The sequence below is a fragment of the Muntiacus reevesi genome, chromosome 15 (genome assembly GCF_963930625.1).
Source record: "Muntiacus reevesi chromosome 15, mMunRee1.1, whole genome shotgun sequence".
Taxonomy (NCBI): Eukaryota; Metazoa; Chordata; class Mammalia; order Artiodactyla; family Cervidae; genus Muntiacus; species Muntiacus reevesi.
The window spans coordinates 26,387,304-26,675,661 of NC_089263.1; the positions used below are offsets into that span (position 1 = coordinate 26,387,304).

A 288,358-nucleotide genomic window follows, 5' to 3' on the forward strand; every position below is an offset into this window, starting at 1 on the left:
TACCTGTCTTGTCCCTGATGTCTCCAGAAGCATGTTAGGAAATGCATGTCAGGGGGCCAGGGGTGGTCACGCTCCCTTGTTGGCTGTCCAGCCTGACCCTGGTTCGGGATCTGGTCACCAGCAGTGACACATGGTTCTCAGGGTCTGTCTGTCCTAGTCAGACCTCAGAGACACAGAGGCCAGAAATAGCTTTTATTAAAACACTGATCATTATGAAAACACCTTGAGGTACATTAAATACAGCCTGCCAGTTGTACAAACAGGCTTGAAAACAATTTGCTATAAATTCTGCCTTCATAGCAGCATCTGTGGATCGGTATAGCCAAGGGGAGAAAAACATCCATTTAAAATGAGATTTCTTTTCCATGGTTTGTTACAAGAATTTAATTTGTATCGCCGTTGCCAGCTGAAGGGGCCCATAAGTCCTTGGGAAGGAAAGGTCCCTGCTGTTTGACAAAGATTTGGGGTCCAGCACGCCCCCATCTCAGCATCCCTGTGGTCCCTGGGGGCGGGGGAGCCTGATGGCAGTGTCCTGACAGGCTCTGGCTCCGAGGTAAGCTGGCCCTCCGGGGAAAGACGGGGAGTCAGAGGGAGCAGCGGCAACAGACCCCATGCAGGGGGCATCCTGTGCCTCGGCTTCCAGCATAGCCCTTGGCGGCCCGCCTGTTAGCGGTTAACCAGGGCAGGCAGCACAGGGCCGAGTGGGCGCAGGTGCAGGTGACGGGGGAACCAGCTTTCCCTGTGGCCAGGCACCCACATGGCCTGGGGCTCAGGGTGCTCAATGCAGAGACCCTGGTTCCCAGATGTCACTGATCAGAGTGGGGTTGGAGGTGCTGGGGCTGGGGAGTCAGACCCCAGCCTGTGGCCAGGCACCGCTCTCTTCCCGGGACCTCTCCTGGAAGCTGGGAGCCAGGCCCTGTGGGAGTCCACGTAGTCGCCAGGCCCTCAGGAGGAGATAGTGCAGTGGAGCAGGACTCAATGCAGAGTCCTCATCCACAAACACTGTGAGAACGTGCCTGAGGACTGAGCATTGAGAACACCTGGATGACGGGCTTTGGGCCAGAGTGCCCACCTGCACCCAGGTGGAGGCACAGACTGTGTCAGGTGTCCAGAGGCAGGAGACGTGTCTCCACGCAGGGAGAGGACGCAGAGGACATGGAGCACCAGGCCAGGCCTCCTGGGGGGTCACCTGTCCGGCTGCTCAGTGACAGTTCCGATGCCCACAAGGTCAAGCCTCACTCGAGCCACAGCCACATCTGAGACTGCAGGTTTGGCCTGGGGACCTGCTGTGTGAGCCCCCAAGCCTGATGTGGGCCCCTCTGCCCACCCAGGTGAGCCCCCTGCAGCCTGTGAAGCTCTGGCTGCCACCCCACAGAGGCCCAGATGAAGAGGTGCAGGCTGGAGGCTCAGGGGAGGCCCTTTGGAAAGACCATCAATTTACTTTACCTACAGAGACAGCGGCTTTGGGGATTTCAAAAGCCCTCAGCCGAGAAAAATTAAGAGATTTTCATTTTACAGTCTGGATAAAGTGCTCATAAATTCATCTCTGGGATGTCTCGAGTGGAGAAGTTCCGGCTGTCATCAGAGGCCTGAGTAGACATTGGTACAGTTCTTACCTCTGGGAGGCAGTGATCAATGATAATGTGACTAAAACAAAGTGTTCACAGCTGACCATCACCTGGGCTTCCTACCTCGGGGTCCAGGGGCTCCTCCAGGTGTCTGGGCTGGAAACACTCCCCCAGCCACCCTCTCCCCACTCCCTGACACACCCCAACACAATGGCTCCAGGCTGCTGGACCCCTGGCAGTGGTGGGCGCCTACCTGGCCTAACCCCCACACTCCCCATGTTGGGCCCGCGGGCTCCTGGTTGAGGACTGTGGGATTCAACTGTCTTGTCCCACAGGGGCCACCAGCCACAGTCCAGGATGATACAGGTGTCCCTGTGGCTGCAGAAAGTTGAGGATGGTGCTACCCTGGGGCCATGGTTGGGAAGTAGCTGCTGCTGAGGTCACCAGAGCCAGTGGTTCAGGGAGGTGGCATGAAGATCCAGGGTCCCCAAGGAAGCTTTTGCACACTCAGGGTGGTTTATGGAAAAGGATGGACAGCCCGCATCTTCCAAAGCAGACGCAGACGCTGCTCAGCTGGGGAAGGGGCTGCTCTAGGTCATGAGATCCCTTGAGGCCAGTCTGGCCAAGGTGGATGCGGGAAAACCCTGGGGGTATCCACAGGGGCTTACTGTTCCAGGACAAAGTGCTCTGTGCCGAGCGGGTTAAAAAGACAGCGAAGAGGCTGCCAGAGAGGAAGCAGGGAAGATGCTCTGGTTGGTGGTTGGTGGAGCAAGGAGGGATTGCCAAGGAGACAAGGTGATGGGGGTCCCTCAGAGCCCCTAGTCACAGCCATCTGTCCCCCAGGGTGGCCGGGCCACTGGGATGTCCCTCATTGTGTATGTTTTCACCAGATGTGGTGGCCATGTTGCCCTTCGGGCAGAAGCCTGAGCCCAGGATGCCATATGGGCTAGAATTACTTAATTTCCTTAACAATCAGCATCTGAGACAGGGTAGATCGAGGATACAAACCATAAGGGAAAATGGACTCACTGCCTGATGCCCTGCTTGACCCGCTTAAACACTAAATTAAGTCAGGGGTGGGGGGGATCCTGCTCCTCCATGGCCCCAACCTTGAAGATACTTCAGTTCAGCTAGATGCATGACCCTGTCACTGGATTCCTGTTGCTCGGCTCGTTCAAGGCGCCATCTGCCTGACAGCACCAAGGATTCACGAGGGACACGGGAGAGTTGTCTGCTGTGTCACTGGGCTAGGTAGGAAGTGTCACCCCCAGAGAATAGCAGACGGGGTTCCCGTCCAGGGCAGAGCAGCTGTTTCCCACCTGAGCCACCCTGGGCCGCAGCCTCTCCCCACAGGCCTGGTTGCCCGGGTGGGGACTCAGGTACCACAGTTCATCCGCATCTGTGTCCATGCTCAGACAGAGACACTGTCACATCTGGCCCAGGACACGGGTGCTGAGGACGGCCTCTTCCATGAGGCACTCCTCGGGGGGCACAGCCGCGCGGGCAGAGCCCACCACGTGCCTCACCTCCACGGGCAGGGAGCTGCTCGAGTGCTCCAAGAATTTGGCCACCAAGACCCTGGCGTCCTCAAAGGCTTTGCTGTTCACTAAGGAGCGCAGCCGCTCTTTGGAAACTGTCTGTAAGGCCTCTGGCGTTGACCGCGGGTCCACTTCCCAGGCCTCTGATTTCCCGGGTGAGAGCTGGTGCCGACAGGCGCAGGCGGACGTGATCGAGTGAGACAGGGTCACTGAAAATTGGGGGAAAGACACAATCTGAGAACAACAGACACAAAACAGAAGGCAGCCATCCAGGAATTCCTTGAAAAGCAAACACAGGGATGCTTTGGACAAATGCTCTGCCCAGATTCCTGTGTCCCAGCCTGGCCCTCACTTCCTACGTCCCTCTGTCCCTGGCCCCTCACACCCCTGAGTTCAGCCTGCGTTAACCTAGAGGGGCTGCAGCCTCCTGGAGCTGAAGGGCTGGGGATGGGAGGGTGGGATTCAAAGCTGGCTGGTGAGATGGGGGCCAGGCAGGGGTCTCAGTTCTCTGCTGGAATTCACAAGCATTGTGTGTGTTGGGGGGGTGGGGTGTGGTGCCCCTTCTCAGCCTTCCCCAGCTCCATGACCTTTGCCCTTGAGGGCTGGACGGCATCTGGACACACGTCTGCCTGGAGAGCAGAGCTGGGGGTGGCAGAGGGCAGTGAAAGTCCCTCCCCATGTCAAGGACAGACAGCAGCCACTCCTCTCGAGGCAGCCAGCCCAGGGCCCAGGGCCCCCAGGACAAGGGCTGGGAAATGACACCAGCTCCCAGCAGGATTGCAGCCTCTCTGGATGACCCACAGAAAGAACCCCGTCAAGGAAACCCAGCTCCAGGCGGTCAGCTGTGATGAGTTGCCAAGGACCAGCCTAAGGCCTGGCCAGCCCCATCTGTGTTGCAAGTCACACAAGGAAACACATTCTGGGTGGTCTGGGGTGTGTTCTGTGTCAGCGAGCAATCCTGGTAATGAAGCATGAGAAACTGTACAAGACTCACACATGGGGGGTGGGGTCTCTCCCCTCCAAATAGAAACTCATAAATACAGTAAAACCAATGATAAATCAGGTAGAGTGGGGAACGGTGGAGGGCAGCCCATCTTCCAAACCCACAGGGCTGGGGCTTCTACATGCCTGGACCACTTTGGGAGGGGCTGGTTGGGTGTAGACACAAGGCAGCTGAGGACCACTGGTACTCCCACCCCGTGCACAGAAGTTATCAAAGGGTTTCAGAAAAGGGGTGTCTCACCAGTCCCCAGTGCTGCCCGAGACAGTCCTGCTTCGAGGTCCTGGCTGCAGGATGGGGTGTGTGAAGAGGCGTCATCTTAACCAGAAAGAGTTCAGTTAACACACAGCCCAGGGGAAAGGAATTCCTGATAATACTGTAGTGACCCTCCTGTGTCTAAGACAGACATCAGAGGCAAGGCCAGCAGTGGAGACCCCTGAACATAAACCCGGGGCAGGTGGTCCCTGGGCCCGTCACTTCCTCAGCACAGCCTCAGCAAAGGGCAGCCGGCTGGCACCACTGACAAGCCCAAAGCCCTTCATCCCAATCCCCATCCACATCTGGGGGTCCAGGCGCCTGGGAGGCACGTGCTTTTGAACAAAACAGTAACTGTCAGAGGTGACAGCATGGACAGGCAAACACAGGAGTGACAGCTTATAAGCAAGCCATCGCTGCTCTTCAGATCCACCCCTCACACGTCAGGGTCTGCAGAGCATGAGCTTCACTGGAGGGGTGGGGAGCGGGGACCCCAGTCAGGTGGTGGTAGCCCTCAGGGGCTTAGAAACATCTGAGCCAGGAGCGCGTGAGCAGTCGGTGCATCCTCAGGAGAAGGTTCTGGGGGAGGCAGTGGATGTGAGCTGGCGGGGGGGTGGTGCAGGAGGGAGGAGAGGGGTGCTCACCAGGAGCGGCAGAGGCACAGCCTGTACTTTCCAGCGGGGCACCTCAGGCAGTGACCTGGGTAAACACTGGCTCCATGCAGGGATGGAGTTCTCCTGGGGGCAGGCTGGGAGCTAATCCACCTGGCGTTCAGCTGGACAAGACCATTGACTGGTCCAAGCACCACTGGCTTCCTCTGACTTCTTTCACTGTGTGGACAAGTCCCCACAGTGATGGCACTTGTGGTCAAGGGCTCCCCAACTTTTAGTGGCACAAACCCAGGAGGAGGTGGGGGTCCTCCAATTTTAGGATATATGAGACCCCCCCAGGGAGTGCTGTTGGGCTGCAAGGTGCAGGACCCTGGGGCCAGGTCCCCCATCCTGGGGGTACCTAATGTCACGTGGACAATGCTGACCCAACCCAGGGTGCCCATGACGTGTCTGCTGGGGGTGGCATCAGCTGGCGGACAACCCCATCCAGGGCTGTCACTGAGATGCAGCCATGTCTTACATGGCCCCTTGTCCTACCAGACCCCTCAGCAGACACAGGCACTTCCCACAAGTGTGTAACCCAGGCTGGTCCTGGAGGGGAGTCACCCAGGCTGACAAATGGATACAGACTGTGGGCTCTGCCTGACCTGAGACCTTCATGGGCCCCAGAATTGGTGTGAAGCCTGCAGGCTAACACCGAGGCTGCCCAGGTCTGAGGCTGCAGACCTACCCAGAAGGCTGTCATCTTCCCAAACCTCCACCTCCCTGCCCCTCTCCCTGACTGAGCAGTAAGCTCAGTGGGGGCACAGTAGGAGTTGCAGGCTGGCCACCCACCTTCCAGGCTTCAGACATCAAGTTCACATTGCCCGTGTGGCCCAAGGCAGGGCCCAGGGGACATGACTCCACTCCCAGGGGACATGAGGCCTGTGGTGTCCAGGCAGAGCTGGGCATGCCCCGGGACACAGGGGCTGGGGCCGCTGTACCTGTCGCCCTGGATGTGCACGAAGTGGGGTCACTGATGGAGCGGGCCATGCGCCTGGGACCTGACCGTACCCGCGTGCCCTTGTGGGGGCCCTCAGGGGACGTGTGGTGGGGATGTGGGGTAGGCAGCGGGGTGCTCATGGGGTTGTCAGGGGACGGGCAGCTCAGGCCAGGAGCAGTGGTGCCCTCAGAGACCAGGAGGCTGGAGCTGTCGGTCAGTGCTGCAAAGAAAGGGACCTGAGTTAGTGCTGGTGACCACCGAGCCCCCCACCATGAGGGAGAGCGTCCCCCTGAGTCCTCCCAGGGGGCAGGCACAGTCCAACCTCCAAACTCCAAGCCTGGAAAAAACCTTGTCATTGTGTGAGGCTGACAGTGCTCTGTGTGGAAAGGAGGGGGACCAGAATCACTCCAGGAGGGGCATGGGCTCAAGAGACTCCAAGTCAGAAAACAGCTGCACCTCGCGTCCAGAGCATCCTGGGGCGGGGAGTCTGAAGCACAGGAAGGGTCTCTTGCTCCATGGGCAGGGCCTGTGCAGAGAGAGGTGGGGGCTTGGAGGGACCCTTGCACCCCCAGCCAGGTCCTAGTGGGCCCGAGAACCTATCTGCCCCCACACAGGCCCAGAGTGCAGCCCCTCGTCAGGCAGGGGGTTAGTCCAGCCCTGACCACTCTGGAGGTGGCCTGGCACCAGGTATTGAACAAGCTGCCCTGACGCCCCAGGTGTGAGAACTGCTGCTCAGGCCAGGCTCCACCCCTTGCTTTTCCACAGGTGGCCCTGAGGCAGGACTGGACCAAGATCCATCTAAACAGGGTCCCCAGCAGACCTGTATGCACATCAGGGCCTGAGGACCACCTCATTGCCCTGCCTCCTAAGTGAAGTAGATGTTCAAGTAGAGTGGCCCACCTGGGGGACACATGATAAAAACCACAGTAGCCCGAACTCCTGCAGGGAGGTGAGGGGAGGCCTTGGGGTCTGTTCTTTCCTCTCCTTCCCGTGGGTGCTGGGGGAGCCTCTCTATTCCCAGAGTCCCAAGTGCCCCACATCTATGCATGTCCCATGCCCAGGGCCCACCCAGTCACCCCCAGTCCCTGGCCAAGGACACACAGCTGAGAGAGGGTGGGAAAGAGAAGTGGGAGCTGGCTGAAGTGACCCCGTCCAGCAGCACCTGTGCTCAGCCACCCCACACCCCACTGTCCACCGCTGCTGCCCAAGAGGTGGTTTGAGACCATCAGTCCCATCTGTCCATTTGGAAGAACAAAGATGAGCCAGACCTCACAGATCACATGCAAAAAAAAAAAAAAAAAAAAATTCTTCAGGATCATTAATACTTTCCTTCTTTAAGATAATGTAAGAAGAAAATATGTGAGAATAAACCTGCAGCCATGGGATGGAGAAAGATTTTATAAACATGATATTGACAGAAACCATTTGACAACAGAACCAAATTTGACAACAAAAGGAATACATTTGACAACAAAAGGAATGGCAAACTTGTGTATGGTGAGGCCTCGTTAACGGGCTTTGAGAAACAAAACCTGAACTGGGGAAGCAAGCCTGTCATAAATAGGAAAACTGTCACTCTTACACATTTCCTCACTTCTCTATTTAGCAAATATTTTTCTTATTTGTTGTTTAGCTGCTAAGTTGTATCTGACTCTGAGACTCCATGAACAGGAACCTGGAAAACCTGAACATAAACTCCATGCCAGTCTCCTCTATCCATGGGATTTCATGGGAAAGAATACTGGAGTAGGGTGCCAATTCCTTCTCCAATTTTTCTTATTAATCTAAAAAAAAAAAAAACTGCTAGAGAAAAAAATGGACCCCAAAACAGACCCTTTAAGGGTGGTTAAGGTCTCCAGGAGTGACAATGTCTGGGAGGAGGGGTTTGTCACAAGCACCCTTGGTGGGAACATGAACTTGTAATAAAACCTTTCCAGGACACAGCGTGGTCAATATCCCCAAGTCTAAAACACGCGTTCCCCTGGACTTCGCAATTTTCCACGCTGGATTTATTCCAAGACAATAATTGAGCAAGGGCCCAAAATCGAGTGTATAAATGTAGGAAAGAAAGAACACTTTCCTGTTTCATTAGAAAAGTTTAGACCTAGACATTGTCATCATAAACACTATCAAAATCTTTTCAAGATTACCCAGCAGTGTATTAAGTCTTTTGAATAGTATTCATTCCTGTGGATTCTTTGATCCCAATTCCCCCCTTCTCTTTTACCGCTTTATTGGGGTGTAATTTGTATGCAAAAGCCCTGTATCTATTTAATGCATATAATTTGATGAGATGGGACATATGCACACAAAATTGATCCCAAGTTTCTCAATGTCAATGAAAGTCCAGTGACTGCATTCCTTAAGGACATGCAGTCACAGAGAGACAAATGTGACTTATCCCTGAATATATGTCGTTAATAGAAAGCTGATAAAATTACAACAACATTGCAGGAACAACTCATGGTCCAAGGCTGGTAACTCTCATTTCTGCACACCGCCCCCCACTGCTTGGCTTGTGTCGTGTGACTATATCTCTGGGCTTCCCAGGTGGCTCAGAAGGTAAAGAACCTGCCTGCAGTGCAAGAGTAATGGGTTTGATCCCTGGGTCAGGAAGGTCCCCTGGAGAAGGAAATGGCAACCCACTCCAGTATTCTTGTCTGGAGAATTCCATGGACACAGGAGCTGGTGGGCTACAGTCCATAGGTCACAAAGAGTCGGACAGGCGTGAAGCGACTTAGCACGCACACATGCAGTAAGTGCGTTCAGCAAGGTTGTTCAATTTGAGGTGAATGCATGAGTGAATCCCTTGAGTCACAGTCAGTCACACATACTGACCATGAACATGCAGAAGAAACCAAAGGTGTAAATCCAGTGCCGATGACAGTTGCTCCAGAGAAATGAAACATGTAACACGGACACCAACAAAACCTGCCCAGGATCTGTAGGTGAAAATGATACTGTGAAACCACAGATTGAAATTCACAGAGACACACTGTGTTCGTGCCTTGAAAGACTCAGCTTTAGAAAGATGATGATTCCCTAAAATACTGAACAAATGAACTTACTCTACACAACAGGAGCAGACTCAGATATAGAGATCAGACTTGTGGTTGCCAAGGGGGAGAGGGAGTCAGAGGTGGGAACGAGTGGGAGTTTGGGATTAGCAGATGCAGACTAGTAAAGGTTCTAATGTATGACACAGGGACCTATATTCAATAGCCTGGATAAACCACAATGGAAAAGAATATGAAAAAACAATGTGTGTATATGTATAACAGAGTCACTTTGCTGTACAGCAGAAATTAACACAATATTGTAAAAAAAGAAAAAAAAAAAGATGGTGATTCTGTTCAAATAGCTCCACAGGTTTAATGTGATTCCAGTCAAGATCCCAAAAAGATACAGGTGAACTGATTCAAAATTGGCTATGAAAAGACTCTTGCTCCTTGGAAGAAAAGCTATGACAAACCTTGACAGTGTACTCAAAAGCAGAGACATCACTTTGTCGACAAAGGTCTGTACAGTCAAAGCTATGGTTTTTCCAGTAGTCATGTATGGATGTGAGAGTTGGACCATAAAGAAAGCTGAGCACTGAAGGATTGATGCTTTTCAACTGTGGTGTTGGAGGAGACTCTTGAGAGTCCCTTGGACTCAAGGAGATCAAACCAGTCCATCCTAAAGGAAATCAATCCTGAATATTCATTGGAAGGACTGATAATGAAGCTGAAGCTCCAATCCCTTGGCCACCTGATGTGAAGAGCTGGCCTGTTGGAAAAGACCCTGATGCTGGGAAAGACTGAAGGCAGGAGGAGAAGGGGATGACAGAGGATGAGATGGTTGGATGGCATCACTGACTCAATGAATGTGAGTTTGGGCACACTTTGGGAGATAGTAAAGGACAGGGAAGCTTGGTGTGCTGCAGTCCATGGGGTCACAAAGAGTTGGACATGACTAAGACTGAACAACCACAAATGAGGGAAAGGGCGCTGGGGTGAGGGGGGCGGACGAAGCCCCCTGGAGAAAGTGTGAGGTTCCCAGGTCTGACCACTGGGGCAGAGAGGAGGATGTGTTGGAGCCTCCCCTGTACCTAGCAGGAGTGGCTCCAGCAGCTCCCATCCCTTAAAGAGGAGGACAGAGGACTTAACAGAAGAGAAGAAAAAGAGAGGAGGAGACACACCTGGAAGACTACCATCTTAAGTGTTTCAGACTGAAGATGGTGTACTTACCTTGTGAGCTGAAGCCCGCAGTGATGTCAGGGTCCCCAGGGCCGGGTTCAGTCACCTGTGGGTCCGCGCTCGGGAGCTGCAGTGAGAAACAGGATGTGGGTGGTCTGCTATCTTAAGGGTGTATCACAGCCGCCTCTAGAAAGGCAGGTTGACTCCAGAGCTCGTCTTCCACAGACATGTGAGCAGGGCTCCAGTCTTCTCCCCTGAATGTGTGGGGTGGGTGGAGGGAGACGTCATTTCCAAGACCAAAGCTCCTTTCTTGGACCTTCTGCACTCAGAACAGTGTGCTCACCCTGAGAGCCCACCCTGAGCCCACTTGGCTTACACTTACAGGCACTGTCTGGGACTGACGGAGGTCACACACGGTCCTTGCCTCACCAGAGGTGGTAGGACAGCCCTTCCCTCACCCCCATCCCCTCTCTCCCTGCCCTCATTCTAGGGAGAGAAGGACCATGGCACCAACACTCATGGCATCGCAGTGCTCTGGGCTGGCAGTCTGCACATGGGTGGGCACTGAACATGCTCTGCACTCCCCAGGGCTGCATGCACCCGGCCCTCTCCTGTGCCTTCTGCTCACACGTGGGGTCAGGAGGCTGCTCCCAAGGCCAGGGGTCCAGGTGCACACGAAGCGTGTGCCGGGTTGACGCAGGCCCCCGAGCCCAGTGGACAGGGTAGCTGTGAAACACGAATCAGGGTGCACGGTCCTCACACTTTTGCAGCTTTCTTCGTGAATGACTGTTAGGCCCAGAGAGGCCTGGGGAGTGTGAGGGGAGAGACCAGCCTCCTCTGCTGGGCAGGGATGGCGCACGTCTACTCCCTGCCAGGCCCCTTTGGGCTGGGATCCGCCCCAGGCCAGTGCATCTATGCCATCCCTGCTTCAGAGCACAGCAGCCTCTCCCCTCCCCAGCCACGCACCTGAAGGCGTGAACTCCATGCGTATTGACCCTGTGCCTCTCATGAACACCATCTCTGGTTCCTCGTGGTATTTCAGGACTGCTGGCCAGTAATGAGCTGGTGGAGGCCAAGAAGGTCAGGCGGGCTCTGTGGCAGGCCTGGTTCCAGCTCAGTAATTACATTTCTGTCTCCCTCCTGCTCAATCGAAAGCTTATAGTGGGCGCTCACCTCTCCTCCGTCAAGCAGGCTGGGGGATGGGCTACTGGCCCCCACCCCACTCCACCCCACCAGAGGGGTGAGCTGCACACCCACAGGGATCGGACAGGGAGGTGCCCCAATGGTTGCTTGGATCCCACGTGTATATAATACCATCCAGCACTCAGCACTCCCTCTCTGCCCAGGAAGGGTTGGTTGGGGCAAATTTACAACATCCACACCAGGTAACCTGTGTGGGAAATCTGTGTCAAGAATCTTCAGCCAGGGACATCCCTAGTGGTCCAGTGGCTAAGACTCTGTTCCCAGTGCAGGGGGGCCCGGGTTCAATCCCTGTTCAGGGAATCAGATCCCACATGCAGCAACTAAAAGTTCTCATGCTACAACTAAAGATTCCACATGCTGAAACAACAACAAAAAATTCCACATGCCACCAAAGATCAAAGATCCCACATTCGGCAACTAAGACCTTTTTTGTGATTTTTGCAGGAAGCTGTTTTTTTTTTTTTTTTTAATATTTATTTATTTGGCAACTAAGACTGGGCACAGACAAATAAATAAATATTTAAAAAAAAAACACACAACAAAACAGCCCTCTTCAAAATCACAAACAAAGGAACAGGGCCCAGAGGTTCGTTTCCTTTCTAACTCTTGCCTGTATCTAACCTTTTTGACTCCCTTTTCTTTTTTTGTAGGAGTGGGTGGCAACTTCAGGCCTGAAAATAAAAAGCTTCTGGCAACAAAGAAATATAAATAAAACAGGAGAAGTAAAATACCCGGCAAGACAAGGTCAGGAGGAAATTGGATTCATGTCATGTTTTGCAGAAGTGGCACTGGCTTTCCTCTGGCTCACAGTCAAACCTGGTGTCAAGAGGAGACAGCTCCTGGGAGCAGGGCATCCATCACCCTGGTGAGCAGGGTGTCAGGGTTGAACTTGAACGTGCCCTGCCCCCACCACCCCACGTCCAAGGCCACCTGGCCGCAGCTTAGCTGTGGGGGAACGGCTGCTCACTTCAACCAGCATGGTCGGTGAAACACAGAGGCAGTGGAAGAAATACATTTGCAGCATAGAACTGGAGCTGAAATCTGAGTTTAGCAATAAAGGCTCATAACAGTTCCACAGGACAGAGGGTGAAAGGGCTGGGAAAGGAGAGGCTGCATGAATGACGTAATGTGGATGCTCCAACGCCTGCATTTGTTTATTCCCAGATGTGTTGTTTTGACCACTTATCGTAACTGAAAAGTCAATCAGCATTTAGGCAAATAAGTTCCCCCATCTCCCTTTCTTGTAGAAAGCTGGGGCTAAGAGGACATGCATGGAAACTCTGCCCTATGTCTGTAACGAGTTTCCAACTCCTGGCTGAGGTCAGGCAGCTGTATCCTAGGTTTACAGAGCACTGTCCTTGTGGGGGCTGGGGGGAGGGCAGACAGTTATCAGCAATTGAGGAAAAGGGGTACTAAGGTTTTGGGCTCATGTTCCAAAACAATCTTTCAAGATACTTGACTTACAGATCTTCAAATGTAAAGTTCATTTTGTCTGAAAATATAAACAATAACTTTGAGGCCTTGGGGCTGGACACAGCTCTGTCATGTCCCTCGCCTTTCTCACAACTTCTGGCCGTACCCACTGTATTGCCACCAGATGCCCAGCTGCTCAAAGGAAGCTCTACAGTGTGGCATCCAGGGTCATCGATCTTCATCCACATCATTCCCGTGAACCCTCTTCCCGCCCCCTAGGCCTCCACAAGGAGCTGCTCTGGCTCACAAGCCCATTCACCCACGATGGCCCCGCTGGCCCTTCCTCTGAGGCCACAGAGAAGTCCATTCATCTCTGTCCTGTGACCCTGAGAAAGGAGACCCCATTCACCTCTGGATCTAGGAACCTGTGAACCAGTGCACAGTCTTATGGACCCCCCGGAACACACACAGGACATCAACCTGACAAATTTGCCCACTTTCCTGTTGTAGAAAGAAACCCCCTGCTTCCAGTCCTGTCCCAAGCTCAGGCCATAGAGAAGAGAGCTCATCGCAGACCAAGTCAAAATGGAACCTGAATGAGGCCGAAACACATGGTCAAAACGAACATGCTGAGTTTGGAAGTAGGGGGGCACGTTTCTTTCCAAGTCAAAAATCCATTGAGATGCGCGGCCTCTGCTCTGCTCAGACCTGCACGGTGTCTGCTTGTCTTTCCAGGGGCGGTTGTCTTCCTCTCTTTATCCAAAGGAGCACAAATAGGCAATTTATACACATCTGTCCTAACAAGGGTGTAATTAACCTTCTCATCTTCCAGGGAGAGGGGCTCGTGCTGTAAGGGAGCTGCTCCTGACTGTCGAGTTAGGGGGAGGGCTGCACGGGAGACCGGGCAACTGGCAGGCACAGTGTTCCTCCCATGAATGGGAGGGGTTCCTGGACTCCCAGCTGCCCGCCCCCACCCCCCGCAACTCCCCCTGCTCCCCTGGGGCGTCTGTGGAACTGGAAATTGCTACTAGGCCACAGGGTCAGAGAGAATCAGCCGGCGGCCCCTGGATTGGGAGGAGGGGGGTGCAGTGGCCCTTTCATCACAGATGCTGTCAGCCAGGCCCAGGGAAGGGAGGGCCACATCCAGTGACAACAATCAATTGTGCAGGCGCTTGTAATCTGGCAGTCTCTGAGTCAATGCAAGCTCATGTGAGATGGGTCTTTGCCCTTGAAAATTTCCTCCCCAAAATCCTGTGAAAGAAATCTCCACTTAGAGAATTCCTCATACTTTTGGAAAATGATGTCATATGGGTCTTGGAACAGGTATTACCATCATCATTCTCTGATACAGTCTATTCTTTAGGGAAAAAAAGAGAGTAAAATAGTGATAAACACTCAACATCCTTCTAGGTCCAAGTGTGGGGGTGCCTCAAATGTCACCCTCAAACCCAAAGCTGCTTCCCAGCCCACGGGCAGGCCCAGCAGGGCAGCAGCATGGCTGGGGCTTCTTGCTGGCTCCTGTCCTGCTGCTGTCCACGGGGTGGTGCACACAGACCTGAGAATCACTGCCCGCTCCCCTCCTCTGGACATGGAGGGACTAAGGAGATGCAGGTCGGGGAGCCCAGAGCTCTGTGTGGCAGAGGGGTTGCAGTGTGAAGGGGGAAGTGGAGGGGGAGGTGGCAGGGGTCCCTCCCACCCCAAGGTGGCTGAAGAGAATCACACAGCCCTGTGGGCTTCCTGGGGTCTCCAGTTCCCCGGCCGCCCTGCCCAGTGCCCCTGCTGGTTACAGGCTGAGCTACCTGTCTGCTCCCGGGTCAGCCCCTCCTGCCTTCCAGGGCCCTCCCTCCCCAGGCCCTGGGGAGCCCCTGGCCCCATGCTCCAGGCCCTGGCACAACCCTTTCGTAACCCCCCTCACCCTGTTCCCACACCCCACCCCCACCCCCAACTATTTCTTATCCGGCCTCTTCTTGGAGCATCTTGCCAGAGCCATTGATCCCGGTTCCCAAATGTGTAGCAGCTGCAGTGGGGATTTGGGAGCCAGGCTGATCCTCAGATTCTCAGCAACCCCCAGAGTGCGGGGGCGGGGGTGGGGGGGTGGGGAGGGGTGAGCCAAGCATCTGCATTTGATTGACAAGTCTTCCACAGAGTCAGGAGGCCCCCTGGAGCCTAGAAAAAGTATCCACACTCCTGGTCCCCCTCCTCAGGTGCCATGCCCCCACTCCCTAATGCCATCTGGTCCTGCCCACTCCCCCACCCCCATGGCAGCTGGTCCTGCCAAAGTCACCAATAGCCCTTGGGTGGTGAGCCAAGTGGAAGGGGCTCAGTCTTTAACAACCTCCAGGCAACACTTGGCTGGTGCCTTCCTCACTGAGAACTGGTTTCTGGAACCCCCAACCATGCCGTCTCCTCGGCTCTCACCCTCTGGCTCCAGGGCTTCAGTGAACACCTCTGCAGCGAACCCCAACTTCTCTACCCCAAGTCCTGACCCTATCAGCCACAGACATTCCCTGGGATGTTCTGATGATCCTGGTACCCAGCGAGGACCAGCAAGTAGATTGTTGTCCCCCGATCTCACATTTACCCCTCCCTCTGAGCCTTTGCAGGAGCTGCCCCTCCCCTGGGAGCACACCCCTCCTCTCTGACCTGCTGGCCTGCCATGGCTGAGGCCTCAGCTCCCAGGATCCCTGGACCCACCCAGGGACCAGCATCCCTGTCCAGTGCCCCTCAGTACCTGGAGCTCCGCTCAGGGCTCTGACCACTCTCACAGGAAGCGGGTTCCCTTGACAATATTGACTGATCAATTTTTATCATGAAGAGAAAAATAAATCACTTCAGGAAGGCAGAATGCTCTGCTTTGCTTTAAAGGGAAAAGTTCCAGAGAATTTGGTCGTTAATGAGTCTAGAGAAGACAGTCACCCACGTCACACTGCTGCCTCGTCCCTCTGGGGCCGTTCCCCGGTCTGTCCCTTCCCCAGACAGGAAAATGGCCAGGAGACCCAGCCGAGTCCTTCTGCTGGGCCGACAGTCTCAGGACCTCTCGGTGGGAGCAGGCCCTAAGAGAGGCCCCGGGGTGTTAGGAGCCTCTGCCTCAGCTTGGTGGGTGGCAGTCACACCCCAGGAGTCCGAGGAGAGCCCGTGGTAGAGACGCCCCCCAGGCGCCGAGCCTCTTCCCTTTTCTTCATGTCACACAGCCACCGGCCTGTAGGACTTGATCCCCTGAAGACAGGACTGTGTCCAGTCACATCCCTAGAGGCTGAGCCCAGCACATGGGGTCCCCAGGGCCACTCCTCAGGGGGTGGTGGGAACACACGGGCCCTGAAGCCCGGCCTGCTCACCGCGGGACCCGTCTCACAGGGTGACAGCATGATGTTGGGCCTGTACCACCTCTGGGGGGGATTTGGGGGGTGGCTCCATGGCTGCTGAAGCCTCACGGCCGTGCCCCTAGAACTCCTGGTCCCATCTGTGTCTCCTCTGCCTGGTGTACGGGGCCCAGAAGTGGCTGCAGCCTGCTCCCTGGATGGCTGTGTCCCGCATCATACACACACTGTCCAATCCCTGCACTTCCCCAAGGGGCCACTATGTGGCCCCATCACTACCTCTGTATTTGGGCCAATGCAACCTTTCCCTGTGTTCAACGTGTCTCTGCCCTGGCCAGTGACCCTCGATATTCAGCAATGAGAGCATGATGACAAGGATGGTGATAACAATACCAAAGAAGTGCAAGTAGCTTTTGCCAAGTCAGACCCTGCCATGTGCCCAGCCCTGTCCATTACAACTGTTCTGGTCCACCTGAAGGGCTTGGTACTATTATGATCCCACTTCACAGATGAGGAAACTGAGGCCACACGTCCTGAGAGTGCGCCTTCTGGGCTCAGGCCCCTCTCTGGCTGTAGCCACTAGGCTTCTGACAGGAGCAGGGGTTCAAACCAGCTCTGTCATGTGTCTGGCTGACTATGACAGTGGCCTGTAGCTGAAACAGGCCAGAGCCCTCTGCATACTCAGGGCTCCCTGCCCCTGCCTCCTGCTCAGCCAGAGCTGAGACACCAGTGCCCACAGGTTTGCTGAATGGCTGGGAGAGATTCCAAAGAAGGCAGAAAGGCTGGGAACAGGGAACTGGCCTGTCAGAGGGCCGGGGACTCACCTGGTTGGTGGGGCTCGGGCCTACCACGGCCTCATAGGGTGGTGGGAGCTCAGCGGGGTATAGCAGGCCTGGGCTGTTGATGGCGACGCCGTACAAAGTGCCGAATGGGGAGGAAGCAAAGTCCAGGTGGAGGCCCCTGAGTGGCAGAAGGAGGAAGGTCACCCTCTGGGGAAGGAGCCGACTGTTCCCATTGCCCTCAGAGCAACTGGAACAATTCCCACGCAGAATTCTTGGGTATGTGAAAAAAAAGCCTCATTCACTAGGTGGTTCTAACTCTTGTTTATTGCTCTCAAAGGGTACTGGTACTTTCACCAACTTTATGGCCTTTTCCGTGACAACGAAAACCATCTTACAGCTGATTTCATCTTTAATTAAATGTGACTGTAACCTGACAGGAAATAGGCAACCCACTCCAGTATTCTTGCCTGGAGGATCCCATGGACAGAGGAGCCTGTTGGGCTACAGTCCATGGGGGTCACAAACAGTCGGACACGACTAAACATGCATGCATGTCCAACCTGAGAGCTGTACTGTGTTTTCTGAGAGTGAAATAGGACTAATCCTGCCTGGGTTTCCCCTCGGATACCCTGCAGTGAGGCCAGAGGAACCACACGGGTCTCTGAGCATCCCACTCCACCACCACCCCGCCCAGGGCTCTGCTGTCAGGACCAACATTCAGGCCTTCATCTGCCTCCCCTCTGCTCACCTGCATGGACAAGGAGCATCTCATGCCTCCCCCATCCCCAGACGGCTTCCCATTTTTGGGTCCCAGCATCCCTTAGGGAGGGGTCCCCAGAGACACCCACCTGTGGGCCTCGGCAGTGGGTGTGCAGGTGTACTCTGGAGGGTAATAGGGAGGAGGGGGCAGCGGGGGCACAAATTCATCGAAATCCAAGGTCTGGTGGAGCACGGTACCATGGGGGGTCAGGCAGGCCGGGCTGGCAGAAGGTGCCCTTTGTGGAAGGAACTGGAAGACAGAGAGGTTCTGAGTGATTGGTCGGCCAGTGTGGCTTGTGTCTCATGAAGCTAACTGCACCCAAGCTTTAATGACACAGTTGGAACTCTCAGGGACTTCAACCTGTCAAACAGTGTTAGTTGTTCAGTTGTATTCAACTCTTTGTAACCCCATGGACTGTAGCCTGCCAGGCTCCTCTGTCCATGGAATTCTCCAGGCAAGAATACTGGAGTGTGTAGCCATCTCCTTATCCAAGGGAATATTCCTGACCCAGGGATCAACCCACACTGCAAGCTGATTATTTACTCAAGGTAACTGGCTAAACACACATGTGAAACAATGGCTTTGTGAGGATCCCCTTCCCTCTGGAGCCTCATCGCGCTCCGTTCCCCTGCTGTTACACAGACATGTGTCTTCTGAGGCAAAGCACAGTCTGGGAAGACTTCACTCCTATCTCTGCCATTAACTCGGGCTGTATGTGGCTCCTGCCTTCTCCACACACAGAGCCCGGTCAATGCCCCTCTAGCCAGTGTGAGCCGAGGTTTGTGCATTTAATCATCTGAGACAGATGTGCTCATGGCCAAGGGCAGTGTGGATGTGTCTGCCGGCCCTGACTTTGGAAAGCCACTTGCCCCGCGGCCACTGCACGAGGCTGAGCAGCCAGGATGAGGCCAAGGGTCCTGGGGGTCTCAGGGGGTGAAGACTCAGAAATTAGAGAAATCAACAACACCCTCAAGCATGAAACGCAAAAGGCAAAGTGCTTTCCCGTGGAAGGTCCAATTCCATCACGAATGAGAGAGGTGCAGAGGGCCAGGTGATCCTATTAGCAGGTTTAAAGGAGTCAATGTGGTCATGCGAGGGAGGCTTTTTAAAGATTTAACAGAGGTCTCCATTTCTGCCCTAAAGCCCAGATGGCTTTTCCAGGGGGTGTTGGCCTGTCTTCAATGAAGCATCTCAGACTTAGCAGCAGTCACCCAACTCCTCGGCCTCCACGGTGGGAATCCCATAAGTCACCCCGACATCTCCCCGACACCTGTCAAATCTGTCTGCCAAGGCAGCATCTATCTGGGAGCCCAAGGTCACTGGCCCTGGACTTTGCTCTGAGACAGGCGGGTGGACAGCTGCACCCCACGGTCTCCCCAGCAGCTGGTGTCCTATTAGGTTCTACCCACAGGGGCGTGAGAGGGAGTCAGGCAAAGAAGCAGTCAGGGAATAGGGGTTCCTCAGACTGCTCCTGCTCCTCCTCCCCTCTGTCCTCTGTTGTTCACCCCTGGGAAGTAACCAGATCCCTGTAGGAGCTGTGATGAAATCCCAAGGGCAAGTCTTTTTCCCTCCCTGGCCCTGGGTCCAGTCTGTGTCTTATCTCTGAGCCTCGCCTGGTACCCCAGGCCCAGCAGATGCTCTATGAGCATCCACTTCACAGGTGAACAATGCCTCATGACTGCCACCTCCAGGCAGCCCCCAGGTTATCTTCTTTCGAGAGCGTCTAACTCACCTCACTGCCTTGGTTTTCTTCCTCTTGTTCTACTTTAAAAAGTTACGTTTAATCCAACGAGATGAGGGTACCCACCTTTAAAACTCTTTTACGCGCCTCTGCTCCATGAATCCCGACGGGTTTCCAGCCTCCTTACCCACTAACCCATGGGTACCCCCAATCCTCCATCTGCCCTTTGAACCAATCCCAAATACCAAACAAGGTCTGTTCTCTCTCCCTGGATCCTGTCTCCTCTCACCCTCAACCTCCCAGTTATCCTCAGGATGTGCAGAAATGCTCGCTGCCCACCACTTCTTCTGTGGCCCCAAGTCTGCAGGGTGATGGCCAGGTGTGGAGCTGAGCCTGCAGCTGGGTGTGCTGGGGAGGAAACGGGCCCTGAAGAATCACTTCTTTCCCATGTGGTTCTGCTTGCCCTGGGACACCTGTACAAGCCTTGGGTGGTCCGTGTGATGACAAAGGGGTACCTGTGTCTGGTGAGCAGTGTGAGGATGGTACCTGTCTGAGGTGTTCACATACCTGGCGTGGGCAGCACTGACCAGCTCTCATCATCCTCAAAAGAGGATTTTGCATTTTAGTCTCTGCTGGAGAGAAACCCATATTTCTCATGGGTATGCTCTGGGGGAAGGACCCATGTTAGGCACATGCTTCCCAGGTGGCGCTAGTGGTAAAGAACCCACCTCCCAATGCAGGAGACAGGAGAGATGTGGGTTTGATCCTTGGATTGGGAAGATCCCCTGGAGGAGGGCATGGCAACTCACTCCACTATTCTTGCCTGGAGAATCCCATGGACAGGGGAGCCTGGAAGGCTGCAGTCCATAGGGCCGCATAGAGTTGGACAGAAATGAAGCGAGTTAGCATGCACGCATAACCTTGGTAGAAAGAGCAGGATTATTGCCATGGAAAAGGCTTCTGAATGGACCTCTTGTTAGTAAGCTGGAGCTCTCCCTCCCTGCACTCTGGACCTAGGAGTGACAGTCCCCCAGGCATCCTGCTGCTCTCTGGTCCTTCTACCCCTCCCTCAGGTGAGCAGGGACGCCTCCTCAAACAGGTTCAGACCAGTTTTAGTTACTACCGTAATTTACCGTGAAATATGAATGCAGACAAGAAAACTTGCTTGTTCTGTGAAAACTGAGTTGGAGGCTTTGGAAAAGACTTCATAGCTAAGCAGAAACTGCTGCCAACGTGGGTCTTGGCCAAGAGGTCGTCAGGCTCATAAAACATCCATGCAGATGGCTTCACACGGCTGAGTCCAGCTGAAAGGAACTAAATCTGGAAATCACAGAGGGTGTGATTTCCACGAATAACCTGATACACCAAAGAGACCTATAGCCAAAATGAAGAGCATGGCGCCATACCAAGACAGGGCGACAAATGCTTATTTGCGTTTTTAAAGTCAAAATACAATGTTCATGGTATAAGTGCACCATTTTTACGTAAGTCTGCTGTAACTGGCTTTTTAGGTCAAGCAGACACCCATCGATCCTCATCTGATAGCTAGGTAACACCTAGGACCTGAAGACCTTTGTGGTAAACCCAGACCTCAAGGAGAGTCACTGTGGGTCTGAGGAGGGCCAGATGGGTAGAAGATGCAGGTGAATTTGACTGATCTGGGAGCTCCTAGGGGGCACTCTATCCCTCTGTATCCAGCCAGCACCCCTTCCTAGCTCCGCGGGCAAGCCCACTGCACCACGTTTGTGAAGGCATGGTACTCTGCCTGCCACATCTGAAGCAGCGCCACTTCAGCAAGGCACAGGACAAGTGGAGAACATAAATGACAGCAACAAAGGACGATGCTAACAAGCTGGTGCTGAAGGGAGATGACTGTAATAGCAGAAGATGTCACTAAGGCTGGGTGGCAGGCAATAAAATAATGGGGAGGAAAACAGCTTACTGAAAAAATGGAAAACTGAGATTACACGTAGGAAATAAAACTAAAAACATGCAATTATAGGCCTGTGGAGGTAAATGCTTTCTCCATGAAACTATATCAATAAATGGAATTTTATCATCAGATGGTCTTTTGGAAATAATGGTCCACTATCTTCAAATGTATTATAGGAATTAAGTTAGATAAATTCTGACCATAGGCATAACAATTTGCATCTCATGTAGACATGTCTTCATTATATGAATTCTCTCCAAATTATTAATTATTCCAAAATGCTGATCCACAGAAATAAGAATAAAATTGTGGGCTCCTTCCACGTGGGATAAGGTCTTTGTTGTGAGTCACAGTCTGTTGACGGGAGTGCCCCATGGCTTTTCCTGCATAAAATACACCTGTAAAACATTCCTTAACTTTCTAGGTCTGTGTTTTTACAGCAGAGCCAGAACTTAAACGTACTTGGGTAGCAGTGTGTGTGTAGACAACCCCTAGACTTTTTTTTTTTTAGTTTTTATCCCAACCCCCTAGAGTTGTCTGACCTACATTTAAATTGATGGCAATATATCTAGTGACCCTCTTTTACATAAATGATAGTACCAAAAGACGAAGTTAACAAGCTGGTGCCGAATGGAGATGTGTGTAATAGCAGACGATGTCCCTGAGGCTGGGTGGCTGGCAATAAAGTAAGCGCAGAGGGAAACAGCTTACTAGAAAATCTTTTGAGAATCTTTCAAGAGCACTCAATTTTATTGTAATAGAAATAATTCTCTTTTTGTACTCATATTTTTTTTTGGTTCACACAGTAGTAGAATATGCACTTACAATTCACATACCCCTGGTATAAACTGGTTGGGGATAGATAGATACAACTGTGGCTGACTATATTTTTCTGGGCTCCAAAATCACTGCAGATGGTGATTGCAGCCATGAAATTAAAAGATGCTTACTCCTTGGAAGGAAAGTTATGACCAACCTAGACAGTATATTAAAAATCAGAGACATTATTTTGTAAACAAAGGTCCATCTAGTCAAGGCTATGGTTTTTCCAGTGGTCATGTATGGATGTGAGAGTTGGACTATAAAGAAAGCTGAGCACCAAAGAATTGATGATTTTGAATTGTGGTGTTGGAGAAGACTCTTGAGAGTCCCTTGGAATACAAGGAGATCCAACCAGTCCATCCTAAAGGAGATCAGTCCTGGGTGTTCATTGGAAGGACTGATGTTGAAGCTGAAGCTCCAATACTTTGGCTACCTGATGCGAAGAGCTGACTCATTTAAAAAGACCCTGATGCTGGGAAAGACTAAGGGCAGGAGGAAAAGGGGATGACAAAGGATGAGATGGTTGGATGGCATCACTGACTCAATGGACATGGGTTTGGGTGGACTCCGGGAGTTGGTGATGGACAGGGAGGCCTGGCGTGCTTCAGCTCATGGGTCGCGAAGAGTCAGACACAACTAAGTAACTGAACTGAACTAAACAACCGCCCCTAGGAAAGCAGAGGACCCAACTGCTGGGAGCAGAAATGGTGAGTGGGTGAACTGCAGAGGCTGCAGGGGAGTGGGTGGGGAAGAAGAAGGTACCCTGGGCAGCGGGCAGCGCATCTTCCAGGCAGGATGGAGAGCCACGCTGGCTGGCCAGGTGGTTCATTGCAGATTGGTCCAGAGAGTTGTAACTGTATGTACAAGGAGAACCATTTGCAGAGGCAGTGGCAGAAGCCAAATAAAAAACGAGCAGCAACTCAGAGAAATGGCCAAATAACTGATGTGACTTCCATCTCAGGGACCAAAGCAGATATTCAAATGCCTCTCTCTCTATTGACTTAGCTGGATGGCCATGATTGTTTCAGGTTGAAAGATCAAGTCACAGAGTAATATACATTGTGTGAGCCAGTTCGGGCAAAAATACAAGGATTAAATGAAGGAAGAAAGGGAAGGAAAGAGAAATGGAAGAGAGGAGGGAGGAAGGAAAAAAGAAGGGAGAGAGAATATTCATGTATTTTTTAATGTTGTTTAGTTGCTAAGTCCTGTCTGACTCTTTGTGATACCATGGACAGTAGTCTACCAGGTTGCTCTGTCTATAGGATTTCCCAGGCAAGAATACTGGAGTGGGTTGCCATTTCCTCCTGCAGAGGATCTTCCTTATCCAGGGATTGAACCCACATCTCTTGCATCTCCTGCACTGGCAGGCAGATTCTTTACAGCTGAGCCACCAGGGAAGCTCATATGTTTAAGTCCTAAGGAGTAAAGAAAGAAATGGAAGATTCACTGCAAAGCTTCCTCAGGAGTGGGTTTAAGGAAATGGTCAACTTTTTCTTTATCTAGCTCTATATTTTCCTTGTTTCAATGATCCTGTTACTTCTTTAACTAAAAGATCTGACAAAATGAAGTAAGAAAATTACAGTCAATTATACCTCAATAAAGCTGTGGAGGGGGCGGTGGGAAACATTTACAAAAATTGAAAAGAGCTTCTGAGACATCCTCAAGAATAACGGAGTCTCACCTCCATCAGTCAGGATGTAACTGTGACCCCCTCAGGCTGTCCCACATCTCAGAGGATGCAGCCCGTGTGACCAGCCTGGCAGAGCCGTGACCCACGTGGTCCAGCCAACTGGCAACGTCGCCACCAAGCTTTTTCAAAGCCCACTGACACATGTGATCTGATTTATCCTCTCAGTGGCCCTGTGAGGATGGTAGGATGTAAATGGTCTTATTTAGAGCAGAGAAAAGTGGGCCCAACAGGCAGTGATGTGCCCAAGGTCAGGCGCTGGTCCCATGGGCATCATGGTCATAGGCTCCCTGGTGGCTCTGCAGGTCAGCAGTGTAGTGGGCCTTCCAAGGAGAGCAGAGCCTGGTCTGTTCCATTGCCCATGGCCACAGAAGGAGAAGGACTCACCAGCAGGAGAGTCAAGGATTTCTGTTTCCAAGCCAAGACTTTGAAGCAAACTTACCCGCCCAGTACTTGGCCAGGAGACATACAGGGGCTCTGTGGCAGCTGTCATAAGTGCAACCCTACTATACTGGTTGATAAAGTACATTGGGGACCATTGCCTTCACAATCATGGCTGCTAGGTTCTGACAGCAAAGTGGGACACATTCCCTCCATGCATTTAAGACTCAAGACACATTCTAGGTATCCAATCAGTGCCCTTTCCAGAGTGAGGAAACTGAAGTTGAGGGAAGTCTGCAGGTGAAGCCAGGGGACCAGACCGAGACCCAGCTGACCTCAGACCCAGGACGTCTGTATGTACAAGGGGAGAACTGTTTGCAAAGGCAGAGACAGGACCCAAATAAAGAACAAGTAGCATCTCAGAGAGATGGCCAAATAACTGACATGACTTCCATCTCAGGGACCAATGCAGATATTCAAACACCTCTCTCTCTATTGACTTAGCTGGACGGCCATGATTGTTTCAGGTTATAGGATCAAGTCATAGGGTAATATACATGGGTGGCTTACGTCCCCCAGGGAGGAATGACAATGACCCTGTACGTTACAATCCAGTGTGCATGCTGTTACAGCTATGACAGACTTTCTTATTTGGTTGGTAATTTCTATTTTAATTCTGAAAACTAGGAAATGCAAACTTTCAGTGTTTCCAGCCCTGTGGTCCCGTTAGTTTGATTGGAGTGATATTTCCAGATTGACAGGAAAATCTGTTGAGGTGAGTGGACCCCCATGGCACTTAACCTTCCTTCACACAACATACCAGAGAGAAATGTCTACATGAGGGCTCAGCGAGTGAGGCCAGGAGTTCATCGCTGTTGAAGAGATGCTTAATTAGGTGTCTTTTGGAAGACCGCCGCCTCTCAGAAAGGTCAGCAGGCTGTGACAGCTGTGTGGAGGTACACGGGGAAGAACAGGCCGCACGTGATTAGAGCCAATGAATTTTTAACACCTTGGTAATGATGCTCTCTGGCCCCTGCATCATGAACTGATGAATTGCTACAGGCTGGGTGAGGAAGAACAAAACACGCAGGCTCCTACAAGAACACCTTGCCTTTTGTTTCATAAGATGCTTGAAACATTGGGGAGGAGGCAGGGCAGGGCCTGGAGGGGCCTAGGGGAACAGGGAGGGAGGGTTCCTACCCTTAGCATGAAGAATAGCATCTTCTCATTACCTCCTCTTGACTTGCTGACTTTAGTGGTAACGTACTGAGCAGTGGGTCATGTTCCATTCACATAAATAACGAAGAGCCGTCACTATTACTGATTGTGTATTAATCAGCATGTGACCTCCACTCTTGGCCTCATCCCTCCCCTGGGGACCAGCACTTCTTCATCTCTAAGACCCTGGCTGGAGGCGCCAATGATAGCCGACCAGTGACCTGCTGCTGGATTACGAGCTGAGGTTATTAATGAGCAAGTGTGCAAGGCACAGTGGAGCAGTTTTTCAATTTGAGAAGAGCTCATATTCTAACAATCCTGCTTTATTACAAGTGAATTCTGGGGGACTTCTCTGGCAGTCCAGTGGCTGAGACTCTGCACCTCCAATTCAGGGGCCTGGGTTCAACCCCTGGTCAGGAAATTAGATCCCACATGTTGTAACTAAGGATTTGCATGCTGCAACTAAAGAACTCACAAAGAAGATCAAAGATCCCACAAGCTGCAACTAAGATCTGGAACAGCCAAATAAATAAATAGATAATTAAAATGAATTCTGAAGCCTGGAGACAGTTGTGTAGCTTGGGAGGCTGTCTCGGGCTACAGGACAGTCACCACAGTTACTCAGGGGCACAAACCTGGGGCTCCCTAGAGGCAGGTAACAGTAGCTGGACCTCATCAGCAAGGAGCTCCAACTGCACCTAAATATATACATCAGTGGCATCTAATGTGTGGGTTTCTGTCTTCCAGAGGGCAGCATGGAGGGACTTCAAGGATCTCTAGGCCCCATACACTGTCAGGGCTCATTGTCCTGGTGGAAAGCCAGCAGTGTCCATGCTGCATTACTCTCAAACTGGTTGGGGAAGGGGGCCAGAGCCCACCATTTTGAGTGTACTGGGGGGAGGGGGAGAGGCAGGGGGCCACTTACCATCTGCAGGACATCAGCGGAGACCATCTGCATGCAGCACATGGCTGTGGCCAGTGCACACACAATGGTGGACAGGACGTTGAGGGCACACACACTGAAGAGGAGTTCCTGTGGGAAAAGATGCAGAGGGTGTCAGCACTGTCTTGACAATACAGACGGCAGGATCCCCAGCACCACCGTTGAGGTCCAGGACAAGGGTGGCCAACTGTTTTGCAGGGCTTTCTTTTTTTTTCATCAAAACTGACCTTTTATAGACACATTTGTGTACTCTCCCACATGGTTGATCAAATTAGATACTGAATGATGTATTTTACAATTTTGATAATTATTAGGTAGTTACAGACTGGTTCCATATAGGAAAAGGAGTATGTCAAGGCTGTATATTGTCACCCTGCTTATTTAACTTATATGCAAAGTACATCATGAGAAACGCTGTGCTGGTGGAAGCACAAGCTGGAATCAAGATTGCTGGGAGAAATATCAATAACCTCAGATATGCAGATGACATCACACTTATGGCAGAAAGTGAAGAACTAAAGAGCCTCTTGATGAAAGTGAAAGAGGAGAGTGGAAAAAGTTGGCTTAAAGCTCAACATTCAGAAAATGAAGATCATGGCATCCGGTCCCATCATTTCACAGCAAATAGATGGGGAAACAGTGGAAACAGTGGCTGATTTTATTTTGGGGGACTCCAAAATCACTGCAGATGGTGATTGCAGCCATGAAATTAAAAGACGCTTACTCCTTGGAAGGAAAGTTATGACCAACCTAGACAGCATATTAAAAAGCAGAGACATTACTTTGTCAACAAAGGTCCATCTAGTCAAGGCTATGGTTTTTCCAGTGGTCATGTATGGATGTAAGAGGTGGACTGTGAAGAAAGCTGAGAGCCGAAGAATTGATTCTTTTGAAATGTATTGTTGGGGAAGACTCTTGAGAGTCCCTTGGACTGCAAGGAAATCCAACCATTATTCTAAAGGAGATCAGTCCTGGGTGTTCATTGGAAGGACTGATGTTGAAGCTGAAGCTCCAATACTTTGGCCACCTGATGCGAAGAGCTGACTCATTTGAAAAGACCCTGATTCTGGGAAAGATTGAGGGCAGGAGGAGAAGGGGACAACAGAGGATGAGATGGTTGGATGGTGTCACCGACTCAATGGACATGGGTTTGGGTGGACTCCGGGAGTTGGTGATGGACAGGGAGGCCTGGCGTGCTGCGGTTCATGGGGTCGCAAAGAGTCGGACACAACTGAGTAACTGAACGGAAATGATTCCCTCAAGATTCATCCAAGTTGTTCCAGGCATCAATAGTTCATCCCTGCAGGACTTTACTGGAGGGCCAGTAGAGGAAAGGGATGCGAAGGGTGAGGGGGAGTAAGGAGGATCACAGGAACCAGGAGCCCTTGTTCATGGCAAAACCATCCATGCCATTGTTGCTGTTGTTTAGTTGCTAAGTCCTGTCCAACTCTTTGCGACCCCATGGACTGTAGCCCGCCAGGCTCCTCTGTCCATGGGGTTTTCCAGGCAAGGATATTGGAGTGGGTTGCCATTTCCTTCTCCAGGTGGTGCTACTAGTTAAAAAAAAAACAAAAAACAAAAAGCTCGCTTGCCAATGCAGGAGACTTGATAGGCGTGGGTTCAATCCCTGGGTCTGGAAGATCCCCTGGAGTAGGAAATCACAACCCTCTGCAGTATTCTTGCCTGGAAAATCCCATGGACAGAGGAACTTGGTGGGCTACAGTCCGTGGGGTCACAAAGAGTCAGACACGACTGAGATGACATAGCATAGCTGAGGTGACACAGCACACAATTTATTACATTCATTAGGATTGATGTCAAAGCTCCAATACTTTGGCCACATGATGCGAAGGGCCGACTCACTGGAAAAGACCCTGATGCTGGGAAAGATTGAGGGGAGGAGGAGAAGGGGACGACAGAGGGTGAGATGGTTGGATGGCATCACTGACTCAGTGGGCATGAGTTCGAGCAAACTCGGGGAGATAAGGGAGGACAAGGAAGCCTGGCCTGCTACAGTTCATGGGATTGCAAGGAGTTGGACACAACTTAGCGACCAAACAACAAATTGTTGGCTTATCAATTTTCTAAGAATTTTTTTTTAAATGAACTGAACATAAATTAGAGTGAACATAGTTTAATTTTGGTGATTCACAAGGTATTAATAACTGTTTTTTCGCTGGACTTCAGCTTGTTCTGAGTGTGTGCATCCACTGTCCTGTGGCAAGCCATGGTCCTGGGTAGCATGCCTATGTGTCCACTGCAGATGGTAGTGGGAGCTGGCCAAGAATCTCTGGTCCACTGTAATGACCTGCGTGACTTTGGGAAGCTATCTCATTTTACTGTGCCTCAGTGTCCTCATCTGTAAAATGGAATAACAGGGCTTCCCTGATGGCTCAGTGGTAAAGAATCCACCTGCCAATGCAGGAAACATGGGCTTGATCCCTAATTCAGGAAGATTCCACATACCATGGGGGCAACTAAACCCTTCGCCACAACTACTGAGCCTGTGCTCTAGGGCCTGGAAGCCGCAACTACTGAAGCCCCTACACCCTATAGCCTGTGTTCTACAAGAGAAGCTACTGCAGTGAGAAGCCTGAGCTCCACACCTACAGAGTAGCCCCTACTCACTGCAACTAGAGAAAAACCTGCACAGAAATGAAGACCCAGAACAGTCTAAATAAATAAATAAATGGAATAGCAATACCCAGCTATCTCAGGGCTGTGAAGGTGAAATTAGTTCACAAACATGAAAGGCTCAGAGCAAGGCTCAGCACACAGTGAGGTTCAATAAACACCATTTACGATCCCATGACGGATGGCCAGTCACCTGGGGACTTTCATCTGCTCACAAACACTGGAGGATGAATTCAGTAAAGTGCTTTAAGGCCTCGTCCACAAATGCTTAAGGAAAACAGCCACAGAAATGACTGGATGCCCACACCAGAATGCCCTTCGTGGCCTAAACAAATTCTATATCATTGCACCTATTGTTCAACTGAGGCGAGAGAAAAATTCTGACGTCCACGCACCTTTTACTGCTCTGCTATGGCTCTGCCCCTGGAAGATTCTGTCCACTTGTTTGAGTGACAGTAGTTTGATTAAAGCTCAGGAATATAAAGAATGAAGCCAAAAAGAAGGAAGAGGCACTCAGGAAAAACACACAAAAGTAATTTAAATGATCTTATTAGCCTTTAGCCACCTTGGGACTGGGGTACTATTTATAATAAGAAGTAACATTTCCAATCTGCACTTAACCTATATTAAAACATTTCCTCATGTGCCCAGACTAGACAGTGTTCCTTAAATGCCTTCTAGGATCTGTTCAAAGATAAATGAAGGCATACAGAAACTTTTGAGAGTTTTGAACATATAAATATTTGGATTGAGGAGCCACAAGTGGCATCACCAACTCAATGGCCATGAGTTTGAGCAAACTCTGGGAGACGGTGGAGGATAGGGAAGCCTGGTGTGCTGCAGTCCATGGGGTTGCAAAGAGCTGGATACGACTGAGTGACTGAGTAACAACAGCAAGGTGGCTTCCGTGAATGAGGCAGGTGAGGATGAGAAGCAGAGAAGGATATGACGGGCAGGGGACTTGGTGATTAACAGGAGGGAGTAATAAAGGAGAAAAAACAGTCACCCTATGGCCTGAGCAGGGGCGGCTATTCCTGAGATGGGCAGGCTGCATGGGGTGTGGAACTGCTGGGAACAGTGAGGAAGAATTCAGTGGGGTCCATCGAGTCTGAGAGGGCTGCGGTTCTCTGCGTGGAGGGAGCTGCGTGGGCCTGCGCTGGACTCTGGAACATGGATACGGCCAGTGCAAGGGTGGGGACAACACCAGGTTGCAGCTGCACTTGTCGAGCGAGGGTGTGCTTGGCCAGGAGAGATGAGAGTCTGAGTCAGAACCCAGAAAATGAAGTGAAAGTGTTAGCTGTTCAGTCATGTTGGATTCTTTGTGACCCTGTGGACTATAACCCGTCAGGCTCCTCTGTCCATGGGATTCTCCAGGCAAGATACTGGAGTCGGTTGCCATTCCCTTCTTCAGGGATCTTCTTGACCCAGGGATTGAACGCAGGTCTCTGCATTGCGGGCAGATTCTTAACCATCTGAGCCACCAGGAGAAGCCCTGAGAACCCAGAGCTGGGTCCTAATTCTGGAACAGAAAGAGTTTATAAAGATCTAGATGAGGATAGTCAGAGAGAAGGGAAACCAGAGCAGTGGGCATATAAATGGGCAAATGCACCAGGGCATGAGGTTTCCACATACCTGGCCCAACACGCCCAGCAGACAGTGACAACAGAGATGACACCATGTCTCATAGATGTGTGCCAGAACCTGGACTCACAAGATGTATGGGGCTTTACAAAACTTGCTTGCAAATTGGTTGCAAAGCAAAGGTCAACAAACTAAGACACAGGCGTATGGGATTATCCAACCACAGTGCAGTTACATTTGCTGTGAATGACAGGAAAACAACTGATTAAGCCCTCTCTACCTCCGCAAATTCACAACACATGGTGGAATGACTCAGGGATTAAAAAGTGAATCATAATGAAAATGAGAGAATCCTTGGAACCACATAAAACATAAAACTTGTGCTGGCTCAGTCGTGTCTGACTCTTTTTGACCCCATGGACTGTACCCACTAGGTTCCTCTGTCCATGGAATTCTCCAGGCAAGAATACTGGAATTGCTGTTTCCTTCTCCAAGGGATCTTCCTGACCCAGGGGTTGAACTAGAGTCTCCTGTATTGGCAGGTGAACTCTTTACCACTGCACCTGGAAGCCTGTGGGTACATATACATATATATTTATATATTAAATTAAATATATATTAAAGAGTAAAATTTTAGCAAATGCTGCATCTATTAAATATGCATGCATGTATTTCTACATACACATATGTGTATGTATATACAAATATATAAATACACATAAATTTTAGCATACACACATCTCAATAGATGTAGCATTTGTGCTAAAGTTTAAGACTCTTTAATGATAAATTCTAAGCAAAACAGTAATAAAATGGGATTCCCTAAACCTGGAAAATACTATTTAGTCCCAGAAAATTTCAATAAACATTATCCCTAATTATTGAATACATTTCCTTTGAAATCAGGAAGGAATAAAACAGATAAACAACAAGGACCTAATGTATAGCACAGGAAACTATACTCAACATCTTGTAATAACCTATAGTGGTTGAAAGAATTTGAGTCACTTTGCTGTACACTTGAAACTACATTGTACACAACATTGTAATTTACATCACACAACATTGTAAATAAACTATACCTCAATAAAAATAAAGTAAAATAAATCAGGAAGAAAACAAGATGTCTGGCTCAAGCCCTATTCAATACTGTGCTGAAGAGTCCTTGCCAGTTCGGGAAGATAGGGAAAATGAAGAAAAATCAATAAGCAACGTAAAGACTGGAAAGGAAGAAGCATACTGCCGTTATTCCCAGATAAGGTAACCCACTAAATAGAAAACCCCAAGCAATCTATGGGCAAACTGTCAGAGTAAATGGAATTATCAGTAACTGGACACATGATCAATGAACAGAAGTAAATGCGTTTCCCTATACAAACATTTTAAAATCAGAAAATGTACTTCAAAAAACTCTACTTCTCCTGTAGTTGGACAAAACTATATGACATCTAGGAATGTATCAAACAAAAATTATACCAGTTTTCTTGAAAAACACAACAGAAGAATAAATAAATGGAAAGATACACCAAAAATGACCATTCTCAGAAAATTAACCTAAAAATACAATGCAGTTACAAATGCATGGCTTTGTGTGTCTAAGACAGAGAGAGAAATGGGGAAGGGGGAGGCAGAGCCAGGAGAGAGTCCACAAAGGACAGAGAAGAGCCAAGATCACTTTGAGAAGAACAAAGAGGGGGCTGATCCTACCAAACACACACTTAATAAAGAAACAGCATTTAATATAATGTGCTATTGACACTGAGTCAATGTGCTATTGACACCAACACAGAAGAAAAGAGACCCCAGAAATAAATGCCTTCAATATATAGCCATATGACTAAATGACCACTAACCTGAGCTGTAACAGCTGATGATGATAATCAGTGAAAAACAAAACTAGGTCATATCTCATGCCACATGCATAACTAAGCCCCAGGTGGATAAATGAACTAAACATGAAAAGCAAAGTTTTAAAACTTATGGGAAAAAAATCCAGGAAGTTTGTCTGACCTCAGGATGGGAAAATATTTGTTAAATGCAATATAGAAAAGACACTTCCAACAAGAAATGAATCTGACTGCACTGAAACTGAAAACTTGTCTCTGAAAAATGACATCCAAAATGAAATGAAATGACATCCCGAACAAAACTGAATGACAAGTCCCAGAGGGCATGAGATTTTTATGACTAAGGTCATTGTTTAGAACAGAGAACCCAACAGGAAGACAGACAAAACAGGTGATTCACTGATGAGAAACACAAATGGCCAATACATTAACAATACAAGACAAGTCAAGAAGAATCTATGGCAAGAACTCTTGGCAAGGATGTGACTGAAGCAAAGGTACCTCTTCCACCATGAGAATGTTACCCCTTTGTAGAGAAATGGGATGTTTTGTCAAAGGGAAGATGGACCCTCTTTACATCCTGGCAGGTGTGTCGGCTGAAAAGACATAGCATGTGAGCCCAGGCTGATGACTGCATGACTAATCATTCTAGTACTGTTATAATAGGGTTCCCTGGTGGCTCAGTGGTACAGAATCTGCCTGCCAATGACACGGGTTTGATCCCTGGGCTGGGATGATCCCCTGGAGAAGGGAATGGCAATCCACTCCAATATTTTTGCCTGGAGAATTCCATGGGCAGAGGAGACTTGCAGGCGACAGTCTATAGGGTTGCAAAGAGTTGGACACAACTGAGTGACTAACACACACAGGTAAATCAACTATACTTCAACAAAAAAATAAAAATAATAAATAAATAAGTAAATAAAAAGACTGTGCAAAGCAAGTGACAAAGGATGGCCCTCAGAAAAGCCACATTGGGGTCAAGTGTAAAAGACCATTGTTAGGTATCACTCCTCCGCTGAGTTGTCTCTCTGGCAGGAATTCTGCTCCCTCAGTCAAGGTTCTGTCCTGTGACCCCTCTGATCTTGGGCTTCTCTGCAAGGGCCTGAGGACAGTAAGCCCCTCCAGACAGTTATGCTCAGTTCAGCCATGGTCATCTCCTCCTTTCCTTGAGCTTCTATAACCAGTGTGTGTTGATTTCTGAATGAAGTCAGATCCCTAAACGCATCTCTGAATGCCTGCACGGGCCTGTCTCCATCTTTCTGGTCTTGCTTCGTCTTTCTTCACCCACCACTCATCTGTCACATGGACATTTAACAGCTTGAGGTACTGATGTATGACAGACGAATGACAGAGTGAACATATTTTAAACACAGAATCCAACGAGTTTTGACACATGTGCACACCTGCATAGCCACCACCACGATCAAGGGAGAGAATCTACCCATGACCCCAGGATTACTTCCGGCTCCTTTGTTACAAGTAATTCTCTACCTTCACATTCCCTTCTGCTGGTTTTACACGTTCTTTCAAATGGCCTCATCATTCAATTATTATTGAAACATTTCCCATCCTGCATACTTTCCTCTTAATGTCCTCTTCCCTGCAGCATATCGGTGCTAATTCAGAGCCCTGAAGATAACTAAGTGCTTTAGATACAACCTCCGGTCTCAGGGAGTAGACTCCGCACTGTCTCCTCCAGGTTGTGTATGCAAAACCATAACCTGCTCTCTGCCTCCCACTCAAGGCAATGGGGCTCCCCTGAAGCCCCTTGTTTTGTCTGGGGAGTAGAGTGAAGATCAGGTCTATTATTATTCATCCCGGGACCACCCCAGACCAAACAGTGTGGTGCCGGCCCTCTTCATGATCCTCCTTTTCTCAGACCCTGACATGGTGCCTCGAAAGACCCCACAGTCGAGGGCAGAGGGCTGGGGTCCACCTGCTGTGGGTCTTTATCTGAATGTGCTGAAGGCTGGAGGGTCCTCGTGTGAGGGGCCCACCCATGTGGCCCAGCACTCAAGTCCTGCAGCCTCCACCCCCTCACTCCCTCAGCTAACAGAAAGATAACTTTCACCAGCTATATCACAGCACATCCCCTGTCAATGGCTTCAGGGTGTCCACTTAGGGAGGGTCCAGGGCAGCGGTCTAGGAGGAAGAGGGGTGCATCTTGGAGCTGTGTTTGACGAGCCTATTGCCTTAGACATTAAAAATGTCCACTGTCAGGACATCTCTGGTGGTTCAGGGTTAGGACTCCATGCTTCCACTGCAGGGGGCTGTCCTAGCCTGAGGATTGGAGAAACACCGAGTGATGGAGAGGGGCTCATTCATCCAGGTGAAGACTTGACCCTCCACCCCTCCCCACCAGGATAAGGGGTTCTGCCTGTGGGTGAACTGCAGCATCAGCTCTTCCCTGATGTCCAGCCTGCTGCCCACCCTGACCATTCTAGACTTGTTGGCCTCCACACTCTGTCACAAAATATCAATGTTCACTTATTCTCAGGAGCATTTTTATTTCTTCAGTATGGTTAAAAACATACTCAAGATTAAACAATCAGTCTATTTTTCAGGGCCCTAGGTTTTTAGGAAATTGTCTTGCTGGGTTTTTCTTTTTTTTCTTTAACTTCCTTAGAGACAAAGAAAAGAATCTTTAAGAGAAGTAAGCTTATAAGCTCAACAACTGATTGATTCCTGGAAAGTTTTATTTCCTTATCCATTGATAAGGTTTCTTTGGATAATTTGTTTTACTATAGCTCCATAAATTAAACCAGGTACTTGAAGCAAACAAACAAAAAAAGATCTTTACCTCTGTTTTCAATTAGAAATACATCATTATAATATAACTGTAATGATAACTGGGGATATAGCAAAGAATAAAGTTAGGATGGATATAACATCAGCCCATGATGAGTCATATTCCATCAGTTATGATTCCAGTTTTTGTAACCTTTTAAAACTTCTGTTAATATTGATCAGAAAATATGTCACAATCTTGTGTTGGGTTTGACTTGGCAAAGACCACCATTAACCTACCAAAACATCTTTTTATCATTTATTTTGTCACTTAATCTTCCAAAAGCCTAGACATTATTAGGAAGTGAAAGAGTGTTAGTCGTGTCCGACTCTTTGTGACCCCATGGACTGTAGCCCATCAGGTTCCTCTGTCTGTGGCATTCTCCCTGTGATCTGGGGTTTAGACGTGGTGGGAAAGCTTCAGAGACCCAGGGAGCAGGGGGTTTCAGAGCCTCCAAACCCCTGAGAGCAACCTGAGGGACCAGAGAAGCAGCACTGCCATCATCTTCCGGGCTCCAGAGACATTCCTCCTCAGACTGGAAGAAGAATCGGGGACCACACTCCTTGTGACACAGGGCAGGTGCTGGGGGCCAGGTCCCTCCCACATGGGGCCTCAGGTACCTCCTCTCTCTCTGTGGCCACTGCTCTTTTTGTCAGCCAGTTTCCCAGAGCATGGGAATTCACAGAGAGCTCCCTTGACCGACTGGTCACCATTTCCGGCATCTGAAATGTCGCCTACAGTGGACCCACCACAGGCCCCTGTTCCAGACAGTGACACTGCCCTCTGTGCCCGCCAGGTGTGTCAGGTGGTCCTCCAGAGCCTCCAGACCCTCACACACTGCGTCCCCTACACACATACTACAGGGCCCCTATTATATAATGTAGCGCTAGTGGTAAAGAACCTGCCTGCAAATGCAGGAGACACCAAGAGACTCAGGTTCGATTTCTGGGTAGAGAAGATCCCCTGGAAGAGGGCAGCCCACTCCAGTATTCTTGCCTGGAAAATCCCATAGACAGAGTAGCCTGGTGGGTTACAGTCTGTGAGGTCGCAGAGTCAGACATGACTGAAGCAACTTAGCGTGCATGCACCATAGTACCACCCATCAAGGGCTCCTTGCACTGTAGACTTATTTTTCAGAAAAAGTGTAGCAGTTTAGTTTCAGGGAAAAGAGGAGAAGAATTGGGTTCATTGTTCAGATGCATGTGTAAGTGGCCAATTTTGATTTTCAGGAGCAGGAAAAACTTGTAGTGAGAAAAAGAAAGAAATAATATAAACAATTTTCCGTGCCATTAAAGAAAAATCAGATGCTGTACATAAGAATAGACTGCCATGGGAAACTGTAACATTTCTTGCTCCAAATATCTTTAAAAAGGCAAAATAAGTACCCATCTGTTCTCTGATGGTATAATAGCAAAAATGTTGGCTCAGCCGTAAAAAACAATGAAATAATGCCATTTGCAGCAACATGGATGCAACTAGAGATGATCATACTAAGTAAGTCAGAAAGAGAAAGACAAATACCAAATGATATCACTTATACGTGGAATCTAAAATATGGCACAAATGAACATATCTGTGACCTAGAAACTGACTCACAGACATAGAAAACAGACTTGTGGTTGCCAAAGGGAAGGAGGAAGGATTGGGAGTTTGGGATTAGCAGATGCAAACTATTATATATAGGATGGATAAACAACAAAGTCCTATTGTATAGCACGAGGAGCTCTATTCAATATCCTATGATAAACCATAATGGAAAAGAATATGAAAAAGAATATACCTATAACTAAATCAATTGGCTGTATAGCAGAAATTAAACACAACAGTGTAAGTCAACTAGAGTTCAATAAAATCAAACGCTGGAAAAGCAGTGACACATGTCATATCAATATTTGTGACGGCCTCTTTCAACCACTCAGCAGTGCTTCACAGAGGTTGGAGGCAGAAAGTGAAATGGTGAAAATGGAAAATTCAAAAAACAAAACCTTTAAAGCGGAAACTTCTAATTGTTTAAGGGGCTTCCCTGGTGGCCTAGATGGTAAAGAATCTACCTGCAATGCAGGAGACTTGGGTTTGATCCCTGGGGCAGGAAGACTCCCTGGAGGAGGAAATGGCAACCCACTCCAGTATTCTTGTTGAAGAATCCCATGAACAGAGGAGCCTGGTGGGCTACAATCCATGGGGTCGCACAGAGTCAGACATGACTGAGCGACTTTCACTAACTCTTTACAATGCTCTCCAGAAAGATGTCCCCTGTTGCATGTGCCCAGCTGCAGGGACCAAGAACTGAAAGGAACACCGTTAAAAGAATCTTCCCAGGAGAAATCTCAGGGATGGGGTGGGAAGCGGGAGCGAGTGAAGCCTGGGTCACCTTCAAGGTCAGTCGCACGGCGTTGCAGTCCTCGCGCAGCGGGTTCAGCTTCAGCGTCTCCCCGAGGTTGCTGCAGCCAGACACTTGGTGCTGGGTCTCGCAGCAGACACATACCTCCACACTGTCGAACTTGATCTGGACGGGGGAACACAGATGGAGCTCAAGGTTAGAATCTGGTGGGTGGTTCCTAACGATGAGGAACATGGGACAAGCATCCTATCTCATTTTCTTTACATAATAAAGTCAAGATGAATTTTTAACAGACAAAATCCACCAGAAATACCATTAGGAATTATTTAAAATTCCTATTTTCAAAAGCAATTAATAAAAAAAATAAATTTGAAGAAACCTAAGCTATAAAGTTAGGGTTTCCCAGGTGGTGCAGTGGTAAAGAACCCACCTGCCAATGCAGGAAACATATGTTCGATCCCTGGGTCAGGAAGATTCCCCTGGAGGAGGAAATGGCAACCCAGTCCAGTATTCTTGCCTGAAGAATCCCATAGACAGGAGCCTGGTGGACCACAGTCCATAGGGTTGCAAAGAGTCAGACACAACTGAAGAGACTTACCACGCGTGCACTTACATAGTAGAGATTAAAAGAATATGGGTAACTCTAGAGTCATAAATCTGAAAATCTAGAGGACACAGATAATTTCCTAGCAAAATACAAGCTATGATACCTAGTCCATAAGTAAACCTAAAGATCAATAACCATAAAAGAGATTAGAAAATCCAAAATGGTATTTCAGGCTGAGTTTGTTCTGACCTTTAATGAAAAGATAATTTCTATGTTTTAAAACAATTTCAGAGCAAGAGACAAAGAAGAAAATACCACAGTTACCTTATAAAGCTAGTTTCACCTTACCCACAATTCTGAAAAGGAAAAACAAAAGCTCCCCACTCCTACCACAAACCAAAAGGTCAGTTTCTCCTTTCAAAAATGAAAATATTCTAAGCAAAACAGTGGCTTCTTAAATCCAAAGCTGTATTAAAGGAATTATATTCCACTGCTGTACTAAAAAGTACTCTTGAATGCAAACTATACAGCCCAAGTCTAAATGCCTTAAACAAGAAAGGGAATTTATAGATTCATAAAACAAAAGAGTCCAGGGTTTGGAATTCAGGCATGGTGGCAAGCAGGTACTGAAATGCTCTCAGCGCTTTCTCAGTCTCCACCTGCCCTTTCCCTAGGGTTGGTTGTGTGCTCAGAAGGAATCTCCTAAAAATACATCCAAAAGCTGGAAGCTTAGCAGCTTTAGTGGTCATTGTGTACGTTCTAAATGCTATAGCCCCAGGCCTGGCTGGCCGTGCAGCATAAGGGAGAGAGAAAAACTTAGTTCTGTTAAACATCATGTATTTACTTGTTCCCAAAACCTAGGTTACCCTGAAAAATATCCAAGTTTCATTTTAGAAATGGGATTCTGGAAAAGTGGTAAATCAATCAAGAAAATCTGTTCCAGGGACAAATCAAAGGAGAAAAATCATACGATCTTATAAATAGATCTCAACCAGTGCCTCAAATTTAGCAGGCATTCATGGTAAAAACTCCCAGTCACTTTTTAGAATAGGAGAAAATGACTTAAAGCTGATAAGGCTTTTACCCGGCAAATATCAAAAGCAAATACCATTTAAAAAATATTTATTTATTTGTTTGGAAGGGCTGCTCTGGGCCTTTGTTGCTGTGCATAGACTTCGTTTGGTACTTGTGATACATAGTCTTAGATGTGGGATCTTCCTGGACCAGAGATCGAACCTCTGTCACCTACACTGTCAGGTGGATTAACCACTGAACCACCAGGGAAACCCACAAATACCATTTTAACTGGAGAAATATGAAGGCATTTCCACTAAGATCAGGAATGACACAGTTATCCACACCCGTGGCCACAATTCTGTACTGTTTTAGGAGCGCTTGCTAATTTAAAGATAAGAAATGACTGCAAACTGTGTAAATACTGGAGAAGATAGAACTGTCTTTCCAAAGGTGATCTAATATCTAAAAACAATCTAAGAGACTACACTAAAAATGATGGGAATTAAGAGTATTTGTTCAAAAAAAAACCCAAAAGAAATGCCCCATGTAAGTGATTTAAACAACCATGAGGAAAGAGACACAGATGTATAGAACAGAATTTTGGGCTCTATGGGAGAAGGCGAGGGTGGGATGATCTGAGAGAACAGCATTGAAACATGTATATTATCAAGTGAGAAACAGATCGCCAGTCCAGGTTGGATGCGTGAGACAAGTGTTCAGGGCTGGTGCACTGGGATGACCCAGAGGGATAGGATGAGGAGGGAGCTGGGAGGGGGGTTCAGGATGGGGAACACATGTAAATCCATGACTGATTCATGTCAATGTATGGCAAAAACCACTACAATATTGTAAAGTAATTAGCCTCCAACTAATAAAAATAATTGGGAAAAAAAATAAAGATAAGAAAAACTTGAAAAAAAACCCCCACAACAGCAACCACCATGAGGGCACGACTTTCTGAGTCTGCTTATGAGTGTATCCACAACTCTACTCTTTTTCCACCTAACAAACACTTTACTTGTTTCACTAAAGAGTATTTGTTGCATTGGTTATAACAAATACGATACTCTGCTGTGCTTAGTCGCTCAGTCCTGTCTGACTCTCTGTGACCCCATGGGCTATAGCCCACCAGGCTCCTCTGTTCATGGGTATTCTCCAGGCAAGAATATTGGAGTGGGTTGCCATGCCCTCCTCCAGGGGATCTTCCCAATCCAGGGATCAAAACCAGGTCTCCTGCATTGCAGGTGGATTCTTTACCATCTGAGTCACGATGGAAGACCAAGAATGCTGGAGTGGGTAGCCTATCCCTTCTCCAGGGGATCTTTCCAACCCAGGAATTGAACTGGGGGCTCCTGCATTGCAGACAGATTCTTTACCAACTGAGCTACCCAGGAAGCCCAAATATGATACTAGTAACAACCAATTAAAAATAAAAATGGCAAAAATATTCTATTTAAAGTAACAATAACAAATAAAAACAAGAGATTAAACATGGAAATTTAATGACCTATGTGAAGCTATGTATAAAACGCGATTAAATGGCAAAAACTCAGGTATAGGAAATGTGGGTCATTCTATCTGGCACCCGTACCACAGAGCCCTCCTCCCAGACTGGAGAATCTTTTTGTGAATCTTCCACTTTTCCCAGAAAGGCTTCCCTGGCCAGCACTCCAGAGACAGAGCAGGCAGGTATCCCAGGCTTCACCCATGGGATGTGATACATCTACAGGGCACTCTAAGTGGGAGCTTGAGGCGTGCACTGAACCAGTTTCAGCCCGGCTCTGTAAGTAGCAGACATGAACTTTCAGAAGGGCAGGAGCTGGACTCTGGGGGCAGAGTCCAGAGCCCATGGTCAGCTTGGTCAGCCACAAGCCCAGGGCTAATGACAGGGTCACTCCCAATAGCAGCTCCTCAGTGTGATTTGGAACACTGCTCCTTTCCTGGCTTTTTAGCCTCCAAATCTGAATTCTGGTGTTCCTGGAGACTGACCTTTAGGGGGTCCTATAATAACTCCTTCAGAAGGATAACAGCTCCAGTTGTTTCTTTGAAACTCAGAACTGGAACTGATACATATGGCCTGAAACTGTGGAGGGCACAGTTGGCTCCCACGTGGAAATATGTGACATCTCCGAAATGCTGGTCCTTGCCAGAGACGCACAGATGGCTCAGTGGTAAAGAATCTGCCTGCCAATGCAGGAGATGCAGGTTTGATCCCTGGGTTGGGAAGATCCCCTGGAGAAGGAAATGGCAACCCACTGCAGTATTCTTGCCTCAAGAATCTCATGGACAGAGGAGCCTGGCGGACTACAGTCCATGGGGTCGCAAAGAGTTGGACACGACTGAGCACTCACCCACTCTGGAATCCAAGCAGAGTCCCGGGGGGTGGATGTGCAAAAGTGTTTTAAAGACTATTTGGAATAATAAACATTCAATAATTAAGCCCCCAAATTGGGAAAGAATGATAACCGGAGAAGTGGATGTCTTAACAGACATAAAACTCAGCTGAGGACATCTAGGTGGCTTGAAATAGTTGCCATCTCTTTCAGATGCTCAACTGGACTGAGGTCCCTGGTCTCCCTCACCCACTGGTGACTCTGGTAAAGATTCCAAGACCTGGAGAGAAAAGTCTAGTTGGAATAGCTTGGCTGAGCACCAATGATGCACACATTGGGGCGGAGGTAAGCTGCCTCCAAGAACACAGGACAAATATTCTTCCAAAAGCTGCTCTGGCTTAGAGTCCAATCAACCCATAAAAGTAAGCTACAGGGTCTTCCCTGGTGGTCCAGGGGCTGAGAATCAGCCTGCGAGTCAGGGGACACAGGTTCAATCCCTGGCGAGGGAAATAAAATCCCACATCCTTTGGGACAACTAAGCTTACAAGTCACAACTACTGAAGCCCATGCATACCCTAGAGCTGTGCTCGCCAACAAGAGAAGCCACTGCAATGAGAAGCCTGCGTACCACAACTAGAGAGCAGCCTCTGTTTGCTGAAACTAGAGAAAGCCAAGGCAGCAACAAAGAACTAGTGCAGCCAAAAATAAATAAATAAATAAATTTAAAATGAAGCTACAAGGAAAGCACCAAGTGGGTGTCTTCCTCTCTCCTTCCCATGGAAACATACAGGCCCTGAGCTCCCCCTGAAGTTGGCACAGCCCTCAAGCAGGAGTCAGTGCCTGGGGCTCCACTGAGTCCTTGAGCTCTTAGCACCAGGACAAAGTCTGGCTCTCCTGAGCGAGCCTGTGTCCCCACATCTCAAAAGCCTCGCGGAATGATTGCATATGAACACAGCCCCACCTTGGCATTGACACTGAGGCTACTAACATAAATGGCTACATAGCTTTCTGGGGAGGGAGAAAGGAGAGACTGGGCTTGGGGGCGGTGGGGGAGAAGGATGGTTCAGCACATCGAATGACCCATTATCAACCCCAGGGGATGGACGCTGGCATTAATCTTGTCCTTCTGTTACTTCACTGAGGCTGTGATTAATTCTGAGACAAATTCTGGAAGCCTTCTGATGAGGTCCCTGACCTCTGCGTCTCGGTGTGTGGGGGCTGGCAGATTTATCTCAGGATGTCCCTCCGTGCTCGGGTCACTGAACTCACATGACAGAACTCTGCGGTGATTTTGCATGAATCTCTTTGCAGCATTGAAAAGCCAGCCTGGCCCCCCACCCCTATAATTTATAGCCCGTCAGCCTGACAGGGAGGAGAAAGGGCCCAATGGAAAGGGAAGGCCCAGGGGCCCATGTGTGTGATGCTTCAGCCATGCCCAGCCTTACACTGAGTGGGGTGGGGTCATCAAGGCTGGGTTTGACCAGTTTTCCTCCAGCACCTGTGGCTTCAAACAGGCCAGGACCCTGAAGGTTCCCGCTAGGCTTGTTCTTCCGTTGTTGTTGTTCAACTGCTAAGTCATGTCCGACTCCTTGTGACTCCACTGACTGCAGCAATGCCAGGCTTCCCTGTCCTTCACTTTCTACAGGAGTTTGCTCAAACTGGTGTCCATTGAGTCAGTGATGCCATCCAGCCACCTCATCCTCTGTCGTCTCCTTCTCCTCCCGCCCTCAATTTTTCCCAGCATCAAGGTCTTTTCCAATGACTCGGCTCTTTGCACCAGATGGCCAAAGTACTTGAGCTTCAGCTTCAGCATCAATCCTTGAGTTCTTCCCAATTCATTAAAATTTAAATTTACATCTTTAAACTGACAGGTTTTTTGTCCTCATATTGCTTTCATGATGCTGCTTTCCTCTGTCAAGGAAGCTTGACAGTGATGGTGAACCAATGTTTCTGAATCCCACTTTGCACATAATTAAGTGCACTGGAACACAGGCGTGCTGCTGATGACAGCAAAGCGCTGCTCTGTTCTCTGGTTCTCATTGCACTTTAGAACATGCATCACAGGATCAATGGGGAACATCTACTAACAAAATTTCCTTAAAACCCAAAGTCTGTTGAGGATCTAAGGTTCTGTGTGTTTTTTAAAATTGTGTGTGTGTATAAAACATCTAAGGCAAACAATATCTAATTCCCCGAAGACAGAATTTTTATTATAAAAAGCATATAATTAAGCTTTTAAATCTTCCCTGACCTTTCGGGGAAAACTAGGACCTGCTTTTTATTCAGATCATCAGACATTTCACCTTTATTTTGGTCTTGATTTCATCACAGTCTATCTGTTTGCTAATTTAGCTGTTGTCTCTGCAACAGATGCTCAAATTATTTGTGGAATAATAAATCTAACAGAGGACACAGACTTTACATTTTTCATCACATTAGTGCCGCTGTGAGAGAGACAGGCAGAGAGAGACAGAAAGACAGAGAGAGATAGAGAGAGACAGAGACAGGGAGAGACAGAGAGAAAGACAGAGACAGACAGAGACAGGGCGATAGAGAGATAGAGATAGAGAGTGACAGAGACAAAGAGACAGACGGAGACAGACAGGGAGAGACAGAAAGAGAGAGAGAGAGAAGGGGGGAAAGAGAGACAGACAGAAGCAGAGAAAAAGGGACAAAGAGCCAGGCAGAGAAAGAGACAGAGATAGGAGAGAGAGCACTAATCTACAAGTGGAGAATCTGAAGGGGCCATTGTAACCTTCCTGTCAGGGAGCCAGTTGTCCCCATAGGACATGGCAACAATTTCTGCCATCCTAGGAGTCTTTACAAGATCTTTTTGTTCAAATGACACTTTCAAGGGCAGCAGAAGTTGATAAATTATGAATGTTCACAGCAGCCTCCCTGCTGATCAGGGAAACGAGGCTGCTGGTCTTGAGATGTTCCCACCACAGGAGAGGCCTGGAGCCAGCTGGACCGCGGGGGTGGGGACTTCATCTCCTCCCTGCCTTTTGTTAACGATGCAGAAGTATGTTTTGGGGGTCAGACTCTGAGAAGTCATTAGTTAGCATTGTAATCAATGCAGAGCCCTGCTTGGCCTACAGAAGCGGAGAGAGGGCAGAACACAGTTAACAGGAACACAAGGCGCATTTAGCATTTCTGTTCTGCAGAGACCCAAGTGAGGATGTTTGGAATAACAGAAACATCATAAAGAACTAAAATGAGGTTCTGGGGCCAAATTAACTCGGGAAATAGTGGTTTAGAAAATGAACCAGGGGCTTCGCTGGTGGCTCAGTGGTAAGGAGTCCACCTGCCAGTGTAGGAGACACGGGTTCAATCCCTGGTCTGGGAAGATCCCACACGCCATGGAGCAACTAAGCGCATGCACCACAGCTACTGAGGCTATGCCCTAGAGCCTGTGCTCTGCAACAAGAGCAACCGCAGCAATGACAAGCCTGCGCACTGCAACTAGAGAACAGCCCCTGTTCGCAGAAACCAGAGAAAGCCCGCACAGCAATGAAGACCCAGCACAGCCAAAATAAAATTAATTATATTTTTTAAAAAACAAAACTGAAATGGCCTCTCTCCTGCGTGGATTCTCAGTCTGTCAATCTTCCCCTGCTTGTCACCACCACATGGGAGGGGACCAAGGACCCGGGTTGCCTGTATTCTTGTCCTCCCCCCCACCCCAACCTCCCTCCTTCTTTCTAAAATAATCCATCCATCACATCGTCCACACCAAACACTCCCAAGAGCCACCGGGAGAAAAGGGGGAGGAGGAGTGGAGGGGCTGCTTTCTCTCCTGGGCCCCAGCTGTGGGGGTGACCACAGGGCGGTGGGGCTCCCCCAGGCTCAGCCTCCCAACCTGGGACTGCTGTGTTTCCAGACACAAATGCCTGTCAGCCTGTGTTGGTTCATTCTTTGAGCGTAACGAACCATCCATCAAGAAGAGCATTTTCATTGTTTTCTGGTCTCTAGTCCAACATAAAGGTATGTGACCTTCAGTGGTGACCTTCAGAGTTACGAAAAAGTCCTGCTCAGAGTGCCGCTGTGCTTCTCTGGGTGAAACTGGAAGCCCCTCTCAGCACCAGAGCTCCGGCAAGTCCTTAAGGAACGACTTCTGCTCATTGTTTCAGTGGTGTGAACACACCAGAGACAGGGCTAGAGATAAAATATCTTATCTTCAGGGGACAGATAAGAACCAAGATGGGAGGACATGAGCAGGGCACATAGACACTGAAGTTTTCAAATTTCATTTTAATCTTGGGGTGGGGGCAAGGGGAAGAGGATACTCACCTAGTGTGAGGGTGAAACTAGGGAACGGCACATAAGAATTTCAGTTCCTGGCTTTGCTTGAAGTTTCCCAGAGTTCCCAAGGCCCCTGGGTCCTGGGCTGGAGTGAGATTGCTTCTGGCTTCGTCCTCAGTTGCTGAGGGAAGGGGATGTGTTTTCTCCTTTCTGTGAGGTGAGGGGCCCTCCCCTCTGCTCTCCATCTGCTACAGCCAGACTCCTCACCTGGCACTTTGGTGCCCATGCCCTTGGTCTTGGTGAGTTTGCTGCTTTGACAGTGGGCATCTCACAGGCTCTGGGGGATGTGGTCACCAGAGTAACTGGTGCTCCCATCAGGCAAGTCACTAACACCCTCAAGAATCAGCCCATTTCAAGTACTGTTTTTCCTTCTAGAGAGCACGCTTCTAGCAGATATTGGTGACATTCTTGTTCTGTGACTCAGTCATGTCCAACTCTTTGCAATCCCATTGGCTGCAGCACAGCAGGCTTCCCTGTTCTTCACCATCTCCCAGACTTTGCTCAAACTCATGTCCATTGAGTCAGTGATGCTATCCAACTATCTCATCCTCTGTCAGCCCCTTCTCCTCCTGCCCTCACTCTTTCTCAGCATCAAGTTCTTTTCTAATGACTCGGCTCTTCACATCAGGTGACCACAGTACTGAAATTTCAATTTCAATTTCAGCATCAGTCCTTCCAATGAATATTCAGGGTTGATTTCCTTTAGGATTGACTGGTTTGATCTCCTTGCTATCCAAGGGACTCTCAAGAGTCTTCTCTAGCACCACAGTTTGAAAGCATCAATTCTAGCAGATATTAGAGGTCTGCTAACTGTGATACTGGCTGAGCTGGCCTGGCTGCAACAGGTGCCCCTGGGGCCAGGGTGAGGTGTGGGGGACAGAAGGGTCACCTGGGAGGCTGGCCCTGGAGCACATGGACCTCAGCTCCCTGTCAGGCCAGCCCCCTCCATCTGAGGGCACATGCTCTGGAGATGGTGTGGCTGATAGCACTGGGGAGAATGCCAGAGGGGTTCATCACAGCTGATGCCTGCCCCTCCCAGTTCCCTCCCTGCCCTGTTTCCTGACACATGCAACCCCAGCTCAGAAGACAGAAGGGTCCACACAGGAGAAGAAGCTTACATTGTGTTGATACTTGGGGGTCTCCTGAGGAGTGCTGGGTGATGCATCAGGGTCCCCGTTGTCAGGACAGACACAGTTAAGCTCCCAGGAAATGCAGCATGTCTGCTGCATTTCCATGAGCAGTCCTGGGAGGCAGGGCAGTGAATCAATCTTGCCCATGGCTTTCACTCAGATTTAGGTATCGGAATAAGGCAACATGATCCAGTGGTGGCTGGAGACTGGAGGGATGTGAAAAGGTCCCCAAGTGTCCCAGCCATGAAGTCACATGAACAGAACCATGCAAGGACAGTGCCAGGCAGGGGTCAAGTCCAGCGGGAAGAAATCCCTGGGTCTGAGTCCTTCCAAGTCCACAGAGGCTAGGGACACACAGCCAGGGCTGAGATGGCCAGCTCCGTGCACTGCATGGCTCCGGGCTGCCTGCTCTCAAATTCCAGTTACCCTCAGACCTGGTCTCTGCTGCTCCCCAGCATCACTCAGGCCCCAGCCCACCTGTCACCTGCCCAGAGAAGACTGGGCTACCTCCACACACCAGACTGTTCCTTTTCTTATAGTCCTTCCTGTTACCTGTTTCTTCTGTTTGCTCCTCTTGTCACCCACCTCTCTGCCTATAACGTGAGCCACACAGAGGATACACAGCCAGAACTCGTTTGACTTGTCACAGCACCCAGGACATTTCAGACAGGGGGCTCTGCTTCTGTATTTAGTGAAAATATATCATCCAACAAGTGTAAGAGGAAAGGGACACAGGACAGGTGAGTATATATATGGAACCACTGTTGGCTGGGCTTCCCTGGTGGCTCAGGGGTAAAGAATCCACCTGCCAGTGCAGGAGATATGGGTTCAATCCCTGGGTCAGGAAGATCACCTGGAGAAGGAAGTGGCAAACTACTTCAGTATTCTTGCCTGGGAAATCCCATGGACACAGGAGCCCGGTGGGCTACACACCATGGGGTCACAAATGAATCAGATACAACTTAGTGACTCAACAATAACTATTGGCTTACTTTAAACATATCAGTTCTTGTTTCGCTGAGAATGTCTTCTTTGCTGGGGAACTTTGGGATTTGGACTTGACTTTCAAATTGCTGTGTTAGCCATGACATCCGTTTGCTGATGATAATGACAAATTCACATGCAGATGAACTAAAAGAAAACTGTGTTACTATAGAGGGGACAATTCTGTGTCATCATGACAAACTGCAAAGAACTGTCCAATACCAAATTTCCTGTAAGCCAAGAGAGGCTGAGACTCTTCTTGACACATGATTAGTAGAATAAAATCTACAGCTCTCAGTAACAATGGAAACCTGGAAGGAGATTGTGGTTGAGGAGACTCTGAGTGGACCTGTGTACTTTCTGCTAAGTTTTCTCTCATCTTTAAAGCCGGGCATTTTCAACAACTCCAGCCGAAGGCTGTATCCTCTCCTCATTTACTATTCATCATGATGAAGCTGAATCAGGGTTGCCCTGGTTACGGTGGAGCTCCTCTGAGGTCTGTGGCTTCGTAATTAGTGTTGGCTTGGTTACTGGGTGCTTTCAATTTTGAGATTAGAGTGCTGGTAATAAATGCGGCTACAAGCATCATGAAAAAATTCAAACAGGCTCTGGAAAGAATAAGATAGTCATAAAATCAAGGTCCTCCTCCAAAATGGACCATTGAGGAGCTGTGGCCCTGACAAACTTAGTAATGAGAAATAAAATGGTAGAGGTTTCCCAGGTGGCTCAGTAGTAAAGAACCCACCTGCCAATGCAGAGACATGGGTTTGATCCCTGGGCCGGGAAGATTCGTTGGAGGGATAGCAACCCACTGCAGGATGCTTGCCTGGAGAATTCCATGGACAGAGAAGCCTGGCAGGCTGCATTCCATGGGGTCGCAAAAGAGTTGGACACGACTGAGAGACTGAGCATGCAAAAATAACAGAAAACTTTTTACACACTGCTATATTTAAAATGAATAACCACAAAGACCTACTGTATAGCACATGGAACTCTGCTCAATGTTATGTGCCAGCCTGGATGGGAGGGGTGGGGTTTGGGGGAGAATGGATACATGTATGTGTATGGCTGAGTCCCTTTGCTGTCCACCTGAAACTATCACAACATTGTTAATCGGCTATGCCCCAATACAAAATGTTTCTGATGTTAAAAAAAATTAAAGAAGTAAGAAAAAATAGAAAACAGTAACTGAATCATGAAACCATTAATTAGATGACTTCAGCTAAATGAATTGGGCTCTCACACGCAGAATGTTAAGTCTGTTATCAAGACCCTGCTTGGGCCAGCATTCCGTAAATGTTCTTTGAGTCCCTGCCATAACCTCATTCTGGACCCCAGGAGAAGGTGGGGTCCTGGGGAGCATGGAGGACTGGCAGAAGGGTGGATGACAAGGGATGTGGCCTAAGAACAAGGGTTTCCAGAAAAGAAGACAGGGTGGTGCCCTGAGCAGGCAGGAAGCAGACTGGATGGTCAGAACTCAGTCTGGTCCCTGTGCAGAGGCCCAGCACCCTCACCAGGCTGAGATAAGGGTACCCGGCTGCAGGAATCCAAAGTGTCTGTGAGCATCTGGGGACAGGTGTCCTGTGTCCGAAGCCTGGTCTTTAAGTTGCCTGGAGTTGAGGTTGGTCTGCTGCCAGGGGGTGAAAGAGACAAAGGGCACATTTAGGGTGAGAGAGTCTGAGATGCTATCCCCGTGCCTACACTTGTAAGGGACATGCAGAGTGAGAGGGCCTCTAGGATTCGTTTGTGCCCCAAGTGGTCCCTAGAAGAGCTAGGAGAACTCTGAGCAGCTGGATCTGTAGGGGAGGTCCCAGGGAGGATCTCAGACTTCAGCAGCCAGTGTCAGCCCAGGCTCACAGCAGGGTGGGCCAGGAGCCAGCACAGAGCAAGTGCCACCCCGCCCACTTCCCACTTCCACTGCTGTGATGCTCAAGTCTGGGCCCCTAGACCCGGATGCCACCAGGGATGGAAAAGTCGAAGTTGGAGAGGGGAGAAGTGCTGAATACTTCCTGGAATGAGGTAACATTAACCCTGGAAAGACTGTTCTCAGCTGATAAGAGACCAATATCACAATGCTGTGATAAGGGTCATGTTTATTTTTCCTACATCAGGGGATACAGGCCAAGTCAAAGGGAGATATAAAAAGTGAAGAATGTGTTTCTGTAGTTCTGAGGCACCCTGTAAAAATGTCAACACACCACGTAAAACATAGGTCAAAAGAATTGAGACCAAACATCGTTCATAAGCATAAATATAAATAGGCTAAATTACCAATTAAAGGAAACAGAGATCTTTAAAACATTAAGCTATATGAAATCAGCCAGACACAAAAACACACATATTGTATGATTTCACTCCTTGTACTTAATGCCACTGAATTTCATGATTACAAATAGTTTAAATGGTACACGTTATGTTATGTATATTTAACCACAATAGAAAAAAAAAGAGGAAAAAGACTTCTACCTTTATAAGCTGATTAAAATGCCACTTAATTATTAACTCATATGTATAATCAAGAAAAAAATCAAGATGAGATGTTCTCCCCACACCTACACTCATAAGGGACCTGTGGGATGAAAGTGGCCCTAGAATTTATTATCATGGTTACCATTGATATAATAGATAAAACTTTTCTTATAGAGAAATATAAACTTTTAAAAATATCAGACAATATTTATGGAAGAATACTAAGAACTATTTTAGCCCACAAGGTTCCTAAGTTCATAGGATTCTCCAGGCAAGAATACTGGAGTGGGTTGCCATATCCTACTCCAGGGGATGTTCCTGACCCAGGGATCAAACCTGCGTCTCCTGTGGTTCCTGCACTCAGGCAGATTCTTTACTGTTGAACCACCAAATTTCCCATTTATACTCATGGCTTTAAAATTGTTCAATGCCCAAAGAGATCACAAACATGAAAAAATGAAAGATCTGCTAAATAACTAAGTATCATTCAAATATCAGCAACCCCAGACAATTTGACTGATGAATCTTTTCAAAGAGCCATGGAACAGATAGTCCCCTTGGCCTTTATATCATTGCGTGTATGTTAGTCACTCAGTCAAGTCTGACTCTTTGTGACCCTATGGACTGTAGTCTGCCAGGCTTCTGTGTCCATGGGATTCTCCAGGCAAGAATACAGGAGTGGGTTGCCATGCCCTCCTCCAGGGGATCTTCCCGACCCAGGGATAGAACCTACGACTCCTGTGTCTCCTACATTGGCAGGTGAATTCTTTACCAAGAGCCCACCTGGGAAGGCCTGGACTCTGCTGACATTAAAATTATGGTAAGGGAATAATATGAACTCTACACACACAAATTTGACAATTTAAATGAGATGAATCAACTTATTAAAAATCACAAACTACCACAACTCAGGACAGGAAACAGACAATTTGAATAGCCTTATACTATTAATGAAGTTATTTTTATAATTTTAAATCTCCCCCAAAAGAAATCTCCAAGCCTAGATGGTCTCATTAGAAAATTCTATCAAATGTTTAAAGAAGAATCAATACCAATTCTAAATAATTTCTTCCAGAAAGAAGACAAATGTTTGTGTGTGTAGCTCATTTTCTGGTTGACTTCTTTGTTCAGTGTCGAGATTTCTTCATATACTCTAGATACTAGTCCTTTTTCGGATATGCCGCTGCATATTTATTTCTCCAAAGTGTATATATAGATGGCAATGAAACCCATGAAAAGAGGTTTAACATCATTTGCATCAGGAAAATGCAAAATGAAACCATAGCATATCACTACACATCTCTGAGAATGACTAAATATATATATATATATACTGTCAACGCCAAATGCTAATGAAGATGTGGAGAAACTGAATCACTCATACATTGCTGATAAAGATGCAAAATGTACAGAAGTGTGGCTGGAAAAGTCTCTTAAAAAACTAAACATACAGTTATAATATGGAAATTGTGTTCCTGGATATTCATCCCTGAGAAATGAAAACTTATGTTCACACAAAAATACATACGTGAATGTTCACACCAGCCTTATTCATAACAGACAAAACCAGAGGTAGTGCAGGTAATTAGTTAAACATGCTGTCATCCTACGTACCACGCAGGGCTACCCAACAATGAAAAGGAATAGACCACTGATATACACAACAACACCTTGGAGGAACCTCCATGGAATCGTGCTGAATAAAAAGAGCCAGTTCCAAATGGTTTCATACTGCATGTTTTCATTTACACAACATTTTGGAAATGAGGTGTTTTTTTTTTTTTTTTTTTAGAAATAGTGAACAGATTTGGGGTCTCCAGGAGTTAAGAGTGGGCAAAAGGGAAAATGAATGTGGTTATAAAAAGATCAGCATGAGGGATCCTCACAGTGTTGAAGCAGTTCTGTGGCTTGACTGTGGTGGTGGATACGTGAACCTACATGAGTGACAAAATGTCATAAAACAATAGACACACTCTCACACCCATCCAGACAAATGAACATAAATAAAGATGAGGAAATCTGATTGTATCAATGTTAGTATTGTGGATGTGATATGTTATCATTGGAAGGAATTTGAAAAAAGGTACAGCAGATCTCTGGGCTTCCCAGGTGGCTCAGCGGTAAAGAATCCGCCGGCCAATGCAGGAGATCCAAGAGACGATGGTTTGATGATCCCTGGGTTAGGAAGATACCATGAAGAAGGAAATGGCAATCCACTCCAGTATTCTTGCCTGGGAAATCCCATGGACAGAGAAGCCTGGCAGGTTACAGTTGATGGGATCACAAAAAGTTGGACAGGACTCAGAACAACACACAACAACAAGATTTCTATTACTTCTAATAACTTCATGTGAACTCACAAATGTATCAGTAAAGATAAAAAACTTTCAATTGAAAATTTAAAAAATTTTATATGAATCCTAACTTTTCCATTTCTATTCCAGAAACAAAAGCATTTTTGGGTGACATTTCTATAGGTGTTCATTGTGCTTTAAATAAAAAACAAGTTTCTGCGTCTGTTTTAACATGGCTTTGAGAAGAGATTTTTTTTCAGATCCAACATATAGGATGTAAAAGTAAGGATTTGTGGGATTCTGGTTTATATAAACTATCTGACTGATACAGACTTTCACTCTTCGCCCATTTCTAAAATAAGAGGATTAGCCATGGATGATTTTTAAATTCCACTCTTGCTAAGTCTCTGTGTCCATAGTCTTCAACTTACCCATTCGTTATCCACCATGAAAAGTGTTTTTCTATTTTAAAATTTTTGTATCTATGTGAGATGATGGATGTTCACAAAACTTACTATGATAATCATCTCATGATGTAACTCAAATCACCATGCTGTAGGGGGAAAGAAGCTAAAAAGAGTCAATATATGTATATGTATAACTGATGCACTTTGCTATACGGCAGAAATTAACACAACATTGTAAATCAACTAGATTCCAATAAAAATTTTTTTAAAATTGCTATGCTGTACACCCTTATACAGTGTTATATGTAAATTATATCTCAATAAAACTGACAATAAAAAAAGGTCTACCTAGAAGGGTGGGATGGGGGAGGAGAGGAAGGTTCCAGAAGGAGGTGATATATGTATAATTATAGATGATTTGTCCTGCTGTATGGCAGAAACCAACACAACATTGTAAGGCAATTTTACTTCAGTTAAAAAAATAAATTTTAAAAAGCTCTATTGCATCACAAGGTACTAAATACTGATTTAAATCCATATCAATCAATGTAAAAAGTTAAGAAAAAATATGCTCTATAATATTTGTCACAAAGGGAAAGCACCTTTCTCAGCTTATATGGCTGTCCACTAAAAAAAAGGTAATTTTGGGAAAAGTTTTAGAGTCAACAAAATATTTCAAAATATTAAATATTAAAAAATCAATAGCATTTTGGCTTCCAAGAAGATGATGGAGCTGTGCCTTTCCCTACTCTTCTGAGAACAACTGAAAACACTGGAACTGTTTATAAAAATGCCGGCAGCAGTTCAACACAGCCCCTGACCTCTCAGAAATGACGGCCAGTGCAGGGGAGCTATGAGGGCATTGTTGTTGTTCAGTCATTCAGTTGTGTCTGATTCTTTGCAACCCCATGGACTGCAGCACGCCAGGCTCCCCAGTCCTTCACTATCTCCTGGAGTTTGCTCAAACTCACATCCATGGAGTTAGTGATGCCATCCAACCATCTCATCCTCTGCCACCCCCTTCTCCTGCCCTCAGTCTTCCCCAGTATTAGGATCTTTTCCAATGAGTCAGCTCTTCACATCAGGTGGCCAAAGTATTGGAATTTCAGCTTCAGCATCAGTCTTTCCAATGAATATTTGGGGTTGATTTCCTTTAGGATTGACTAGTTGGGACTCTCAAGAGTCCGCTCCAGGACCACAATTCGAAAGCGTCATTTCTTTGGGTTCAGCCTTCTTTATGGTCCAACTCTTACATCCATACATGACTACTGGAAAAACCATAGCTTTGACTACACTGACCTTTGTCAGCAAAATGTCTCTGCTTCTTAATATGCTGTCTAGGTTTGTCATAGCTTTTTTTCCAAGAAGTAAACATCTTTTAATTTCATGGCCGCAGTCACCATTTGCAGTGATTTTGGAGGCCAAGAAAATCAGAGGCATGGCTCTAAGTTAAAGAAACAAATGCCAGTGCCCCATACTCGGCCACCAGGGTCACATCAGGGGCACTTGGCACTTGAACTGAATGTCACGGGACACATGTTGATCTTCACCCCAGCCACACACCACATACCATATGTATATTTCAATACAACCAAACCAGAAGCCAACTCATGATAAAAAATAATGGTTTCATTCGACAAACAAAAATCACCCCCTCCCAAGTCCACAGCATACCATCTACAATTTTCCAGGATTGAACAGATAATTCTCTTTTTAAATTGGAAAATGAGAACTAAATTGTTTGGATACACTCATTATCAAGCTTATATGTTATCTCAGCACTTAAAACAGACTTACAAAATTGATTTTCAAAAATTTAGTGGAAAGAAAAATCAATGCAACAAATGTTAGAATATAATCACTACTTCAGTTCAGTTCACTCAGTCGTGTCTGACTCTTTGCGACCCCATGAACTGCAGCAAGCCAGGCCTCCCTGTCCATTACCAACTCATGTTCATTGAGTCGGTGATGCCATCCAACCACCTCATCCTCTGTCATCCCTTTCTCCTCCCGTCCTCAATCTTTCCCAGCATCAGGGTCTTTTCAAATGAGTCAGCTCTTTGCATCAGGTGGCCAAAGTATTGGAGTTTCAGCTTCAGCATCAGTCCTTCCAATGAACACCCAGGATTGATCTCCTTTAGAATAATGGTTGGATCTCCTTGTAGTCCAAGGGACTCTCAAGAGTCTTCTCCAACACCACTAAAAATAATCAATTCTTTGGCGCTCAGCTTTCTTTATAGTCCAACACTCACATCCGTACATGACTACCGGAAAAATCATAGCTTTGACTAGATGGACTTTTGTTGACAAAGTACTGTCTCTGCTTTTTAATATGCTGTCTAGGTTGGTCATAACTTTCCTTCCAAGGAGTAAGTGTCTTTTATTTATTTATTTATTTATTTATTTAGTAAGTGTCTTTTAATTTCATGGCTACAATCACCATCTGCAGTGATTTTGGAGCCCCCAAAAATAAAGTCTGACACTCTTTCCACTGTTTCCCCATCTACTTGCCATGAAGTGATGGGACTGGATGCCATGATCTAAGTTTTCTGAATGTTGAGCTTTAAGCCATCATTTTCACTCTTCTCTTTTACTTTCATCAAGAGACTCTTTAGTTCTTCTTCACTTTCTGCCATAAGGGTGGTGTCATCTGCACATCTGAGGTTATTGATATTTCTCCCAGCAATCTTGACTCCAGCTTGTGTTTAATCCAGTCCAGCGTTTCTCATGATGTACTCTGCATATGTTAAATAAGCAGGGTGACAATATACAGCCTTGACGTACTCCTTTTCCTATTTGGAACCAGTCTGTTGTTCCAAGTCCAGTTCTAACTGTTGCTTCCTGACCTGCATACAGGTTTCTCAAGAGGCAGGTCAGGTGGTCTGGTATTCCCATCTCTTTCAGAATTTTCCACAGTTTATTGTGATCCACACAGTCAAAGGCTTTGGCATAGTCAATAAAGCAGAAATAGATGTTTTTCTGGAACTCTCTTGCTTTTTTGATGATCCAGCAGATGTTGGCAATTTGATCTTTGGTTCCTCTGCCTTTTCTAAAACCAGCTTAAACATCTGGAAGTTCACGGTTCACGTATTGCTGAAGCCTGACTTGGAGAATTTTGAGTATTACTTTACTAGTGTGTGAGATGAGTGCAATTGTGCAGTAGTTTGAGCATTCTTTGGCATTGCCTTTCTTTGGGATTGGAATGAAAACTGACCTTTTCCAGTCCTGTGGCCACTGCTGAGTTTTCCAAATTTGCTGGCATATTGAGTGCAGCACTTTCACAGCATCATCTTTCAGGATTTGAAATAGCTCAACTGGAATTCCATCACCTCCACTAGCTTTGTTTGTAGAGATGCTTCCTAAGGACCACTTGACTTCACATTCCAGGATGTCTGGCTCTAGGTGAGTGATCACACCATTGTGACTATCTGGGTCATGAAGATCTTTTTTGTACAGTTCTTCTGTGTATTCTTGCCACCTCTTCTTAATATCTTCTGCTTCTGTTAGGTCCCTACCATTTCTGTCCTTTATTGAGCCCATCTTTGCATGAAATATTCCCTTGGTATCTCTAATTTTCTTGAAGAGATCTCTAGTCTTTCCCATTCTATTGTTTTCCTCTATTTCTTTGCATTGATCACTGAGGAAGGTTTTCTTATCTCTCCTTGGCTATTCTTTGAAACTCCGCATTCAAATGGGTATATCTTTCCTTTTCTCCTTTTCTTTTCGCTTCTCTTCTTTTAACAGCTATTTGTAAGGCCTCCTCAGAGAGCCATTTTGCTTTTTTGCATTTCTTTTTCTTGGGGATGGTCTTGATCCCTGTCTCCTGTACAATGTCATGAACCTCCATCCATAGTTCATCAGGCACTCTGTCTATCAGATGTCGTCCCTTAAATCTATTTCTTACTTTCACTGTATAATCATAAGGAATTTGATTTAGGTCATACCTGAATAGTCTAGTGGTTTTCCCCACTTTCTTCCATTTGAGTCTGAATTTGGCAATAAGGAGTTCATCATGTGAGCCACAGTCAACTCCCGGTCCTGTTTTTGGTGACTGTATAGAGCTTCTCCATCTTTTGCTGCAAAGAATATCATCAGTGTGATTTCGATGTTGACCATCTGGTGATATCCATGTGTAGAGTCTTCTTTTGTGTTGTTGGAAGAGGGTGTTTGCTATCACCAGTGCATTCTCTTGGCAAAACTCTAGACATCTAAAACAGTGCTACACTAATAGTGACTGGTTTACTAGTAGAACCAATATTGATATGGGAGAATTTTTAAAAAATGAATCATCATGAATTCCTTAGACAATGCTAAAACATCAGAATAAACCCAAGGATACAGTAAAATTATTTTTGAAATCACTTTCATGTAAAATCAAAGTCCATGACCTTTATCAAACGGCTTGCCTTTCATTACTCACCAACTGACAGCCTTCCAGGGAGCTGACGAGCTGAGCGTTCTGACAGGAAAGGATTGAACCAGCCAAGTTCAGCATCACACACACCGCCGAGAGCAGCATGAAGAAGGTTATCTGGAAATAAACCAGATAAGGAATTGATCATATACTGGGAGAGACCAGAGGAAAAACTATTTGGCTTTCAAAAAACTTTCAGCTCATCAAATAATTGCACGAATAGCATTTCTATGTTTCCAAGGAAAGCATTATTTGTTAAAAAATTTAAAATCATATTACCTTAAATCAAATAGAAAAGGTAGTGTCTGAAAAGACATAGCCAGAAACCATGATTTTATTTGAAATATAAAAATATTTTAGAAGCTAAACTTGAAAATACTATACATTCCATTTTTTATAGCGTTACTGATAACATACTCAAAAATAAATGATATGTAAATTACTAAAGAAAATCAAGTGATAAAAGTATATTTATTAGAAAGTCTATGTCTTTTAATTTTTATTATGGAAAATTTCATACACATGTAAAACCAAAGAAAATAGTATAATGAATCCCACCCACATACTCATCACCCAGCATCAGGGGTGATTAATCCAGTCACCGTCAGTTTTATCATTTATATTCTCTCCCCTCCAAATTATTTTGTAGCAAATTTTAGACAGCACATGACTTCATCCTTAAATATGTCAGTGTATATTTCTAAAATAATAAAACTTTTTGAAAACATAAAATGCTGCCATCATGTCTGATAATAATGCATTAATATATTTAAAATTCACACTTAACTATTTCAACCTTTCTTCATATTTCGTTTGAATCAGGTTACACAAGATACAAAGGAGTTCCATACAGTGAAACTGGTGGCTCTGAATTTTAGATATTTTTAAATTAATGTGCTTTTCCTTCCACTATGGGCTTTTTCTTCCTTGAAATCTGTTCACTAATCCTATAGAGTCTTCTATAGCTTACACTTTGCTTGTCTCCTGTCACTTAATGTTTTCCATCTTCTGTAAATTTTGTAATTTCATGGATAGATCCAGAGGTTGATCAGATTCAGACTAACAGAAGGTAAATAATATCACTCTGTGATCTTAGCAGCCATTTAAAAAACTTTATTTACATTTATTTTCAATTGGAGGGTAATTGCTTTACAATGTTGTGTTGGTTTCTGCTGTACAACAGTGTGAATCAGCCCTAAGTATACACATACCCCCTCCCTCTTGAACCTTCTTCCCCCAATCCCACCCCTCTAGATCATTACAGAGCACTAGGTTGAGTTCCCTGTGTTATGCAGCAATTTCTCATTAGCTATCTATTTTACACATGGTAGTATATATATCAATGCTACTCTTTTGATTCATCCAACTTCTCTTTCTCCCGTTGTGTCCACAAGTCTGTTCTCTACATCTGTGTCACCATTCCTTAGCAGCCATATTTCAGGATTGCTGAGGTCCATTCATTTATTAGGGTTTCCAAATGAGTGCTAGTCTAAAGCCATCATTTCTACTCTCTTTATTCATGGAACTCAAGATATAGAAGGAGACGCTTCCTCATCAACTGTTTTCCTTAAAGTATAGGTTCATATAGGGAAAGGATACATGTTAGATTCTTTCCATTTACCTTCCAGATTTCAAAATAATTAGCTGGTATGTTGCCAGACTTGCAAAATAAACTCAAGCCTATGTGGGTTAGTTAATACTCTTGCTACACTTAAATCTAATGAAACAAAACTTTAAAAAATATAGTCAAGAAGGGGGAGAGTATCATGAAAACTTGTACTTCGAAATGGGGAAAAAAAAATACTGGATCCTGTCTAGTGCACCTTTCTGAGTTGCCTGTGCTTGCTGTCTTTGTTTTACAACTCAGTAAGATGTAGAATATTCATGCTAGTGCAATGATTTTTGACACTAGAAATATAACTGAATTTTATCTGGTGGAATGCAATGATTATCCCTCCATGGATGCTGACCACTTTTACATCTTTTGTAAATTCATTTCTGCATTCTTGATTGCCTATGTGTGTACATTCTGTGAATTCTCTTTCAGACTGGTAGTGACATCTTACTGGTTGCTTCATTAAAGAATGAGTCAAATACAATCTTTTTCACACAATTAAAAAAAATTAGTTGGGTCCCTAGCTTTCTTCAAAGGTATTGTTTGTTCACAGTGTGTGTATGTATTTGAGTCATTATGAAGGATAAAGTTAAACGCATTGGATATGTTTCAGTCACTGGAGTCATTAGCAAGAGAGACTCAATTCAAGTTGACACAGTACTAACTTACTTTGGAAGCTATCATGTTCCAGGGTCATCATACACATTTCTTGCCCTAGTCCTGAAATCAGACATTTCACAAGTAAGCCCTGATTCCTTTCAAAGAAAATGGTGCCGAGGAATAGATGCTTTCAAACTATGGTGCGGGAAAAGACTCTTCTGAGTCCCTTGGACTGCAAGCAGATCAAACCAGTCAACCCTAAAGGAAATCAACACTGAATATTCATTGGAAGGACTGATGCTGAAGCTGAAACTCGAATACTTTGGCCACCTGATGAGAAGAGCCAACTCATTGGAAAAGCCTCTGATGCTGGGAAAGATTGAGGGTAGGAGGAGAGGATTTGACAGAGGATGAGATGGTTAGATAGCAACACCAACTCAATGGACATGTATTTGAGCCAACTCTGGGAGACAGTGGAGGACAGGGAAGACTGATGTGCTGCAGTCTATGAGGTCGCAGAGCTGGACAAGAATTATCGACTGAAAAACGTTTAGATAACACACTTTTCAAGCTAAAGGTGCTCTTGCCGCTTGGGTGGTCACTGTTTTAAGCATTTTCAGTTGTTAGGTATAACATATCATGTGTTCATACTGCAATCTTGGATTCAAATTCACAACTACAGGGTTTTTATTTAATCACATCAACCTTATATCTCTACTTCCTTTCAACCATGCCCCAAACCTTACTTCTCATTATAATTAACCATCTGATTTAATCTCATGATACCCACAAGTCTTAAAATAACAATGCTAATACTACCACCAAAAACATGATTATTGAAAACAAAGATTTTTCTGTTCCCTTTTATTCTTAGAGAACATTCTACCAGGATATGTAGCCAAATTATGGTGTCCTAGTCTCACCATGGTTCCCTTATGTGTGGTTATGCTACCAACTGGGAACCTAGGTTATTGTCTCATTTTTGTTAGGGATGGTTTTCTGAGTTTATATTGCTTGCAATTATATAAAAGAATCAGTCATATCCATAAGAGTTTAAAATAAGTCTAGCTTTTATTCTATGTCATTCCTCATCCATTCTACTTCCTCCCTTCTCCTAGAGGTAGCTTTTTTTTTTTGGACATGCTTCATAGCTTGTGTGATCTTAGTTTCCCAACTAGAGGTTGAAGCCGGGGCCCCTCGGCAGTGAAAGCTCAGAGTCCTAACCACTGGACCACCAGGGAATTTCCTGTTTTTCTTTTTTTAAACTTAGGTGAGGTCATGACATTTGGAGGGGCTACATACCTTGATTCCACACTGGGATTCCATTCTGGGATTCTACACTTTGCAGTACCTTCTATAGGTGTTGGCTCATAAAAAGTGAAGACCTAAGGGTTATTTAGGCCTCAAGCAGTCATAGACTCTGATGAAAATTCAGGCAAAGTTTTGACAGATCAACTCTTCCAAAATAATTTGATTTCAATCTTCCAATTTATCCCTCCCCCAACACTGTAAATCAACTTACCCCAGTAAAAATTATAAAATAATGGGGAAAAAAACCCAATTTGATTCCATTTGGTGCCATGTGCCACTAGGTATACCTGTACTTCTTTTCTAGACACACACCTTAGTTTTGCTGTAAGCGTATTTACTCCCTTTGTGCTCCTCTCCGTCCTCCTCTCCCTGATTTGACTGTGCCCCTCTGATCTTCATGCTTTCAGTGGACAGGCCACATTTCAACTCTTCTTCTCTCAGTTGTATTGTTCTTTTAAAAATCTTTGTTGGGCATCCAACTCCTACCTAACCTTTATCCTAAACCACCTGAATCCATTCAGGTGTTTTAACAATGAGAGTGACAACTATAACACAGATTTGATTTTTGCCTGAGAATGTGATTTAATTAGCCTTCTATTTTATTTACCAATTGGGCGTTCAGATGCAGTTACATACCAACATACTTCTGTATTCTGTTCATTCCTGGATACAAACCAGTCAAATTATTTTCTAAGTTCATCTCTTTCCTGTTTGTTTTCCTAAATGTAGCCACAGTCACCAACACTTCTGCTACCAATGTACTGTTTAACTTCAGTGTCATTGGGTTCATTAGGTGCACAACCTGCTCAAGTCACTACAAAAACGGCTTTTACCAAATGCTTTTCTATTATATCACACTTCTTTCCAATGTCCCCAGTATTAGCTTCCTCAACTTCTGAATCATTCAGGATAGGACAGGTTACAAGTAACTCCAGAATCTTGGTGTCCTAACACAGCAGAAATACTTTCTCCTGTTACATGACCAAAGCAGGTCAAATGGGTTTTGCCTCAGGTTCACTTGGGGCTTCCCTGATAGCTCAGCTGGTAAAGAATCCACCTGCAATGCAGGAGACTCCAGTTCGATTCCTGGTTGGGAAGATTCCCCTGGAGAAGGGATAGGCTACCCACTCCAGTATTCCTGGGCTTCCCTTGTGCTCAGCTGGTAAAGAATCCAAAAGCAATGTGGGAGACCTGGGTTCAATCCCTGGGTTGGGAAGATCCCCTGGAGAAGGGAAAGGCTACCCACTCCAGTAATCTGGCCTGGAGAATTCCAAGGACTGTATAGTCCACGGTGCCGCAAAGAGGTGGACACGACTGAGCGACGTGCACTTTCACTTTCAGGTTCACTCAGGCTGCTGCTGTTTAGTTGATAAGCCGTGTCCGACTCTTTGCTACTTCATTGACTGTAGCCCACCAAGCTAGAATTGGGATTTCCCAGGCAAGAATACTAGAGTGGATTGCTAGTCCCTTCTCCAGGGGACTTTCCCAACCCAGGGACTGAACCCAGGTCTCCTGCATTGGAAGGTGGGTTCTGTACTGTCCTGTCAGACAACCTCAAAACCCCATATCCTGTTCACTACACTGCAGATACGCCCTCCAAGCCTGGGTGGATCTTACTTTCTGCTCTATTTATGTGGGCTCCACGGTGAGCTATGTTTTTCCATAAACCACACAGTAGAGTCGGACTAGAAGAATAGCCATGATTTACAAGAGAATGAAAGAAAATGTTAAAAAGAAAAAAATTTAACAGTCTTAGGCCAAGAAAAAAAAAGCCAAATTTAAACAAATTTGTGCCCATAACTTTACATAAACTTCCATACCTAATTATCACACTACCATACACGGTAACATAAACTTCCATACCTAATTATCACACTACCATACACGGTAACAGGCAGCATCAACCTGTTTTATAGGTGAGGAAAGGTCTGTGTACAACAATTAATCTACTTAAATTTGTAAGTTAGGCAGACTCTGAACCCAGATAGTCTGATTCCCAAATAGGCATGGTTAATCACTAAGACTTTTATCAACTTTTCTATGACCCACAGAAATATATTTTACATCATGATCCAATATGTCACACATACAGATAAAACAACTTCAATAAAACACTATTTACCTCAATGATATGTAGCAAAAATTGCTTTCTTTTTCCCTTACGATGCAGGTTTTCAATCATGAAATTTATTTCTCATGATTTAGGGTTAAAATAAATGCACAATGCTAAATTGCTTCAAAAATACAGTATTTATTGTAACTATAGTAGCAAAAAAATTGAACAAAATAGTCAGCCACACAGCACAGTAATTATCAATGTAAAAAATTATTTGGAAAAACTGCAATACGCATAGAATGACTCAAAATGCTTATATACATAGAAAACAGATGATAGCTGCGTTAAGGTAAAAGAGTATATAAGGCAATTACATTTTCGTTTTCAATTTACAAAGACTTTTCCTTTACAGAGTGGGGCAGTCCAGAAGCCGGACAAGGGCAAGTTCGTTTATATTTCCTTGGCATTTCCAGATCAGGGTAGGAAGTTTTCCAATTCGCTTTATAAAGCTAGCAAGATCTTTACACCAAAAAACACAGACACTGAAGCAAATCAAAACAAAAGTCACCCTCTAAATGAAATTTCCCTCTAAATGAAATTTTAGAATCAAAATGACTTACAACATTACAAGAAGAAAAGTTTGCAAACACGTCCTGGAACTACCACGCATTTAAGCAAGCAAGATGTTCCCTCCCACCTCCAGCCCTTCCCCCGGCGTTGGGGGGTGGCGGGGAGCGGGCCCTGTGGTGTGTCTGATTTCAAGAGACAGGAGCAGCGGTTGGGGCAGGAGCAGTGGCTGGACTCGGGCCCGCAGGCTGGGGTCTAGCCCTGGCCTCCTCGTCCGCCAAAGCCTCGCAGTACTGCGCCGGCCAGTCCTTGGGGTCCTGGTTGTGGACTTTAGCCACGAACTTGAGCACCTTCATTTTGCTGGTCTCCAGGTTGGTGCGCGGGCCCCACTGGAGCTCGTAGTCCACGGGGTCTGTGTGTGGGATGCGCCGGTAATCCAGGTATCGCTGCCGCACGAAGTCCTCGGTGATGAGCTTCTTGGGGTCCCCGAAGATGAGATGCTTCTTGGCGGGGTGTACCCCGAGGCGCCGCAGGAAGTCCCAGACCTCGGTCTCCTTGATGCTATTGCCCTTCATGAAGATGAGCCCCAGCACGATCATGAGCAGCCCAGTGGTGGGCGTGCCCTGGTCGCCGCGCACCTCCGCATCCTCTTCCACCGGTTCCAGCGTGTTGACCAGAATGTAAGTGTTGCTGCGCGGCTCCAGCTCCACCAGCCGGTACCCGAATACGTACTCCAGGCGCTCGGCCGCCCGCCGCAGCAGCTCTGAGAGCACGTCCTTGTAGTCGCCAACCACGTGCCGCAGGATGTCAGTGCGGCGGATCGGGATCTTCTTCTGGTCCTTGATCAACAAGAACTGCACCAGCTCCGCCACCTTCAGCTCCAGTTGCTTCTGCGAGCGCGGCCCCGGCGCCGGGGAGGCCTGGGCCCGCCGCTGCGACGCGGCGCCGCCCGGCCAGCGAGACGTGCTCGGGGCCTCCCTGCCGCCGCCATCAGGCTCCCGCTCGACCTGGGAGCTGGGGCGGCCCCGGCTCTTCGGCTTTTGCGACATGTCGCGGTGGCCGGACCCCGACAGCGCGGACTCCCGGTAACCGGCGGCGGTGGCAGGGATTGAGAGTCGGTTAGCCGTTAGTCCGTGCAGCCGCGGGCGGGCCCGGAGGAGAAGTGGTTGTGTCACAGAAGCTGCGCGCTTGCGTCACGGAGACTGCGCGTTGCGTCATCGAGGCCGCGCCGCGTGTAGGGGTCGCTTCCGTCTGGCCAGCGGCCGCGGGAGGCGGCAGTAAAAAGCCGGTACTCCTAAGCAGCCTTGCGGGTTTTCTTATGATTAAGTGTCGTCCTTATTACCAAACCTTGCAGATGGCGAACAGGAAGCAGAGCTCCTGAGCGACTGTGCGGCTTGGCTCAGGATCGCACCCAGGCCAGGGCTGTAGAAACTTGAGTGTCGAGAGCTCTGAAATCAGGGCTGTAGGTGAAGGAAACTCCTAGGATGAATGTGGGAGAAAAATACGGCGAAGAGCGTGGAAAGGAAGTAAGAGCAATTTCTTTCCACACAAAACTGGGCGTAAAGAGAATTAAAAGACCTCAAGGACTACTAGTTTGCCTTCGTCAGCCCCTTCTCATCATTTTCCACCAGTTACTTTCTCTAAAGCCCGAGTCTGTTTAGAAACACAGCCTCGTCTCGCAAGCAGCAGCATTGATACTCTGTGTAATCAACTCTGTCAGCCGGATAGCTATGGCAGAGTCACCCCAGAAAGCACGATAAGTGGAGGGTTTTTGCTTGGTCCGGGGAGTTTTACCTCTTAGAAGCACGTGCTCATGGAAAGTATGTGCCTTGGGCTCACAACCACAAATTTGGCAGAAATGACTAAGAGAATGCTACCAACAGAGAGGTCGGTCTCAAGAGACGACCATTTAATTTGCGGCATCTCTGACCAAGAATTGCTAACATGTGAGTCTCTAGCCTTAGAGATCAATGAGAAAGGGAGAACTCCAGGTTATCACCCCTCATAATCTGTGAAATGTCCACTTTATATTTTTAATTGTGCCGCTTTAGTAGCCAACGTGAGTCATTTCATTAACTCAAACCATCTGTAATCTGCTGCCATTACATCCACAGATCCTAGCAAATGTGTTCCTTTTCTATTTATTGACTTTCAAAGGCGAAACTTCATTTCCCTCTTTGTCGTCTTAAAGCTACCAGAAAGTGGGTAAACTCTTCAAAGAACCAAATCAAGTTGAGTTCCTCTTTAATGCAAATATATTCAAAGGAAAGCAATTCACAACACATTATTTGAATAATAACATCAAAACACAACCTTATTAAAATTTCATTAAATGTTGGTAGCATAAAATTTTGTTGTAATTTACTTTGAAAATGCAATCTGATAATGGCGCTGGAAAAGCAATATTAAACGTAAAATGATATTCTGTGTTGTAATGCAAGTATGCTAAAATCTGGTAAACTATGAATAATAACTTTCTGTTCCACACAAGATCTAACAATATATCCCCAAGCATCAATCTTAATGGCAGAAGCCTGCTAAGAAAAACAAATGTATCATCAAGGCACTCATTTTTTTTTTACAATGGGACAATCCATCTGCTTCAGTTTCCTTGCAAATTAAAATTTAAACTCAAGTGCAAAGAAACCTCCTACAGTTGAGAATTCTGCAAAAGGTCCCTTCAGAAAGATCAATTGTATCTTGAGTTTAAAAAATCTACCAAGAGGTGACAGAAATGGGAAATAAGAGGAAAGCCGTTGTCAACAGCTAGGCTGGGGTATTTTTTAGTGTTTTATCTTGCTCAGGTTACTTCAGTTAGCCAGTAATCCCACAGGTCTAGCGACCCCTGTGACTGTGAAAATCAGCAGTGTCCATTACCAACATCTTTACCCAGATAGCAGATTGTCATACTCAAAATGGATGAAAAAAATACCAGTTTTAAGTCTTAAAACACCTCTCTACACAGTGTCTGGAAAATAGAGTCGTAAATTAATAGGATTAGGGTGATGTTTTACGCACTGCAGGGAGACGTCACCCAGGCCACATTTCACCTCAGGATGACAATGGAAGCTGTTGTGATGAGGGTGGTAGTAATAACACTAACAGTAATAAGAAATATAAACAGCGGCAGCTAATGATCACCACAAAGGTAACCTTGGATCAAACCTTCTAAGTAGTCTAGGTATTACCTCATTTAATCTCCACAACAGCCCTGCGAGGCCTATGCTTTTATGACCTTTCCATACAGATGAAGAAACTGAGGCACACAGAAGTATGTTAACTGTAGCAAGGACCTGTAGCAAGGAAGTTGAAGCTGTGGATCTGAACTAAGGCTGGCAGCCTGCCTCCAGAGACTGCTTTCAACCACATGCTGAGCACACAGAGAACACAGATACCCCAGGACCTTGAAAAATAAAGGTTCAGGAGTCAGATGGACCTGGATTAGAGGGAAAGCTGCTGACACTCCTGTTTCTGAATCAGCAAAATGAGACTACTAGTCCAGGCTTCAGGGGACTAAGAGTGAGAGGTTTGCCAAACACCTAGCACAGGGCCTGTGTTTCCTTCAGGGGTTTTATGTTAAAACAGTCCTCCCTTGGCTTCTGACAACTGGTGCCAGAACTCCCTCAGATATGAAAATACTTAGATGCTCAAGGCCCTTGTACAAAATGGCACAGAATCTCCATATAACCCATGCACGTCAGCAAACACCTCTAGATTATTTTAAAATCTATTTGATATAAATGCTAGGCAAACAGTTATAAGTACAATTTAACTGCTATGTAAATAGTTGCCAGCACTCAGCAAATTTAAGTTTTGATTTTTTGGCACTTTATGGATTTTTCTTTTTTCTCATATTTTCGATCTGCAGTTGTATGAATCCACAGGTGCGGAACCTGTGGCTATGGAGGGCCAATGGTATTTGGGGGCTGTCAAAGCTGTATGCAGAAAGAGGTTTTACTGCAGTGAAGCACATGTACACAGAAATCAGAAAAAGTCTGGGAAAAACTACCAAGGTACTATTAATTTTCTTTTAAAAAGTGAAATTCAATGTTGATTTTCTTGACTGGGAGATAAATGAAAAATATACTTTCAGTGAATTTTAACTTCATTGTGACATCATGCCTCAGAAGTTACACACATTCAAGTTGTAAGGAAATTCATCAAATTCAAGTGAATATGATATTTATAACTTTTTGTTCAGCCAGTGGAGGAATAAGAACAAGTGGTTAAAAAAGAAAAACATGTGCAAACACTTTATGTTAATGACTTAGTATTTTTATTACTTGACCCCCCAAAAAAATTTTTATTTGAGGCAAAAACTAAGCTAGCTGAAATTTCAAGTCCATTGAACAAAGAAATGCCTAGTACGTACTGCTATTTAGATGCCTCTAAGTAATTAATTGCTTTATTTCATCTCCTTGGTAGCAAATGCCTGCTAAGAAGCTCTAATCATCTCTATTATCTACTAGATTCTCCTCTTCATTCAGTGGAAGTTCTTATAGAAATAGAAGAAGATTTTAAATTTTATGACTTCAACCTAGTGCAAAAAGCAGGTAGGTAATATATATATTTCAATGCACTGACATATATACACCACCATGGGTAAAATAGATACCTGGCGGGAAGCCGCTGTATAGCACAGGGAGCTCAGCTCAGTGCTCTGTGATCACCTAGAGGTGTGAGATGGAAGGGTGGGAGGGAGGCTCATGATGGAGGGGAGATATGTATACTTACAACTGATTCACATTATTGTACAGCAGAAACCAACACAACTTAAAAAGAAAAGCAGGTAGGGACTTTTGGGGATGAAAAGCAATGAGAAAGCATGCAGTCGCCATGTATGGGCAGTTTCTCTGCCTTTTCCAATGGAAGGAAGTGGATGGAGCATAATACGTGAACACAGTAGTTGGGGTGGGTGGGTAGGCAGATGCTATGTCAGCGCATAGATGGCAGGAAAAGCAATCCAGATAGTTTCATGCTTTTAATGAAACCCCTTGTATGTGCTCACGTGTAACTAAGATCCATCCTGGTTAAATCATGTGATGGGACTACCTAATAACACTTTGTCCCTCAGGAAAGAATATATTGATTAAGTAGCAACAGAGCCTTCTATGGGTGGTGAAAGGGAGTGGAGAGGTGGGCTCAATGAGGCAGCTTCTTTCAAGTGTTGTAGCCATTTGGCCCAGAAGCCTCCTCTTGGACTCTTTTCAAGAGATATGCATCCTCCAATCACCCAGAATCTTTTACTTAGGAAAACCATCAAGGCTTACTAGGTTAAAAGGTTACAAACACATAAGGTCTTATTAGTGGCCAATCAGTTGCTGTTTATTTGTTTGCTTCTGCCCTCTTTTCTGTATCCGTCCTTCCCCATTTCTCAGAGGCCCTCTTCTCTGCTTGCACGTGGCTCAGTTACTGGTCAGGAGTCCAAGCAGTTTTCTCTCAGGGGTTCACACAGGTTCTCTTTCCTCCTAGTAAACAAGCTGATGGGTGATGTATGCCCAGCCAGCTTTGCCTTTGCTAGGGAGTCACCTGTCTCAGGTGCAAGCCAATTCAGAGGAGACCTAAGAGATGGAGGAGCAGTCCCCATATTGCTGTCTGAGTCCCGAGATCGGGAGTTCAGGGTCAGACTCCCGGGGAGAACTACTTACTGAAACAAGTAAAATCCCCTCCTCCTGCTGTACCTTCCTGAGAGTAGATTACCCTCACTTGAAACTGAGCAAATTCTAAACCCACTCTGCCAGGGAAAACAGGGTGCTGAAGAATGAGCCTTATTTCAGAGGAATGGAACTCGATGAGGTATCGTTACCTGTTAACCAAAAATTCCCAGAATGGAGACCTACTGGAAGTAAAGAGGTGTTTGTTGGACGTTTTTTGGCACCACAAGCCTGGAGACACAAATCCAAGAAAAACTTGAATTGTGTTCCGCCAGATGACAAAATGAGGGAGGTTTTACAAAGACAGAAAAAGACGAGGTTACATAAGTGGTCAAGAATTAGGATCAGAGGTGGCAGGAAACAAGGGTGCTTGTTAAGTGAGGACTGGTTGGGATTGAAAATGACTACATAGTTGGGGGGGGCGGGATTTTAAAAATACAAGGTTGTCACTGGCAGCTCCTTGCACATATTTTGAAAACTATGCCAGGCTGCCGACCCAGCCAACTCTAGAGCAGTCCACCTCTGGGTTTATCTTTTAAGACAGTAACTACTTTTGTTGTTTCAGCTTTTGTGAATTCGTTTTTATATCACTTGAGGCTAAAAGCAGCTCCAGAGCGCCTCAACTGACACCTGTAGATGTAGGAGTCCCAAGGTACTAGTTCCTCCACCTGGCTCTGAGATCTGTAACCATTCAGATGTAGGCTTGAGATGCTGCTGAAGCTCAGGTAGTGGAGAAAGATCACAGCCAAAAATAAATAAAAAATAAATGGATGTATAAAATTAAAAAAAAAATGATCAGGCAAAGAAAACTCCTAAGATGCACAGTGATTTGAAGGCAGGAGAGAGCTGAATTCTAGAACAGATGGCTACCACAGGGCAGAACTAATGGAGGAAACAAATAGTCCATATAATGGAAACATAATGAGAACACATAAGGAGATATTATTAGAGCACAACAAACTGCTTCTAGAATAGAATAATGCTTGATTTTTTTCATTTAAAACTTCAGTAGAGGCACCATAAAAGAGAATATTCCCTGCGGAAAACCAAATTACTATTTTAGGAAGCTCAAATGAAAGACATGTCACATAATACAGAACAAAAAGTTAACGAAATGAAAATCACAAATGAAATATCAAGTTATGAAGGGTAGAATCAGGAGGAACAATAAGTAGATAATTTACATTTTAAATAATTTACAATTTGGGGAGAAAAAAAAATGACAGAAGAAGCAAACAACATCAAAGAAGAAGCTATTCAGGTTTTCTGCTTGAAAGTGTTTTGAAAAGGCAGACTTTAGATACATGCTGGCAGATTTTCTGAATTTCAAGAAGAGACAAAAATCATATAAGCATGAATCCACACGGACAAAAACAACAAACTCTTTCTAGAAATAATCAGCTTATCATCACATTTCTTGCTTTCAGTCTTGGAAACTAGTAGATAATGGAATCACAGTTACTGACTAGAGAAAAGATAGGACTCTATCCTAAGAATTCTCTACCAGGCAAAGTATTATCATATCAGCACAAAGGAATTGATTATAGGATGTGCAGGGTGGGGAGTGTGTCTTCTGAGGGGGCCGCTGTGAAAACACTACAGCCACTCACACCAAAGAACACAACCAAACAAGGATCCATGGGAGGGGAAGACAGTGAAGTAACAGAGCACATTTTGTAATATTTATTTAAAAACCCTAATGGACAGTGATAATGTAAATTATAACACAGTTGTTCATAAGGATTCTCGAAACAGAAGAAGAGATATTTTGATAAGAGCCTGGGCCCAAACACTTTCAACTCGCCCCAGGAACAAGAAGCAGAGTGGGGAGACGGATTCTCCTCCAGGTGGGGTGGGGTCCTGAGGACACTGAGAAGCCCTAGGTGGGAGGTGTGCTGGTGATGAAGCTGTGATATCTTAGCTCCAGACCCCTCATGTTGGAGTGGGGTCTTTGGGAGCTCTGTTTCTCTTGTTAGAAGGCTTCCTGCTGGGTTTTTCCAGGGAGTGGCCATGGGGGAAGCCTGACCAGGGATAAGGTGGGGGCTGTGGTCAGTATGGCCCTAGCAGTACCCTTGCCCTGGCAGCGACCTCCATCAGCCCCCACTCTCTCCCAGAAGGAGCTCACTGTTCTCTCCCGAAGGTGTGAACAACAGCAGGGCATATCCCTACAGACAAGAAAAGGGTAACAAGAGAATATTACTGCAACCTTTGCCAAGATCTTTGAAAACAGATGGAAAGGGAAATTCTTAGAAAAGCACAATCAATCAAAACTGATACAAAAACACAGAAGAGTTTGACTGGTTCTGGGAGCAGATAAATCTGTGATTCGAAACTTCCCCTCAAAAAAAAAAAAAAAAAGAAACTTCCCCTCAAAGGAAACCCCAGATCTGGGTGCCTTCACTAGTGAATTCTACTGAACTTTAAAACAGAAATAATACGAACGATAATACTTCCAGAAAAGAAAATGGGGGACTATTCCCATTGTGTTTTATGAAGAAAGTATAAACTTAACATAAAAATCTGACATGAACATTTTGAAAAATCAAGATGAAAGCCCCTCATAAATAAATAATCAAAACCCCTGAATTAAAAAGAAATAAAATCACAAGATTCAACATGAGAATTTAAATCCAGGTAATTCAGTATACTAACAGAATAAAAGAGATCTCTCATATGGTCATCTCAAAAGACAGCAAGAAATTATGAGAAAAGTCAATATCTATTCATGATTTAAAAAAAAAAGCAAACTGACCAAACACAAGCCTTAGTAGTCTTGAAACAGAAACTTAAACAGTCACTACAAATAGTCTGCATTAGACATCACACTTTATTGTGAAATATTTAAAGTGTCTTCTCTGATGTGAAAATAAAGAAACCTTCTATCCATACCCATGTCTGTTCATTTTATTTGAGGTCACAGCCAGTGCAATAAAAAAAAAGAAAGAAAAATTTTGAAGATTGGAAAGAAGCAAAATTGTCTTTCCTCTCACCAAATGTTATGATTCTATTGTTGTTGTTCAGTTGCTCAGTTGTGTCCAACTCTTCGACCCCATGGACTACAGCAAGCCAAGCTTCTCTATCCTTTGCTATATCCCGGAGTTTGCTCAAACTCAAGTCCACTGAGTGATGATGCCATCCAAACATCTCAACCTCTGTCGCCCCTTTCTCCTCATGACCTCAACCTTTCCCAGCATCAGGGTCTTTTCCAGTGAATCGGCTGTTTGCATCAGGTAGCCAAAGTACTGGAGCTTCAGCTTCAGCATCAGTCCTTCCAATGAATATTCAGGGTTGATTTCCTTTAGGATTGACTGGTTTCACCTCCTTTGTTGGCAAAGTGGTCTCTGCTTTTTATTACACTGTCTAGGTTTATCCTAGGTTTTCTTCCAAGGAACAAGCATCTCTTAATTTTGTGGGTGCATTTAATCCAAAATTTGTGTCCATAATGTTATTATACTTAGCCACAAAAGACAAATGTATATGAAATTTGATCCAGGTTGTACACGGATATCATTTTTTTCTAAAGGATACCCTAATTCATATTCTCCAATTTCTTCAACTCGATTACCAAGCTGAGAAAGCCATACTTTCTTAATTGTAATTTTTTTTCTGGTTTTTTTTTTTCCATTTATTTTTATTAGTTGGAGGCTAATTACTTTACAATATTGTAGTGGTTTTTGCCATACATTGACCTGAATCAGTCATGGATTTACATGTATTCCCCATCCCAATCCCCCCTCCCACCTCCCTCCCCACCCCATCCCTCTTAATTGTAATTTATATGCAAAACATAAAATTTCCCTCCTCTCTGTCCTTCATGCAGTGAGCCCTGCCCCTACCCACCCCTTTTGCTTTGTATATTGTTTATAGTGATTCACAATGGTTTCTGATAATGGTAGCTCATTTACCTTTTTAAAATTATTTCTAATGTTATTAATTTTAATTCCTTTTTAAACCTATTTTCATTTAGACATGTTTTCTTAATTTAGGAATGCCCAAAGTTCATCTGAAAAAACTCTGAGACTCTAAAGTCAAAGACCAGTTTTAGTTGGAACCATCCCTGAGAAACATGAAGCATTTCCATGCATGAGCCGAAAAACATATAGTAATATGTGTTCAGAACACATAATACAACTCTGAAAAACTGAAATAACTGCACACGAATACAAATTAAAAATGAAGGATGATAATAACATTAAAAATGGACTCTTTTTGCCTTCTTTTTAGAGGTTACCCTGGGGGCAGAGAAAGAAAGAGCCAGTGCCAAGGGCTCCTATCCCTGGAGCAGGGGGGTGGAGGGGGCAAGATGACACAGCCCCTGGGGAGGGGACCAGGAGGGTTGAGGAGACTCTTGGAGGTTCAGGGTGAAGTAGGAGGAAGAGGGCTCTAAACAGAAGCACCCCCACCCCCACCCCCATCCCCACCCCCGAGGCTACTCAGACTGGTCTGCTTCTTCCCCAGAGAACCCAGGATCAGGCCCACTGGGTCATGAGCTCAGCTCCAGAACCACATTGGGGATCCTCAGCAAATGACCATGTGTACCATAAGGAGCCAGTCCAGTCTCTTATAACTGTGGCATTTGGAAAGGAATGTTGTGCAACTGGCTTAGAGAATGAATGAGATGTGAAATAAATAAACCTAAAAATGGAACATTCCAAGACAGAATGTTCCAGAACAGACAAGGCATACAAACTGCTCAGATTCCAAAACCTTCCTTCTTTCTTGTGGAAAACACCCCTATTTGCACCAGCTCCCTTTTCCCATTTTCTGTGAAAGGCGTTGAAAAGGTTGGCAGAAAAAAAAATGGGAAGTAGTTATTTTTGGCAGGATAGGGTTATAAATACGCCCATTCTGAAGCTATGGTGAGAGATCTTCATTAACTCCTCATCCATTTGAAAATGTAATATGAAGTAGTCTCCCTGTTCATGGACTTAAACTTTATCAACTTCCCGTAGAATATATTCCTACTTGTCTTCAGTGTAAGTGAACTGTGTAGGTCTGTTGAAACACTAGAAAAAAAAAAAAAACATAATAAGGGACTTTTCTGGAAGTCCAGCAGTTAAGATTCTGCTTCCACTGCAGGGAGTAGGGTTCGAGCCCTGGTTGGGGAATGAAGATCCCACATGCCAAAAATAAAATTAGAACCTGCTGCTCCCTGAACCAGGATCACTCTACTTTAAAAAGTCTGTGAATGCAGACTGTCCATCTCAAATTTTAAGATGAAATTATAGATGAAATGCTCCTAGTGAAGAATTTCATAATTCTTTTTTGTGGTGGTAATCAAATGCATTTCTTAGTCATAAAATGGCTTTCTTCAGTTTTCAGAGAAATAGTTGTTTTTGTCTTTCCACTTTTCTTAGTGAAGAAGAAGCCTCTAGCAATCCCTAAATAACACCAGATATCTGCAGTGTGAGAATGAATACAATACATAATGAGCAAACGTCAAAAATGGAAAAACCCAGGGATAACAGACCCAGGTTTACAGTTCAAACATCACACACAATGTTAAGCAAAGATTCCAGGGCTTCAAAAGTCCTCTTTCCACAGGGATCCCCAGGGCGCTGGAGTTCAACTGACACCTATGCCGCCACTGAGTCCAGGGCAATACTCAAATATTTAAATAGTCTGGACAGGGACTTCCTTTGCGGTCCAGTGGTTGAGATTCTGTGTTCCAATGCAGGGGTTGTGAATTTGAATCCTGGTCAGGGAGTATTAATAAGATCCCACGTGCCTCACGGCCAAGAAATCAGAACACAAAACGGGAACGATGTTGTAACAAATCCAATAAAGACTTTAAAAATGGAACACATCCAAAAAAAACTTAAATAAATAATCTGAACATACCAATTATCACTCCCACTACCTTCCATCAGAAATATCACTTGGCAGCCAGTGCTCTGTGACAACCTAGAGGTCTGGGAGGTGGGTGGGAGGTTCAAGAGGGAGGGAACATACATTTACCTATGGTTCATTCATGTTGATGTATGGTAGAAAGCATCACAATATTGTAAAGTAATTATCCTCCAATTAAAAATAAAATTAAAAGAAATATCACTTGGCAATGAAAGATTGATATTAATAAGCTGGGTGGTCTGCAAGTCAGACATTTAGACACAGATTCTTCCCACTGATTTTATAATCCAGATTTGCATGAAATATAAACACAGTAAAAAGACATAAAGGGGAGAGATGATGTTTAGGGAAAAAACAACTTGCTTGTTGCTACAGAATGAATTGTGTCCTGCCCAAATTCTTGTGTTGAAGTTCTAACCCCTATTGTGACTGCGCCTAGAGAGGGCTTTCAGGAGGTAACTGAGTTCAGACAAGTCACAGGGAGAGGCCCTAACCTTATAGAATTGGTGGCCTTTACAGGAGGGAAGAGCAAGAGAGCACGGCCTCCCCACATGCACCAAGGACAGGCCATGTGGCCACTCGGCTGGAAGGCAGCTGTCTGCAAGCCAGCAATCGGGCTCTCACTGGAACTCAACAGGAACTTTGAGAAAATCCGTATCTGCTGTAAGCCCCACCCCTGACCCCTCTTGTGGTGTTCTGTTATGGCCGCCCCAGCAGCCCACAACATCCACTAAGGAGCTTTTATGTTTTCTGTTTTAGAAGAGAAACAATATATTGGGTTAAATGTCAACTAATGAGCAACAAAGTTTTCCTGTATTTCTGTCATTTTTTCTGGGAGACAAACAGTTGGATACTAATAAATGTCTTTCCCCAAGATTCCTATCTACAGATCACTTCTTTTATATACACTAGGACCTAAACAATTACCCCCGAACAGAAATCTGGACCTGTTTATTACCTAAACTCTCAAGAGTCTTGGACGGCAAGAAGATCAAATCAGTCAATCCTAAAGGAAATCGGTCCTGAATATTCATTGGAAGAACTGATGCTGAAGCTGAAACTCCAATACTTTGGCTACCTTATATGAAGACTCAACTCATTGGAAAAGCCTCTGATACTGGGAAAGATTGAAGGCAGGAGGAGATGAGGATGAGATGGTTGGATGGCGTCACCAACTCAATGAACATGAGTTTGAGCAAGCTCCGGGAACTGGTGATGGACAAGCAAGCCTGGCATGCTGTAGTCCATGGGGTTGCAAAGAGTTGGACACGACTGAGCAACTGAACTGAACTGACCTGTTTTGACACCTTTTCTAAGTTCATTCCTGGTGAAGGCTGGTCACAGGCAAAGCAGAGGTCTTCACATCTCAGCTGTAGGAGTTCGGTGACATCACCCTGGGAAAGGCAGCGTCCTCAAACAGTACAACCCGGGGACCCCCACCAGCTGGCTGGCTCAGTGGGTCACCCCCTTACTCTCTGACCCACTTTCCTCATCAGTAACAGAGGGTCAGAACTTTCCTGGGGTCGGTAGGAAGGTGAGCAACACAGACATGAAGCACCTGGGGCAGTTTCTGGCACAGAGTAGAAAGCAATTTCTACAAAGACCCACTGTGTTACAGCAGCAGAAAATGCAATGGGAGAGAAGTCCTGGATTTGAGCCTGGACGTACAAATGGTTCCCACAGTGATTCTGTAAAGAATGTCTTCAGCTCTTGTGTCCCAATGCCTGCTCACATGTTGTGTGGCTGTCATTATCACCACCACGGTACTTTGTCCTCATGGCCCGAGGTCCCCTCCCGCCCTTCCTCACAGAGGCAGCGTCAGGCAGAAAGCACAGGCTCTAGATCAGAACTCTCTGGGTTCAAACCTCTGTGCTGAGTCCACTCACCAATCCGTGGTGTTCAGTAGGAATGCCTGTCACACAGGATAATGTGAGGAGTTGAAAACAGTAGCCTCACCCCTCAGCAAACCTGGCACAATGATGCTCCATGGATGTCCACCTGGCTTCTGCAGGTGACCCAGGTGCCAGGAAAACACCCCTCCCCCAGGTCTGCCCTGTGGGACATAGGCCCACAAGTCCCTCCCCTGGCTCCTCATGAAACCTACAGGGCAGCCGTCTCAAGAGGTCAAATCAAAAAAGGAAGATGGAGACCCAGCATTCTGTCTAAACTGAGAGGGGATCAGGGACAGAGGACAATTAGGTTCTGAAGGCTCCTGACCCATTCCCTCCCTCACCTTCCACGGTGGCCGTGAGACGAAGGAAGGTTGGCAGCATCCTGAGAATTCTCCCGATGCTGCAAGTCACTCGATGGAAAAGCCTTTGGAATAGAGACTCATCCTGCAAGCCACAGAGACCGAGGGGCCAGGATGGAGGCCTGGCCAGTGCTCGCGGGGTGGGCCTGCCCAGCTTGCCCAAGAGACAGTACATTGGGTTTGGGGAGGCAGATACGACCCTGGGGACTTTCTGGGGGCACCCTGGGCTTGCTGGCATCCCCACCCTCTCCTGGGGGTAGAGAGCAGGCTGGTGGAGGACCACGACTGGTCAGCACATGGGAGCCCAGAACCACACGCCAGAGCATCACCATGGAGTGCTGGCAGGTACACCTGCAACAGACACGGCCCTGCCACAGCGCAGGTAAAACACACAGGACCAGAAAAACTGCAAGAGAGCCTGACAGTCAGCCAGAAAACAGAGACCAAGAAATGGGAGCTCCTGCAGCACTGCATGGAACCCCAGGCCCCAATCAGAGCATCAGTCCAACCCCAGGACAACTGGAGCTGATCCAGAGGGCCCATGATCACAGGAGACAGAGTCAGAGCTGATGAATCCAATTCCAGGGTGAGAACAGACCTGCACCGCCATGCAGCTAATAAATAGCTTGGAAAGTGAGGAATGGAGCAGACAGGAGTGAAAATCAAAGTGATGGCCTCGGGGGTAAAGTGTGAGATTAGTACAGAAACCATGTGCAGGGAGAAAGAGGGGGGATGAATGACAGTGAGCAGGGTCTGGGGGTGTGGGCAACTTTCCCCCTTCACTCTAGAAACAAGAGTGTCTTCTCAGAAAGAAGCACTGACTTCAAGTTGAGAACTAACTTTGATCTCTTGTCAGTGCTGCTTCTGCTAAATTCACATAAAAATAACTTTAAAACATACACAGTGTCATTTCTTCATAGGTCCTGCCTTTACCAGTATAGGCATCAAGGGATTTCTGTATTTATAGCCACCCAACAGGAAAGAATGACTGTTTCTGGATGGTACAACTCTGCTTACTGCTTTTGCTATTGTCCTTTTCTGTGTTGCCAGGTTTATTAGAAATGTTGTTAGTTGTTTAGTAGCTAAGTCATATCCAACTCTTTGTGACCCCATGGACTGCAGCTTGCCAGGCTCCTCTATCCATGGGATTCTCCAGGTAAGAACACTGGAGTGGATTGCCATTTCTTCCTCCAGGGGATCTTCCTGACCCAGGGATCTAACCCTTGTCTCCTGCATTGGTAGATGGGTTCTTTACAACTGGGCCACCAGGGAAGCCCAAAGAGGTTACATCTTCCTCATTTGTAGAGCATGTGATTATATTAATATATGAGTAAAGGCACAAGTCCTTGTGCAAAACAAGCACCTCCCCCCCCCCCAAAACAGAAAGAAACCTTAATTAAAAAAAAAAAACCCACAGGTTGTAAAATAAGTACACAAAGTCAATAATGTTCATACACACCAAAGACAACAACTGGAGTGTGTAACTGAAGACCACATTTACAAAAGCAAGATAGGCAAGTAAGCACTGTCACTGGAAACTTGACGAGAAATGTCTAAAGGCTATATAAACAAAACTGTGAAATGCTCATGAAGAAGAAGTTTGAATAAGAGAGAAGATATGCTATATTCCTGCACAAGAAGATTCAACATCACAAAGATGTCAGTTCTCCCAAAGTTAATCTATCTATAAATTTAATATCACAGCAACTAAAAAAATCACATCATTGTTTCCTAGAAGTCAGGCAAATTGATTATACAGTCCATTCGGCAGAACAACTAAGCCAGAATTGCTAATGAAACAATGAGGCTCACCCTACAGCAGAACAATGAGGAAGGGTAACCCTACTGGATATTGTAGTGTTTATAAAGCCTCTATTATCAAAGTTTTGACTAGACGAACCTTTGTTGGCAGTAATGTCTCTGCTTTTTAACATGCTGTCTAGATTGGTCATAGTTTTTCTTCCAAGGAGAAAGCATCTTTTAATTTCATGGCTGCAGTCACCATCTGCAGTGATTTTGGAGCCCCCCCAAAATAAAGTCTCTCACTATTTCCATTGTTTCCCCATCTAATTGCCATGAAGTGATGGGAACGGATGCCATGATCTGTTTTCTGAATGTTGAGTTTTAAGCCAACTTTTTCACTCTCCAGTTTCACTTTCATCAAGAGGCTTAGTTCTTCGCTTTCTGCCAACTTTGCCAACAATGGTCCGTCTAGTCAAAGCTATGGTTTTTCCAGTAGTCATATATGAATGTGAGAGTTGGACTATAAAGAAAGCCAATGCTTTGGCTAACTGATGCGAAGAACTGACTCATTGGATAAGACCCTGATGCTGGGAAAGAATGAAAGCAGGAGGAGAAGGGGATGACAGAGGATGAGATGGTTGGATGGCATTACCAACTTGATAAGCAGGAGTTTGAGCAAGCTCCGGGAATTGGTGATGGACAGGAAAGCTTGGCGTGCTGCAATCCGTGGAGTCGCAAAGAGTCAGACACGACTGAGCGACTGAACTGAACTGATTATCAAAGCTGTGCAGTGATGCTGGGTAAACTGACTGACCAGTGGAAGGGAATCTACGTATTCAGAGAAAGACCATTTGTCAGTTACCACGTAAAATCACCGCAGGAAAGAATCTGCCTGAATGCAGAAGACCAGGGTTCAATCCCTGGGTCGGGAACATCCCCTGGAGGAGGGCATGGCAACCCACTCCAGTATTCTCACCTGGAGAATCCCATGGACAGAGGAGCCTGATGGGCTACAGTCCATGAGGTTGCAGAGTTGGATGCGACTAAACAGCAGCAACTAAAAGCTGATATAACTGGGTAGCCACATGGAAAGGTTAAAATATATATCAGTTTGCACAAATTATAGCAAGATTAATTCCAAATAGTGGAAACATAAGAGAGAGAGAGATTCTTCCTCTGTGATCTACAGATGGAGAAACAGTCCTGTTATTCATACTGCAGCGCAATAGGGAAAGGTTGATGCATTTAACTACATAACATAAAAATCCCTACATGTCAAACACCCACCAGAAATAAAAAGATAAGTGATGCATTAGGGAGGAGGAAGTAACTTCTATCATGGACCAGAGAGTACCAGTCCTCTGTGTAAGGAGGACTGCACAGCTCTGAGAAGGACAGGAAGTGTCTCTGTACAGGGCCCCAGACCAACACCGAGATGTACCTGAAGTTACAAAGTGAGGGCCAGGACAGTGCATGTAGCACGCATGCACACATGCAATGAGTACGTATGCACATGACTGTGTGTGTGCTAAGCTGCTTCAGTCGTGTCCGACTCTTTGTGACCCTATGGACTGTAACTCATCAGGCTCCTCCGTCCATGGGATTCTCCAGGCAAGAACACTGGAGTGTGTTGCCATGCCCTCCTCCAAGGGATCTTCCCAACCCAGGTATTGAACCCTCTTCTCTTATGTCTCCTGCACTGGCAGGCGGGTATTTTACCACTAGCGCCACCAGGGAAGACCGGACAGTACACAAACACCTTCATTATTTTTTTTCCATTTATTTATTTTTTCATTTATTTTTATTAGTTGGAAGCTAATTACTTTACAATATTGTAGTGGTTTTTGCCATACATTGACATGAATCAGCCATGGATTTACATGTGTTCCCCATCCCGATCCCCCCTCCTGCCTCCCTCTCCATCGGATCCCTCTGGGTCTTCCCAGTGCACCAGCCCTGAGCACTTATCTCATGCATCCAACCTGGGCTGGTGATCTGTTTCACACTTGACAGTATACTTGTTTCAGTGCTATTCTCTCAGAACATCCCACCCTCGCCTTCTCCCACAGAGTTCAAAAGTCTGTTTTATACATCTGTGTCTCTTTTTCTGTCTTGCATATAGGGTTATCATTACCATCTTTCTAAATTCCATATATATGCGTTAGTACACTGTATTGGTGTTTATCTTTCTGGCTTACTTCACTCTGTATAATGGGCTCCAGTTTCATCCATCTCATTAGAACTGATTCAAATGAATTCTTTTTAATGGCTGAGTAATAGTCCATTGTGTATATGTACCACAGCTTCCTTATCCATTCGTCTGCTGGTGGGCATCTAGATTGCTTCCATGTCCTGGCTATTATAAACAGTGCTGCAATGAACATTGGGGTACATGTGTCTCTTTCAGATCTGGTTTCCTCAGTGTGTATGCCCAGGAGTGGGATTGCTGGGTCATATGGCAGTTCTATTTCCAGTTTGTTAAGGAATCTACACACTGTTTTCCATAGTGGCTGTACTAGTTTGCATTCCCACCAACAGTGTAAGAGGGTTCCCTTTTCTCCACACCCTCTCCAGCATTTATTGCTTGTAGACTTTTGGATAGCAGCCATCCTGACTGGTGTGTAATGGTACCTCGTTGAGGTTTTGATTTGCATTTCTCTAATAATAAGTGATGTTGAGCATCTTTTCATGTGTTTGTTAGCCATCTGTATGTCTTCTTTGGAGAAATGTCTGTTTAGATCTTTGGCCCATTTTTTTATTGGGGTCATTTATTTTTCTGGAATTGAGCTTCAGGAGTTGCTTGTATATTTTTGAGATTAATCCTTTTTCTGTTTCTTCATTTGCTATTATTTTCTCCCATTCTGAAGGCTGTCACTTCACTTTGTTTATAGTTTCCTTTGTTGTGCAAAAGCTTTTAAGTTTCATTAGGTCCCATTTGTTTATTTTTGCTTTTATTTCCAATATTCTGGGAGGTGAGTCATAGAGGATCTTGCTGTGATTTATGTTGGACAGTGTTTTACCTATGTTCTCCTCTAGGAGTTTTATAGTTTCTGGTCTTACATTTATGTATTTAATCAATTTTGAGTTTATTTTTGTGTATGGTGTTAGAAAGTGTTCTAGTTTCGTTCTTTTACAAGTGGTTGACCAGTTTTCCCAGCACCACTTGTTAAAGAGGTTGTCTTTTTTTTTTCCATTGTATATTCTTGCCTCCTTTGTCAAAGATAAGGTGTCCATAGGTATGTGGATTTATCTCTGGGCTTTCTATTTTGTTCCATTGTTCTATATTTCTGTCTTTGTGCCAGTACCATACTGTCTTGATGACTGTGGCTTTGTAGTAGAGCCTGAAGTCAGGCAGGTTGATTCCTCCAGTGCCATTCTTCTTTCTCAAGATTGCTTTGGCTATTCGAGGTTTTTTGTATTTCCATACAAATTGTGAAATTATTTGTTCTAGTTCTGTGAAAAATACTGTTGGTAGCTTGATAGGGATTGCATTGAATCTATAGATTGCTTTGGGTAGCATAGTCATTTTCACAATATTGATTCTTCTGATCCATGAACACGGTATATTTCTCCATCTATTTGTGTCCTCTTTGATTTCTTTCATCAGTGTTTTACAGTTTTCTCTATATAGGTCTTTTGTTTCTTTAGGTAGATATACTCCTAAGTATTTTATCCTTTTTGTTGCAATGGTGAATGGTATTATTTCCTTAATTTCTCTTTCTGTTTTTTCATTGTTAGTATATAGGAATGCAAGGGATTTCTGTGTGTTAATTTTATATCCTGCAACTTTACTATATTCATTGATTAGCTCTAGTAATTTTCTGGTAGAGTCTTTAGGGTTTTCTATGTAGAGGATCATGTCATCTGCAAATAGTGAGAGTTTTACTTCTTCTTTTCCTATCTGGATTCCTTTTACTTCTTTTTCTTCTCTGATTGCTGTGGCCAAAACTTCCAAAACTATGTTGAATAGTAGTGGTGAGAGTGGGCACCCTTGACTTGTTCCTGACTTTAGGGGAAATGCTTTCAATTTTTCACCATTGAGGATAATGTTTGCTGTGGGTTTGTCATATACAGCTTTTATTATGTTGAGGTATGTTCCTTCTATTCCTGCTTTCTGGAAGTTTTTAATCATAAATGGATGTTGAATTTTGTCAAAGGCTTTTTCTGCATCTATTGGGATAATCATTTGGTTTTTATCTTTCAATTTGTTAATGTGGTGTATTACATTGATTGATTTGTGGATATTAAAGAATCCTTGCATTCCTGGGATAAAGCCCACTTGGTCATGATGTATGATCTTTTTAATATGTTGTTGGATTCTATTTGCTAGAATTTTGTTAAGGATTTTTGCATCTATGTTTACCAGTGATATTGGCTTGTAGTTTTCTTTTTTGTGGCATCTTTGTTTGGTTTTCGTATTAGGGTGATGGTGGCCTCATAGAATGAGTTTGGAAGTTTACCTTCTTCTGCAATTTTCAGGAAGAGTTTGAGTAAGATGGGTGTTAGCTCTTCTCTAAATTTTTGGTAGAATTCAGCTGTGAAGCCATCTGGTCCTGGGCTTTTGTTTGCTGGAAGATTTCTGATTACAGTTTTGATTTCCGTGCTTGTGATGGGTCTGTTAAGATCTTCTATTTCTTCCTGATTCACTTTTGGAAAGTTATACTTTTCTACGAATTTGTCCATTTCTTCCAAGTTGTCCATTTTATTGGCATATAGCTGCTGGTAGTAGTCTCTTATGATCCTTTGTATTTCAGTGTTGTCTGTTGTGATCTCTCCATTTTCATTTCTAATTTTGTCTTCATTATTTTAAAATGAAAGCATAAAGTCAAAACCTAAGAATGGCTGCTCTGGGGGTAAGGGTGTGGGTGGCAGTGTGTGGGTGAGAGGTTGATTTGAGACACAGAAATGACAACAGGATGACAACTTGAGACACAGGATGACAACTAAATTCTTCCAAAAATCCTTGTTATACAGATTTGACTTTGTAATAACAAACATTCTATATAATTGTGAAACGAAATTCAACTTACAAAATAAATCTCTAAAACATCAAAACAAAATGGAGCAAACCAATATATACTGGGTTTGTGACTTAAATGCAGAGAGTGATTTTAAAGCAACTGTAAAATGAGTGATTTCACTTTATCTCTCTAGTGGTAAACATCCTGAGGGGTAATCAAGGGATGTGTGGGCCCTACAGCCCATCTGGTCCAGCAAGAAAAGATAAGAGAGAGAGAGAGAGACAGAGAGAGATTTAAGTGACATAATAGCCATATACAAAAAGAGAAAGGAACACAGACAGATACACTTAGAGAAATAGGAATGTTGTATGGTTGATGATAAAGCACGCCACTGGTTATTTATTAGGTGTGACATTGACATTGCAACTATATCATTTTCAGAAAGAAATAATTTTCTTTCAGAACATATTTCAGTGTTTTGAATGAAACACTATGCTGCTCAGGATTGCTTGAATAATTCAGAGGAGAAATGGTGGGGGGACTTGGGAAAGACGAATGGCTAGGAGGTGCTAAAGCTGAGTGATGGGTGTGCAAACGTTCGATGCATTATATTCTTTACTGGTGCATATGTCTGTGCAGAATTATCCACAATTAAAATTTTAAAAAATACATGAAAGATGTAGGTTCAAATCTCAGCTTGGCTACATAGTTGCGTGGCCAATTTTTTTTTTTTTTTTTTTTTTTTTACAATATCCTATGTTTTGGGAACCTCAGTTCCTTCAATTTTAAGAGAAGACACTTAAAATGAAGTCAGAAGACAAATTAACAATGTAACCAAGGCCAGTCCTGGAGAAGAACTGAAAAGAGGCTAGTTAATTTTTACATTTATATGAACATAAAACAAATAAATATATAAGTATAATTCTGCCAAATTACTAAAAATGTTTTGTTGTTTAGTCACTAAGTTGTGCCTGACTCTTTTGCAACCTCATGGACTGTAGCCTACCAGGCTCCTCTGTCCATGGGATTTCCCAGGAAAGAATACTGGACTGGGTTGCCATTTCCTCCTTTAGGGGTCTTCCCAACCCAGACATCAAACTCATGTCTCCTGTGTCTCTTGCATTGGCAGGCAGATTTTTACCACTGTGTCACCAGAGAAGCCCCAAATATTTTACTAAACACAAAATCAAAGTAAGATTGCAAAGGATGCTTTCAAGGGGAAATAAAGAATTAAGCATTTGGTTTGATAATTACAACATATACAGTCCATGGAATTCTCTAGACCAGAATACTGGAGTGGGTAGCCTTTCCCTCCTCCAGGGGATCGTCCCAACCCAGGGATTGAACCCAGGTCTCAAACCCAGGTCTCCCGCATTGCAGGTGGATTCTTAACCAGCTGAGCCACAAAGGTGACTTCCTGGGTCAGGAAGATCCTCTGGAGAAGGGAAAGGCTACCCACTCCAGTATTCTGGCCTGGAGAATTCCATGGACTGTATAGTCCATAGGGTTGCAAGGAGTCGGACACAACTGAGAGACTTTCATTTTTTGATAATTACACACAACAGCAATACTAGACTAGGACTAAAGATGCCCAATTGTATCTCTCAATTATTGCCAAACCAAAATACCAGTGTCAATGCAGCAATTCTGAGTAAGATCCACAGAGCTATGTACAAATATTAGCATAAATAATATTAAATTTGTGGGACCACAGATGCTATACTAAGTCTGATGTGCCTAAAACTTTGATGACATATTCTGTTCTATTGTTTCCTTAAAAAACAAAAACACAATAATCAGATTAGGTTAATTATAAAGCTACAGACAAAACATTCTTCCTTTTAAAATACCCAGTTAAATAGAATAATTTACAATGAAGAAATATTTTAATGAAAACAGTCAGGAACAGACTTCAAAGCATTAAGGAACTAAATCTGTACACTCCTGGGACTTATGATCCAAGACTCAATCAAATTTAAACTCATCACTTATGCAAAACGAAACACAAACCTCCCATTAAAATTATCATAACTGCTGGCTTGTTAAAATGCTCAAGTGCATTAGACATACCAGAGGAAAATTCAATATTATATCGTTCCAATAATGTTTCTCTTTTAACCCAGAAAACATGGAATCTGACCATAAAGCAATGGGAGAGTATGTGTGTGCTAAGTTGCTTCAGTCATGTCTGACTCTTTTGGGACCCCATGGGCTATAGCCCACCAGGCTCCTCTGTCCATGGGATTCTCCAGGCAAGAATACTGAAGTGGGTTGCCATTTCCTCCTCCATGGGATCTTCCTGACCCAGGGATCAAACCATGTCTCTTAAGGTCTCCCGCACTGGCAGGCTGTTTTTTACCACTAGTGTCACCCAGGAAGCCCAGGAAAGGCTATATATTCATGTAAAACTTCCTCTCCTGCTTGAGAGGCAGCCACTCAGAGAGACAGAGGGTGTCACACAGCGAAGTCCAGAACAGCCACACCTGTGACTGGCATGGCATTGAGACAAAGAGAGTGCCAGCCTGATCCACAGAAAAGACCTGAGGCCGAGGTCCAGTGAGTAAAGGGGACCAGGCCCTGTGTCCTTCCAAGATGCTGTGTTGGGCATGCCTTTCTCACCATGGGAGGGTGAGTTAACTTTGAAAGCACAGTGAACTCCCCTCCCAGCTGCCTTCTGTTGAAAATGGGCTCTCTCTGGGTATACCAAACACCTACCTAAGCCTGGCTTTAAAGTTAGCACATGACTTCTGATTGCAGGGGTAAAGTTTCATCATTTCCAGATAGCTGTTCATGCGTTGACGACAAGTTCTCCACCACACACGAGGTGTGACGATGTCTGCCCGTGGGCTGGCTCAGTGCGACAGTTGTGAACCCACAAAGGTCAGGTGGAAACCAATGTCTGCGATGGATGCTCCCTTCTCCACATGCACCTACTGTTCCCTCCACAAAACTGATACCAAGAGAGACCAACATGCTAAGACACACGTGAAATTAAAACCTAAACTATAACCGTGTGTGTGTGTGAGTCGCTCAGTCGTGTCTGACTCTTTGCGACCCCACGGACTGTAGCCCATCAGACATCTCTGCCCGTGGAATTCTCCAGGCAAGAACACTGGAGTGGATTGCCATTCCCTTCTCCAACTATAACCATATGCCACCTAAAAATATTTGTTTAAAGCGATTGAAAATAATTATTCCTCACTTCTACACCCATGCTGATCCTCAACCTGAGGGAGAATCTTGCAGGAAGGAGCACGATGTAAGCAGCCTTTGGCAAGAGCAAGCTTCCCCCAAGAGGCTTCAACCAGTTCCCACTGTGCTCTACTCATCTCAGGCCCAAGCACACCTTTCATATCTTCTTTTAAAATTATTTTAAGTTTTTAAAATTGGAGTATAATTGTTTTACAATGCTGTACAAAAAGTGAATCAGTCATAATTCATGTATCCCCTCCCTCTTGAATCTCCCTCCCCCCCACCCCATCCTACTCCTCTAGGTCATCACAGAGCACCACACTGAGCTCCCTGTGCTACACAGCAGCTTCGGGCTAGCCATCTGTTTTACACATGGTACTGCATGTATGTCAATCCTAATTTCCCAGCTCGTCCCACCCTCTCCCTCCCCACACTGTGTCCACAAGTCTGTTCTCTACGTCCGTGTCTCTGTTCCTGCCCCTTTCACATCTTTTGATCACACCTAGCTTTTTTGCCCAACTTGTTGGTTCTTTCCACAGATCAAAGAGGTAGAAATGAAGAATAAATGCTTTTCCAATTACCAGATCTCCTCCCCAGCTTTCCCTTCAGTAATCTCGTGAACAAACTGTGTGAACAAGGTTCAGCTAAAGAAAGATCAGGAGGAGTGACCAGCCTGCACGCAGTGGGGGATGGCAAGGACTGTGACCCCCTATCTCAGTGAAATGAAATTGCTCAGATTTATATGAAGAAAGGAAGAGCACTGAAGGAGATGTAAGGGGAAGTAATTTTTTTTTAACTTTTTGTATGTTTAATTCATCAAGAGCGTAACTCTCTCTTTAAATAATAGTAACAAAGTGTTGGGTGATCATAGTTTATGGATAAATGCAATGATTGACAGCAGTGTCACAAGGGAGGAAGGAGGACATAGGGAAGGTGTTATAAGGCACCTGCACGAGGTGTGAATCAGAATAAGGTTATTTGAAGGTGAATGTAGATCAGTTTAAAATGTATATTGGAAACTCTAGGGCAACCACTGAAAAACTTGTACGAGACGTATAATTCTTATACTAAAACAGGAGATAAAATGGAATCATCTTCAGTTAAAACCAGAAAAGGCAGGAAAAGATATAGGAAAAAAAGGATAAATAAATAAAAATAGAAAAATGTTACAAATATGGTAGATATGGATCATGTTAGTTACATATACATCTAACTGTATCAATCCAACTATATCAATAATCACATTTAAATGAGACTGACCCACATATCCCTATTAAAAGACAGAGACTGTCAGAGTGGATACAAAAACAGAGTCAATGAGATGTGGTCTACAAAAAAATCCACCATATTATTTTTTAATTATTTAATTTATTTTAATTGGAGGATAATTACTTTACAATATTGTGATGTTTTTGCCATACATCGACATGAATCAGCCATGGTGCACAAGTGTCCCCTCGTCCTGAACCCTCCCCACCCCATCCCTCTGGGTTGTCTCAGAGCACTGGCTTTGAGTGCTCTGTTTCACGCATCAAACTTGCACTGGTTGTCTATTTGACATATGGTAATATGCATATGTAAATGCATATTTCAATGCTATTCTCTCAAATCATCCCACCCTCACCTTCTCCCACAGAGTCCAAAAGTCTGTTCTTTACATCTGTGTCTCTTTTGCTGCCTTGCATATAGGATCGTTGTTACTGTCTTTCTAAATTCCATATATATGCATTAATACACTGTATTGGTGTTTCACTTTCTGACTTACTTCAATCTGTATAATAGGCTCCAGTTTCATCCACCTCATTAGAACTGACTCAAATGCATTCTTTTTTATAGCTGAGTAATATTCCATTGTATATATGTACCACAACTTCCTTATCCATTCATCTGCCGATGAACATCTAGGTTGCTTCCATGTCCTAGCTATAGTAAACAGTGCTGCAGTGAACACTGGGATACATGTGTCTCTTTCAGTTCTGGTTTCCTCGGTGTGTATGCCCAGGAGTAGGATTGCTGGGTCATATGGCAGTTCTATTTCCAGTTTTTTAAGGAATCTCCACACTGTTCTCCATAGTGGCTATCCCAGTTTGCATTCCCACCAATAGTGTAAGAGAGCTCCCTTTTCTTCACACCCTCTCCAGCATTTATTATTTGTAGACTTTTTGATGGCAGCCATTCTGACCCGTGTGTGATGATACCTCATTGTGGTTTTGATTTGCATTTTTCTAATAATGAGTGATGTTGAGCATCTTTTCATGTGTTTATTAGCCATCTGTATGAAACCCACTTTAAATGTAAAGACTCAGGTAGATTAAAAGAAATGGGATGGAGAAAGTTATGTCATGCTATGGTAATTAAGAGAAAACTAGAGGATCAAGAATAATTTCAGACAAAGTAGACTTCAGAACAAGGAAAATTATCAGGGGAAAACAGGGGCATTACTTAATGATGTACAGGTCAATCCTCCAAGAAGACAGCACAGTCTTTATTTGCATCTAACAACAGAGGATCAGAATAAACGAGGCAAAACCTGAGAGAACTGAGAGGAAAAATAGACAAACCCGCTATTACATTTGAAGACTTCAACACTCTCTTTCACTTATGGGCAAGTCAGGCCAGCAGAAAATCAGGAAAGATGGAACTGAACTAAATGGCACAAACAATCAATCTGACCTAATTGATCTACAGATGACTTCATCCAAAAGGGCAAAACCCAGGTTCTTCTCAAGCTCACATAGAACACCCACCAAGACAGACCACACTCTGGGGTAAAAAACACATTTGGACAAATTTAAAGGGGCGAAAATCATACAAAGTATGATCTTGGATCACAGTGAAATTAAATGAAAAATCAGTGACAGAGAAGCAGCTGGAAGATGCTCATATATTCATATATCTAAAAACACAATTTTAAATGTCATATGGCTTAAATTGAAATTAAAATACATTTTGAATTAAATGAAAATGAAAATGCAGCTTGTCAAAATTTGTCAACTGCAGCTAAAGCAGTTTTAACGGATAATTTATGGTGTTAAATGCACTCAATAGAAAAGAAGAAAGATCTAAGAATCAGTAATCTAAGTGTGCACTTTAGGAAACTGGATAAAGAGGAACAATTTTGGCCTAAAGCCAACAGAAGAAAAGAAATAAAAGCTGGGGCAGAAATCAATGAAATTGAAAATTGGAAAACATGGAGACTTGAAGATGATATTGTTAAGAGAAGGATAAAAGACAAGCCATAGACTAAAAGAAAATATTTGTCAAACACATGTCTCATAAGGGCTTGTATCTGAAATGCATGAAGAAATTAAAAACCCAACAATAACAAAACAAAAAGACCTGACTTCAAAACTGAGCAAAAATTCCAAACAAACCTATTATAAAAGAAGATATATGGATGGAAAGTAAGCATATGAAATAATGCTCAACATCACTGGTCATTCAGTTCAGTTCAGTTCAGTTGCTCAGTCGTGTCTGACTCTTTGAGACCCCATGAATTGCAGCATGCCAGGCCTCCCTGTCCATCACCAACTCCCAGAGTCCACCCAAACCCACGCCCATTGAGTTGGTAATGCCATACAGCCATCTCATCCTCTTGTCGTCCTCTTCTCCTCCTGCCCTCAATCTTTCCCAGCATCAAGGTCTTTTCAAATGAGTCAGTTCTTCACATCAGGTGGCCAAAGTATTGGAGTTTCAGCTTCAGCATCAGTCCTTCCAATGAACACCCAGGACTGATCTCCTTTAGGATGGACTGGTTGGATCTCCTTGCAGTCCAAGGGACTCTCAAGAGTCTTCTCCAACACCACACTTCAAAAGCATCAATTCTTCGGCACTCAGCTTTCTTCACAGTCCAACTCTCACATTCATACACGACCACTGAAAAACCATAGCCTTGACTAGACGGACCTTTGCTGGCAAAGTAATGTCTCTGCTTTTTAATATGCTATCTAGGTTGGTCATAACTTTCCTTCCAAGGAGTAAGCATCTTTTAATTTCATGGCTGCAGTCACCATCCGCAGTGATTTTGGAGCCCCCCAAAATAAAGTCTGACACTGTTTCCACTCTCTCCCCATCTATTTCCCATGAGGTGATGGGACCAGATGCCAAGATCTTAGTTTTCTGAATGTTAAGCTTTAAGCCAACTTTGTCACTCTCATCTTTCACTTTCATCAAGAGGCTTTTTAGTTCCTCTTCACTTTCTGCCATAAGGGTGGTTATCATCTGCATATCTGAGATTATTGATATTTCTCCCAGCAATCTTGATTCCAGCTTGTGCTTTATCCAGCCCAGCATTTCTCATGATGTACTCTGCATATAAGTTAAAGAATAAGCAGGGTGACAATATACAGGCTTGACGTACTCCTTTCCTGATTTGGAACCTGTCTGTTGTTCCATGTCCAGTTCTAACTGTTGCTTCCTGACCTGCATACAGGTTTCTCAAGAGGCAGGTCAGGTGGTCTGGTATTCCCATCTCTTTCAGAATTTTCCACAGTTTATTGTGATCCACACAGTTGAAGGCTTTGGCGTAGTCAATAAAGCAGAACTCTCTTGCTTTTTCGATGATTCAGCAGACGTTGGCAATTTGATCTCTGGTTGCTCTGCCTTTTCTAAATCCAGCTTGAACATCTGGAAGTTCACGGTTCACGTATTGCTGAAGCCTGACTGGTTATTAGGGAATTGCAAATTAAAACAAGAATAAGATACCAGAGAATACCTTTAACAATGGTAAAAATCCAAACTCAACACTGCAAGTTGCTGCAGACCAACAGGAACTTCACATGTTACTGGTGGGGATGCAAAACCATATAGTCACTTGGGAAGAGCATTTAGAAGTTCCTTACAAAACTCGATAGTCTTACCATATGATCCAGCAACAAGACTCCCAGGAATCTACCCAACTGATTTGAAAATATCTGCACATGAATGTTTAAAGCAGGTTTATTCAAAATTGCTAAAAACTTGAAGCAACCAAGAATATGCATCAATAGGTGAACAGATACACAGACTGGGACACATCTACACAGTGCAATATTATTTGGCAGGAAAATGAACAATCAAGCCACAAAAGATATGTATGAGTATTACATACATATTGCTAAGTGAAAGAAGCCTGGAAAAATGAATACTATATACTGTGGTCTCAATATTTGTCTCCCCCAAATTCATATGTTGAGATCCTAACCCTCAAATGTGAGGATACTAGTGGGTGGAGCCTTTGGGAGGGACTTAAATTATGAAGGTGGAGCCTCCATGAGTGGGGTCAGCCTCATGAAAAAGGAGGTTTCAGACCACATTGGGACACAAGAAGTCCGCGTCCTGGAACCGAGACTTCATTCAGTCACGCTGGATCCAGGATCTCAGACTTCCAGCCTACCGAGTGTGAGAAATAAATCTCTGTTGTTTATAAGCCACCTGGTGTGCCGTATTTTGTGACAGCAGCCGGAACAGACTAAGACACTGATTCCAATTACACGACATTCCTGAAAAGACAGAACTTGAGCAACAGTGAAAGAATGAGTAATTGCTGGGAATTTGCAGGGAGCAGGGAGGGTTGAGTAGGTTAATAACCACGAGGGATTTTTTTGGGTAGTAGAACCACTCTCAGGATGCTGTAATTGTGGATACATGACAGTACATATTTGTCATATTCTGCTGAGCAGTAGGGCACAAAGAGTGGGCCTTAACATATGCAAAATTTTAGAAGTTTTTAGGAAGTAAGAGGATTCCAGAATACAATGCAGAACGTGGCCAAAACAACCTGTTTTATAAAAATAAGAAACCACCTCACTGAAAGGGGTGGGGGAGAAGGGAGCTATTCTAAGTAACCCTGAAAGGAGTGAAGCCTATAAACCTAGAGGCAAAAAACTGCCTGTCATGTTAGCTCTAGTTGACATAGTTGCTTCCAGTGGGTATGGTCCTGAAAGCAACAGGGGTCCTGGCACCAACAATTCAGTAAACGGATTGTGGGTGGTGAGAACCCAGTGACTCACTGCTGGTATGAAACCTCGCCCCTCTCTCACCTGGCCTTTAAAAAGTAATTTACTGAAACTCTTTGAGGAGTTTGAAATTTTCGCAGCAAGAGCCATACGTCTCCTTGCAAGGCCCTGTAATAAACCCTTCTCTGCTCCAAACTCCAACATTTCCATTTGGCCTCAAAGAGTGACGTCAGGCACACTAGCTCGTGTTCAGTAATATTCTGTCAGCTGAGAGGACCAAGAAGCAAAGACTCTGAGAAGCAAGGACAAATCTCATGCCCTGATTTTGGTTTCTAATACCATTCTCCAATCAGCAGAACCAGGGCTCCTCGGAAAAGTTGCTGATTCTAGGACTGGGGCAAGAATGTATAAGATACGCCTGGGGGAACTTCCCTGCTGGTCTAGTGGTTAAGACTTTGTCTTCCAGTGCAGGGGGAGTGGGTTCAGTCCCTGGTTGGGAAGCTATGGTACAACATGCCTCAGGGCCAAAAAAACCAAAACATAAAACAGGAGTGATATTGCAACAAAAATTCAATAAAATCTTAAAAAAAAAAAAAAAAAAGATGAGCCTGGAGCACTTTGTAGTGACAAAAATATTAAAGTCACACACACAAAAATAACCTTACAGGGATGTGGGTTTGACAAGGAACGCGAAGCCAACTGGGACAATTTTAGCCACAAGATCAAATAGTGCTGGTCCTCACGCCAAAGTATAAGACAAATGTCCACGAGTTCATGCTGATAGAAGTGAACGATTGCTCATTCGGCAAAACTATTAACAATTAAAGCAAAATGTACCTTAATAAAACTTACACCAATATCAGCTAATGTAAGAAGTCAGAGAAAGTCACTGGATTTCACATCCCATCCTCAAAGACATAACTAAAAACAAGAAATTTCAAAAGGAAGATGGAACAAAGTGATGATATCATGACTCCAATGTAATTCTACAGCCATAATCTTACATGCAAATAAAGAATCTGAAATGCAAAATCTGTGGATACCTCTAGATCAACTGACACTAAGTGATTCATACTGATAATGACAGGTAGCTTCTAGTGGAAGTCAACACTGTTTTTAAATAGAGGGAATAAATGTTTACTTGGCTAAATAGCTTTGAGATGGCTTTTTCTGAAGGGAGGAGAATGAGTTGGGTGGTTTCTCAAGCCCTTTCAGCCTGTGATGCTGTGATAAATACACAAACGCTGTGAGCAGAGGGCTGCTAGTGGCCAGACCACACACAGCAACCCTGTCCTTTCTGCCATCTTTAGAAAACCAAGCTGTTACATTTTTCTAAAAACATAATTTCCAAAATGCATCCTACATGGTGTACAGGGGACTAGGCAGGATTCTCTGCTAGAATATGGGGTTGTTGTTATTGTATTATTTTCAGAGAAGGCAATGGCACCCCACTCCAGTACTCTTGCCTGGAAAATCCCATGGACGTAGGAGCCTGGTAGGCTGCAGTCCATGGGGTCGCTAAGAGTCAGATAGCACTGGGCGACCTCACTTTCACCTTTCACTTTCATGCATTGGAGAAGGAAATGGCAACCCACTCCAGTGTTCTTGCCTGGAGAATCCCAGGGATGGGGGAGTCTGGTGGGCTTCCGTCTATGGGGTCGCACAGAGTCGGACACGACTGAAGTGACTTAGCAGTAGCAGTTATTGTTCTAGTCGCTCAGTCATGACAGATCCCCATAAACTGTAGCCCACCAAGCTCCTCTGTCCTTGGGATTTCACAGGTAAGAATACTGGAGTGGGTTGCCATTTCCTCCTCCAGGGGATCTTCCTGACCCAGAGATTAAACCTGAGTCTCCTGCATTGGCAGGCAGGTTCTTTACCACTGAGCCAACTGGGAAATCCAGAAAATGGAGAACATCCAAAAACACACCTGTCAGGAAACTGCCCCAAAGAAACAGTGACAGCCTGATGAGACCAGGGGGCAGGGGGGCAGAGTGGTGAGATGAAATGCAGGTCAGTGTGGCCCCCCAAAACTGAAGAGCCTGGGACAGTGGTCACAGGACAGTCTGTTTTCAGAACAGAACGAGAATGAACACCAGGAAATCTACCAGAAACAGGAAGAAGTCAAAGCTCTGAGCTGAGAGCAGTGGGTCCACTCAGGGGCCCACAAGGACCCTTAGAAGAGGTTACTGCAAACTGAGCCCTGGGCCTTGGTGCAGTGTAGCCGGCAGTGCAGAAGCATTCAGCCCCTGGCCTAAGACAAGGCAGGTGGGGGTGGTCTGCCTCCTTCGGGGACACCTCACGCCCTCTACTGATCCCATGTGGACTTCCGGGTTGAGAGGCAGGTGGGGATTGGGCAGCCTGCAGGCACCAGGATCTCACTTCACTCCCCCAGCAGACTTGGCTCTGTTTCCTGATTTGTATGACTTTTTTAGTGATAACATTTTCCCTACAGCTTTGCCCATTCCCTTCTGTCTTTTTAAAATTTTTATTGGCGTATAGTTGATTTACAGTGTTGTGTTAGTTTCGAGTGTACAGCAAAGTGAATCAGCTATACATATATCCATTCTTTTTAGATTCTTTTCCCATGTAGGCTATTACAGACTATGAATAGAGTTGCCTGTGCTATACAGTAGGTCCTTATTAGTTATCTATTAGTGTGTTTTGTCAAATAAATTGCCCATTTTCTCTTGGTCCCTATGAAAAAATGAGCAAACCTGCTAGTTTTCAGAGGTTATCTTATGCTATGGGTTGAATCGTGTCACCCTATGACTCTCAGGTTAACGCCCCAACCCCCGTACCTCTGAATGTAACCTTGTTTGGAAGTAGGGTCTTTGCAGATGAGGTTGCCTGGGAGGAGGACAGGCCCTACGCTGATATGACCTTAAGGGAACAGGAAACTTGGACACAGAGATGGATGTGCACACAGAGAGAGGGCCATGAGAAGAGGGAGGCACAGATGAGGGGTGGGTCCACAGGCCCAGGATTGCCAGAGATGCCAGCAAACCCCCAGAAGCTGGGGAGAGGCCTGGACCAGTTCTTCCCTCAGGACTGCTGGAGGGAACCAAGACTCCTGACACCTTGATATTGGACTTCTAGCCTCCAGAACTGTGAGGCTGTAAATTTCTGCTACTTAAGCCCTCCAGTTTAGGGCTTTGTTAGGGGGGCCCCACCCAGCAAGCTGATACAGCCTGCAAGGTTACCTTTAGGTTTACACAGATGTTCCAACAGCTTCCGTGGGACATGACAACCCAGAAAACAAGTGGAGCAGGCCTTGGAGGCCCTGGTCACTGTCACACTTCAAGGTGCCCATGCAGTACTCACGACCCCCCTCCCAGGTCTCCTACCAGGGCCCACATGGCGGGGCTAACGAGCTCTCAGCAGCAAACGGCCCCCTGCAGATTGCTTCTCTCTCAAGCTGGAAAGAATTCTACTCCAGCTTCCCTTCTCATAGTAATCAATGATGAAAAGCAGGCTTTTGTCATCAGAGGATGCTAAGGGCTGATAACACAGTCTGTGCTATTACGTTCAGCACCTGAACAAAAGATTAAATAATAAAATAGAGCTTTACATTGAATTTCAATTGAGTTTATTAGGATACTTTCATGGCGACATCTTGTACTAAATTAGGGACGGTGTTTTCCCTGACTGAGAAGTGGAGGCTCACCCCTCTCCTCCCACACAGGAGCCAGCCTCTGTGACCTGTTGATCAAACCAGGACCTAGTTAACTTAAAAGCTTTTGCACAGCAGAGGAAACCAGAAACAAACAAAAAGACAACCCACAGAATGGGAGAAATACTTGCAAACTAAGCGATGATTAATCCCCAAAATATACAAACAGCTCCTGCAGCTCAGTATTAAAAAAAAAAAAAAATCAACAACCCAATCAAAAATGGGCAGAAGATCTAATACACTTTTCTCCAAAGAAGACATACAGATGGCCAAAAGGCACATGAAATGATGCTCAACATTGCTCATTAATAGAGAAATACAAAACTACAATGAGATATCAGTTCATACTGGTCAGAATGGCCACCATCAAAAAATCTACCAAGGATAAATGCTGGAGAGGTTATGGAGAGAAGGGAACCCTCCTACACTGTTAGTGGAAATACAAATTGGTGCAGTCATTATGGAAAAATAGTATGGAAGTTTCTCAAAAGACTAAACCTGCACTGAAGGAGGATTCTTTACTGCTGAGCCACCAGGGAAGCCCTTTGGACGTGTGCCCTGTGCTTTGCCGATAACCAGAACCAATCATTTTCAAGTGAACAACAGAGCCACCACTGATATGTTTTAACACAAAAGGTAAATGATAGAGGGACTTCCCTCGTGGTCCGGGGGTTAAGACTTTGTACTTCCAATGCAGGGAGTGGGCAGGTTCAATCCCTGGTTGGGGAACTAAGATCCCACATGCTACAGGGTATGACCAAAAACATTTAAAAAGTAAATGGTGGAATGCTAACAGTAGCCTGAGTCCACGTGCCCTTGGAGGGACCTTGCTCACAAGCAGGCTGCACGGTCAGCATGGGCCTCTCACTGAGCCAATATCATTTCTGTTTCCATAGAGACGTCCAGCAGCTGGTCTCTGGCAGGACGTTACTCAGAGTCAGGTCTGCCAGATGCTAAAGGCTGTGAGAAGAATGTCTGGATGGTGCCAACCTCGTGCAAGCCTAACTGCACCCCCAGGAGCTCCCATGTCCCCTCACACAGACTAGAAACTGAGGTGCAGACAGAGCAGCAATGTCCTTGAGAGTCTTGGTGGTCAGCGGGGATGGGTGGGGGGCTGTGACTAGACAGCCCGTAGCTTGTGTGCACACACAGGACGTTGTGACCCTAACAGTTGTGTTGACTTTCAGTAAATCATTCAACCCCTTTGAATGTCATTCTCCTCATCTGCCAAGTGTGGGTGAGAACACCCCTTCTCCTGCAGGAACCCCCCGAGCTGTCAGGCACCCGTGTGGAAAGCATCTCGCGGTGCCTGTGCAGAGGGGTGCTGCTGGCAGGAATGCTGACACCTCCCCCGGAGCCACAGGGATGCCCGTCAGTGCAGCAGGGTACAGGCAACGTGGCACCAAAGCTCCTGGCCCAGGGCGGTTTTCAGAGACTGGAGAGCCATGCCCAGCCTCTCTGGATTTTAGGAGTGCAGAGAAGGCTGGTCTGAGGTGGGACTGGGCTTAGAGTGGGAGACAGACCAGGAAACCTGGCTGACACAGACTGAGCAGGTGGGGTGCGACGGCCCCCAGCTCGGGGCCAAGAGCAAAAACATGGGGCCCAGAGACAGAGGCAGCAAGTGGCTTCTGCAGGAAACTGGTACCCAAGTCATCAGCGATCCCTGAGGCCCAGGTGACTTAGCCCACACCCCAACCACTCAACTCATGCCCTTTATTTTATTTCGCTTTATTTTATTCAAGGATAGTTGACTTCCAAAGTTGTGTTAGTTTCTGCTGTACAGCCAAGTGATTCAGTTACACACACGTATACACTCTTTCATATTCTTTTCCATTATGGTTTATCCCAGGATATTGAATATAGTTCCCTGTGCTATACAGTAGGACCTTGTAATTTTATATATTAGTTTGCATCTGCTAATCCTAAACTCCCAGTTCTTCCTTCCTCCACTCTCCTCCCCCTCAGCAACCACAAGTCTGCTCTCTGCATCCGTGAGTCTGTTCATTTCCAGGTAAGTTCATTTGAACCCATGTCCTTTAAATACTTGCTCACTTCCTGTGCAGAGCAACAGGGGCACATGGCTTTGCTTTTCATAAAAAATTTATGCCTACCTCTTTAACTGCAGTATATTTTTAAAATAACATTTTCCAAACAAAACAGTTGTAAGAGACAGAGTCAATGTTTAAAACTGAGATGATACATCAATGGAACAGAATAGAAAGCCCAGAGATAAATCCACGAACCTATGGACACCTTATCTTTGACAAAGGAGGCAAGGATATACAATGGAAAAAAGACAACCTCTTTAACAAGTGGTGCTGGGAAAACTGGTCAACCACTTGTAAAAGAATGAAACTAGAACACTTTCTAACACCATACACAAAAATAAACTCAAAATGGATTAAAGATCTAAATGTAAGACCAGAAACTATAAAACTCCTAGAGGAGAACATAGGTAAAACACTCTCCGACATAAATCTCAGCAAGATCCTCTATGACCCACCTCCCAGAATATTGGAAATAAAAGCAAAAATAAACAAATGGGACCTAATGAAACTTAAAAGCTTCTGCACAACAAAGGAAACTATAAGTAAGGTGAAAAGACAGCCCTCAGATTGGGAGAAAGTAATAGCAAATGAAGAAACAGACAAAGGATTAATCTCAAAAATATACAAGCAACTCCTGAAGCTCAATTCCAGAAAAATAAATGACCCAATCAAAAAATGGGCCAAAGAACTCAACAGACATTTCTCCAAAGAAGACATACAGATGGCTAACAAACACATGAAAAGATGCTCAACATCACTCATTATCAGAGAAATGCAAATCAAAACCACAATGAGGTACACGCCAGTCAGGATGGCTGCTATCCAAAAGTCTACAAGCAATAAATGCTGGAGAGGGTGTGGAGAAAAGGGAACCCTCTTACACTGTTGGTGGGAATGCAAACTAGTACAGCCACTATGGAAAACAGTGTGGATATTTCTTAAAAAACTGGAAATAGAACTGCCATATGACCCAGCAATCCCACTTCTGGGCATACACGCTGAGGAAACCAGATCTGAAAGAGACACGTGCACCCCAATGTTCATCGCAGCACTGTTTATAATAGCCAGGACATGGAAGCAACCTAGATGCCCATCAGCAGATGAATGGATAAGGAAGCTGTGGTACATATACACCATGGAATATTACTCAGCCGTTAAAAAGAATTCATTTGAATCAGTTCTAATGAGATGGATGAAACTGGAGCCCATTATACAGAGTGAAGTAAGCCAGAAAGATAAAGAACATTACAGCATACTAACACATATATATGGAATTTAGAAAGATGGTAAGATAACCCTATATGCAAAACAGAAAAAGAGATGCAGAAGTACAGAACAGACTTTTGAACTCTGTGGGAGGAGGTGAGGGTGGGATGTTTCGAAAGAACAGCATGTATATTATCTATGGTGAAACAGATCACTAGCCCAGGTGAGATGCATGAGTCAAGTGCTCGGGCCTGGTGCACTGGGAGGACCCAGAGGAGTCGGGTGGAGAGGGAGGGGGGAGGGGGGATCGGGATGGGGAATACGTGTAACTCTATGGCTGATTCATGTCAATGTATGACAAAACCCACTGAAATGTTGTGAATTAGCCTCCAACTAAAAAAAAAAATTTTTTTTTAAAATAATAAATAAAATAAAAAAATAAAACTGAGATGGTAGAATGAATGACTGATTCTGAGCACATAATTTTCAGCCGATGAGCTGGGCTCCATCTTACACATCTGGGACCATGGGAGCACCTGGCATAGAGGTCTTTACGTCACTGTTTCGAGGCCCTTGAGGTGCTGCGACTTCAGCAGGAATGGGCCGATGCCTAATTCACCGGCTCCATCTCGACTCCATCCCTACAGAAGCCTCAGTAACTGGGGCTATATCTCTGATTTATTACAATGATACTTGAGCACCTGGCACTAGGTGAAGCTCCCACGTAGATAGAAGGGGCTGGTGCTGCTGAGATCTGGGAGACCTTCCGAGAGGTTATCAGTATGAGGTTAGGGGAGAAAAGTACAGGGAAAACTGGGAGAAAACACAAGAATAGGCTCTGATGTCTCGGGGCTGAGGGGATGGGGTGGAAGGAGTAAATGGACTTCACGGGACGTGATGAGATAATCTCTCTGAAGACAGGACTGCCCAGGGACTGACTGGCAGCTGCAACGTGGGGGTGACCTCGGGGGTGAAGGTGCCCTTCTTCTGCCACATGTCCTGATAATATTTCAATCATTAGGTCTGAACTAAATACAGATTTAGTTTGCCAAAGAATGTTTTAATGATAATGGCAGCAGCGCCCAGCCACATTCCAATTCATACAAAACTTCAAGATAAATGACATCTTTTGACTTGCAGAGAAAGATGTCTAATCAGGAAGATTTTCAGATATAAAGAACTGTCACTGTCAGGATGTACTGTCATCAAAATTAAGTCAGGCATTCACACAAGGAAACATTAGTTTTTAAACAACAGGCTGTGTACAATGAGGTCCTGAAGATGGAATAAGGCAGCTAAGGTGTCGTGTGTGACTGGCTCAGTCCTTCCTACCCTTATGTCATCGGCCATGGCCACCAGTTTGCCTTTATTTTATTATTATTATTTTGGCCATGCCAAGTGGCATGTGGGATCTTAGTTCTCCAACCAGGAATCAAACCAGGACCCCTGCATTGGGAGTGCAGAGTCTTAACCAATGGACCACCAGGGAAGTCCAAATCCCTCTGCCTTTATTTTATTATTATTTGTCTGCACGGCATGGCATGAGGGATCTTAGTTCCTTGATCAGGGGTCAAACCCACGCCCTCTGCAGTGGAAGTGCAGAGTCCTAATCGCTGGATGACCAGGGAAGTCTCCATCCCTTTGCATTTAGATGTAACTGCAAGATGAATATTTTTTCCATAAAAGGTTATTTTTTTATTTAATTTTATTGTGTACTGGTTTTCCAGCTGGGTACACATCTAAATGACAATTTATATTAGGATAAGATATTTAAGTTTCTCTTTGGATGTTTAACAGTTTCTCTTAAGGGTCACTTCAAGGTTTTTAATTGAGAAAATTATTAAGAAGGAAGCTGTCAGTCAACATAATCACGGTGACCAGAAGAAGATAGTAAAATAGCCAAAATTGTGCAACTCTGCCCAGAATGAGGGTAAAATCACCCTACATGCAAAACAATACACATACTAGATTTTGTGGTAGTGTGAAGAAATGCCTTATGAAGTCTGCTTGGAGGGTCAGGGAATAGGTCTCAGTGGGTTCTGTGGGATGAATAGGAGTTTTCTAAGAGGACTGATACCACAAAAGCATTACTGGACAAGGTTAGCATGGGTCATGCATGGAACCTGGACATGGAACACCACACTGAGGGTGCTGCAGGTTGGTCAGGGGTGTGTTTGCTGATAAACTTGGTGTTTTCCTTAAAAAAGGGCGAGGCTCAGGAGGTCATTAAGCAAGGTGGCAAAGGGACCAGATCCATAGTGGGGAAACAGATCAGGCAATGATGGGCAGACTGTTTGGAAGGATGCTACACTGCTTTCTGGTCAAATGTGTTTGCATCGTCACTGGGAAAGCTCAGTCAGATCACATCCCCCTAAACTAACCTCAAGTTTATGAGTCCCTGGAAAAACACAAAGCAAAACATTAAAGGCAGTCCTTGGAAATTTCCATAAATGGTCAGGAGGCCCAACAGGCTGGTGCACAGGGCATTGTTGGATGAAGTTAGCAGCTTGGGCAAAGCATCACAGGCCAAGGGCAGGAGCTGGACTTCCTTCAATAAGGTGATGAGAAACCATCAAAGGTCTCAGAAGATAGGAACTCATTTTTATTCATAAAGAAGCACACTGGTCAGGCGTCCAAGCTCACAGGAAGGTTTAGCAAGTAGAAAAGGCTTCCCTTTCCTCTAGATCAGGAGTCCCCCACTTCTGGGATCTAATGCCTGGTGATCTGAGGTGGAGCTGATGTAATGATAATAGAAATAAAGTGCACAGTAAGTGTAATGCACTTAAATCATCCTGAAACCACCACCCCCCAACCAAGTCTGTGGAAATATTGTCTTCCATGAAATCGGTCCCTGGTGCCAAAAATGCTGGGGGCCCCTGGTCTATATCATTCAGCAGACCCCAGACCTGACCCCTGGCCAGGGCCCTCTTGTAGGACACTAGGTTCCTGACTATGGTGGCTGTGTACCCTAGGAGATGGTGGCAGAGCATGGTGGCTAAAGCAGGAGCGCAGATGGGAGGGTGCAGACAGTTCTAAAGACTAAATAACAACATAGGTTAATCCACTCTTTGCCCTAGGAGTCCTAGTTCTGGGGCTGATGCTGCAGATGATGTTCTTTTTTTCTGTGAATTCTGCCCACGTCCATTTTTCTTTTGCATAGGTCTGGTCCTTTTCTTATTAATGTCTATGAAGCATTGTGATCTGAGATAGATCTATTTGTGATCTGAGTCATAAATATTTTTCCCAGTTTGATATTCTGTCTTTCAATGTGCTTGCTTTTTAAAAGTATTTATTTAGCTGCACGAAAGCTTTTTACTTTTATGTTATCACATTAAAAAAAAGTTTTTATAGCTGCACAGAATACCATTTGAGTTGGTGAAAATGAATGTGGCCCAGATTTAGAAAGATCTCTAAATGGGCTTTCCTGGTGGCTCAGACAGTAAAGAATCTATCCACAATGTAGGAGACCTGGGTTCAATACCTGGGTGGGGAAGGATAATGCCCTGAAGAAGAGAATGGCTACCCACTCCAGTATTCTTGCCTGGAGAATCCCATGAACAGAGGAGTCTGGAGGACTACAGTCCATGGGGTCGCAGAAAAGTCTGACATGACTGAGCGGCCAATACTTTCACACAGTTTTTTAAATGTATTGTTAAGTGGGAAAGGCAAAGGGGCAAATAGCATGCTACTTTTTGTATAAGAAAGAAGAGAAAATGGGAATCTGTGTACTTATTTGCTTCTATTTTCATAAAGAAACTGTGATGGTGAATTTTGTGTCAATGTGTCTAGGCAACAGGGCCCAATTTTTTGGCCAAGCACCAGTCAAGATGGTGCTGTGAAGGCATTATTTAGACGTAATTAACAGCAAAGTCAGTGGACTCTGAATAAAGCAGAAAACCCTCCAAAATGTCGGCAGGCCATATCCAGTCTGACACTAAAGCTGAAGCTCCAATACTTGAGCCACCTGATGCGAAGAGCTGACTCACTGGAAAAGAACCTGATGCTAGGAAAGATTGAGGGCAGGAGGAGAAGGGGATGACAGAGGACGAGATGGGTAGGTATCGTCACTGACGAAATAGACATGAGTTTGAGCAAACTCCAGGAGACAGTGAAGTTCAGAGGCAGAGGAGACTGGTGTGCTGCAGTCCATGGGGTCACATAGAGTAGGATACAACCTAGCGACTGAACAACAATGACACATCTCATCAGGGTTACTTTTACTCTAGTCTACACTAAGACCTATTTTGTTTGTAACTTATGACTTCTGATTAGAATTATACTTGTTTGTCTCTCTGATCCTGCCTAATAGACTATAAGCTGCTTGATGATGAGATCTGACTTAGGTCATCTTTGATCCCAAGCAAGAAGTAACATCGACCTTCCAAAGGCTGGGAGAGCAACATGTATCTGCCAAGAAGTAGCTGCCAATCAGGCTTCCCAGGTAGCTCAGTGGTAAAGAATCCATTTGCCAAGCAGAAGACCTGTATTTGATCCCTGGGTGCAGAAGATCCCTTGAAGAAGAAAATGGCAACTTGCTCCAGTATTCTTGCCTGGAGAATCCCATGGATGGAGGAGCCTGGCAGGCTACAGTCCAGGGGGTCACAAAGATTCGCACATGACTTGGCGACTAAATGGCAGCAATAGCTGTCAATCAGTAGATTAAGGTAGGTTATGGGACATGAACAGAAATAGAAGAATTTGTATTCAGGGTCAGACTAGCAGAAAATCAGGTATGAAATCCAGAAAATCAGAAAGAGATGATATTAACAGAGGGATCCCAGAGTCAGGGAGCAGGGCCAAGATCTTGGGCCTGGGGAGGAAGAATGTGCTGGGGGTGGGGGTGACACTAAGTCCTAACTGTTTCCTGGAACAGCTCAGGGCAGAGAGCAGCTGGAAAACACCAAAGTTCCTGGATGCGCCTCTTTCCAATTCTCTGAAACACATGAGACCGACATCACCTCTGGGCTTCTGTGCCTCTGCCCCTCAGCATGCTTCATGCCTGGGATTATTTGTTAGCTGGTATCCTTGTTTTCTGTCTGGCCTCCCCAGCTGTCCATCCCAGTGAGAGCTGACCTCTCTTGTCCATCCCTGCATCTTAACACCTGGGTCTTGCCCAGAGGCATCTCCAGTGAAAACACTGGTTTGCCGAATGAACGAAATGTGGTCCATTTCTCAAACTCCTGCACGCTTACCCTAACATCTCATTCTATACAAAAACCCGCTTCTTAGTGATATTGAATTTGGGAGTGGAGAATAACTCAATTATATGTAAATCTGAAGACAAGATAGAAAAATGTCTCCTGTAAGTTGAATGGTATAAATAAAAGTGTAATCATCAGTTTTTTTTTTTTTCCTTTCCATTTAATTGTCAATTAACAGTTCTGACCAACTACTTCATTAGCAAACAGGATCATTCAGCACCTTAGACAGCACCCCTCCTGAGCCTCAAGAACAGCCTGGGGCTGAGGTGCCACTGCAGGGTCTGCTTTTCCAGGGCTCACATTAGTCGGCACAACTCCCTCTGCCCTGCAAAACCTGCCTCTACCAGGAAATGCCAGAAGGGTGTGCACCTTCTCACATGGCACACATAAAAACAAAATCTTACCATACCTCCATATTAAAGTAAAATAGGAAGATTTGGTTTTATACCCAGACGATTGCAAAGACAAAACAAGAGTCAGCCTGTGAAATCCAGATTAACATACCTATTGAAATACACAGAACAGTTTAATCGGGAAAGTTACAAGCTCTATGGCATGCAAATTGGCACCCGTCATGAATACATGAATATTGGCATTTTATATTTCATGCACGGGACTTATTTACACAGCACTCTGGCAAACATAATGTAAACTAACAATACAAACGATAACACAAATTGGAAACATCCCAAGCTGCTATATACAGGAAGAAGGCAGTGTTTTAACTTCCCTGAGTATGAAAAACTTACAGTGATAACAATTAACTCACAGCAAGGCAAGAGGGGAGGAAATGGCACACCAATGCAGAATAAATTAATATCAACTGTTTTCTATTGTCTGCAGACACTGAAGACCATCTTATCTCTGACCACAGACATCTCTGTTTAAGGTTTCCCCACATGTGGAAATATAAACGCTACCAACCAAGTTGTAGATTATTTATTATTTCATACAACTTTTCAAATTAAGAGACCAAGTTAATGTACTCATTTTACAAAATCAAGTGTAAAGATATATTGTTCATAGTTGAGGGATTAAGAAATTGAGACTCGAGTATATCATTTTATGTTATGTAACCAACCAGCAGAAAGTAAAGATGGCATACAGCAGCATTAAAAGATAGCATCTATCAGAGAGAAAGTCAAGTATTAATGAACAAAGAGGGTAAATCAAGAAGTGATAATATAGTCATATATTTATGTGGTGACATGGACACACTCACCAGAAAAATTAAAATCAAATTATCAACATTCCAAGGGGCGGAGGCAGTTGAGGCAGAGAAGGAGCAAGAAACGTCACCTCCCTGCTAGCTCTTCAGGACCAGATGCTCCAGCCTTTCTCCTACTGGGGTTTCCCTTGTGGCTCTGCTGGTAAAGAATTCGTCTGTAATGTGGGCTTCCCTGGCGGCTCAGACAGTAGAGTCTGCCTGCGGTGCAGGGGCCCAGGGTTCGATCCCTGGGTTGGGAAGATCCTGTGGAGAAAGAAATGGCAACCCACTCCAGTATTCTTGCCTGGAAAATCCCATGGTTGGAGGAGCCTAGCAGGCTACAGCCCATAGGGTCGCAAAGAGTTGGACACAGCTGAGCGACTTCACTTTCACTTTTTCACTTTTCCTACTGCGTTACTTGCCTCTTCTCTATTAACCTGTCTTATCTGTAAAATTCTGCCTGCTCACTTTTTCCTGACATCCATCTTCATCCCGTCAGTGACTCATCTTCTACCTTTATGGTATTTTCCCAAAGCACAGAACTCTTTCAGCTTTAATAGTTTCCTTCATGGTGTATCTTTTCCTTATGCTTTTTATCTTGGCTTACTGTGTAAATTTGTCTTTTATTCATATGGAATTTAATTTCATGTCTTGTGCAAGGCAGAGTCTCACATTGTTCTGTAGCTTTTTTCACAGGAATGTCCAGCAGTACACATAGGTTTTATTGAATAGCTGTCCATCCTTGTCCAGCCAATGTAAATAACATCATTTCTGAGATAAATCAGATCCAGTATTCATGATGTGTATGTTGACTCACTATGCTGTTCCACTGATCCATTTGATGACTAACACCATACTGTTTTAATTACTACACCTTTTTATAATTGCATTTCTAAATGAAGTATAGTTAATTTACAGTGGTGTGCTAAAATATAGCAAAGGTGATTCAGCTATACACACACACATACATATATATTGGTTATATATACACATATATTCAGTTATATATATACTCTTTTTTAGGTTCTTTTCCATCATCAAAGTGATTCAGCTATACACACACACATACATATATATTGGTTATATATACACATATATTCAGTTATATATATACTCTTTTTTAGGTTCTTTTCCATCATAGGTTATTATAAGATAGTGAATATAGTTCCCTATAGGTCCTTGCTGTTTATCTATTTTACATGTAGTAGTATCTGTTAATCCCAAACTCCTAATTTATCCCTTCCCCCTTTCCCCTTTTGCAACCATAAGCTTCTTTTCTACATATGTGAGTCTGTTTCTGTTTTGTAAATAATCTATAATGGCTTCATAATCAATATCTGGTGCAGTGAGTCCTACTTGGTAGATCTACTTTGAAAATGGCTTGCATAGTCATGGATCTTTTACTCTCCTGAACTTTGGGAGCAGCTAGTTAAGTTTCACACACACACAAAAATCTCTCTGAGATTTTGATAGGAATTGTATTTAAATCATAGGTCAGTTTAGAAGGACTTCCATCATTATGACACCAAACTTCCCTGGCTAGAATACACTCTCTTCATTTTATCAGGATTTGTATATTTCTTAATGATGGTCTTATGTATCTTTTATTAAATTAAGTCATAAGTGTTAATTAAATTTTTGAGTTACAGTTTTCAAATTGCTTTATGCTATTATGCCTAAATGCTTCCTGTTTTATAATTGGCATCTTATCTTCTTATTGTTTCTAGTAGTCTGGAGGTTTACAAAGATTTTCTATGTATAAAACCAACTGTACTTCAGTTGTGATGCATTTTAACATAAATTCCTACAATTTGCTATAGTTTGTTTTTTTTTTTGCCATCTATGCTCATTAGTGAAATCGGTTTATAATTTTCTTTTTCTCTACATTCCTTGTCTAGTTAAGCTATTACATTAAACCAGATTAATAAAACCACTTGACTAGTTTCCCCCTCTTTTTCTATTACTGTTTCCTAAAGATTTGCTAACAATCACCTGTATCTAAGCCTGGCATCTGTCAGGGAACAGGGAAGTACTGAATTCCAATTCAGGTCTTTAATGACTATTACTTTATTTGGGTTTTCTATTTCTATTCTATTTCAACTTACATTGTTTTTGACTCTCTTTTATGAAAATTAGCCATTTCATCTAAGTTTGGCATAAGGTCGCTAATAATCATAAAATGTCTAAAATCCCTATGCTACTGTTACATTCTTTTACTTCTGTTGCTCATGTTTCTTCTCTTTTTTTCTCTTTCTATAAAATAACAGATTTGTGTACTTACAGCTCTTTTCAAATAATTTTTTGGGTTTTCAGCTGACTACTATTACTTGGATATCAATTTCAATACTTTTATTTTAATCTTAAACTATTCTTTTTATGACCTTATGCATTATATGCTAACAAACAAATACAAACAGAAAACTTAAAACAAAGCCCAAATATAGTAGAATGAAGAAATTATAAAGATCTGAGTAGAAATAAATGAAACTGAGACTAAAAAGACTACAGAGAAGATCAATGAAACCAAGAGCTGGTTCTTTGAAGAGATCAACAAAATTGACAAACCTTTAGCTGACTCACCAAGACAAAAGACAGGAATTTAAATCTATTTCTGGTGTTTGTACAGTTTGAAAACCGAACTATGAAAAGAAAAAAACACACTTAGAATTTCCCCATCCTCCAAAAAGTTTGCAATACTTAGTAACGCTCAGTAAGAGATAAAGGAATTCATCAGAATTTCACTTATTTAACCAACATGGGAATCTTTACTGTGACCCACATGCTGACCTGGGCACGGAGGATGTGTCAGGTAAAAGTTTAAAGTGACAGTTACATGACCAACAACACGAACAACAGCAACGAACTATAGTTTCTTCATCACTTATTATGTTCTAGGTACTGTTCTAAGTATTTCAGATGAAATTTTTTCTTCAAATGGTCCCATAAGGAAGAAAGGGAGGTATTACTATCATAATCCCCATTTTACAGCTGGAATCCCTGCGAATGGAGATGGTAACAGCTAGCACGTGGCAGGTGTATAAGGCAAACAGTTATTAACAGCCACGAGCACATCAAGTAGAGAGTTCTAGTATCCTTCACAGGAGCCGTATTGTGTTTCTAACAGTTGCCAAAGCAGATCAGCTACTGTGATTACTTACATGACTTTTTTCCCTGCTTACGAAATCACACTTTAAAGTCCTCTGGCTTGCAGAATGCCGGCTTCCTCCTTCCTTGTGGTCTTTGCTGGCTGCCTTTTTCTGGTGGCCTGTCCTCTGTCATCCGTCCAATGTGTATTGTCAGCTCATTCATCATCTGACAGATTTACTAACTCACCCATCATCTCATCCTTTACGAGTCTGTCCTCAGGCGCTCTTCCTCCACACCCCAGCTGCCACTCACCCTGATGCGCCTATCGCCTGTCTGTCTGCCAGCCAAACCAGGACTGTTCCTGAGAGCTGCGAGGATCTCATTTGTCAGATAATTTTCTTCTTTTTTCCTTATTAATTTGTCTTTGATTATTTCTGAGATTTTCTTCTTCTTGTTCCCCTGGGACAACCATTTTATTCATTTGTTTCTTATCACATGATACAATCCAGCCCTTGTCATTTGGAAGGTTTTTGGATTTTATTACTCAAAATACATAAGCATTGGAATTCTGTCTTTTGTTTCTATGAGACTAAACCCAGGCAGGTTTTGTTCCATGCAGAGTGACTCAGCATGTGCACAAAGATGACAGTTAAATTAGCACGTACTCAGTACAGGCTCCCCAGGTGGCTCAGTGGTAAAGAACCTGCCTGCCACTGCAGGAGATTCGGGTTCGATCCCTGCTCTGGGAAGATCCCACATGGCACAGAGCAACACGGCACTGAGCCTGTGCTCAGAGCTTGGAAACCACAAGTACTAAAACCTGTGCACCCTAGGGACTGTGCTCTGAAACTAGAGAAGTCACTACAGTGAGAAGCCTGCACACCACAGCTAGGGAGTAACCCCCGCTCTGTGCAACTAGAAAAAAGTCCGCCCAGCAACATAGGCCCAGTACAGCCAAAAATGAATAAACAAACAAAATAGTTAAGAAAATCAGGCCTAGGAAGTTCTAGAACAAATGGGAAACACTGCTGGACATCAACAGTAGTACACATACTTTGGTAAAACCATTAGATGTTATTCCATGAAAATGAAAATACATCTCCTGACCAGTGCTTCCACATCCAGACCCGTACACCAGCAGAACTCTTGACCACATATATGAGGAGATTGGCATTAAAACATTCACAGCAGCTCCATTCATAATAGCAAACAATTACATCAATGCCCACTTGTCCACTAAAGGAGAACAGGCAAATACACTGTGACATGATATATATTAACATGATAAAATACTGTACCATTAATTATCAAAATAATTCATCTAGAGCTGCACATGCAAACATGGATGAACTTAAAACTGCATGACTGAAAGAAAGCAAGTCATAGATGACTACAGATTGTGATTCCACCTGTGTAAAGTTCCCAGGTGGTGCTAGTGGTAAAGAACCTGACTACCAATGCAGGTTAGACGTAAGAGATTTGGGTTCGATCCCTGGGTTGGAAAGATCCCCTGGAGTAGGAAATAGCAACCATTCCGGTATTCTTGTCTGGAGAATCTCATGGACAGAGGAGTCTGCCTGGCAGGCTGAAGTCCATAGAGTTGCACAGAGTTGGACACAACGAAAGTGACTTAGTGCACATTCAAAGTTCAAAAACAAACAACAATAATATACTATTTAGGAACATGTACATATAGGGCAAAAGAATGATGAATGTGGAATCCCTACTCTGAAGAGAAACAAGAGATGAAATGTGGGAGGCCCCAGCCTGGGCAACTCAGGTTTTCTTATGTTCGCGACAGTTATGTTTCACAGCTTCCCTCACATTCCATTGCATGGTCATAAATTCAGGTTTAATTACATTTAATACATTTTATTTATTAATAAATCAATGTTAATATTTAATAAATATCTCACCATTTAAATGGAAAAATATTTTAAGTGCAACTGCCAGTAGAATAAAAAAAATAGCTGTTTACCTTTTAAATATTTGCATAAAGTAAACCACACTGAAAGCACAAAATATTTTTTTTTTAGAAAAAACACAACATAAAAATCAGGAGTGCAGGCAAACATTTAAAAACAGAAAGATCAAAAGAATAACAAATAATTCACAAATAAATAAGAGACTTCATAATAAATAGTTAAGCTCGTTTAGACAGACTGATTTGTATGAGTCATATCTAAAAAAAAATTTCACAGAGAAATTAAAGTAAAAATGAAGGGAAAGATATCAGGTAAATTTGATCAAAAGGAAAATAACTTTGGTGCTTCAATTTTAGATGAAACAGAATTCAAGAAAATAAAACATTAAATTGGGACAAGACCAGTTTATATTAGCAGATACTGTGATCCACAAATAACGAACACCAGTATATTTCAGGGTATAAAATCCAAATAGAGTCAGAAGTGATGGAAATAAGAAGCTGACAGAGGCAGAGCTGTAGTGGAGGATATTCACGTGGATCATGAAGTGAAAGGCTGTTTGTACACGAAGACAAGATGAGCCTGACAGTGACTAGGTGAGGGGTGGGGGGAGGCAGAGCTCGGGTTATTTTTCAGTCGTGTCCCTGCATTTTTCAGTTTGCTACGGCACAGCGGGGGGCAAAAGGCACCACTGAGACCTGTGTTTGGTGATGATGCCACACATATAAGACAGGTAGACAATTTCTTCCTAAAGTCAATCTTCAAGTAATCAATGCAACTGATTTTTAAAAACTTCTGTTAGTCATTAGATAATACTGCCTATACAGTGCTATTTGAAATCAATAGCAATCCATTTTTCTAACCAATTGCTGAACCACATAAAGTGAAGAGCAAAACAATTAAATTTGAAACCTCTAAGTCTTTTTCTCATTCCCAATCAGAATCTCTATATCTTAATACAAATTGAAACCTACAGCAATTTGATTCAACACACATAAAAATCAGGGTAAAATATAGGTGTTCTAATATTACCATCACTTACTGTAACCACATAAAATTATTCAGGGATCAGAGATAAAGTCCATGAGTAATATTCTTCATTAAAAGAGGCTGGACATTTGAAAGAAAATCTGATAACTAATAGCCTATGCGTAACAATTTTTTAAAGCTGGGTAAGTGGAGATACTTCCTTAGAATTGCATATTAAATTCACTTTCAATTAATGTGGTTCAGCATTTTCTTCTTATGATTTGTATGCTTGGTAATACTTTTAAAATTAACTGTGCCTCCGACAGACACACCACATACTTCTCAGCCGCCGTAATTTTTCTAACGCTGTATCTTTATAACAGTAATTGCCTTCTTTCTGAAAGAATATGCGTTTGGAATGTAGTGACACTTCATTTATTACTTTTCTTATATTACAGCTACCTCAGCATATTAGATTTTTTTCCCCCTTAACGACTTTTTTCTATTAGGAGACCATGAAGACCCCAGGGGCAGAATAAGTCCATTAGGGAGGAGGCCCTTTAGAGGTGGCAGGAATTTCTAACGTGGACATCAGACAGTTCTTGTCAAGAAGGAACTGAACAGGACATCCTCCATTTCCTGTGAACTACAGATGCTTTTTTAAAAATAATTTAAAGATCCATTTATTTAGCTGTTTGTGACTGTGCTGGGTCTTCATTGCTGTGCATAGCTTTTCTCTAGTTGAGGTGCGCAGGCTTCTCATTTTGGTGGCTTTTCTTGTTGTGGAGCACAGGGTCTAGGTGAGTAGGCTTTAGCAGTTGTGGGGCTTAGTTGCCCCATGGCACGTGGGATCTTCCTAGAGCAGGGATCAAACTCATGTCCCCTGTACTGCAAGGTGGATTCTTAACCACTGGACCACCAGCAAAGGTCCTAGAATCTAAACTTGAAGGCAAGACCATCACCTTGTGCTTGTGTCTGACTCCTTGCACAGTCCCCATGGCTTGCACGAGGTATTTTACTGCAATCACAGGCTCTGAGCCTCATCACTGGACAGTTCTGTGACCTCCTATGTGTTGACCACATCTCTTACGTGTCCCGGACAGACACATTAACGAATCAGTTACAAGTCAGAATCAGCCCAAGGTGATACATAAAAAGGTCATCTCCTGAAAGTCACCAGGAAAGACATAACCAAGCCTCCACAGTGGGACAAACTCTTCTGGGAACACCTTCAAACTGTGCTGGTCCAAAAGCTGGCCTACTAAGTGTCTTACCATAATCAAGACATTGACCATGGTCTGAGGGTCCAGCTACCTACAACTCCCCTCAAGACATATTAACCACTACTGGATGTGGGTTACAATGAAGAAGGAAATAACCCATTCCAGTAGTCTTGCCTGGAGTATCCCATGGACAGAGGAGCCTGGCAGGATACATTCCATGGGATTGCAAAGAGTCGGACACATCTGAAGCGACTGAAAATGCATGTAGCTTACAAGGAAACCACCCAAGCCATATGTAGTGTGTGTGTGTGTGTGTGTGTGTGTGCGCGCGCGCACTTGTGTATGTGTGTTCTTAGTTGCTAGGTCATGTCCGACTCTTTGCGACCCCATGGACTATAGCCCATCAGGCTCCTCTCTCCAAGGGATTTCCCAGGCAGTACTGGAGTGGGTTGCCATTTCCTCCTCCAGGGGATCTCCCCAACCCAGGGATTAAACCTGCATCTCCTGCATTGCAGGAGGATTCTTTATCTGCTGAGCCATTGTGGAAGCCCCCAGCCATATGTAGAGATACACAGAAAGGGTCTAGGACTCCCCCCAAGGCAGGCATGGGGATCCCTGCAGATGGAAGCCTGCCCCCCACAAGGTCCTGAGCTTCCCAAATGGCCCATGTCCTCAGTGCTCTCCCAACAAACCTGCTGCTGTCTGATCTCTGCCCTATCGGGAGAAAGTAACATTCCCAAGACTAGTAAGAGTTCACTCTTTCTGAGAAGATTTTCAACAGTCATTTGGAGTCATTTGGAGGTGACCCCTATAGTCCATGGGATCACAAAGAGTCGGACACAACATAGCAACTAAGAACACACACACACACACACACACACTACATACAGCTTGGGTGGTTTCCTTGCTACCAGGGAAAAGTCTATTACAGTTGTTTCCAGGTGCAGTTTGAAATGATGCATTTAATTCATTATGCTCTCAAGCATTCAAGTACCTTATTAGGTATCTCTGCCTACCTTGTTTCTAATCTTCCTATCCAAGCTCACTGTCTCTTTCAAAAAGTAAGTTTTATTACATTTTTAATTAAGAATGTGTCTGATGCATTTCTCCAACGAAGATGTACAGATGGCCAATAGGTGCATAAAAGATGGTTAACAATGCTAACTATTAGAGAAATGCAAATCAAAACTGCAATGAGGCATCACTTCACATTAGTCAGAATGGTCATCACTAAAAAGTCTACAAATAACGAATGCTGGAGAGGGTGTGGAGAAAAGGGAACCTTCATACACTGTTGGTGGGAATGCAAATTGCTGCAGTCACTATGGAGAACAGTATGGAGATTCTTGAAAAAACTAAAAATAGAGGTACCATATGATCTGGCAATCCCATTCCTGGACAAATATCTAGGGAAACTATAATTCAAAAAATACATGTGCTCTAATGTTCACAGCAGCACTAATTACAATAGTCAACACATGGAAGCAATCTAAGTGCCCATTAACAGATGAACTGATAAAGAAGATGTGGTATATATACACAATGAAATATTACTCAGCCATTAAAAAGAATGAAATAATGCTATTTGCAGCAAAATAAATACAACTAGAGATTATCATATTAAATGAAGTAAGTCAGACAAAGATGCTATCACCACATGGTATCACCTATATGTGGAATCTAAAATAGGACACAAATGAGCCTTTCTACAAAATAAAAAGAGATTCACAGACATAGAGAGCAGACTTGTGGTTGCTAAGGGGGAGGACCATGAGGGAGAGAAGGATTGGGAGTTTGGGATTAGCAGATGCAAACTATTATATCTAGAATGGATAACAACAAGGTCCTACTGTATAGTACATGGAACTATATTCTATTAATATATCCTGTGATAAACCATAATGGAAAAAAAAAGAATGTGTCTGATGGATCAAAATAATTTGCACTAGAAAGTGATTTCATGCAAATATGGGCACAATAAAAGACAGATATGGTATGGACCTAACAGAAGCAGAAGATATTAAGAAGAGATGGCAAAAATACATGAGAACTATACAAAAATGATCTTAATGACCCATATAACCACGATGGTATGATCACTCACCTAGAGTCAGACATTCTGGAGTGCGAAGTCAAGTGGGACTTAGGAAGCATCACTACAAACAAAGCTAGTGGAGGTGATGGAATTCCAGTTGAGTTACTTAGAATCCTAGAAGATGATGCTGTGAAAGTGCTACACTCAATATGCCAGCAAATTTGGAAAACTCAGAAGTGGCCACAGAACTGGAAAAGGTCAGTTTTCATTCCAATCCAAAGAAAGGCAACACCAAAGAATTTTCAAACTACCACACAATTGCACTCATCTCACATGCTAGCAAAGTAATGCTCAAAATTCTCCAAGCCAGGCTTCCACAGATGTCCAGCTGGATTTAGAAAAGGCACAGGAACCAGAGATCAAATAGCCAACATCCACTGGATCATAGAAAAAGCAAGAAAATTCCAGAAAAACATCTACTTCTGCTTCATTGACTACGCTAAAGCCTTTGACTGTGTGGATCACAACAAACTGTGGAAAATTCTTCAAGAGATGGGAATACCAGACCACCTTACCTGCCTCCTGAAAAATCTGTATGCAGGTTAAGAAGCAACAGCTAGAACCGGACATAGAACAATGGACTGGTTCAAAACTGGGAAAGGAGTACGTCAAGACTGTATATTGGAAAAAAAAAAAAAAGAAAGAAAGAAAGAAAAAAAAGACTGTATATTGTCACCCTGCTTAACTTATATTTGCAGAGTACATCATGCAAAATGCCAGGCTGGATGAATCACAAGCTGGAATTAAGACTGCCAGGAGAACTATCAATTACTTCAGATATGCAGATGATACCACCCTTAATGGCAGAAAGCAAAGAGGAACTAAAGAGCCTTGTGATGAAAGTGAAAGAAGAGAGTGAAAAAGCTGGCTTAAAACTCAACATTCAAAAAACGAAGATCATGGCATCCAGTTCCATCTGTTCAGTTCAGTTCAGTCGCTCAGTTGTGTCCAACTCTGCTACCTCATGGACTGCAGCACACCAGGCTTCCCTTCTATCACCAACTCCTGGAGCTTGCTCAAACTCATGTCCATCGAGTCGGCGATGCCATCCAACCATCTCCTCCTCTCTCGTCCCCGTCTCCTCCTGCTTTCGATCTTTCCCAGCATCACAGTCTTTTCCAATGAATCAGTTCTTCGCATCAGGGGCAAAAATATTGAGTATTCAGGACTGATTTCCTTTAGGATTGACTGGTTGGATCTCCTTGCAGTCCAGGGGACTCTCAAGAGTCTTCTCCAACACCACAGTCTCATCACTTCATGGTAAGTAATTGGGGAAACCATGAAAACAGTGAGAGACTTTACTTTCCTGGGCTTGGAATATTAAAAAGCAGAGACATCACTTTGCCGACAAAGGTCCATCTAGTCAAAGCTGTGATTATTCCAGTAGTCATGTTATAGATGTGACAGTTGGACCATAAGAAAGCTGACCACTGAAGAATTAATGCTTTTGAACTGTGGTGTTGGAGAGGACTCTTGATATCATGATCTCACCTTGAGAGTTCCTTGGACTGCAAGGAAATCAAACCAGTCATCCTAAAGGAAATCAGTACTGAATATTCATTGGAAGAACTGATGCTAAAGTTGAAGCTCCAATACTTTGGCCACCTGATGCAAAGAACTGACTCATTGGAAAAGACAGTGATGCTGGGAAAGACTGAAGGCAGGAGAAGGGTACGACAGTGGGTGAGATGGTTTGATGGCCTCACTGACTTGATGGACATGAGTCTGAGCAAGCTCTAGGAGTTGGTGATGGACAGGGAAGTGTGGTATGCTGCAGTCTATGGGGTCGCAAAGAGTTGGACACAACTGAGTGACTGAACTGAAGAAGTGATTTAAACAAATGTCATGTTTTAATAAAAATGATTTTTTGCAATGACTATTTCTAATTTCACTTGGCCTTGAGTGGTTTCAGTATGCTATAATTTAATTAGTTCATTTCAGTCTCAGCTTTCTGGTTAGACTTATCTTCCCCTGATTAAATTTAATACCATTAATAAATTTAAAGACAAGCGTGCTAGTCTATTTTCATAAATAAGACAGAAACTTTAGATTCTTCAGCTGCTTTATTAGCAGAGTAAAATACTGCCTTATAAATATGGGTATATTCTACTTCCTCTTGTCCTCAGCACCAATGAATGAAGGCTTTATCTTTAATGTGACTGAGCAAAATACATTCTCCTGACTGTATTCAAAAGGTCATGATCTTGACTGTGAGAAAGCCCCAAAGTGGATTTATAGTGAATTTTCTGAATAAATGATGACTCCAAATACATTTATATTAAACATGTTAACCTTTAATTCATCTACATTTTTAAATAGCATATTAAAGTTATATTTGTGCTCAATTCAATGGGCTTGAAAGAAAGCCCTACAGGCTTCCTATAATTCATATTAAAGGTTAAAGTGATTCATACATTTTTTTCCCCGCAAAATATTGCCAAACTTACAAATCTGCAGTGAGCCCAGGACTGAATTTCTGATGGGCACAGCAGGAAATACTGTTTCTAGTATAAAAATTGAAAGATACTTTAAAAAAGAAGTTAACATATCTTAAGCTTTCCTTCACTGGAAAATGATCATCATAGCAATGAAGAGAGAGAGAGAAACCCTCATGCCGGCTGAAGCTCATTTATCATCCACTTCCAATTCCTTGGTATTTGCATGTTTCGAGACAAGTAGTGGGGCCAGAGCAGGGCCCGAGGAGTCAGGCTCACAGACCTCCTGGAGGCTCTGCCTCTCGGACTGAACCCTAATCTAGTAATACACATTCCTACTGGGGTTGAAACAATTTAGCAATAAAGTTAAATCATTATTGGAGTAGATTAAAAAGCTAGACTCTTCAATCACTGTAACATAAAATGTAAACAGTACTAAACACATCAGTCTAGATATGGCACTCATATTCCTACAGATTATTAGTTTTCAAAATATGTCTAATTTACTTTTAAGAACTGTTCAGTTCAGTTCAGTCGCTCAGTCGTGTCCAACTCTTTGTGACCCCATGAATCACAGCACGCCAGGCCTCCCTGTCCATCACCAGCTCCCGGAGTTTACTCAAACTCATGCCCATCAAGTCAGTGATGCCATCCAGCCATCTCATCCTCTGTCGTCCCCTTCTCTTCCTGCCCCAATCCCTCCCAGCATCAGGGTCTTTTTCAATAAGTCAACTCTTCGCATGAGGTGGCCAAAGTACTGGAGTTTCAGCTTCAGCATCAGTCCTTCCAACGAACACCCAGGACTGTACTAAAGTGTAATTTGTTACTTATAAAAACAAATTCTAAAAATGTTTTTAACTCAAGGTTATTAGCATCTCAATAGTATTAGTTATTATAAGCAGACAAGTAGCTAGGTCAATACTACCCACTCAAACTCTTTTTTTATTAAGTATATAGCATTCCCCTCTTATCTGAAAGAAATACATCTCAAGACCTCAGGTAGACACCTGATATGGCAGACAGTACCAAATCCTATATATAACACTATGCCTGCATGTGTGCTGATTCACTTCAGTCGTGCCCGACTCTTTGTGACCCCATGGACTGTAGCCCTCCAGGCTCCTCTGTCCATGGGATTCTCCAGGCAAGACTACTGGAGTGGGTTGCCATGCCCTCCTTCAGGGGATCTTCCTGATCCAGGGATCGAACCTGCCCGTACTGCAGGTGGATTCTTTATCACTGAGCCACCAGGGGAGCCTGTATACCACTATACACTTGTGATAAAGCTTACTTTAAAAGTCAAGCATGGTAAGAGGTTAACAATAATAACTAATAATAAAATGGAATAGTTATATTAATGTACCATAATAAAATTTATGTGAATGTGGTCTCTCTCGAATGTCTTACTGTACAAATTTAATGCCTTTTCCTTCTTAGCTAAGCACTCATCATGCACTGTGGCCATAACTTTTGCAGTTTGAGGTGTGATAGCAAAAGTAGCAGGAATTTCTCTTTCCTTCTTCACAATTTCACAGATAGAATATGATCTGTTCTTACTGTGGATCTTGGCAAATTTGGCAGATGCTTTTTCTTTCCCCAAGAAGTCTAGCACTTTTACCTTTTCACTTAAAAGAAGGAATTTCTGGCTTCTCTCTGGAGTATCCAATTGTTGGCATCACTACTCTTGAGCTTTGGGGCCATCATTAAGTAAAATGGTCACCATTCCAGGGTCACTGGAACACAGCACCGACATACTATGACAGTCCATAATAACCCAGACAGCTGCAGAGTGATGGACAGGCAAGATTGGCTGGACAAACGGACGATTCACATCCCAAGGGCAAGGCTCAGGATTTCATCACCATAGTCAGAACAGCTCGAAATTGGAAACTTCTGAATTGTTTCTGTCTGGAATCTAATATCTTTGACTGCAGTTGAGGATGGGTAATTGAAACCATGTAAAGTGGGACAGTGAATGGGGGTGGGATGGGGGGTTCCTATAATGCCTGTGATTATGTGTGAGACTGTTTCCAGCATTGACATATAAGCAATCACAAGACATATCACTGAATCTCTGAAAAAATGAGCTAATCAGAGCTATATAATCTGAATCCTAATTGGAATCTAGCACAATGAGAAACCTTTTATGGTTTGATGTAAGGAAACAATTATCTCAATCATAGGAGACACTCATCACATTGAAAAAAACGAATGTGGAAAAAAGCCATGTGAACACACACACACACAACTGGTGAAGCGCCCGTGAGGCTTCAGCATTTGGAAAAGGCTCCTAGAAGATGCAATGGCAGAAAGTCACAGAAGAAATGATGGCAGAAAGTCAAAACATCTTCCTCTCCCCGCATAACAGGCATCAGCTGGGAAGGGCGGACTCCTTCCCACCCTGTCAGCCAGCCTGCTGCCCCCGCCTAGCCTTTTCCCCAACAGAAGCCCCCTACTCCCCACAGTGCATCAGTTACTCCAGGGGCTGGCTGGAGGGCAGAAGAGAGGGTAAGCAGATTATTACCTTTGTGGTGATGGATGGAAACTAGGTTGTTGGTGACTGGCACACAGCAATGTACATGGAAGTACAAATATAAAGTTCACATGAAACTTACATGATGCTATAAACCAATGTCACCTTGATAAAAATAACTCTTAAAAAAATGAATCATTTAAATCAAGACTTCAGGATTTTTGAGCTGAGACTCTAGGCAAGGCATTTACCTTTCTAAGTCTTCCTTTTTTTCTGGAAGATGGGGATAAAAACAGTATCTTACTCACAGGGACACTGTGGACAAGCCCTCCCATGCAGGGCTTAGCACGTAGGAAATGTCTGGTATGTGGTCCCTGTTAAGAGTACTTTAAGGATGGGCCCTACATGTCATGGAGCACAATGCGGGGCTTGGATCCAGACTCTTGGAGGAGGGGAACCCCCACATCCTGGGGGGAAGGAGGGCTTCCAGGGGGCAGCAACGAGCGAGCCCTAATGAGTGGCTGGGCAGAGGCCAAAGGGGTCTGGGAGGAAGTGTCAGTTGGGGACCACACACAGGAATCCCAGAGTGTACAGGTTTTCGGGGTGAGGCTGGGCAGGGAGAAGGGCTAAGATTACATCAATGCTCACGGTTCAGAGAGTGAGGTTTTTTTTGCTAATAAATCAAGAGATTTCATCGCCCTGGTCAACAGATAGATGAGTGTCCTTATAGCAGAGACAGTATGCTCTCCACCAAGACTCTGCCCTCCCTCCATGACGCGGGTGCCTCTGGGAGGGACCTGTCCAGGGAAGGACCATCTTTTCCAGCTTCCTCCCCAGCCAGATGCCCCCTGGGCTCTGTGACAAGCCTTCCCTCCCTCCACACCCCCATGGTGTGCCATGCAAGCATGAGTCCCTTTCAGGCCAAGGAAGTCAAGAAGCACATGGTTCTCCACCATCCTCTTCCCTTCACTGAAATGCAGAGGACTCCATAGTCTGGAGAGTGTAGGGCCCCTGGCAGAAGCAAGTGGGGTCTCTGAATCACTGTGTGGGAGGAACAACCTGCTGCTTGGGAGGCCCCTCCGGACGGGAGCAGGAGGCAGATATGCATGGCATTAAAACACTGAAAGCCTGGGGTCTGTGACAGCAGTTGGTACCACCCTAATCCAATCCCTTATATCCTTGAGTTGGTGAAGTGGTCAAACTAGGGGCATCTTCCTTCCTCCTCAGCTACTTGGAAAGCAGCTGGACCCACAAGACTGCAGAGCCAGCACCTGGAAGGTTCAGCTGTGGCTGCTCCCACTAGGGCCACCCTCCTGGGATGAGGCCCCCAGACCCACCCTACTGCTGCTGACCTGCCCCCAGGACATACCCCAGTCACCTGCACAAGGAGTCCTGACCCTTCAGGAGCCCGCAGCACATGCATCCTTCACAGTGAGATGCCAAGTCCTGTGAGAAGCTCTGTCCCCAGGCGGGGCTGGGGTGGGCATGAGGGTGGTGATGGGGTGGGATGGGCCTTCCTCCCATCCCCTATGCCCACCTGAAGGAGGCCAGCTTTCCTCTGCTCAGAGGCCAGGCAGAGGGTTTGCTCTGTTCATACAATGGGGACTGGTCAGAAGCGCTGGGCAGGCTGTCCCTGTGTCCCTGAAGGGGACCCACAGCACGGCCCCCTGACCCAGTGTCTGCCGCCACCTCCCTCTGCACTAAAGCATTAGCATCTCGATATACAAGCTGAGACTGACTTGAAAATAATCCAGCAAAGGGCCTGGATGAAATAGGACCAGCCAGTGTCGATGCTGTTGAGATGGATTGGGGTATACAGGGCTCCTTATATAGTCTTTCTACTTGGGCACATATCTGGAAATGTCAAAATAAAAATTTAAAGGAAATTTCTCGATATTCTGTAGGAGAGGAGGCCCCCAGAAGGAAAGCACCCCTCCCTCCCAATGCCTTTTCAGGATGTGATTAATGGTTCCTCTCACGGAGGAGGAGGTGTTTACAAAGAAAAGATTTGTGGGCTTTTTTCCTATTTCCATTAATATTTAGTACATGTCATTATCTCCAAGTCTAATCACTTAAAGAAGAGATTTTAAATAATTGATTACTACAAAAGAGGAGGCCGTCTTTTTCACAATCCATCAAAAGCCGGAAAACCTCTTCGCTTAGTCCTGATGTGGAGACATAAATACATTAATGCGCATGCTGAGAAGCGCACACACACAGATCAATAGACACAAATTCGCTCTGGGTACTTTGCAGAGGGAAAAACCATCATCCTTGTCCCACCTCCGGTGTAGCACACCCCCTCCCCAGCACAAGGCCCCAGCCCCCTTGAGACAGGGCTCCAGGGGCACCTCTTCCTTCCTTCTTTCATTCAAAGAAACACCTATGCAAATAAATATGATCACCATGCAGTGTTTCACAATCACCAAGACATGCAGAAAGGTAACATTTCTGGAACTTGGATGAGCTACGTCTGGCCATGTGATCACATCTATGTGTGCGAGCGTGTTTACCCATTTGGAGACAGCACCTGTGTCCGCACTCTTTAAAATGCCCATGTTGGTGACATGTCCTCCAAGAAGGCACAACAAACAAGAAGAGGACAGCCCATGAGCGAGCACCTGCAGAGGCGGGAGGCTGGCTGGCAGGAGGCTGATACCTTGAAAGCACTCATGGCTCCGGGGCCACACGAGACAAGATGCCACTTACCACGAGGGACAGGGGCCGCTTCCAGGAGACGACGCCTATGAGGCCTGACAGCAGCACCTGGAAGAGAGAACAGACTGTGAGGAGCCACCAGGAGACTTGTCTGGAGCACAGCACGGGCGGAGCGGTCATGGTGGAGGGTTCATCCCTCCTACAGTCATGCCTGAGGCAACCACTCAGGGCTTGAGGTGACTGGCTCACAGGGACGTGGAGGGTAGACAGGCTTTCTGATCGAGCCTCCCCAGCCTTCTCCTCAAATCCTGAGAGACACGTGCCGTGTGATTCAGCATCACACAGAGCACCGGACACACTGCTTTGGGGATGGTGGTGATGTCCCCACTCTCTGGTCACCTGCCACCCGCATGGAAGCCCACAGGCCCAATCTGCCCTCCCTCACCTGGGCCCCTGCCCCTGTAGGGGCCTCCTCTTCACTCCTGCCCACCAAGGAGACTCCCATACTTCTCACCGTGGCTCTGAGCTGCCTGCCCCTGGCCCCGCCCATTCTCTGGCCCCCTGACCCACCAAGCATGTTCCCTCAGGACATCCCCTGCAGCCCCCCATCCACCCAGGCTCCCCTATGTCTGCTACCTCTCAGGAGAATCATTTTCGGCTCCTGGCCCACCTTTTTCCTGGGCTGACCTCCCAGGCCTACATTAGATCCACGTTCCCTGCTGTCCACATTCTCAGTCTCCTTATGTCCAGGAAAGACCACCAGATCATGGAGACACAGCTGCTCTTCACCCAGTGCAATCTGCCTTCAGGGGGGTCACCAAATGGGACAAATGGGCTGTCCCTCCTTGACTTTCCATGGAGGACCTAGGCCAGGCTGGAGGGGCCAGGATGCACTTGCCCCATAGAATTTCAAAAGGACTGAGCCCCAGGCTCGGAGGAGAACACACAACTGAATGGACCCACAAGGTCCCACTGTTGACAGAGCCCAGTTCACCCCCGGCACCTTGGCACAGAGCAGAACCAAGTCTCATGTCCAGTAGCCTCCAGGCATCCACCGAGCGCCATGCTGGTCTCAGACGTCCAGCAACACCCAGAACAGCGGTCTCACATGAAAAACATTAAACCTTAACCACACACACAGATAAGGATGAACTAAAGAGCTTCAGCGTGCGCTGCTCCCAAGCCTGTCATATCTGCCTCCTCTCTGCAGTGCACACGCTGCTTCCACACACAGCCGATGCTGCAAACATTACCGACAGTCATGTTCCCATCTCTGAACCTCCTCATTCCGTAATGCCCCAGCCCAGCCCCCTCCATCACAGAACTGTGGGCTGCTGTACCCCAGGCTCTCCCAGGCCGGGTCTCCATCACGCCTCTCCACGTGCTTCTGAAGCCGCTTACTTCCCTTCTCGCCCCACACTCCACCTCTCAGAACCTGCTCTGGTGCCCAATGCGTCCTCCTCCATGGACACACGACTCCCCCAGGTCACATTCCGATGGTAAGCTGGTATTCCTCCTAAGGGCACGCTGCTGAGACTCACTGTCACTCCGTACCCGAGAGCACAGACCCTGACCTCTTATCTCCACCTCCAACCTTCTTCTGGAGTGTCCACATTTCTGCCAACCCCGCCATCCTCATCTTAGCCATGGTAGGACCCTCTGTTCAGAGGCTGGGTCTGCTCTTCCTCTCAACACCTCTCCCCTCTGCCTGCACTGGCTCTCAGGATTCACCTACCTGGATGGGGGTACTCCGCCACTTACCTACCTCTGCCCCCCACTCACGGGAGCCTTGCTGGATGTCTCCACCAGGTGCACGTCACCTTCCTGGCTGGACCAGATAATCCCACACAGTCTGGTGCCTGATTCCCCACAATCACTGCCCAAAGGGACCCTCCACTCCTGTCCTGGCCATTGTGGGCACCAAAGTCACAGCATTTCTCAAAGAGAAACCCTGTGGGCTATCTCCCCTCCACACTCAGCACTCCCCTCCTGTCGCTGGCCCCCTGCCTCAGCCCCAACCCTTTCTCTTCCCTTGGACGATGGCCAAGCTCTGGGAGCCCGGTTCTGACCTCACCATTCCCCCCAGGATGGGACCTCCAGAGTACCCTCTGTCTGCCCTTTATGACGAACTGACTATGCCCAGACTGAGCCTGGAGGGAGACTGAATGTTCTCCGACTATCTCCCAGAAGATGTCCACTTAAGCTCTGCCTTCTCCTTCCCATTCTAACAGGTGAAATCTCACCCATCCTCTGAGATACGGCCCAATACCTCCTCACCCAGGAAGGGCCCAGGAATTCAAACGAACCTAGGGGCCCCACTGAACTCTCCACCCAAGACCCCTCAAGACCTCTCGGATATGTAAAGACAGAACTCCTTCATCTTCTAAGATGAAGCTGCCAAAACTATCAAATCTCTACAGTGACCAACCCACTTACAACAAGGATGTTACCGGCCTTCCAAAGAGCAAAGGTTTCTAAACACAAAGGAAATTAACAGCACTTATTTTAGGCCACAGTAAAAATTCTCAGCTTTTCCTATCTTCATCATGAAGTCATTTTTTCATTTATTTGGCTGTGCCAGGTCATGGCTGCAGTAAAGGGGGTCTTTGTTGCGGCATGCAAACTCTTAGCTGTGGCATGTGGGGTCTAGTTTCCTAATCAGGGATCAAACTTGGGCCCCCTGCATCTGAAGCACTGAGTCTTAGACACTGGACCACCAGAAGTCCCCGTAGTGAAGTCATCATTCTCACAAATATACTCAAATAATTTTACTTCCAGCAAACATGAACAATTTGGCTTAGTCAGTATAATTTACATTTCTGAATGTCATTAATAACTATAATTAGGGATGGATCCAAGCCCCTATACAAAGGCAAAGAATAAAACCACCACACGGAGTGAGGCAGGCAGATGCTGACTTTGTGTAATGCCGTCCCCTTGAGTGTAAGTAAGGTATACTATCCCATGACCCTCCCCAGGGACAGCATCCTGAAATAATGTTGCCCTGGTAACACACTGACTGCAGCCTTGTGGGACCCTGGCCAGGTGATCCTGCTAAGCCATGTCCAGACTCCTGACCCTAGAGATCTGTGAGATGATAAATGGGTGTCATGTTAAGCTGTGAAGTTTGTGGTAATTTGCTCCGCAGAAGAAAATGAATTGTTATTGACTGAATGTCTGTGTCTCCCCAAACCCATATGGTCAAGTCCTAACCCACAAGGTGCTGGTACCTGGAGGCAGGACCTTCAGGAGGTTATCAGGGTTAGGCTGGGGCCTCATGATGGCACAGCAGGATTATACGAAGAGAAGGAAAGGATCTCTCTCCACATGTATATACCGTGGAAAGGCCACATGAGGCACAGAGAAGTGAACTGTCTACAAACCAGGAAAAGGGCCTGCCGTCCACAGAACCTGACCATAGCAGTATCTTGATCACAGACTTCCCACCTCCAGAACTACAGGAAAATACATTTCTGTTTAGTTGACCCAGTCTATGATATTTTTTATTTAATCTTTGTTTTATGTTGGGGCATAGCTGATTTTGGAGAGGAAATGGCAACCCACACAGTATTATTGCCTGGGAAATCCCATGGACTGAGGAGCCTGGTAGGATACAGTCAATGGGGTCACAAAGAGTCAGACACAACTGAAGCGACTAAAACAATGAAACATAGTTCATTTACAATATTATGTTAGTTTCAGGTATACAACAAAGTGATTTAATTGTACATATACACATATCCAGACTTTCCTAGTGACTCAGAGGGTAAAGAAACTGCCTGCCAATACAGGCAGATGTAAAAGATGCGGGTTCAATCCCTGGGTCAGGGAGATCCCCTGGAGAAGGGAAAGGCAACCCACTCCAGTATTCTTGCTTGGAGAATCCCAAGGACAGAGGAACCTTGGGAGCTACAGTCCATGGGGTCACAAAGACTCAGTCACAACTGAGCGACTAACACACACACACATACAAATATCCATTCTTTTTCAGAATTTTTCCTATATAGATTATTACAGTATATTGAGTAGAGTTACCTGTGTTTTACCAGTAGGTCCTTGTTGATTCCCTATTTTATATATAGTAGTGTATACATATTAATCCCAAACTCCTAATTTATTCCTCCAGCAACATGCTCCCTGCCGCCCCGGAATTTTTCCTCTTTGGTAACAAAAAGTGTGGTTTTGCTATCTGTAGGTGTGTTTCTGCTGTGTAAATAAGTTAATTTGCATTATTTTTTTTGTTCTACATATAAGTGAGATCATATGACATTTATCTTTGTCTGACTTAACTTCACTCAGTATGACAATTTCCAGGTCAATCCATATTGCTGCAAATGGCATTATTTCTGTATTTTGTTACTCCAGCCCGACCTTACTAATACACTAACACATCCAATGAACATGAGTTTTAGCAAACTCTGGGAGATGATGAAGGACAGCAAAGCCTGGCATGCTGCAGTTCATGGGGCTGCAAAATTGAGACAGGACTGAGCAACTGAACAACAACAAAAACAAACACATCCAGGGTAGGATGCTGTTTTTTCCCTAAACATCCCCTCTCCTTCTGTGTCTGCTCCCACGAGGAGCGGATGTCTCTGCTCTCTCATACAGAAACACTGGCACCAGCTCTAATAAGGGCGGGGGGCACACTAGAGTGGGGAGGAGACTTTCCAAGAGCAGATGCTAGCCTCCCCCTCCCTGAGAATGGCTGTTCCCATCCCCATGGCAATGGGGGGAGTGCAAAGGGGGGAGGAAACCATATCTCTGCTAGTCTTATCTTGAACTACTGTTTGCTCGGTCCCAGTAACAGGCAGGATGGTACTCTGCCGTCTCAGTACTTTTGCAGGTTTACTTCATCCCACTCCTGTGAGGAACAGTATCCTGCATCTAGCTGGCCTGAAACCACCACACCTCCTGTAACCCCTGTCCCATTTAAATTGCCAGGATTCTTATTAGCAGTCTGCGGTTTACAGTGACACTGAACAGGGTCAGAGAAGAGGAACAGGCAATTGAGTAGCTGTGAAAGCAAAGCCGAGGAAACTATGAGAGACATGAAGCTGCTCAGAGAGGAGGGTTAACTCTTCCAGCACCTGCGAGGTGCTGTGAGGACAGACGCCAACTGGCTCTCTTCTCTACTTCCTCACCCAGCATAAGAGAGGAGAGATAAAATTAGAAAGAACTTTCTGCTGTTGAGAGTAATGAGAAGGGAGATGAGACCATGAGAAGAAGCAGCATCTTCAGAGTAGAAGTCCTCCTGTTTGACTGGTGCTGACCCAGGACATGAAGCCAGGAATAAATGAGGCCTTACATCTTGTCTGGAAGACCAAAAAATTCCTTTGCTGCCTAAAATCAGGAACTTCCTCCAGATCTTCCAATCGGGTTCAGAGGCAAATGGTAATGTGACATTTCAGGCAGTGAAGCGAGTCCTTCCAGAATGCAGACCTGAGAGCCAATTAAACTATTTCACAAAACATATGGCTGGCTGCCCAACAGCTACAGGTGATACAGATTTACAACTAAAAAGCCATCACTCACATGTCTGGAGAAAGACCTGTTGCAATAAGGGTACAGACAGTATTCTGAGCTGCCCAAGCATGGGTGCCCAATTGCTAAGTTGTGTCTGACTCTTTGCGATCCCATAGACTGTAGCCTGCCAGGCTTCTCTGTCCATGGGATTCTCCAGGCAAGAATACTGGAGTGGGCTGCCATTTCCACCTCCAGAGGAATCTTCCTGACCCAGGGATTGAACCCGTGTCTCTTACACACGCTGCACTGGCAGTTGAGTTCTTTAACAGTGAGCCACCAAATAAGCAAAGCTGTCAGTCGATGACAAAGTTGCCCCGTGTAAGAAAAAAAGTGTAGCATCATATAAATATTATAAATAACTCACAAGTCAAAAGAAAATCAGAGCTGAGGTACACACCACATGTTCTGCCGCAATGTGTGTCTCCTAGATGCAAATCAGCTCCTGTGTGTGTGTGTGTGTGCATGCGTGCATGCATGCACGTGCAGGTGCAGTCCTATCTGACTCTCTGCGACTCTATGGACTGTAGCCCACCAGGCTCCTCTGTCCATGGGATTTCCAGGCAAGAACACCCGTAGATAAGCCATTCCCTTCTCCAGGGGATCTTCCTGACCAAGGGATGGAACCCTTGTCTCTTGCATCTCCTGCATAGGCAGGCGGGTTCTTTACCACTTGAACCACCCCAGGGTACCAAATTCACGTGTCTCACATCTGCCCATAAGATGCAGCCTTCACTGGTGCTATTTACTCTGAAATTAGGGTAGTTACTAGACCTAGTACTAGAGTTTCTTATGTGGTTAGTTAGTAAATGAACACATATATTACTATGACACTTCTTAAAATAATTTATAAGTATTTTTAAATAATACTTTGTAATCCTATGTATTTTATTTCATGAATTTAAAATCCTCATTCTGAGAAGGGCTCCAAAGGCTTCCAGAGACTACTCTGACAACAGTTAGGAACCCTGAATTTATAAGTTGATTTAGTGCAGATCTTTTAGTGGCAAATCCTCTTTTTTTTTTTTTATCTTAGATTTCTTACTTGACCTCATACTTGGAAAATAGTTTAGCTGGATACACAGTCCTAGCTGGACAGTTTCTGCTCTGAAGAGTTTGAAGATGTTACTCGACTTTCTGGCTTCTGCTGTTGCCATCAAGGAGTTGGCTGCTGTCACACTGCTGGTCCTTGAGAGCTGCTACTGCTCTCACTTTCTGAAGATTTTTAAAGCTGTCTCCCTGCCCTTGGGGGTCCTGAGGTTTTTGCATGGTATGTCTACGTGTGCGGTTTTTGTTTTATAATCCTCTTTGAGATGTACTATGTCCTGAAGTGCCTCCCAGGTGGAGTAGTGGCAAAGAACTCGCCTGCCAATGCAGAAGAAACAAGAGCTGTGGGTTCAACCCCTGGGTTGGGAAGATCCCCTGATGGAGGGGACGGCGAACAACTCCAGTATTCTTGCCTGGAGAATTCCAAGGAGAGAGGAGCCTGGTGGGTTACAGTCCATGGGGTTACAAAGAATCAGGCACGACTGAAGTGACTGAGCATGCATGCACATACTTCTGAATCTGTACATTTATGTTTCTCATTAGTTTGGAGATTTTTAGCCAACATCTCTTCAAATATCATCTCTTCTACATTCTCTCTGTCAGGGACTCCGACAGCCACACCCTGATCCTTCCTACTTCATCCTCCAATCCCTTACTTCTTCTTTCACCTCTTCCACACCAGTGTTGCTCAGTATTCCGTTCTGAATAGTTTTTTCAGGCTATTTTCCAAATGACTAATTTCCCTGCTGGCCAGCTGTTAAACATGTGCATCGAAAATAGCACAGACCTAAACCCAACCAGAATCCTCTAGCTCAAAGTGGGGGCCCTGGTTGACCTGCAAAACCTTAAAAAGAAAAGAAACTAGGCTAATGCCAACCATGGACTTCCGGGTGCTTCTTTATGTAGCATCATCATGGCAAGAGCCAATCAACATATCTGTGGTTTCAGTTCAATTCAGTTGCTCAGTCATGTCCAACATTTTGCAACCCCATGAACCGCAGCACACCAGGCCCCGCCCTGTCCGTCACCAATTCCCAGAGTTTACTCAAACTCATGTCCACTGAGTCAGTGATGTCATCCAACCATCTCATCCTCTGTCGTCCCCTTCTCCTCCTGCCTTCAATCTTTCCCAGCATCAAGGTCTTTTCAAATGAGTCAGTTCTTCACATCAGGTGGACAAAGATTTGGAGTTTCAGTTTCAGCATCAGTCCTTCCAATGAATATTCAGGACTGATATCCTTTAGGATGGACTGGTTGGATTTCCTTGCAGTCCAAGGGACTCTCAAGAGTCTTCTCCAACACCACAATACAAAAGCATCAATTCTTCAGCACTCAGCTTTCTTTATAGTCCAACTCTCACATCCATACATGGCTACTTGAGAAACCATAGCTTTGATTAGATGGACCTTTGTTGGTAAAGTAAGGCTTCTGCTTTTCAATACGCTGCCTAGATTGGTCATAACTTCTCCTCCAAGGAGTAAGCATCTTTTAATTCCATGACTGTAGTCATCATCTGCAGTGATTGTGGAGCCCCCAAAAATAAAGTCTCTCACTGTTTCCTTTGCTTCCCCATCTATTTCCCATGAAGTGATGGGACCAGATGCCATGATCTTCGTTTTCTGAATGTTAAACTTTAAGCCATCATTTTCACTCTCCTCTTTTACTTTCATCAAGAGACTCTTTATTTCTTCTTCGCTTTCTGCCATAAGGGTGGTGTCATCTGCGTATCTGAGGTTGTTGATATTTCTCCCAGCAATCTTGATTCCAGCTTGTGCTTCATCCAGCCCAGCATTTCTCATGTCCTCTGCACAGAAGTTAAATAATCAGGGTGACAATATACAGCCTTGACATACTCCTTTTCTGATTTGGAACCAGCTTGTTGTTCCATGTCCAGTTCTAACTGTTGCTTCCTGACCTGCATACAGATTTCTCAGGAGGCAGGTCAGTTGGTCTGGTATTCCCATCTCTTTCAGAATTTTCCACAGTTGGTTGTGATCCAGACAGTCAAAGACTTTGGCATAGTCAATAAGGCAGAAGTAGATGTTTTTCTGGAACTCTCTTGCTTTTTTGATGATCCAGCAGATGTTGGCAATTTGATCTCTGGTTCCTCTGCCTTTTCTAAATCCAGCTTGAACATCTGGAAGTTCACAGTTCATGTACTGTTGAAGTTTGGCTTGGAGAATTTTGAGCATTACTTTGCTAGCGTGTGAGATGAGTGCAATTGTGCAGTAGTTTGAGCATTCTTTGGCATTGCCTTTCTTTGGCATTGCCTTGCTTTGGGATTGGAATGAAAACCGACCTTTTCCAGTCCTGTGGCCACTGCTGAGTTTTCCAAATTTGCTGGCATAGTGAGTGCAGCACTTTCACAGCATCATCTTTTAGGATTTGAAATAACACAACTGGAATTCCATCACCTCCCTAGTTTTGTTTGTAGTGATGCTTCCTAAGGCCCACTTGACTTCGCATTCCAGGATGTCTGGCTCTGAGTGAACGATCACCCCATCATGATTATCTGGGTTGTGAAGATCTTCTTTGTATAGTTCCTCTGTGTATTCTTGCCACCTCTTCTTAATATCTTCTGCTTCTGTTAGGTTCATACCATTTCTGTTAGATCCATATCATTTCTGTCATTTCTGTGGTTTAAGAAGAATATATAATTGGAGACCAATTACACATGGAGACCAATTACAATTACACAATGATATTTTATAATATGCTCAATAAACAAAGGGCTTCTCAGTTCACAAAGAGATCAGTTACATTAATAAGAAAAAGGAACTACTTAACTGGAAAAAATGGCAAAGGATTCAGAATAGGAAATTCACAATTTTAATGGGCAATAAACATATAAACAGATGCTTAAGGCTACTCCGATTTTTTTCAGAGCAAGCCAAAAGATAAACATTTTTATCAGTCAGACTGCCAATGATTTTTGGTGAAGTTTGATTGAACCCAGTGGTGCCAAGGACAGAATGGAGGGTGGGGGAGAGTTCCTCTTGAACATTATGGATGTTGGTATAATTTGATGTAGCCTCCCTTGGGGCAATTTCATAAACCTCTCAAACTAGAAAGTGCACATACTCATGCTCAGTGATGGCAATTTAGCCCACGGAGCCCAATTTAGCTCTGGCAGCACATGCCGGAGACGTGCCACGTTGTTCACTGCAGAAACCTGTAACCAGTGGGTTAATATAAAGGGCTAGTTCAATAAAGCTTGATATTTATATATAACATGAATACACGCATTATGACATTTGAGGTAGCTCCGTGCATGCTGTTGTGAGATGCTGTCAGAGATAAATAACTGACAAGACACAGCCCAATGGGTAGAGAACAAATCCCATTTGTGTAAACAGAAAGGAGTGGATGCTGGTACCTACAGAAACAATTCTATGGAAGGAAAGACAAGAAACCTAATGATGAGAAACTGGATTAGGGAGGAGGAGAAAGGATGCCAGCTTTTAAGTATGTACCTGCTGGTGACGATGATTTTAATCTACACATGAATTATATCAGGAATATTTTAAGCTTTGCATACAGTTGGGCTTCCCTGGTGGTTCATATGGTAAAGAATCTGGCTGCAATGTGGGAGACCCAGGTTCAATCCCTGGGTCAGGAAGATCCCCTGGAGGAGGAAATGGCAACACACTTCAGTATACTTGCCTGGAGAATCCCATGGACAGAGGAACCTGGTGGGCTACAGTCCATGGGGTCGCAAAGAGTTGGACACAACTGAGCGACTTTCACTCAATCATTCACTCATGCATGCAGTTTGAGCCTGTAATTCCTCTTCTAAGAATTCCAGATACTAATCAAAGTATTATTTTTCATTCTGAAAATGGGAACCAATCTGGGTTTTGGCAAGAGAGCACTGCTTGTCTTTCAGGTCATTCCCAAGTGTTGCTGTTAAGTCTCGTTATGAAAGAACATTTAGTGCCACTCAGAAAATTTCACAGCACATAAATGGAAAAGAAGAAAAGGAAAAGCAGGCTACACAATAGTTGGGAGGGGGGATGAATTTCCCTTCTATTAAGTAAATAAATACACATGCTGACATGCAAACACACAGAAGCCAGCACCAAATCCCAAGACACCTGTGATTATCTCCCGAAAGTGGGATTCTAACTCCCTCCACGTTATTTCAAAACCATGTTTTATACAGAAGACAGAAAACACTTTATTGAAACTCAGGCTAACCATGGCTGCTTCTGCCTTCTTGGGGCAGTGGTGGAGGGCCGGGGTACACCCATGTAAGTGGGAGGTAACCCCTGCCACGTCCTCTTCCTCAGGTCGGACAAGTGGGTGGGGCCAAAGTCCAGCACTTACACTTTTGGGCCCTTTGATTACAAGATATGTCAAGGTCTCTGTGGTCTTATGACTGAGTGAAGGGGGCAGGAAATCAGGATCCCAGCACTGTGTGGGGGCCCAACGCAGACTCACAGGTGTCTGTGTAGAGCAGGAAGGCCTGGTCTCCCAAGTGAGGGGTCAGCCAGGTGGCCATGGGCAGTTCCATGTGGGCTACCCCTCTGTGATGAAGAATGATGAGAATTTAAGACATAAATGCAACTTCCAATGCATGCTTGACCCTCCTGACCCCTTGTTTCTCTCAGTCCAAGTGGGAAAGAAAACACCAAGTGGGCAGTTACATTGCCTAGTCTGGCAAAGAGTATTTTATGAACCATCAGACCCTGATGCTGGGAAAGACTGAGGGCAGGAGGAGAAAGAGGTGACAGAGGGTGAGATGGTTAGATGGCATCACTGACTCAATGGATATGAGTTTGCGCAAACTCCAGGAGATGGTGAAGGACAGGGAAGCCTGGTGTGCTGCAGTCCACCGGGTTGCAAAGAGTTGGACACGACTTAGGGACTGAAGAACAGTAACATGAACCATTTACAAATCATATTGATTCTCTTCTTTTAGAACAGATTATCCTCTTTACACAACAATAAAAACAATGCATTTGTTGATACAGAACATTAATTCCATTAAAATCGCATTACATGTAATGAAAAGCTATCAGAGTATAATTATGCAAGCGAATTCACAGATTCACATCAACTTTTGAATCCACTGGAATTACAATAGGACACAAGCCTGTCTGGCAGATAAATTGCACCTCTGTTTCCAGATGATTATGAATAAAGGCCACTGTGCTAATGTTATAAACCATACATGCTATTTGTGCAAACTCCATAACCCAGTACTGTGCCTTCAAGGTGCCTTGGCCTGGGTTTTCCCAGGGCAAGAGGCTGTGCTCCCAAATCCTTTTCAGTCAACCCCACCCCGAGCATGCACCCTTCTTGGAACTCCTGCCTCTGCAGCCAGTGGACTGGACCCTGCAGGATCTCTGAATTCCTGGACACTCACAATTGCCCCTCACAGCGCCCTCTGCTGCCCAGACCTGTCCACTGCGGGGCCCGCAGGCTGCCCTCCTTAGGACCTGGGCGGATGCCTCCAGGTGCCCCTCTGCCTTCGGGCCAGCCCTGGCCCTTCTCACCACTCAGGACGCACCAGAGACCTGGGGGCCAAGAGAGTCTCCTGTCCTGGAAATTGGTGAGGACGGGGGAAGAAGAGGCAAGGGGACTTAGGATTCTGTGAGAGGCCACCAGAAGTGCTCCTTGTGCTGCTGACCATCACATGGGTGTATGTGAGGACCACCCCCACTGATGACTGTCCAGCTGAGCTCACTCTCACCGGGACCCTGGGATCCCACCAAGGCCCCTGGCCCTCATTCATGGCTGACACCCACTCATGGGTTTAGACCCTTCAAGGATACCAAGCACAGGCTGGGGGACTTGGCCAGCTGTGCTGTGCTGGTGGAATGGAGGGAAAGCTCCGGGCAGATGCAGCGACATCCTAAGAGGGCCAACACCCCTCATGCCATCTCCTTCCATCCCCAGGTGGCTCAGTGAGTAAAGAACCCACCTACCAATGCAGAAGAGAAACACAGGTTCCATCCCTGGGTCAGGAAGATCCCCTGGAGGACAGAATGGCAACCCACTCAGTATTCTTGCCTGCAGAATCCCATGGACAGAGGAGCCTGGTGGGCAACAGCCCACGGGGTCGCAAAGAGTAGGACACAACTGAGTGACTGAGCATCCATCCCCAGTGTCACCGCCCCTACTGTGACTGGCCCTGAGTCTCTCCTTCAGAACTCCCACATCTGGTTAGCAGTGAATTTGGGATTGCTATGTTCAGGGAAACCCCTTCCGCCCTCATTGTCCCATTCCTGCCTTTCCAGAACACTCTCTTGCCTAGGCTGCCCCACCAGATCCCCACCAGATCCCCACAGCCACCCTTCAATAGGAGCTCCCTTATCCCCTCCCCCAAGCTCCCTATCCCCTCCCCGCTCCCCAACACACCATCCTTCCTGCAATAACTCACTCTCACTTTCTTTGCATTTAAAACCCTTCTCCTGGCCTCTCTCCCTTATGGGTCTCCTGGAAAGTGCTGGAAAAAGACATCATCCAAAAAGGCACATATACCCCAGTGTTCACTACACCACTATTTACAATAGCCAGGCCATGGAAGCAACCTAGATGTCCATCGACAGAGGAATAGAGAAGATGTGGTACATATATACAACAGAATATTACTCACCCATAAAAAGAATGAAACTGGGCCATGTAAAGATGTGTGGGTAGACCTAGATACAGTCAAACAGAGTGAAGTCAGTCAGAAAGAGAAAAACAAATGTCATATATTAACACATATATATGGAGTTGAGAGAGAAGTGGTACTGATGAACCTATTTGCACAGATGTAAAGAGAACGGACATGTGGACAGAGGGGTAAGGTGACAGTGGGACAAATTGAGACAGTAGCACTGACATGAATACACTGTCATGTGTAAAATAGATAGCTAGTGGGAAGCTGCTGTATTACACAGGGAGCTCAGCTCAGCATTCTGTGATGGAGCTACAGAAGTGGGATGGGTGGCGGGGGGTGGGAGGTAGGTCAAGAGGGAGGTGATATATACATACATGTATACACATAGCTGATTCATGTTGTTGTGCAGCAGGAACTAACGCAACATTGTAAAGCAACTATACTCCAATAAAAAAACAAAAAAACTCTACCAAAGAGACTATTCCACACTGAAATAAGACTGTCAGACTGTTTTAAGTTTCCAGGCCTACATGCAGTTATCTGAGTAAAGCAAAGAAATTTCCATGTGGGCAATATATATAAGTAGTATATATTATCTTGCAAATATAGCTCATGGCTATTTTCCATATAAATCATCTCAAATCAAGATTTGATTTTCTCTAACAGCTCTAGTCTAAAAAGAAGAGTTATGAACAGGAATAAAAAAGACACATGCACTCACTGTTCCTTTAATTGTATTTTCTGCAAAACTCTGCTGTTCTATTTTTAATATTTGATTACAGCATCAACAGAGCTATATTCCACAAAAACAATTATGTTTTGCTCAGCAAAAAATCAGAACAGAATAATACGTGGCATACTAACAACTGCAAGAATAGGAGCAATTTAGAACATTTTGGAATAATGATTGGGGTAATTTTTCAGGATTTACAGCAAACACAGTTTAACAACACACTATGCATGGAGTCTACCGCAATGTTTAAGTTATGTGCTATACAAACCAAAAATGCACAGAGCGCCTACTATTTTATCAAAAAAATAACAGCACTTGAAACACCTAAGGTTTTATCTCACAATTCCTACTCATCAGCTCTCTCTGTGTAGAAAAAGCAGCACTTAACTTAAGGTGCTTTCCTTTTCTTTAAGGGCTTTGTCTAAAGGTCTATCAAGTAGTGAAGTGGAATTGTACGGCTAACACAGGAAAGGCAAACAGGTGGCAACCACCTGCCCGATGACCGGAGAGACCACACTGATCTAAGATGGCAGTGCTCCGAGCAGACGCCACCTCAGGATCCTCGCCGACACAGTCTTCCAGGTGCCATGACTCAGAATTCGTGTTGGCAGGTCACATCTCGCCTACTTGAAGGTCCTCAGTGAATAGGCGGAGGCAGTTAGGGGGTGCCCCTAAAGGCAGTCATACTTGCAGAGGTCTTCCACGTCCAGGCAGCACAGAGGGGTCAGTGTTCTCAGCAAGAGCAGCCTGAAGGGCTTCCCTGGTGGTCCAGTGGTAAAGAATCCGCCTGCCAATGCAGGGGGCATGGGTTCCATCCCTGTTTTGGGAACTAAGATCCCACATGCTGCAGAGCAACTAAGCCCGTGTGCCACAAATGCTGAGCCTGCACTCCAGAGCCCGTGCTCCACAACAAAAGGGACCACACATCAGCTAGAGAGTAACCCCTGCTCACCACAACTAGGGAACTCCCAAGCACAGCAACCAAGACCCAGCACAGCCAGATAAAGTTTAAAAAAAAAAAAAAAAACGTAAAATCTAGACAAACTATGGAAATCAACTCCTATAAGCAGCTTCAAGCAATGAAATTCAGAGATGCCACAGGAAGGAGAGACCCTCTCTGCTGAAGGGATTCCAGCCTCCGCAGCTTCTTTCATCCTACAGACACAAGCAGGAGCCCTGGCATGACTGGAGGAGGCCTGGGGTCCAGCACAGGGCTGGCTTTCCCCTCTGGTCAGGTTTCAAATTCCGAGGGCAAAAGACATGAATCTTAACCAAAGAGCTACTGAAAGCACAGTGAAGACAAAGATTTGTAATCTGGAAACCCCAGAGGGCTGTGAAGAACACAAAAGACTCTTGTCTGGAAGCCCTAAAAGGTCGGTGCTCAGAACAAGATGCAGCTTATCTGGGCTGCAGACCAGCTTTGACACAGCAGAGCCTGGACGGTTGAAGCTGGTGGCCACCAGGTAAGGAAGTCAGCCAACCAACTTCAAAATTGCTACCATGCCCAAGAAAACAGAGAAAAAGATGAGCATAATAAATGAGAGGAAGACTTTCATCAGGCAATTCCAGTCTAATGGAACTAAATGGAACTAAAAAAAAAAAAAAATACAGTATCTAAAATCGATAACTCAACAGAAGGGTGTGACAGAAAATGAGACACAACAGGAAGATGGGAGTAGTCAACTAGAAGACAGGTCGATTAAAACAGACACCCAGACTAAAACAGAAAACAGGGAGTTTGGAATGAATATGCACATGCTGCTATATTTTAAATGGATAACCAACAAGGACCTACTGTACAGCACAGGGAACTCTGCTCAATGTCATGTGGCAGCCTGGATGGGAGGGGAGTTTGGGGAAGAATGGATACAAGTATATGTACGGCTGAGTCACTTTACAGTCCACCTGAAACTATCAAAACACTGTTAATGAGCTATACTCTGATATAAAATTACAAGTTAAAAGAACAGTATTATAGAGGAAGTAGAACATAACAAAAGGCCTAACATTTGTGATTCAGGCCCCAGAAAGAGAAAACAAGAATAGGGTGGAAGAAAGAATGGCTGAGAATTTTCCAAAACAAACAAAATATCAAATCAGCCAAGCTGGCTTACTACAGAGACAGACAGACAGACTACATAAAAGAGAAAATCTTAAAAGCAGTAAAGGGTGTATTTTGACACACACACACATTATCTTCAAAGAAATAACAAAAAGACTGAAAGTCAATTTCTAACAGAAATGATGGAAATCACCTTTAAAGTTAAGAAAAAAAAAATAACTGTCAACGTAGAATTCTATAACCAAGAAAACATCCTTCAAAAAATGAAGATGAAATTAAGACTTCTTCTAACAATCCAACAGAATTTGTCACCAGCAAAGCTGCACCAGCAAAAAGGAAAGGAAAATGACCCTGAGGGAAGCCAGATACACTGGAAGGAATAAAGACTGATGAAAGGGGTGAATGAATACTGACTGCAGCCAAATCTTGGATTCTCTGAAAATGACAGGTGGTACTGACCAGTTAGTCCTAAAGGCAATCAACCCTGCATATTCAGTGGAAGGCCTGATGCTGAAGCTCCAATTCTCTGACCACCTGATGTGAAGAGCCAACTCACTGGGAAAAAGAGTCTGATGCTGGGAAAGATTGAGGGCAGGAGGAGAAGGGGATGATAGAGGATGAGATGGTTGGATGACATCACCAACTCAATGGACAGGAGTTTGAGCAAACTGCAGGAGATGGTGAAGGACTGCAGAGATGGTATGGTGCAGTCCATGGGGTCACAACGAGTCGGATATGACTGAGCGACTCAACATCAACAACAACAATATACACATAATATATAGCACAGGAAAGGAAATAGTTCAACTGTGAATAACTGGGCCTTCTCCAAATGTGACCTTGGACTCTCTTTTTAGTTCAAAATCCATATTTAACACTGGGCATAACGGTTTCTGCACTGCATACTCTACGAAGGGAATGCTGGCACAGGAGATTACAGTGGGAACTCAGAAAGAGATAGGATAGAGTGCTTTTTTAAAATTGAAAACCTTTCTCTGACTATATAAATAACATACACTCATGTTGCTGAATTTACATAACATGAAAAATTATACAGAGGAGAAAATAAAATTCACCCATACTACCACATCGAGAGAAACCAACAACAATCTTTAAGTGTATTTACCTTGCTTTATCCTATTCACAAAGTTCATTTTATTTTATTTTAATAAAGACTTTGCTCAGAGTACAGTTTTTCATTTAGAAATATACTGTGGACATCTGTGGACACTAATCCTCCAATGATAGAGTGTCTCATTCTTCTAATTCTACTGTACATTCTATTTCTACCATCAAAACCCACCAGACAAGATCTATCAACTTTTTTATTAAGGCATATTTGAGTTACAATATTATGTTAATTTCAGGTGTACAACACAGTGATTCACAACTTTAAGAGGTTATGCTTCATTTACAGTTATTTAAAACACTGGTTATACCTCTGAGCATGTAACCTTTAGCATGTTCATGCCTCTTTTCCCTGGTGACTCAGGTAGTGAAGAATCTGCCTCAATGCAGGAGACTCACGTTCAATCCTTGGGTCAGGAAGATCCCCTGGAGAAGGGAATAGCAACCCACTCCAGTATCCTTGCGTGGAGAATCCGAAGGACAGAGGAGCCTGGCAGGCACAGTCCATGGGGTCACAAAGACCCAGACACGACTGAGTGACTAACAATTTTGCTATTTTGGTCAAGTTTTCTATTTGTTTGTTGTCTCCTTTTTCTACTCATTTGAAAATTACACATCTATTTGCTATTCAAATTTTAAAATACCTATATGAAAACATATATTTAGCATGTGTATGTCAGCGGCACATATACCCATAAGTTCTACGCAAGAGGCAAGATTTTCTACTCTATCAAACCTCCCAGATTTTATTAAACCACTACAACTATTCGAACTTAATTCTGTACTTTAATTGCATCCTGTCACATTATTTTTACCAATGCTTCCCTTGACTTATCTTTCATTGATAACTTTTTTCATTTGGCTTATGCACATCAAGTAGTTTCTTCTTTTAGATGTGGCAGAGACTGTGAATCTATTATATTTCTGACAATAACTATAATTTGCCAATTTATGAAAATGAGCTTGGAAATTTTACATATAGAAAGCCTAGAGCCACCAAGCTTAAAAATCTTGTTCCCTCTGCATGCATGCTAACTCGATTCAGTCATGTCTGACTTTGCAGCCCCATGGACTGTAGCCCGCTAGGCTCCTCTGTCCATGGGATTCTCCAGGCAAGAATACTGGAGTGGGTTGCCATGTCCTCCTCCACTTATTCCCCCTAAAAGAGATTAATATTGTTGCATCACTTCCTAGCACTGGGTTTTTGAGGGTTTTTTCCTATTATTTATTTATTTATTTATTTATGTTTATTGAATTAAGTTGATTTACAATGGTGTGTTAATTACTGCTGTATTGGTCTTGAAGGTTAGATTCTAGAATCAATGTGTTTTTTTCTTACCCTATGCTTACCTTTGATTTTTTTTTTAATTGCTGAGATTCAGAAAAAATCAGAACTGAAACACCTACCCTCTGCTTACCCAATGCTTGACATCTACTCTCCATGCCCCTCAGGTCTTTCCTCCCAACTCCCCCATCTTTAGCCCAAAGGACTCTCCACAGTCTCACTCTCTCATCCAGGTCTGCTTACAGGAACCATGTCAGGTCATGTCTACAGATTCTGCATTTTACTCTCTTCTGCGCTCTGTTCCTGCTCTCAGATCTCATTGAGGCCAGGAGTCAGAGCCAGTATGAGCTTTCTTTCCATGTCTCTGTTTCTCTGTGTGCCCAAATCCTAACCCCAGAGGTTAGCACATGACATGACCTTGACACTGACAAACACTTCGAGATGCCCTACGTCTGAGCACCAAGCAGTCAGTGTGACGCCAGGAGGAGAGGCCACGCCTGGGACATAGAAGCAGAGAAGAGCTTGAGGTGGGGACCAACCCCAGCACTCCAACTCATGCTGCCTTGGGAGTGAAGCTGGCAGGGAGGCCAAAGAAACCTGTGGACACATGGCTCCCAAGAGGGAGGCAGGGTGGACGCTCACATGCAGTGGGGCTTCATTCTTGTCCTTTGACCCTGTGTGATTCATTTGGTTGTTCATTGCAGCACTATTTACAATAGCTAGGACATGAAAGCAACCTAGATGTCCATCAACAGGTGAATGGATAAAGATGTGGGACACATATACAATGGAATATTACTCAGCCATAAAAAGGAACACATCTGAGTCAGTTCTGATGAGGTGGATGAACCTAAAGCCTTTATACAGAGTGAAGTAAGCCAGAAAGAGAAAAACAAATATATATTAACGCATATATATGGAATCTAGAAAGATTGGTACTGATGAATCTATTTATAGGGCAGCAAAGGAGACAATAAATTGTGGAAAATTCTGAAAGAGATGGGAATACCAGACTACCTGACCTGCCTCTTGAGAAACCTGTATGCAGGTCAAGAAGCAACAGTTAGAACTGGATATGGAACAACAGACTGGTTCCAAGTAGGAAAAGGAGTACGTCAAGGCTGTATAATGTCACCCTGATTATTTAACTTATATGCAGAGTACATCATGAGAAATGCTGGGCTGGAGGAAGTACAAGCTGGAATCAAGATTGCTGGGAGAAATATCAATAACCTCAGACATGCAGATAACCACCACCCTTATGGCAGAAAGTGAAGAAGAACTAAAGAGCCTCTTGATGAAAGTGAAAGAGAAGAGTGAAAAAGTTGGCTTAAAGCTCAACATTCAGAAAACTAAGATTATGGCATCCGGTCCCATCCCTTAATGGCAAATAGATGGGAAAACAGTGGAAACAGTGGCTGTCTTTATTTTGGGGAGCTCCAAAATCACTGCAGATGGTGACTGAAGCCACGAAATTAAAAGACACTTACTCCTCGGAAGGAAAGTTATGACCAACCTAGACAGCATAATAAAAAGCAGAGACATTACTTTGTCAACAAAGATCTGTCTAGTCAAGGCTATGGTTTTGCCAGTAGTCATGTACGAATGTGAGAGCTGGACTATAAAGAAAGTTGAGTGCCGAAGAATTGATGCTTTTGAACTGTGGTGTTGGAGAAGACTCTTGAGAGTCCCTTGGACTGCAAGGAGATCCAACCAGTCCATCCTAAAGGAGATCAGTCCTGAGTGTTCATTGGAAGGACTGATGCTGAAGCTGAAACTCCAATACTCTGGCCACCTGATGTGAAGAACTGACTCATTTGAAAAGGCCCTGATGATGGGGAAGATTGAGGGCAGGAGGAGAAGGGGACGACAGATGATGAGATGGTTGGATGGCATCACCGACTCAATGGACATGGGTTTGGGTGGACTCTGGGAGTTGGTGATGGACAGGGAGGCCTGGTATGCTGCGGTTCATGGGGTCGCAAAGAGTCGGACATGACTGAGCAACTGAACTGAATTGAATGGAGAAGTAGGGGCTTCCCAGGTGGTGCTAGTAGTAAAGAATCACCCTGCAATGGAGGAGACATAACCGACTTGGGTTCGATCCCTGGGTTGGAAAGATCCTCTGGAGGAGGGCATGGCAATCCACTCCAGTACTCTTGCCTGAAGAATCCCATGGACAGAGGAGCCTCACAGGCCACAGTCCATGGGGTCGCAAAGAGTAAGACAACTGAAGTGACTTAGCATGCACGCAACGGAGATGCAGACAAAGAGAACAGAGTTGTGGATACACAGCGGGAAGGAAAGAGTATGAAAAAATTGAGAGAGTAGCCCTGAAACATACACATTGCCATATGTAAAATACATGGCCAGTGGGAATTTGCTGTGTGACACAGGGAGTTCAACTCGGTGCTCTGCCCAGAGGGGTGATAGGGTGGGCGGTGGGAGGGAGGGTCAAGAGGGAAGGAGGGGACCTCTGTATACCTAAGGCTGATTCATGTTGACGTTTGGCAGAAACCAACACAGTATTGTAAAGCAATTATCCTCCAATTAAAAATAAATTCAAAAAAGGAAGGAAATCCGACTTTTCTGCTATGTTATTCAAAATGTGTCTATGTCTCTGTAAACACTCTGTGTAGGTTAATTGTGATTCTTCTAAAGTTTCCATTCTTTCCAGGCCTAAATCCTTTTCCCACAGCTACTTTCAAATAAACAAACTTTCAAAAAAAAAAAAAGCCAAGAACTAGGCCACCAATACATTGGCCACTTAACATGAAAGCCAACTCATTGGAAAAGACCCTGATGCTGGGAAAGACTGAAGACAAAAGAAGAAGAGAGCATATAGATAACAATAATAAAAAGATCAACAGATTAATACATGGGTAAATTAAAAGGAACAATTTGGAAAAAAATATAGAATTCATGTAAAGAAGGAATAAGGGAAAGCAACTGAAAAGAAAAATATATGTATATCTTTTATTATATATATTTATAAATATATATATTATAAAGCATTAAAAAAAAAAAAAGAGAGCAGTAGAGGATAAGATGGTTGGACAGCATCATCAATTCAATGGACGTGAACCTGGGCAAACTCCAGAAGATGGTGGGGGACAGGGAGGTCTAGCACGTTACAGTCCATGGGGTCACAAAGAGTTGGACATGGCTGAGTAACTGAACAACAACAAACGACTTCAACTACACCACAGTTCGTGAGAATCCCAGGGTGGGGGGCTGAGGATGGAAAGGTGGAACACCTGAGATCCAGTCTTCAGGCTGTCTACCTGGGTGTTCCAGGTGGGGCCCAGTTGATCAGTTTCTCTGGCTGCTGTAACCTGTTACCACCAACTTAGAGGCTGAAAGCCCACAAGCGCATCACCGCACAGTCCTGGAGGCGTGAAGTTCAAAATGGGGCAGTGGGGCTGCGTGCGTGCATACCGAAGGTTGGTCCAGCCTCAGAGGTTGCCCTCCCTGGTCCCTGCTCCCACCCTCACCCTCCTCCTCTGACTCTTCTGCCCCCTCTTTCCCCTCTGAGGACCTTGTGGTGAGATTGCCCCCACCCCTGATAATCCAGGAAAATCTCCCCACTTCTAAATCCACAACTTACTCCCATCTGAAGAGCCTCTTTTGCCACGGCAGGTTAACACATCCACGGGTTCTAGGGACGGAGACACAGACATCGCGGGGGCAGGGGCGTCATGCTGCCCACACACCCTGGAATCTGCAGGCTTAACAAGAACCAGCAGAACACATGGTGAGAAGTACCAGACTAGGGTCATTACCTCGTCACAGGAGTCAGTTCTTTCAGGACTCTCTGAGCCCTCTTCATGGAAAAAGGGAAAAACCGTGATGAGCAAATTGATCATAATACAAGAAGACTTTGCTCAGTCTTGTTCAATGGTTTGCAAATCCATGGATAGCCCACAAGGCTCCTCTGTCCATGGGATTCTCCAGGCAAGAATATTGGAGTGGGTTGCCATTTCCTTCTCCAGGGGAATCTTCCCGACCCAGGGATCAAATTCAAGTCTCCAGCATTGGCAGGTGGATTCTTTACCACTGACCCATCAGAGAAACCCACAAGCAAAATACTCCCTGGCTATTTATTAAGATAAAATACTGCAGTATGCACCTAACTAACCTACTTATAAGAATTCATAAGTGAAATATCAAATGAGAAAAAAAGACACGTTTAAGAGTCAGTGGAGTAAAATAATAATCAAAGCAAAAGCCTGGGCTGTGATATTTCCAGGGTCACTAGAAGTCCTTTGCACAATGAAATCAAAAGTCTTACACATTCCTTCTCAGAGCTTTCACACTTGGCTTGTGAACAGCTAGACTCTCGTACACTCAGAAAATATAATTTCTGAAAGCTCCACTTTTCCATTTTTCTTAAGCTTTTTCACCGAAAGAAAAAAGTAAAATTTCTGAACTGTTCAAACATGTTATTAGGAAACAGAATTTTTAAACAGCCGGGGTTCTCAGTCCATGCCCGTACTCCAAATGTGTCACTATTTATTATAAATAGCACCCAGAATTGACAGATTTTATAACGTGGGAGTTTCCTGGACTGTCATTCATCAGCTGATGTAAAAGTTAGTGTAATGAAAATGTCAAGAAACAGCATCACATTTAGAAACCATGAAACACAAAAATGGAGCTGTCAGTCATCCTGAACACTTGCCAAATAAAAAGTTTTAAATAGAGTCATGGGTCATCAGAACCACACGCCACAACATCTACTGCACAGAGATGCACCAGGATTATGGAAAAAACCCAAGATTTGTCAGGTGGTCGGTCCCATTGGCTCACATCACACTTGCTCTCAACAGACACACTCAGGTCTCTTTTCACGTGAGCTGCCAAAACCCCAGTTTCCTCTCCTTTGTGCTTGTTCTGTGGAGGTCTGCTTTTTGGATCTGTGCATCCTACGTTAAATCTGGGATTTTATATTTGTGTTTAGTGTTTATTTGCTCAGTCGGGTCCAACTCTTTGCGACCCCATGGATTGTTGCCTGCCAGGCTCTTCTGTCCATGGGATTCTCCAGGCAAGAATACTGGAGTGGGTTGCCATTTTTCTTCTCCAGAGGATCTTCCCCATCCAGAGACTAAACCCAGGTATCCCACACTGCACACAGATTTTTTTAACATCTGAGCCACCAGACTCTATTTCCCATTTCACTCCTTAAAAATGTCATCTTCATTGGTCTCAGCCCTTTCTCCCTTCTGTCCTGATTCTGACAAGTGCTGGTGGGAGGGACATCAAGCAGTTTGTGGTTGACACTGACAGACAGACAGCAATGATCTGAAACTGTACTTCCTGAGAAGGCAGCAAGGAATCAGCTAAGGATGCCAACAAGACTCAGTGATATCCACATCCTACCAGGCTGAGGGCACCTCCATGATTGGGGCTAAGAGGTGAGGGAAGGAGGCCAGTGAAAAGAGGCAAAATGAGGGGTCACCCAAGCTAGTTGGGCTGTCTGAATGGGGCCAGAATCCCCACCTGCCCAGACTCTCAAATCCCATTGAAATATATAAACCATTTTTGCTAACATTATTTTTAAGCCTAAGCAACAGCAAACTCATCAGTTTGACTACAATCTTATAATCCTTGGCATTGGAGCCTGAGGAAAATCAGTAAATAAATTAAAAAGTAAAATAAATCTTATAAGCCTATTTTCACACACACACAAAAATTATACTGCAGTGTTTATAAGGGCAAGGAGTAGGAGGTGGAAGCAAAGATCAATCCATTCTCCTCTCACTCCAGGCCTAAGAATCCTCACTTTCGATTCTTCAAGTTAATGAAATGAACACAGACCACTCTGATGAGGAGGTCTGGAATAATGGAATCGTGGTGTGTTTGCATTTTCTTTCAGTGTGAACGGGCTAGTCTGATAGTTAGAAGACCGTGACAAATTGCAGGAGATTTCATCCTTTGTTGCTCGGAAATGGCTCCCTGGCTGTAATAAGCTGTATCATCGCCAAGTGCACCTAGCTTCAAGTGAGGAGCAGAGAGGACTGTGTTAAATATGAAATTAGTGACATGTTTTCTCAGTGCCTCAACCCTAATTCTAAATTACAGACTCCTGTCAACTCGAAATAACTCCTGAACATTCATTCCTATTTATAACTGAAATTGGAATTTTTTTGCCATTGGGATAAAACCCACCTTCAGCCCTGGGCGCTGGGCCTCCCCACCGCTGCCCCTGCCCTTGGCCGGCCCAGTCCCTGAGCAAGCCATCGGCGCTGGGCTCTCCTATGGGTTCCTGTTCTGCTTCTCAGCTGCTCACCTGTCCTGCTTGGGATGCTCTGCCCCAAGGCCTCCTGGCTCCACCCTCATCTCTTAGCCACCCTGGTCTCCACTTAACCCTCACCTCCTCCAGAGAGTCGACCCTAAGGGACTGCTCCAGTGACATCGTCCTCCCGTCTGCACTTCCTCATACCTGGGTGAGGGGGTCTCCAACTGACCCGCTTCCATACAACCGTAAACTCCACTGGAGCCAGGACTCTGAGTCCCTGGCATACACAGTGAGTCCTGGGGCCAGCGGCTGACCAAGGCTGCAGGGGTCACCACAGCATGCCCCTCCTCCACAAATGGGCTGGCAAGGGCACAGCAGCTTCACCTACAGGGGTCTGGGGGGGCCTGCTCCATCCCAACCTCGTCTTCGCTCCTCTCCTGCACCCCCAGCACCAGCCACGGTCCCCCAGACCCTGAAATCCTTGCTGCTGGGAGAAGCACCCCAGCCGGTGGGCCTGGAATCAGTCACTCCACTGCTGGTGCAGCACTGGCCTCCTGCATCCTGCCCCCCACCCACGCTATAAACAAGTCTCAGTCGCTTCCCAGCTCCCCAGGCCAGGTGCCCCTGGGTTGTGGCACCCTATGTATGGCAACCATTGGGACCCCTCAGCACCGGTGGCTGTGTCTCCCCCAACAGCATCCAGGTGGGGATCTCCCTATCCCAGTGAACTGGGCCTTTGGGTGCATGTCCACTGCAGTGAGTGACCAGAATCTAGCATATTAATTCATCTCAAAAAGATCACAGCTGTTCCTTTCCTTCTGATGTTCATTTGCTTTTGAACCAATGATCAAAGCTCTTTGCCTGTAGAGATGCTAAATGCCTGTGACAATGTATCCATGATTCTCTCTCCTGTGTGTGTGTTAGTTGCTTAGTCATGTCTGATTCTTTGCAACCCCATGGACTGTAGCCCACCAGCCTTCTATGTCCATGGGATTCTTCAGGCAAGAATACTGGAGTGGGTTGCCATTCCCTTCTCCAGGGGATCTTCCCTACCCAGGGATTGAACCTGGGTCTCCCCCATTGCAGGCAGATTCTTTACCATCTGAGCGAATAGGGAAGTCCATTTCTCTCTGCTCATGTTCACTCACAGATCCAGAGGCCAATTTATTTAATGGTATAAATCTTCTTTCCCATTGCATAGTTAATAACACATTCTCCCAATTAGGAGAAGATCATTCCCAGAAGGTTCCTTTTCTGATGATGTGGCTCCTGATGAAATCAAGAGAGGGTTTCCCCGTAACTGGCTTAGAAGGCAGCCCCACAGTCCATCCCCAGAAGAAGCCTCTCTGTTTTCTTTCTCTTCTACTGCTTGTCCCCCGGGGAAGACCCCTGAGACACACAAGGAAGTCTTCGCAGGAAAATCTGGGGACGGCCTATGCAGAAGGCCTGGGAGAAGGCATGGCAACCCACTCCAGTATTCTTGCCTGGAAAATCCCATGGACGGAGGAGACTAGTGGGTTACAGTCCACAGGGTCACAAAGAGTTGGACACAACTGAGCTTGCATGCATGCATACACAATCTGGATAAATTTCCAAGGCTCTACGGTGAGCAAATGAATCCAGTCGCAAAAGCATACATGCTGTTTGGGTCCATTTACTTGACTGTCTGTGAAACACAAAACTACAGTGATGAAGAGCAGATCTGTGGTGGCCAGCATCCAGGGGCTGGGGGAGGTTTGTCTCTACAGGGTGAGCACGAGGGTGTTTTCTGGGGTGATGGAAGGAGTCTGTATTCCCGCACATGTAAAATGCAAGAGTGTTAACATTCATAGAACTGTAAGCCCGAGAAGTCAATTTTACTGTATACTAATTTAAGAATTAAAACTAATTTAGAAGCCAAAGATATTTCTTCAGGGAAGAATAAAGATCACTGAACACAATCTTTAAAAAACAGAGAGTCTATGGAATCTAAGCCAGGAGGCATAATCCACTAGCGCTGTATTTTCAAGCCAGCAAATCCATGAGCTCAGAGGCCGGTAGCCCCTCTGCCCCCACCGAAGGTTCAAGGGTGGGAGTGGACTGGCCAACTGTAAGTCCTCGAAGAGAGAGGAATGATGAAAATTTCAAGGGAAGACACCCCAGCACCTCAGAACCCCACACATGCAGCCAGGTCCAGATTTGGGTACATCTTTCTGGACTCACAGGAACATGCAGAGGTGGAAGACATCATCCCAAGACAGTGCAGCCTGGATGGTGCTCGGGGCCGGGTTTCAGCGCTGCTTGCCTAACTTTTATACTTGTCAATATCATCTTTTTGTTTTTCTTCTTTTTGGCTGATAAAAATAATGCAAGCCTTCAAAGCATCTTTGTAGGATAGTTCTTAGAAATTCTCCTTTGGCTCCAATCAAGCTGCCTTAAGGGAGGAGAGGAAATGCAGACATAACCTAAAAGATGATGCTGTTAAAGTGTTGCACTCAATATGCCAGCAAATTTGGAAAACTCAGCAACAGCTACAGGACTGGAAAAGGTCAGTTTTCATTCCAATCCTAGAGAAAACAATGCCAAAGAATGTTCAAACTACCATCCAATTGCACTCATTTCACATGCTACTAAGTAAGGTAATGCTCAAAATCCTTCTAGCTAGGCTTCAACAGTACATGAGCCAAGAAATTCCAGATGTACAAGTTGGATTTAGAAAAGGCAGAGGATCTAGAGATTGAATTGTCAGCATCTGCTGGATCACAGGAAAAGCAAGGGAATTAAAAAAAAAAAAATCTACTTCCACTTCATTGACGCTAAAACCTTTGACTGTGGGGATCACAACAAACTGTGGGGAATTCTTCAAGAGATGAGAATACCAGACCACCTTACTTGCCTCCTGAGAAACTTGTATGCAGGTCAAGAAGGAACAGTTAGAATCAGACATAGAACAAAGGACTGGTTCAAAATTGGGAAAGGTGTATGTCGAGGCTATATGCTGTCACCCTGCTTATTTAACTTCTATGCAGAGTACAGCATGTGAAATGCCGGGCTGGATGAGGCAGAAGCTGGAATTAAGATTGCCAGGAGAAATATCAATAACCTCAGATATGCAGATGACAGCATCCTTATGGCAGAAAGCGAAGAAGAACTAAAGAGCCTCTCGATGAATGTGAAAGAGGAGAGTGAAAAAGCTGGCTTAAAACTCAGTATTCAAAAAATGAAGATCATGGCATTCGGTCCCATTACTTCATGGCAAATAGATGGGGAAAAAATGAAAAGAGTGGCAGATTTTATTTTCTTTGGCTTCAAAATCACTGTGGACGGTGACTGTAGTCATGAAATCAAAAGATGCTTGCTCCTTGGAAGAAAAGCTATAACAAACTTAGACAGTGTATTAAAAACAGAGACTTCACTTTGCTGACAAAGGTCCATATACGCAAAGCTATGGTTTTTTCAGCAGTCATGTGTAGATGTGAGAGTTGTACTATAAAGAAAGCTGAGTGCTGGAGAATTAATGCTTTTGCATTGTGGTGCTGGAGAAGACTTTTGAGAGTATCCTGGACAGCAAGGAGATCAAGCCTATCAATTCTAAAGGAAATCAACCCTGAATATTCATTGGAAGGCTGATGCTGAAGCTAAAGCTTCAATCCTTTGGCAAAGAGCTGGAAAAGACCCTGATGCTGGGAAAGACTGAGGGCAGGAGGAGAAGGGCGTGACAGAGAATGAGATGGTTGGATGGCATCACTGACTCAATGGATGTGAGTTTTAGCAAACTCCAGGAAATAGTGAAAGACAGGGAAGACTGATGTGCTGCAGTCCATCGGGTCACAAAGGGACAGACACAACTTAGTGACTGAACAATATATTACTTAACTGTCCAAAACTGAAGCCCTGGAAGATGTCCCTAGCTTGTCCTGTAACTTCCTAGCATCTTCGATCCATACAAGAGGCCACTGGGGAATCAGCTCACTGAAGGACCTGGGGTCTCTTTCAGTTCATGATGAGTTCTCAGCACCTGACACCTATGGGGGACTATCATACTTTCTTTCCTGAGCACATGAGTCAAAGGCCCAGATTTAAGAAAGAAACCATAACTGCAGTCTTTTTGCAGCTCATGGTAAAGTATAAAAATTAAATGTGTTAAGATTACTAAAAGAAACTGATTATCTGGATTCCAAGAGGAGATGAGTAACCAGTTTTAAATACAAAAAATAAATAACTAAATGCCGAAGGATATCCTACAAAGTCTTCTCTATCAGGGAGCCTGATTTAAGAGTAGCTGAGCACTTTACAAAACGTGCCAGCTCTAATTTCTTTTATTATTCACAATTCTGGAGCTACATTTAGAGTATGGGTAATTAATAAAATCATCCCTTCCACTCACTCTTGATTATCTCTCATCAGGGTCCCGTTTGCACTCCTCTCACTGACTGTAATCATTTATTTGAACCAGTGTCTCAGCGGTTCATCAGCTCTTCATTAGTGCCTGTAGGGTGGATAAAATGTGCTTGGATTTCCAAAATAAATGCAAATCACATTGGTATTGGCAGCGAAAACGTGAATTCCCAGAATATTTTTTCAAATAAGACAGTTCCCCACAAGATCTTGGTGGCGCTAGTGGTAAAGAACTCACCTGCCAATGTCAGAGACACAGGAGACAGGGGTTTGACCCCTGGGTTGGGAAGATTCCCTGGAGAAGGGAATGGCAACCCACTCCAGTATTCATGCCTGAAGAATCCCATGGGTAGAGGAGCCTGGTGGGCTATATAGTCCATGAGGTCGCACAGTCGGACATGACTAAAGTGACTTAGCATGCGTCCACCCCAAGACTTTGGATCTTGAGTGAAAAAAGTGGTGTCCTCCTAAGTGACTGAAAACTCACCTCCATCCAGCCCTGAATATCAATGCTAAAAACCCTCCCTATGACCAAGGCCATCGGGCATCATTTGAGCCTCTGTCTCGGCATTCAGGAACGTGCCGCTTACTTAAGCAAGGACAAGGGGTAAAAGACAACAAGAATTCAGTACAAAATTGAAAAGCCAAACAGTTTCCTAGCCAGCAAGTCAAAAGCACAGCTAAGGAGGCCCTGCCCTGGAAAGTCAAAGTCTGAAGTTCTAGGAGCAGAGCTGGATACCATGGACCTGAACCAAACCCTGATCTGGACCTGAGCAGCCCTGGAGACCTGCCCATCCCATCACAAGCTGAACTTGGTGTTTTCATCTTTAAGAGGGGGTAATAGCCCCCAGAATGTGGAAGGGGGAGGATGCCAATGTTGCAGTGGAGAAACCAGGCAGGCACTACCTTGACCAGGCGATCAAAGTTAATATCTGATAAGTCAGGTGTTGATGGCATCATAAGAGGCAACGAGAGGATGCCTCTGAGGTATTTTCCCCTCCGCTCATAATCCCGTCCTGATAATAAGCAAACATCAGACAAACCCACGTGGAGGGAACATCTACAAAACACCTGACTGGTACCCTTCAAAAATATCAAGGTCATGAGAAGCAAGGAAAGATTGAGGAACTGCTCCAGATGAGAGGTGTCTGAAGAGAGATGATGATTAAATGACTCATGTGTCTGGGATTGGACCCTGGAACAAAGAAGGTCATCAGTGGGAAAACTGGTGGACTCCAAATGAAGTCTATAGATGAATTGATATCACCATATTAACTTTTACTTTTCAACAACACATCATGGTTATGTGAGATGCTATGTTAGACTTGGGGGCAGTTGGGTGACGTGCATAGGAGCTCTGCCCCAACACGTGAACAATCCTCCTTAGAGTGGCAAAGGTACAGTCAACCTTGGAGTTTGGTTCTGCATTGGATAAAAAGCACACATCACTTTCCAAAAAGTGAGGCTGGTTAGTCTTCAGACTTTAAAATCTATTTATAGACAAGCATAAGAGTCTGAAATACTATTCAGAGCAAAGGCCCAGGTGACAGCAGCGGGGAGGTAAAGAGACAGGTTGATGGGGGCTGGATTTCCTCCCTCACCCACGAGCTCCTGTGCCGAGACAGCACATCACGTTAGAGAAGTTCAAACACGTGATTTAAAGCCGTAAAACAATCACAAGAAGAAATAAAAATAACAGGCAACAGAAACCGTGAGGTCAGAGCAGGGGGCCTGTAGGGACGGTGGAGATCCACACATCCCTGTGGTCACCAGATACAGGAACAGATAGTGAAAGTCAGAGTGACTAGAAAAACACAGGTCAAAAATCATTTTACACTCATCTCGTTGAGGAACAATCTTTGAAGTCTGACAATCCTCAGGGCTGGAGAGAGCATGGATTTTGTAAGATCAAGAGGTAGGAGGATGGTGGAGGGAGGTAGGGAGAGAGGTTGCAAACAGAGTGATTGCTCTGGGAACCAGTTAAGCATTACCTATAGCATCATCCATCTACACACCTTATGTCCAGAGTCTGACTCTAGGGTTTATACTCCAGAAAAAAATCTGGAACATGTGCACCAGGAAACCAGTGTGAGAATGTTCTCAACTGTTCATAACAGCAACAACCTGAAAACAGTTCAGATGTCCATCCATGAGGAGCTGTCGAATAAACCATGTGATGTTTTCACAGCACAGTCAAACAACTATGGTGCTTCACACACCAGGAAGGAACTGTAACAAAATTACTACTCAGTGGAAGCCTAGCATGCTTCAGTCCATGGGTTGCAAAGAGTCAGACAGGACTGAGTGACTCAACAACAACAACAACAACAATTCAGTGGAAGGGGCTACCCTGGTGGCTCAGTGTTAAAAAAGCTGCCTTTCAATGCAGGAGATGAGGGTTTGATCTCTGGTTCGGGAAGAACTCCTAGAGGAGGAAATGGCAACCCACTCCAGTATTCTTGCCTGAGAAGTCCCAAGGACAGAGGAGCCTAGCAGGCTATAGTACAGTCCATGGGGTTGCAAAAGAATTGGACATGACTTAGCAAGTAAACAACAAGCTTAGTGGGAAAAGGTTAGTCCCAGAAGGTGAAAGACAGAGGGGTGCTCTCTTTTTAAAGGTAAAAATGACAAAGTAAAAGCAGATTTTTCAGGACATATAGATACAATAAGACTCTATAAAAAGGGATGTGAGTGAATGAAATAAGATTCAAGAGGTGGGTTAACTTGAGTGGGAGAAGCAGGGGAGCAGGTTAAACGCGGGTTATTGTGAAGGCCCATTGTGACTGAAGAGGTGGGTTTTATATAAGTACATCTTATGTTTCTAAAAACAATAACTAATTTAATAATGTTGGTCAGGCACAGAATGGTGAGGGAGTGTGTGTGAATAAAAGGATTAGGGTTGGACCTATTTTGTGTGCTTCAAGTCCACTTTATTTTTAAAGGCAATGTATCAGAAAAAGCAGTGTAAGCATACGATTTATATTCATGCAAGTAAGAAGCAAAAGAACTAAACAATGACCCTGAGAACCAGAAGAAGGCCTGAGGCTGCAAAAACAAGGCCAGAAATGGACTTTTCATGTTATGTTCTTCAGTGTTTAGGAGGTCACCCTGCTGTAAGCCTGAGACCATAGCATGGGGCATAGCCAGATGCTAAAGGCAGCAAGCAGAGAAGAGGAGGAGCCTGGGTCCTCAGTGGGACCATGAGATGGGAGAGGGTAGGATCAGCCTTTTCTTTTGGTTCATATTGTTTCACGTTTGTCCTCATCTTCTACGGCTGTTGTGACAAATTATTGCAAAGTCAGCAGCTGAAAGCTATATAAATGCGTCATGTTAAAGCTACATGAATATATCATCTCACAGTTCTGTGGGTCAGAAGCTAGACATGGGTCTCAGGAGGCTAGACTCAAGGTGCTAGTTGAACTGCAACCTTTCTCAAGGCTCTGGGATCTACCCATTTCCTTGCCTTTTCTAGCTTCTTCCCATACTCCTTGGCTCACAGCCCCTTCTTCCATCTGCAAAGCCAGATGTGTGATCTCTCTCTGACCCCTCACTGCAGCCACATCTCCTTCCAACTCTCCTCTTCTGCCTCCCTCTTCCACTTAGAAGGACCCTGGGGTCAGCCAGACAATCTGAGACAATCTTTCTTTTCAAGGGCAGCTGATCAGAAACTTTAACTCCATCCACATCCCCTTTGCCTCATAACCTAAAAGATTTCCAGGAAAAGACATGGACATTTTTGGTGGGGAGTGGTTACTATTCCGCCAACCACAAATTCTTATAATAAGCATGAACTTCTTTTGTAATTGGAAACACAAGTCAAAGCATATTTAATTATTTTTTATTCACTTTTTTATTTTTTAGTGAAAACATACAGCATTTGTCTTTCTCTGTCTGACTTATTTCACTAAGTAGAATACTCTTCTGGCCCATCCATGTTGTTACAAATGGCAAAACTCCATTCTTTTTAATGGCTGAGTAATATTCCATTGTGCATATATGTCCCACATCTTCTTTATCCATTCCTCTGTCGATAGACATCTAGGGTGCTTACATGTCCTGGCTATTGTGAATAGTGCTACAGTGAACATTGGGGTGTATGTATCTTTTGAAAAGTGGTTTTCTCCAGATATACGCCCAGGAGTAAGACTGCAGGATCATACGATTCTATTTTTAGTCTTTTGAGAAACCTCTATACTGTTCTCCATAGTGGCTACACCAACTTACATTCCCACCAACAGTGCATGAGGGTTTCTCCATATTCTCACCAACACTTGTTATTTCTAGTCTTTTTTACAATGGCCATTCTGTCAGGTGTGAGGTGACATCTCATTGTTGGGACCATGATCCAACAAATTAGAAAAATATATTGCAACCTTTGAAGCACACAGAATCAAGTATGCCATCAAAGATTTCCACATAGGAAAAAAAGCTGTTCTGTGGCTGGTTGAGGTGAAACCATGTCTAAGCACCTGTGCTACCCAGCAAACGTGTCTACCCTCACCAAACACATGGCTTCACGGTCTGGCAGGCTAAGGTCCTCTTGCTACCATCCGATTCCCATTCTGTTCAAGACATATCCAGGTTCTTAAAGATCGTTTTAGTTTCTTTAAAAAAAAAAATGAGACTAATGCAACTTCCAATTATTTAGTTTTTCCCTTTAATAAATATAAATGCAAGTTCCTTTCCTTGTCTTTCTTTTACTGAGTTATAGTTGATCTACAATATTATTATTGTTTCAGGTGTACAAAAATAGGGAATGCTTCACAAGTTTTTGTGTCATCTTATTAGCACATAAGCCATGCTAATAATCTCAGTATTCTTCCAATTTTGGTGCATGCATGCTCGCTCAGTTATGCCCGACTCTTTGCGACCCCATGGACTACAGCCCAACAGGCTCCTCTGTCCATGAGATTTCCCAGGCAAGAATACTGGAATGGTTTGCCACTTCCTCCTCTGGGGAAATCTTCCCAGCCCAGGTATCAAACCCACATCTCCTCCATCGGTAGGCGAGTTCTTTACCATTGCACCACCTGGGAAGCCCAGTTTTGGTGCAGGAGCTACTGAAGTGATCACAAGATGCTTTCATTTCTAATTTAAGCCAACAGGTGTGCTTTTAAAAGCCCTGGCCCACATGTGGATCATCTCTCGGTCCAGACACAAGCCCTCCCATAAAACAGCACAGTGAGAGGAAACAATATCCTTCATGAACGTGGAGGCTTGGAGTGAAGACACACAGTGGACATTCAGGAGCCCCTGTGGCACCCATCAGTCTTTCAGCCCTGATGTAGGGATGTTCCCAATATGGAATTCACCTCCTACAGGAACCCCAGGGTGGGTACCCAGGCACTGAGCAGGGCATCTCTGATGGAAAGTCGGCCCAGGTCACAAAATCCATTCTGTTCTGTACCCTAAATGCCAGGTACTCATTCCTCCAGTGCCCTGGCATTGAGTGTTGACACTGATCAATGTAATCTTACACATGATGCTCACAGGTAATCAGAGGAACCACCAACAAATGACAATGTTCATCACAAGAATGAAAAGAACAGAGTTTTATTTTTCCAAGTCTGTAACGAAACAGTTCACACACAAGCTCCTGAAAACTCTTTCCCATGATAAATGGTGTGTTGCCTCTGGAAAACTGAAAAATGAAATGGCTTGACCAGGTGGATCAGATATAATCTCACTTTCTCCATCCGCTACTCCAGGTAGCTCACCTTGTTTGAAATTAGGTTTGGGAAAACTAATGTGAAAACACCTTTGAAAACACAAAATACACAAATACAATCTGGGTTTTTCTGAGATGATGACTTAGGGACACTTAACTCCAAGAATACCAACCCCTTGTCCCGCCAGGGCCCCCGAGGGTCCCCACAGATCCCACCTTCCCTGCTGGTTTGGCAGTAGACCCTCCGTGCCACCCCTGAATGCATGCACCTGGTATTTGACCCCGAGGATTGCCAGATCCAACAAGACCTGCTGGAAATTTGGTGGGACTTTCCTTCATTAAAATAAACACGGTTCAGGCTTCCCTGGTGGTTCAATGGATAAAAATCCACTTGCCAATGCAGGGGACAATGGTCTGATCCCTGGTTCAGGAGAATCCCGCATGCCTCGGGGCAACTAAGCCCAAGCGCCACAACCACTGAGTCCCCATGCCCTAGAGCCTCTACAATAAAAGAAGCCACCGCAAAGAGAAGCCCGTACACCACAACTAGCGAGTAGCTCCCACTTGCCTCAACTAGAGAAAAGCCCACGTGCAGCAATGGAGACCCAGTGAACCAAACATAAAAATAAATAAGTAAAAAAATTTAAAACAAACAGGCAAAAAAAAAAAAAAAAAAACCATGGTTCACTTAGGAAATTGTTCAAAAGAGATGAGAGAGGTCGTTGCAGTCACTGAAGGATGAGCTGGATAAGAACAAGGACCAGGCACTAAGGCACCATTAGTGAAGGATAGGGAAGCCTGGCATGCTGCAGTCCATGGGGTCTCAGAGTGAGACACAACTCAGCAACTGAACAACCACCACTCCCATCCCCTGGATATAACCACTGCCTGTGTTTTGACCAGTTTCCATTCAGGCCTGCTTTTCCCCCCCTGCATACCTACATTGTGCAAAACTGGAATTCTATGTAGTAGGACTCATGCTATGCTCATTTAACATAACATGAATATTTCCTTACACCACTGAATATTCTCTGAAAATACGCTATCAATGGGCATATAATTTTAAAATGGGTACTATAACCATCCGGCAGCCATGCAAGTAACTGCAGCCATGAAATTAAAAGATGCTTGCTCCTTCAAAGGAAAGCGTTGACAAACCTAGACAGAGTATTAAGAAGCAGAGATATCACTTTGCCAACAAAGATCCACATAGTCAAAGCTATTGTTTCTCCAGTAGTCATGTATGGATGTGAGAGCTGGACTATAAAGAAAGCTGAGCACCAAAGAACTGATGTTTTCAAACTGTGGTGCTAGGAAAGATTCTTTACGGTTCCTTGGACAGCAAGGAGATCAAACCAGTCAATCCTAAAGGAAATCAACCCTGAATATTCATTGGAAGAACTGATGCTGCAGTTGAAGCTCCAATACTTTGGCCACCTGATATGAAGATCCAACTCATTGGAAAAGACCCTGATGCTGGGAAAGATTGAGGGCAGGAGGAGAAGGGGGGATGATAGGATGAGATGGTTGAATGGCATCACTGACTCAGTGGACATGACTTTGAGCAAACTCCAGGAGATAGTGAAGTATAGAGAAGCCTGGCATGCTGCAGTCCATGGGGTCACAAAGAGTCGGACGGGAATTAGCAACTGAACAACAGCAACAAAACCATCTGCTACTGCTAGAGATTCAGGTTGCTACCAATTTCCAACTAAGAAAAATAAAGCCACAGTGAGTAACCTCACATACACATTTTACTGATATCCTTGATTTTAGTACAAACCCTTCAAAAGCGGATGACTTGACCAGAGGGTATAAATGTTTGTATTCCATAAGATACCATCCATCAACATTTCCTCCAGTGGGTATGACAGTATTTGTCCTCCTATGTGCTTACCCACACTGAGGATAAATATTTGAAAGCCCTTTCACCAGTTGGGTGTAAAAGAAGGGGAAAAAGAGAGGGTGGAGGAAGAAGAAGAGAACTGTTTCAATTTGCATTTCTCTGATTACTCATGGGGTTCAGCCCTGTTTGTTTGCCTTTCCTATTTCTTCAATGATCTGCCGACTAGCGTCTGCTGCAGACATTTTCCATCCGATGGTAATGTTTTCCTATTGATTTACGGCTGCTTTTAGTATAATAAGGATGGATTGGCAGGTAGACAGTGTTATATCCTGACTTGCCAATTCTGATGATGGTGTTGGATGCACACAGGGTGCTAATGCATTTGTGGTCAGCTGTGTCAATTTTCCCCTTTAATACGTCTTTCATGGCAAGCAGAGTGTCGTGGTCCTTCAGCCTGGCATCTGACCCCAGCTCTTCCACTTACCACCTGGGGGACCCTCTCTTTGCCTTAATTTCCTTGATTGAAAATGAAAGATAATGAGAGTACATTTACTACATGAGGTCAGTGTGTGGGAAACAATTTGGGTGCTGGCCCTCAGTGACCCGTCTCCTGGTCCTGCCCAGGGAGCACTGGGAGTCTACCCCCAGCCTCCAAGTGAGACTGGAACCCAGTCCCCATAGCAGCACCATGAGATGAAGCAGCCCCAGCTGATACCTTCACTGCAGCCCCAAGAGACCCTGGCCAGAGGACCTGGACAAGTTGTGCCAAGATTCTGACCCACAGAAACTGTGACATATGAGCATTGGTTGTTTTCAGCTATTAGGTCTAGGGACGATTTGTTACACAGCAGGAGATAACTAACATATAACATTTGGGAAGTACTCAGAAGAGTGCCAGTAGCAGATTGCAAAAATAGTCTACTGCTTGGCCACTCCTCCCATGAAAAGATGTAGTCCTTGTCCGCTCCTGGAGCTGCTTGACTGTGGCTTGCTTTGACCAACGAAGCAGAAGTGCAGGGGATGGAGAGCCCTGACAGGCATCTGCATACGGGTCCTTGCCCTCTTACTGCCCTCACAGGCCCCCACCACCCTGCCAAGGAACCCATCTGTGGGCTGAGACCACATGGCCCAGTGACCCCTGATGTGCCCCCAGCTTACAATTGGCCACCACTAGACATGCGTGAGGTCCTTTAATGCAGACCCCTGAGTGGGCCCACTTATAGAACCGCCTGGCCACACCCATGCCCAGCACACATTCCCAACCCAACTCAAGGGCTGAACAAAGGAGTCCATGGGACACTTACCAACTAATCGATCCATGGGAAACTTACTGTGGTGTATGATGCTCGGTGAAGACCCGACTTACACTTAGCAGTGTTCCCTTCTGAAAATGCAGCACCTTGTTTTCATATACTAGAATCTAGAAGGTTGGGGGATACTCGTCACTTCTAATTTTATTTTAGCAAACCTTGAACCAATACTGCATGAGTTCTGTTTTAGTTTGGGCCAGAATAATGTTATATACAAGGCTTCCCAGGTGGCACAGAGGTAAAGAACCTGCCTGCAGGAGATGCAGGAGACTCAGGTTTGATCCTTAGATTGGGAAGATCCCCTGGAAGAGAAAATGGCAACCCACACCAGTATTCTTGCCTGAGAAATCCCATGGACAGAGGAGTCTGGCGAGCTATAGTCTTTGCGGTCACAAACAGTTGGATACCACCGAGCACACATGCACAATGATATATGCTCTTCTGGGCACACGAGGACAAAGTCTAACTAATCTGACTATACGGAAAATCAAGGAAGTCACAGCAAAGGTGTCAGAAAAGAACAGTGATACGAACCTAGGACCAGAGGTGGAAACAGTCATCTTTACTTGAAATCAACACTAAACCGTCCCAAGACCCTTTGTCAGTCAGTCATCAAACCCCACAATCTCTCTGTGTACAACCCTGGGCACCAAGGTTTTCCAGCCTCACTAGGTACTTCTCACTGTTACTGTCAGATAGAATCACCTCTTAGGTTTTCATAGGTTCAGTGTTTTAATCAAGCTAGAAGTCTTACCTCATTATGTGAGGATTATCACAATGACCAAGGACTTACCGTCCCTAGAGAACGGCATTCAGACAGGTGATGTGACATGGGCAGAGTGGCAAGCCCAGGGGCAGTGAAGCTGGGGTTCCACAGATAGCTGGCTTTGTGCAGTGGGTACCCCACCCCTATACAGCAAGACATTTGGCCCAGGAAGAGGACAGGCTCCCTGCCCATACTCTGTGCAGGGGAGCCCAACCTCTGAGCAGTGTATTCTGTTAATACAGTTAGCAATCCAGTCCCTGACTGAAGAGGTCAGTTCCCCTTATTGGCACAAATGCCATCAAAGGCACGTTAATATGTGACCAGCCTTCATAAGTTAAAAAATGATCTACTTTCTAATGCTAAGTATAAATACCTAAAGATAATAGTTTCACACTAGCCATTCAATTCCAAAAACAGGAACGTATCCATGTGTCAGTTACAATTCTTAAATTGTCACGTCTAACTAGAGTCAAGTCATTAACATGTTTGAGAAATTTAGCAATCACAAATAGACTGTCAGGCTTCTTGTAAGCTAACAACTCTTAACACTCACTGGAAAACTACACATGCCGGCTGACCACCAGCAGAGACACGAACATCCAGGTCACCAGTCCCTCCCTCCCAATTAATAAGCACTTGGTGGTGAACAAAACTGAGAGGTTAGTCTTCTTAGGAGCCCTAAATTGACAAGAAGTAAATCTAGCCAGCTTTTCAGTTATCTTCTCATCTCTTTCTAGCTTCCATTTAATGAAAAACTTGTCAAGTTACAACTTTATGTGCCTTGCTCTATAGCACTTATTTTCTACAAACGGGATTTTCTCAAGACAATAACTGTACTGACAACACTAGGCTGATTGCGAGAAATGTGTTTTTGCCAATTTTCATGAATGTTGGACATGCCTGACACTATCCTATTTTGTAAATTTACTGTCTTGTTTGTGTGATCTTTGAGATAAATGCATTGTCACAGAAGACCTCGACTACTCTTTCTTTCCCTTCATTTTATAAATGCCAACTTTATTTAACTCTGCTATCACTTAAGTTTCTTAGCCACATGTAATAGTTGTGACTGTTTATAAGTCAAGGCTTATACCAATACCCAAAAAATCAGAAAACATGAGTTGGTTCTCCAAAAATTTTTTGATAGTCCAAAAAGTATACCAATATTTTATCCCAAATGGACTAACTAATCAATTGATAGGGTTTTTCTTTCTAATTGTAGTAAAGTACATATAACATAAAATGTACCATCTTAACCATTTTTTTACATAATGGTTCAGGGTGTTAAGTCCATTCACTCAATAATCTCCAGAATCTTTTTAAAAATTAATTCATTCACTTATTTTTGGTTATACTGGGTCTCTGTTACTATGCAGGCTTTTCTCTGTGGTGAGTGGTGGCTCCTCTCTAGTAATGGTGCTCGGGCTTCTCGTTGTGGGGGTTTCTCTTGTTGTGGGGCACAGGCTCTAGAGCACAGGTTCAGTAGTTGTGGGACATGGGCTTACTTGCTCTGATGCATGTGGGATTGTCCAGGACCAGGGACCGAACTCATGTCCCCTGCATTGGCAGGTAGATTCTCAACCACTGGACCACCAGGGAAGTTCCTCCAGAACTGTTTTAATCATGCAAAACTGAGTCTGTCCCCATTAAAGACCAAGTTCCCACCCCCCATCCTCCCCTGGCCCCTAACACCTACTATTCTACTTTCTGTTTCTGAATTTGGCTCCTGTAGGTATTTCGCATAAGTGGAATAGTACAGTATTTATCCATTTTGATTGGTTTATTTCAGTCAACATAGTGTTCTCAAGGTTCATCCAGGTTGTAACATGTGTCAGAAGTTCGTTCCTTTTTAGAGGGTGAAAATAGTGTTCCATGTTTTGTGAGACAAAGTTCTGTTTATTCATTCATCTGCTGATGGACACTTGGGTTATGTTCTCTTTTTGTTGTTGTGAATAACACTGCTATGAATATGGCTATGCAAATAAATATCTGAGTCTTCACTTTCTGTTGTTTTGTGTCTATATTCAGAATGGGAATTACTGGATCATATGGTAATTATGTAATATTTTCAGGCTCCACCATGCTGTTTTGTCTTCCCAGGTGGCACTAGTGGTAAAGAATCTGCCTGCAATGCAGAAGACATAAGAGATGCGGGTTTGATCCGCAAGTCAGGAAGATCCTCTGGAAAAGAAAATGGCAACCCACTCCAGTTTTCTTGCCTAGGAAATCCCACGGACAGAGGAGTCTGGAGGGTTACAGTGCATGAGGTCGCAAAGAGTTGGACACGATTGAGCATGCATGTCCATGTAACCAGTGGACAATGAATCTGAGAACAAGATAAGGTCAGTTATAAAAACAAAGAAATGGTAACCATCTGTGATGCAACAATCCCAGTTCTGGGTATACCCCCAAAGGGGAAGCAGCGACTTGAAAACATACTTGAACACCCACGTCTACAGCAGCATTTTATCCACAATAGCTGAAGGGTGGAAATAACCCAAGTGTCCATCGACGGATGAACAGATAAACAAAGCATGGTCCACATACACACAACGGAATATTTTACAGTCTTAAAGAGGAAGGAAATGCTGATGTGTCGAAGCATGGATGAACCACAGGACACCATGCTGCATGGAACACACTGACCACACAAGACTTACGAACATGACAGGGGAGGGGGTTAAGAAGGAGAGGGTGGGATGAATGGGGAGAGTAGCATGGAAACATATACACTGACATATGTAAAACAGTGGTAATTTGCTGTATGGCTCAGGGAACTCAAACCATTGCTATGTGACAACCTAGAAGGGTGGGAGACGGGAGGTCGGCTGAAGAGGGAGAGGACATATGTATGCCTATGGCTGATCCATGTTGATGTATGGCAGAAACCAACACAATATTGTAATTAACTTTCAATTTAAAAATAAATAATTAAAAAAATAACTCACAGTGTGTGATCCCACTTTGTTGAGGTCTCAGAGCCATCAAATTCATAGAGAAAGTCCAATGGTGGTTCCCTGGGGCTGGGGGAGGGGAGGATGGGGAGTGAATGTTTACAGTGGGTGTAGCGTGTCAGTTCTGCAAGATGAAAAAGACTTGGAAATGTAATGGTTGCACAGCAATGTGAACATTGTTGTTTGTTTTTTTTTTTAAGTTTTATCGAAAAGTGAAAGTAAAAGTCGCTCAGTCGTGTCCAACTCTTTGCAACCCCATGGACTATACAGCTATGGAATTCTCCAGGCCAGAATACTGGAGTGGGTAGCTCTTCCCTTCTCTAGGGGATCTTCCCAACCCAGGGTTGAACCCAGGTCTCCTGCACTGCAGGTGGATTCTTTACCAGTTGAGCCACAAGGGAAGCCCAAGAATACTGGAGCAGGTAGACTATCCCTTCTCCAGTGGATCTTCCCGACACAGGAATTGAACCTGAGTTCAATCTGCATTGCAGGTGGATTCTTTACCAACTGAGCTATGAGGGTTTTATTGAAGTATAGTTGATTCACAAAGTTGTGATACAGCAAAGTGATTCAGTTATACACATATATTGTTTCATATTTTTTTCCATTATGGTTTACCACATGGTTCCATGTGCTATACAGTAGGACCATGTTATTTATCCATCCTATAGATAAAAGTTTGCATCTGCTAATCCTAAACTCCCAAGCCATCCCTCCTCCACCTCCCCACCCCCTTGGCAACAAGTCTGTTCTCTGTGTCTGTTTCGTACATAGGTTGTGTCATATTTTATTTTGTGTTTTTTATTTTACTTTTAATTGGAGGATAATTACTTTACAATATTGTGATGGTTTCTGCCATCCATCAGCATGAATCAGTCATAGGTATACATATGTCCTCTCCCTCTTAAACCTCATGTTTTAGATTCCACATATAAGTGATATCGTATGGTATCTTTCTCTGATGTACTTCCTTGGTATGATCATCTCTACATCCATCAAACAATGTGAATGTACTTAATGCCACTGAGCTGTATACACTTAAAAATGGTTAAGATGGTGAGTTTCATGTTATGGCTATTTTACCACAATAAAAATAATAACAAGTGTCCTTTTCCCCCCATAAAACTGGAATAAAAGCAGACAAGGAAGAGACCCTGGGGCTCCCTGGGGCTGGGGTGTGCATGCCCAGGGCAGGAGGGGCAGCTGTTTTCATTATCAGCCTGTCAGTGCTGTCTGACTTGAACTCTGTTGTGCACTAGATGGATTTTTTAATATTAATTTTAGAACATAATGGGGAGCAGCGGAGATGAAAAGAAAAGCAAATTGAGGAAGCCGTGTGCCAATAAGCCGGTTGTCAATCATGGACAGACGAGAGGGGATTATCCAGCAGAAGGCTCAGGCGTGCTCAGGAGTGGAGTGTCAGGACAAACCCTTCTCGGTTTCCCTTTTAATAAGGTCATGAGCTGGGGGGATCAGAGGAATGCTAAAGAGACGAGGGCCCTTGCTTCAGCAAGATGTTAGTGTGTGGCCAGAGCAACCCCCACTGCATGGTTGGGGGTCCTGGACCCAAGCCCTGACCTGGAGAGAGGACGGGTTCAGGACAAGAACACAAGGATTATGACATCAGCCTGTGACCTCACTCTGAGGTGAAATCATCTCAACTGTCTGGAATGCTAACTTTTAAAGTGAGCAGATGAACTCATTAGTGTTACAAATGTTCTGCATTTTGATATCAACATTTATAAATGCCACGAGCAGCAGACCACAGACAAAGGAAGGAAGGGGGGGATTCTGGGTGGCCACCAGCCCCTCTGAAGGCAGTGAGCTACAGGGGTAGGAGCCGCCCAGGCCACATAAGGAATGGTCACCAGCCAACATCCCACCCCAGCAAGTCCAGAAGGACAAGATGTCCAGAAACCACCAGATGAAAACTGGGTAGCAAGGCTTTGAATGTGCAAGTAGAACAAAAGCCACATAAGGAACAGGATGCAGAAGTGGATTCTCCACTTGAAGGACTCTGATGTGAAAAGAGGAATAAGGGATTTCCCCAGCTCTTCAGGAAAAGCTGGGAAAGGAGGATTACTGTGCAAAATCAGACTTGGCTCCGGCCTGACAACAGAGATCCCCATAGTTGGCTCTAGGACACCAGGTACTCCCAAGTCAGAAATACCATGGACAGCACCCTGCATTCTGCAGAGGGGTGATTTAACTGAACTGTAAACACCTAATATTCCACAACAATAAGGACAGAAGCAGCCATGAGAAAGAATGACTGACATTTATTTGGTTTAAACCACAGCCAGGCAATCCTCGCTACACTTTCATGGCATGCTCACTTGGTAATTCCTTGTTATCTGAATTTTATGATTCATTATAAATATTATCAACAAACAAACAAACAAAAAAGGATATTTGATTATACATCATGAGTTCTTCAGGATGACAGTCGCAGCTAAATGATGACGGGGGAAGGAGAGGTGGGATGAACTGAGAGAGTAGCACTGAAACATATACACTACCATGTGTAAAACTGCTGAACATGTAAAGATTTTCTTACATAATGCTAGTTCAGGACTCTAGCAACTGTTAGGTTATGCCCCAAAAGTATAAATATCAATTTTTTAAAAAATTTCTGGGACTTCCCTGATGGTCCAGTGGCTAGGACTCTGAGCTCCCAGTGCAGGGAGCCTGAGTTCAATCCCTGGTGGGGGAGCTGGATCCCATGCCACAACAAAAGAGTTCACATGTCACAACCAAGACCAAGTGCAGCCAAATAAATAAATATTTTTTAAAAAATTTCTTCTGGATTAAGGTCATACCTCTCACAGGACCTGCACAAAGGCCATCTCAGCAACCTGCTTGACCAAATGCTGGGAAATATCTTCCCCCAAGGATCAAGCCAGGATGAGGCTGACACAGGAATTTGGGGGGTGTCCATGGTTAATCTCCCCCCATCCCATCCTAAGAGTCTCCTTCCCCAAAATTCTGACACCCACTACAACATGGACAAACCTTGAGGACATCATGCTAAGTGAAATAAGCCAGTCACAGAAGGGCAATACTGTGTGACTCCTCTTCTACGAGGTCCCTGCATGTGCGTGCTTGTGTGCGCAGTAGCTCAATCATGTCCCATTGTAGCCTGCCAGGCTCCTCTGTCCATGGGATTTCCCAGGCAAGAATACTACAGTGGACTGCCATTTCCTCTTCCAGCGGATTTTCCCGACCCAGGGATCATACCCAGGTCTTCTGCACTGGCAGGTGCACTCTACCACTGAGCCACCTGGGAAGGAGTCAAATTCCTAAAGGCAGAAAGGAACGGTGTCAGGACATCCTTGGTGGTCCAGTGGTTAGGACTCCATCTTTCCAATGCAGAGGGTGTGGGTTCAATCCCTAGTCAGGGAACTAAGATCCAATATGCCACTCGATGCAACCAAGAATTTTTTTAAAAAAGAAAAGAAAAACTAGGTGGTGGGTGCCAGGGGCTGAGGCAGGGGCTAGCAGGGCGTTGGTATTTCATGGGGACAGAGTTGCAGTTTTGCAAGATGAAAAGAGGGAAAGACAGATGGCAGGGAGGTTTGCAGAGCAACGTGAACGTACTTAATGCCACTGAACCGTACACTGAAAAATGGTTAAGAGGGAAGACTTTTCTTATGTGTATTTTGTTGCTATTGTTCCATCGCTCAGCCGTGTCCAACTCTTTGCAACCCCATGGACTGCAGCACGCCAGGTTTCCCTGTCCTTCACTATCTCCCAGAGTTTGTTCAAGTTCATGTCCATTGAATTGGTGATGCTATCTAACCATGTGTATTTTAACAAAATTAAATTTTAAAAAAAAATCTTCCAGTCCCAAAGGCTGCCTTCCATTCAAATCTCCCAGGAGGAAACCAGTAGGGTCCCCTCCAGGGACCCCAGCTGTAGGCAGGAGTTCTCCTGGAAAAATTGCTTCCTCTGTATTTCTCTCCTCACTTGAATTGTCTTTACCACCATGGGAGTATCTTACTTTCCTTTTCCAAAATCAGCGCCCTTGAGTACTCAGAAAGAATAGCGAAAACCACTGATTTTCTACAAGCAAGCAGCAGGGGGTTGGTAGCAGGTATGTTCAATACAGCTTTAGAAACTGTAGAATGGATTTCTTCACATCACAAAGAAGAGGCAAAGACAAGAGCAAACAATTGATGCCGAATTAAATAACCCTTAAGAAACACACCACAGAAAATCACAACATGCTCATAAACATTGGCAGAGCAGAGCAAAGCTGACTGAGGAGGAAGGGGAGGCCGCAACCACCATGTTGGCTGCGTTTCTGGTACCCAATTCGCCATGAGCACAGCGGTTCTGGGCCAGAAAGTCCTGTTCCCCAGATACACATTTCCTGTGACCAGGGCAGTCTTGTCCTCAGGGCTCACTCCAGGGCAAACTTCACCTCAACTGATGCCCTCCCTCTCTCACATACCCCTGCAGGCTAAGCCAGGGGGGTAAATTTCTGTCACTGGGGCCCCCATCCCAGCCCACCCCACCCCCCAGCACAGGTGATACTACCAGGCAATCATGTTAAAGCCCAGATGTACCTCCTTCTAAATCCCTCCAGAAACTGCAGGAAGCCACGATGCACTGATAGGCACCAGAAGACCAAGTAACGGAGTCACCTGTGCAGTCCCAGAAGCTACCAGCCAGCCACAGTCACATAGAAGGGGCTCTGCTTTCCAGGTGTCAGAGACGAGATAATCCCTCAAAGATGCTGAGCAATTCCTTCCTTGGAATTTTACTGTGAACTGTCCCAAGTTTATTATCTATAGAAGATGGCAGAGTAGAAGCACATGTGCTCATCATCTCCTGTAAGAACTCCAAAATTACAACTTGCTACTGAATAATCATCTAGAGGAGAAGGTTGACTCCCACCAAAAAAAGATACCGCACATCCAAGGGCAAAGGAGGAGCCCCAGTAAGATGGTAGGAGAGTCAAAATTGCATTTAGAATCAAACCCCATACCTGCCAGAGATGCTGGGAGGGCTCAAACAAAATCTTGTGTGCACAAGGACACAGAGACCCCACAGAAACTGAGCCAGACCTGTATTTGAGTCTCCTGCAGAGGTACAAGTCAGCAGTGGCCTACCACAGGGGAAGGGACTCTGAATGCAGTTAGCTGGCCACACAGCCTGTGGCATGAGTTCTCTTGGAGGTCGCCATTAACTTCACCATAGAGCTGCTGAGCAGACGACCCAAAAACTGCAGAACAATTATACCAAAGAAATTTTCTCACTGTTAAGAAAGTTCTAGGACCCACAACAGATTTCCAAACCTGGGATCTGGCAAAGGGACTGAGAACGCCCAGAGAATTTGACTTTGGAGGCCAGTGGGATTGATTACAGAACTTACACAGGACTGGGGAAACAGACTCTTGGAGGGCACAAACAAAACCCTATGCGCATCAGAACACAAAAAAAAGGAGCAGTGATCACAAGAGACTGACCCAGACTGGGCTGTGAGTGTCCACAAGTCCCCGGTGGAGGCATAGGTCGGCAGTGGCCTGCTGCAGGGTTGGGGGCACTGAGTGCCGCAGTGCATGCCCAAAACCTTTTGAAGGAGGTCGCTATTATCTTCACTACCTTCACCATAGTTTGGTCTCAGGTCAAACATCGGGGAGAGAACACAGCCCCACCCATCAACAGAAAATTGGATTAAAGATTTACTGAGCATGGCTCTGCCCATCAGAACAAGCCCCAGTTTCCCCCACCATCAGTCTCACCCATCAGGAAGCTTCCATAAGCCTCTTATCCATCAAAGGGCAGACAGAATGAAAACCACAATCACAGAGAACTAATCAAATTGATTGCATGGACCACAGCCTTGTCTAACTCGATGAAACTATGAGCCATGCCATGTAGGGCCACCCAAGATAAACAGACCATGGTGTAGAGTTTTGACAAAACGTGGTCCACTGAAGAAGGGAAGGGCAAACCACTTCAGTATTCTTGCCTTGAGAACCATGATCAGTATGAAAAGGCAAAATGATAGTACACTGAAAGAGGAACTCACCAGGTCAGTAGGTGCCCAATATGCTACTGGAGAAGAGTGAAGAAATAGGTCCAGAAAGAATGAAGAGATGGGGCCAAAGTAAAAACAGTGCCCAGTTGTGGATATGACTGGTGATGGAAGTAAAGTCTGATGCTATGAAGAGCAATATTGTATAGGAACCTGGAATGTTAGGTCCATGAATCAAGGCAAATTAGAAGTGGTCAAACAGGAGATGGCAAAAGTGAACATCAACATTTTAGTAACCAGTGAACTAAAATGGACTGGAATGGGCGAATTTAACTCAGGTGGTCATTATATCTCCTACTGTGGGCAAGAATCCCTTTGAATAAATGGAGTAGCCCTCACAGTCAACAAAAGAGTCTGAAATTCAGTACTTGGGTGCAATCTCAAAAATGAAAGAATGATCTCTCTTGTTTCCAAGGCAAACCATTCAGTATCAGAGTAATCCAAGTCTATGTCCCAACCAGCAATGTTGAAGAAGCTGAAATTGAATGGCTCTATGAAGACCTACAAGGTCTTCTAGAACTAACACCCAAAAAAGATGTCCTTTTCATCATAGGGGACTGGAATGCAAAAGTAGCAAGTCAAGAGATACCTGGAGTAAACCAAGGTTTGGCCTTGGAATACAAGATGAAGCAGGACAAAGCTAACAGTTTTGCCAAGAGAATGCACTGTTCATAGCAAACACACTCTTTCAACAACACAAGAGACAACTCTACACATGGATGTCACCAGATGGTCAATACCGAAATCAGATTGATTATATTCTTTGCAGCCAAAGATGGAGAAGCTCTATACAGTCAGCAAAAACAAGACCAGGAGCTCACTGTGGCTCAGATCATGAACTTTCTTATTGCCAAATTCACACTTAAATTGAAGAAAGTAGGGAAAACCACTAGGCCATTCAGGTATGACCTAAATCAAATCCCTTACAATTATACAGTGGAAGTGACCAATAGATTCAAGGGATTATATCTGATAGACATAGCACCTGAAGAACTATAGATGGAAGTTCGTGACACTGTACAGGAGGCAGTGATCAAAACCATCCCCAAGAAAAGAAATGCAAAAAGGCACAATGGTTGTCTGAGGAGGCCTTACAAATAGCTGAGAAAAGAAGAGAAGCAAAAGGCAAAGGAGAAAAGGAAAGATATATCCATTTAAATGCAAAGTTCCAAACAACAGCAAGGAGAGATAAGAAAACCTTCCTCAGTGATCAATGCAAAGAAATAGAGGAAAACAATAGAATGGGAAAGATTGAAGACCTCTTCAAGAAAATTAGAGATACCAAAGGAACATTTCATGCAAAGATGGGCACAATAAAGGACAGAAATGGTATGGACCTAACAGAAGCAGAAACTATTAAGAAGAGATGACAAGAATACACAGAAGAACTATACAAAAAAGATCTTAATGACCCAGATAACCACGATAATGTGATCACTCACCTAGAGCCAGACATCCTAGAATATGAAGTCAAGTGGGCTTTAGGAATCATCACTACAAACAAAGCTAGTGGAGGTGATGGAATTCCAGTTGAGCTATTTCAAATCCTAAAAGATGATGCTGTGAAAGTGCTTCACTCAATATGCCAGCAAATTTGGAAGACTCAGCAGGGGCCACAGAACTGGAAAAGGTCAGTTTTCATTCCAATCCCAAAGAAAGGCAATGACAAAGAATGTTCAAACTACCACACAATTGCACTCATCTCACATGCTAGGAAAGTAATGCTCAAAATTCTCCAAGCCAGGCTTCAACAGTACTGAACCGTGAACTTCCAGATGTTCAAGCTGGATTTAGAAAAGCAGAGGTAACAGAGATCAAATTGCCAACATCCATTGGATCATAGAAAAAACAAGAGAGTTCCAGAAAAAATCTACTTCTGCTTTATTGATTATGCCAAAGCCTTTAACTGTGTAGATCACAAGAAACTGTGGGAAATTCTTCAAGAGATGGGAATACCAGACCACCTTACCAGCCTCCTGAGAAATCTGTATGCAGGTCAAGAAGCAAAAGTGAGAACTGGACATGGAACAACAAACTGGTTCAAAATTGGGAAAGGAGTATGTCGAGGCTGTATACTGTCACCCTGCTTATTTAACATACATGCAGAGTACATCATGCAAAATGCTGGGCTGGATGAAGCACAAGCTGGAATCAAGATTGCCATGAGAAATACAAATAACCTCAGATAACACAGATGACACTACCCTTATGGCAGAAAGCGAAGAAGAAATAGAGAATCTCTTGATGTAAGTGAAAAAAGTAAGTGAAAAAGTTGGCTTAAAACTCAACATTCAAAAAATGAAGATCATGGCATCCAGTCCCATCACTCCATGGCAAATAAATGGAGAAACAATGCAAACAGTGACAGACTTTATTTTCATGGACTTCAAAATCACTGCAGATGGTGACTGCAGCCATGAAATTAAAAGACGCTTGCTACTTGGAAGAAAAGCTATGACTATCCTAGACAGCATATTAAAAAGCAGAGACATTACTTTGCCAACAAAGGTCTGTCTAGTCAAAGTTATATTTTTTTCAGCAGTCATGTATGGATGTGAGAGTTGGACTATAAAGAAAGCTGAGTGCCAAAGAATTGATGCTTTTGAACTATGGTGTTGCAGAAGACTCTTAAGAGTCCTTTGGATAGCAAGAAGATCAAACCTGTCAATCCTAAAGGAAACAGTCCTGAATATTCATTGGAAGGACTGATGCTGAAGCTGAGACTCCAATACTTCGGTCTCCTGATGCAAAGAACTGACTCATCTGAAAAGATTGATGTTGGGAAAGATTGAAGGCAGGAGGAGAAGGGGGCAACAGAAGATGAGATGATTGGATGGCATCACCAACTCAACGGATGTGAGTTTGAGCATGCTCCGGGAGTTGGTGATGGACAGGGAAGCCTGGAGTGCTGCAGTCATGGGGTTGCAAAGAGTCGGACACGATTGAGCAACTGAACTCAACTGTCTCAAGTTTTAAGTGCTAGCAAATAAACACTTAACACTGCAAGAGCCAAGTAAAACATGTCTGGAGGCAGACAGCCACCTGTGGGCCTTGGTTTCCTGACCTCTAAACTAAAAGATATCCTTCAGTGCTCAGGGTGAACATGAAAATGTAAGTGTTAAAAGAAAAAAAAAAAAAAAGGATGGAGAAAGAAATGGCAATCTACTCCAGTATTCTTGTTGGAAAATCCCACAGACAGAGAAGACTGGTGGGTTACAGTCCATGGGGTCACAAAGAGTCAGACAGGACTTAGCAATACCAAAAAACCCCAGTCAATCCAATTTTAAAGTGGGCAGAGTATCTGAATAGGCATTTTTCTAAAGGAAATACAGATGACCAAAAAGACACATGAAAGATGCTCAAGATTGTTAATCATCAGGGAAATGCAAATCAAAACTACTGTGAGATATCACCTCACACCTGTCAGAATGACTGTCACCAAATAGACAAGAGATGACAAGTATTGGCATATATGTGGAGAAAATGAGACTGTTGGTGGGAATATAAATTGGTGCAGACACTCTGGAAATCAGTATGGAGGTTGCTCAAAATATTAAAAATAGAATTAACATATGATGCAGCAACTCCACTTTTGGGTATATATGCAAACAAAAACACTAACTTGAAAAGATATATATGCAGCCCCTTGTTCACTGCAGCATTATTTACAATAACCAAGACATGGAACCAATCTAAGTGTCTATCCATGGATGAATGGATAAAGAAAAATCACACATATATACAAAATATATAACACACATACATACAGTGAATATTATTCAATAGTCAATTCAATTATTCAGTATTATTCATGTTTAAAAAGAATGAAATTTTGCCATTTGTGACAACATGGATAGACACTGAAGGTATTGTGCTAAGTGAAACAAGTCAGACAGAGAAAGATTAACTGCTGTATGATCTTATATGTGGAATTAAAAAAAAAAACAAACAACAAAACAAGTTTATATATACAGAGAACAGACTGGTGGCTGACAGAGGTGGGTGTTGAGGAAGTTTGGTGAAATGAGTGAAGAGAGTTGACAGATACAACTTGCAGTTATAAAATAAGTGTCCTGAGAATGTAATGAACAGCATGGGGACTACAGTTAGAAATACTGTGTTGTGTATTTGAAACTAGCTAAGAGAGTAGATTGTTAAAAGTTCTCTTCACAAGAAAAAAACAGTGACTATGTTCGTTGATGGATGTTAGCTAGACTTGGGGTGAACATCGAACTTCCCAACCAATAGAAATATCAAATCATTATGTTGTTCCCCCCTGAAACTAATACAATGTTACATGTCAATTACACCACAATGAAAATAATCAATCTTTAAAAAACAACAGAGAGGTCTTCCCTGGTTGCTCAGTGCTAAAGACTGCCTGCCAATGCGGGAGACACAGGTTGGATCCCTGGTCTGGGAAGATCCCACATGCTGTGGAACAACTAAGCCCATAGGAGTAGAAGTGTTAGTCGCTCAGTTGTGTCCAACTCTTTGTGACCGCACGGACTGTAGCCTGCCAGGCTCCTCTGTCCATGGAATTCTCCAGGCAAAAATACTGGAGTGGGTGGTCATTCCCTTCTCCAGGGGATTTTTCCCAACTCAGGGCTCAGTAGTTGCAGCTCCTGGGCTTGAGCCCACGCTCTAGAGCCTGGGAGCCACAGCTAATGAGTCCGGGTGCCCTACAGCCCGTGCTCGGCAACAAGAGAAGCCACTGCAATGAGAAGCCCAAGCACCACAACTAGAAGTAGCCACCGCTTGCCACAACCTGCAAAAGCTTGCACAACAACTAAGACCCAGAATAGCCAAAAATAAAATTATTTTTTAAAAAAAACAGAGAGGCAGGGTGGGGTGGGGTCCACAGACATGGTCTGGGGGCCTGTGTCACCTGCACAGTGCTGACAATGACCCAGCTCTGAGGACCAGATGGGGATGGATGCAGCTCCTGGGCCAGCGCAGGCTCACAGCAGGTGCAGGACCCTGTAAGCTCTGTGTTTGCTGTGATCACCACCGAGTTGAGCAAGATAGCCACACACCAGGCTCTTCCTTCCATGTAGACTGGGCTCTGTGATGACCGTGCTGCTGGAAGACGCCCCCCACACCTTGGCTCCTGTGACAACCTCCTGCAGCCCTAGACATGGACACTCTCAGCTCTGCGAACAGCAGTCAACTCTGAACCAAGGAACCCAGCAAAACAAGACCCGGTGGCAAGAGAGACACCATGGGAGCAGAAAGAAGGGACCCCGCATTCCCCAGAGGGGACATGAGGCCATCACAGGACAGGAGTCCTGAGACACAAGATGTCACTATGGATGCCCGTCCTGGTGTCCTCTCCCCTGGTCACCCGTTCAACCTGGACAGGCATGTCTCCCGTCTCCAGGGAAACCAGTCCCAGCGGAAAGACGACTGGTCCATGGCAACAGGCATCTGATTTCACTTCTCAGTGATGCCCTGCCAAGGGGGGTGGGGAGTGGGGGGTGGAATCTGTATCCTGTCCACATTAATATCTATCCATGAGCTAATAGTCTATTAAGGAATACTCACAGACAAGATAATCATATCTGGGGAATGTGACAGATGAGCAAATGAAAACAAATGTAAACTTACAAAATGTCAAGGGGCAACAGTATGAAATCCAGAGACATAAAGCACACATAGAAGTTTCAGGCAGTTTTACACTGTTCAAGACGCAACTTTAGCTCTGTAATTTTTATAACTGAAACTGGCAATTCTTTTTATCTTCAGAATAATGAAACTGGTGATTTACATAATAGGTGTGATCATTTGAAAAAGCATACTGTGAAAAAAAAAAAAGAAAGAAAAAGCATATTGTGTACTTTATTATATGCTTGTAAAGTTGTAAAGTTGATCTCCCACCATAAGACAAAAAGTCTATGCTCACATCTGTTCTGGGGAGGGGAGTGGTTAGCTGACCCCTTCTTATTTCCAGAAGGCATTCTGGCTAAAATATCAGCAGAAAGGGTCATGACAATGACAAATAGGTCAGACATTGGCCACATTCTCTGAGAGCACATCCAAGCAAGTGGCAGTGTGTAAGAGCTCATTTCTTGACACCTTCACCAGCTGGGTTTTATTATCCTTTAAGTCTTTTTTTGACTTGAAAGTCAAAATACATCAATACTAACATAACACTCGCAGCCTATATTTATTAGCTGCTCATCATGATCCAAGCACTGCATTAAAAAAAATTCTGCATAAATTTTCTCATTTAACCCTCACAACAGTTCAGAGTCAGTCAGGAATTATCATGCCTATTTTATGGCTAAGAAAACCAAGGTCTGGAAATTTAAAGCCACATATGATGCCCCAAATCACATGCTGGAGATTTCCAGGGATGACTTGAACTTGATATCTAATTTCCAAGCCCAGGCTGCCTGAATAACAGAAGTGCCATCTTGTCATCAGTTTCTCTGGTTAAATACTAGTGAGGCTTTTTTAAAATCAGGAATCAAATCACACTTCTTACGTTTACTGGCCATTTGTATTTGTTCTTTTTAAAAACTGCTTACCCATTACCTTTTTTTTTTTCCCCTGATTTTCTCAACTGGAATATTCACTTTTTTCTATTGATTTCTAAACTCAACACTTACTAAATACTTTAAAACATTTCCTACCAAAGGCAATGTTTTTCCCCAAGCTTTCCATCTCTATTTAGTTTTCTTCAAGTGCCAGTAATACATTTTAATAACTAGCTGCATACATCTCCCCTCACTGTTGTTCTTTTGTAAAAAAAATTTCCTTGAATACAGTTTTCTGTTTCTTCCTTGAATACTAGTCTATTTTGGGTTTGCTTAAATGTGATGGTATCTTTTCATAGAAAAACAGCTATTTCAGTAAGATTTTCAAATACATTAGAGGTGCACAAACACTTCTTATGTTTAAATGCTTATCTCTTCATCACCTACCTTCCTATTCAGTAACATTTTCTTTGCTTTTCTGCTGTGGGGGAAGATTATTCTTATCACATGATTTTATTTTATCTTATTGATCTTTTCCAAGAATGGTTAGATTTATTCATAAAATTTTTCATATGCCATTTTATCTTTATTCTCTCCTATTTTTATCTGGATGTGGCTTATTGCTTTTTTTTTCCCCACAAGTTTGCTAGAGTGGCATGTTCAATTTATGTAAAATTTTTTCTTGGGACTTTCCTGGTGGTCCAGTGGCTGGGACTCTGCACTCCTAATGCAGGGGGACCAGGTATGATCCCTGATCAGCAAACCAGGTTCCACATGCCACAACTAAAGATCCTGCATGCCATAACTAAGACCCAACACTACCAAATAAATTAATTAAAAAAAAATTTCTTTTTACCAAACTAATGATAGCACTGAAGCTATAAATTGTCCTGTGAGTACATATAGTATAGAGTATTGCTGTTGTTATTTTAATTTTTATAGTTTTCACTATTTGGTATTTATTATTTCTGTGCATTTTCATACTCATACTGCAAATGAAGGTTTCCTAAAATGATGGTTTTGTTTTGTATACTTTACATAAATGTTATCAAGCCATTTTTTAAAAGTTTGGACTTTGATCCAAGGGTTATTTGGCCTAGTGGCTGTTTTTATTTATTCATTTTTGTTTGTTTGCCTTTTTTTTAAAAAATTTGTTTACCTTTTTAAAAATGAAGTTTACCTATGCCTTTATTCTAGCTTTACAGAATGGTGGTCATAGAACCATAATTTCTACATTTTAGAATAAGCTGATGTTTTCCGTGAGATCTAGAATGTAATCAATGTTTTTAAATGGTTCATCAGTACTTAAGTGGATATTTCCTGATGCGATAGAATATTGGTATATACTTATTAACATGTCCTTTTATATTATTAAATTATTTCATATCTTTATTCAGTATGCCTTAACCCTTGGATCAAAATCCAAACTTTTAAAAAAACAGCTTGATAACAATTATGTAAAGTATACAAAACAAAACCATCATTTTAGGAAACCTTCATTTGCAGTATAAGTATAAAAATGCACAGAAATAGAAAAAAAAATGCACAGAAATAATAAACACCAAATAGTGAGTGAAAATTATAAAAATGGAAATAACAACAGCAATGCTCTATTAACTAAAGAAATGAGTAACTCTGAGATGAAAACTGTGTTTTTTGTCAATTTCTCACAGCTTTTATTTGATGTGTTTTGAGGTTGTATTTTTAGTAAAGGATCAAGACATTTTTATCTTCATTGCAGCATTTTCTTTTGTTTCCATAAAATTACTCATTCTTTTTGATCCCCTCTGCCTTGATTTAATATGGCTTTTCAGCTGGACCTGTCTTGTACATCTCTGTCCTTTATTTTTAGTATCTTGGTACCTTTGTTTTAGGGGCTTCCGAGGTGGCTCAGGGTAAAGAATCTGCCTGCCAGTGCAGGAGACACTAGAGACGAGGATTCGATCCCTGGGTTGGGAAGATCCCCTGGAGAAGAAAATGGCAACCTAGTCCAGTATTCTTGCCTGGGAAATCCCATGGACAGAGGAGCCTGGTGGGCTGCAGTCCATGGTGTCACAGAGAATCAGACAAGACTGAAGTGACTAAGCACACAAACATGCACTACATATAAAAGTAAACACATAGATCATAGATGAGCATGTAAAAAAGGTTTAACTTTAGGAAGAAATTATGAGAATTTCTCTATATAGTATCGGGATATGGAAGTGAAAGTCAAAGTCACTCAGTCATATCCAACTCTTTGCTACCCCATGGACTATACAATCCATGGAATTCTCCAGGCCAGAATATTGGAGTGGGTAGTCTTTCCCTTATCCAGGGAGTCTCCCCAACCCAGGGATCAAACCCAGGTCTCCTGCATTGCAGGAGGATTCTTTACCTGCTGAGCCACAAGGAAAGCCCAAGAATACTGGAGTGGGTAGCCTATCCCTTCTCCAGGGGATCTTCCTGACCCAGGAATCAAACCGGGGTCTCCTGCATTGCAGGCAGATTCTTTACCAATTGAGCTAAAATATTTCTTAAATAAAATAAAAATCACTTAAGGAACTGTTTATGTATTTAACTACATCAAAATTTAAACCTTTCAGGGCAAGTGACAGTCTAGAGTCTAGGAGAAGATATTTATAGTATTACTTTAAAAGTATCCAGAATAGGGACTTCGCTGGTGGTCCAGAGGTTAAGACTCTGTGCTTCCACAGCAGGGGCATGGGTTCAATCCCTGGTCAGGGAACTAAGATCTCACATGCCATAATGTGCAGCCAAAAAATAACAAAAAAGGTTTTTTCAAAAAAGTATCCAGACTATATAGAGATCCTATAAATTGGTAGAAAAAAGCAAACCCCCCAACAGGAAAATTAACAAGGGACACAAATAGGTAATTTAATGAAGAAGAAATCCCACAGCAAATAACATAAAAATAAATGTAAACTTGTTAAATTCAGGAAATAGAAGCGAAAACAATGATTAATACTCTGAGGCAGATTTACTAGGAAGCTAATGAAGTGTAACTGTCAAGACCCCTTCACTCACATGGGCTCTTTACAAGGTCCTGGCTTCCCATGGTATTCACATAGTCATGACATTTTTGCAAATTTTGTAAAATTAAATTTTTCATGGACTTTTTGGAATCTAATAAAGAAGAAGCTGAAATGGTTTGGGGCACATCGATATGATTTGCCATCATGTTGGTATACTTAGGTTCCTGCTACCCTTCCCAGTAGAATTGGTAAACAGTGATCCCTCTGCTGCCCTATGCCAGCACACCCACACAGGGGGATGCAGCCTGGGGACTGGAGGTTCTGCCACTGTACAACATGCCACACTGGGACATCCCTGGTGGTCCAGTGGTTAAGAATCCACCTTCCAATGCAGGGGACAGGGGTTTGATCCCTCGTTGGGGAATTAAGATCCCATATGCCATGAGGCAACTAAGCCTGAGTGCCACAACTACTGAGCCTGTGCGGCACAACTAGAAAGAAGTCTGCATGCTGCAACTCAGACCTCATGCAGCCAAAGAAAATAAAGTTTAAAAGATACATATAAAAAAATACCACACAGCACTTATTACCAGAAGGGCAAAGAAGCATCTTAAGATTAAACTCTGTACAAGAAAACTTAAAATGCCCTAAAATTTTACCATTCATGCATGAAAGAAACTTCATGGATGTTTCTAAACTCTACAGAAATCCTAAATGTGGTGAAATAAACTTTTCTGAAGCTGAAGCTCCAACACTTTGACCACCTGATGTGAAGAGCCAGTTCACTGGAAAAGACCCTGATGCTGAGAAAGACTAAGGGCAGGAGGAGAAGGGGATGACAGAGGACGAGATGGTTGGATGACATCATCAACTCAATGGACATGAATCTGAATTTGAGCAAACTCTGGGAGATGGTGAAAGACAGGAAAGCCTAGTGTGCTGAAGTCCATGAGATTGCAAAGAATCGGACATGACTTAGTGACTAAACAGAAACAACAAATTTTTTCTAGATTATTGGGGGGGGAGTGGCACAGAAATCTTAAAGGAATGATGTCAGCAAAAAAAAAAAAAAAAAAACTAAGAAGATGCAAAATTCTACCCCTCAATAAAAACAAGGAAAAACTGCAAAAACTGTCATTATCAACGTTTTAGGAACTCTGAAAACTATCAAAGGCTTACAGCAACACGGGGAGTGTTTACTCAAAGAAAAATATCTGAATCTCAGTAGGAACAGTGAGCTTTGTGTAGTATTTTTACTACAGTCCCATCCTCCACTCCTCGGCGGCAGCCTTGAAAATAACAGCCCACAGTCATAGTATCAGAGGGAGCAGAACAGGCCTCTTTCACAAAGAAATGTCATTATTTCTTTTAATCCATCTGGTGCCTCCCTGGAAGACCAGATCAAAAGGCTTATTTTTATTTTATCTGACTAGGAATTCTCCCAGTGCTAAAGTTCCTACCCAGGGATATTTGCTGCAAACATTTCCAGGCAAATGTTTTATTCACTATTGCCTGGGGTAATACACAACAGTCTGGGCCAAAAAATACCCTAATCAGAAAGCTAAGGATGAAAGGCTGAGGAACCAGAGGAGATCTAAAAAGTTCAGAAGTATTCCTAGGAACGTAAAAGTTCATGCATATGTAGAGCTGTACCCATGCTCAAGAAAGACTCAAGAAGGCACTAAGCTGTCACCTCTGGCTGACCCTGAGCTCTACGCAAGTCACTGGATGATTTTGAGCAGGCCCCCACAGGCACACTGTCAATCCTAAAGGAAATCAACCCTGAATATTCATTGGAAGAACTAATGTTGAAGCTGAAGGTTCAATACTTTGGCCACCTGATGCAGAGTCAACTCATTGGCAAAGACCTTGATGCTGGGAAAGACTGAAGGCAGGAGGAGAGGGGGGCAATAGGCAATGAGAGGGTTGGATGGCATCACCGACTCAATGGACATGAGGTGTGAGTAAACTCCAGTAGACAGTGGAGGACAGGGAAGCCTGGCGTGCTGCAGTCCATGGGGTCACAAAGACTCAGACACAACTTGGTGACTAACAACATACACACAGAGTCCCTTGGCAAAGACAGGGGCATTGTTTTGGTTGGAATCATGTAAGGAAACATCATTAGCAGACCATCAAGCTCTCAGAACAGAGAGTATAGCAGCACACACAGCAAAGAACACAAACTTCACAAAATTAGCTCAGAAAAGTGACCAACAAAGAACAACTCCAAGGAGCAACAGCAAAGCCTGGAGCGAAGGGAGAATATGGTTTCCAGAGTTATGACATAAGAATGATATGCAAAATGCCCATTTTTCAATGAAAAAAAAAAAAAAAAAACAAGGCACGCAAAGAAACAGGAAGATATAACCCAATACACGAAGAAAAAGCAATCAAAAGAAACCATCTCTGAGGAAGCACAAATATTGGACCTACTGGACACAGGCTCTGCATAAGCTTAGGTGTTAAAGGCTAAAGGAAACCATGACTAAAGAACCACAGGAAAGCAAGAGACTGTCTCACCAAATAGAGAATACAATAAAGAGACAGAAATTAAAGAAGAAAAATAATAGAAGTTCTGAAACTGAAAAGTATACTAACTAAAATGAAAAATTCTCTTTAGGGGCTCAAAAGCAGATTTTAGCAGAAAGAGGAAAGAATAAATGAACCTGAAGGTTTTAAGACTGTCCAGTCTGAGACTTCCCTGGTGGTCCAGTGGTTAGGACTCTGAGCTTCCACTGCAGTGGGTACAAGTTTGATCCCTGGTCAGAGAACTAGGATCCCACATGCCACATGGTGTGGCCAAAAAGTTAAAAAAAAGAAAAAAAAAAAAAGATTGCTCAGTCTAAGAAACAAAAAGCAAAAAACTGAACAGAGCCTCAGAGACCTGCAAGGTACCACCACCATGCTCTGCATACACATTTGACGGATCTCAGAAGCACAGGCGAGGGAAGAGGCACAGAGAATATCTGAAGAAATAATGAACCAATAAGCTGTAGATCATCAGAACTGGTCAACTGCCAAGCACACACATGAGGCTAGTGTCCCAAGAGTTTTGTTCTGTTTTCCCATAACCCCGAGAGGTAGGGTGCCCTGATCTCCGCATCATGGGAGGGGGCAGAGTAGAGGTCAGACGTGCAGAAGACAGGAAGGAGGGGGCATTATCCCCAGCCTATCACCCTTGCCCCACTGCTTCTGGTCCCCATCATCTCCAACCTCAGGGGCACTAACAGACTTCAGCACACATGCAATAACAAGCCCCTTATTCCGGCACATTTAAGATGCCAATAACTTCAGGACATCCCAGGAGAAGAAGTAGCATGCTGACAAATGTCGATGTATCATCCACTGGGAAGACCCAGTCAGGGTCAGGAAGCATTGAAATGTGAAAATAGCACATCCTGGGCTCAAAACATCTCGTGCACAGTAAATTCTCAACAGTGGCTATTTGAAAGTGATGGAATTAGGGCAGGGTTTTTGTTTTAGTTTTCTTGGCCCATCTGTATTTTCTAAATTTCCTACAGTGAATTACATTACTGCTAAGATTAGAAAAAATGACAAACAGGAAAGGAAAAAAATAAATAAGCCAACCAGATTTACCCTGAAACTAATGAAGCTTAAGTTCTGGGCCATCCTATAGTCCCAGGCTCCATCCAAGTCCCGTCGGCGTGGCACCAGCTTATCTGTATCTATGGTTTCAGTCCCCCATTCTGCACATGCTTCAGGCCCCATAAAGCCGTGATCTGTCTTAGAACCAACAAATACGGAATAACTAACACGTTTGACTGCTTCAAAAACAGAAACAGGGCTTCCCTGGTGGCTCAGTGGTAAAGAATCCACCTGCCAATGCAGGTTGCACAGTTTCAATCCCTGGACCAAGCAGATCCCATGTGCCTCAGGACAACAAAGCTTGTGCACCATAACTACCGAATCTGTGCTTTAGAGCCCGGGAGCCGCAACTATTGGGCCCACGTGCTGCAACTACTGAAGGTCGAGTGTCCTAGCGCCTACGTTCTGAAACAAGAGAAGTCATCGCAATGAGAAGACCACACACTGCACCTAGAGAGTAGCCCTCATTCTCTGCAACTAGAGAAAAGCCTGCACAGCAACAAAAACCTAGCACAGCCAAAAATCTAGATAAACAGATAAAACAAAAAGAGAAAATGTTCAATTTAGGTGAGAACAAAAATAGGTAATCAAACCTGCATTCTCCCTCTGCCCGTTGTAATCATCACCTCTGCTGCTGCAGATTGAACTGTGTCCCTCCCCTTCCATGTTCACAATCTGAAGCCCTTAGGCCTGATGTGATGCTGTTTGGAGGTGGAGCCTTGGGAGGTGATTATGAGATGAAATTGTGAGGGTGGGGCCCCCAGGATAGTCTTATTGCAAGTGCCCTTATTACAGGAAGAGAGTTCATTCTCCACCACGTGAGCCCTGAGAAAGGAGGCAGCTGCCCACAAGCCAGGAAGCTAGCCCTCCCAGGAACTGATTCCGTGGGCATCTTAGACATCCAGCCTCCCACACTGTGAGAAATAAACATCTGTTGATTAAACCACCCAGCCTGTGGTGTTTTGTCCTGACAGCCCCAGCTGTCTCAGATACCCTTGTCCTCCTCAGAATGCCCAGACTTGGTTATACACACACCCAGAGGTCACCTGTCACTCTTCAAGCCACTGCACACTGCTAGAGTTTTATACACAAATGGAGAGCTGCCAACATTTTATAAATGCTATTCACCCAAGAATTCTCTTTTCTCTGGGGTCTGTCAAGTTCTTTAAAAAGTCAGCCTCTTTTCATCTGCAGTGAGATTTTCTTTCTAAATCCCTCTTTAAACACTTCCTTTTATGTGATGTCTTAGCCTTACTCACTGAACATTAAAGAAAAGCTGTTTTCCATTCATTGGTTTGTTTTAGATACACTCTCCCTGACCTTTGAAAATGGCAAAAGAGGGACTTCCCTGGGGGTCCAGTGGTTAAGACTCCATGCTTCCACTGCAAGGGGTATGGGTTTGATCCCTGGTTAGGGAACTGAGAGTCCATATGTGGTGGGGCAAGGCCAGAAAAAAAAAAAGAAAGAACCTGGGCCCACCTGCTTTGAATGTCCAAGCAGTAAAGGGACCAAGTAATAAACCTGCTTAGGATACCTGGCCCCAAGAACCTAACACCATATGCAACAGAACACTCAGACAAGTGAACTGCTAGGTTGAACACCAAAATGAAATGACCCTAGTCCTGGTTTATAGTTTGTGGGAATTTGAATAGAATTTGTATCCTGCTATTGTGTGAAAACTGTTTAAATCTTATTTATGTTGAATTGGTTCATGGTGCTTTTCAAGCAGGTCTACTATATCCTTCTGCTTTTCTGTATATTCATTCTATTAATTTTTGAGAGGCTGATATTGAAACTCCAACTAAAAGTCATAATTTATCTACTTAAAAAATAATTGTAATATACAGTGGAACTACATGTACAAAGTTAAATATTTTCCAAGTCTCCTGCAAATGCGTTACCATACTTTCATAACAAGTAACAACACTAAAGTTTAAAGCACTCTCTTTGAAAAGAAATAGGAAAACCCTAAAATTCCATAGCACCGAGTCTGCAAACCATGTATCCGCATTCTCATCAAACAAGAAGCAAACAGATTGGGGGATTTTTCCCTCCACAAAAGCCAGGTCTCCTCAACCCCATCCACGGAGGAACGGGATACACGCTGGATGTGATCCACATACCCCGAGATGCCACTGGGGAAACAGGTGACACAGTTCAAGGCCTGGGCAAGTGAATAGGAAAGTCTCTCTGTAGCAAGACTCTAAGTATTCACGCAGAAATGGAGTATTCACTCACATAAACAAGCTAGGAGTACTTCCTCTGTACCCTGCCTGTCTGTCTGCATCCCACAAGAGCATCCTGACCCAAACGCAACCCTCAGTTTAACGGACAACAGCCCACCAGCAGGAGCATCTCCAGGTCCACCTCCTGGTCTCTCAAGCCTGGAGGCATCTGAGATTTGGGGCACATTCGTGTAATCAACACATATTCGTGAAGTGCTGAATTGGTGGCCAGCGCTGTTCTAGACCATCAGTGGACAAAACCACTGGCAATCTCACCTGCGGGGCTGACATGCTGGATGGGAGGCCTGCTGGGGCTGCTGGGGTGAACCAAATGCACTAAAATAATGAGATGACAGAAGAATACTGCAGGAGGTAGGGGCACAGAGGAAAATGCAAACGTTACTAGCCCTGCCCCACAAATGCAAAGATCTACCTAGGAGAAAACAAGCTGCAGGGACGGGAGACAGTAATGCTAATACACCAGATACAGCCTGTAAGTCATAATGACTCAACCTTCTCAACAACTCTGTGATACAGATACTGTCACTACTTCCATCTGACCAAGGAGGCAAATAAGGCCCCGTGAGGCTTTATTGTCTGCCCCAAATCAAGCGGCAGGGCTGGGACTTGAACCCAGGCTGTCTGGATGCAAGCATTAATCCCCATACTACACTGTTCTCTGAAATTCAGTGGGCATCTATTCATCTCCTCTGACAACAGGTATTCAAGAGACACCATGCAAATCTGAATTTCTAGATTAAAAATAGAATGACTCTGGGTAAACAAGGTCCTATTGTATAGCACTGGGAACCATACTGAATATCCTATAATAAACCATAGTGGAAAAGAATATGAAAAAGAACATGCATATATATATTTATATATATATATATTTATATATGTGTGTGTATAACTGAGTCACTTTGAAGCAGAAATTAACACAACACTGTAAATCAACTATACTTCAACAAAATAAAATTTTAAAAAATATTACACTGATACAGCATTTAAAAATTTAAATATAAAAATAAAATACATTTTAAAAGAATGATTCCAACCACTCAATAATTTTTCATAACCTTTTCTACTAAACTATAAAGCATATTCATATTCTACTTCCTGATGAAAGATAGTAAAATGAAATTTATACTTTAATATTTATCCTTACAGTGAAATGTACAATGTAAAACTCTCTATACACACCCCTTCTACTTATACCCATGAAGAGAGGGCCACCTGAGCACTGTTCCCCAGGCGTCATCAGTGGACTTGTTGTTGCAAGTGGCATTTTGTATGTGTAGGTTTTTTCCTTAATTTTCTTCCACCTTTCTGTATGGCCTGAATGTTTGATAATGGGTATTTATCATTTTTCACAACAAAATTATTCTGATTTATTTACCACCTAATGATACTTTGAAAAGACCAAGTGAAAAACACCCATCAATGTGCCTCCCGTAGAAACACAAGGAAAAGAAAGAGCTAAGGACCTTAAGAGGAAGAACATTCCTCTAAAAATAATCACAGGGTCAGAAAGGTCCTTCTCAGACAGGCATCATGTGCATTACAGGCAGACAGCGCCCTGTGAGTCCAGGGCTCCTGCAAGGAGACAGCAGGATGTGCTCCCAAGGGGCCGGATGAAAGAGCAGGCAGGCCATGGATACAAAAATGTAGGTTCAGGAGAAGAGTCCATACGGAAGGAAGTACAGATCAGAACTTACACCCTGCAAAATCAAACCTGATTAGAGGGTAAATCTTCAAAACTTCTACCAGAACGCAAAAACAAAAAGAACGCTGCTTGACAAGGTCTCCTGTAGTGAGACAAAAGAGGAGAGGTCACAGAATACGGGAACAAAATGTGTCGATAAAAGGTGTTTCATAACGAGCTGCTATTTTAAAAAAAAAACCAAAACACGACTGTGGTACAAAAGCAGACAATTATTTAATGGAAGAAAGTCTGTCTCCACCAGCATGGATTAGAGATACTGCCTGAATTGCTCTCTACACTGCACAAAGGGACAAATTTTGTCTTACCATGTCAGGAAAACACATCTGTACATTTACTTGGAGCATCACATTTCTTGGAATCTAAAATAAAAGACACTATTCTCACATACACACATAAACTCAAAAGAGATAAGAAGGTCCCTTTAAGCTAAACAGGAGCTCAAGTGTAACCTGAGGATTGTCAATAAACATAATTCCATCACATGAACAAAAATGAGTGGCTTTAAAAGAAACAATGGTGATGTTATCAAGATGATGGAATGGTTTTCTACCATCATCCCCCAGAGAACACAGAGTGTGATCATCCATGCATGGACAAGAGTACCTTCGTGGGAGTCCAGGAGTCCAGCAGAGTACCAACAGAGCACTGAAGCAAAAAAACCAAGAGCAGAGACACTGAATAGAGTAAGAGGAACAGTTTCAATTTGCCGTGTTTCAGTTTGCACAAGGCAGCACTGTGCGGCGCCAGCGAAGCCAGCCCAGCCCACCATGTCTTCAGCAGATAAAGCAGAGGTTGAGGGGGTGCCAAGCTTCCCCAGCCGTGCAGGACACGGCCCAAGAAGTCCACTGCCCTCTTGTTCCACCCAGAATACGGAGGTCATCTGCTCTTAGCACCTCCCCTGGCTTTGCAGGACTGAGAGATGACAGTCTTCAGAACTCCCTGCTAAAAAGGAACGCAAAGTGTGGAGCACGCACACCTGTAGAAAAAGTCTGAGGAAGCCTCAGATTTTCTAGCTGGACCACCTGATGAAGCTATTTCTCCCCCAAAGCCAGTCAGTAAAGACCAGAAGAACAAGATAAGAGTGACCACTCTTACCACTTCTATTCAACATAGTTCTGGAAGTCCTAGCCACAGCAACCAGACAAAAAAAAAAAAAAGAAATAAAAGGCATCCAAACCAGAAAGGAAGAAGCAAAACTGTCTCTGTTTACAGATGATATGATCTTATAAATAAAAATTCTATAAAAAATTCTAAAGATTTCACTTAAAAAACTGTTAGAACTAATAAATTCAGTAACGCTGCAGGATACAAAATCAATATACAAAATTCCATTTTGTTTCTGTACACTTTACAGTGAGTTACCTAAAAGAGAAATTAAGAAAACAATCTCATTTAAAATAGCATCACAAAATATACATATATAATACTTAGGGATAAATTTAACCAAGAAGGTTAAAGACCTGTGCTACTGTTGCTGCTGCTAAGTCGCATCAATTGTGTCCAACTCTGTGGGACCCCATAGACGGCAGCCCACCAGGTTCCTCTGTCCCTGGGATTCTCCAGGCAAGAATACCTGTGCAATGAAAACTATAAGACACTGATGAAGGAACATGTAAATTAAAAGATATCTTTTAATTTATCTTATGTTCATGGATTGAAAAAAATCAATATTGTTAAAACGACCAAACTACCCAAAGTGATGTACAAATTTAATGCAATCCCTGTCAATTTCCCAATGGCATTTTCCACAAAAATAGAAATAGCAATCCTAAAATTTGTATGGAATCACAAAAGACCCCAAACAGTCACAGCAATCCTAAGAATGAAGATAAAATGGGGGCATCACACTTCCTAATTTCAAACTCTATTAAAAGGACAATAATCAAAATAGTATGGCATTGGCATAAAAACAGGCACACAAATCAATGGAACAGAATACAGTCCAGAAACAAATACACACATATATGGTCAACTAATCTCAGACAAGGATGCCAAGAACACACAACAGGAAAGAGATACGGTCTCTTCAAAAAATGGTGCTGGGAAAACTGGATATCCACATTTAAAAGAATGAATCTCGACCCTTTTCCATACCACTCATGGAAATCAACTGAAGACTTAAATGTAAGACCTGAAACCAAGAAAATCCTAGAAGAAAATTTAAGGAAAAAGCTTTCTGAGATGGGTCTTGGCAATGATTTTTTGGGAAATGACACAAAAAGCACTGGAAACAAAAGCAATAATAAACAAGTGGGACTACATCAAACTAAAAAGCTCCTATATAGCAAAATAAACAATTAACAAAATGAAAAAGCAATCTACAAAATGGGAGAAAACATTTGCAAAACCATATACCAGATAAGGGATTGATATCTAAATATACAAAGAACTCAAACAACTCAATACCAAAACAACAACAAAATAATCCAAATTATAAATGGGCAAAAGACTGAATAGACATTTTCCCAAGAAGACATAAAAATTGCCAACAAGTACATGAAAAGATGCTTAACATCACTCATTGGCAAGGAAATTCAAACCCAAACCACAATGAGATGTCACCTTATGCTTGTTAAAACAGTTATCATGAAAAAGAGAAGAGATAACAAGTATTAGTGAGGATGCAGAGAAAAAGAGAACCCTTGGTGCACTGCTGATGGGAATGTAAATTGGTACAAGCCATCATAGATTGTGGAGAAAGATTGTGGAGGCTACTCAAAGAATTAAAAATACAATTTCCATATGATCCAACAATCCCACTTCTAGGTATTTATCTGAAGGAAACGAATTCAGTATCTTAAAGAGATATTTGTATTCTTACGTCCATGCAGCATACTCACAACAGCCACAACATGGAAACAATCTATAGTCCATCTATGGAGGAATAAAGAAAATGAGGAAAAAACAAGCTTGAGAAATACTGCTTCCCATGAGCCTCTCCCTCAACAGACGAGTGAAAAAACAAATACATCTAAAACATACTTAGAAGAATAAACAATGGATCAGTTCTCTTCCCTCTTTCACCCCAGGTATTGAGCAACACCTTCGTCCAACTTATCCTCATCTGCTCTTACTTAAACTTAGTTTTGTATGAAATGAAAGGCAAAACTTACTACAGTACCCTTGGGGGGTTGGTTCCAGGACACCCTTCAGACATCCAAATCCAAGGATGCTCAGGTCTCTTATATAAAAGAGTACAGTATGGCTGGCCCTCATGTCTAGAGATGGCGAACACCTGCCTCATCTCCTCACCTGGGTGCACAGTCAGAGCACTGCCAACAGAAGGGTCAGCAGACCCACTAGTCTTGTCACCTGAGTTCTCGGTGGGCCATGGAGAAGCTGACGAAAGCTCTCGGAAAAATGAACACACACACACACACACACACACACACGACATAAGCTTCTGTACACAACTTCAAGGGTCCACCCACTCAAGCTCATTCTCTAACCCACAGATTTAAGCTCAGCACCCTGGACTGTGGCCTTTTGGGGGTTCTCTACTACTCACCCAGGCCTCCACCCTCTCAGGTTCATTGCTGAAACTACAAGAGATGAGACTCAATGAGAATGACCTTGTACAAAGTAACTGAGACCTCTCTGACCAGCCCTGCAGAGACCTCAACACCTATTTACTAGACACACATCTACTGAATTCAGCCTATGTCCTAGGTGCTCTTCTAGCTGAGGAAGACAGATGCCAGGACTCCTGTCCTCACGGAGCAGACATCCTTGTTGAAGGGGTATCCTTTTTTAGTTTTAAAACCTTTATTTAAAATTTTTAAAGTTTGATTTTCATTTCTATTCAGCTCAAGAAACTTTCTTCCTTTTTTTTCTGCCAGGCATGTGGGATCTTAATTCTCCAACCAAGGATCAAACCCATGGTCCAAGCAGTGGAAGCACGGAGTCTTAACCACTGGACCACCAAGAAGGTCCCAAGGGTATTCTTGATACTGGATGGTCAGTGGTATTGTTTCACAGCCGCTGAGATTCCATTCCATAAAAATCCCATCAAGATGCATAAAGCATCTCTAAATCCTTCAAAATAAGAAGCTACAACCTCAGGACTTCCCTGGTGGTCCAAGAGTTAAGACTTCAAGCTTCCACCGCAGGGGGTTTGGGTTTGATCTCTGGTCAGGGAGCTAAGATCCCATATGCCGTGCAGTACAGCTTCCCCTCCCCTCAAAAAAGAAGAAGCTACAGTCTCAAGGTTAACAGTTGAAAAGAAGAAAAAAGAAAGACGACTTGGCAGAGCAGGCGCACTCCCTCCTAAACTCATAAAGGGATGCTCATCCTCCCGGATCCCCACTCCCAGCAGAAACCTAGCCTCCCTCACCAAGCGAGAGTCGCACATTTCTGCCAGTCACAGCCATCTGGTACAATGGCCTTGTGCCACTGCAAAGACAACGAGCCAGTTTCAAATGGTAAAGGCGCCCAAAAATAAAGATGTAAAACCAGAGCCCCTGAATTGAGCCAAATGATACTTCCCCAGCAAACATCTTCTGATGACAAATCAAGTACAGAGGTCTCATTAACAAAGAACCGTAATTCCAGATAACGGGAGAATTAGTGCCACAATGAAAGCCTACATGCCAAAGCTGTTTCATGACTCGCTGAATTATAGGTCTCTACATTGAAAAATTACATTCTTGTGTTTCAAACAGACAAAAAAAAGATAAATTTCTAAACCCATCAATAGGAGAATGGTTATACAAATGATGTTTATAAAACAGAGTAATCTGCAGCCATTACAAATAACTGGGTAGGGACTTCCCTAGTGGGCCAGTGGTTAAGAATCCTCCTTGGACACCAGTTAGATCCCTGGTCAGGGAACTAAGATCCCATGTGCTACAGAGCAACTAATCTGGTGCACCACAACTAGAGGGTCCATGAGCAACAATGAAAGATTCCGCATGCCGCAACTAAGACCTGATGCAGTCAAATAAAATTTAAAAATTAAAAAAAACTGGGTACACACTCACTACTACATATAAAACAGGTAACAAGGACCTACTGTATAGCACAAGGAACCCTACTCAATGCTCTGTAATGGCCAAATGGGAAAAAAAACTAAAAAAGAGGGGATATACGTATATGAATAACTGATTCACTTTGTTGTACAACAGTAGGTAGCACAAGATTGTTAATGAACTATATTACAATAAAAAAAAATTAAAACTGGGTAAAATTATATTACAGCTGACCCTTGAACAACTTGGGGAATATGAGACACTGACCCTTCATGGAAGTCTTCACATAACTTTACAGTCAGCCCTCATACCTGCAGGTGTGAATCCTCAGATTCAGGCAACCATGGCTCCAGTAAGTGCTATATTACTGAAAAGAATCCACATAGCTCTAATCTGTGTCATTCAAGGGTCAGCTGTATATTACTTAAGGGATGTGTATTGTCTTATCTGCCTAAAGCTTTATTCTTCTCCAAAATTCTCCTTCATCCTTTGTGATTCTACCTGGAACTTGCAATCATATCATTACCATGACTAATCCCAGGATAGAGTCATGACATGGGGAAAAAAGTCCTAGAGTCCCCACTAGGATTTTCCCATCAGGAAAACAAAAGTCTCTTGCACATCCAGGGACTGTGAGCACATGAGCTTATAAGAACTTCCAGTGGCAGAAGTTGACATAAAGGTAGGGTGTGTGCATCTGTGTGTGTATACACATGCTGTCCAGTATAAACATGGGAAGCTACATGCACACAGTTAATAACAGGGTGAGAGGCAAAGGCAGAGGAAATGCTACTGCTTTCTGAAATTCAAAAGAAATTTTAGGATTATCGCTGATATTTTTCTTTCTCTTTAATATGTTTTGAATGAAAGGAAAGGCACCGCAGTGTATCACTGACAAGACCCCAGATGGCATTCCATAACTCCACTTAGGAGTCAGTTACTTGGAACTGGAAATTATTTTCCCAAAGAAACCCTGCTACAAATAGTTGAGGTTAGGTCCCAAGCGAAACCCATAAATGCTTATTTAAACCACCCTTTACTCCGGGGAAACTACATTTTTAAAAAGTCTTTTCTGTGTGCCAGACATTGTCTTCCAAAAAAATTAACTCATGTGTTTCTTAAAACAACCATGAATGGGGTTTTACTTCCTAAAATGAGCAGCTGGGAAGCCTGTGATAAAGACCACCAAGAGTTCCTGGTGGGCTTCCCTGACGGCTCAGTGGTAAAGAATCTGCCTGCCAATGCACAAGGCGCAGATTTGATCCCTGGGTTGGGAAGATCCCCTGGAGAAAGGAAAGGCTACCCACTCCATTATTCCTGCCTGGAGAATTCCATGGACAGAGGAACCTTGAGGGCGTCCATGGGATTCCAAAGAGTCAGACACTACTTAGTGACAACAGCAACAACAGAGCTCCTGATGATAAGTCTTCACTTGGCTTTTCCCATCACCGTAACCTCATCTACAACTGTGATGCTCCCCTGGGGGGAGTCACCAGAGGAGACCAGGCTACCCACTCTCATCCTAGATCCTGGGGCTCAGCAGATCTCTCCGTTGCCCTCCTCTCTACTGTCTGTACAAATGCACACCATCCCTAAGTCTCACCCTGCTCCCCCCTCCAGCCAGCCTCCCCCTCCAGCCCACCTGCATTTCCTCGTTCTGGACTGCCTCTCACCACTCTCCCTTCACATCCTAGCCCTCCCTCCCACCATCCAGCTTCTGCCCCAGCTGCTCCAGGCAGTCAGTACTCTCCTTGCCAAACCCAGAGGATGCCAGGTGATCCTCACGTATCCTGGCGTCTCTGCCATGTGGGCTCTGCTGTCACATCTCGCCGGTCCCTGGACACTCCTCTCCTCTTCTTCTCCCACTTCTGGAACCACTCCCCCATCTCCTGTTCTCACTCCTCTCCTAGTTTCCCTTAGGACACCACTGATTCCCGGAGCTCTGTCCTCAGCCATGAGTTCTCACTGAAAGGTTGTTGCTGAGCCGTGAAAGACGCCAGGATTCTTGGCCCCCGGAGGAGAGGAATTCAATCCCGGGCCAGTGGACTGCTCAGAGCTTTTGTGTAATAAAGTTTTATTAAAGTATAAAAGAGATAGAGAAAGCTTCCAACATAGACATCAGAAGGGGGCAGAAAGAGTGCCCCCTTGCTAGTCTTTAGCCGGATGTTTTATGTCTGTTAGGAAGCTATCAATCAGATAAGAGACACACCTCAAGGCTAAGGGAGGTTCACCATGCCCCTCTCCCACAACTTGCAATTTTGAGACTGGATGGCACGAGGTGTGTCCTCCCCGGCCAGAAAACAATTGATATGAATACTGGCTGTTGAGCTATTATCAGCCCAAGGTTTGAGAGAAAAAAAAAAAGTTAGTCTTAGGTGGGACCATTTTGAACAAAGGCAAATTCCAAAGCAAATACATAGTTTCATTAACATAGCTTAAGAAAAACACTTGCATAAGAAAAACCGCATTGGTTAGCTCAAGGCTTGAGAAAAGTTAAGTTCAGGTGGAACCAGGTGTCACCATGGCAACACAGAATTTTAAGAGAAACCTCTTTTTACTTTTGTATAGAGAAGGAAAAAAAATCTGACACTTGTAGTTTGTTTCCTCCTGCCGTTTAAGGGAGAGATAAAAGAAAATGTCTGACACTTGCAGCCTATTTCCTCTGTTTGGAGACCCCTGACCTTTCTGCCTGTTACCCTCTCATCATTATGTATGCTTTTCTTGGGTAACTGCATCTACTTCCAGAACTGGAGCCTGTAGCACCTAGACAAAGATCCCCAGACCTTTATCTAGGGACCTGTCAAGAAACAGTCATCAGGATGAGGAATCAGATACCTCAGCCCTAAGGACACCACACTGAATTCAAGATTTCTTCTCAGGCTTCCCTGATGGCTCAGTGGTAAAGAATCTGCCTGCTAATGCAGGAGACACGGGTTCGATTCCTGGTTGGGTAGGATCCCACATACTGAGGAGCAAATAAGCCTGTGCACCACAACTACTGAGCCTATGCTCTGGAGAGCAGGAGTCATAACTACTGAGCCCAAATGGTGCAACTTCTGAAGCCTGCATGCCCTAGACCCTGCGCTCCACAATGAGAAGTCCCTGCAATGAGAAGCGCGCACACTGTGACAAGGAAGTAGCCCCTGCTTTCTGCAACTAGATAAGGCCCAATCGCAGCAACAAAGACCCAGCACAGCCTAAATAAATAAATAAAATTATTTTTTAAAAGTTCCCTCCTCTACCTGCCTCCTGGCTCTGACCCTGATCCATGTTAGGAAGGTCACATGTCATCAGCATCACTGCCTTCAGCCTTGTAAGTGCTCTCATGCACACGCTCCATGAATACCAGTGGACAGGCAGGATAGGCATGGTGTTTTGATGAGGTATGGGATTTGTTTTGATCAGGTATGGTTAGACCTGCAGACACAGAATGCCCCTCACCAGGGAAGAGCTTTTCACTCACAGTTTTCTAGAAACAGGAGGCACAGCAGGCTATGCAGAGCCCCGAGGGGAAGCACCAGGGTCAGTCAGGAGGCAGGGGAAGGGGAAATAAAGCCATTGTTGTGGTTCCCATAGGAAAGAATGGGCTGGGCGAGGCAGGGTAAGCAGGATTAGCCTTGGTGGGTTTGAATAATTGGAGAGGGCGTAGAGGCTGTCCCCAGATGTCTGGTACCTGGCCCCAGGGGTGGACAAAGCAGGTGGACAGGCAGAGAGTGTCCAAAGTGTGAAAGCCCTGCAGGGGAGAGGGTTGGGGATTTTCAGTGTGGAGAGGCTGGTCTGGATTTGCAAGGCTCCCTTGCAGGGGGTCACCTGCTATCTATAGGGACTCCCCAGTCCTGGGAGGGGCAGTCTCCCCAAGGTGGACAAGACCATAAAATTAGAGAGGGTCATTGATGTGACCAAATTCAAATGGGTTACTAAATTTTACATTAGAGCTTACACAGCATTTACATACATTAGCTCCATGTATTTTTTTATTGAAGTCTAATTGATTTATAATGTGTTAATTTCTGCTGAACAACAAGGTGACTCAATTATACACATGTATATATTCTTTTTAACATTCTTTTCCATTATGATTTCCCCCAGGAGACTGAATATAGTTCCCTGTGCTATACAGTAGGACCTTGTTGTTTATCCATCCTATATATAACAGTTTGCATCTGTTAATCCCAAACTCCCACTCCATCCCTCCCCACCCCCTGCAACTTCAGCAACCACAAGTCTGTTCTCTGTACTGTGAGTCCATTTCTGTTCTGCACATGGGTCACCTGTGTCATATTTTAGATTCTACATATAAGTGATATGGTATTTGTCTTTCTCTGACTTATTTCACTTAGTATGATTATATCTAGGTCTATCCATGGTGCTATAAATGGCACCAATTCTGTTCTTTTTTACAGCTAATATTCCATTGTATATATGCACCACATCTTCTTTATCCATTCATCTATTGATGGGCATTTAAGATGCTTCCATGTCTTGGTTATTGTAAACAGTGATGCAGTGAACACTGAAATGCATGTATCTTTTCAAATTAGAGTTTTCTCCGGATATACACCCAGGAGTAGGACTGAAGGATCATATGGTAGCTCTCTTTTTAGTTTTTTAAGGAATCTCCATACTGTTCTCCGTAGTGACTGCACCAGTTTACATTTCCACCAACAGCGTAGGAGGGTCCCCTTCTCCAGGAGCAGGCAGTTTTACCCACCCATGAAAGAAACATATTTTAAATGCCTCATATCTTTTTCACCAGAACTCCTCACAGACATTCCAGACTTCAAAACGGACCATGAAAATGTAAAGTAATTCAGAATTTCACATTAAAAGCATTTAAAATTTGGAAAGTGGGCAGGGGAAGAATAACAGCCATCTACCACCAGGACGAGGCTTTGGGAGGTCAGGCAGATTTCTGGCTCAGAGCTTGAGAAACTTGAAAGAGTAAAAGCAGGATTGACTGGGGAAGAACCAAACATGGGAGAAGGAAGGGTCAAGGGATTAAAAGCCTGCCTGAAACCTTCCATTTTTAATGTTTATCCTGTATTAAGGAGAGCAGTTTTGAATTTATTTCACTACACTGTGACCTACGGAACATATTTTATTCAGAAAACATTACTGGTAAACAAAAAGCTCAAGATGTGATCTTTGTTTACAAAAACTGGCAAACATATTTTAAATATATTCTTCAAGAATAAAATGCAGTTATACAAGCAATAAAGAGTGTTTCTAACATGTGGTAATCACAGCTGAGACGCATGATGAAAAAAATCCACTTGGTTTGGGCATCTCTTTAGAATCATGGGCAGAAACATGACCATACCTTCCCACTGGCAGACACACAAAGCAGCACCTCCCACACACTTGCAGTAGCTCCAATACCAGCTGTTCTAGAAGCTTCTGTGAGAAGCTGCAGTCACAGGCAGACTTGATTGCTAATGTGCGAAAGAGCAACCTCTTCCACCCTAAAGTTAAAGTCTCTCGAGGTCCAATGAGCTGAGCAAATTAAGTGAGCTCAACTAGTGCTTAGCCTGAGTTTCCACTTTTACAACTTTCTGTGATGCTGTGCAGTCAGTCATCCCTTGGTATCAACAAGGGGCTGACTCCAGGAACCCCACATATATACCAAGTCCCTCATATAAAACAGCACAGTATTTGCACAGAACCCACACCCATCCTTCCATACACTTTTTAACTTGATGAATTGAACTTTAATTTTTTATTGAAGTATGGCTGATTTACAATGTTGCATTAATTTCTGTTCTACAGCAAAGTGATTCAGTTATACATATACATATTCTTTTTCACATTTTTCTCCATCGCAGTTTATCACAGGATATTGTGATATCTGTTCCCTGTGCTATACAGTAGGACCTTGTTGTTTATCCATCCTATAAATAATAGCTTGAATCTACTCATCCCAAACTCCCAGTCCTTCCCTCACTGCTCCTCCTCCTTGGCAACCACAAGTCTGCTCTCTCTGACTGTGAATCTGTTTCTGTTTCACAGATAAGTTCATGTGTGTCATTTTTTCTTAGATTCCACATACAAATATTGCATGGTATTTGTTTTTCTTTTTCTAACTTACTTCACCTAGCATGATAATCTGTAAGTCCATCCATGTTGCTACAAGTGCCATTATTTCATTCTTTTTTATGGCTGAGTAATTTTCCATTGAATATAAGTACCACATCTTTATCTATTCCTCTGTTGATGGACACTTAGGCGGTTTCCATGTCTTTGCTAGTGTGAACAGTGCTGCTATGAACACAGGGGTGCATGTATCTTTTTGAACTACAGTTTTATCTGGATATAAGCCCAGGAACCTCCCATATACTTCAAATCATCGCCAGATTACCTTTAATATCTAATACAATGTAAATATTATGCAAATAGCTGCCAGAGCATGGGAAATTCGAGTTTGCTCTCTGGAACTTTCTGAGGGCTTTTTCCCTGAATATTTTCAATCTGTAGTTGGTTAAACCTGTGAACACAGCACCCACAGACACACAGGGCTGACTACTAGCAAATACAGATTTATATTGTTTTAACAAAAAAGGAGAAACTGGAATTTACCCCAATTAGATTTCAAAACCTACAAAATCCAAAATCTTCCCAAGAATTGAAAACAATTCTCAGATTGACATGCTTATCAAATATATAAATTCCATTGGTATTTCAAAGAAAATGAAGAAAAGACATTAAACAGAAGGCCAGGGATTACAGCCAAGACCCTGAACTATCCCCTGAAACTGGGTGACATATTCACCACCCAAAGACAGCAGACCCTCCCACATTACTCTTGGCTCTGTCAGAGCAAGAGGAGATGAGCCTGATTTAGCGTGTGTTTTATGCACTGTACGGGCTTCCCTGGTGGCTCAGTGGTAAAGAATTTGCCTGCAATGCAGGAGACACAGGTTCAATACCTGCGTCAGGAAATCCTCTGAAGGCAGGCATGGCAACCCACTCCAGTATTCTTGCCAGGAGAATCCCATCGATAGAGGAGCCTGGCAGACTACAGTCCATGGGGTCACAAAGAGTTGTACTAACTCCGACTAATACTGTGCACTGTAGACAGACTATTTCAGTGAATTCTCCTTGACCTTGGGTTTCCCATAGGACAGGCTCCTCATCACCGCTCAGCAACTGAAGAAACTGAGGCTGGAACTCGCCCACAGCTGTCCAGGCAGGAGGTGCTGGACAGGTTCAACGAGGCCTCGATCCTTTTCCTAGGCAGCAAGTCCATCTGCTCCCAAATCCACAGCACATACAACTTCAACTCCAGGAGAATTCCAACCAACTTGCATTTTCCTCTAATCATAAAAAGTATGCATTTTTTTTACGGTAAGTTTTAAATATATCAGACATGGTGACCCTACAGAAGAACTCTGGGCTTCAGCTTCAGGTGAACTTGTGATCAGTAGAGAGGGAGAAGCAAAAGATAGAGAAGTGACCGGGAGAAAACTGCCAGACCAGACTCAGGGACAAGAGATACCGCCTTCATTATTTCCAAGTGAAATACTTCTTAGGCTATACCTGTTGATCTGGTGAGAAATTCAATTTCACTATGTAGTATAAGAACCCCAGAGTGGGGACTTCCTTGGTGGCTCAGTGGTTAAGACTCCATGCTCCCAACACAGGGTGCACAGATGGATTCGATGCCTGGTCAGGGAACTAAGACTCTGCACACTGCCTGGCACTGTCAAAATAATAATAATAAAAAGAATCTCAGGGTCGGTGAGGTTATGAAGTCCAGAAAAATGTGGAGAAAGGTCCACCATGGCCATTATTAAGCTTCTCATAGTCCAGACCTATATGGTCCATCCCTAAGGCACTGATCAGGGCAAGGGTTCTGTCTTCAGACACTGACCATCCTCACTATGGAATTCTCCCTCCTCCAATAGCCAGTCAGACACCCCAGGTTAAAAAAAAAAAGAGTCTGGCATTCCTCCCTGAGAGCAAGGGAACCTCCCACTCCAGCAGACCAAGACTCAAGGCTCTCCTTGAGGGGAAAGAGAAGGGAGAGTCCACTCTGGCTTCAGGAACGAGCTGGGAGCAGACACGGTGGGTACCAGCAAAGAGAACAGGTCTACATTTGGGTCTGTTTCACTGATAAGTTGCTTCAGTTGTGCTCTGTCAGCGCCCAAGGACTCGAGTTCTAGAGAGTATGTGTCAGGCTGAACTGTACACTGCTGCCCATATTGGGACTCTCAGTTGTGCCTGACTCTGCAACCCCATAGACTGTAGCCTACCAGGCTCCTCTGTCCATGGAATTTCCCAAACAAGAAAACTGGAGCGGGTTGCCATTTCCTCCTCCAGGGGATCTTTCCCCTCCCAGGGATTGAACCCTTATCTACCGTGGTTCCTGCATTGGCAGGTGGGTTCTTTACCCCTGAGCCACCTGGGAAGCCCCATATTGGACTCTATGTGACCCATAAAAAGGATGACTTCTTACGTTCAAAGCTAGTGGAAGTAATGGAATTCCAGTTGAGCTAGTTCAAATCCTAAACGAAGATGCTGTGCAAGTGCTACACTCAATATGCCAGCAAAATTGGAAAGCTCAGCAGGGGCCACAGGACTGGAAAAGGTCACTTTTCATTCCAATTCCAAAGAAAGGCAATGCCAAAGAATGTTCAAACTACCACACAATTACACTCATCTCACACACTAGCAAGGTAATGCTCTAAATTCTCCAAGCCAGGCTTCAACAATACGTGAACTGAGAACTTCCAGATGTTCAAGTTGGATTTAGAAAAGGCAGAGGAAACAGAGATCAAATTGCCAACATCTGTTGAATCATCAAAAAAGCAACAGAGTTCCAGAAAAATATCTACTTCTGCTTTATTAACTACGCCAAAGTTTGACTGTGTAGATCACAACAAACTGTGGGAAGTTCTTCAAGAGATGGGAATACCAGACCACCTGACCTGCCTCCTGAGAAATCTGTATGCAGGTCAAGAAGCAACAGTTAAAACCAGACATGGAACAATATACTGGTTTCAAATTAGTAAAGAAGTACGTCGAGGCTGTATATTGTCACCCTCGTTAAATAAATTGATTATTTAACGTATATGCAGAGTACATCATGCTCTATGCTGGGCTGGATGAAGCACAAGCTGGAATCAAGATGGCCAGGAGAAATAGCAATAAACTCAGATATGCAGATGACACCACCCTTAAGGCAGAAAGTGAAGAACAGTTAAACAGCCTCTTGATCAAAGTAAAAGAAGCGAGTGAAAAAGTTGGCTTAAAACTCAATATTCAAAAAATGAAGATCATGGCATCCAGCCCCATCACTTCGTGGCAAATAGAAGGGGAAACAATGGAAACAGTGACAGACTTTAATTTTGGGGACTCCAAAATCACTGCAGATGGTGACTGCAGTCATGAAATTAAAAGATGCTTGCTCCTTGGAAGAAAAGCTATGACCAACCTAGACAGCATGTTAAAAAACAGAGAGTGCTCGCTTCGGCAGCACATATACTAAAATTGAAACGATATAGAAAAGATTAGCATGGCCCCTGAGCAAGGATGACACGCAAATTCGTGAAGCGCTCCATATTTTTTGTCTTAAACACTTGTAAAATACCACTTTAATTATAACAGTTTGCAATAAACAACACCCCCCCCCCCCCCCGGAAAGAAAGAAAGAAAGAACAGAGACATTACCTTGCCAACAAAGGTCCATCTAGTCAAAGTTATGGTTTTTCCAGTAGTCATGTATGGATGTGAGAGTTGGACTAAAAAGAAAGCTGAGTGCCACAGAATTGATGCTTTTGAACTGTAGTGTTAGAGAAGACTCTTGAGAGTCCCTTGGACTGCAAGGAGATCAAACCTGTCAATCCTAAAGGAAACAGTCCTGAATATTCATTGGAAGGACTGATGCTGAAGCTGAAACGTCAATACTTTAGCTACCTGATACAAAGAACTGACTCATTGGAAAAGACCCTGATGCTGGGAAAGACTAAAGGCAGGAGGAGAAGGGGGAGACAGAGGATAAGATGATTGGATGGCATCACTGACTCGATGGACATGAGTTTGAACAAGCTCTGGGAGTTGGTGATGGACAGGAAAGCCTGGCGAGCTGAAGTCCATGGGGTCGCAAAGAGTCAGACACGACTGAGTGACTGAATTGAACTTACATTCAACCCAAAACCACACCAGCACAGGAGGCCCTGGGTGGAAACAGAGGGACCATCACTCTCTCTCTTTTCCAACAAGGAACACATGGGATGTCTGAGCCAACCCAGCTCTGACCTAATCCTCCTCTCACAATTCTGAATATTGAGAACTGACTTTCTCATGTGGGTCTTTGAGACAATGGACGGGCCCATAATTTAAAAGGGTTCTGTGGCAACATTGGGTTAGACTTGATAAATGTGGCTCAAATTCCCTGCTGGTCCAGTAGTTAGGACTCTGCTTCCACTGCAGAGGCCACTGGATCCATCCCTGATGGGGGGGACCAGGATCCCACAAGCTGCTGGGTGAGGCAAAAAATAAGTTCTATAAATGTGGCTCTTGACTCTCCAAACCCGTAAAAGGAACACTGAGCCGCCAGGATATTATGATGATGGTTTTGTACTTAGCTCTTTTATTTATATCCATTCTTGTTCTGAAAAATATGTCAGGGGTTTATTTCACCATGAAGAAAGGGTTGCTTTAGCAACAGTACGGAAGTACAGGATAAAGAATACTTCTCAAACGTCTATAAATGACCCGGATTAGGCTTCTCAGTTTGAAAAATACCTAATCCCTTTCAGCAATGAAGTGCTGAGATCATAAGGAGAAATCCAAAGTTCTTTTAAGGGCTGAGAGCTGATTTATTTTTAGGGAGGAGATGAGTTAAACCTCTGGTCATCTCAGTCCATCAGAGGCGACCCTACAAACAATGGGGTGAGCATGGGGCGTCACAGAGGGGAAGCTTAAAAGTAGTGGGGTCTGAGTTGTGGTTACTACACTCTGGCTAGAAACAAACTTGTCACTGTTCCAGACAAAATGAGAAAAATAAGGGCAATTCTCAGCACAAGAAAAGGCACCAATAATCTGTAGGGGGCTTCCCAGGTGACACAGTGGTAAAGATCCTACGTGCCAATGCAGGAGACATAAGAGACTAGGGTTTGATCCCTGGGTTGGGAAGATCCCCTGGAGGAAGAAATGGCAGCCCACTCTAGTACTCTTGCCTAGGAAATCTCATGGACAGAGGAGCCTGGTGGGCTATAGTGCATGGGGTCAGAAAGAGATGGACACAATTAAGTGACTAAACAGCAACATAAGGCAAGATGTAACACTACAAATTGCACAAGTGATCTCCCTAAACAGCATGATCCAAAAAGTGCTAAAGCCACCTGGGGTTCCATGTAGATGATATTGTTCAGTGGCTCAGCTGTGTCCAACTCTTTGCAACCCCATGGACTGCAGCACACCAGGCTTGCCTGTCCTTCGCCATCTCCTGGAGTTTGCTCGGATCCATGTAGATGATACCACTGCAGTTTGTAGGCATTGTCTCTAAACACAAGTACAAAGAAGCTCTCTCTGAAATAAATGAAAAGTAGACAGCACGTGAGGCCCACAGCTTTGAAAAGTTATGCGGGAATATTCTAGACACGGCTGGGCTGGAAATAGAACCTGTCTGAGGACATGAGGAAAAGGTTCTTAAAAACCCAAAGCCCAGACAGAAATCCAGCTGGCATCTCCAGGACAGAATCAGAGCTGCTTCCCATCCGTCTGGCTCTTGGCCTGATGATCACAAACCTCCAGGCACTCAGAGACCTGGGCTGACCAGAAAAGGTAGCACCTGCTGACAAGGACTGACCCCCTGACAGGGACCCACTGAACCCATGGCAGCGGGCGAGGGCACCCACAGCAATGCAGAACTGTGTCTGTGGGGACTGAGGCTCATTTCCTCTGTTCACAGGCCTGTTCCACAAACCCCACCTGCCTTGGGACATGTATGGTCCAGGGGACAAGGTGGAGTTACCTGCCTAGGACTCTGTCTCAGGAACCTCTGCTCCAGTGAGAAAGACAGGCAAATGCCTGTTAAAATCGAACATCAGATGGTACAAGAGATGAACAGAAGGTGAAGCCAGGAGAGCGGGTCTGGATGTGGGAGAAGGGAGGATGAGAAGGGATAAACGGTCAGGGAGAGCCCCCTCTAACAATGACCAAAGGGTGGGGCCTGAAGCATGAGCAGGAGTTAGGAGAACCAGAGTCCGGCTGGAGAGAAGTCCTAGAAAATGAGGGGGGAAGGTATTCTAGACAGGGATCCAGGCACAAGTGTCCTGTAATGGGGGCAGCGGCCGTGTGGACAGGAGAGGCCATATGATGGGCACACAGAGCTGTCATTAACTCAACCCATCAGTCTGCAGAGACTGATGAGGTCCAGGGGGCCTCACAGGCCAGGGAAGGAGCAGGCAGTTTCTCCAGGAAGGGCAGGAAATGAGAGGAGGGGGCGTCACTGTAGGGGCCACACCTTCAGAACCACCACACATGCACAAAAGCAAAACCAGGCTTCTGGCAGTAGAGTACCTTGCCACATTTCCTGAATGAATGAATGGATATTTAAACATAACTTTAAATATTTTCATTTTATATATTTATTTTATTAAAATATTTTTATTTGGAATAATTTCATTCTATACACTTAAATTTGAACAACTGACCTATGGCCCTTTAATTTTATAAAATACAGTCATTCTTTTTTATAACAAGAAAAATTCTTGTTCTCTGCAGAACAAAGAATGAAAACATTCCCCAAGCCAGATAAACAGATATTAGAGTGAGGATATTGGCACATCCAGTATCAACTGGCACAGAGAACAAAATAATTCATGGTTAGTTTAAATTCAAATTCCTAGAGGGAGAAAGTGGAATGGTGTCTGCCAGAGGCTGGAGGATGGGGAATTAAGGAGTTGTTTAATAGATATGGAGCTCTAGTTCTGCAAGATGAAAATGGTTCTGGAGGTTGGTTTCAGCTCAGTTCAGTTCAGTCGCTCAGTCGTGTCCTACTCTTTGCGACCCCATGAACCACAGCACGCCAGGCCTCCCTGTCCAACACCAACTCCCAGAGCCTACCCAAACTCATGTCCATTGAGTCGGTGATGCCATCCAACTGTCTCATCCTCTGTCATCCCCTTCTTCTCCTGCCCTCAATCTTTCCCAGCATCAGGGTCTTTTCAAATGAGTCAGCTCTTCGCATCAGGTGGCCAAAGTATGTTGGTTTACAACAATGCAAATGTAATTAACACTACTGAACTGTACACTTAAAGATTAAGATGGTAAACTTTACATTACATGCTGTGTTGTTGTTGTTTTATTGCCAACTTGTGTCTGACTCTTTGCAACCCCATGGACTGCAACACACCAGGCTTCCCTGTCCTCCACTATCTCCTGGCATCTGCTCAAATTCATGTCCATTGAATTGGTGATGCCATCCAACCATCTCATCCTCTGTCACCCCCTTCTCCTGCCTTCAATCTTTCCCAGCACCAGGGTCTTTAATGAATCAGCTCTTAGCATCAGGTGGCCAAAGTATTGGAGATTTAGCTTTGCCACATGTTAAGTGTAATATAAATGATTACAATTTATATTACAATATAAATTAAAAATTTTTTTTTCAAATGAAAAAAATCATAGTTTTTGCTAGGCAGGACTGGCTACCGGTCAGCAGAAGAAGACTGCACATAATTACTCGTAACTCTACAGGCAAGCAGCAGAGACCCTGGCTGGAGTGAGGTCTGCCTTGGGGCAGGAGGGGCACAACTCTGAATACAGACCTAAATTTCCTTGGGTCTAACATTGACGTTTTAGTCAGTCCTCATGTTAAAGTGCCTCATCCAATCAACATTAAATAACTCTGCTACCTGCCAAGCAGATGTGTAGACTAAGAAAGCATTGCAGCTGGCTGTGCATGCATAAACGTCACCAGGCAGGAAGTGTACTGGTTCCCAGTGACACCATATAGTTGAACACAAGCTTAAAGTTGAATACCTAACTGGCCCTTCAGATTTCTCCAAAAATACTTCACTATGATATATAACTAAAACTAAATATTATTGAGTGAACAGAAGGTTGCCTTTGATACAGTTAAGCTGCTCAATTGAAATAAGCAACAACCGCCACATCTTTTGGGTAGATCGTAAAATGTCTGAAGTTAGGGCAGGCTGATGAAACTGACTGATGCACTGGGACATTTCTCCATCCAAAGTTCCAGCTGACTTACCAAAGCAGCTGTTCAATTTCCACAGACACATAATGCAGTCACAGAAGAAGTGAAATTCAGAGATTAACCAAAGAGGAAATGCAGGCATCCAGCAATTTTCAATATGCCTTGAAATTACACTGTCAATCCTAAAACGGCACAAGAGGTCAAAAAATAGAGCGTGGAATCTAAAAAGTATCCTGATAAAGTCTCCGGCCAACACAACCACCAAAGGCCAAAATAAATAACAGAAAAAATTATACTATGAATGAGAAGAGAGTGTAAGACTCAAGCTTTGTGTTACTGAAGAAAACAGTATGAAGTGTGGGGATAAATGCAGCTACCATTGGACAGATATTTCATGAAAGCTACATTTATAACAGTGTTTTGTTTTTCCAAAAAGATGCCACTTAATAGCCAATGGTCTTTATAACAGAAGGTATGTCACTGGTTTTGTTGTTGTTGTTCTTGAATTGCTAAGGCATGTCTGACTGCAACCCCATGGACTACAGCACACCAGGCTTCCCTGTCCTTCACTGTCTCCTGGAGTTTGCTCCAATTCATGTCCAGTGAGTCAGTGATGCTACCTAACCATCTCATCCTCTGCTGCCCCCTTCTCTTCTGCCTTCAATCTTTCCTAGCATCAGGGTCTTTTCCAATGAGTCAGCTCTTGGCATCAGGTGGCCAAAGGATTGGAGGGTCAAATTCAGCATCAGTCCTTCCAATGAATATTTGGGGGTTGATTTCCTTGAGGATTGACTAGATTGATCCCCCCACTGTCCAAGGGACAAGAGTCTTCTCCAGGACCACAATTCAAAAGCACTGGTTTTGTACTATGGTAACTTACAAATCACTTTTGCCACAATGAAGGACAGTTAGTTACTGAAGGCCACTCTGTCCCTCACTTTTTATATATTTATTTTTTAAAATAAATTTGGTTTTTATTGACTTTTCTTATTGCTGACATCAGGCACCATTCAGTATCTTAGTTCCCTGACCAGGAATCAAGCCTTAGGAAGTCCCTCACTTTTTATTATTAATGTGATGTAAAGTCTCCTGATGAAGGTACAATACAGATTTCTAAAAAATCATTCAAATATGGGCACTGTAAGTTCAACCTCCAGTACTACTATTAAATAACAAACAAGTGAAAACAGCTTTTAATATTGATCCTAAGCAGATCCTAAAACATTGTTTAACATGTTTAAGACTGGTATCACTGACCATGCTCACCCAAGAAGAAAAATGTGATGAATCTAGGAAAACACTGACAGTACCTATAATTCTACTTCACTTTGCTGTTATTCAGTTGCTAAGTCCTGTCTCACTCTTTGTGACCCCATGGACTGTAGCCCACTAGATTCCTCTGTCCATGGGGTTTCCCAGTCAAGAATACTGGAGTGGGTTGTCCTTTCCTTCTCCAGGGGATCTCCCTGACCCAGGTATTGAATCCAGGTCTCCTGCATTGGCAGGTGGATTCTTTACCACTGAGCCACCAGGGAAGCCCCTGCATATACATAGTAAAGTTCATATAAAAAGCACAAGATGCTTTAGAGATAGGACAACTTTTATAATACTCATCTGAGGAAGACAAAACAAATCAGAAATAATTATCCTTCACTTCCTCCTAATGTTGACCAAGGGAAAAAATGAGGGAAAGCCAACACATAATTAAAACAAAGTTGACAGTCAATGAAAACGTCCAAGCCAAAGATGAGAGAGAGGCTGAAAACTTCCTTTGGGCACTTACTTCATGATACTCACTCATCTACTGCAAAAGCAAGTCTCATTAATAATTTAGCTCACTTAGAAAGAATCTTTCCCATTATTTTATCTGGATGTCATCTTACATGATATTTGGAAGTCTGACAGTTACCCAAGCAAATAAAAATACTAATGCTCTAAATACTAAGATGACCATTAATAATACATGTGTATTGAAGTTTTCTTTTATTTTTTTATTGAAGGATAATTGCTTTACAGAATTTTGTTGTTTTCTGTCAAACCTCAACATGAATCAGCCATAGGTATACATATATCCCCTCCTTTTTGAACCTCCCTCCCATCTCCCTCCCCATCGCATCTCTCGAGGTTGATACAGAGCCCCTGTTTGAGTTTCCTGAGCCATACAGCAAATTCCCCTTGGCTATCTATTTTACATATGGTAATGTAAGTTTCCATATTACTCTTTCCATACATCTCACCCTTTCCTCCCTTCTCCCCATTTCCACAAGTCTATTCTCTATGTCTATTTCTCCACTGCTGCCCTATAAATAAATTCTTCAGAACCATTTTTCCAGATTCTGTACATGTACATTAGAATATGATATTTATCTCTTTCTGACTCACTTCAGTCTGTATATTAGGTTCTAGGTTCCTCCACCTCATCAGAACTGACTCAAATGCATTCCTTTTGATGAGTGAGTAATATTCCATTGTGTATATCTACCACAACTTCTTTATCCATTCATCTGTCAATGGGCATCTAGGTTGCTTCCATGTTCTAGCTATTGTAAATAGTGCTGCAATGAACAATGGGATACATGTGTCTTTTTCACCCTGGTTTCCTCAGGGTATATGAGTAGGAGTGGGACTGCTGGGTCATATGGTTGTTTTATTCCTAATTTTTTAAGGACTCTCCATATCATCTTCCATAGTGGCTGTATCAATTTACATTCCACCAACAGTGCAAGAGTGTTCCCTTTTCTCCAAACCCTCTCCAGCATTTACTGTTTATAGACTTTTTTATGATGGCCATTCTGACCGATGTGAGGTGATATCTCATTGTAGTTTTGATTTGCATTTCTCTAATAATGAGTGATATTGAGCATCTTTTCATCTGTTGTCTTTTTTGGAGAAATGTCTGTTTAGGTCTTTGTCCCACTTTTTGATTGGGTTGTTTGTTTTCCTGGTATTGAGTTGTATGAGCTGCTTGTATACTTTGGAAATTAATCCTCTGTCAGTTGTTTCATTTGCTATTATTTTCTCTCATTCCAAGGGTTGTCTTTTCACTTTGCTTATAGTTTCCTTTGCTGTGCAAAACCTTCTAAGTTTAATCAGGTCCCACTTGTTTACTTTTGTTTTTATTTCCGTTACTCTAGGAGGTGGGTCATAGAGGATCTTGCTTTGATTTATGTCATCAAGTATTCTGCCTATGTTTTCCTCTAAGAGTTTTATAGTTTCTGGTCTTACATTTAGGTATTTAATCCATTTTGAGTTTATCTTTGTGTTTGGTTTTAGGAAGTGTTCTAATTTCATTCCTTCACACGTAGCTGTCCAGTTTTCCAAGCACCATTTATTGAAGAGGTTGTCTTTGCCCCATTGTATATTCTTGCCTCCTTTGTCAAAAATAAGATACCCATAGGTACATGGGTTTATTTCTGGGCTTTCTATCTTGTTCCATTGATCTATATTTGTTTTTGTGCCAGTACCATACTGTCTTGATGACTGTAGCTTTGTAGTATAATCTGAAGTCAGCAAGGTTGATTCCTCCAGCTCCATTCTTCTTTGTCAAGATTTCTTTGGCTACTCAGGGTCTTTTGTGTTTCCATAGAAATTGCGAAATTTTTTTATTCTAATTCTGTGAAAAATGCCATTGGTAATTTGATAGGGATCACATTGAAACTGTAGATTGTGTTTGGTAGTATAGTCATTTTCACTATATTGATTCTTCCTACACAGGAACATGGACTATCTCTCCATCTGTTCATGTCATCTTTGATTTCTTTCATCAGTGTTTTATAATTTTCTGTGTACAGTTTTTTTGTCTCCTTAGGTAACTTTTTTTTCTTAGATATTTAATTCTTTTTGTTGCAGTGGTGAATGGGATTGATTCCTTAATTTCTTTTTCTGATTTTTCATTGTTAGTATATAGAAATGCAAGTGATTTCTGTGTATTGATTTTGTATTCTGCAACTTTGCTAAATTCACTGATTAGCTCCAGTAATTTTATGATACTATCTTTAGGGTTTTCTATGTACAGTATCATGTCATCTGCAAACAATTAGTGCTTTACTTCTTCTTTTCCAATCTGGATTCCTTTTATTTCTTTTCTTCTCTGAATGCTGTAGCTAGGACTTCCAGAACTATGTTGAGTAATAGTGGTGATGGTGGACACCTTTGTCTTGTTCTTGATCTTAGCGGGAATGCTTCAGCTTCTCACCATTGAGAATAATGTTTTCTGTAGGCTTATCATATATACCCTTTACTATGTTGAGGTAGGTTCCTTCTATGCCCATTTATTGAAGAGTTTTAATCATGAATGGGTGCTGAATTTTGTCAAAGGCTTTTTCTGCATCTACTGAGATTATCATATGGTTTTTATCTCTCAATTTGTTAGTATGGTATATCACATTGATTGATTTGTGTATACTGAAGAATCCTTGCATTCCTGGAAAAAAACCCAACTTAATCATTGTGCATGAGCTTTTTGATGTGTTGCTGAACTCTGTTTGCTAAAATTTTTTGAGGATTTTTGCGTCTATGTTCATCAATGATATTGGCCTATAGTTTTCTTTTTTGTGTTGTCTTTATCTGGTTTTGGTATTAGGGTGATGGTGGCCTCATAGAATGAGTTTGGAAGTGTCCCTTCCTCTGCAATGTTTTGAAAGAGTTTTAGAAGGACAGGCATTAGCTCTTCTCTGAATGTTTGATAGAATGTTCCAGTGAAGCCATTTGGGCCTGGGCTTTTGTTTTGGAGGAGATTTTTGATCACAGCTTCAGTTTCAGTGCTTATAATTGGGTTGTTCATAATTTCTATTTCTTCCTGGTTCAATATTAGAAGATTGAACTTTTCTAAGAACCTGTCCATTTCTTCCAGGTTAACCATTCTATTGTCATATAGTTGTTCATAATAGCCTCTTATAATCCTTTGTATTTCTGCACTGTCTGTTGTAAACTCTCCTTTTTCATTTCTAATTTTGTTGATTTGATTCTTCTCTCTTTTCTTCTTGATGAGTCTGGCTAAAAGTTTGTCAATTTTACCTTCTCAAAGAACAGCTTTTAGTTTTATTAATCTTTTCTGTTGTTCCTTTCCTTTTGTTTTCATTTATTTCTGCTCAGATCTTTATGATTTCTTTCCTTCTACAAATTTTGGGGGTTTTTTGTTCTTCTTTTTCCAATTCTTTTAGGTGTAAAGTTAGGTTGTCTATTCAATGTTTCTCTTGTTTCTTGAAGTAGGATTGTATTGTTATAAACTTCCCTCTTAGAACTGTTTTTGCTGCATCCCATAGGTTTTGAGTTGTTTTTTCATTGTCATTTGTTTCTAGAAATTTTTTTATTTCCCTTTTAATTTCTTCAGTAACCTGTAGGTTATTTAGAAACATTTTGTTTAATCTCCATGTGTTTGCGTTTCTTACAGTTTTTTTCTTGCAATTGATATCTAGTCTCATAGCACTGTGGTCGGAGAAGATGCTTGATACGATGTCAGTTTTCTTAAATTTACTGAGATTTGATTTGTGACCCAAGATGTGGTCTATCATGGAGAATGTTTCATGTGCACTTGAGAAGAAGGTGTATTCTTCTGCATTTGGATGGAATATCCTGAGGATATCAGTGAGATCCATCTCATCTAATGTATCACTTAAGACTTGTGTTTCCTTATTAATTTTCTGTTTTGATGATCTGTCCATTGGTGTAAGTGGGGTGTTAAAATCTCCTATTATTGTGTTACTGTCAATTTCTCCTTTCATGTCTGTTAGTGTTTGTCTTATGTATTGAGGTGCTCCTATATTTATGTGCATAGATATTTACAATTGTTATGACTTCTTCTTGGATTTATCCCTTGATCATTATGTAGTGTCCTTCCTTATCTCTTGTAATCTTCTTTATTTTAAGGTCTATTTTGTCTGATATGAGGATTGCTACTCCAGCTTTCTTTTGCTTCCCATTTGCATGGAATATATTTTTCCATCCTCTCACTTTCAGTCTACATGTGTCTGAGGTCTAAAGTGGGTTTCTTGTAGACAGCATATATTCGGGTCTTGTTTTTGTATCCATTCAGCCAGTCTGTGCCTTTTGCTTGGAGCATTTAATCCATTTACATTTAAAGTAGTTATTGATATATATGTTCCTATTGCCATTTTCTTAATTGTTTGGGGTTGATCTTGAAGATCATTTTTCTTCTCTTATATTTTTTGACTATATAAGTCCGTTTAACATTTGTTGTAAAGCTGGTTTGGTTGTACTGAATTCTCTTAACTTCTGCTTGTCTGAAAAGCTTTTTATTTCTCCATCATTTTGAATGAGATCCTTGCTGGGTACAGTAATCTTGGTTATAGATTTTTCCCTCTCAGTACTTTAAATATATCCTGCCATTCCTTTCTGGTCTGCAGAGTTTTTGCTGAAAGATCAGCTGTTAAGTGTATGGGGTTTCCCTTGTATGTTACTTGTTCCTTCTCCCTTGCTGCTTCTAACATTCTTTCTTTGTGTTTAGTCTTTGTTAGTTTGATTAGTATGTGTCTTGGCGTGTTTCTCCTTGGGTTTATCCTGTATGGGAATCTTTCTGCCTCTTGGACTTGACTATTTCCTTTTCCATGCTGGGGAAATTTTCAACTATAATCTCTTCAAAACTTTTCTAATACCCTTTCTTTGTCTCTTCTTCTTCTGGATCCCTATTATTCAAATGTTGCTGTGTTTGATATTGTCCCAAGGATCTCTGAATGTATCCTCAGTTCTTTTCATACATACTTTTTACTTTATTCTGCTCTTCAGAAGTTATTTCCACCATTTTATCATCCAGTTCACTGATTCATTTTTCTGCTTCAAATATTCTGCTATTGATTCCTTCTAGAGTATTTTTAATTTCAGTAATTGCATTGTTTGTCTCTGCATGTTTATTCTTTAATTCTTCTAGGTCTTTGTTAATTGATTCTTGCATTTTTCCCATTTTGTTTTCAAGGTTTTTGGTCATCTTTACTATCATTATTCTGAATTCTTTTATTTATTTATTTATTCCTCTTCATTTATTTGGACTTTTGTGTTTCTAATTTGTCCCTTCATTTGTGTAGTAGTTCTCTGACTTTTCATTATTTTTTTTTTTAACTTATTGTGCTTGAGGTCTCCTTTTCCCAAGCGTCAAGGTTGAATCCTTTCTTCCCTTTCATTTCTGCCCTCTAAGTTTGGTCCAGGGGTTTGTGTAAGCTTCTTATAGGGTGAGATTTGTGCTGAGTTTTTGTTTGTTTGTTTGTTTGTTTTTCCTCTGATGGGCAAGTCTGACTGAGGTGGTGATCCTGTCTGCTGATGATTGGATTTGTACTTTTGTTTTGTTTGTTGTTTAGATAAGGCATCCTGCATAGGGGGCTATTAGTGGTTGGGTGATGCCGGGTCTTGTATTACAGTGGTTTCCTTTGTGTGAGTTCTCACTATTTGATACCCCTAGGGTTAGTTCTCTGGTAGTCTAGGGTCTTGGAGTCAGTGCTCCCACTCCAAAGGCTCAGGGCTTGATCTCTGGTCAGAAACGAATATTCCACAAGTGGTTTGTTATGGCATTAAGTGAGATTAAAAGAAACATCCGAAAATGAGAAACCAAAGATGAACCCCAGACAAAAGGCAGTTACAAAATCAGGCAAATAATTAAAATAATGGAATACACACATATACATATACACCCATGAGCAAAGTCAAAACAGTCCAACAAAAATAAGGTACAATAGATTGACCCGGTAAACAAAGGAAATAAAAAATTATATTTACCAGTTAAGAACAAAACTAACTAAAGCACAAACTGGAAAACAAAAACAAGCAAGGTGCCAAGTGGGGAATAAAGCAATGAAAACAAAGCTAACAAATATGTTGAGAAGAAAGGGAAGAAAGAAAAGAAAGAAAGAAATAGATATGCAAAGTTAAATAGAGGTAGATGAAGAAGATTTATATATATTAAAGATTAAATGCAAGGGGAAGAGAACAGTAGGAAAGGCAAATAAAGGAATAAATATAGAAAAATACAATAGGTTTAAAAAATTAAAAGTTAAAATTGTAAAAAAGAGAAAAGATTTTTTTAAAATGGAAGAAGAATGAAAGAGGAGAGAAAAAGGAAAACTCCACAGAGCTGCAAGAGCCCAACACAGATGCAGAGGTTTATAACAACAATAAAAAGTGTGACTGAATATACACATATATACATACACCCATAAGCAAAATCAAAACAGTCCAACAGAAATAAAGTACAATAGCTTTACCTGGCAAACAAAGGAAACCTAAAATTATATCTACCAGAACAAAACTAACTGAAGCACAAACTGGAAAATAAAACTAAGGCAAGATGACACCTGGGGAATAAGGCAATGAAAACAAAGCTAACAAATACATTGAGAGGAAAGGAAAGAAAGAAAATAAAGATGAATAGTTATGCAAAGCTAAACAGAGGTAGGTTAAGAAGATTTAGATACATTGAGATTAATTGCAAGGGGAAAAGAACAGTAGGAAATGCAAACAAGGAATAAATGTAGAAAAAAATAATAGGTTTAAGAAAATTAAAAATTAGCCATCTGAGCCACCAGGGAAGCCTCAAGCAGTACCAGGACGCCAATAAAACAGGACCATCTGACACAGATATATCCTAGGGTTTTGATCGGTGATATCCCTGAAGGTTAAACTATATTGTGGACAGTGATGATACTGACAATTTACCAAGGATTTCCCATAAAGCACACAATTTCTGATGCAGTTATATTAATAAGATTTTACCTGTACAAAGTCAAAAAAAAAGAAAATTAAAAATTAAAATTAATTATAAAATAGAGAAAAGAAAAAAACAGAAGAAGAAAGAGAAAAGGAAAAAAAGGAAAACTCCACTGAACTGCAGAGGCCCAATGTAGAAGCAGAGGTTTAAAACAACAATAAAAAGCATGACTGAATATACACATATACACCCATAAACAAAATCAAAACAGTCCAACAAAAATAAAGTATAAAAGATTTACCTGATGAACAAAAGGAACCAAAAATTATGTCTACCAGAACAAAACTAACTAAAGCATAAACTGGAAAACAAAACTAAAGCAAGGTGCCAACTGGGGTATAAAGCAATGAAAATAAAACTAACAAATATGTTAAGACTAAAGGAAAAAAAGAAAAGAAAGAAAGATTAGATATGCAAAGTTAAATAGTAGTAGATAAAGAAGAGTTATATATATTAAAGATTAACTGCAAGAGGAAAAGAACAGAAGGAAAAGCAAACAAAGGAATAAATGTAGAAAAATAATAATAGGTTTAAAAAATTAAAATTAAAAAAAGAGAAAAAAAAAAAAACGTCCCAGAACTGCAAAAGCCCAAAATAGAGGCAGAGGTTTATAACGATAAAAAATGTGAAAAAAAAAAAAAATCTGAAGAAGAAAAAAAAGTTCAAAAGCTTAGATTTCATACTGCCAATAAACGGCAACACTACAATGGGGGGGGGAGGGAAAAAAAGGAAAAAAAAATCCAAAAGAATCTACAGAACACGTCAAAACATAAAAATAATAAATGTTTTTCTTGAGTCACTGGTGTCAGAGCAGTTTCCTTCGCTGGGAGTCACAGTCCACTTCACCTCCCTAGGATGCCCTCTAACAATGGATCTCTGGACCTGCTGTGAGGGCAGCTCAGATTCTAATCTGATCCTACTCCTTTGCGTTCTTGCCTCCAATGTTCACAGCTATCAGAACTAGTGCGTTTTCTTTTGTCTGAGCTCTCAATGACCTTTTATATATTACACAGACACAGAGTCTGATTAGTTGACTGTGTGTATTTAGTCTGCAGCTATATAGCTGGTGGGAAAGTTTTAGGTATTCTTCCTTAGTCACACTGCCCCTGGGTTTCAATTGTGATTTTATTTCCACCTCTGGATATGGGTTGTCCACTGGGGTTTACTCCTGGAGGACTTGGGTTTGCCCCTGTGAGGGCCAGGTGTGGAGGTGGTGCCGCTGCTTGAGTCTCAGGGGTTCTGGCAGCATCAGGTACTCAGGGAAGTTGGTGGCTAGGGCAGCAGGAAATATAGTGCTCTAGAAGGGTATGGCAACCAATGTTGGCCCATATGCTCCAGTATTTTTGCCTGGAGAATCCCCCTCCCTGACAGAGAAGCCTGGCAGGCCACAGTTCATGGGGTTGCAATGAGTCGGACACTACCGAAGCAACTCTGTGCACACAGGCGCAAGACTTCTTTTCGCCTGTGGCAGCGCTGCCCCAGTGAGAGGTGAGCATGAAGGTGGGGCAGCTGCTTGGCTTGAGGGGAACCTGGCGACACCAAAAAGTGTGCAGGGATATGGACTGCCTCCAGCGCAAAAGTTTTGGCCCTATCAGTCTTTTTTCGAGTCTCTTGTAGCTGGCGATCAGAAGGCCTCTTTGGCCAGTCTTTCTCTGTAGCTCCGCCCATTCAGGCACTTAGAGGACTTCCATGCCTGGGGTCCTTCTCTATTGTTCAGCGCATCAGGCACATTGACGGGCACCCCTGCCCCTGCCTGGGGTCCTACTCTGTAGATCAGCACATCAGACACTTAAAGGGCACCCTGGGTGGGGTCCTACTCTGTAGATCAGCTCGTCAGGCACTTAAAGGGGCACCCCGGGTGGGGACCTACTCTGTAGATCAGTGTATCAGGCATGTGATGGGCCAACCTCTCTACTGTTCAGCTGCCAATGCTGTTTGTGTTGGGGGAGAGAGGCTATGGTGATGGCTCTACACCCTACGTGTGACTCAGCAGTATCGCCTTGCTTCCAAGGCTGCCAGGCTTTCCTCCACAGGCATTTCCCACCACAATCTCCTCCCTCACATCCCCTTGATCTGTCTCTCCACAGTCAACAGCAGCCCTCACCCTAGGATTGCTCCATAACCCCTAAACTCCAGCTCCCATCTGCTGCACCTTCCAGGGGACCTGTGTCCCTGTCCAGGGTGTGTATGGCTGCAGCAAGGACTGTCTGATTCTCATTCCATTTAGGCTGCTACAGATCAGCTGTTTCCTGCTCAGCCTTAAATGTTTCTCCTCTGACTCAGACAATTGCCCCAGTGTGGGATCTGGACCCCTGCTTCAGTTCACTCAGTTCAGTGATCCCATTGACTGCAGCCTGCCAGGCTCCTCTGTCCATGGGATTCTCCAAGCAAGAATACTGGAGTGGGTTGCCATTCTCTTCTCCAGGGGATGTTCCTGACTAGGGTTCAAACCTAGGTCTCCCTCATTACAGGCAGATTTTTTCCCCTATCTGAGCCACCAGGGAAGCCCAAATCAATTATACTTCAATAAAAATAATAGTAATTAAAAAACTCACTAGAATGTAAGCACACTCTAATTTAAAACAACATTCATCACCAAAAACTAACATGCCAGTCATGATGTTCTTTGGCTCACTTATCTTTCTCCAAGGCCAGACCAAGAACAGACTCATTCATTCATTCACTCATGCAGCAAACATGTACTGTCTCATACATTCTAGAACAGAGCTCAAACATCACACTTCCTGAGCTCTTTTTCACAGATGAGGAAATTTGGGTTATACAGAGTAAGTGATCTGCCCACAGGCACAGAGCTAATAAACATGAGAAGTCACAGAAGCAACCACATGTCCTCAATCCTTCCTGACACCCTGGTCATCCAGACAGGCCACCTCCCTTGTGGCTACACGTGCCTCCAATCCAATCCTCCCCCTAGCAGAGAACGCTACTGCAGGAGGTGCTTTCTCCAGTTTGGGGCCTCCTACCACTGCTTGATCATCCCTCCTCCATCTGGAGAATGTACCCAAGGTAGAAGCAAGACCTCATCCAGTCCCTTGCAGCTGGGCCTAGGCTCCAGACACAGCTTTCTTATTGGCATAGTGCCTACAATGCGGAAGCAGCCATGGCTAGCGGGGCTGCTGACACTTGACCCTTAGCAAGCAGGGTGTCTTCTAAGCGGTAGTCACAGAGCTATCTTCACTTGTCACAGTTCAGTGCCATATTCACTGGTCCAGGTTAAACGGCACTGGTCCAGGTTACATGGAGTTTTGTGAAACTGGCTACAACAGACTCTGGTTTTTGCAACTAAGAACTCTGACTGCTCTTCTACCCATGGATCTTTCCAGTAGTTAAGTATGGATGTGACAGTGGGACCATAAAGGTTGAGCACCAAAGAATCGATGCTTTCGAACTGTGGAGCTGGAAAAAACTTTTGAGACTTCCTTGAACAGCAAGGAAATCAAACCAATCAATCTCAAAGGAAATAAACCCTGAATATTCATTGGAAGGACTGATGCTGAAGCTGAAGCTGTGATACTCTGGCCACTTCATGCAAAGAGTCAACTTATTGGAAAAGACCCTGAGGCTGGGAAAGACTGAGGGCAGGAGGAGAAGGGGCTGACAGAGGATGAGATGGTTGGATGGCATCACCGACTTAATGGACACGAGTTTGAGCAAACGTTGGGAGACAGTGAGGGATAGGGTAGCCTGGTGTGCTGTAGTCTATGAGTCCGACACAACCAAGAGACTGAAGAACAACTCAATTACCCAGATGCTCAACAAATCTGTCTCGGAGCTATGTTCAAAGTAAAGGGAGCCTCTACTCAGACCCTCACTACGCACCGCCACTTCCCATTTATCTACCCACATCACAAACTAAAAAGTATAAATGCTGCTTTTCTATCAAAAAGACAATGATGGAAAGAAAGAATGGGCTTGTGCCAAAATGTTCCTGGAGGTGTGTTTGGGGAACCTGCATTTCTTTGCTTTACCAAACAACTTTTATTCATCCTTTTATAAACAAAATGTCTCATTCATAATTGCAAAAACATTTTCTTTTGATGCAAAAAAGTTCTTTGTTCACATTTTCAATAAATGTATATGGGTTAAAAAAAGAACAGTGACAGGGCTAGTGTACTTCTAGCAACATCTACTGAATTGTCAAATACCTCCATACTTTAATATGTGATAATATTAATTAATTAATTGCCTGCACAGGCGCTTTGGTGCGGCACACACTTTTTCTAGTTGTGGCTCACGGGCTTCTCATTGCAGAGAGCGGGCTCAGTTGCCCAGTGGCATGTAGGATCTTAGTTCCTCGACCAAAGAACAAACCTGTGTCCTTTGCATTGGAAGGCAGATTCTTAACCACCAGACCACGAGGGATGTCTCCTTCCTTACTTTAAAAATAAAAATTAAGAAAATGGCACAGTGAAAACCAATACCAAATATCTTTCCCCCCAAATTTAACAACACAGCATAGCTGGAACCAAGCCACCAGGCTACACAGCAAGTTCCCACTGTTCCACGTGCCCTCCTTGGAAGCAGAAAGCAAACGAGCAAATTAACAAAATTCTGAAATCTCAGAACAGCTATCAACTTCAGAGAACAGCAGAGGAGAACAGCTGATGCAACCTCCAGAGAATGAGGAGAACATGCCCCAACACCTCGCAACACGTCACCTAAGGAAAAGGAAAAATGCTCCAGAGAGTACACAAGATGCTCTTTCCAATGTAATGGGAAGGAAATGTTTAAACATGACACTGCAAAAAAAATAAATAAATAAAAGTAAACATGACATTGAAAAGAGAATCACTTTCTCAACTGGACAAGATGAAGTGGGAGGGCAAAGGTGTCTAAGTGCCTTCATCTTCTTGTCTGTCTTAGAAGGCAAGCACCAAGAAACCTAGAAACAGTTTTCAACTTGGTATTTAAAGTTAGATTGTAACAACAACCAAAAAAAAAAAAAAAAACTAACTAAAAATAAGAATATAAGGAACAAACCTCAGGAAACAGAAAAGGTGATCATTTTTTCATTTTCATGCAAACAACAGATGTAATTTAAGAACTGCTAAGCCATGAAGGAGGTTATATATAATAAATACATATTTAGATGAGTAGCCAGTGGAAAAACTAAAACAAGACTCTAAACCACCCAATTTACCAGGGGAAATATCATAAATTTACATGCATGTGTGCTTGGTCGCTCAGTCATGTCTGACTGCAACCCCATCGACTATAGCCCTCCAAGCTCCTCTGTCCACAGGATTCTCTAGGCAAGAATACTGGAGGGGGTTGCCATGTCCTCCAGGGGATCTTTCTGACCCAAGGTTCCCACCAGCATTTCCTGTGTCTCCTGCATTGGCAGGCAGATTCATTTATCACTGAGTCACCCTAGAATGGAGAATGAAATGGCAACCCACTCCAGTATCCTTGCCTGGAAAATCTCATGGACACAGAGGAGCCTGGTGGACTGCAGTCCATGGGGTCGCAAAGAGTCGGGCATGACTTAGCGACTAACACGACACAACACACACCCTGGAAACCCCAATATGAACTCAGACAATAAATTTAAAAAAAGAAGAAAAATGCAATTTTTTTTAAAAAAATGAGGAACTCCCCTGGTGGGCCAGTGGTTAAGAATCTGGAACCATCAAGACATGATCAGATACATCTGTGTTTGCTGTGAGGACACACAAGACCTCTGCTTCACTGCACATACATGTGCTCAGTTGCTCGGTCATGTCTGACTCTGGTTCTGTCCCTGCCCCTGGAGGGGGGCAGGCCTCTGACTGCAGAGGCAACAACACTCTGTGACCTCTGAGATGAGGCTGGAAAAGGCCATCAGCTTCCACCAGTGCTCCTGGGATGCCTGCTCTGGAGGAATCCAATCACACTGAGACCACAGACCAGAGGGGCCACCAGGAGGCACGTGGCTAAGCTCCCAGCTGCCAGCCAGTAGTAATCCTGGCAGTGAGGGAGGCAGTTTGGGACATCTGGCCAGCTGAGCCTTAGGACAACTCTAGCCCCGGCCAGCATCTGATGCGGTCGAGCTGTGGAGACCCACCCCACAGAGTCCCTCCAACTTCCCCAGTGAGAACATAAAATACCTCTTTCCAGCTACTACCTGTGGGTATAATCTGCTATGAAGAAACAGTAAGTGGGACTGCAAGTGAATTCTGTTAGAAGGAGAAAGAATGACAAAGAGAACAAGAAAGAAAAAGACACAAAAAGAACCTGGGGGAAGGAGCACCATCAAATTTCAACACATAAACAATCAAAAGTACATCCATTAATTCACTGAACAAATGGATATGGAGCACATACAGGTTCACACAGGCCAGGGATTTTGATTCTGGTGAGACAGCCAAACAAACAGATTTAATTTCAGGTAGCTCAGAGTGCTCTGAAGGAAAATAAAAATCAGGACAGGAGAATGGAATGAGGGTGGTCAGAGCAGGCCTCCAGGAGGAAATAATCAAAGAGGGTTTCCAGCATCAAAGAAGGGACACACTGACTGTGTAAGTCCCTTCATGAAATACTGTGACATATCATACCACCAAGAATAAAGAGTAGAGGAACTTCCCTGGTGGTCCAGTGGTTAAGAATCGACCTTCCAATGCAGGGGGCATGGGTTTGATCCCTAGTCTAGGAAGATTCCAGATGCCTTCCAGCAACTAAGCCTGTGAGCCACAGTTGAAGAGCCTATGCACCACAATGAAAGATCCAGTGTGCTACAACTAAGGCCTGACGCAGCCAAAGAAATAAATAAGAAAACTCAAGAGTTTAAAAAAAAAAAAGAGGGGTGTGTAATGCAATGAGCTAGCCCGGGACTTATGGGTAGCGACTTTGCCATCCAGTCTCAGACCATGTGAGCAGCTCCCCTGAAGTTCTCAGCTAATCTGGGTGCCAGAGAGGAAAGAGAAGACCATGGAAAGATACAGAAAAAAAGTTGAGATCAGTGACTGGCTAAGGATCCACATGGGAGAAGTCTTTGGAGATGAGCCCCCAAACAGGTTCCAAGGGCAAAAGCAAGAAAAGAGACGCAATGCAGGTGACTGCAGTCTGTCTGCAGAACTACAGATGGACCACAGGACCCCAGGCACATGCCCTCTCCCCAGAATTACAGTACTGGTTTCTGCTCTCAGGCAGAAACCAAAACAGTGCTGTATGCACCAAAGAAACGAGCTTTCTGCCTCGTCCACTTCCAAAGCGAGAATTCACAACCCAGAGCACACACTTCAAGCGCATAAGAGGAGAAGACCAGCCCAATACCCCAAACCCAAGCTGCCTGCCCTCAGCTTTGCCCACATCCAGAGGTGTGGGTCAGGCCCTTGCTTGATGGGAGGACAGGAAAGTTAAGGAAAACATGTCAAGTACCACTATGAATCTAGTCCTAGTCTTCAAAGATAAACCCCAAAGGACACCAAGAACCACCAGACCATTAAGGAAAATCAAAGCCACAAAAGAGGCAGACTTAGAAGAATAAACAGAAAAGTCTGAGAGCAAACAGAGGATTCAAAAGTAAGAAGAACCATTCTTGACTTAATTAGTACCCTCAGGCAGAAATGGAAAACAATGCAAACAGAAAATAAGATGAACATTAAGAAAAATTAGCAGGAAAGATAGAAGACAGCATCACAATCTTAATTATGGTGATTGTATACTAAAAAAGAAGACAAGACCCTAGAGATTTTCAGAGATGTAAAACAGGCTAGGTCTCCAACAAAAGATGAGTCACACTGGATCAGACCTCTTACCAGTGACACCTGGCATGCTGTGTGCTTTGTCGCTCAGGAGTATTTCCTGCCATGTCAATAAACAAGGATGTCACATTCAACACTGACTCTAGCCCTCCAGGGCACTCAGGAAGGAGAATAACACCTGTGATCTGGCACCCATGAGGCTGCAGCCACTCCCCACAGTAAGCCCTGAGGAAAATCGCAGGATGTTGGCCCCAGGTAGCTGAGATGCATATGAAAGGAATGATTTCAGTGAGCCCAGACTCTTGCATCTTGCCATATGTAGAAAAGTGCTAAATTCCTTAACTTGGGATATCTGGTTATCCTTAATTAACAATCATGTTTTGATGTTCAGACTACCTGCCCTTTGTTGCAAAACTTCTATATAACCTGGCTCCTCCCCTCGCCTCCTTGAAGCAGTTCTCTTCGGGTTACTTGAGATACTGACTTCTAGGCTTAAGACCTAAAAATTTCCACCAAATAAAACATAGCTCTCAACTCTTAGGTTGTGACTATTTTTTAAGTCAACAGTCATGTACAGCTCTTTAGCCCCATGGACTGTAGCTCGCCAGGATCTGCTGTCCACAGAATTTCCCAGGCAAGAATACTGGAGTGGGTTGTCATTTCCTCCTCCAGGTGATCTTCCTGATCCAGAGATCAAACCCATGTCTCCTGCATCTCTTGTATTGGCAGGCAGACTTTTTAACCAGCTGAGCCACCAGGGAATACCATGGCATACTATACTTGCCATCAAAGAAATAACAACAGAAAGATTGAAAACATTTAATTGTGAGGGACGGGGAAGGCAGGAGCTGAGGGATCAGTTTAGCATTTCAATTTGCACACTTACACGCTGTTAAAACAATTCTAATTTCCATGAAATTAAATTGACAGCACTTTTGTCATCATCACCAAAATCATCACCATCATCAAAAAACAGAGAGATTAACTGTGCTGCTTCCACCACAATACGCAACATCAGGCTCTTGCTCTTAAACTCTGACTCCATTCTGCTCACTTGAGAGGCACACCATCTGAGCCACAGGTAAGAGCTACAGGTGTAACTCTATTCTTTAATTTTTATTTTATTTATTTATCTTGGCTGTGCCATGAAGCGAGTGGGATCTTAGTGCCCTAATCAGGGGTTAAACCCATGCCCCCTGCAGTGGAAGGGCAGAGTGTTAACCACTGGACCACCAGGGAAGTCCCAACAGGTATAACTCTTTAGGTCACCAGACAGGCACCTTGCTCCAGGACTTTTCGTTTCATTTTCTTTTGGTTTTTGTTATTCTTTATATAGCAAAAATAAAATGAAGGGTATTATATATACACATATATGTATGTATATTTACTTACACACTCTCTGTTTTCAAGGAGAAGTCAATGTCGAAAAGTCATGTGCCATTAGTTATGACAGATTCCAGCTCAGCTAATCCACTCACACCTCTTAGGTGTTAATATTTCCTCATCTTGAAAAGGGTCAGCTCCAAGCCTCACACTCTGCCTTGGCACAGAATGGCAATGGGAGGTGTGAAGAGAGGACTCGAGAGCTTTGGTGGAAAGCAGATGCCAAGTTTCTTCGCCTTTTTCTGAGACAGGGTCAAACGTAAGTGTTTACAAAGGCAGTGTCCCTTTGTAAACAGTTGTGAAAAACTCTGGGGTGTAGTTGGGGGAAAAAAAGATGTAGTTTCTTTTTTAAAAAATCACAAGATTCTGATAAGCAGGACTCTTTGTGGCTAAGCTGCTTATTAATATGTTAAACAGGGACCATTCTCTGAGTGCTTTCAGATTCTAGGTTAGAGGGTTCTAAAAACGTACTTCAATATCACCATCTGCGGACTTCCCTTGCGGTCTAGTGGTTAAGACTCTGAGTTTCCACTGAATGAGGCCCAGGTTCAATCCCTGGTTGGGAACTAAGATTCCACATGACACCAGGTGTGACCAAAAAAAGAAAAAAAAAAAAATCACTGTTTGTATCCACTATCAGCCAACAGTGTACAATACTGTAAAGCCAATATGTACAATTTCTTATTATAGATAAGAAGACAACACTTCTCTTATCCTTAGATCACTTCAGTATTTTTCAAGAGAAAAATCTGTCTATGCATGAAGTTTCAAATTCTCTATTTTTTTTTTTTTTCTGTAAAAGGATGAGCTGTAATTTTAAGGGTTTATTCTTGAGCCACTAAGTTACATGTCTCTGAGATAGATAATTACGTCACAGGCTCTGGGAGTAAAGCTGATGACGCAAAGGAAGTAGTTTGTTTACATTAACCACATACTTGACTGAAGGCTATGAAATGGAATATTGCCTGCCATACTGGTAAACAAGGATGTCAGGGATTCTAGCCTTCCAAATGTAATTTCTGAGCCCAGGAAGAATAATACTGGCTATCTGGCAGCCATCATCCACTTCCCCAGTAATAAGTACTGAGGAGCTGGGTGGGGTGGGGTAGGGAGGATGAAAGAAAGCACAAGAGGCAGCCAACCCCACATACCCCTCTCCCTTACTGTGAACTAGGAATTAAGGAGGTGAATAATCAAGAAGCAGAATTTGGCCCCAGAGAGCTGAGCCTGGACACTTGCATCTTCCCATACGTAGAAGAGCCGTAAATTCCTTAGTTCAAGATATCTGATTTTCTTTAATTAACAATAATTTTTTGGTATTCAGATTACCTGCCCCTTGCCATATACCCTGACTCCTCCCCTCCCCTTAGAAGGCAGTTCTCTCAGGGTCACTTCAGATGCTGTCTTCCGGGGTTGAAATCCTAACAATTCCCACTGGATAAAACAACTCTTGACTTCCAGGTTGTGACTATATTTTTTAGTTGCCAAGGCCTTCCCTCTCCCCCCCACCCCAAATGCCAGTCTCCACAATTCCTCATGGTCTTTAAGGCTCGCGTCTACCTAAGCATGCTGAACCCTGAAACTTTCATCATCAGTTGGACATAGGTAAGGTAAGAACAGCCATGATGATCAAATGAGGCTATCAAGTCAGGTCAGTGAAGTGCCTAAATGCAGAAACCAAATGCAAGCAGGCTTGCATTGGGCACACCAGGAACAGGGGCCTAGAAATCTCACCTTCCCTAAATAGATGGGTAAAGTCAAAAGCAAGATATAAATGTTTTCTTTCACACTATCATTCAACATGAAGGTTTCAATTAATGCAAAAGGAAAGGAATAAGCATCATATACATTTTTTGTTGACATGAAAAATATTGAACACGAAGAAGCAAAATTATTTACAGATGATATGAATGCAGAAATGGGAAGCACAAATGAAAGCATGTTAGTTGCTCAGTCATGTCTGACTCCACGACCCCATAGACTGTAGCCCATGAGGTTCCTCTGTCCATGGGATTCTCCAGGCCAGAATACTAGAGTGGGTTACCATTTCCTCCTCCAGGGGATCTTCCCAACCCAAGGATGGAACCCAGGCCTCCTGCATTGCAGGCAGACTCTTTACTGTCTGAGCCACCAGGGAAGTCACAAGACATTTACTTAAAAATAGAATAAATGATTTCAAAGTAAGACAGAAACAAAAGTCGACAGTTTCTCTGTATAGGAGCTGTCAGTCCTGGAAGAAGGGAAATCCCAGTGATGACACAGTGCCATACCACAAAACTTGAGTACATTTAACAGGAAGGGTACAGCAGCTATAGGACAGGACCTCAGAACACTCTACCTGTTCAAATATTGAATTCATATTAAAAACGTTCAGCACTGAAGCAAACCACGAAGACACAGCATTACATCATATCATATCTCGAATAACCAAGAATATATGAGTTTTACCTTGCCTGGTATCAAGAGTGAGGACTCAGACACCCAGACAGACTTGTGGCTTTGAAGGGGGAGCAGGTGGGGGAGGGATGGATTGGGAGTTTGGGATGAGCAGATGCAAACTATTATCTATAGAACGGATAAACAACAAGGTCCTACTGTATAGCACAGGGAACTATAGTCAATATCCTGTGATAAACCATAATGGAAAAGAATATGAAAGAGAATATGTGTTTGAGTCGCTTTGCTATACAGCAGAAATTAACACAACATTGTAAATCAACTATGCTTCGATTAAAAAATAAAAAAGAGTGACACCTGCTTTTTAAAAAAATTATTTATTATTTGGCTGCGCCTTGTGGCATGTGAGATCTTAGTTCCCCGATCAGGAATAGAATCTCTGTTCCCTGCACTGGAAGTTCGAAGTCTTAACCACTGGACCACCAGGGAAGTCCCAAGACCTGCTTTCTTTTTATTTGAATTTGCTTGGTATATCTTTTCCAGTCCTCTTATTTTTAGTCTTTCTAAATCTCTCCATTTTCAGTCTATCTCTGGATCTTGCTTTGTTAAGTCAACCTGAAAAACTTTTTAAACCAGGCTAATTAAGTCTATTTACATAATGTGAATACAGTCTGGATGTTTGGCATCAGCTTAGCAGATTTTTAACCTTATATTTAAAACACTGACGCACAAACTCCGTCCTTCCGTCCGTGGGCTGCCCACCCCCTACTTTCTCTGCGTCTCTGCAGGTTTGTAGGAAGGATATTGGTTCTAGTTGCTAATTTTATATTACCACCTTATATAACCCCCTGAGCACCCTCTTTTTCTAGGCATTATTACCTCCCTCCTAAGAGCAATAATGCAATTAGCTAGTAATTGCTTCTTCTTTCTCCCCTTGCTCTTCCTAAACCATCCATTTTATTTATTTTTAAAATTTTTTATTGTCATAAAAGTCACATAATATAAAACATACTATTTTAACCATATTTAACTGTATAGCTCAGTGGCACTAAGTACATTCACAATGTTATACAACACTCACCATCATCCATCTCCTGAATTTTCCACCTTCCTGAACTAAAATTCTGTCCCCATTCAACACTAACTCCCCACCTCCCACACCCCAGCCCCTGGCACCTACCAATGTACTTTCCGACTCTATGAATTTGACTATTTGCGGTACCTTGCATAAGTGGAATCAAACAGTATCTGTCTACACCTGATGTATATTGAAATGCATATTAAAAAACAGAGACATCACTTTGCTGACAAAGGTCCATATAGTCAAAGCTATTTTTTTCCAGTAGTCATGTATGCATGTGAGAGTTGGATCATAAAAAAGTCTGAGCACCAAAGAATTAATGCCTCCAAATTGTGGTGTTGGAGAAGACACTTGAGAGTTCCTTGGACAGTAAGGAGATCAAACCAGTCAATTCGATTCTTTGTGACACCATGGTCTGTAGCTCACCAGGTTCCTCTGTCCATAAGATTTTCCAGGCAAGAATGCTGGAGTGGGTAGCCATTCCCTTCTCCAGGGAATTTTGCCAACCCAGGGATCCAACCTGGGTCTCTTGCATTTGCAGGCAGATTCTTTACCACTAGCACCATCTGGGAAGACCCCATCTTAATATAACAGTTTGCATTTGCCTTATCCCAACCTCCCAGTTCTTCTCCGTCCCAACCTCCCCCCTACCTTGGCAACCACAAGTCTGTTCTCTATGTCTCTGAGTCTGTTTCATAGATAAGTTCATTTGTGTTGTAAAAAGCAGCAACATTCTAGACTGGATTTATACAATTTCCAGAGACTGACTCACAACGTAACATTCAAAATGTCCAGGATATAGTCTAAAATTACTAGACCTACAAAGAATCAGGACAATGTCAACTTCCACAGGAAAACACAATGGGAACAATCCAAGACTTTAAAGATGTGATAACAAAAATGCTCCAGTAAGTAAGGGAATGAATGAAAAGCTACAAAAACCAAAGGAAAAAAAATCTAGTTGATATGAAGGAGAACCATATGGAAATTTTAAAAACAGAAATACAGAATCACTGAAGTAAAAAATTCACCAGATGAATTTAATAGCAGAATGGAAATGAAAGGAGAAAAAGTCAACTGACATGGGAGCAACAATTTAAATCACCACAGATTTCTCATCAGAGAACACAGAAGGAATTAGGAGAATATCTCCATTCTGCTTTTCATTTATTTCCAAGAATGCATAACCTGAGTCTGACCATGAGGATAAATCAGATGGACCCAGGTTCAGGGTCATCCTATAGCATATAGGCTTGTACTCTCAGGACTTTCCTGGCGGTCCAGTGGTTAAGACTCAGTGTTTCCAATGCAGGGAGGGGGTCCAGTTTGATCCCTGGTCAGGGAATTAAAATCCCACATGCTGTGCAGCACAGCCAAAAAAAATTTTCTTTTTTTACTCTTTAAAAAGGCTTGTACACTTTAAAATCATGGAAAACATGAGACATAAAGGATGACTGAAGACAGTGAAGAGATACAAGACACACATATATTTCTGGATAGAATCCTGGGCCAGGAAGGGGAAAGGAACACTCTTTGGACAGTTGGTGGAATTGTAATGGTGTCTATGACTCAGACAACAATGTTGTTCTAATGTTGAGTTCTTAGGCTGGTGGAGTTTATACTGGTTACATAGAAGAGTGTCTTCGAGTAGGGGAGATATACACTGAAATGCTCAGAGGTGATGGGACATCGCATCTGTAGCCTGCTCCCAAGAGGTCAAGAAAAATAATCTAATGATACTGGATTTTTTTTTTTCCATTCAGGAAGAGAGACAGTGTACACAAGTCTCCATGTGCAAGCCATGCAGCAAATATAGTAAAAGCAGTTACAATCGGGGAACCTAGCACAGGATACAGCACAGGAGTTCTTAGTTCTGTTCTACAATCTTTTCTAAAGGTTGGAAATTTCAATTTTCTCCCTCCAAATTGACTTTTAAAATACTGCTTCACCTTTTATAGCATAGAATTTGTTTGGCTTTGAGAACTGCAACACCCAACACAAATGACTAAGACTTTCCATCTTATCTTTAACATTCATCATTTTACAGGGATGTGTCGGTGTTGATTATTCTCCATTGATTTTTATTTTCCCCTATCACAGGGTGGACACTTTCAAGTCTTCTATTTTTAGGTTAGTTTTCTGGCAGTAATAGTTCTAAACATTTATTTTACTCCATTGCTTTGTTCTTCCTTTCCTGGACACTCTAATTATACATAGATCTCCTTTGCCTGTGTCCTATACTTTCTTTTTTAAAATATTTATTTATTTACTTATTTGGTTGTGCTGGGTCTTCATTGTGGCATGGGAGATCTTTGATCTTAGTTGCAGCATGTGGATCTAGGTCCCTGACCAGGGATTGAACCCTGGCCCACTGCATTGGGAACTTGGAGGCTTAGCCACTGGACCACCAGGGAAGTCCTTGTCTCCTATATATTCTAACTCAGTCTATTTCTTCGTTTACTTGCTATTGTTTTTTCTCCTTCTCATCCTGTATTATTATTTTCGGGCTTTGGTAACCACTTTCTCTTGCATCCCTTCTGCGTGTAATTTAGTCTTCCATTCTAAAATTCATTTTTCCCTAATTCTTTCCTCATATCAATCTGTTCTCATTTCATAATTTTCTGTTATCGAGCCATGTTTTTGTAGTTTCTAAATTTATGCTGGATGCTACACTTTCAAATTGTTTTTTTCCTTTAGTTTATCTTGAAATATTACTTTATGATTTTTTCTGCGAGATCTCATTTTCTATAGTACCATTATGTTCATTTCATCATTCTTTTCTGAATCAATTTTGCATAAGATTAGATCATATTCCATTTTTCATTCCCCATGTATGAATGAGGTAGATTTTCCTGATTTGGGAAGAGAAAGCTCCTAAAGAATAAGGGTTGAGCTAGGATAGCTTTGGGCTTCCCCAGTGGCTCAGCGGTACAAAATCCAACTGCAATCCAAGAGCCTTGGGCTCGATCCCTAATTTGGGAAGATCCCTTGGAGAAGGAAATAGCAATCCACTCCAGTGTTCTTGCCTGAAATATCCCATGAACGGATGAGGTTAGCAGGTTACAGTCTGTGGGCTCGCAAAGAGTCAGATGCACGCATATAGGACATCTTCATCAGCTGGGCTCTACTGATCTTAAAGACTCAAGTATGAGATCTCTACGTATCCACTTATTTGCTTCTCAGCATTTAATCCAGAACCTGGGGACACTCATCCCCACCCTGGCCCTTTGCTCCAACTCCAGACCCTCAGCCCTTGTTTCCAAGGCCATTCTCTCTGCCCAAGATCTGCTGCTGCTGCTGGAGCAGTTTCTGGGAGTCCCCCGACCTGCACCATCCTAATCTATGCCTCCTTGCTGTCGGTGTTCCTGTCCAGGTCATTTTGGTTTCTGTTTCTGGTCATTCTGCTCAGTGCGAGGCACTGACCTTGTAGAAGCAAGAACTCACAGTGCGTTTCTCAGATGCTCCCAGGTTTGCATCCTCGTTTCTGCAAGGTGGTTGTTCTCACCCCCAACCAGAGACTCCAGAGCACCTCTCTGGCGTTCATCCACTTTTCGGGGTAAATAACTCGCCGTGATTCGGGGTTCCCAGAGCCTGTCAATGCTCTCATTCACTCCCCACCACCCCCTGCTGTTTGTCTGCCGCTCTGGCTGCCAGTGAACTGGCCGCATCTATGCCCTGACTTGTAGGAATCGCATATCTCTTTCATTGATGTGTCCTCACTTAAGTTTTTCTAGGATGACCATGTGAGCTGGTTTAGCTTTCTGTTTTGTTTTGTTTAGGCCACACTGTGCCACATGTGGGATCTTAGTTCCCCAACCAGAGATTAAACCAGTGACCCCTGCATTGGCAGCATGGAGTCTTAGCCGCTGGACCACCAGGAAACTCTCATGAACTAGTTTTCAAAAAAATTTTAGGGGAGACTGAAAATCTCCTCCCGTAAGAGATGTTCTGAAAGGTGTAAGACAAAGGACAAAGAAACGAAGATGTAGCCATGTTCCTGAACTGGAAGCTTCCATATGATAAAACTGTCAATACTGCCAAAATTGTTCCATCAATGTAATGCAACTGCAATCCAAACTTTAAACAGGTATTGCTGGAAACTAGACACAGACATTTTAAAGTTAATACAGAAGAACCAAAGCACTTTTGAGAAACAAAACAGTATGGAGGGAGATGCCTGACCAGATAGTGAAATTTACCAGTATGTTGCCCTAACCAAAGGTGTGTGTGCATGCTCAGTTGCTGAGTAATGTCTGACTCTATGCAACCTCATGGACTGTAGCCCACCAGGCTCCTCTGTCCATGGGATTTCTCAGGAAAGAATACTGGAGTGGGTCACCATGCCCTCCTCTAGGGGATCTTCCTGACTCAGGGATGAAACCCTGGTATCCTGCATTGCAGGCGGGTTCTTTATCACTAATGCCACCTGGGAAGCCCCTTTGTTAACTATATATGGTGACAAATCTTAAGTACTCTTATTGTGGATATCATTTTGCAACACACAGAAGTATTGTATCATTATGCTGTATGCTTGAGACTAGCATAATATCGTATGTTAATTACATCTCAATGAAAAAAAAATAAAAGAGAGTAAAACCGAATAGAATCCCAAACAGAAGCACAAGTACGTAGGAACTTGGTCTGCAAGCAAATAAAGTTAGGCCTTTTTTTTCATACTGTTGTTGTTTAGTCACTCAGTCGTGTCCAATTCTTTGCGATCCCACTGACTGCAGCATGTCAGGCTCCTCTTTCAGGACTTTCCAGGCAAGAATACTGGAATGGATAACCATTTCCTTCTCTATACACAAAATAAATTCTGGATGATTTAAAAATTAAATGTAAAAAATAAGATGAAAACATAAGAAGGAAATGTGAAGGAATGTTTGTGTGACCTCTGTAATGACAACCCTCTTTACAAGAAAAGAGCCCAGACACTGAGGAAAAGAAAGCTAACAGATTTGACTACATGAAAAGTTTTTAAATTTTATATATAGCGAAAGACACCAAAAATTAAGACACATGAGAAATGAAAAACTGCAAGAAAATATTGGATTGGCCAAAAAGTCCATTTGGGTTTTTCCATGTGATCTTACAGAAAAGTCTGAATGAACTTTTTGGTCAACCCAGTACTTGAAATGTATCAGAGAAGTAACCATGGAAAGTCAGATCAAATGAAAACAATGAAATATCTTTTCTTCCATCAGATGAATAAAATGTGAAGGAATGCTAATAGCCTGGGCTGGGAAGATGATGGCAAAGGGGCAATCTAATGCAATGTTTCTGTGGGCAGGGATGACTACAATCCTTCACAGAATGACTCTGGCAATATCTAATGGAATACCAAATTGGAAACCCCTCCAACTAGCCATTCCTCTTTGGGGAATGTATGCTCAGAAAACCAGCACTGGCCTCTAAGGCTAGATAAGCAGCATGGTTTGTAGAGACACAGAACTGACACAATGAGACTACTCCCCAAAGGAAAAGAACTGAATAAATTATAAAATGCATCCTATGGATTCTTATGTAGTCGTTAACAATGACAGAAATAGTAAGAATAATCAGTATGGCTGGGCATATTACACACAAAATAAAAAACAGAGTAAGTGGTGTGTGACATAATCTTTTCATAAAAAAATGTTAAAAGAAAAGAAACGTTCCACACATTACATATAAATCTTAATATTTTTGTGATTGTAAAGCAAAGTGTAGAAAGGTCACATGAAACAACACTGCTAATGCAGGTCACCTGTGGGTACAGAGCTGGGAGAGAAGAAGGCACTGTCGTCATTTTCTTTACACCCTTTTTTGTTTTCAATTACTGCAACAAGCACCTGTTGCTTTGGAGTATGGTGTTGCTTTTAAAGGAAAAAAATATATACACATTTGTGCATCAACAGTCAGCTCCTAATGGTTATGTCTTTGTCAACACATGTGACTGGCCATGTGGATAATTCACAGGGTACTCAGTTGTCTTTGATGTCTTGGGAGTGAATAAAATGTCAATGAAGAATAATGAGGCTGTTCTGTAAAAGGTTAACTGTAATACTCCTTGAGAGACAGCAAAAGTGCTGGAGACTTCCTTCCCCTACCCTTTAATTCCATTTGTTAATATTTAAATTACATGTACAAAACTGTTTAGTCTGTTCGATGATATAAAGTTCACTTAAAACAAGACTGAATTCATTGTGAACTTCCCTGGGTGGTCCATGGGTTGAGACACAGCGACTCCACTGCAGAGGGCACAGGTTCAATCCCTGGTTGGGGAACTAGTATCCCAAATGCTGCAAAATTTTTAAATAAATGATGAATTCGTTGATCATTAAACACACACACACAGACACAGCCTTGGTAGTCTTCTAAACTGTTCCTGTAGATCATCATCTCTCAAAAGGGGCCAAGCATTTATCCCTGGGGAAGCCAAGCCACCCAAATGGAGGGGACCTGGGATATAATGGCCACTTGAAGGCAGGTCTCTGAAACAGCACTGCTCCCCCGACCAGACCTGCTGCCCCCTCCCCTGTTTCCAGCCTTGCCGAGGACCCCCCAGGACTCTCCCTGACCCTTAGACTTTCTCAATCTCTTTAATTTCGTCCTTCCCCAAAGTTCTCTTGCATCATCACCTTTCCACACATATTTTATGCTTTTCCTAAGAAACAGGTGTTTCTTCCCTACAGAGGCTTTACCTTTGACTCTTCACAGCCAACTCAAGTCCAGCCCCTTCAGCCACTGCTTGGGGATGGGGGTGGACAATTAAAGTCTAATGGCTAGAGCTGTGGCCTCAAGTCAGAGCAACTAAGTGCAAATCTGACACTGGCCAGGTGTGACCTTGGGTAGACATGAAATTTCATTTTATGTGCCCACTTGAGGGAGGGATGCCCAGACAGACATGACAACATTCTTTTGGGGTATGTCACAACAAGGGGGATGTCTCTATAAGAGATTAGCATTGCATCAGGAGACTGAGTAAAGGTCACCTTTATCCACGCAGATAAGCCTCATTTAACCCAGAGATGGCCTGAACAGGACAACAGAGGCAGAACTAGGGCAGATTCATGGTCTCTGAGCTCAGATACCCACCTTCTCCTGCCTTGGACATCAGCACCCCTGGTCCTCAGCCTTTGGGGCCAGAATGGGGACCACATCACTAGCCCTCCAGTTTCTGGGCTTCTGGACTTGAACTGAATGATGCCAGCAACACGCCAGGGTCTCCAGCTTGCTTATATGTGTGTATATTGGTTCTGTTTCTCTGGAGAGCCCCAACTGATACAGCAATTTCCCTAATCCAGCTCCCCTTTAATCCAGCTCTGCACGAGCTGCCAAGACTTCTCAGGGTGTAGGTCTAGCCCTGACACAGCCTACAGTTCTACAGCACCCTGCTAGCTAAGGCTAGTCAGAGGTCCAGTCCAAGCGCAGGGAACTGCACAAGAGCGGTGGATGAAATATGCTATCACAGCACAGAAAACACTTAGTGTAAAGCCTGGCACACCGTACATGCTCAATAAACCTAAATTGTTTACTTGGTTGTTGTTTTTCCTTAGAGGGGTTATTTTTACATTGGTTCTTCACCAGGGACACACCACAGAGAAGGCCTAGAGACCTAGAAAGTGCTGAAAAACCCATTTTTCAGGAAAGGCAGCCGCAAGTCATGCAGAGCAGATTTTGGTGAAAAGTCAGTCATCTTGGTCACCATCTTAAGACAAAAATATCCTTGCAAGGTGGTTTCTACTGTAGGCAGGCAGGCAAGCAGCCAGTGTTACTGCCCACAGCTGCGACAACATGCTGACCTGTCCCAGCATTGCTGGAACCATTCACTGTCTGTGCAAAGGGGTATTGACTGTTTGGAAAAAATTTTAACGCATTACTGATCAGAGACACATTAATATGTCTTTTGTTATTCAAATGTTATTGACTGGAGGTTTCAATACTCACATAACAAATCACTGGCCAAAGGCATTAGTTTCTGCAAAAATTTCCAGGTCAATAAAAAGTTAAAGGTACTTGTGGCAGATTCAGTTTGAAAAAAGCCCATGAGACAGGAGGTGTAAGGAGGTGGGGAAAGCAGGAAGTGGACCCAGGGCACAATCTACCACCTCTAAAATAAAAGCAGAGGATGTTGCTCACTGTCCTCCCCTGAGCCTAGAGGCAGGTCTGCACATACAAGACACGTGGGGAATTACTCTGAATTGCAGGACGTTAGACTACGAAGTTAGAGTTGTGGAAGGGAATAACCCTGAGAAAGCAAGCTGAATTAATGGTTTACATATTTATTTAACGCTTTAGACTAAAATGCACTGAATGTACATTTTTCACATAAACAGCTTTTCTACCATGTCTGATGGCTGTTTCCCCTTCCAAGTTCATTATTAAGAGGCAGCTCTTTCTCTATGCCCTTTGGAAGAATCAAAGCCACAAAGCCTCCTGGCCCAGGGAGAAGCCAAGAGCAGCTCGATTACCAAGCTGCCACCTGTGGGTCAGAGCAGACACAAACTCAGACCACATGAAAACAATGCACATTAAATCATGCTGAACACTGAGCCACAGATGTGTTTGAAGGCTGTATTTAGGGGGCCCCGTTTGAATCATGACTCTTGGGTCTTGTTTCCAATCCTGTCTCTTTACTTTGAGCACTGGGAGCCTGAGACTCATGCTCTGTTGTTCTAATCAGCTCTCCAAGACTCACTCCTGGTCTGAAATAAGCTCTGGAAATTCACACACCCGGGTGTCACTGAGTCGGTTCTGCTTCAATCTTATCTTACAAGGCCTGCAGCAGACGTGGAGAACAAAGGCCATTACAAAAGACCAACAAAAGCGGAGATCGACAGAATTTTTAAATTTCAGAAGTCAAGGACAAATAGCAAACATTCGTTCCACAGGCTTGGTTTGGATTTCTGGAGATGGAGTTAAAACACACCAAATTTACTGTTTAAGCCTATAAGACATACCCCGGCACCGCAAACCAAATGCAGGTACAGACGTCAAGAGTTCTCAGAACAAGGCCTTCTCTTTATAAAGAATGTTTGCTCAGCATAGATCTTTCCTGTTTCCATATACTCACTCTTTAATTAATACAGGAAAAAAACAACTTTAATTTTAAAAAAATGCCTCCCCCGCCCCTCCATTACTTCTTGGAGATAACCACTTCCTTGAATGGGATTTCCTGGTGGCTTTGCTTCTACGGAGGTTTGTCAGTCACTGGCCTCTAATTTGGGGTCAACAGCCTGAAAATCTGTCACCTCCCGGCGAGAAAGATCATTAAACACGCCCCCCCCCCCCTCCTAACGCGGCCCACGGGTCGCCTGTACAGTCGCACTGTCCACTGCGCTCGCGGATCAATCCCCACCACACGCGGGACGCGCCACGTACGCTACACCGACCGGGTGGGCTGCCAAGGCGGGTTCGCGCGGTTCCCGCTGCAACGACTGACCCGCGACCCGACGGCACGCGCCCTGCACCGGAGACTCCAGCCGCAGAGGCCAACCGCACGGAGCCGCGTCTCCGCACCGGGCTCGCAACCCGCTCCCACCCCGCTCGGGGTCGCCCAGAGCCCCACCACCCCCGGCGGTTCCTGGGCCCCAGGGCGCAAGGGGCCTCAGGGCCCAACCGCCGGCCCCGCCGCCCACCCTCAGCCGAAGGCCCCTCCGGTGTTTGAGGGCGCCCGGGCTCCTGTCTCTTCGCAGAAAAGTAACTCCGGGACCAGCGCAAGGGGAAAGGGAAAACGACGCTCCCAAGGCGGCAAGTGGTGAGTCGGGTCCCCGGAGTTCTCCTGCCCGAGTTTTAAGCCGCACCCCGGGCTGTGGCAGCTCGCCTCTCAGCTCGCACGCTGAACTCGGCGCCCGCGGGTGGTGGGCCCGCGTTCCCGGCCCGCAGCCCCCGCGCCCCGCGCGGACACTCACCGAGAAGCCGGCCCAGAAGGGGCAGGAGTGGCGGACGCGGGCCGACGTGGTGAGCGCCAGAGCGGCGAAGCTGACGGCCACGATGAGGCATCCGAGCGCCATCTGCGTGGCCCCGAGCGCCAGCACGATGCGGGAGCGGCCCGGGCACTCGCGCAGGCGGGACAGGCTGCGGGGCAGCGCGGCGGGGCGCGGCGCGCGGGGACCGCCAGCCGGAGGCATCGCGCCTGCACGCCTCACCCGCTCGCGCCCGGCCCCGCGCGCCGCCCCTCCTCACCAAGGGTCCGAGGCAAGTTGCACCGACTGAGGGGTCGGCGTCCCCCCGAGTCGCGGGTACTGCGGTGGCCGCGCGCTTGGAGCGGGACGGGCGGGGCGGGGGACCGGACGCCCGCAGCCCCCGCTGGTGCCCGCGCCCATGCCGCCGCAGCTCCGCAGGGCCGCCCGCCGGCCGCGCCGCGCTGCGCCCTCTCCCGTCCGCCCCGCGCGCTCCCCGGACCGGGCGCGGGCTCGAGCCGCCGCCGCCGCCGCCGCTGTCCCCGGGCGCGAGCCCTGCCGCCGCCGCGCGCAGGGCCGGGGCCGAGGCCAGAGCACGAGCCGGGACCAAGCGGCGCGGGAGCGGGCGGGCGCAGGTGCGGTCCCGGTGGCCGGGCCTCGGCGCTCGCGCCCCTCACCAAGGAGGGGAGTGAGAACCGCCGGCGCGTCAAGGGCGACGGCGGCAGGAACCTGGGGCCGGCGATGAGGAAGAGGCCTGGGAGCTGGGGCGGGCCGGCCGAGCCGCCGCCGAGCCTGGGGCTGGCCCGGGAGGGGCGCGCGCGGAGGCGGCGGGGGTCGCGTTGGAGGTGACTTCCCAGCGCCTAATCCCAGGCGTGGCAGGCGGGAGCCTCTCTCGAATGCGGAATTCCTGGATTCAGGATTCTGCTGCTCTCCTGCAGTTCCAGGAATTTCTTAAGCCAACTGGAGAACTCGGTCCTGGAGGACTGGGCATTCAGAACATCCCCAGTTCACAGATATCTCTTGCCTACCTTCCGTTTGCAGGGCTTTTGATACAAGTGGAAAATTAGGGCTGAAAATCAATTGCACAAAACGAATTTTGATGAACAGTGTCATGAAGGACCTACAAAATCATCTCTCCCTTTTGACAGTATTAGGTTTTAAATACCTGACTGTTGGCTTCCTAGGGTACCGAGAAAGCTTGGAAGTTCAGGTTATCACGAGTCACCTTGCAGCCCCGTTGATGTGACCACTTTAAGACTGCCATTGTTGAAAAGGGTTGTGCTGACATATGAGAGGCCCAGGAGTGTCAAGCAGTCTGAGGATATCAAGCACAAAAAGGCAACGTTCATAGTAATCATAGCGGGAATTGGTGGGTCACTTTACACAGCCTCAAGGCGGGACTGAGGGAGTTTCCTGTTGGATTTGGATCAGAAACGCTGCAGTCTCGCCCCCAAATATCTCAGTTGCTGGTGGTGGAAATTACACCTTTAGAGATATAGATTCCTTTGGGGCTGACGAGGTTCTATTAAAATGCAAATTCCTCTGGAAGGGCCAGTAGCTCAAACCTTTTATCAGCCAACTCCTTAGCAGGCATGGGATTTATTTTCCAATTTAACAGGACGGTCCAGAGATGCACAGGGGTGGGGATTCCACAGATGGAGTGGCTGACCTCAGAATGCTGGCCTCTGGCCAGAGCTGCTTCTCCTCCAGTCCTGTCTAACAGGATGAGCTTCTGGCAGGCATCATTCTGAGCCCTGGAGTACAAATACAAATTTCTTGGAGACATTCTCTAACCTAGAAATGCACAGGGCAGCACTTTTTAAGGGCTTGAAATTATACCATCAAGATCCTGGACTGCTTGGAAGTTAGGTTCTCACTGTAGTCACCTCACTCATTCACTTATTCATTTCTCCAACAAAAGTTCACAAAGAACCCGGCCCCGTTTTAGGCTCTCAGAGAACATGGGTATTCATGTTGGGTATTCCTCTGGCTGATTCATGTTGATGTAGGGCAGAAACCAACACAATATTGTAAAGTAATTATCCTCCAATTAAAAATAAATAAACTTTCAAAAAGAGAACATGGGTGAATGAAACAGCCAACTCCCTGCCTTCCTGGTGAAAGGTGGAAAACAGACAAGCATAACAAATAAGTTACATAGTTGATTGACATTATGTGGTATTCAAAAAATATGTTAAACACCCACAGTGTGCCACCCACTGAGGATATAAGGATGAGCAGACAAGCTTCCTGTACTCAGGGAACTTTCAGGCTAGTGGGAGAACCGGCAGTATGTGGGTAATTGCTCCAAGGCCGTGGAGAAGGAAATGGCAACCCACTCCAGTACTCTTGCCTGGAAAATCCCATGGACGGAGGAGCGTGGTAGGCTACAGTCCATGTGGTTGCGAAGAGTCGGACAGGACTGGGCGACTTCACTTTCACTTTTCACTTTCATGCATTGGAGAAGGTGATGGCAACCCACTCCATCTCCTATTCTCCGTTCTTGCCTGGAGAATCCCAGGGATGGGGGAGCCTGGTGGGCTGCCATCTATGGGATTGCACAGAATTGAACACAACTTCAGCAACTTAGTAGCAGCAGCAGCAGCAGCTCCAAGGCCAACTGCAAATATGTTCAGTGTTACGGAGAATTCTACATGGTACCAAAAAAACAGATAATAAGGAGCTTTGGAAAGAGCTTTCTGACCACAGTATAGAAAATTGACTGCGGGATGCCCAGGGAAATGTGGAGAAGTGAGATGCATCTAGGCAAGAGGGGACGGTGTTTTGGATTAGGGTGGAGATGGTGGTGATACCGAGAACTGGATGGATTTCAGAGGTGTATGGGAGGTGTCAGTGATGAATTAAACATGGACTAGAAATAGAGGGGCTGCCAGTTGGCACACCGTGGGAAGAATCACCAAATGCTGGAAACCTCCAGTGAACTCCCATCTACGTATTAGGTGTGCTTCCAGGATGTATATAAATCCTTCTGTTTGTAAATGACATGGGAAAAGCTCCAGGCAGCTCGGCAGGGAATTTTGCTGTAGGTGGGTCGGGAGAGAGATCTACCTCCTTAGTAAAATTTGATCAGAGGGAGAGACTGTTGAGAAATTAAAATTACTTTTTGCTCTTCTAAAAATTAATTCTAGGACATCCCTGACTGACCAGTGGTTAAGACTCCATGCTGCCAATCCAGGGTGTGTGATTTCCACCTCTCACTGGGGACCTATGATCCCACATGCCGTGAGGTGCAGCCAAAAAATAAAAAAATCAATTCTGTGTTTTAGAAAATCTTAAAATTGTATTGTATTAAACCCAGTAAATAATTAAAAGGAGTCAATTTCCTAGAAGTGAATCATAAAGATAGAAGGGGGAGGGAGGTAGGGAGGGTAAGAACTGGCAGCTCATTGACCCTCTTTGCCCTTCACTGTTTTTCTTTTATGAAAGGCTGCAATAATACATATCCTGGTGTTCTGGAAGATTCCTGGAGACCCCTGGAACGACCATATAGCAACTTTTTCTTTTCCCTAAATCAGATGAGACTAAAAGACTGGGATCATTTTTCTTTTTTGTAAATTTTATCGAAGTATACTTGATTTACAATGTTGTGTTAATTTCTGCAGCAGCAAAGTAACTCAGTTGTGTATATATATGTATTCTTTTTCATATTCTTTTCCACTATGGTTTATCATAGGATATTGAATATGATTCCTTGTACTGTATAGTAGGACCTGTTGTTTATCCATTCTGTATATAATACTTTGTCTCTGCTAATCCCAAACTCCTGATTCATCCCTCTCCCACCTCCCCACTTGGCAACCATAAGTCTGTTCTCTATGTCTGTGAATATGTTTCTGTTTCATAGATATGTTGATTTGTGTCATATTTTAGGTTCTATATAAAAGTGATATTATGTAGTGTTTGTCTTTCTCTTTCTGATTTACTTCATTTAGTATGATAATCTCTAGGTTCATTCATGTTGCTGAAAATGACATTATTGCATTCTTTTTAATGGCTGAGTAATATTCCACTGTATATATGCACCACATCTTCTTTATCCATTCATCTGTCAGTGGACATTTAGGTTGTGTCCATGTCTTGGCTATTGTCAGTAGTGTTGCTATGAACATAGAGGTGCATCTGTCTCTTTAAATTATATTTTTTTCTGGGTATATGGCCAGGAATAGGGTTGCTAGATCATATGGCAACCCTATTTTTAGTTTTTTGACAATCCTTCCTACTGTCTTCCATAGTGGAAGCACCAGTTTATATTCCCATCAAGAGTTTAGGAGAGTTTCCTCTTCTCCACACTCTCTCCATCATTTATTATTTGTACACTTTTAACAATGGCCATTCTGACCAGAGTGAGATGGTACCTCATTGTAGTTTTGATTTGTATTTCTCTAATAATTCATGATTGAATATCTGTTCATTTGCCTGTTGGCCATCTGTATGTCTTCTTTAGACAAATGTCTGTTTAGGTCTTCTGCCCCTTTTTCAATTGGGTTGTTTGTTTGTTTTTTTTTTCTATGAGCTGTTTATATATTTTGGAAATTTAGCCCTTATTGGTTGCATAATTTGCAAATATTTTCCCCCAGCCCATTGGTTGTCTTTTTGTTTATGGTTTCTTTTGCTATGTAAAATCTTTGTTTGATTAGGTCTCATTTGTTTACTTTTGCTTTTATTTTTGTTGCCTTGGAAGACTGACCTAAGAAAACACTGGTATGATTTATGTCAGAGACTGTTTTCCCTGTGTTCTCTTCTAGGAGTTTTCTAGTGTCTTGTCCTATATTTAAGTCTTTAAACCATTTTGAGTTTATTTTTGTGTATGACAGGAAGGTGTGATCTGACTTCATCAAGAATGTCTTTTCTCCATTGTATAGTCTTGCCTCCTTTGTTGGAGATTAACTGACCATAGGAGGACTTCCCTGGAGGTCCAGTGTTCTAGACTCCACACTCCCAATGCAAGGGGCACGGGTTCGATCCCTGGTTGGAGAACTAATATCCCACATGCAGCACAGTATGACCAAAAAATAAATTAATTAATAATTGACCATAGTTATGTGGTTTTATTTCTGAACTCTCTATTCTGTTCCATTGATCCACACATCTGTTTTTGTGCCAGTGCCATACTGATTTGAGTACTGTAGCTTTATAGTATTGTGAGACCATTGCTTATAAGCAAAGAAGGTGGCTGAGCTTTTTGTGAAATGCAATCATGCCTGCTTGCACCATGGGTAGATAAGTAACACTAACGCCTCCCTTACAGGCCTCTTGTTGCAGATTCCTACTCTTTTCAAAATATACTTCTGCATAAATGGATAAGGAATGAACTTGTTCCTTTGCATCTCCTATAAGATGTAAGAAAGTTGTACTTGGATCTCACAGTCCCTGTCTCTGGAAAAGTAATAATCAGTAGAGACTCCACTTCCAGGAACAGCAGGCTAGCAGATTCTCCTGTCAAAGTCAACTAAGAAAACAAATGAAATATTTTTAAAACTATCTTTTTTAAAACATCCAAGAATTAGGGAGATAATGAGAGAATACCAGGCCAAGACCTAGGAAGAATCCAGAGAGTGAATGTAGCACTTGGGCAGCCTCTGCCCTGAGCCCTTGTATTCTGCCTCTGGCAACCATGGAGGGTTAGAGCAAGGAGTTTTGAGTCCAGGTCCCTCCAAGGGGGCTGGGGGAGGGGCGGTGGTGAATCCAGGAAGCCAGCACCCTGATTTAAGATGGCCTCCCAAATGGCTGTGCCTGAATAATAAGGGAGTAAGCCTACCTTATCTCTGGTTGCAGGTGCCCAGAAATCCCAAACCTGAAGTTTGGATTAAGGTAATCTTGCATTGCTCAGGCCTCTCAGTTCATCAGTTCAGTCGCTCAGTCATGTCCAACTCTTTGTGACCCCATGAATCGCAGCACGCCAGGCCTCCCTGTCCATCACCAACTCCTGGAGTTTATTCAAACTCATGCCCATTGAGTTGGTGATGCCATCCAACCATCTCATCCTCTGTCGTCCCCTTCTCCTCCTGCCCTCAGTCTTTCCCAGCCTCAGGGTCTTTTCCAATGAGTCAACTTTTGCATGAGGTGGCCGAAATACTGGAGTTTCAGCTTCAGCATCAGTCCTTCCTATGAACACCCGGGACTGATCTCCTTTAGGATGGACTGGTTGGATCTCCTTGCAGTCCAAGGGACTCTCAAGAGTCTTCTCCAACACCACAGTTCAAAAGTATCAATTCTTCGGCACTCAGCATTCTTCACAGTCCAACTCTCACATTCATACACGACCACTGAAAAACCATAGCCTTGACTAGACGAACCTTTGTTGGCAAAGTAATGTCTCTGCTTTTTAATATGCTATCTAGGTTGGTCATAACTTTCCTTCCAAAGAGTAAGTGTCTTTTAATTTCTTGGCTACAGTCACCATCTGCAGTGATTTTGGAGCCCAAAAAAATAAACTCTGACACTGTTTTCACTGTTTCCCCATCTATTTGCCATGAAGTGATGGGACCAGATGCCATGATCTTAGTTTTCTGAATGTTGAGCTTTAAGCCAACTTTTTCACTCTCCTCTTTCACTTTCATCAAGAGGCTTTTTGTTCCTCTTCACTTTCTGCCATAAGGGTGGTATCATCTGCATATCTGAGGAGCTGACAAGCCACTGAAAATCATCTCTGGAGAAAAATAGCACCAAACTCTACATCATCCTAGGCCTCAAATTATTTCTAAAGATAGCATGTTAAAGATTCACTTTCCTTTAACTCCATCACTATGATAAAGGACATTTATGAAAAACCCACTCATAACATTATACTCAGTGGTGAAAATTGGTTACTTTCTCACAAGATCAGGCATGAGATAATGATGGCCATATTCCCTGCTGCTATTCAACATTGTACTAGAAATTCTGGCCAGAGCAATCAGACAAGAAAAATAAAGAAGAGACATACAAACTGGAAAGGATGAATTAAAACTTTATCTGTTCACAGGTGATATTATCCTATATTTATAGGAAATCCTCAAAGGATCCACAGGAAAGCTACTAGAGATGATAAATTCTGCAAAGTTGCAGGATACAAGATCAACACATGACTGTTAATCACTTTTTTGTTTGCCAGCTAAGAATAACCTGAAAAGAAAATTAATAAAGCAATTCCATTTCAATACAACTAAAAGACTAATACACCTGGGAATAAATTTAACCAAAGAGGTGAAAGATTTGTATGCCAGAAATTATAGAAAATTGCTGAAATAAGATAAAGTATACCTGAATAAATGGAAAGACAGCATGTTTGTGGATAGAAACTCTTAATATCAAGATATAAGTACCCAAAACACTCTACAAATTCAATGTGATCCCTGTGAAAACTCAGACAGACTTTTTTGTAAAAATGGGAAAACCAATCCTCAAATTCTTCTGGAATTGCAGTGGGTCCCAAATAGCCAAACAGTCTTGAAAAAGAAGAATGGAGTTGGAAGACTCACACTTTCAGATTTCAAAACTTAACTACAGAGCTACAGTAATCAAAGCAGTGTGGTAGATGCATAAGGACAGATAGACCATTGGAATAGAATTGAGGGTCCAGAAGCAAATTCATCCACCTAACACCAGTTGAGTTTTGACAGGAGTGTCATCCAGTGTATAAATAATCTCTTCAACAGATGGGGCTGAGACAACTGTATTTTTGTATGCAAAAGAAAGACATTGGACCTCAGTCTCACATCATATATGAAAATTAACACAAAATGGATCAAAGACCTCAATATAAGAGTGAAAGTCCTAAAACTCTAAGAAGAAAATGTAAGTATAAATATTTATGATCTTGGATTTGGCTCTAGATTCTTAGCTCTGACACCAAAACTGTGAGGGACAAAAGAAAAACTAGATTAAATTGTACTTCAAAATTTTTGTTCGTCAAAGGATACTTTTTTTTTTTTTTCAAAGGATACTTTCAAGGAAGTAAAAAGACAAACTATAGAATGGGAGAAAATATTTGCAAATGATTAATATATAACCAATAAGGATTTAATATCCAGGATATATAAAGAACTCCCACAATTCAAAAGCAAAAAGACAACTCAATTTTTAAATGGAGAAATGACCAAACTAAGTATTTCTCCAAAGAAAATGTATAAGTGGCCAATTATTACATGAAAAGATGTTCAACATCACTAATTAGAAAAATACAAATCAAAACCGCAATGTGGTACCACTTGGCATGCGTTAGGATGGCTATTATCCAAAACAAAACAAAAATAAAATAGCCAAGCACTGGTGAGAATATGGAGAAATTGAAATCTTTGTGCACTGGTGATGGGAATGTAAAATGGTACAGCAAAACAGTATGGAGATATGTCAGAAAATTAATTGTAAAGTTACTGTACCTAGCAATTCCAAGTATACACCAAAAAGGACTGAAGGCAGGGACTTAAAGAGATATCTGTCCAACTGTCTCCTGAACCTTGAGGACATCATGCTGAGTGAAATAAGCCAGTCAACAAAGACAGAAATATTCCATGACTCCACTTATACGAGGTGCCTAGAGCAGTCAGATTTAGAGAGACAACAAGTGGAGCAGTGGTTGCCAGGAAATGGGGGGGGAAGAGAAATGAGGAGTTAGTGTTTAATGGGGGCAGAATTTCAATTAGGGAAGATGGAAACATTCTGTAGATAGATAGTGGTGATGGTTGTACAACAATGTGCATGTAATTAATGCCACAGAAGTACACACTTAGATATGGTCAGGGCTTCCCTGGTGGTTCAGTGGTGAAGAGTCCGTCTGCCAGTGGGGAAGACACAGGTTCAATTTCTGGTCTGGGAGGATCCTGCATGCCTCGGAGCAGCTAGGTCCATGTGCCACAAGTATCAAGCACTTTTGCTTCACTATTGAAGCCCGTGCTCTGCAAGAAGAGAAACCACCACAATGAGAAGCCCACATACCACAGCTAGGGTATAGACTCTGCTTGCCGCAGCTAGAGAAAAGCCCATGCACAGCAACAAAGACCAAAAATTATTTAATTATAAAACAAACAAAAATGTTCTGTGATTAATTGATATTCTATGAAAAGAATATTTAAAAAGAATATGTGTATAACTGAGTCACTGTACAGTACATATTAACACGACATTGTAAATCAGCTATACATCAATTAAAAAAATGAAAAAAATTAAAATAAATAGGGACTTTCCTGATGGTCCAGTAATTAAGACTCTGTCCTTCTACTGCAAGGGGTGAGGGTTCAATCCCTGGTCCGGGAACTAAGATCCCACATGCTGCAGGGAACAAGAAAAAAAAAAGATAAAATAAATCCAAAATTAAGTTTTTAAGACTTCTGAGTTACTGACTAGGATTTGTGCGAAGCCCCTGAGAAATAAATGAGGTTGGATTACTCAGGAAGGGCAGTGAGGCTAAGAAGTAGGTTCCACTTAAATTAACTCAACCAGCACCATTAAGTCGGGTTATTAGAAACATATATTGTCATGATTTCATTAGAATAAGCAGTTTTTCATATTCACACACACTGACTCAAACAAAATTATGCATGAAAGAAATGTTTTGCCTTCAGGGAAAATGTATCAAAATTACGAGTCAAGCCACATGAGATTTGATAATTCTCATCCATCAACTGAACAGAAAATAATGGAGTTGAATTTATCATTTGATTTTGAAGCATGAGAGTCACCTTCAACCAGAACTCCTTGAATAGCTTTTTTATTTTTTAAGTAAGAAACAAAAGTAAAACACTTTGCTCATGGATAAATAGGAAGTCTCTGGAAAAATAAACATCACTGCTCTTCAGTGTCAATTACGTGACTGGCCCCACTTTTCACAGCAGAGATGTAATTTACGGGATCTGTTGGCCTTTTCTGTGTAGGTCAGCTGTGCGCTCAGTGACAGCCTTGACCATCCAGCAAATCCCACTCTCTGTCTGCTCTCCCCGATGCATTCCAAGCCCTATGATCCAGAGAAACACTGTTGTTGTTGTCCAATCACTCAGTCATGTCTGAATCTTTGCAACCCCATGAACCGCAGCAGCCAGGCTCCACTGTCCTTCACCCTCTCCCGGAGTTTGCTCAAACTCATGTCTGTCGAGTCAGTGATGCCATCCAACCATCTTATCCTCTGTCGCCCCCTTCTCCTCCTGCCTTCAATCTTTCCCAGCATCAGAGTCTTTTCCAATGAGTCAGCTCTTTTCCAACAAGTGTGCTCTTCACATCAAGCGGCCAAAGTTTTGGAGCTTCACCTTCAGCATTAGTCCTTCCAACGAATATTCAGGACTGATTTCCTTTAGGATTGACTGGTTTGATCTCTTTGCTGTCCAAGGGACTGTCAAGAGGCTTCTCCAGCACCACAGTTCAGAAGCATCAATTCTTCGGCACTCAACCTTCTTTATGGTCCAACTCTCACTCACATCTGTACATGACTACTGGAAAAACCATAGCTTTGACTAGATGGACTTTTGTCAGCAAAGTGTATGAGACTAGTGCTGTAATAATATTAAAAGACCCCAGAGAGCTCCCTTGCCTCATCTGCCAGATGACAACACAGCAGGAAGATGGTCATCTGTGAGCTAAGTAACAATCCCTCAGCAGACACTGAGTCTGCCTGCACTTTGACCTTGGACTTCCCAGCCTCCAGTACTTTGAGGAATATATGTCTGTGTTTATAAGCCACCAAGTCCGTGGTCTTCTGACTGTGGCAGCCTGAACAGACTGAGACATGCTTTGACAATATAGCTATAATGACCGTTTTTCAAAACTGGGATTGAAAGGGAAGAACAAATGCAAAACCTTTAACTGTGTCTGGTAGTTAATTTGTTGTGATAGGGTTTGCATTATTATGATGAGATTACACATAATACCAGATTAAGCAAATGAGGAATTTGGGGACATTCTATCATTTTTTTGTGTCCTTGAGAACCTGGGTTTTCAGTGTAGAGACAGGGAGATGCAATATAGATGTTACATAAAATTCCTGGAGTCCTGGATTTGAATTGAAAATAACTTTGTGTAACTGTATTTGTAAGGACACTCATTGCAGTGCCTTTAAACTTACCAAATATGTTTAAATCCATATGGTCATGATGTTTTTAAAGAACTCATTGGTTGCTCCCAGTCGATGATAGGGAAATAATTCATAATGTTAAAAACTGGCAAATGACAAGAAGACAATTGGGCATTTATCCTTTCCTACATAAAGTGTACGTTTGGGTAATCAGATAGTAGGTGAGGGGAAGTATCATTTTATAATAATATCAATTATTATTATAAGAGATAGTTGAAAAGAAATATTGAATTAAGATGTCACCACTTTGCAGCCCACAGTGAATTAACACATATAGAAATTGAGCACTGACAGCTGCTGACATCAAAAAAAGAGTGAAAACTAGACCCCGAAAGGCCTCCTGATGGAAGAATGCATCATTTTTAATCTTGTGAAAGGGATTAAGCCTGACTTTCAATCCCGTCTCTGGATCCAGCTGCCAAGTGGCAGGACACCCACAGGCAAAGAAACACACTGAACTGAATTAGGAGAATGCACTCAGCAAACGCTAGACTGCTGGACAGTCTGCCTCTTCCACAGATAAACCATAGGGAAAAGAGAGGGATGGAATGAAATCTGGGAATTCAAACGAACTTGAAAGACATATTTTTAAAAATTTGACAGGTAAGGCTAGTATGTAGTATCTAGAGAGAGATTGTTGTTTGTTCTTTAGTCACTAAGTCATGTCCCACTCTTTGTGACCCCATGGACTGTAGCCCACCAGGCTCCTCTGCCCATGGGTTTCCCAAGCAGCAGTACTGGAGTGAGTTGCCATTTCCTTTTCCAGGGAACCTTCCCGACCCAGGATCAAACCCACTTCTCCTGTTTGGCAGGTGGATTCTTTACCACTGAGCCAGTGGGGAGCCCTAGGGAGAGATACTTGAGTGATCAAATTACAAAGAAGTGAGAGGAAATGAGGACTACATATCAGAGAGCAGTCATTAATACTTTGAGGGAGGAGTAAGGGTTTGTCATGGTGATGGGGCAGTTAGAGGAAACTTCATTGTTTCTGGTGGTTAATTTCTTTTAAAAAAAATATTTGTTTTTATTTATTTTATTTGGCTGCTCTCATTTTAGTTTCGGCATATGGGATCTAGTTCCCTGGGCAGAGATGGAACCCAGGCCCCCTGTATTGGGAATGTAGAGTCTTTGCCATTGGACCACCAGGGAAGCCCCTCTTGTGGTTAATTTCTTAGCCTGGGGGCATGGTTACAAGGCCACTGACCTTACAGTAATTCACCCAGATCTATGCTTGATGTGTTTGGATTTCGGTGTCACTTTTCCATTCCCTTCTTCCCCAGAGAATGTTTATTTACAGAAGATGGAAAAACCTCACACTCTGGACTTGTCAAGTTCGTCATGACCTTCCTGTCCCATGACTTTTATGCCTGGATCAGAGAGTAAATTTTGAAAACTCCATTTTGTGTCTTTCATTCCCTGCAGTGTTCCTCGGCGCATCCTCATTCATCCCAAGCAAGGAGTGGCATGTCACCTGCCAGATGCTGCCTGACAAGAAAGCACCCCATTCAGCTCCTCCCAACCCCCCACCTCTGCAGCCCTGTGGATGCTCGCATATGCTGTCTGCCGCGCTGTGTTTTATGACTGTTCAGATGTCGACTCTTTTTTTTATTATTTTATTGAGGTATAGTTGATTTACACTGTTGGATTAATTTCTCCTGTACAGTGAAGTGACTTAGTTATACACACATGTATATTATTTTTCATATTCTTGTCCGTTATGATTTATCATAGGTATTGAATAGAGTTACCTGTGCTTTATAGTAGGACCTTTTTGTTTATCCATCCTACATATAATAAGTCTGCATTTGCTAATCCCAAACTCCCAATTCATCCCTCCCTAAACCCTTTAACCCTTGGCAACCACAAGTCTGCTCTCTGCTTTGTGTGTGTGTGTGTATGTGTGTGTGTTTTGGCTGTGCAGCCTGTGAGATCTTAGTTCCCCGACCAGGGATCAAACCTGTGCCCTTTCATTGAGAACAGTCTTAACCACTAGAATAGACAAGTCTATTCTCTCTGTCTGTGATCTGGATGTCGACTCCTTATTCCTCCCAGACTTAATCTGCAGCAGATCCATCAGAACAGGTGGCTGTGAAGTGGGAGAAGCAGTAAGCTTGGAATCAAACCCGTGGCCCAGCTGGCTGCCCCCCGCCACCAGCTCTATGACCAGGGCCACCCCATGGGCTATTCAGCCTTGGTTTCCTCATCTGGAAGGTGTGTGGCTCAGGGGGACGGAGGGTGTTTGAGAGTGGCTTGGGGCTTCGATGAGGAGATGAACAGAAAAGCCACTTGTAACCTCAGCTATGAGGCTTCCCAAGTGGCTCAGATGATCAAGAATCCACCTGTGATGCAGGAGACCTGGGTTAGATCCCTGGGTCAGGAAGACCCCATGGAGGAGGACCTGGCAACCCACGCCAGTATCCTTGCCCGGAGAATCCCATGGACGGAGGAGCCTGGTGGGCTACAGTCCATGGGGTGGCAGAGTTGGACACGACTGAGTGACTGAACAGCAACAATAATAAAGACCTAGGAAAGGTCAGAGGCTCGTCCAGCATCTTTCACGAGAGACAAGCACAACCTCAGGCAGAATGTAATTCTTCCGGGTCGCAGGGCAGCGTCCTTCCCACTGGGCCCCCCTCTCTGCGGTGTCTCAAGGCTCTGTCTTGGCTTCATGGACCAGAAACGGAACTTACAGCCAGGCCACCTGGGATGGCTGGCTGTGCTCTGCACAAGGACCCCCATCAAGGGGGCTGGGTGAACCAGGTGGATCTAACTCACCCCCAGTCACCGGGCCAGGGATCCTGGCCTGGAGCATATCCTGTTCCCATCCTCTGCTTGGCACCCTGATGCTGAGGTGCTGGCCTCAGCCCTGGCCACCAGAGTGCCTAACTGTGTGTGCCATGGCTTCTCTCCTCGAACCCCTTTCAAGGTGTCCTTGTATCCAGCCCACAACTGATGGATGGTGTGCAGACAGGTGAGTTTTTGATGAAACGTGTCAATAGAATAGAGAAGCCAGATCCTTTTTCCATGTGTCCTCTGAGTACTATCAGTAGGATTAGAAACTGTAATTGCTTGTCCGGGCCACTAGGGTGCCATTCAGGAAATTACTTCCTCAGTAAAATTTAGTAAATTACAGTTATAATTTAGGAAAAGTAGGCTACTCTTCGGTGAATTAGTATTTCAGGGTGGTGGAATCATTTACTGCACAGAGTAGTGTCCGAGTGACCTAAAATCCTTAATGGTCCTTCCAGATGTGTGCTCAGTCCCTTTTTTGTGACCCCATGGACTGTATGTAGCCCACTAGGCTCCTCTGTTCATGGGAATCTCCAGGCAAGAATACTGGAGTGGGTAGCCATTTCCTGCTCCAGGGGATCTTCCCAACCTGGGGTCGAACCCATGTCTCCTGAATTGGCAGGCGGATTCTTTACCACTGAGCCACCTGGGAAGCCCCAGCAGAGAAAGCTTCCATGTTGGAAGAAAAAAATGCAGTTTAATTATAATTCACAGAGAAGGGAGAAACCAAGGGTCCTTGGAGGTCCAAGGGGCCCTTGTGTTCTTTAAGGAAAATAGCTCAACGCTATTGAACTACACGTGTAAATGTCTCTAGAATGGACCCAAGGTACTGACCTATACACAGCCTCACAACTTCCAGGAAAAATTAACGTGGAGGGAGGAAAGAAGGAAGGAAAGGAGAATTTTTATGACTGATATAGTAGAATATTTAAAGATGTGATGCAAAAGGTTTTTAAGAGATCGAGACATTCATAAACATGCTGATAAGGATGACTATGCTTTATAAACGCTCTAACATAAATTCTAATTAATATGCAAATAATGCCCCAGAGGACCTGTAATGTGATCCTCTCAGAAGTTTAACAAACTGCTGTGTCAATTAGCTATGAATACTTTCTCCATTTATCTTACACATTAACTAAACCTTCAAATGTTACTGTCGTTCTGCCAGTCTCCCCTCAGTCATTATTAAATACAACTTCTCATTTCTTTCTTTTTAAACAACATCCCTTTTTTCTTACATTATTCAAAAATGGTATAACGTAGTAAGAGGTTTGAGAAAAATCTGTCTTTGCTAACAGATGCCATGGCAAGTAGATTCCTCTGAAAAGAATTAGTTTTCTCGAAACCAGTGCCTACATCGTCTTGCAATCTTCTCTTGAAGTCACTTAATTTTGGAAGACTCTTGTAGGGGGAGGTTTTTTCCATCTTTCGTGCCTCAGAAGGCACCGTATGGCACCCACAGTTCATGTCTGTCTACCCCTCCCTTGTTCCTCCCCATAAGAGAGGAGTGATTTACCTGATCAATGAGTGGACCACGTTACCCATAGGACAACAGTGCCCCTTTCATCTGCTGTGCATTGAATTCAGTCTCTCAAGAGGGTATGTTGGGACTTCTCTGGTGGTCCAGTGGTTAAGATTCTGAGCTTCCAGTTCAAGGGGCTCAGGTTTGATCCCTGATTGGGGAATTATGGCCAAAACAAAGAAGAAAAAGAAACCCAAGAGGGTATGTTGACATCCTTAACCTTGGTACCTATGAATGTGACCTTGTTTTCTGTTTATTTTTAATTGAAAGATAATTGCTTTACAATACTGTGTTGGTTTCTGACATACAACATGAATCAGCCACAAGTATATGTATGTCCCTTCCCTCTTGAACCTCCCTCCCACCTCCCACCCTATCCTATGCCTCCCAGTTGTCACAGAGCACCGGGCTGAGCTCCCTGTGCTATATAGGAGCTCTTTGTTTTACATATGGTAGTGGATATGTTTCCCACTAGCTATTTGTTTTACAAATGGTAGTGTATATGTTTCCTTGCCAGTCTCTCAATTCATCCCATCCTCTCATTCCCCTCCCCCATCCCCGTGTCCACAACTCCATTCTCTACATCTGTGTCTCTATTCCTGCCCTGAAAATAGGTTCAGCTCAAATTTCACTTCCATCTTTATCACTTTTTGTTCCTTTGTTGCATTCTCATCTTTGTTGGCCAGCTCTTTCTTTTGATCATCCAGTGTCATAAATTGCCCTGTGGGCTTATCGCTGAGAAGCAAGGAGGCAACCCAGCTGCACACTGCTGTCTGGGCAGGGACCAAATGATTGGATCCATAAACCAACCTAAAAGTAAAATGCGATTCAAGTTTATATCTCACCAAAGTGATCAGATACCATACACCATACAGGCAAAGGAAGGGGTTTCTAGGCAGAAGTAACAACATGTGCACCATGGTTCTGATGGTAAAGAATCTGCCTGCAGTGCAGGAGCCAAGGGTTCAATCGCTGGGTCAGGAAGATCCCCTGGAGGAGGGAATGGCAACCCACTCCAGCATTCTTGTCTGGAAATCGCATTGACAGAGGAGCCTGGTGGGCTACAGTCTATAGAGTTACAAAAAGTCAGACATGACTGAGTGACTATTTCAACAGCATGTGCAAAGGCCCTGAGACAAGAAGGAGTAAGGCATGTCCTAAATACCAAATACCAAGGTGCAGAGAAACAAGGAGTGCAGAAGGATATGGAGAGTGTCCAAGGATGGTCCAAAGACCACAGGGAAAGTGTTGCAAGATGTCCATTGGTGGATGAATGGATAAGAAAGTTGTGGTACATATACAGAATGGAATATTATTCAGCTATATAAAGGAATATATAATGAGGTGGATGAAACTAGAGCCTATGATACAGAGTGAAGTAAGTCAGAAATAGAAAGCCAAATACTGTGTATTAAACATATATATGCAATCTAGATGTATGGTACCAACAATCGTATGTACAGGGCAGCAAAAGAGACACAGATGTAAAGAACAGACTCAGTGTGAGAAGGCAAGTGTGGGATGATTTGAGAGAGTAGCATTGAAACATATATATCACCATATGTAAAATAGATGACCAGCACTAGTTTGATACATGAAGCAGGGCACCCAAAGCCGGTGCTCTGTGACAACCTAGAGGGAGAGGGCAGGGAGGGATGTGGGAGGAGAGTTCAGGATGGAAGGTACACACATATACCTGTGGCCAATTCATACTGATGTTTGGCAAAAACCATCACAACATTGTAAAATAATTATCCTCCAATTAAAATAAATAAATTTAAAAAAAGAGAAGACCATGATCCAATTTTTAAAAATTTGTTTTTAATCGGAGGATAGTTGCTTTACAATGTTGCTTCTGCTGCACCCTGATGTGAATCAGCCATAAGAAAACAGGCGGCAAGCAGATGGGAGAAGGTAGATGTAGGGCAGGAAGCTGTGGCAGGGCCTGGATGTGACACAACCCTGGTGGGAGCAGTGGACTTGGGGACAGCGGGCAGATCCCAGAAGCATCAGGATGTAGAACCAGTGCTCTAGAGCAGCGATCTCCCTGTGCAATGCCAGAACACAGCTGGAACGCGTTAGAGATACAGGTCCCCAGCCCGGCACTGCCCCCGCCCCCCCGGTCTCTCAAGTGGTTGGAGCTCTCAGGAGGTTCTGACTCAGCCTCGTGTGAGATTCACTGAAAAAGGTGACAGAATGCCAAGAAGGAACTCCAGGGCCAACTTCCGATCGGTGACCAGGTGGGGGCTGTGCTCTCCTGGGGCTGGATTCCAAAAGCAAAAAGGTAAACAACCCTGTCAAACACTAAACAGAAAGACAGCAAAAACCCTTCTTCAACTTGGATTCACATGAAACTCTGCTTATTTTATGAAGGACACGATTGACAACCTAAAAATTAAGTATTTATATATGGCAAGATTTCTCACCAAAATTTAAGATGAGCAACAGGAAAGAATGCACTTGTAACATTTACAGCAGAGGGGGAAAGGTCACTATCCTCCTTTTTTCTTCTTTTTATCTGTACTGGGTCTGAGTTTCAGCATGCAATTTCTTCCCTGACCAGGGGGCAGTGCAGAGTTTTAGCCCCTGGACCACCAGGGAAGTTCCAACAGGTCACTCTCCTTAACATGAAAAGAGCCCAAAGAGAAAACTTAATAGAAAACTAGATTGAGGATGTGAGAGGGCATTTCACAGAGAGAAGAAATACTGGCTAATCCCGAATGGAGAGATAAGTGATCATGTCAGTAACAAAGGAAATACCATTACAGCAACTGGGTAAGTCTTCCTGCCCATCTGACAGCAAAAAAAGAATTTTTTAGGGTTGATAATATCCAGTATCAGAATTTCAGAAAATTGGGTGTGTGGACTGGATTCTGCACTATTGGTGAGACTGTAAATTGTTAGTCTTTGGTTCTGGCAATTTGATAGTATCTCTCAAAACTTAAGCATGCACTTTCTCTGTGAACTAGGGGAGAAAAGGGGAGAATTTTCATAAGACACACGCCACAATATTTTTTAAAGAAATCGACAATTAGTTTAATTTCTATGCAGGTACCTTCTTATTCATAACATATTATGTCAAGTCATTCTCAGCTTACTTTCAGAGTAATTGTGTTATAAATCCAAGGTTATGATATGTCTTATCCAAGGAGTTCTCCCGTATAGAAATAACAAAGAGTATTGAAATGGAGTAACCTGCTCAGAACATTTTAGATATTTTACTTTGAAATTCTGCGTGGAATTTAAAGTGTTTTTATTTCTTTTGGCGTCACAGCAGAGAGCTGTTTCCCTAGGGGAAAAAAGAAAAGCTTTTGTCCCCAATTAAATCCAGTCCATCCTAAAGAAGCTGATTAGAGGAGAGACAGGAATGTGGTGAGTGTGGTAGAGGGAGTCCTGGATAGGAGACAAGACTGTCCTCACTAGCAGGTGAGAAAGACAGGTAGTAAGGACTTCCCTGGTGGTCCAGTGGTTAAGACTCTGCCTTCCAATGTAGGGGACTCAGATCTGATCCCTGGTCAGGAAATTAAGGTCCCACATAACACTGGGTGTGGCCAAAACTTAAAAACATCTAAAAAGAAAGGCAGGTGCTGGCTGTGCCCTGTGACTTGGGCTCACTACACAAGGGACATGCACCACAGTGTTTATAGGGGTATTCAAAGGCAGGCAGACCCCAGTCACTCTCAGAAATGTACAGATAGAGAATGTTTAAACTGAAAAGCAGCGTGTAGTTAAATAAAGCTTGAATGTCCCTGAAGGACATGTCCCTGAAGGGCCACCTCCTGAGCCACCCATCCTCAATCCGTATGTGCATCCTCAGTGAACAAATTAGAGACCAAACTGTGAAAGGCAGATGGGAATACTACTTTTTATTTATTTATCAATGGCTGCTGGGTGTTCATTGCTGTGCATGGGCTTTCTTAGTTGCGGAGAGTGAGGAGTACTCTTCGTTGTGGCGCACAGGCTTAGTTGCTTTCTGGACCGGGGATAGAAGTCGTGTCCCCTGCATTGACAGGCAGATTCTTAACTACTGGACCACCAGGGAAGTCCCCTGTTCCTCTTGATTTTAGCCAACGTCATGGGTATGAGCTGGTATCTCAGTGTGATTTTGACTTGTGTTTCCCTGACAACCAGTGATGCTGAGCATCTTTTCATCTTTTAAAATTGTATAGTTGATTTGCAATGTTGTGTTAGTTTCTAGTGTACAGCAAAGTGATTCAGTCCTACATATACAATCCTTGTTCATATTCTTTTCCATTAGGATTTAGCACAGAATGTGATTCCCCATGCTGTACAGTAGGAGTTTGTTGTTTATTTGAGTGATAACCGTAGACATTGTGAAAGTACAGAGTGTACACAGTGGAAGCAGTGTGGCCTTTCATGCCCGCGTCCTGGCCCCTCCGGGCCCTTGTCTGCATGTCATCCCAGGGACAGATATGTAACTAATCCAGACACATATTGTATGTGCCACGCTATACACACTCTTCTAGGCCAGGCTTCTTTCCCTTGACCGTATACTTTTTTTTTTTTTTTGGCCCTTGACCGTATACTTTTGCAGATTGATTCATATCAGTAGATCTAGATCTGACTCATTTTAAAAATTGTTTTAAGTAAAACAGATACAGAAAACCACACAAATCAAATATAGGATTTACTGACTTGTTATATGGTGAACACGACCTTCGACAAGGCAGAACTTTGCCCACGGTCCCCAAGCCCCTCCGTACACCACACACTAACCACATTTTGCTCCCTCCCAGCATTTCTAGCATACTATTTTGGTGAACGTTTTCACTTTCGTCTCAGGTGCAAAGGATTTGTTAATAAAATAAACCACTCATATATACAAATAAATAATACCAATTTGAGAATTATCTAGCTTACTTTTAATATAGCAACATTAAAAGAAAAGATAAATAGAAACAGCAGAGGATACATCACCAAATCGGGTTTTGACCAACATCCAGACTCAAACAGCACTGAGAAGTCCTGTGTCCCAGCACACCTGGAGTCCCAATTGGGAAAATATCCCAAGCATCACATCCGCTCCGTGGGTGAGATGTCAAAAATTGCAGTTTGGGGTTCCTACTTATAATCCCAGGATGCAAACTGATATTATCAGTCTGTGAGCAAATAGCAGCTCTGGTTTCATGTTAATGCTGTTTGTTTTGTTATGTAACACTTGGAATGTTGTTAAGCCTGGGGCTTGGTTGACCAGGCCCCCTCCAGGGGCTCAACAATCTCACGATTCATCCCCCATCTTGTCTATGGTGCCGCAAGTCTGGTGCTCACTCACAGTCACTCACAGTCAGGGCAGTGTCCAGGCAAGTTAGAAGCAAAGTCAGAAGCCTGCTCTGCTGTATCTCTAAAGCCTAAACAAGACTATTTAATTTCCCTAACACACTGGCTGTATGCATGGCCTTTCGTTGGAATTGCATGTGTTTGCTGTTTCCTGTTAGAACATTGGTTTTCCAGAGTTTTTTGGACCCCAGGGATCTTAAGCCTTTCTCTGACCTTGAGGTTCCAGCTGCCTCTCTTTTTAGTTTGTGATGTTTGTTTGGTTTTGCTGCAGGAAGAGCCCAGCATTTCCCTTCTGTCTTGTGGCTCAGATGTCACACTTAGAACAGCAGTGTCTACCCCCCAGGTTATATATACACATATTTACTAAAAGGGCTTCATTTTATATTAATACATCTCAACTTTAACCCATCTGATTTCCCTTTCAAATAGCAAAACGGCTGTTTCAAATAAAAACAAAAATTCACCTGAACCCTCTCAAGATTTTCCAGCAGAGACAAAAAGCCCTCTTTGTAAGTTTCTATTTTTTTTTTTTTTTTGTAGGAGACATCCAGAATAGGTAAACACACCAAGGAAGAAAGAGAATTAGGGGCTGTCAGGGGCTGGGAGAGGGAGAAATAAGGAGAGCTTGCTTTGGATACAGGGTTTTATTTGAGGGGAATGAAATAGTCTGAACTACAGTGGTAATGGTTACATAACATTGGGAATGTACTAAATGCTCCTTAACTGCACAATTTAAAATGGAAAATGCTTAACATTTTATTATTTTAAACTTGAAACATAAACACATAGAATGTGACTTTTTAAAAAAAATGTGAATGAAAAAATAAGTAAAAACAGAAGAAATAACAGAGGAAAGGAAGTAAATTTAGGGTGTGGGAGTAGGTTGACTTTGAGGATCCGGAGGTGATGGGATGCTGGTTGCAGGGCCGAACCTGCCCATGGGGCTGGTGCTTCCTGAGACAGCTTTGGGTCTCCGGCAGGGGTGGTAGTTCTTCACTGGGCTCTGAGTCTCCTGTAGGAGCAGATGTGGGTTCTCCTGCAGGAGCTGTGGGTCTTGACCCGGCTGTGGGTTGTTTGCGGCAGCAGGAGCAGGTGTGGCCCAGAGGCAGCAGAGCGAGCCCCCCCGCCCCGCCCCGCCCCCCGGCCATGACCATTGTGGTGACCTTCTGCTCCCAGATTAGGCCCAGACCCGTGTCTGCTCAGATCTGCCAGAGGGCTTGGGGTAAGCCGCAGGCAGAAGGGCGCTGCCTGCACTCTCCATCCCGCCCAGCCAGCTCCGACAAGGCGTGTGGACACCAAATGCCCGCCAGACTTCTAACCTGCTCTTGCTGGAGGCCGACCCACAGGACAGAAACCCCCACCCCCACACGGCCAGGGAAGGGACATGAGGCTACCCGGGTGGGATCAGAGTGGTGGCCTGGGTTGGCCTGCGCGAGGGCTCCATTTCAGTGTGAATGTCCAAAGTTAAATGGATTCAGCAGTTCAGCTGGCAAGGAGCGCTATGTCCAATGAACTGCGAGGCAGGCAGGTTCTGCACTTCTCGCACTGACCACACGGTGGTGCTGAACTCGCCTCTCTAACCCACACACCACTTGAAAGGTCCACCTTATGCGTGTCCCATGAACATCATGCACGTTCCACTTCATGCACGTTCCACTTCGTGCACGTTCATGTAATTCACGTGACCCACGTTTCGCATCATGCACAATTTACATCATGCACGTTTGCGTCACGCACATTTTACATCATGCACGTTAACTCCATGCACTTTCACGTCGCACACGTTTTACGTCATGCGTGCATCCGTCGCACGTCATGCACGTAAACGTCATGCACGTTTACGTCACGCACGTTCGCATTGCACACTTTACATCACGCATGCTTTGGGTCAAGAGCATTCACGTCATTCACGTCGCGTCAAGCACGTTTTACGTCATGCACGTTCTACATGTAGCGGGCTCTGAGGGCTGCTGACAAACTGTGTCTCGTCAGCCAGCGCAGGTCTTCAGCTGAACTGTCCCGCGCAGCGTCTCTGCATTGGGAGCTCAGTCTCCTTACTGCTTGCTGGGTTTGGCTTCAGGACAACACAAGGCTGCGTCCACGCTCACAGGAGCTGGGTTTCCTGCCCATCCAGGTGATCCTGAGAGGACAAGGTGAGGATGAAGTGGGGAGAAGCTTCCTGTGAGCGACTGACAGCTGAAGTTGTCACTCTTCAGAGGATGCGGGAAGGGTGTGATGTGGAAAGTTGGGTTTTTAGTCAGTTCTCTGTGGGTGTAGGAGGCCTGTGGCACATGGTGGCAGGCCTGCCTGCGCTGTTTGTGGTGGAACTGCCATGCTGTCTTACCCACGGGCTGCACCAGTTCACTCGATTCCTTTATGACAGAATACTGAGTGGTTTGTGGACAAGCCCGCTTTGTTTATCTGCTTACACGCGGTGAACGTTTGCATTTTACTTTCGGCCGTTGTGAACAGAGTCGCTATTAAAATGTGTGTGTGCTATGTTCAGTTCTTTAGGTTCTTGTCCTGGCATCCTGAGCACGGGCTGAAAAAGAATTTCCAGATGCAGAGCATTTCAGAAGGGAGCAAGTGTATTAAGATTGAGAAGCAGAGATGATGACGCTGCAGATTCAGCCGGGAGAGGGGGAGAGACCATGGGGTGCTGTTAGAACAGGGGGCAGCTGCAGGGGAGCCAGAGCTTTTTCTGGGTTAGTAGCCATTTATTACAGCCTGGGGACAAAATTTCTGCTCAAACGGTGGCATTTTAGGGGATTGGGTAGGGCGCTGTAGAGTGAGCCCCAGGATGGGCATTTTTGCCTAATTTGGGGATCAGGGAGCTGGTGAGTAAGAATTGGGGGCAGTTACAGTGGGACTCAGGCGGTTCCGCGATGACCTTAGTTCTGGACTTCATATCTGTGGTCTTGGTGCAAGGCCTCCCACCTGTGCCCCTGGGTCAGGATTCCACAGGTTTCTCTCTCTAGGAGGGTTCAGTTCAGTTTAGTCGCTCAGTCGTGTCCGACTCTTTGCAACTCCATGAATCGCAGCACGCCAGGCCTCGCTGTCCATCACCAACTCCCGGAGTTTACTCACACTTATGTCCATCAAGTCGGTGATGCCATCCAGTCATCTCATCCTCCGTCGTCCCCTTCTCCTCCTGCCCCCAATCCCTCCCAGCATCCGCGACTTTTCCAATGAGTCAACTCTTCGAATGAGGTGGCCCAAGTACTGGAGTTTCAGCCTCAGCATCAGTCCTTCCAATGAACACCTAGGACTAGTTGTAGTAAATATCGGGGCTTCCCAGGTGGCTCAGTGCTAAAGAACCCGCCTTCTAATGCAGGAGACACACGAGACCGGGATTCAATCCCTGGGTCGGGAAGTTTCCCTGGAGAAGGAAATGGCAACCCTCTCCAGTATTCTTGCAGGAAGAATCCCATGGACACAGGAGCCTGGTGGGCTACAGTCCATGGGGTCTCAAAGAGTCAGACACGACTGAGCAACTGAGCAACAACAACTTAGTAAACATAGGTTGCACCCGTTTTCCCACAAGTAATGTTTAAAGGTTCCACCTTCTGTGCATTGTTGCCAACATTGGTTATCTTTAATTTTCTTGATTTTGAGTTGAGTGTGGAAGAAGTTATTGAATTGTGGTTTTTTGTTTTATTTTTTAGGTAAAAAAATTGTATTTTTTTATTGTGGTAAAAAGTTAATAAAATTTACCATGTTCAACATTTTTCTTCTTCAAATTGAAACACACTTGCTTTACAATATTGTGTTAGTTACTGCTGTACAATGAAGTGAATCAGTTACATGTATACATATATCTCCTCCCTCTTGAGCCTCCCTCATACCCTCTCATCCCACCCCTCTAGGATGCCTTGTGTTTTTTAACTTGCATTTCCATCCTGTCTTCATCTGCTTGGTGTCCACTTACATGTCTTGTGTGAAGGAAGGTCTATTGAAGTCTTGTTGGTTGTTGTTGATAAGTCATAAAAGTTTTACTATACCCTGGATACATCATTTACTTAAAATTTCTTTAAAATGTTCTATTGGAGTATAGTTGATGTGACAATGTTGTATTAGTTTCAGGTGTACAGTAAAGTGATTCAGTTCTACATAAATATGTATCCTTTTTTGAACATGTTTCCCATTTAGGTTATTACAGAATATTGAATAGAGTTCTCTGTACTGTAGTGTAGGTCCTTGTTGGTTATCTATCATTATTTTAAATACAGCAATGTGTATTTGTCCATCCCAAACTCCTAATCTATCCCTCTCCCACTCATGTCCCCTGGAAATCGTAAGTTCGTTCTCCAAGTCTGTCAGTCTGTTTCTGTTTGGAAAACAGGTTCACCTGTACCCTTGGTATGTCTACATCTGTCCTCACCTGAGTCCCCTCTCACATTGCCAATTACAGGAATTGAATGTTTGCTCAGCCACCCTTCCAATATCTTGGTGGCCAATGCTCACATTTCACTGAAACCCAAAGGCAGATCAGTCAGTTCAGTCAAGTCCAACTCTCTTAGACCCCATGGACTGCAGCACACCAGGTTTCCCTGTCCATCACCAGTTCCTGGAGCTTGCTCCCACTTAACGGCCATCAAGTCAGTGATGTCATCTAACCATCTCATCGTCTGTCATCCCCTTCTCCTGCTTTCAGTCTTTCCCAGCATCAGGGTCTTTTCCAGTGAGTCAGTTCTTTGCATCAGGTGACCACAGTATTGGAGCTTCAGCTTCAGCATCAATCCTTCCAAAGAATATTCAGGACTGATTTTCTTTAGGATTGACTGGTTTGATCTCCTTGCTGTCCAAGGGACTCTCAAGAGTCTTGTCCAACACCATAGTTCAAAAGCATCAATTCTTCAGTGGTCAGCTTTCTTTGTGATCCAGCTCTCACATCCATACATGACTGCTGGAAAAACCACAGCTTTGACTAGACAGACTTTTGCCAGTACAGTAATGTCTCTGCTTTTTAATATGCTGTCTAGGTTTGTCATAGATTTTTTTTCAAGGAGCATGCATCTTTTGATTTCATGGCTGCAGTCACCATCTGCAGTGATTTTGGAGCCCAAGAAAATGAAAGTCTGTCACAGTTTCCATTGTTTCCCCATCTATTTGCCATGAAGTGATGGGACCAGATGCCATGATTTTAGTATTTTGAATGTTCAGTTTTAAGCCAGCAAATGCTGTATGTTTTGGAGTCTTGATTTCTCATTAAATTTTGCATTTCAAGAGCCATCTCATTTAGCACCCTGCTTTCCATTCCTGTAGATCCAATAGTTGTTCAGTTTCAAAAATGTAAATAAACATGTATGTCGTGAAATGATGACCACATTCAAGCTAATTAACACATCTGTCATGTCACTTGTTTGCATGTTTTTTTTTTTTTTTTGCTGGTGAGAACACTTCAAATACACTTTCCTAGCAAAGTACAATATACTCTATAACTGTTTCACCATGCTGTACTTAGATCTCTACAATTTCTTCATCCTGCAGAACTGAATTTTTGTATCATTTGAACAACATTCCACATCTCCCTCACAGCAAGTTCCTGACAATCACTATTCTGTCCTGTTTTGTGATTTGGACTTTAGTAGTTTCCACATATAATTGAGATAATACAGTGTTTTCCTTTCTCTGTTGGCTTATTTCACTTAGCATAGTGCCCTTCGGGTTCATTCATGTTGCCCAAATGGAAGGATGTTCTTTTATAAGGCTGAATAGTATTCATTCATATATATCACATTTTTAAATCTGTTTATGCTAGACACCAGGGCAACAATGGTGAGATAGCACCTCAGATTTCTAGATCCTTACATAAAAACATATATTTACATAAATGGTGATAAAAGAATTGAAATTACCCTATATTGCTGATGGGAGTATAAAAAATATATCCAGATAGGAAAACTAATTGGCTTTTACTTATAAAACTTTATCCATTTAGGAAAAAAAAGTAAACATAAAACAATGAAAATTCTGAACTTCTGAGATACCCCTTCTCTCTGAATTCCTCTAGCCATCTATGGTTAGCTTCTATTGTATGCAAATACTGTTTTTAAGTCAAAGATAAGGAAACAGGTGAATCTCAGGGTTATTCTGAGACGCCCAGTGCCCAAATCCCAGGGTGTTATGAAGATAAACTCCAGTAATATATTAGGGGCTTCTCTGGTGGTGCCAGTGGTAAAGAATCTGCCTGCCAATGCAGGAAACGCAGGCGACGAGGGCTTGATCCCAGGGTCAGAAAGATCCCCTGGAGAAGGAAATAGCAACCCACTCCAGTATTCTTGCCTGGGAAGTTCCATAGGCAGAGGAGCCTGGCGGAGTCGTCTTATGAAGTGGAAAGAATCGGACACAACTGAGCTGCTGAGCACATAGTATTAAACAGTGCACAGTAACCTGTTTTCAAACACATAGCAGATGCTCTGTAATTGTTGCTGTACTAACTATATACATATGTTGTCTAATTAGAGACTCATGTTACAGCCTTTATCAGCCTTCTATAAACTGTAAAATGCCAGCCAAACATGCAATCTTTCAAGGCCACGATGGTGGTCCTTAGTGGAGCTCACAGTAGTTGTGTCGAGATAAGGGAGTTGGTATGAGGGGTTCAGGTGTGTTCTGCTTGCTTACCTGCATGCAGTGACACTAAAAACCAGTCTGGGGGCTGCATCGGCACAAAGAAGAAACTGGATAAAGATGCCAGATCATGGGTCCCTCCCCAGACCTGTAGAGTCAGTTTCCTCCACAAATCCTGGAATGGTTTGTCTGCATGTTTAAACTTGAGAGGAAAGATTTACATGAGTGCTTATCCCTCTAGGCTTACAATGAAGAAGATGATGTGGTGAGATTTAATAACTATAACCTGTGTCCCCTCTCACAGATCCTGTTGGCCTGGGCGGGAGGCTGTTTTTCTGAAATGAAGTAGAGTTGACCGTCGGTATTGTATTTGATTCAGGTGTGCAGTGTAGTTTCAGTTGAACATAATTCACACAAATTACAAGTGAATTTGTTTTAATTAGCTCCTATGGGCAGTTCCAGGGTGAAACCAGGGTTACTCATGAGGGCTCGCAGATATTTTTGTGGTGAATTGAGTTCAGTCTTTAGTTGAAGAAAAGGTAATAGTCTGTGTGGGCTTTTCAGGTGGCTCAGTAGTAGAGAATCCGCCTGTCAGTGCAGGATACGTGGTCGATCCCTGAGTGGGGAAGATCCTCTAGAGAAGGAAATGGCAACCCACTCCAGTATTCTTGCCTGGAGAATCCCATGGACAGAGGAGCCTGGTGGGCTACAGTCCATTCTATGGGGTCAGCAAGAGTTGGACACCACAACAACAGTAGTCTGTGTGGGCGGGTCTGGTCCATGCAGCCCACACTCCCCTCTGATGCTGCAGGGTGAGTGGTTGAGTGTGTGTAAACAAGGCAGGAGAAAATAGTGTTCTGGTCTCCATGGAGGTACTTGTGTTGTCCTAACTCTGCCAGGTGGCCTTTCCTGCACTTCAAGGTCTTTCTGCCTCCCAGTATGGGGGGAAACACGTGAATAGGCTGTGCTGATGCCATTAGAAATACACAGGTGTGATTTCTCTACGTAGTATCGCTAGAGAAAGAAACTTCGAAATGGAGGAGGAAGAGGAAGAAATGCCAGGGTCTCCCGTAAGTATTGTGACCCAGGTTGGTGGCTCTGTCACCTTTTATTGCAGAAACCCCATGTATTTAGAACTTGCGAACACTTCTGTAAATCGAGTGGGCCTGCCCATCAGATTTGTTTTCAGTACTTTTCTTCCTAGTGCTAGCCAAGGGTAGATCTTTTCAACATTTCTCTCTCATGCACCACCTTCTCTCCATCGTCTCCAACCAGGCTCCCTTTACAACATGAAGGATTCCTGCCATGATGTGCAAATGTTAAAATTGTTCCCTTTTTGGTACTGATGAACCTATTTTCAGGGCAGGAATAGGGATGCAGATATAGAGAACGGATGTGTGGACGTGGGGGAAGGAGAGGATGTGACGAATTGGGAAATTACCATTGACGTGTGTGTGTGTGTGTGTGTATACAGAATTGTTCAGTTACTAAGTCACGTCTGACTTTTTGGGATCCCACGGGCCGCAGCTTTCCGGGTTTCCCTTTCCTTCACCGTCTCCCAGAGTTTTCTCAGATGCTCAAATATGTGTGTGTGTTTTATGTATATATAGCTGATTCACATTGTTGTACAGCTGCTGCTGCTGCTAAGTCACTTCAGTCATGTCCAACTCTGCGAGACCCCATAGACGGCAGCCCACCAGCCTCTGCCGTCCCTGGGATTCTCCAGGCAAGAACACTGGAGTGGGTTGCCATTTCCTTCTCCAGTGCATGAAAGTGAAAAGTGAAAGTGAAGTCGCTCAGTCGTGTCTGACTCCTAGCGACCCCATGGACTGCATCCTACCAGGCTCCTCCGTCCATGGGATTTTCCAGACAAGAGAACTGGAGTGGAGTGCCATTGCCTTCTCCATGTTGTACAGCAGAAACTAACAAAACATTGTAAAGCAGTTAGACTCCATTGATGCTTTTGAACTGTGGTGTTGAAGAAGACTCTTTAGAGTCCCTGGGACTGCAAAGAAATCCAACCAGTCCATCCTAAAGGAGATCAGTCCTGGGTGTTGATTGGAAGGACTGATGCTGAAGCTGAAACTCCAATACTTTGGCCACCTCATGCGAAGAGTTGACTCACTGGAAAAGACCCTGATGCTGGGACAGATTAGGGGCAGGAGGAGAAGGGGACGACAGAGGATGAAATGTTTGGATGGCATCACTGACCCGATGGAGATGGGTTTGAGTAAACTCCGGGAGTTGGTGATGGACAGGGAGGCCTGGCGTACTGCGATTCATGGGGTCGCAAAGAGTCGGACACGACTGAGCGACTGAACTGACTGACCCCCAGAAAAAAGAGTAACAGATTATAAAATTTCTTTTTCAAAAAAGTTCCCTTTTTGGCTTTCAAATCAACGTGGGAATGTGTTGATATACAAAATTCCCACCGAATGTGTGGTTGGGTCCTGGGATGTCACTGACGAAGGAGAGTATGTAGTTTAGGTTCTGTCTGGAGGCAGCATGGGTCTGTGTAGACAAGAATTATGAAAATGCACCAATAAAGCAGATGGTTGTGCTGTCCAGAATCCGGAGTTCTAAAAAAGAAACAGAACTCTCAGTTGCCTCTGAGCTTTACTATTTAAAATACGCAAGAGTACAGGATACAAGAGTTAATATGTGGCTTTAAATGTGCTTAATCCTGATCTCATGACTAGATTAATGAGTTTTTTAAATCTGTTTTTTGTTTGCTTGCTTTTTTGTAAAACAATGCAGCAGTGATGAGCCCTGCATACATGGTGCAGGTGATATCAATTTGTCCCATCATAGCTGGTGTTCTTTTTGTTCATTTGCTCAGAAGTCTGTCTGCCAGATTCCTCGAAAAGCTAAGAATTTTACAATTATCATTAATAGAGTGCCGGTGGGATTTACTGAGAGATGCGCATGAACCATTGCGTTTAATCTGAAAAGTCCCCCATCTAGTTCATGTCCCTTTACCAGTAGGTTGCTGTGGAAAATGACACCTCTCGGTTTTGTTCAGTCTTTTGTCGGTAAACGTTCTGTAAATTTCTTATTCCACAGTCATGTCACAGTTTTTTTCCTCTTTATTACTTTTTGTATCTTCAAGAAAAGAAAACAAGAATCCTATAGTATATGTTCAGGTATCTTAAAATGCCATAATACAACCAGCACAAAAGAAAAATGAGATCATTTCAAGGAACTAGGGGTTTATGGATGCAAAGAAAATCTTCACAATGTTTCATCTCGTCCTTCTTGTCTCTTGAGTTGACCTCATCTTTCACTCTAGATCATTCTAGAGACTCATAAAATACTGTTGCCCATATCTTAAAGTCAAATAGTCATTCCTTAATTTGATAGAGTTCCTTATTTTTGGAAGTAGAGTTAAGAATCTGTGAATTAGAAATGCTTCCTGCGTATTTTAAAGTATCTGTCAGGGAATGGTATTTGGTGGAATAATTTTCTGTAATGTACAGTGTCTTCTGTGAACACAGTACAGGGTTGGAAATTGTAGAATCCCTAGGGTGATTCCCGTTCCTTTTTTTTAATAGGTCTTGATGTATGGAAGCTGAACCTGATCACCTTTTTTGAGCAAAGGAGACAGCAGTCATCACTCAGGTAGGTGGGAATGAATGAAGCCCGTGGCACAGGTGTGAGTTCAAAGAGGGGGAAGGAAGCTTAGTTTTTAAATGAGGGCTGGGAAGCTCTGCTTCAGTGGAAATTACTTTGAGAATTTTTTTTATCAAGGTTTACATCTCCTGTGTCGCAGAGGTGCATCTTCTGAAAAGGATGAGCAGGGAGTAGGGGTGGAGCCATGGCAGGGCTTTGTTGTTGTTTTAAATATTATCTGAACTGACATTAGCTATTGGAGTCTGATATTAGAAGAGGGACTGTTCTCTGTGGGGCTGCTGAAGCAGTTTAAGCCTTGCTATCAGAGGTTGATGAGTGCCTCTTGCGTTTATGTTTCTTGGGTGGTTCTGGTGGCCACTCCCTGATCCAAGCTGCTGTTGGGTCGTGCGCTGCACCATTAGAGGAACTGGGTTCAGATCCTCGTGAGTCTCTCTTGCATTCCGTTTGTGCCTGTGTGAAGTTCTGGGCTGAAGGAAAGGACTCAAAGGGGAAGGTTGTCAAAACCCTGAGGGGTAAGGACAGGGGAAGGAGGGAGAACTGGTCTGTGCTACAGTTGTGGTGCCAGCTCCCAGCTTGCCTGAACTTGGAACTTAGGTGAGTGGGCGTCATTACAATGGGATTTGAACCTGGTGGTCTGGAGTCCAGGGATGGTGGAGGGAGGAGCCAGGGGCTGCGGGTGCTGGCCCTGGGAGGGGCTGTTGTGGGCGGACAATCCTGTGTGCAGTGCTCAGTGTGCGGAGGGGGTCTCTGATAGGAAAGGTTGGTTGGTGCTCTTTGCAGGGTGAAGTCTGCTCAGGCGAGGGCGCAGTTGGGCTGTATGTTAACGTCCTGAGTGAGTGGGGGTGGGGAGAAGTGGGGAGAGCAGTTCATTGAGGCCTCAGGCCAGGCTGCAGCTGGATGAGGTGTTTAGGGACTAGATAAAGACACTTCTCAAAGTAGAAGGTGACTGTGTGGTGTTCAAAGCTAAACTTAACACATGTTCAAGTTTCCAAGAGTTAATTCCAGTTCTCACAGCTTCAGATCAAAGGTAGTTTTGGAGCAGTTCGTCTGCAGGGGTTGGGGGAGAAGTTTTCTAGAGGACACCACATCAAAGCAAGGATGATACTTGACGGTATCTTAACCAGAAAGCTTGGTTTTGGAAAGCCCGGTTGGCTGTGTGTTGGTTAATCTTAATTTTTATTCTCAGATAAAATCCCTTGACTCCGGATTAAGTTTGCTTAAATAGGTTCCCAAACCACTCGTCGTTCATGCGTGCATGCTATGTCGCTTCAGTCGAGTCTGACTCTTTGCAACTCCATGGACCAGAGCCCACCAGGCTCCTCTGTCCATGGGATTCTCCAGGCAAGAATACCAGGGGTGGGTTGCCATGCCCTCAACCAGGGGGTTTTCCTGACCTAGGGATCAAACCCGAGTCTTGTCTCCTGCATTGGCAGGCAGGTTCTTTACCATTAGTGCTACCTGGGAAGTCCAACCTCAGTCTAATGACCTCCTTGTTTAATTACTTTAACACTGGAAATGCAGTAGGGGGGATATTATACTATTCATCCATTTGCAAGGTAAGTCAGCAATTGTTCGATTAATGTAGAAATGTAGTCACATGAGAGCAACAGTTTCATGCCCCAGACCACCAGGTAATCCACATGTGTACAGATTAAAGATCCACAGTCTGTGATAGCAGGAGAAGAGCACATGCAAACATGGAAATGCATCACTAGGAAATGTTTCTGTAAAGTCCTTTTATTCATATGTACTATGGAACATGGTATGATGATGTCTGTTGGAATGCAAGAGATCCGTTTCTGCTGGTGTGGAAAATATCACCTTCCTATATCATTGGTTAAAGATGGCAATTTGATTGATAGAAAGTTTGATTTAACAATATGTATGTCAATATTGAACCATGTACATAATATTTTGGGCTTCCCTGGTGGCTCTGCAGTAAAGAATCCACCTGCCAATGCAGGAGATGTGGATCCAATCTCTGGGTTGGGAAGATCTCCTGGAGGAGGAAATGGCAACCCACTCCAGTATTCTTGCCTGGAGAATCCCATGGACAAAGGAGCCTGACAGGCTACAGTCCATAGGGTCACAAAGAGTCAGGCATGACTTAGCAACTGAACAATAACAACATAACATTTTACTGTTTGTGTATGTATGCATGTGTAATATACAAGTTCAAATGTAGTTTAAATGACACAGTTCATAGCAAGGAGGATATACTTGGAACTGAGGATGTTACATCTGGAAATAAAACTTTAATTGCCTCCAGAGGTGGTTGATAAGTGGGCATTTTTACTTGACTTTTATTGTTTAAATATTTAATAATTTTGTCTTTTATAATGTTTATTATTTTATAATTTGATCCTATATGTAGTAGTTTTTTTTTATGACTGCCAGAAAATAAGACCACATATTTAGCAGTTTAAAAAAATTTCTACAGTTCATAAGTTAGAAATCCTGCTGTTTTGGCTGAACTTGCTGTTTAGCATTTTTCAAGGTCAAAACTCAGGATGTCATAAGGCCTAGGTTCTTATCTGAAGCTTTCAGAGGACAGTCCATTGCCAGGACCGTTTAGGTGCTAGGCAGAGCCCATTACATCCTGGGGGCTTCCTCATGCTCACATCTTACATCCTGTATCCCCAAAAGAGAGAAGAAATATAGAGTGTCATTGTTTTACTCTTTTTTTTCCCTCAAATCCTTTACTGTATATTCAGTTGAAGGGATGGTCACAAGGATTTTAGGTGAATAAGGTAATTTGTTATGTAGGTATGTAGTTTGTCTTAAGGACTCAAATTAGAAACTGTTCACTATTGGGTTATGATTTGAATGCAAATCATGGAATTAGTGAAGAGGAGAAAAAAATGAGTGCCCCTCACGCCACCTCTGCAGCTGCCATCACCTCACCTCCGTCCCTTTCCTCCGTCATTCTCTATTCCTCAGTGTGCCCTCAATGCCTTCACCTGCGTGATGTTTATCTCTAGAACTAATTCTTCCCCACCTAGGCTTCTTTATTGCTCTCCCACATCCATCCTGTGAATTTTAGACCTCCATCCCATTGAAACCCCCATCCCCCTGATTCCAGAGCTCTAAGCTCAGCCCTCCTCCATTCCAAACCCTTCATCCTTCATGTCTTCCTTTTCCCTTGCCCTCTATTCTCCCCACACTCCAATGACTTCCACCCGTTTCTCGTGTTGTACTGTATGTCCAGTGCTCAGTGCCCCAGTCATCAGGTATCAAGGTTTTGTCGTGACCCTGCATCCATTTCCTCCAACCCTATCATTCCTGACTGCAGTTTCCTCTGCAAGCCTTTGGTACAGTTTGAGAAGAATAGGTGTTAATTATTCTGGAAATGCTTGTTATAATTCATCTGTGAAGCTATCTGCTCCTAGACTTTGATTTGTTGGAAGTTTTTTATTTTTAAATTTTACATTGGTGAATAGTTGATTTACAGTGCCGTATTGGTTTCAGGTGGACATCAAGGTGCTTCAGTTATATATATACAGATATCTATTCTTCTTAAGATTATTTTCCTATGTAGATTATTACAGAATTTTGGACAGAGTTCCCTTGGCTACACAGTAAGTCCTTCTTGATTATCTATTCTACATACACTAGTATGTGTATGTTAATTCCAAACTCCTAAATTATCCCTTCCCCTAGCCTTTCACCTTGATAACTATGTTTTCAATTATCTGTAAGTTTATTTATGTTTTGTAAATGTGTTCATTTGTGTCATTTTTCAGATTCCACATGTAAGTGATATGATATGATATTTGTCTTTTTCCCTCTGACATATTTAGTGTGACAAACTCTTGACCTGTATGTAGGTCAAGAAGCAACAGTTAGAACTGGACATGGAACAACAGACTGGTTCCAAATTGGGAAAGGAGTATGTCAAGGCTGTATATTGTCACCCTGCTTAATTAACTTATATGCAGAGGACATCATGAGAAATGCTGGACTGGATGAAGTACAAGCTGGAATCAAGATTGCCGGGAGAAATATCAATAACCTCAGATATGCAGATGACACCACACTTAAGGCAGAAAGCAAAAAAGAAATAAAGAGACTCTTGATGAAAGTGAAGGAGGAGAGTGAAAAAGTTGGCTTAAAACTCAACATTCAGAAAACTAAGATCTTGGCATCTGGTGCCATCACTTCATGACCAGTAGATGGGGAAACAATGGAAACAAAGACTTTATTTTTGGGGGCTCCACAATCACTGCAGATGGTGACTGCAGCCATGAAATTAAAAGACGCTTCCTCCTTGGAAGGAAAGTTATGACCAACCTAGATAGCATATTAAAAAGCAGAGACATTACTTTATCAACAAAGGTTCATCTAGTGAAAGCTATGGTTTTTCCAGTAGTCATGTATGGATGTGAGAGTTGGACTATAAAGAAAGCTGAGCGCTGAATAATTGATGCTTTTGAACTGTGGTGTTGGAGAAGACTCTTCAGAGTCCCTTGGACAGCAAGAAGATTCACCCAGTCAATCCTAAAGGAAATCAGTCCTGAATATTTATTGGAAGGACTGATGCTGAAGCTGAAGCTGCAATACTTTGGCCACCTGATGCAAAGAACTGACTCATTTGAAAAGACCTTGATGCTGGGAAAGATTGAAGGCGGGAGGAGAAGGGGGCGACAGTGGATGACATGGTTAGATGGCATCATTGACTCAGTGGCCATGAGTTTGAGTAAGCTCTGGGAGTTGGTGATGGACAGAGAAGCCTGGCAAGCTGCAGTCCATGGGGTTGCCAAGAGTCAGAGACGACTGAGCAACTGAACTGAACTGATGACAAACTCTGAGTTCATTCATGTTGCTGCAAGTGGCATGATTTTATTCTTTTTATGGCTGAGTAATATTCCATTGTATATATGTATCACATTTTCTTTATCCATTCGTCAGTGGACACTTAGGTTGCTTCCATGTCCTGACTATTGTAAATAGTACTGAAGTAGACATTGGGGGTGGATGTGTCTTTTTGAATTACAGTTTTCTTCAGATATGTGCCTAGGAGTGAGTTTGCTGGTTCATATCATAGCTCTATTTTTAGTTTTTTAAGGAATGTTCCTACTGTTCTCCATAGTGGCTGCACCAGTTTACTTTCCTATCAGTGGTGTAGGAGGGTTCCCATTACTCCACACCGTCTCTAGTGTTTATTGTTTGTAGACTTTTTGATGATGGCCTTTCTGATTGGTGTGAAGTGATAATTCATTGCAGTTTTGACTTGCATTTCTCTCATAATTAGTGATGCTAAGCATCTTTTCATGTGCCTCTTAGCCATCTGTATGTCTTCCTTGGAGAAATGTCTATTTAGGTCTTCTACCCATGGGTCTTCTACCCATGTTTTGATTGGGTGGTTTTCTTTTTTCTTTTTTTGAGCTGCATGAGCTATTTGTATATTTTGGAGATTAATCCCTTATCACTTGCTTCATTTGTAAATATTTTCTCCCATTCTGGGTTGTCTTTTCATCCTGTTTATGGTCTCTTTTGCTTTGCAAAAGTTCAAGTTTAATTAGGCCCCGTTTGTTTATTTCTGTCTTTATAATATTTTTCTTAACTCTAGGAGTTGGTCATAAAAGATGTTGCTGTGATTTATGTCAGAGTGTTCTTTCTGAATTTTCCTTGTAAGAATTTTATAGAATCTGGCCTTACATTTAGGTCTTTAATCATTTTTTAGTTTATTTCTGTGTATGGTGTTAGAGAATATTCTTATTTCATTGTTTTACATTTAGCTGTCTAGTTTTCCCCACACACTTATTGAAGAGACTGTCTTTTATCTACTGTATATTCTTGACTCTTTTGTCATAGAGTAGGTGACCATATGTGTGTACGTTTATCTCCAGGGTCTCTATCCTGTTCCATTGATCTATATTTCTGTTTTTGTATCAGTACCATAATGTCTTTGTAATAATGGTAGCTTTGTAGTACGTTTGAAGTCAGTGAGTCTGATTCCTCCAACTCCATTTTTCTTTCTCAATATTGCTTTGGCTGTTTGGGGTCTTTTGTGTTTCTATTCAAATAGTAAAAATTTTTTGTTCTAATTCTATGAAAAGCGCCATTGGTAATTTGAAAGGGATTGTATTGAACCTGTAGATTGCTTTGGGTAGTATAGGCATTTTCACAGTATTGATTCTTCCGATCCAAGAATGTGGTATATCTCTCCAGCCGTTTGCGTCGTCTTTTATGTCTTTCTTTCACTGTCTTACAGTTTTCTAAGTACAGGTTTTTGCCTCATTAGGTAGGTTTATTCCTAGCTATTTTATTCTTTTTGTTGCAGTGGTAAATAGGATTGTTTCCTTTATATCTCTTCCTGATCTTTCGTTGTTAGTTGGTTATCCATTTTAAATATAGCAATATGTACATGTGGATCCGAAACTCCTTATTTATCCTTTCCCACTGCCACATGGTAATCATAAGTTCTTTCTCCGAGTCTGTGAGTCTTTTTCTGTTTTGTAAATTAAGTTTACCTGTATCATTCTTTTTAGATCCACATATAAGCAATATCATATAGTATAATACAATTTCTCTTTCTCTATCTGATTTATTTCACTCAGCATGACAATCTCTAGGTCAATCCATGTTGTTGCAAATGGCATTATTAACAACTGAGTAATATTCCAAGGTACATATATACCACATTCTCTTCATCTGTTCCTCTGCTGATGGACATTTAGGTTGCTTCCAAGTCTTGGCTATTGTAAACACTGCTGCAGTGAACACTGGGGTGCATGTGTCTTTTCAGATCTTGTTTTTCTCCAGATATATGCCCAGGAGTGGGTTTTTAGGATAATATGGTAGCTCTGCATTTTCTAGTTTTTTAGGAATCTCTGTATTATTTTCAATAGTGGCTGTACAATTTACATTCCCACCAACAGTGTTGGAGGGTTCCCTTCTCTCTATACCTTCTCCAGCACTTATTGTTTGTGAATTTTTTAAAAATTATTTAGTTAGTTATTTTTGCCTGTGTTGGGTCTTCATTGCTGTGTGGGCTTTTTTCTAGTTGCAGTGAGCTGGGGCTACTCTTTGTTGAGGTGCTAAACCTTGTTGCGTAGCAATGGGCTCTAGAGCGCAGACTCAGTAGTTGTGGTACACGAACTTGGTTGCCCCACGGCATGTAGGATCTTCCTGGACTGGGGATTGAATGCATCTTCCTTGCATTGGCAGGTGGATTCTTAACTGCTGGGCCATCAGAGAAGTCTGTCTGTGGATCTTTTGATAATAGCCATTTTGACTGAGGTAAGATGATAAATCTCATGGTAGGTCGATTTCCATTTCTCTAGCAGTTAGTGATTTTGAACATCTTTACATGTGCCTCTTGGCCATGTGAGTGTCTTCCTTGGAAAAATGTCTATTTAGGTCTCTGCCCATTTTTTGATTGGGTTGTTCATTTTGGTGATATTAAGCTTCATGAGCTGTTTTGTAAGTTTTGGAGACTAATCCCTTTTTGGCCACAACATTTGCAAATAGTTTCACCTACTCTCTGGGTTGTCTTTTTGTTTTGTTTATTGTTTCCTTTGCTGTACAAAAGGTTTTGAGTTTAATTAGGTCCCATTTGTTTATTTTTTTTCCCCATTATTCTGAGAGTCATATCTAATAAGATCTTGCTGCAATTTATGTCAGAGAGTGTTCTGCCTGTGTCTTCCTCTAGGAGTTTTATAGTGTCTGGTCTGACATTGAGTTCTTTGATCCATTTTGAGCTTATTTTTGTTTATGATGTTAAAGAGTGATCTAATTTCAATTTTTGAATGTAGCTGTTCAGTTTTCCCAGCACATTTATTGAAGAGACTGTCTTCCCACCCTCGTATATTCTTGCCTCCTTTGTCTTAGATTAACTGACCGTAGGTATGTAGGTTTATTCCTGGGCTTTCTGACCTGTCCCATCAGATCTACATTTCTGTTTTTGTGCCAGTACCATACAATTTAATGACTATAGCTTTTTGGAAAATTATTTTAATTTTTTTTTTTTCCTCTTCTGGGTCTTCATTGCTGTGTGGGCTTCTCTCTAGTTGAGGCAAGGGCTATTCTCTCCTCCTGGTGCATGGACTTTTCTGCCATGGCTTCTCTTGTGGGGTGTGGGCTTTAGGGTACTCAGGCTTCAGTAGCTGCAGCACTTGGGCTCAGTAGCTATGACTGCCTGACTCTAGAACACAGTTCAGCAGTTTCTGTTCTTGGGTGGTGGTTTTCTACCGCATGTGGGATCTTCCTTATCCAGGGATTGAACCCGTTTCTTCTGCATTGTCAGGTACATTCTTTACCACTGAGCCACCAGGGAAGCCCAATGATTGTAGCTTTGTAGTACAGTCCTAAGTCAGGGAGCTTGATTCCTCCAGCTCTGTTTTTCTTTCTCAAGATGGCTTTGGCTCTTCAGGGTCTTCTGTGTCTCCATACAGATTTTAAAATTTCTGTCCTCATTGTTGTATATAGTGCTGTTTATAATTTGATAGGGATTGCATTGAATCACTGGATTGCATTGGGTAGTATAGTGATTTTCACAATATTGATTCTTCCAACAAGAGTATCGTATCTTTTCCATTTGTGTCATCTTTGATTTCTTTCATTAGCATCTTATAGTTTTTGGAGTACAGGTCTTTTGTTTCCTTAGGTAGGTTTATTCCTAGGTATTTTATTCTTTTTGTTGCTGTGGTAAATGGGATTGTTTCTTGAACTTTTCTTTCTTATCTTTTATTGTTAGTATATAGAAATGCAACAGATTTCACTGTAATAATTTTGTAACTTGAAACTTTAGCATATTCATTGATGAGCTCTAGTAGTTTTCTTGTAGCATCTCTAGTGTAATATTTTCTATGTATAGTTTCATGTCATCTGCAAACAGTGACGGGTTTTCTTCTTTTCCAATATAGATTCCTTTTACTTCCTTTTCTTTCCTGATGGCCATAGCTAGGACTTCCAAAACTATGTTAAATAAAGATAGTGGGAGTGGACATCCTTATCTTATTCCTGATCTTCAAGGAAATGCTTTCAGTTGTTCACCACTGAGTATGATGTTAGCTGAGGTTTCTTGTATATGGCCTTTATTATGTTGAGGTAGGTTGCCTTTTTGCTTACTTTCTAGAGATGTTTTCTTATATATGGATGTTCACTTTTGTCAAAAGCTTTTTCTGCATCTGTTGAAATGATCATTTGGTTTTATTCAATTTCATTTTATTTTTAATCTATGTCTTTTAGTTTTGATATTTTGGGGCAGATATTTCATTTTTGAACTTTTTCCCCCTCTATAATTATCTCAAATAAGGGAATTTATGTGTGGTATCTCTGTTTTGGCATGTTATAAAGTGTTTTATTAATTGAAAAATAATTGACATAGAAAATTAATTTCAGGAATGCAGCACAATGATTCAACATTTGTGTATATTTCAAAGCAATCGCCATAATTAGTGTAGTTTCCATGGGTCACCATATAGACTTAAAAAGTTAATTTTTTATTGAGAACTTTTCCCATTTAGTTTTTTAGCTACTTCCAAATTGGCAATATGGTAATTTTTACTACAGTCACCTTGCTGTACATTTTATGTCCCTTATTTTATAACTAGAAATTTGTTTCTCTTTTCCCCCTTCACCCATTTGACAACCCCCTACCATCATTCCTCTCTGGCAACTATCTATGAGTTCTGTTTTGTGTTTTTGGTTGCATGTGTAGTGAAATTATATAGTGTTTGTCCTTCTCTGACTTACCTCATTTAAACTAATAATAACAAGATCCATCCATGTTGTCACAAATTTCATTATTTTCTATAAATATTCTAAAACAGAAAATTTCTATTTTCATTTCTTTTCTATGGCTGACCAATATATGTATGTATATAAGTGTACTTACATATTGACACACACATGTATCTTCTTATATATGTGTGTACAGATACCAGTATCAGGGCTGCTTACTTTGTGTGTGGGTGTGTGTATATAGATATCACCTATCAGTGCTGCTTACGTTGTTTCCATATCATGGCTATTATAAATAACAGTAAATCCCCTATGTACAAATGAGTCCAATTTGCTTGTCAGTCCAACAAAGTTAGCCTGGGTATCCAACTAACACAATCAGCTATATGGTACTGTACTGCAAAAGGTTTATAATACTTTTCACACACACACTGCAAAAGGTTTATAATACTTTTCACACAAAAATACATTAAAAAACCCACAAATAAAAGTTTTCATCATACAGTGTACAGTACTTTGAAAATTACAGTAGTACAGAACAACAGCTGGCATACAGGGGCTGGCATTGAGTGAACAGGCAAGAAGAGATACTGACTGGAGGAAGGAGAGGAGGTGGGAGGTAGGAGGTGGTAGAGCTGAAGGATCATCAACGCTATGAGATGGAGGGCAAGCTGCAATGTCACTCATGCCTGTTGTTGAAGGCTCAGGTTCTGGTTCCTTGCTGGATTCAGTTCTGTCTACATGTTGAAAAAATACTCGTGCGATGTCTGGGTAGAAGCCCCTTTTCCTCATCACGATGACACAGTCGGGCTGGATTGCATCCTGTCGGCTGCTGCAGCCCTTGTGTACTGTTCTACATTCGGTCCTGGGCCTCAAAAACTAACAGTGCCTCCTCAAAGAAAATCTCCCGACCATTTCCTGTGTGGTGAATCTCTTTGGTTTTTCAGCTACTTCTTCCTCTTATCTCTCTTCATCCTCTCTCTGGGACTCCAGTTCCATCAGGTCTTCATGAGCCACTCATGTTGCACAGCAAGGAGGTCATTGAAGTTGTCCTTTTGCAGATCCAGCTCCAACTTCTCACTGAGGGTCACTGAGTTGCTGAAGATCTCTTTGGACTCTTCATCAGCCTTTTCAAATTCACAGTATCACAAACAAGCTGTCAGCAAAGGTTCTCCCAAACCCTATTCATGTTGCCAGCCATAACCTCATTTCAAGCAAAGTCATTGTTTTTTATGGCCTTGTGGTTGCTTTGCTGCTGCTGCTAAGTCACTTCAGTCGTGTCCGACTCTGTGCGACCCCATAGACGGCAGCCCACCAGCTCCCTCGTCCCTGGGATTCTCCAGGCAAGAACACTGGAGTGGGTTGCCATTTCCTTCTATAGTCCTTACAGAATTGTCACAGCGTTGTTCCTGTTTCATCACTCACCTTTGCTACCTGATGAAAAATGTGATGTTAATAATATTTCTTGAAAGTCGATATAACTCCCTGGTCCATAGGTTTGATGAGCAATGTAATGATAGTATTCAGTAGCAGATGCATCACTTTGACACTGGGATGAAAGTTGTCCTTGAATGGTGGGTAGCCTGGAGCATTGTTGAGTAGTAAAAGAATGTTGAATGGGAAATCCTTCTCCAAGCACCTCCGGGATAAAGTGGTGGAAAAACCAGTCCTGGGAAGTGGCCTGTGTAACCCAGGCTTTGGGGTTACTCTTCCACACAACAAGAAGAGAGCCTTTGACTATGTTCTTAAGGGCTCCTGGGCTCTCTGAATGGTAAACTGAGAGAGGCTTCAGCTTCACATTGCCAGAAGCACTGCCACCAAACAGAAGTCAGCCTGTCCTTTGCTGCTTTATAGTCTGACATCAACTTTTTCTCCTTACTGATGTAACTTCGGTCTGGCATCCTCTTCCAGTACAGTCCTGTCTCATTCACATTAAAAATCTCTATGATAAATGTGCCACTTTGTCAGACATTTCTTGAAGCATTTCAGGAAATTCCCGGGCAGCTGCTGTATCTGACCTTGCTGCCTCAACACCTACTTTTTTTTCCCCCCCATTTATTTTTATTAGTTGGAGGCTAATTACTTTACAGTATTGTAGTGGGTTTTGTCATACATTGACGTGAATCAGCCATGGATTTACATGTATTCCCCATCCCGATCCCCCCTCCCACCTCTCTCTCTACCCAATCCCTCTGGGTCTTCCCATTGCACCAGGCCCAAGCACTTGTCTCATGCATCCAACCTGGGCTGGTGATCTGTTTCACCCTAGATAATATACATGTTTCGATGCTGTTCTCTCGAAACATCCCACCCTCGCCTTCTCCCACAGAGTCCAAAAGTCTGTTTTGTACATCTGTGTCTCTTTTTCTGTTTTGCATATAGGGTTATTGTTACCATCTTTCTAAATTCCATATATATATGTGTTAGTATACTGTATTGGTCTTTATCTTTCTGGTTTACTTCACTCTGTATAATGGGCTCCAGTTTCATCCATCTCATTAGAACTGATTCAAACGAATTCTTTTTAATGGCTGAGTAATATTCCATGGTCAACACCTACTTTTACGTCTTTAAGGTTGACGATGGTTCTAGCCTTGAACCCATGAAATCAGCCATGGCTGGCGTTAAAGGATGCACCCTCTGATTCTTCACCGTGTTTCCTCTTCAGGTCTTCATACTGGCTTTTAGCTTTCTCTTGGATCTGCATTAAGATGAGCTCAGCTCGACAGTGATGCAGATTGTGCAAGCACACAGTGAGGAATTTCTCCATCTCCTCCTTAACTTTTCCATAATTTTAAAATATTATTGTTGACATCATTGGCACAGGAAAATCCACGTGTTCCGTGATCATGGTCTTGTTCTTTAGAATAGTGCCAGTAGTTGAACAGTGTATGTTATAGAAATGAATGATATCTACTATATTTTCGCCTTGCTTCACTCTTATTTTTATTTTTGTTTCTGTCATTATCCCTTTGCACTTCTTAGCAGTACCAGCTACATCACTGCTGCTTTTACCCTTGCTTCCAGACATCCTGGGCTTGAAATAAAGATGCTGGACTAGTGTCCACTATACAGGACTATACAGTAAAGTACACATGGACTTAACCAGCTGTAGAGGATGCACCCACTTGACAGTGTACCCCAGACGTGAACTGACTTATGTCATTGGACATGTGAACGCACATTCGCATCTCTGAAAGCTCGCAACCTGAGGGCTCATGTGTAGGGACTTACTATAATGCTGTAATGAACATGCACATATGAGTCTCTTTTTTCAGATAAATACCCAAACGTGCAATTGCAGGATTGTGTGGTAGTTCTACTTATAACTTTTTGAGGACTTTTCATGCTGCTCTTCACAATGGCTGTACCATTTTACATTCCCACCAGCAGTGTGCTCGAACTCTGTTATCCACATTCCTGTCAACAGTTATCATTTCTTGTCCTTTTGATAATAGCCATTCTGACAGGTGTGAGGTATTATCTCATTGTGGGTTTAATTTGCATTTCACTAATTATTAGTGATGTTGAGTATCTTTTCATGTGCTTGTTGGCCATTCTTATGGCCATCTATTTTGGAAAACAAACAAACATTTAGATTTCTCCCCAACCCATTTTTTTAGCAGGATTGCTTTTTTTAAATTATTGAGCTGTGCCAGATTTTTTATATTTTGGAAAGTACCAAATATTTTATATATTTTTGCCGTTTGGTGGGGAGTCATATATATCATATTTTCTGAAAATAAAATTTTACTTCTTCCTCTCTCTTTTGGATGCCTTTCTGTATCCTATTTTCATGTCAGATTACTCTAACTCAGACTTCATTACTGTCTTTATTTAGAGTGGTGAGTGTGAACACCTATATCTTGTTCCTGATTTTAAAAGAAAAAGCTTTCAGTTTTTCACCACTATTACAAGGTTACTTGTAGGTGTGTATTATATTGTCTTATCTTGAGGTATGCTCCTTCCATTCCCACTTTCTTGAAAGCTTTTGTCAGAAGAAGGTACTGAGTTTTGTTAGTTGCTTTTTCTGCATCTGTTGAGAAGATCATGTATTTGTATTTCATTCTATACCATTGTTTTTCTGCATCTATTGAAAGGATCATGTATTTATTCTTCTACTACCATTGTGTATCACTCTCATCAATAGATAGGTTTAGATTCAGATAGATAGATACATAAATATTGTCATCACCCTTCCATGATAGAGAGAAATTCCACTTGATTATGGTGTATGTACTTTTTAATTTGCTCTTACATTTGGTTAGACTTTTGCTGAGACTTTTTGCATTTATAGTCTTCAGACATATCAACCTATAGATTTCTTTTCTTGTAGTGTTCCTTATCTCACTTTGGTGTCAGAGTAATTCTGTCATCAAAAAGAGCTCCTCAGTTTTTTGGGAAGAGTTGAGAATGTTGGGTGTTGATTATTTTTAATGTTTGGTAGAATTCACCAGTGAATCCTTCTGGATTGGGGCGTTTCTTTGTCAGGAAATTTGTTTTTATTGTTTCAATGTATTCATTTATTATTATCTATTCAGACTTTCTATTCATGATTCAGTCTTGGTAGGTATCATGCCTACCAATTCTGGGAATTTATTTATTATAACTTATCTAATTTCTTGGTAATTGTTAAAATATGGGTTTCCAGGTGGCACTAGTAGTAAAGAACCCACCTGCCAGTGCAGGAGACAGAAGAGACACGGGTTCAGTCCTTGAGGTGAGACAATCCTCTGGAGGAGGGCATGGGAACCCACTCCGTATTCTTGCCTGGAGAGTCCCATGGACAGAGGAGCCTGGCTTTTACGGTCCCTTGTATTTCTTTGTCTCCTCTCTCATTTACCAGATATTTTGATTCTCCTTTTTTCCCCTTTGGTAGTCTAACTGAAAGTTTATCAGTTTGCTTTATTTTTTAAAACACCAACTCTTAGCTTGATTTTTAACTCTTGTTTTCTAGTCTCTTACTATGTTAGCAGCCCCTGCTTGCTGCAACTAGAGAAAACCTTCTCAGCAACAAAGACCCAGCCCAGTCAAAAATAAATAAAATTTAAAAATTATTTTTAAAAGATTTTTGAAAAGTAGACCTAATGGATATACACAGAACATTTCATCTAAAGACACCAGAAAACACATTCTTCTTAAGGGCAGAAAAACCATCCCTAGGATATATCATTCTTGGGCCACAAAGTCAACCTTAACACATTTAAGATTAAGATCCCATGATTGCTTTCCACCTACAATGATATGGAACTAGAATTCAGTAGGAGAAAAATAGTAACATTTTTTAAATACATGGAAATTAAACAACACACTCCCGAATAACCAATGGGTGAAAATAAAAATGAAAGAAATTAGTTTTTGAGAGAAATAAAAATGCAAAATACCACAATTTAGAGAGTACAGCACAAGTAATTCATTCTTATGTGCTTCAGTCAGTTCAGTCGCTCAGTCGTGTCTGACTCTTTGCGACCCCATGAATCACAGCACGCCAGGCCTCCCTGTCACATCACCAACTCCCGGAGTTTACTCAAACTCATACCCATCGAGTCGGTGATGCCATCCAGCCATCTCATCCTCTGTTGTCCCCTTCTCCTCCTGCCCCCAATACCTCCCAGCATCAGGGTCTTTTCCAATGAGTCAACTGTTAGCATGAGGTGGCCAAAGTATTGTAGTTTCAGCTTTAGCATCAGTCCTTCCAATGAACACCCAGGACTTATCTCCTTCAGGATGGACTGGTTGGATCTCCTTGCAGTCCAAGGGACTCTCAAAAGTCTTCTGCAACACCACAGTTCAAAAGCATCAGTTTTTCGGCGCTCAGCTTTCTTCACAGTCCAACTCTCACATCCATACATGACCACTGGAAAAACCATAGCCTTGACCAGACGAACCTTTGTTAGCAAAGTAATGTCTCTGCTTTTTAATATGCTGTCTAGGTTGCTCATAACTTTCCTTCCAAGGAGTAAGCGTCTTTTAATTTCATGGCTGCAGTCACCATCCGCAGTGATTTTGGAGCCCAAAAATACAAAGTCTGACTCTGTTTCCACTGTCTCCCCATCTATTTCCCATGAGGTGATGGGACCAGATGCCATGATCTTAGTTTTCTGAATGTTGGGCTTTAAGCCAACTTTTTCACTCTCCTCTTTCACTTTGATCAAGAGGCTTTTCAGTTCCTCTTCACTCTCTGCCATAAGGGTGGTGTCATCTGCATATCTGAGGTTATTGATATTTCTCCCAGCAATCTTGATTCCAGCTTATGCTTCTTCCAGCCCAGCGTTTCTCATGATGTACTCTGCATCTAAGTTAAATAAGCAGGGTGACAGTTTACAGCCTTGACGTACTCCTTTTCCTATTTGGAACCAGTCTGTTGTTCCATGTCCAGTTCTAACTGTTGCTTCCTGACCTGCATACAGGTTTCTCAAGAGGCAGATCAGCTGGTCTGATATTCCCATCTCCTTCAGAATTTTCCACAGTTTATTGTGATCCACACAGTCAAAGGCTTTGGTGTAGTCAATAAAGCAGAAATAGATGTTTTTCTGGAACTCTCTTGCTTTCTCAATGATCCAGTGGATGTTGGCAATTTGATCTCTGGTTCCTCTGCCTTTTCTAAAACCAATTTGAACATCTGGAAGTTCTCGGTTCACGTATTGCTGAAGCCTGGTTTGGAGAATTTTGAGCATTACTTTACTAGCGTGTGAGATGAGTGCAATTGTGCAGTAGTTTGAGCATTCTTTGGCATTGCCTTTCTTAGGGATTGGAATGAAAACTGACCTTTTCCAGTCCTGTGGCCACTGCTGAGTTTTCCAAATTTGCTGGCATATTGAGTGTAGCACTTTCACAGCATCATCTTTCAGGATTTGAAATAACTCAACTGGAATTCCATCACCTCCACTAGCTTTGTTAGAAGTGATACTTCCTAAGGCCCACTTGACTTCACATTCCAGGATGTCTGGCTCTAGGTGAGTGATCACACCATTGTGATTATCTGGGTCATGAAGATCTTTTTTGTACAGTTCTTCTGTGTATTCTTGCCACCTCTTCTTAATATCTTCTGCTTCTGTTAGGTCCATACCATTTCTGTCCTTTATTGAACCCATCTTTTCCTGAAATGTTCCCTTGATATCTCTAATTTTCTTGCAGAGATCTCTAGTCTTTCCCATTCTGTTGTTTTCCTCTATTTCTTTGCATTGATCGCTGAGGAAGGCTTTCTTATGTGCTTACATTTTAAAAAGTGAATTTCCAAAGAAAACAACTAATCTTTACGTATCAAGGAAGTAGGAAAAAAGAATTAAACAGAAAATGAGGAGAAAGAAGTAGAGCAAAGATTAGGGCTTTTTTAGTTCTAAGTTCTGCTCAACTAGACAGAACTAGAGAGAAGCCCGTGTACTGCAGTGAGGGAGTCCACAGGCCCCAGAGCCCGTGCTTCACCGCAGCAGCCGCCTGCACACCTCGACTAGAGGATGCCCCGGTGCCACAGCGAAGGGCCCGTTCACAGCACCAAAGACCTGGCACAGCTCCTCCCACCCCCCCCTCAGAAAAAGTAGGATCCAACTATATGCTTTCTGTGAGACACGCCCTTTGGATTCAAAGACACAAATAGGTTCAAAGTAAAAGGATGGAACAAGAGATGTCACACAGATAGCAAGCAGAAGAGATTTGGAGTGGTTATACTAATAATGTTGGTCAAAATAGATTTTCAGACCAAATAATATTGCTAAAGACAAAGAAGGACATTTCATAATGCCCTTGTGTTAGTGTTAGTTGTTCAGTATATTCGACTCTTTGCGACCTCATGGACTGTAGCCCACCAGGCTCCTCTGTCCACAGGATTCTCCTGGCAGTACTGGAAAGTGAAAGTGAAGTCGCTCAGTCATGTCTGACTCTATGTGACTCCATGGGCTGTAGTCTGCCAGGCCCCTCTGTCCATGGGATTTCCAGGCAAGAATACTGGAGTGGGTTGCCATTCCCTTCTCCAGGGGATCTCTTCCTCACCCAGGGAATGATCCCAGGTACCCTGCATGCAGGCAGACTCTTTACTGTGTGAGGTACCAGGGAAGCCCCTGAAAGTGTTAGTTGCTCAGTCGTGTCTGACTCTTTGTGACCCATGGACTGTAGCCTGCCAGGTTCCTCTGTCCATGGGATTCTCCTGGCAAGAATGCTGGAATGGATAGCCATTCCCTCCTCCAGGGGATCTTCCCGACCCACGGATCGAACCCAGGTCTCCTGAATTACAGGCAGATTCTTTACCATTTGAGGCAACATGGAAGCTAGAGAGACCATAAAATAAGACTCAAAAACGTTAAGTTCAAATCACACAAAATGTTCTTTGATCATTCCCAAATGATCTTTGACCATTTCCAAGTCCAGAATGGGATTAAGTTAGAAATCAGTAAAACAAAGTGACTAGGGAAAGCCCCACATATTTAGAAGTTAAAGATGATAGCTGTATAAGTTATATGAGTCACTTTGCTATACAGTAGAGATTGGCACAATATTGTAAATCAACTATACTTAAGTAAAAAATTTTTTTGAAATAAAAAAGAATACATTTTTAAATAACTCCGGGGTTAAATCATGGAAAATCAGAAAATATTTTCAGTCAGTTCAGTTGCTCAGTCATGTCTGACTCTGTGACGCCATGAACCACAGCACACCAGTCCTCCCTGTCCATCACCAACTCCTGGAGTTTACGCAAACTCGTGTCCATTTAGTCAGTGATGCCATCCAGCCATCTCATCCTCTGTCGTCCCCTTCTCCTCCTGCCCTCAATCTTCCCCAGCATCAGGGCCTTTTCAAGTGAGTCAGTTCTTCACATCAGGTGGCCAAAGTATTGGAGTTTCAGCTTCAGCATCAGTCCTTCCAATGAACACCCAGGACTGATCTCCTTTAGGATGGACTGGTTAGATCAACTGAATGTAAATACAATACAACATATCAAAATTTAAGGAATAAAGCTAAAGCCCTGTATAGAGGGAATTTATAGTTTTTAAATGCTTATATTAGAAAAGACTTCAAGTTGATGAAGCTCTATCTTCAAAGGCCCAAAAAGAACAAACTGAACCCAGCTAAGGAGAAGGAAAGAATAAAAACTAGAGCAGAAACCCATTCAATGGAAAACAGCTGATAGAGAAAATTCAGTGAAATAGACCAAAATTGATTATTTTACATGTTTTCTGAGGTTGGTAAGTGTACTGCAGTTATGCAGAATAGTTTGTGCTCAGGAAATACGCATCACACCTGTAACCTGTGTTCAGATGACTCAGAAAAAATAATCTGAGTGTCTGTGTGTCTTCTCCCTCCCTGTCAGTTTATATATTGAACGCATAACCTCCAGTGTGGTATATTTGCTCAGGGGGTTTCCATGGGAGTGATTAAAGATTTTTTCCCAGAGAATAGTAGATGGAAGTCCATTTTTATTTACACTTTATAATAGGAGATAATTAAGAAGCAAAAATAGATGACAGAGAACAACTATGTGGAAGAAAAATTTTAGTCATTCTTTTTTATTATATTTGAGTGTAGTGGATTTACAATGCTGTTATTTTCAGGTGGACAGCAGAGTGATTCAGTTATATATATACACACATATATCCATTCTTTTTCA

The 288,358-nt window shown here is 43.7% G+C and overlaps 2 protein-coding genes and 2 non-coding genes across 5 annotated transcripts; 1 reads left to right on the plus strand and 3 right to left on the minus strand.

The window, feature by feature from the left end:
- Nucleotides 1-1,185: 1,185 nt before the first annotated feature.
- On the minus strand, nucleotides 1,186-238,420 carry ENTREP2 (endosomal transmembrane epsin interactor 2). 2 transcript variants are annotated; one of them, XM_065906679.1, is made up of 12 exons: nucleotides 238,202-238,420; nucleotides 123,351-123,407; nucleotides 57,370-57,480; nucleotides 37,497-37,631; nucleotides 26,255-26,362; nucleotides 17,696-17,856; nucleotides 16,886-17,025; nucleotides 15,392-15,408; nucleotides 10,184-10,238; nucleotides 5,956-6,174; nucleotides 4,350-4,424; nucleotides 1,186-3,315 (listed from the first exon to the last, which is right to left on the minus strand). In XM_065906679.1, the coding sequence occupies exons 1-12, from the start codon at nucleotides 238,418-238,420 to the stop codon at nucleotides 2,996-2,998; spliced, it is 1,617 nt and encodes a 538-aa protein (XP_065762751.1). In that variant the 3' UTR covers nucleotides 1,186-2,995. The 2 variants fall into 2 exon arrangements, with proteins under 2 accessions (XP_065762751.1, XP_065762753.1); XM_065906681.1 differs by lacking the exon at nucleotides 37,497-37,631.
- NSMCE3 (NSE3 homolog, SMC5-SMC6 complex component) lies at nucleotides 63,125-64,691 on the minus strand. Its single transcript, XM_065906183.1, has one exon. It carries the CDS (start codon nucleotides 64,559-64,561, stop codon nucleotides 63,704-63,706), a length of 858 nt encoding a protein of 285 aa, XP_065762255.1. The 5' UTR covers nucleotides 64,562-64,691; the 3' UTR covers nucleotides 63,125-63,703.
- Nucleotides 157,048-157,158, minus strand: LOC136147558 (U6 spliceosomal RNA). Its single transcript, XR_010659226.1, has one exon. It is a non-coding gene; the product is annotated as a U6 spliceosomal RNA (small nuclear RNA).
- LOC136147740 (U6 spliceosomal RNA) lies at nucleotides 202,327-202,433 on the plus strand. The gene has a single exon (XR_010659386.1). It is a non-coding gene; the product is annotated as a U6 spliceosomal RNA (small nuclear RNA).
- Nucleotides 238,421-288,358: the final 49,938 nt, after the last annotated feature.

What these genes read in the sequence shown, in the direction of transcription:
- NSMCE3 (XM_065906183.1), bottom strand. Translation starts at nt 64,561, where the DNA reads ATGTCGCAAAAGCCGAAGAGCCGGGGCCGCCCCAGCTCCCAGGTCGAG.
- ENTREP2 (XM_065906679.1), bottom strand. Translation starts at nt 238,420, where the DNA reads ATGCCTCCGGCTGGCGGTCCCCGCGCGCCGCGCCCCGCCGCGCTGCCC. An exon ending in CCTTCTGGGCCGGCTTCTCG is followed by an intron (nt 123,408 to 238,201) that starts GTGAGTGTCCGC and finishes TCTCTCTTCCAG; the next exon opens with GTGCTGCTGTCAGGCCTCAT. An exon ending in CCCACTGCCGAGGCCCACAG is followed by an intron (nt 17,026 to 17,695) that starts GTGGGTGTCTCT and finishes TCTGCCACTCAG; the next exon opens with GGGCCTCCACCTGGACTTTG.